This window comes from Aphelocoma coerulescens, chromosome 1 (assembly GCF_041296385.1).
Source record: "Aphelocoma coerulescens isolate FSJ_1873_10779 chromosome 1, UR_Acoe_1.0, whole genome shotgun sequence".
In the NCBI taxonomy this organism is placed as follows: domain Eukaryota; kingdom Metazoa; phylum Chordata; class Aves; order Passeriformes; family Corvidae; genus Aphelocoma; species Aphelocoma coerulescens.
In genome coordinates this window covers 83,186,807-83,473,668 of record NC_091013.1, presented here as the reverse complement: position 1 = coordinate 83,473,668, position 286,862 = coordinate 83,186,807, and the positions used below count along the sequence as shown (strand labels likewise).

Genomic DNA, 286,862 nt, shown 5'->3' with positions numbered 1-286,862 from the left:
TTTGTACACATTAAAAAAAATACAGTTGGTATCCTCTGATTCCCAGCTGCATTAAAAAATGCAAATACTCAATATTGTCAAAATAGTATTTTGCCTGTCAACAGCTTCTGATTTCATTACTGGAATGGTGTAATTCTGTAATTGGGAGTTTGTTGACCATGATGGTGAAGGGGGTGACAAAAGTCACAAAAGATTACATGAATCACACACCAAAAATCAGGGTAAGGTTGCAAAAGAAACATTATGCGATGACTCACTGCTTAACGACTATGTTAATTAAATATTAGTCAGGGCCTGAAGTGTCACATTGAGAGCTCACTTCAACTTGTGCCCCCAGTTACAGCTACAAACAGTTGGAAATGTGCCCAGTGAGACACAAAACACACTGCTGAAGTACTTGGGCACAGCTCTTCAAATTGTGCATGCTACTGCATGAAGGGAGAGAAAATGAGGAAGAAAGATGAGGGTGGAGAAAAAAAGTGGAGCCCTCATCATTTGTGCCACAGAGAGATGCTTCTGTAAGATGAATGGCGAGAGGCAGGTAGGTGTGGAGGAAGAAGAGAGGAGGCCACTGTTAGTAGGGAAGGTGCCAGGGAAGGGGGCAACCAAGAGAAAGGGTGGGCTCAGGATGAAAGAAGCCCACCACTGCCCGGCACTGCAGTAGTCTACCCTTGCTTCTACCCTAGTGCTCCCAATGCAGTGCCAGCCACTTAGCCTGGACATCCCCCAGGGAGGCTGGGATTCTCTTTCAGCCTAAAGAAGAGTTCTAAAGTCAGCTGTTGGAGCTGCAACTGGGAAGCTGATCCTGAGGGTTTTCTCTGGACTGGAGTGTTGTACTGATGCAGCAGTGGCTGCTAGGTGGGTGTTCAGAAAGTCCCACCTGGGTTCCTTATTTCACCCGGGGAAGGTCCCTTGTTTCATTTCTGTTTCTCAATTCTCATTCTGTAAAATGAGATTATCTCCCCTCCACCCTAAAGAATTTTGTAAATACATGCCTGAATATTCTGGTTGTAAAAAACCACATGGAAAGTTGCAAAAGGAAATGAATGTCTTTTTTTTTCAGAGTAGGCTTTAAAGTTTCAAAGTGATAAAGAATAGTGGTCATTCAGTGAATGAGGGAAAAGTTGATCATAAAAGACAGCCTGCAGATAAGGAAAAAGTATTTGATAATGCATGTGATAATTAAAAACCATGTAATAATACAGCTGAACAGGAAGTCTGATGTAGGATTGTGCAGTGTTTCAATTTTTAGTGCTAACCTTGCAATTTTAATAACATTCATTTAATTCTGACTGGGTAGCATACATCAGAGACATCTCAGATCACCAAATGATAGAGCATTCGCTCCTTAATTGATATAAAATGTGCAGTAGGTCTTTGCATGTAAGTTGCTTTTTTGAAAGTATCTTTTTTCTAAGGTGCTATCAAATACTTCAGAGATTAGAATCTCAGAAAGCACATAAGCAACTGAAATTACTAGTTGTTTCATTGTAGCTTTGTGCACCAGGTAGCTCACAAGTACAATGGTAGGGTTGAGGAATCCACATAAACTTTTCTGATATGCAGACATACATATACAAATAGACACACACATGCACACCCCTAACATTCCCTTTGTCTGAATTCCTCTCATTGAGGGTATTTTAGAGCTTCAAAACAGCCTCAGTTATGTTGTTCTGCACTGCATTTTTCTTCAAAAATGTTTTCCAGTCTTTGCCATTTCCTCCTGGTTTGGTGGTCTCTGCAAATCTGACAAGAGGGCACACACTCCCCTTTCCAGACTCTTGGTAAAAATGCTAAACGGGACAGGTCCCAAGACAGACCCGTGCAGTATCCCATGTGTTAACAGCCTCCAAGGTAGAGTGTGACCCATTAAATGTGACCCTTTAAGCCCAATCATGCCACCAGTTTTTCTGATTTTGTTTTACCCCCATGCAGCTCACACTGCCCTAACTTGAATCATACTTGTTTTGTCCATTTTCCTGTCCACATCCTTATGTAACATCAAAACATCAAAAGGCTGGTGGTAACAAAGGTCAACAAGATGTATATAGGAATTTGTGTTCTCCTGGGAGACAAAGGAAGTTGCATCCTAAAAAATGTCCTTACAATAACACTAAGTAGTCTTACTAATGCAATGATTGTGAAAATGCCACAAGACAGAAAAAAATCCAGGTTCACATGGTGCAGGAACACAAGAGGACGACAGTCATTAGTAGAGACATTGAAAGAAAAGAAGATGCCTTAGAAAAAAGATACTGAATGCTGATTCTCTGCTGCTTGTCATTATTTCAGGGAAGCTGGACTCTTTCCAAAGCCAGGCACTTTGTGCATTGCTGTGCAACAATGAAAAAGCCATTTGGGGTCAGCAGTAACTGTAAAATGAATGGACAGCAAAGGAGTGCCTCATTACTCAGCTTGACTGAAGATAGAAGAATATTTGATGATCACTTTTATATTCTGTCTCCGAAGCTGACCACAATTAAGACAAGCCAAAATGTTGATGGCTAACGGGATGCCACTGAGATTCAAATGTTACATAGAATCCCATGGCATGTGAAGTCAGAGCCAGTAACACATTTCTGTGGTCTAATTAAAAACAACTACAGAAATTTAATGAACACTGTGTTAGTGCAAAACATTGTCCTAACAGGAGAGGATGGAACACTTGTGAGAGCTGAAAAAAACCCCAGCTGGCCAAAGGATCAAAAGGTCAAACATATTTCACCATTGTTTTTAGTTTCCTGCAGGAATTATAAACAGAAGGATCTTTAAGAAACTTAAGCAAGAAAAATAGCTACAGCAGCACCTGAAACGATGGTGGGCAAAGGAGTTTCAATGGCATTCATTGTAGCCTGAAAGAAGAAATTGCTCACTTCGCTGGGTGAAATGTATTAACCTCTAACGGGCAGTGAGTCAATAAAAATGATTTAAGAGTTCTTTCTGGCCTGAAATTCCGTGAATCTATGAATACCAGATGACACCCATGCGAAGCCAACTGCTTATCATTCACACCATGATCTGCTTTGTTTCCTCAAGTATTAAAAGGACAATGTTCTTCGTCTCTATCTGCCTACTTGCAGATACAAACTCTTAAGAGTTTGTAATCATATACCAGAGACTCTGCTGCCCTCTGCACGACCTACTTGGAAGCTGTGAACTTGGGATATATGCACAGAATTGCAGCTGTGCTGCTAACAGCACATGATAAAAGTGAGAGTACAACTAGGCCCTGGTTCTTTTCTTTTTACCAAATTCTTCATTCCAAACCATGGATTTCCCATAAATCCCACAGCTCTCACAACACTGTCAGGATGTGTGACTTCATATTTTGAGCCCTGGTTTAGTCCCATCACAAGGCACAGAAGAAGGCAAGGGCATCCTTGAATTCCTTAGCCATAAAGTTTTGAGAAGATCTTCCATGAGCTAGGGAGGAAAATAGAAGTGCCTCTTAGGGACTTAGGGAGACTTAGAGAGAATGAATGGTTTTCCAAAAGTCAAAGGGATGGGAAGGGTGACAGGCAGAGAGAGGGGGTTGTCTGGGAATCCTCTCTCAGTGCTCAAGCTTTGGTGTTATGGAAAGCACTCCATGTCTCTCCCTGACTGCAGCAATCAGCTGCTTCCCTGGAAGATAAGAGGGGTTTTATTGCCCTGTGCCACAGCCCCATCAGAGGAGTCAGTTTACAACTTGTGCAATGCCAAGAGCTTTCCCTCTGCTGCTTTTCCCTCACTTTTCCCACTACAGTCTGACAGTCCCTCCCTGTGCAACTGTGCATCCTCATACCCCAAGGGTGCTGGGGCAGAGTTTTGTAACCCTCTGTCCAACATGCTGTCATCCTGCTAGCTTTGAACTCCAGGTTCTGGACCACAGCCATGGCCATTGCATTGGATTTCTCATGAGAAGCAATTGTTACCACTGTGTGAACCACTCTTTTTGTCTATCTGTTCCTCTTCACCTTTTGTTTTGTGGCTTTTGGTGTATACCATTATGTTAGGGAGCATGAGTTGCCTAGTAGCTGCCAATAGGAGATAGCAGTGACTTAGGTAGCCAACCAGCATTACTCAGTGATACGTTTGCAAAAAGCTGAGGAGAACATTAGCATAGGCAATGTGTGTGTAATCAAACCATGCTCTGAGCAATATGATTAGCACAAGAAATAAGGATGATTAATAAAGAGGTGCATCAGGGTGAAACCATGTATTTACTGTAGAAAGAATATCTGGGAGAGAAAACCAGACAGAGCACTGGAGAGGAAGATTCTCAGGGAATGCCCACCACTACCATCAGTACCAGCACCGCTACTTTATCTCCCAGTTAGCTGCCATGGAAGATTCCCTTTTCTTATTCTCTTTTTTTTCTTTCTCATATTCCATTTCTCCTTTCTCTTTTTCCTTCACCATTTTCTTTTCCCTTTCTTAAATTTGCAGATTTTTTAATCTTTCCTTGAAAATGGCCATTCCCACCGGATCTGATGTCCCTCCGTTTTTTATATCATCAGTCATATCCAGACACACTCTCTGTAAAACATCTATGTGGATGTTGTTGGATGAAACAGCTGGGTAATGAGTCATTTCAGTGATTTATTGCTGCTGCCTAGGGTGCCCAGGGTTTCCACTTTTAAGTCTTGTAACTATTTCCTATGAATTAATACAAATTAATACCTAAAAAGCCTAAAAGATCTTGCTTCTTCTTGTCTGTTCTTTTTGCATATAAAAACTCTTTTTCACAAAATTCTGTATCTTTGTCTCTCAGACAAAGAGAGACATTTTCAAAGAAGTGTCTTCTCTGCCTCTCTCCCTTTCCTCTAACAACATGGAAGAATTCCTGCTGGGTAGTTACTGTCTCAAGAGTGCTACAGGTCATCTCTGCACACTGTTTTGTGACTCATTTGTAGGAAGCAGAAGGCACCAGTGGACAAGACAGTATAATGAGACTCAAGACTGCTGAGGTCTGTTCCTGTGCATGACTCCCTTTTCCATGTTTTTTGGCAAGATATGCCAACTTTGGGCCTTAGTTTCTTTATCTGTGGTAAACAGAGCATTGTTACAAGGTTCTTAGAGTTATCTGCAAAGTACTTTGACTCTAAAGATGAGAAGGGGCTTAAATAAATATGGGTAGTTTTGTTAGATTGAGCTTGTTGGCAATTTAATCTTTATGAACAAATAGTCCTAAAATTAGACTATTGTGAGGTCAGCTTATTTCATTTCACCAAATCTAGGAACTTGGCAACAAAGGAGAAAGGAAGCTCCTGGAAAATGCATGGAGAGGTGCCTGGTCATGTTCTTCTGCTGTTCTTTTATACAGTCTCTGCAAATGAAAAATTCACAGAAGTGTAACTTATTTCACCTGATTTATCCATATACAAAGTAGGAATCTAATTCAGACATCTAATTCTAATTTTCTGCTATAGTTGAGAGGGAGACACTCCTGGATGAGCAGTCCCTCCAGCTGTTAGGAAACTACCCTGTGCAATGGCTTCTTAATCTGGTATTTGTTTTTCTATTAAACCTACTGTAACTGCAATGCTCTGGCGTTATTTGTACAGTTTTGTAGTTGCATTTCTTTGGTTGCGCATAATCTTTTTGTGAAAAAGAAGTCTGCTGAAATCTCCCTTCTCAGTTTTTTTCAAGACATGCCTTTAGTGACTCCAGAAATTCTTTTTACTATTCCTTAAATTCATGATTTGACATTTTTTTCCACATATGTGAATTTTTTTCCTATTTCAAGTACTTTGAACCTGAAGATCATCTATTTATTTCTTGTGTGATAGACTGAACTTCTTCTATATTAATCGTGTCCCATAACACAATGTCATAAGCAAATTTTGTCAGCACATTTTCACATTTAATCCTAAAATAGTGAAAATAGTTAAGACATCATTCACTGGTCTACTCCTTAAGGAACTCCGCTCCTGACTTTCCTCCACATAGTACATTCCCCTTCAAAGGCACCAATCCCTGTCTCTCCTCTATCTAATTCCTATTCACCTGAAATTTCTTCCACTAATTTGCATCTTTTCCAATTTCCCATATGGCTGGTAGGCCAGACAGATGACATCAATGGCATTTCTTTTGTCTAGAAAATAAGTTAGCAAAGAAGGATGTCAGGCTATTCAAATGCGATTCACATTCAGTAAACCCAAGCTGCAATTTATCTCATTCTTCTTTTTTTTCATTGTCTCTGGTTTTTTTTTCCATGAAAATATGTGTCAGGGCCCTGAGGGCACTTATCATCAGAGTGAGCACTGATCAGCTTTGCCTGGGGCTTCCACCCACCCCTGCCAGCTCCTCCAACTGCCAGCCCCGGATGTTCCCTGACAATATTTTCTTAAACTTCTCATACTTTTGAGATCAGAATAATGGGCCTGTAGTTACACAAAGAACCATCCCTAAATAACATCACTGTGTATTTATGCTTTCCCTGACTTGAGGTCTGTGTGGAAGCACTGCTGTTAGAACAATAGCTTTATGTATTCTTAGGTTTCTTTACAGAGGAATCTGTAAAGATGATGCCCTGTCCCTGACCTGAACTCACCAATTTCACTGACGTTTTTGTGTGCCTCAGTCCTAGTAATTTTTACTTCTACATTCTTAATCACAGAGCTATCCTGCCTTTGCCCATATGTTGAGCATGATCATCTTTGCTAACAAGTGAGAAGTACAACAACAATTAATGCTTCATCAGAAAACTTCTTTCTGTAGACCCTCCCTCAGTCAGGTTGTTAGGTACATGCCAAAGTTAGAGGCCATTGAGAAAATCTGCATGTTTAAACACTTCATTCTGCTGGAAACCTGCACCCAGTTGCCAAGCTTGCTGTCGCAAGATTAGTGACATTCTGCACTTCAGCTCACATAATGTAGTCTTCAGGCATCTAAAGAAGCTGACATAGGTGTCAAGAGACACTTTCCAAGGCTAAATATTGGAGTTTGCATTTTAATACAGTACATTATTACCAGCAACTATTCTCATCTAGCAGCCATACACCATATGGTTACCTAAATTCAAGCAGATTGCTAATCCCAGACTGCCTTAATTCAAATAAATCATGGCATTCTCTTAATATATTGGAGACTGCATCTGTTATCCTGCACCTGTCACTACTGCAGCAATAGAATGATTTATGGTTCTCAACTTCAGGGTGTTATGAAGTGGCAGATGGATAGATGTATGTGCCACCATCAGTTTGGGGACAGATGGAAGTGTGGCAGCGTCATAAACTTCAGGCATTTTCCTGATAATATCAAAGCTCTCTTTTCTTTTGGGAAACACACCTAGAGACTGGTTACTTGCCAACATCTCCATGTTTCTTTGATAACTGAAACTGTGGTTAACATCTGCTGGCTTAACTCATCATATATGACATGAGGCTCACTTAAAAAATTTGTCCACGCTGGAGAAATGAAGATCAGTACATAGCTTTGAAGTACGAACAAGAAAAAACCTCTCTAATTATTTGTAGTTTGCAACTCAATTCAAAGGTGATTTTGGTGGAATTGAGTGTATGTGTGTGTGTATGTATGTATGTTCACCTTAGAGAAAACAGACCTCCTACTTATTCAAAAACCAGTAATGAAAAATATTCATAACTTGGCAAATAAAAACAACTGTAATCTTATTTTTAAGTTGCTCTTTCTTAAAGATAGGATTAATTTCACCTGCCCTTAAAAATCTAATAAAAACATGTGTGTCTCTTGTGGCCCTATGGACAATGAAGGGTAATTCCACTCGGGTTAAAAATACATGCCAAAGAGAACTACATTTTAAGTAAATACAGAATACTTTTTTTCATTATATGCCAAAATTTCATCACATAGAAGAGGACCAACCCTAAGACTTTTCTAAACATTAAGGTTAGGAATATATTCAGGTTAGGACATAGTGTGGCTGGCTCACTTTAAATTACTGATTCATCTGTTTACCCTATCTTTTCTTCACAAGGTCCTTGCCCAGGCTTTCATCTACCAGTTGATTGAATAATCATATATTACCAAAAACCTCTTGTTGATGTCTCGTCTTTTCAAGGTATTTAAACATAGCTGTTATATTTTCAATCACAGATTGTTTTAACACCATGAAAATAATTCAAGTAGCTTGAAATATTACCAAACATCTTGAAGACATTTACTTCAAAGAACATGGTTTTCTCCGTTATCACATAAGTATAATATCTTAGACAACAAGATGAGCTGGACCAGAAATGCATTTCTATATAGTCTTTCTTCTCTTTCATGACCAAATTGGAGCAACTGAATTTCCAATGCCATGTAATTTTACATATTAGTACAGGCAGACTATTTTTGATTGTGCTTTTCATTCATACCAAGAATCTGTAAATGATGCCTGAGCTGGTCCAAAATTTTCTGTAACAAATCATTATACTAGAATCTTTCATTCACATTACTTTTTTGATGGTTACTTACCTGGCTCCATGCCAATTTGCTTGCTTTCTCAGCAGCGACCCAAGGGACCAGGAAAAATTTCAGATTCCTCAGCTAAATTCAGTGTTTCTTCAGAAAATTATTGGCTGACTAATTAAAAAGCACTTGATTGGTTACCTCCTCCAACTTCAAAACTCCCAAACTCTAAGGCCACCAAGCAGGATATTCTCAAACAAGAGACCTCTAGATCACTGGAGTATATCTGCAGCTAAATATTAAGGAATTTTGACTCCATTAAAAATTCTGGAGTATTAACTACTCATCCCTGTTCTCAAAACTATTTTTTAAGATGCAGAATATGCTTTTCAAGCAAGTTGTGAATAAGACACCATGCACTAACAGATGTTACTATACATCTCAGTAGGCATCTCATAGCTCACTAGAGTTTTCATATTTGTTTGATGCCATGCTGTAAGATTTTCAGGGTTTTTACATATGCAAATTTGCAGCCAGAGTACTTTAAAGGATTCTCAGAATGGCCGATAGACATCTCATTCCACTGATTTCAAACGTGCTTTTGCATTCTGTGTAATGAAAACAAACATTTCTGAAGTTATCATTATTGCTTCTGTGGCAAATGCTCTGCAACAGGAGACAATGCTCTGTAGAGTAGAAATTTCTCTGTATATTATGAGAATTACTGATGTTCTACAGTTGTGCTTTAGAGCCTAGAAGTTATTCAAAATGCAAAATTATTGTCAAACTGTAAGCAAATTAGCACTGTTTTCTAAAAATTGCATGTATGGATTTCCATTCCTGAATGGAAACTGGTCTTTAATATAACAAAAATAAACTTTAGGATAGTGGGACAAATTCTGCTTTGACAGAAACACAGTAAAATCTCAGTATTTTACTGACAATGAATATATTGTAAATCAAGACAGATTTTCACCAGTACTGAGCAATGGAAAAGTACCAGTCTTGGAGGAGATATAAGTTAATCTTTCTATTAAAATTGAGCTGGCTCAGACAAACCACGATTCTCAGTCAACAGCTTCACCCATATGAGAAACAAAAATACTATGCCAACCTTATGCTTTCATGTGAAAATACATTGTCAATGTTATAAGTTATTTAAGGATGGATCCAAAACCTGTGGAAGTCTGCCATGTATTTTAATAGACTTTGGAAAAAGACTTTCAGAATCATAAACAGATTAATAGCAAATAGAAAATACTACAGAAAGCAATCTCAATGATATTTCATTATTTTAGAACACCTACAATTGAAAAACTACCTATAGAAGTTATAAACATATTTCTGATATATGAAACTACATGTGCAGAAAAACCTGCACACAGAAATGAACATTCTTCATGTTTTATCTTTTGTTTTCTGCATTGTATGCATAGGTTATTTCAACCTGAAACTCAGCAACCTGAAGGAATTGGGAAAGTTGGTAAAAATTCTGAATAAAATAGAAAAGGCAAAGAAATCGTATCTATCTGAAAGTGAGAGAAAGCTTGAGTTAAAAATGTTTCTACAGATTGCTAATAATTATATACAGATGGACTTATTTAAGAAATCAATGGCTGTCAGATTGATATTCTTGAATGAAATTACTAATGTCACCAATTTTCTAAATTTATTAATAATTTTTGTGATATTTAGTGCTTTCCTAATAGTTCTAGATTCTTTGAATACAGTAATAATGTAGTAATTCCAGGCTTCATGAGAAGCTAAATTAAGTTTTTATCAGTAGAGCTAAAGTGAAAGCAGCACGCCAAGGCACACAACCAAATAACTAACAGAAGGATCAATTAAATCTACAGGGGGGTTTTATCCCAAATCATGCTTTTTAGAACTACCAGGATTTAGCAGCTGTTAAAAACTACTGTTAAGAATACAAAAAAAGCTAATCTTGCATGACTTGGGGTCTTATATTCTCATTATATCATTATATGATTATATTCTCATTCAGGCTTTGTTAATCAATGTAATTTGGAGGCTAGAAGTAGGATTTTGTTGGTGAGACAATTTTTCTTATGTTACACGCAGTCCCTTTATGTCCCTTCTGAGATGTATGCTTGTCTCAAAAGAAGACTGGAACCCCAGGCAGTGCCCCCAAAGGAGTCAGTCGAGCAGAGTCAAAGAGAGAGCAGCAGCAAGTGTTAATACTCGGTTCAGAAAATATGACCTGCCAGGGGAAGTTGAAAAAATCAGGATTGTTTAGACTAAATGAAAGAAAAGACACCGTGTTTGTATCCTCTTACATAAAATATTGCCAAAAAGCGGAAAAGGCTAACTCATTCTTTATTCCTGTGATGGGCAGGATGAGAAGTCACAGGATTAAGCTGCAAGAAGGATCATTTACGTTAGATATTAGTAAGTGTAATTTAACATGGTTTCGTAATAGCCCTTTAACCTGTCCCTCACAAACCCTATCACTGAACGTGTGTTAGGGAAAAAGCAGACTTATAGAGAGGATAGTCCTTATATTACTGGTAACAGAAAAAAATACAGCATTCAATTCTAAATATCAGTAACTTCCTAGGTTCTTTAAAATGTGGAAAGCAAAAGACCAAGAAGGCATAAAAGTAGAAATTAAGAGGTGATTTACAGATGCTTTTTCCATACCTGTCAAGTGTACATTTTATCATAATGAATTCATAATTATAATTACAATAATGCAGGATTCACCACGTTAAAATAATTGTCCCATCATTCCCATCCAATTAACAAAAATTAATCAGTCTTTTCTTGAACCACACTAATCCAGTCCCTTTTAAGACATTAAGATCTAACATATACACTCAATCATAAGTTTCATATAACAAGAGCTTGATGTAAAGGGCTCATTATGGCAACCACTGAAATGATAAATAAACTTCTTCCAATTGCAGCTTCTTTTTTTAATCCAGTAGAAAAATTATGTAGTTACATTTATTTACTCTTTTTACCTGGAGATATCAAAATACTTGAGAAATTTTAATTATCCTCATAGCAATCCAACAAGATAGCAAGGTGGTAGTGTGACCTGCTTAAATCATAAGAAAATAGAATGACAAAGTCCCTTTCCTCAGAGCATGCAGAAAATAAGTGGCTATCATTAGAGCAAATTAAATAATACTTCTTTTCTATTTACTAGATGGTGCTTCCTCTCTAACCATGATAATGTCATGCTTGCTTATTTATGGCAGAATTGTGCAGAAGTAATTCCACTACATTGCAATAACTGATGAAAATAAAATGAGAATCTGGTCCATCAAGTGTGGCATTTCTACTTCTGCTGTCATTCGCTCTTTCTCTCAATTTTAACATACAAATTTGGTGTTCCATAATAGCATCTGAACAGATCGAGCTTTCAGAACATCCAATTCACTGAAGCTGAAAGTGGAATACTTCACTAGGGAGAACAGACTCAATGCAAGTGGTTAAAGGTCAGCTGCAAGATATGCTGCTTTCTAAACTGCATGTGGAAATCGTATTAGTTGTGCGGTACCATAATAGAATGGCTGTCTATTAGACAAAAGTAGCAATGCAGAAACCTCATTGAGATAATACCATCTTTCAATAATGTAATTACTTCATTTACATTACAGCTTCATTTAGGCTGGAAAAGATTAAGTCCACCCATTAATGCAACACTGAGTTCACCAGAAAGCCATGTCCCTAAATGCCTCATCTACACATCTTACATACCTCCAGTGATGGCGATTCCACTGCTTCCCTGGGCAGCCCGTTCCAGTGCTTGACAAGCCTTTCAGTGATGACATTTTTCCTAACGTTTAATCTAAAAGTCCTCTATTACGATTTGAGGCCATTTCTTCTCATCCTGTTGTTTTCACCTGGGAGAAGAGACTGACTCCAACCTCTCTACAACCTCCTTTCCGGCAATTGTAGAGAGTGATAAGGTCCCCCCTGAGCCTTCTTTTCTCCAGGTTAAACACTCCCCACTTCTCCTTGGACTTGTTCTCCAGACCCTTCCCCAGCTCCATTGCCCTTCTCTGGACACGCTCCAGCACCTCAATGTCCTTCTTGTAGTGAGGGGCCCAAAACTGGACACAGGATTAGAGGTGCGGCCTCACCAGTGCTGAGTACAGGGGGACAGTCACTGCCCTGGTCCTGCTGACCATGCTGTTGCTGATCCAGGCCAGGATGCCATTGGCCTTCTTGGCCACCTAGACAAGCACTGGCTCATTGTAGTGGTTTGGTTCGAAATATCCATTACTTACTTATTTTTCTTCTGTGAGATAAAAATGTCATGCTAAACCATGACACTCATCTTCAGCCACTGTTGACCAGCATCCCAGGTCCTTTTCCACTGGGCAGTTTTCCAGCCATTCTAACGCAAGCCTGTAGTGCTGCCTTCAGTTGTTGTGACCCAAGTGCAGGACTCAGCACTTGGCCTTGTTGAACCTCATACAGTTGGCTTCAGTTCATCAATCCAGCCTGTCCAGATCCTTTTGCAGGGCCTTCCTGCCCTCCAGCAGATCAACACTGCTGTTGTCTGTGAACTGACTGAGGGTGCACTTGATCAAGATTTCATTTTGGTGAAGCCTGGTGAATCAGTCTTTGCAATCAGGTTTACATTTAGTTGTCTTCAATATACTTTTGTCTCTTGAAGATCTCTAAAACTGTATTAGGTTCCTGAATTACTTTTTCTAGGCTTCATCCATACCTATTACAGCATAGAAATTAAAAAATAATAAATGCCTTACACTTCTATTTGACATTCAATAACTAATTTTTCCTTGTCATTCTGGAGTGCTTCTTAGATGTTTCTGAATGCTTGGAGAACTCCAGTTCCAGATTACCCTAGCAATGAGTGTATACCCACTCTTTGATCAACATTTCACTGTAAGAGAGATCATTGCTAACATTTCTCCTGATTGTTTAAGCTATTTCTTATAAACTATATCTGGGGTTCTTCAGGATCAAGCATGTCCCATCCTCTCTTATCAGAGAATGATTTTGATTGGAAAGGATCTTTAAAGGCCATCTAGTCCAACCACCATACAATGAATGATCACAACATCTTCACCTACACCAGATTTCTGTCCAATCTCACCTTGAATGTTTCCAGGGATGGGGCATCAGCTCCAATCTGGGCAACCTGTTCCAATGTTTCACAGCTCTCATAAAAAATTGCTTTCTTTTACCTACTCTGACCTGACCTCTTAGAGTTTAAAAACATTACCCCTTGTCCTATCACTTGCTACAGGTCCTGTTAAAAAGTCTCCCTCCATCTTTCTTATAGGCCCCTTTTAAGTACTGAAAGGCTTCAATGAGCTCTCCCTGGAGCCTTCTCTTCTCCAGGCTGAATAATCCCAAGCTCTCTCACCCTTCATATGAGAGGTGCTTCACACTCTGGTCATCTTCATGTTCATCATATGCACCTGCCCCAATAGGTCTGTGTCTTTCCCATACTAAGGACTCCAGAGCTGGACACAGCACTGCAGAGCGGAATAGAGGGGCAGAGTCATCTTCCTTGGCCTGCTGGCCACGCTGCTTCTGATGCATCTCAGGATACACTTGGCTTTCTGGGATCCAAGCACACATTGCAAGGTCATGTCCTGCTTTTCATCCACCTGTAGCCTCAAGTCCTTCTCTACAGGTCTGCTCTTGAGGTGGTCATCCCCCAGCCAGTGTTGATACTGGGGCTTGCCCCAAATGAGGTGCAGCACCTTGTACTTGGCCTCTCATGAGATTCCCATGGGCACACTTCTTGAACTTGTCCAGGTCCCTCTGGATGGCATACAGTTTCTCAGATGTGTCAACTGCAACACTCAGCTTGATGTCTGCAAAATTCCCGAGGATGCACTCGATCCCACTCTCTATGTCATCAATGAAGACATTAAATTGCCCTGGTCCCAGCACAGACCCCTGAGGGACACCACTCACCACCAGTCTCCATCCAAACACTGAACCGTTCTCCACTACCCTTATCCCCTGAATAGTTCATGCATCAAATCCATATCTCTCTCATTTTGACAGAAGGTTGTTATGGGGGTCAAAGGCTTAGCAGAAGTCCAGGTAGATTACACCAGTAATCTTCCCTCATCCACTGATACAGTCACTCATTGAAGAAGGCCACTAGTTTACTCAGGCACCTTCCTGTTCTCCATGTGCTCCTATGTGTCTTGCTGACACTTGAACGTTTATGCTTCACTCTGTGTATTAAGCCATTTGGATTACTGCAGATGGAAACAGATCTATGGCAGATGGGAACAGACTCTGGCTCCTCAAATGAATGGGTTTTGTCCACCTAGTAGAATACACACAGTACGTTTTGTTCAGCTCTGCTTTGCTTCTTCTGAATTAATGTACAAAGTAGTTGTATAGAGTTATATTAATAGATCAGTGGCTTTCATTGAGTGCTCACTTGGCCATCTCTGCATTGCTTCGCAGAGGCCCACTCAATATGGTTAAGCAAATAGTTCTCAAATGTCTTAAACTTCCTTCAGTGAAAAGCTTTCAACAGAAAACCATTATTATAAAATTGGATCCATATATTCCTTTGCAAAAAAATATAACAAATCAAATGAGAAGTGAGTTAGTTTTGTCATATTTTTCAAATAAAAGTATATCTTTAAGAACACAAAGGTATTTGTTATTTTATTTCTGAATTCTTCACAATGACTTTTTGATATTGAGGTGCCCATAACAGTTCATTATTGTGACAGCCTCTAATATCTAATAGCCCTTTAACATCTCTGTGCACTCCAGTCTCACATATCTTTTCACAGCAGGATCTATATATTCTCCCTGCCCCAAGGGCACTAACGAGTCTGTACTTCTCTTTTTCTCTTATTTTGCTTACTTTTTCTAGGAAGACAGTATGATTAATATCTCTCTGGAAAATGTCAGGCAGCATTCACTCCACTCTAAGTCAGCCAAACCAGTTCCCTTATAGATTTATTAAACAAACCAGTCCTTCTATTACTACCAGCACTATTATTACTCATTAGTTGTTCTGCAGGAAAACTGCAGCAGCTCAGTTCATCTCAGTAAGGCACTCCAGCAACATATAGAAAATAATTGAACCTGTTCTCATGGACAAAAAAAGGAGAAGCAATGGATATTACTAATAAATGAGAGAAAATGCAAACTAATAATAGGAAACATTTTATGCCAAATTTATTACAGAGGGGAAAAGAGAGACAATGAATGTAATTTTGGTGATGGGTAGGCAAGCTACTCATTATATGGAATTGCAAACAAATGCTCTCTTCACCAAAATACGAAATGCCAGTCTGGAAAAGACAGTGCATCTTGGAGCAAAGGGAGAATGTTAATCCTGTTTCTCTTCTCCAGGCAGGAAGGCTTATAGCAAAGTAGACACAGAACCTGCAACACATTTGTAAATTCCTTCCATCCTATATTGTGATTTTAATTACCAGATATCCATGCTCTCCTATACCCAGCTTGGTATTTGGATACTGTGATCTCCTTAAGGGCATAAACGGACCCTTGAATCCTTAAAAGTCCCTGTTGAAACAGAACTTCACTGACATTACTTCTTTTCAGAGTTCACATTTTTTTCATATCCAATATCATCTGCTCTGTGGTGCATTCACAATTCATCCCTGAACAGTGAGTATGGTCATAGTGTTCGAAGGGCAGTAATATTCTGAAAAATAATATTCTGAAAAGAAACCTGAAATGGCACAGTATGGATGCAGCTTTCATTTTTTCCTTGGTACCTCTAATGCAAGCTGTTTACTTTGGCATATTTGAAAAACCATGCTGTTATTTGTCCTAAAACTTGCAACAGATTGATTTGATAATCACGCCAAGTTCTTTCTGTTTCTTTCTGTCTTCAGTCCTCATAATTCAACTAATTTATCAATGGCAGTGGAGGAATGGAATGCCTCTTGCTGTGCAGCACTTGCAGAAGTACGAGTCAAAGAATTTTATCAATTTACATGTCTAGAAAGTGCTATGAAACACTCAACATGGTTCCTATATGTTGTGTTTCTGAATTCACACAACTGTAACTATTCTATTTTGCCCACTTACTGACTTTCCCTGTATTTTCAGAGCAGTCCTTGACACAGATGCATTCAGCCTGCTGAGGACACAATGCCCTAATATCCACACTGAAAAGCAGATCACCAGAAACAGAAAGGTTAGCTTCAATCCTTTGACAACTGTAAACTTATGTTCTGTTGTTAAGAAATTAAATTTCAGGAACACTCAGAATTGTGTGATCTAGAAATCTACCTGCACCTATTTCCTGCAACATTAACTGAATTTTCAGGTGAAATCATCACAAATGTAAATAAAAAGGATTAGTGTTCATCTGGAAAAACTCTGCTCATGGTTAACATTTGCATCCACTTCCAAACCTCACAGCTCCTTGATGAATTACCCTTTATATTGCATTGGACACAGTCTGAACCAGTGTGACTCATTTGCCTATGCTGGAGATCCTGACATATCACAACACAAGAGCTCCTAATCTCAGGGTCAATATACAGTTAATTTGGAAAAGGAAATCAGCCTGCCATGCAACAAACTTAATAGGAGGTGTGGATAAATTCTGAAGTGTCTGAAAGACCCATAGAAAATAGCACTTGATCAACAAGGGCAGGTGATATGAAAGAAGGTGTGCAAAAATGAGCCACTAACACTGGAGTTTATGTTCATGGAATTCGATGTCACAAGGACATAATTATTTTTTAAGTTAATTGTAACACAAAATAGTTGGCTTAACACATGACAAAATAATGTAGCTAGCAAGGCAGCAAATGCACTTCTATAATTTGGCTACTTTTATATAGATACTGCATCTTACAAACCTTTGTAGCAACACAACTTCTACACTGCAGCTGTGGTAAAATCTACTGCAAATTATTTTTCATTTTCTTTGCAGCTTCAACAAAACTAAAAAACTGAAAGATTGTAAATTATGCATAGGTGTCTTTGTTTTGTATTTCTTGTCTTATAAATACTTTATCTTACTTATCAAATAGGGGTAATGATTTTTTTTTCTATACCCTCTAAGTCTGTATGTTCATAAAATTGGAAACTGGATGCAAGTTTTACAGTACTCTTATTTGTAGAGTGATTAGTATGCATTTCATCATAAGCATTTGTTCATTTTTTCCTTCCAATCCTACTTCAGTGCTGAAGAATCACATGTACTGATAAACTATTTGGTCCACTACAAACCAGTATACAGAGCACTAACATATTTTGATCCTTTTAGTCTCAGTGAAGTGAAAACATAAATGCATACCAAAGTTATGGGCTTGAGTTTACATGTTTCAAAGGGAAGGGAAGAAAAGAGGCACTATCTTAGGCAGCAAGACAGCTGTTGTGTTAAAGTACAATGTTCCATAGGATAAGGATTGCCACAGCCCCTGGGTCCTTTGAGGAAATTCTCTTTACAAGTTCAGACTGTGCTTATTAATGCTACAAATGCCCGGTTTTCATCCTTCCAGTTGCAGTCTGTTCATACTTTCTCCTGCTGCAAATAAAGCATACACTGTAATCTGTTTCTTGAGCAGAAGTAAAAGCAAAATATTCAAGCCCTCTAACATCCTAGTTTCTTTGGTCACAGCTGGGTGGCAATATAGAACTAGAAAGATTAATGACTTGTACTGAACAAATATTCCCCACACATTCAAACACATTTACCTACTGTTTGTACACCTTCCCCAAGTAACATGAAGAAATTCAGACAGTCTTTTTGGATAAATCAGGAGTTAAAACCAGTGGGTACCAGGTAACCATGATACTAATTAGCTGTGATTTTCTTTCAAGCCTTTGCCTGCCTCAACAGATTGCACTACACCATTAGACTGCCTTTTCTTTTTATGGCTATACTTACATTGCAGGCTCCGTAAACCAATTATAACAATGTTTTTGAAAGTCATTTAGTCCTTAAGTCTATGAGGCAATGAAGATCAGGATGCAAGACTTTTTTCCTGTCATCAGAGCATGTCCTCTTCCTACCAGTCTGTAGAATCCATCTCTTTACTTTTTCCCTCTGGTTTTGAATTCTTCTACACAGAGTAGCTTGATCTAGCTCCAATAAAAGTGATAGAAAGTACACCCTAACAGAGACCCTCTAGACTTCGGAGGGGTAAGATCAGTTTACCAAAACTATTTTTTTCTAAAGTTTTCTAACCTCAAGGTTATGATGCAAGAAATATCTCACAGCATTAGTACCAAAGTCCAACATTTGGCCTTCTGATTTTTGAAAGACACAGCAATCAGACATAAAACAGACATACACTCTGGTAAAGCCAGGTTTCTGTTCAAATATAGCTCTGCATGTTGGGTTTCCTATTGCTTTTTCCAGCTGGGCCCTTCAATGTGATATGGAAAATCATAACACAATGTAATGTAAAGGGACAGTGTAAGAGAATTTTCTTGTTAATACTTCTGACAATGGAGACAGGAAAGTAATAGTAACATTATATAAACTGTGATAATTTCTAAATACTTCTAAAATGCTTTAATCATTATAACAGTCTTTTTGTACATAGAATTTGTTCATCACAAATAGGAGACAATAAACTGAATCAAAAGCTCCAAAAATGTACTAAAAATGTGACAGCCATTGAATACAATGTGAGGCAATGGGAGAGGAAGAGTAGTCCAGCAAAGCTGCTTGTTATTCAAGGATCACTCCCTTCAGGCTCAAGAAAGATCCACCCCAACAAGTTAGAAATCAAGCAAAGGTGGCAGGAGGCTGGTACAGGTGAAAAAGGAACTCCTGAGTGAAGTCAGACATAAAAAGAAGTGTACCAGGGGTGGAAGCAGGGACAGGTTAGGAATGCCAAGGCCAACCCAGAGTTGAATCTGGTGAGGGATATGCAGGGCAACAAGAAAGGTTTCTACAAGTACATTAGCAGCACAAGAAAAACTAGGAAAAACATGGTCCCATTGCTGAATGAGGCAGGGGAACTGATGACAAATGGCATGAGAAAGGATGAAGTTCTCCATGCCTCTGCCTCAGTCTTTACTGGTAAGCCTAGTCTTCAGGAATCCCAGGCATCCCAGACCAGATGAAAAGTCTGAGACCCAAGGGAAGACATGCCTTCAGAAGAGGAGGATCAGATGAGAGAGACATTAAACAAATTGGACATACAAAGTCCATGAGGCCTGATGGGCTGCCCCCACAAGTACTGAAGAAACCAGCTGATGTCACTGTCACTCAATTATCTCTGAAAGGTTATGGCAGCTGGAAGAGGTTTCTGAAGACAGTAAGAGAGCAAATGACACTTATCTTCACAAAGAGCACTGAGAAAGATACAGAGAACTACAGACCAGTCAGGTTCACCTCAGTCCCCAATAAGATGATGGAGCAAATAATCCTGGAAAACATTTCCAAACTCACGAAGGACAAGAAAGTGATTGGGACTAGCCAGCATGGATTTACAAAGGGGAAATCATACTTAGCCAACCTGAGAGTCACCTAACTTGATGGATGAGGCAAGAGAAGTGAATGTTGCTTAGCTCAACTTTTATATGGCTGTTGACACTGACTGTCTCCTGTAATATCCTCATCTACAACCTGACAAAGTACAGGTTAGACAAATGGACAGAAAGGTGGATGGAAAACTGGCTGAATAGCCAGGTCCAGAGGGTTGTGCTCAGCTGCGAGAAGTCCAGTTGGAAGAGTCACTAGTGGTGTGCTCTGGAAGTCAATACAGGGGCCTCCATTTCTTTAATGACCTAGGTAGTGGGAGAGAGTGCACCTTCAAAGAGGTCAGAAATAATACAAAACTGGGAGGAGTGGCTGATAATCCAGACTGGTGTGCTGTCAGAACAGATTGGAGACATGGGATGTGAGTAACCTCCTGAAGTTCAAAAGAGGGAAGAGCAAAGCTCTTCCCCTGGGGAGGAATAAGGCGGTGGGCCAGTTCATGCATGGGGCTGACTGACTCACACACAGCTGACAAGGCAGACAAGGACCTGGGGGTCACAGCAGACAACAGTGCTGACCATGAGGCAGGAAATGTGTCGTGGCAAAAAAGCAGCTTCTAGGGCTGTGTTAGGAAAAGTGCTGCCAGCAGGTGGAGGGTCCACCCAGGGCTGGTGAGGCCAGATCTGGAGTACTGAGTCCAGTGCTTCCCAGCACAACACAGATATCAACTTACTGGAGTGAGTCCAGAGCAGGGCCACAAAGTTGATTAAAGGACTGGAACTTGTTTCATAACAGGAGAGGCTGAGAAAGATGGGACTGTTCAATATGGAGAAGAGATGCCTCAGGGAAATCTCATCAAAAAATAAATGTAAATATCTGATGAGAGGGAATGAAGAAGAGGCAGTCAGACTTTTCACACTAGTGCCCACTGAGAAGACAAGAGGCAATGGGCACAAATTAAAAAACATGACATTCCATTTGCTTTTGTGCACTCTGCTTGAACAGTGGGATTGGACTTGATCTAAGGAGATTCTTTCCAAATGAAACAATTCTGTGATTCTGTGACAAAACAGCAATGAAAAATCAACTAATTTATCCAAAAGTGACAGTGTTCATAAATTAAGATGCCGTAAAACACGCTGAATCCCTCATTCTCAGGAAATAAAATAGTAATTTGGTCTTAGAGAAAACCTAGTATTGCAAATGACTGAAAGGAAAGCACAGTGTTTCTACAGAAACACTATGTAGCTCTGGAAACCAAAATCCTCTGTAGAATTATGAGTATCAGTCATTTTGAATTACATTAGAATACATTATTGTGAGGAAAGATAGCAGACTGCTAAATCAAAGGAAATACAAATTCTCCTCTCTTTTTAAAGCCCTGCTTTTCTCATTAAGAAAGCCTTAAGAAAATTTAAAGCTTACAGAATTTACTATTATTGAATCACAAGATATCTAATGGTAACTGCCAAATGAAGATGGTCAGGTTGAACAGTCTGCTAAAAAAGAATACATTTTTAATATATCATACCTCCTATGATGTTTGTCCTATTTAGGCAAAGTGAAAACATTTCTGAATTTTGAACTGGGAATATAGTCCATGCCTTCTGATTCTGTTTTTTCTGTTCCTTGATTTAAATTTTAGAACAGGTATCTCTGTATAATGTCTGATAAATGAGGCTTGAGACCCTGTGTACATTCTTAGGAGTCACTACAATGCAAATAAATAGCATGGAGGGGACAAGGTGAAAAAGAGATAGGAAAAAAAAAAAAGAAATACATTTAAAGCATAATCCCTGTTTCTGGATGGAAAGGAATGGTGCCTGAGCTCCGGGAGAGTCACAGCATGCTAGGAAATCTGACTAAACCATGGATCCGAAGAGCCATGAATCAGAAGACCAAAATGACCTTTTTCTCTCATTTCCAAAAGACAAAAAATCTGTCGGTTCTGTTTGTTGAGGTCAAGCAGAAAAAGGCAAGGTTTGGCTGCCTAAACACTGATGTCTGGTACTATAGTAGACACCATAAGGTAACTAAAATACCTGTAACCATGTATGAAACATAAAGGAAAACATTGAGGGAGCACAGGAACCCATCCAGATGAGAAAGAAATCACTTAGGGGCACATATCATTACATTATTCACAGTTACAGAGATTCAAAAAATAATACAAAGCCCCCCAGATTTCAATATGCAGTCACAGAGAAATAATCATCTGAGAAAGCAGCATACACTCACATTAACTTTGTGCCAGAACTAAAAGCTAATCCATAGTACTGCAAAAGATAATGATTGTTCAAAATGTTAGAGAAATACATGAAAAAACCCTACAGGTTAGGACAGAATTATTTAAGCCACTAATTATTGGTATGACTGCAACCTTGGCAAAAGATCTGCCAATAACAGAACAGAAAAAGACTGAGTTAGTGATCCTACTGGCAGAATTATTGTTGAAAATTCACAAGTTAAGACATACAGATACAATGAACTGTAGAACTCTCAGATGCGTTTGTTTCCATACTTCCTTTCATCCAAAATTATAACATAGGAATAAAACCTTGAGTTTCCAAAACAAAGTATAATGAATAAAAAGCTGAAAGTTATTTTTACTTAAGGAGAAACTATGCCTCTCCCAGTCTGAAATCACTGTTCTCTGAGAATAAATTATATTCTAGAAATGGTGATATCTGAGCATGATCTATACAATCCAAAGCAACCAATACCAAGTTTGCCAAGCACTTCACAGCTAACTAGCAACAATTCCTGAAAGAATCAAAAAGAGAATGAAAATGATAGCATGTAAGGATGTCACCCAACCCTAACTGCAGTACTACCTACTTAATCAGAATTAGTTATGTGTAACTCATCTAAAAAACAAGTAACTTCCAAGGAAGGAAGCCTCTGCATTAACTGCTGTTTAGAAGCGCCCCATTTAGATCTCAAAATAAAATGTGTATAAATACACTGTCAATAATGATTTGGCTTTGGAGTTCTCTGAGATGTTGAAGTCCTCTACAAGTAAACCGAATAAACAACTTGAATAACTACTCTTAGAAAAATGTCACGCTTTTCAAGCAGGTGTTAAGTACATGTCACTTCCTGTTCCACCGCATTCAAAACTGTATTCAAAAAGCAGTCTTTTAAAAAAGAAAACAGCAAGTCAAGGAATCAAAATTCTATTAAATAACATCTTTCTAAGACACTGTTTTGACAAGCTTCTCTCTATCATTTCATTAGCAGCAGCATTTTTAAAGAAAGAAATGTCACATGAAGTAATAGGATTACATATTCAAACTACCTGTGTATTTTCTGCTATTCTAATTTCTCGGGATGGTGAAAAGTATCACATTGATGTGAAAAGTGTTTCCTGAGGTTAAGATTCTGTTCCCTTAGCTTTAGACATATAATATACAGTTTTCTATGTAAACTAGGCATCATAACTTTCCTTTATAGTCACTGGACAGAAATAAGGACTTTGACAACAAGTTTCAACAACCCCATTTTAGTTATATACATAGGAAGAGACGAATTGGGTCTAGAAATTATTATCTCTGCTCACAGATAGAAAGTCAGAAATTTCAGCCGTAGATAACAACTATGTAGATCTTTATAGGTCCTGAGACTTAGTTTAACTTCATTTGGCCTAAAATCATAGAAAAGCAGCATGATTTATAAACAGATTTTGAGGAATTTGTTGCATACCAAGTGACATCTAGATATCTATGTTATTTGTTTGTTTAAAGATATAGGTACCTTAAACACACATATGTACCAAATATGTTTTTATGGAATACATATATTATAAAACTGATATCATGTAAGTGAAAAAGTGGCACACAGTTTGTCTGTATTCTACTTCACTTCCTACGTATCCTTTATTTTGGGTTAAAAAGGCAGTGAAAAAATAATGAAATATACAGCATGCCTTTTATCACTGCAATCTTTTTTTTCTTGTTTGTTCTTCATCTGTATCTTCACCTTTGTCTTGACGCAGTTTAAGATATCCCTGTTCCTTCAGGAAGGAAGATTGGACTTGGTGACCTTCAAAGGTCCCTCCCATCTCAAACTATTCTATGATTCTATGATTCATCCCCTTGTATTATAAACTTTCTATGTGAGGAGTCTCTTACCAGAAGCTTCCTTAATTGAGGGCTGAACCAGCTTCCCATGTGTATTGATGTGGAGATCAGTAACAAACAAATGTGAAATTACTATGGAACTGTTGATATACTATGAGCCAGCTGCTAGACAGTAACTTGTTAAAAACTCTCTAGAACACAACTCAGCACCCAGAACCTACTTCTATAGAAAAGATACTTAAGGAAATAAAAATAATGCAATTGAACTTGACTAAAATAAAGTGTTCACACAACTGGCTCCAAAGAATTATAAAACCTTATTAAAATCTATGCTTGGCCTTGTGTAAACAGCTACAAGGAGTTATTGAGTTACAAAGGATGAGGCCTGGGAAAAATCCTTAACAGCAAAAGGTAAACTAGAAAAAAGAAAATCTTTAGTAGTAACAGGCAGTATGTCTTTACTGAAGCTAATAGTGCAGAAGTTGGCTGTGCAAAATGAAAGATAATAAAAAGGGAATTGTAACAGGAAACTGCTTAATATGGAAATATTCTATTCTCAATTGGCCACTGATTCCTTTAGGCATTTTTCAAATGTAGTTGTGTAAAATCCTCTTCTCAATTCAAAGATTTCATCTTAGGCCACTTCACTCTCTGTTTCACCATTTATGTACTCTATGCCTTCCCAAAACGATGCACATACCAAACATATACCAACAATAACTGGCTTTCCAGACAGTGAGAAGGATGCAGAATTATAAGCCTGAGTGCACACTAAAAATAATAGAAGTTATTTCCAAATTCATCATTTGTGTAACAACATGTCAAGTTTCATAACTAAGAAAAATAACCTACTAGACCCTGAAAAAATACAGGAGGCAGAAGCAGTAACATTCACAGGTTTGGCTCCATGTGGCAGTGACAGATGACTAGCCATGTGGCTTGGAAGTGCTCTCAAAAAAAAAAAAAAAAGAGTAACATTCACTTCCCAAAACTTAAGGAAAGGACAGTGATGTTGTGAATCTGTTTAGACAGCACTCTCTAATGTTGCAAATATGGTTACTCTCTTTGCACTGATAAAGAATTCAGCACCTCAAAAGAACACATGCTTCTTTTTCCCCAAAGGTATGAAAAAATGCAAGAAGAACATAAAAAAAATCTTTATCAGCATGTCATTTGATGCTTTGATCTGTGGAATTCTTTTCAGCTGAAAACTCGGTGGGAAAAATCCTTTAGACTCTATAACAAGAACCATCAAAGCAGCTTAATTTTAAATGGTCAGAACTGGCTACTTTTTAGCACGAAGACACTAAACTGCAACAAAGACATTTACAATGTTTCTACACAAATTAGCTGTTATTTAAATAAATATATTTAAAAGTATATTAAAAACATAATCTTCAGATGTGGTAGTGCTTAAAGGCCATATAAAAATTTCTAATATCCCACTGATTCTGAAAATCTGAATGCAACCCCTCTGACTTCAATGCAACTCTAACAGTCATTTTGTAAAATAATCTATTAAATGTGTTGAACCACACTGGAAAACAGGATGAGAATGCGAAACACCTTTTCATTGCAGCATATTAACAGAAACATTAGTTTGGCTTAGATTTATCTTTCTCTGTCAGGCAAGATGAAATTGCATTAAACTACTTTTAGCTGAAGTGAGTAAGAAGAACAATCTGTGAATGAAGAATGTATATGAATAATTAATGTCATGGCCACTGAGTTATTGAATCCCAGTCAAGAGAATTATTGGATGAAATTACTTGTTAACCAAGCCAAGACTCTTTCCTTCATATTCCATGCACAATAAACAGGAAATGGTCACTGCTGCAACAGCTGAAGATAAAGGATAGATAAACAAATGAGAATATAATTAATATCATATCAATTTTCAATGTCTGGAAATTAATCTAAATAGTTTGCCAAAAAGCATATGAAGCCTATGACAAATTTCAGAGTTGAGCCCAGAACTTGAGTTCAAAGAACCACCCTTCTTCTCTAATTGATAAAAGTTATGTACATAAAGTTGGCCTAGATAGTTTCTTTTTTTTTTTTTCAGTAACCATGTATACGATGGCCTAAAATCCATTGCTCTCAGGGATCCTCAGATACTTCAGGTGATCTGTTATCCTACTGAATAGTAACACTGACATAAGTGCATGGTTTTGGCAGGAAGCAGGTAACATTTCAGAAAAATTGCTACAAGGTAGGTGTTGGTTGCCCTATCTTCCAGGTCTATATACTCTGTAGAAATAAGAATTTTTGGGGTTGGAGAATTGAAGCTAAGATAATCTTGGACAAAGACCCAAAAATCACATCAGTGAGGTCTATCTGCCTGTTGAAGAAAACCTCCTGAAGAGTGACACTGTTTCAGTCAACAGAATCTAGACTGGATATAAAGATCATTTGAATTGGCCTTTAAAGATCATTATGGCTTTGAGAGAAGTAGGTAAAGTAGGAGGTTCTTTATAACACCGTGAATTGAGTGGGGGAAGCTATTTTTAGTCCTCAATTTTATATTTGGGTTTTCAATTTAAACTAGTGGGAATGTGGAGAACTGAAAATATTGCTTTAATATCTCCCCAGCTGTGAACTCTCTCCGATAAGATGGAAAATACTAATATCACCTTATATGTATGCAGCTGCCTTTGTCCCAGAGGATCCTAGGACATCAACAAGCTATTCATAAAGAAAAGTATATTCACTCAATCATAGATTGCAGCAATCAGGTATTAGTCAGGAATACAAAACAAGTTAGAATACGAGACTAAAAAAGGACATTTTGGGCACTAATCTCACACAAATCCCTGTGCTTATAGCTCATGATTAGACAACCCTGTAAGATAATAACTTAATTATTCAACAGTTGAATTTGAAAAGTAAGCAGCATTGGAAAAGGAACAAAAATTGAGCCTTTCCTGAGATGTAGAGAATGCAGAATACAGCATTTTTCTAGTGTAAGGTAATTTTTTATCTCAATGTTGCTAAACAAGGACATGCAAGATAACTGTGGAGGATATGGAAAGATTTAAAGAGATGGAACTGGTATTGTTTTAAGGCAGAGGAAGAGTATTCAAGACTGTGAAAGGATCACTATAGAACAAATCCATGGTGCCTCTAACATTACTAAATAACCATGTTATTTAACAACAAAGTAATAACTATGTTATTTATTCATTGGTAGTAAGTAATTAGTAACGAGTAATAATTTAGTTGTTAGTAATAACCATGTTATTTTATTATTTAGAAAACAATGAAGTTCTTACTGAACCAGATCTTTTCTGCAGACCTTTGTCCACAGTATATCTGGTTTTATGCTACATCATGAGAGTAGCTAACGAAGTTCTGGAAATTCCATTCAAACTTTCTCCTTCATAACTGTTGCAAAGTTTTGAAAGGAGGATTGATTCTCCATTTAGCATTTGTTCAGATCTCTGTCTCAGATCTGTAATCCTTTCCTGCTCTAGTAGCAAGGCAGTGATCAATGAAAGGCAGAGTGCTTATATCCACAATGGACTTGACAATTAAGTAATACATGTGCATCATAAAATTGTTCCAGAAAGCATAAATGTTGTGTAATGGATATGATTTCTCCTTCAAATGCTCCTTTGCCCAGCATCAGTGTATGTACAGCTAGCAACTAGCATCCCAAACAGCTGCAAATACACAAAGGTGATTTGCATCCCTCCTGGCAGAATCTCATTCCTCTTACTTTACAAGCTACCGTTGTCCAGCTCCCTTCCTCACGCTCTCTGTACCTCCCTTGTCTTCTTTCATCTACCTAGTCCTTCCTCAGCCTCTCTCAGCTCTTCCCTTAATCCTGGTGTTTCTCGCACACCACACTGACGTCTGTAAGGACTGCTACAGGACCATCTTCATTCTCAAGTCTTGTGTTTCAGATAGGAGGAAGCAAGCAGAAAATAAATTTCATTGCTGAGAGGCCAGAGACACAAGTAAAACCGGGGCTGATTTCTTTCCTGCTTTCTTGTTTACCACTTTTACAGCAATGGTAGCAGCACACATGCACACACACACACAAAATTCTGATCTAATTGCTGCTTCCTAGAAAGAGCAATGGAAAAGGTAACTTGTCAGAGGTTGAAGTTCATGACATTCCACAGTGATGTTTCCTGTTTCCTTGTTTCTAAAACAGGCTCAAACCATGGCCAGTTATTCATGAGAAAAACATAAAATTTGACAATGTCCAGTAGCCTGAGGAAACCATTCCCTGGATATACACTTAGCTGTTGGTATCTTCACTGCTTTGCTGTAAGACCTGATGGAGGTCAAGCTGAAGCCAGCGAGTAGCAGAAGAAGGCAGGTTTGAATGTACCAGTGAGGAAAAATACAGCCCCAACCCAAGCTGGCTCAGCCTAGTTGGGGCAGGGATGTCAGCAAGAGCAGCTGCTTTGAGGAGAACTCTGCCTTATTATGCCCCAAAAATGTCAATCAGAAATTTGGCCAAGCAACCCTCAAGCCATGAAGGGGCAAAGTCAGCTGTAGCATTTTTCCTGCCACACCTATTGTGTTGGAAGATGGAATACTTGAAGAATACATCTCCAAGAATCTTTTGCTCTAGCCAACACCCAAAACAAGTGTAAGATTCAGACATCTGTGTTTTGCATGTTTGCATATGCAAGTGTCTGTGTCTTTCTCCATGGGTCCTGCACATTTTTCCCCACGAATTTGATTAGCTACCCTAAATAAAAAATAAACTGACCATGGCTTATGTCTGTCTGACCAGTTAACCTTTTGGATAATAGCATAGTGCTTACAATATAATAATTAGTGATGCCTGCAATAAAGTTATTACAGCTGGCTAGGGGTCAGTAGCTCTGACCAAGGAAGAGGTGACCGGTCCGGAGAGATGGTCCCAAAAGAAATCGCCTTCCCGAGGCTTGGTGTCTTCCCTCAGCTGCTGGCTAGGAGGGCCCGTGCAGAAGCTGTCAGCTCTTTAGTGATTATCAGCTCGTGATTCCAGCTCAGCTCTGCAGGGCAGCCTCCAGGCCAGACCAGGGAGAGAGATGAGAGGCCCGTGTAGCTGTTCGGCATGAAGGGAGCTTTACTGGTCCGTACTCCGGCGAAGGGGAGCTAGGGACGAGCTCTCTCTCTGCCCTCGCAGGGGCAGGGGCTGGCTTTATAGGGATACAGGGGGTGGGTGTCAGAGGGTAAAGGCCAATGAGTTACAAAGGATCTGCATAGGGTCTCCCAGAGGATTCTGGGTCTGTCTTTTCTCACCGTAACTGAAAGTTAGCTGCCTTCCCTGCTGGGAGATTGCTCAATCTCCTTATCTCAGCAGATGGCAGTGGCTGGGCATACCCCACTACTCCCCCTTCTGCATTTATTAAAAAGGCATTCCCGGCAGCCTTTCTGCAGCAACGTAGGAGGCATGAGAACATAAGTAACACAGTAATAATTACAATGAATACCCACAAAGCTCCCTTAATCAAAGATGCAATCCATCCCATTATTCCCCATCGTCCGAAAAGGTCATTGACCCAGTCTAGGCTCTTATCTACTTTTAGATCACCGAGGCAGCGGTGAGGATGGCATCAACATAGATAAATTTCATCTTTGGACAGGGATGGGGCTTCTGAGAGGGAATATAAGTGATATTTGTTAGCTTTGTGGTGAGAGGGGAGGTTTTGGGGTTTAAGGAGGTTTGACAAGGGTTGAGGGAAGGGAGTATTTTGGGGTAAAAAGGGGTGGTAACATATAAACTAAGGATCAGATTTTTTAGACTGTGTCTGGCCTACCACTTGACTTTTGCCATAGCTTCTTGTTCAGCTTTCTGTTTCGTCTGCTGCCATGTGGTGGGATGATCTTTTCTCTGGTTGGTGGGCATTCGGCGACGTCTTTGTCTCCATGCAGAGCTGGTCTGGTTTTGGGGAGGTCCTGTATTTGATTCAGGAGAGTTCTTGTTGGTGTTTGTGGTAGCAGTGTTTGTAGGGCCTAGGTATGGTTTTATATTTTTTCCTGGGAACCACTTCAGGCCGGATGGTAGCTGGACACAGGCGTAGCCTCTCCCCCAGGTAATCAATTGGAAAGGCCCAGAGACCTGGTGTGATTCTGGGTCCTTCACCAGCACTGATGGTTTCCTTGTGAGCTTAGCTTGGGTTGAATTTGAGAAGTGGCGGAATACTGGGGGGTCAGGCTCTGATGATGTACCATTTAGGAAGTTAATGACGTAGAGAGCCTTACAGAGTCTTTCAACAGGAGACAGGATTTCTGTTTCTCTCCGTTGCTGATTGAGGACTCTTCTGAGGGTTTGGTGGGTCCTTTCTACGATGGATTGTCCTGTGGGATTGCTAGGTATGCCTGTCTTGTGTTTTATCCCCCATTGGTTGAAGGAATTTTCTAACTTACGGGAGGTGTAGGCAGGCCCATTATCTGTTTTGATTTCTTCAGGGACTCCCAGGGTGGCGAAGGCAAGGAGAAAATGCTTGATGATGTGGACGGCACTTTCCCCTGCATGGGCTGACGCAAACACTGCCCCAGAAAACGTGTCGACTGACACGTGCACGTATTTGGATCTCCCAAAGGATGGGAAGTGGGTTACATCAGTTTGCCACAATTGGCAGCTGTTCAGACAACGGGGTTTGACTCCAGTACCCATAGATGGTATTAGGTAGTTCTGGCAGTTCAGGCACGTTGCAATGATCACTTTTGCTTGATCTTTTGAGAGCCTGAACATTCTGACGAGGGCAGGAATGTTTTGGTGAAAAAATGCATGTGACAACTTTGCCTGGGCAAAGATGTCGGGGACATTTGCAGTCTCTGCTGGCATGGCCAGTGCATCTGCTCTCCTGTTCCCTTCGGCAATGGGACCAGGGAGGTTGGTGTGTGACCTCACATGCATAATGTAGTAAGGCTGTTTTCTGTGGGAGATTAAATGAATTAATGTAGAAACCAATTGGTATCATTTTTGATTGGAGACCTCTTTTAGAAAAGCATGTTCAGCCCTCATAGCTATTCCAGCAAATCTGTGACCAAATTAAAAGGTTCATCTTTAAACTTTTCAAAGGCTCTGACAATGGCTGCTAACTCGGCAATCTGTGGAGATCCCTCTACTATTCGGATATCAGATTCCTATTTTTGAGTATTGGGTTGCCTCCAAATCATGACAGACCGATGGGACGAACCAGACCCACCTGTAAAGATGGTCAGAGCTTTGAAAGGTTTTCTACTTTGGAATAATTTTGGAATCAATTTAAAGGCTGCATCACGGTAGAAAAGTCTATGTTTTGGCATGTGAATGGAAATTTGGCCTGTGTAGCTATCTAGGGCAAGCTGGAGGCTCTCATTGGTCTGGAGCAAATGCTTCAGATCTCCAGTGGTCAAGGGCAAGTGTATACCCTGCAAGAGAGCAGATACGAGTTCTGGCCTTTTTTATTAAATGTGCCATTACTTCTTGGAAGGTGGTTATTGTTTTTGTAGGTTGATTGCTTGTGAAGACCCATTCAAGTATCAGCAAAGGGTCTCTGAGTTGAGGGTCCCATTGGAAGATCAGTCCGTGGAAACAGGGAGCCTTACCCAGAACTGCAAACTGAAGAGGCAGGCTGGGTTCAACGCGATGGGCTTGGTGCGAAGACAGGGCTTCCTGGACTTTGGTGTCCAGATGGTATCTCGGGCTTCAGGCATGAGGGCACGTGGAGAGTCCAAGCCTCTGCTGCCGTGGAGGAGGTTGAAGAGGGGAGTGAGGTTATCTGTTGTGACTCCTAGTAAGGGGCATATCCAATTAATGGATCCGCACAGGCTGTGTAAGTCCCTTAGAGTTTTGGGATCATCTTTGATGGTGAGTTGCTGGGGTACGATAGTTCTCTCACGGATCTGGAGGCCGAGGTAAGTCCATGGGCTGGAGTGCTGCACTTTGTCCTCACGAATCTCGAACCCTGCTTCTTCTATGGCTTCAATTGTCTTTTTAAGAGTTCTGTCCAAGTAAGTTTTTTCTGATGCACAGATTAGGATGTCATCCATGTAGTGGTGGATGATTGCTTCTGGGAACAGGCTCCTGATGGGGGACAGAATGTGGGCGACATACCACTGGCAGATGGTTGGGCTGTTCTTCGTGCCTTGTGGGAGGATGAGCCAATGGTATCTTCTGAGTGGGGCTTGTTCATTAAGAGAGGGGACAGAGAAGGCGAACCATGGTGCATCCTGGGGATGGAGCGGGATGTTAGAGAAACAGTCTCTTATGTCTGTGATGGCAAGCATCCAGTCTCAGGGCAGCATCGATGGCGATGGCAGGCCGGGTTGGAGGGGGGCCGTGTCTTCAATGACCTCATTGATCTTCCATAGGTCATGGAGTAGTCTCCATTTGTCTTTGCCAGGCTTTTTCAGTACAAAGACAGGGGAATTTCAGGGTCTCATGGTCTCAGTGATGTGACCTTTGGCGAGTTGCTCTTCCACCAGGGTTTCCAATGTGCGGAGTATTTCTTCTTCAAGGGGCCACTGCCTTGTCCACTTTGGGTTGTCGGTCTTCCGGGTGAGTGGGGGAGTAGATGGTAGCGTGTGTTTCTCAGTGGCCCCAATCAGAAATCCTGGCTGGGAATGGTGAGGGTGGCACCCCACTGGGATAGAAGGTCTCTGCCCCATAGGGTGATGGGGGCTCTTACCACGAATGGTCGGGTGGTCGTTATCTTGCCCTCAGGTCCTTCAATGATGACATTTCATTTGTTTCTCATGGACACTGCAACTCCACCAATCCCGGAAATCATACCTGCCACTGGCTCCAGTTCCCAATTCCCTGGCCACTCGGAGCGGGCAATGATGGTTATGTCTGCTCTGGTGTCCAGCATCCCTGGGCGGTAGAGCCTCTCTCCTTTACAGAACAAGCTGCACTCGATGGTTGGTTTGTTTGAGCCCACAATCTCTATCCACATTGCTGTAGGATTGAGAGGGAGCTGTTCTGGGCGGCTCTGTGGAAGTAAAAAAGCTTGAGCAATCGGTGTTCCCTGTGGGACTGTCATAGGTTAGCAAGCATAGTCCCAGAAGGGATGTCCTTGCTAAGGGGTGCTTACAGCTTCCTCTGGGACCTGATAGAACCTATCAGTGGCCAGTTTGAATATGGACAATTCTTTAAGCCACTTAAAGTTGTGACCGCCTCTGTGATCCACACTTAAGAATAGACAAACTCCCCCCCAAGCCCTCTCTCGTTTCCGGCGCTAGGACAGGTGGCTGCAGGCCCCGTGCAGGGGCTAGCAGGCCCGGCCAGGCCCTGCTTGGGCCAGGCCGGGCCGGGCCACAGCCAGCCTGGAGCCATGGGCCTGTTCCAGCCATGGAACCCCCCCCACTGCCTTGCCGTGGGCGGCCAGAGAGGCTCGGAACCCCCCCCTCCACTGCGGCCGAGATTCAGCAAAGCGGCACCTCTGTCCGGCAGAGGCCAGGTGACCAACAGCGATAAACCACATTCCAGCTGCAAGGCCGAGGTGAGATTAACCCTTTTATTGCTGTGAAGAGCTGAAAACCTGAGGGAAGAGAGAGAGGAGATGCTTAAAGCTGAAAGTCTGTTGTGAAGCTATGATATATCAGAGTATCCTGTTGTAATTTCATGAAGATATGGGGGGTGGAGTGTTCAACTCGTAAGCAATAGGCAGATGCTGCCGCAGCTGTAATTTCATGAGAAGTTGGATAGAGAGAGATGAACCAGATGAACCAGATGAGGACTTTTGCTCCAAAGAGGAAAGGAGAAAAAACCTCAATTCCTAGAGATGCTCCCAGAGATAGTCTTGAAGATAAGAAAGACCCTTTGCTCCCAGGGAAGGAGAAGGGCCTCTGTTTCTTTGTTTCTGAACAGCTCAACCTTAAAATTGTACCCCAGAAAACTTTCAAGAGTGGACCCTCGAAAGCAGTTGCGGGAAAAGCTGCAAGTCGGGAGAAGGGACTCACATCGCAAGCAGAGAGACTCCTCTTCCTAAATGGACTGAACAATATTTGGAAGTGGGTGGCTGTCTCATTGTGATAATGTTTTCATAGCACGAGCAAGAAGAGACTTCTCTTTCTAAATGGACTGAACAAGGTTATTATGGAAGTGGTAAACAGACTGAACATCTTAAGGGTTGTCTTTACATTGTCAGTGGGAGACGGGAGGAAGGTGGGGGGAGGAGGAGAGTTCTGAAGGTGGTATAATTTTTTTTTTTTTTTTCCTTTTCTTCTTTTAGGTCTGTTAATAAACTTCTTTATATTCATTCAAGTTGGTGCCTGCTTTGCATTTCTCCTAATTCTTATCTCACAGAAGATAAACAGTAATGAGTATTTTAGCCCAAACCACTACAGGGACAAAGAAAGGTGTGTCCGTGCAGCAAAGCTGGACAAGAATCTCTTGTCCAGGGTGCACTGTTTGTATCTTAAAGTTGCAATGTAGTCTTATGAGATGGTGGTGTTCAGGTTGGGAGGGAAAATCAAGGACTAAGGCTCCACCCTTAGAAGTAATTGGGCTACTCTGATGAAGAATCCTCATTTTCAGCTTGTAGAAAATGTAGAGTATTTCTGTTAGTTCAAATTTTCTAGGAAAGCTTTGCTTGCTTTTGCTTTTTTTTACCAGCAAGGGGAAGCAAAGTTTCCACTGCTGCTGGTGGTGGTATATTTGGATGCAGTTGGCCCTGCAAGGAGCACTCACATTAACTCAAGTTTCATCACTGTGAGCTGCCAGCTGTTAAGCAGAAGGGGATGTTCAAGCAGATGAAGTATTTGCTCAGCCCAGACTCAGCCTTGAGCATGTAAAGGCTCAGAGCAAGCATCTGCAGAAGGCAGAGACACCAAGCAGTGTGCTACTGTTATTTGCACTCTAACTAGAATTACAGCTTTCAAGGTCAGAAGGGTGAGTGTAGATGTTAGGTTGATAAAAAGCTCCTTTCTGTTTCTAGAGAAAAGCAAGAGAATGACAAAGCCAGTATCCTACGTGCCTGCCTCTGAGTCCCCAGCCAAATACCTCTTTACAGTCAAGTTAAATGGGGATTTAACTTTTTCCAGGCAAATGAAATAGCTCAGGTCTCATAACGCACTTCTCTAGAAGGCAACGCAGCAATGCTTTTTAATTGCTCTACCACTGTACCCCAATACTAATTCTGAAAATAATGATGTTCAGATAATTAGGAAACTAAACAGTGACTCCAAAGATAAAAGAAATAAAATTAGTTAAGGCAGAGCACCTGATCACCCAAGCATAACCTGAAAATACCATCTTAATATAACCAATATAGTGCTGCATTCTATATGAATACATTCTTATGCAAGTGAACAACGTGAGCTCCCATGACATCTCCTCAATTGCTATCTCTGAAACCCCAACTGACAACTGAAATGTCAGCACTGTTAATTATTTCTGTACAAGTTATTTCAACAGAATATTCACTTAATGTGCTTGAGTCAAAAAAGAAAAACTTAAATCTACAACATTACAAAACTTCCAATTATCTACTCTTCGGTCATTAAATTTAAATATGACCAAAAGCAGCTTGTACAATTGTTAGCACATTTTGTGCCATTGAAAACTAAAATTGTCAAACTATTGTAAAAAAATTTAAATTCAGGATGAACACAAACCAGTTTGTTTCCTGTAATCCCCTCAGACAGTATAGTCAAATTTATGCTTCTAGAGCATTTTTTCCCTATAACTTGCCTATCTTAACCAGAATAATTTTTAATAAATCCTTATGTCAGTGTGGCAACAATACAGCAACTGAGGCAACTGTGGCAGGATATACAGCAACAGATGAAATGCACAGTCTCAAGTTTATCAGTCTTTTTTTCTAATTGCAGAGAAGATATCAGACAACAGACTATTTCATTTGGTAAGTATAAACAAGTTAACCAAGAAGTATTTTTGTCACTAGAGCTAGAAACCATCCACATGCTGTTAAACCACAAAACATGTTTATATTTTTATGCTTCAGTAGGAATAACTACAAAGGAAAGACTATACCATACTAAAAGATGTTGCAGTAATGTTAAACACTATTATGAGTTTCCAGAAAAATATTAGCAGCAAGCTTTAATCAAGTGATTGTTCTTTTGTGCATACAATATCTAGCACTATAGAGATAAGATTCAACAAAGATCTTGGGTCACAACAACCTCATGCAATGTTCTGGGCTTGGGTCAGAATTGCTGGGAAGCTGCCCAGTAGAAAAGGCCCTGGGGGTACTGGTCAATGGGCAGCTGAACCTGATCCAGCGTGTGCCCAGGGGGCCAAGAAGGCCAATGGCATCCTGGCCTGGATCAGCAATAGTGTGGCCAGCAGGACCAGGGCAGTGATTGTCCCCCTGTACTCAGCACTGGTGAGGCCACACCTCGAATCCTGTGTTCAGTTCTGGGCCCCTCACTGCAAGAAAGACATTGAGGGGCTGGAGCGTGTCCAGAGAAGGGCAACGGAGCTGGGGAAGGGTCTGGAGAATAAGTGGGATGAGGAACAGCTGAGGGAACTGAGGGTGTTTAGTCTGGAGAAAATGAGGCTCAGGGGGAACTTTATTGCTCTCTACAGCCACCTGAAAGGAGGCTGTAGCCAGGTAGGGATCAGTCTCTTCACCCAGATAACAAGGGATAGGACAGGAGGAAATGGCCTCAAATTTGTACCAGGTGAGGTTTAGATTCTACATTAGGAAAAATTTCCTCACTGAAAGGCTTGTCAAGCACTAGAACAGGCTGCCCAGGGAAGTGGTGGGGTCACCATCCCTGGAGGTATTTAAGAGATGTGTAGATGGGGTGCTTGGAGTCATGGTGCATTTGGCAGTGCTGGGTTAGAGTTGCACTCCATGATCTTTAAGGGTCTTTTCCAACCTACATGATTCTATCAGTATTTTTTGCCATCCTTAGAGACTGACACAGAGAGACTAATTTGTAAGTGTCACAAAACCAGGCCTAATGGCACCTTTATCTCCTGTCTGCATTCTCCCAGAGCGCTACCCTTAATTTTCAGGTTTCCTCTTATAGGATAGATTCTTACAATTCTTCACTTTTAGACAAGGTTTCAGCCTACAGTATGACATATCAATTGGTTTACCTGGCAAATCCTACTAAATCCAAACTCTTTCTGTTCTTTCCTTCAGTGATTTCATAAGTTGCTTAAGAAAAGAATAGTTTTCAGTTTAAACTAGAAACAAAATATTAGAAACAGTATGCTTCATCTATGCCTGTATTATGTCAGGATTTATCAACTCCTGCCAGTAAATTAGTTAGGCACTTTCAGAATCATCAGGCGCATTTTATGCCTGTCTCATTTTCACAAGCAGAAATCCCTCTTGCAAAGGTTCTTTTTTAAATGTCATTCTTCTGTTATTGCTTACATCTTAAGGATCTTTTTCATAGATTTTTTTGTCTCTCAGTGACTCCTGCATAGTTGTTGATGGATGGCTTATACTCAGCTACTCCTTTTCCTTTCTGTAAATTAAGTTGGTGTGTCCATATGCATTCAAAGTAACATACAGAATGCAATTAATAAACTTTTATGGAGCTGCTATGAATCCATCACACAAATATCACTAAAATCATGTGGTTTCTATCCTAAAGAAATGAGTCTGTTTATTATGAGAACTATACTGAGCTTACTGGAACAAAATGTTCAATCAAATCTGTCATCTGAGATTGCGAAGTAAGTTGTGAATATATCCTGTAAATACAATCTGTATTTAAAGTTAAATACACAAATACACTTAGCTTTCATGTGCTATTATGTATTGCACTACAAACCAACACACCTTGAAGAATTCAAGTGACAAATACCTAGGAATAATATCTAGTACGTATGTCATGGTCAAACCACTACAACATATATAATCATTTATCACTGAAATTATATCTAAATTATACTACTCCTTTAACAGCACCACTTTTATTCTGCTCTGAAAATATCCTATATTGAATTGTGTCTTATTGCTTTAGTATTAGAAACTCTCACCCCCTAGCTACAGAATCCATCAATTTGACTTGTTAAATTTCATCCTCTTAATCATTGCCCAGCGCTCCAATCTGAGATCCCTCTGCAAGGCAGCTTCCTAGCTAATGCCTAGTTCCCCTTGTTTTCATAAACAGATCGGTGTTGTACCTTGTCTTGTTTGACATTTGTTCACACTCCATTGTGTACCTGCCCTTTCTTTTTTCCATGCGGAAATGCGCTTATAGCTTTCCATGAGTTTTAATCTAAAAGCTGATTTGAAATCAGATTTTTTTTCTTTTTTTGTCTGGCTGGCCGACTGTCATAATTTTTAAGGCATGTTCCTTAAAGTCAACAAATAATGGTTTTGAATCTCAAAAGAAAAGCTCTAGTCAAGAGATGATGTGGATGAGCAAAAGCAAATAGAAAAGGTCAGCAATTTGATATTGGATTTTTTTAATATAGTGGGGGAAATATTTGGATATACATCTGAGAGTTAGAAACACAACTCTGGCTAGTGGCAGTGAAATTGTCTTTCTAAAAAGCTTTGAAAATGTAGATAAGCAATTTAAAAATTATTTTTCCATATTTTTTGAAGTTGCCCCCCTCCCAATTCTATTTAGGCATGACAGATGGAAGTTAAATTTCTGAAAAACTGATTACCACTGAGAGAGGGTAAGACAGGAAGGAAATTAAAATATATACACTGGGAATATGGCTGAAAAGTTCACTTCCATTGCAGCAGATGAAAAATGGAAATTTGCTGTCAGTTACATTAGAAATTATTTCTATTATATAATACTTTAAATCATCTTAAAGCTAGGTATTTAAAATAAATAACCTCAAATTTCACTATTGAAAAAAAATCTCAAAACTATTTCAATGATAAGAAATTATATTTGAAACATTAACTCTATCACAGTAAGTAAATAATGAAGAAAAGTGTAATGAAGTATTAAAAGCATAATGAAGAAAACATTTTCAGGGCTCAGAGTGCAGCAACAGGTCCCACAGCTTTCTCCTGTTACCCTGAGGGGCTTGGCTGCCCGTCTTCCAGGCCAGCTCTGATGTGGTGCAGACATAGCTGGGTCAAGGCTGCTATGGAGCCTTGATATGCTGTTTTGGGGGCCTATGGCCTCAGCTCAGGAGCAGCATTTCAGCTCAGGGCCATGTCCCTGGGTCCTGTCTGAGCCCCTGAGTCCTGTTCTCAGCACCGCACCTTGCTGCTCCCAGCTTTCCTGACTTGTCTTCTGGAGTCCCCTCAGATATGCCCATCACCATGGGCTGGGCTGGCCATCCCTTGGCCATGGAGAGCCTCGGTCACCACCCCACTCTGCTCCTCTGGTTGGGCGCTGTGGGACTGGGCTGTGTTGGGGACAGCACTGTCCTTCACCTCAGCACTGCCCGCAGCTCTCCGCTCACCTGCCCTCACCCCGCACTTGCTGCTGCCTAACCAGCTGTGATCTAAATAGTTCCTAGGATACTTATGAAATTAAGTATGGCCATGAGAAAAGTGCAAATCAAAAATAAAATCATTTTTAGTAGCCTTCCTGAAAAGCTACAAGGAAAAACTGTCTGTTATTTTCTAGAATGATTAGGCAAACCTCATCTGGGAGTTCCTGTCACCTGCCCTAGGTGACCCTGCCTTGGCTGGGGAGTTGCACAAGATAATCTCCAGAGGCCCATTCCAGCCCTAATAATTCTGTGATTCTGTAACTTTCTTGAAACTCCACATAAAATTTTATTTTAGTCTCTTATTTTTAAAAAAGTAAAAAAAAAAAAAAAATAAAATCATCTTTCACAGCTTGAAACAGCATTTCTGCTGATGTGAAAACCATCTGCCACAGCACGGTAGGTAGGAACCTAATGAAATAGATTATTCCTTAGAACTGGTACTAAAACTGCTGTTCACTTGGCTAATTTCAGTAAACATATTAAGAAAAACAAAGCCAAAGCTGGACATGTAGCACACAGATAGAGACTAGCAGGTTCTGAAACTGCTCCATGCAATTTCAGGACAATAAATACAAAGTGAATGGTACCATCCTGGTAGAAAAACTCACTGATGTTTGAAGAGATCTAAAAACCCGAAATTATTACTGTAAAGAGTTGAAATAGCTATGATTCCTAAAAGCATTTTGTTGTTGAGTAAGACAGACTGAAGGCCACAAGAATGGAAGGAGAAGTGTCATCAGGCCAAGGTCGTTTGCAAAATAATGTGAAAATCATTTGAAGCCCTTTGACAAAAGCATAGCTAGTCATTCAGGGAGAAAAGGGTAATGTTCAGCCTTTTCATTATCTAGTAATAACAGTGTTTTAACGGGAAGGGCAAAAAAGAAAAAAAAAAAGAATAATAAGAAAAAGCCACCTTGCCTGCTGATTTCTTAAATTATGTTAAAGGAAAAGTACATGTTCTTTACCCCGGGTGAAATTTTCCTGTGGTGAAATCCACTCCAGCTTCCTCAGATCGAACGAGGGACAGCGGGATGCCCTCACCTCTGCCCCTGCCCCCTTCGGGGCCGGGGCCCGTCCCGGCCTGTCCCGCCCCGGCCCGGCGCTGTCCCGGCCGCCTTCCCGCCTCGCCCGCCGCCCTCCGCGTTGCCGGGGCGACGGGCGGGAGCTGTGGCGGGACGGGCGGGAGCTGTGGCGGGACGGGCGCCGGGGTCGGCCGGGCTGCAGGGCTCGTACCGCGGCCACAGCGGCAGGAGCGGAGGGGGGAGCACGGCAGGTAACGGGAGGGGAGGGGGCGGCCGCAGAAGCCCGGGGGGTGCTCTCCGTGCCCCGGTCTCCTCGGGTGTCCGCGGGGTTCCGTCGGTGCCCCGGTCTCCTCAGGTGCCCAGCCAAGGCTGGCCCTGTGCCGGTGTCACCTCAGGTGTCGATCTCCTATGGAGTTAAGTTGCTGGTCCTGTGGCAGCGTCATATCTGGCGCCTGGTCCCAGTTCAGCCAGTGCCCCTCTGGCAGTGTCACCTCAGGTGCGGGGCCCCTGTGAAGCCAAAGCTGCAGTGCCATGTGTCATTGCCCACACGTCTGTGGGTACTGGTACCCGTGCACTTGAGAGCCCCACCACTCTTCTCCACGAGGAATTAGGGCTGTTTCATGCTCCCCCTTCACCCATAATGTTCTTGCATGCAGTCAGGCATGCCCCCGCATCCTTGTGTCCTGCTGGATCCACAGGACTGGATTGGTCCGAGCAATAGCCTTGTTCTGATCTTCCTCTGCCTGCCGAGGTATTTGAGGGCTGCATGTCTAAGACTGCATCTGCCAGGCAAGGAAGTGACTAGTCAATAGGAATCCAAAATTGTGCTTGAGAGCGGCTATAGCCTGGGTGGAGGTTAATCACGGTGTGCGAAGGTACAGATGTTTGATGAATGCAGCCATGGATCTATGGCAAATTTAGATTCACGTGCTTCAGAGTGTCTTTGCAAATCATTGACATCACACAACAGCGAATGATCCAAAACAAACTTACATGTGGAGACGCAGGGCTAGGCTCAAGCTCAGCACCACCTCTGGTATCTCAGTGCTGCAGCAAGTGCAAGAACTGCTGTCCGAGAGCTCACCTTACTCCCGAAGTTTTTGTCACCCATTCCAGCCTGTAATTAGAGCTGCACTCCCCCGTCCTTGTTGTTTGCAATGAGAAAATTACATAATGTGAAAGGAAAGCATAGAACTATCCAGTTTGCACTACTTGGCTAGGTAAATGAATGCATTTAAGAATCTGAATTACTTGATTTTTGGTGTTTTAACAGGTTAAAACGACAATCAGTATCATGGAGGAGGATTTACAAGTGTTCCAGGAACAAGCTGTGACTAAGTACGTAATGACTTACTGTCTTGGGAGTTGCATATATGATGGAATTGAATTATGTAGGTTTATTAAAAATGTGAAACCCAAAATATTAATGATTTTGGAAGCAAACTTGATTCTCTATTTCTTCTGCTTTCCATGCAAACTGGAGAAGTTGCTGATAATTAAGACAACACATCTTACTGCTTTAGCTAGTACTCTACTCACTGTTAGTTATTTAAATTTTTTAAATATTCATACCTGAACAAGGGATGGGGAGGGGAGGGGGAATGAAAGCTATGTGGGGTTTTATTAAGATGTTAAGAAATGCTGTTTCAAACTTTTTTTAAAAAGTACTTGCAGTTGCTAGGCTACAGCAGTATAAACTTACATATCACAGCTCTTGAAACATTAAGAATCTTGAATACAAGGCTATTCATTGCTAAAGCCCTACACTTATTTTGCACAGATAATAACAACAGTTGTACCCAAGTATTAAGTGCACTTATCATAGCAACACATAATCATTTCTTATTTTTACATAATCCAAGTTTAGTTCTTCTAATGTTAATCTAAAAAAATATGCTATTATTTAGTTAATCTAAAAAATATGTTAGCATAAAGTCTTTCTAAAGAAGTGAGAACGTGGGTGAGATTTGATGGAGGACCTCATCCCATCCAGTATCTTCAAGGAACCTACAAATATAAGAAGTACTTCCCCATATGATGACTTAAACAGAATATTTATGCATCATAATTTGTAAGTAAACTTACAAATTGTTTTTCAGATAAACCAGATAAACCAGTTTATTCTGTTATTATTACCAAGAAACAATACAAGGTGATATGATGCACATTAAGCATAAAAGTATTTCTTAAAATAAAAGAAAAATAAAAGAGGCATGATCTATCATACCTTATTCTGGCCCAAGAAAGTTTTCAATGGGATTTAAAAGTGTGCTCTGTTGTACTGAAGAATAATGCATGCAGTTTTCATGACAGATAAAAATTGCTGCAGTAAAAGATTCTGATCAGTGTGGCACTTTTTTTTTTCTTGCTTTGAGGCTATTCTTTTTGTTAGTGATATGATTTTTAAAAGTAGCCATATAAAAGCTTGAATTAGAAAACCCCAAAGATATTGCTGTTCTTTGGCTACAAGTCAGAAGCCTATTTAAAAAATTCAAGATTCTTCCTTGCCTTTACTTTAATAAACATATATGAAATTTCAGGCTATTGCAGATGAATCTAGAGGGAGTTGTCCCATCATAAGCCAGAATTCTTGCTAGTTAGTTATTTCCATCAACTATACAAAGTATTTGGAAGAGTCGTTTAGGATACACAGTCAATGAAAGGAAACTGTTTCAGTCTATGCTGACAGTATTCCAGGGATAATGCAGTGCCTTTAAAATTTGGGAAAATGGCTGAGTAATGATGGATGGAAATCATGACAATTACATTTCAGCTGCAAGGACTCATAAATCACAAATTGTCCATCCACAGATGTGTATGATTCTGTATGGCTGAAAATTATTAATTAATTAGGTGTAGTTCTTAGAATGGAGCTTTGGGGTAGAAGATTCTAATGTACTATTATATCACAACTGGTTTATATACTTCCTATTTTTAGAGCAAGTTTTGCAATAATAAAATGAATATTGACTGTAGAAGCTGGGTTAATTATCAAAACCTAATCAATATACTATGTAAGATGGAAATATATATTAACTGCATAGGTTTTACTTGTGTTTGCATAAATAGGGACATATTTATTTTTCTATTTGTGAGCAAATGTAAATAATAAGGGAAGAAGGTACGAAGTCAAGACAGTATGAACCAAACATTTCTTAAAACATCTGGTTTTAAATAACAACTGTATTCTAGAGTGTATGGACAATAACATTCTTTCTATGTCTGTTAGGAAACAATCAGAAAAATACAGACCTGTGCAGAACTCCAAAGCAGAAGATGGCTAAATAGAGCTAGAAAGGTTTAACTAGTGCAAAAATCGTTTGTGATAAAGGCCTGGAGGTGGTAAAACTTTTTATCTGGATTTTTGTTTGCCTAAATTTGGAAACATTTAGTTTTACATGAAGAAAAATAGTTATTAATGACAGTAGAATATGAATCATCTCTATTTTCGCTTATATGGAGACAGAATAAAAGAAGACTAAGAGCTTGCCTACACCACTTTGAAATGAGATAACTTTAAGTGTTTTGAGCTGTTTCAAAGTAAATTAACAAAAAAAAAAAAAGTAGCTCCCACTTTCTGAAGTACAATTCATTACTTCCCTGTATGATGAATCCATTTGATTTATGCCTTCAGCAAAGTGGGAATGCTGAATCCATATGGGTAAAAAAACCCATGCATACTTCTTTGCTCATGAGAAAATTTGTTCTTTGAGTGTTTGTTTAAATGATGTCTTATTGAACAAAAGAAATCACTGCATTCCACATCCAGTGATCAAAATCAACTCTCATGACTGTGGTGCCATACATTTGGCCATATTTTGAGGGGGCTAATTAGCACTCTTCTCAAAACACTAATGGACTAAAACAACTGTTACTGCAGCAAGTAGCACCTCTCTGCTAGTGGGTGGGGGTGACTGCACATTCTGTGTTCAATACCAGAGCCTTGGTGCAGAGTAGTTTTGGTAGTAGAAGAGCAGCAGCAATCTACAACTTCACATACAGATTTCCTGTTGCAGCTGCAAGTGTGCTTAGAGGATCCAGGTAAGGATTAGAGAAAGTGAAGATAGGCTGAGGAGCTCTTTCAGAATGGATTTTTCTTTCAACAATTCCCTTTTATATAATGATGGCTCTAGGTTCAAGAAGCATGTAAGAACTGTTAAGAGAAAATTTTTTAGCAACAAATGAGAATTTGCTTGGTGTAGGAAGATCTGAAAGAGCCAGATATGGAAATTTAAGAGTGAAACGTGTCAACCATGGTGGATCTGAAAGAGTATTCTGATAATCTAGGCTAGAAGTTGCGTTCTTACTTGCATAACAATGCTTAGATATCCATGTGACACACAATAAAGAAAGTACCTATTTCTGAAGGCTAAGATCACATAGCTGAGTCACTGCTGGTTGTTCACCAAAGTGCTGCCACAATGACATTACATGAGGCTGGAAGTGCACAGGTCCCTACAGCAGTAACAAGGAAAAGGTAGTCCTGATCTGGTATCACTTTATCTTCTGTTTTCAAAATCCCATTTTATATTCTACCTAGAGGGGAGCAAAGTTTGCTCATCATTAATGCTACTTTTGAGATGGGTTCCAGGCACTTGGAGGGGGGTGTTTTTGTTTTGAGAGATGTACATCACTTGCTTGCACTTAGGTTATTGTCATCCTGTGATTCATATTACATTTCAAAACAGCATTGCCAACAGTTTTAACGTTAAAAAGTCATTAAGATTCATGTGTGCATTTAAAAAGCCTTTCCAAGCTTAACATTGATACTGTTACAGTTTCAAGGATTTGTGGATGTAAAAGAAGTTTTGAAGAACTTGATTTAAAAAAATCATGCCGAGTTTTAATAATGATATTACAAATTAACAAATTAGCTTAAATTTCCTGTAATAATTATCAAAACAAGGGATATGCACAATTTAAGCACCAAATAAAAGATTTGTGATAAACCCATATCCACATTAAGGAGCTGTTTTTTCAGTTTAGTTCAGTCAAAAGTTGACCATGGAAGCAAACTCAAGATAGATAAAGTGAGGTTCCACCTACATTTGAAGGCATCATTTAACTTCCCCATTTCTTTCTTTCTGTTGTTTAAAAGTGGTTAGTTCAATCACAATTATAATAGAATTGTAGCAATGTAAATAAAAATTTGTTTTCTCCCTTATTCTTTATTTGAAAAAATAAATCTCTTTATGTTTTTAGAGCTTCTCCATGTGAAGCTGAACTTCAGGAATTAGTGCATCAAATTGACATCATGGTAAACAGAAAGCAAGTAGAATGGGAAAGAAAGATGAGAACTTTGGAAGCAAAGATGGATATCCAGGACCAAGAATTAGCAAGTGCCCAAAGCAAACTGGATCAAAAAGGTCAAGAGGTATTTAAGAATATCACATTCTATAAAGAAAGTATTTATTCTGGTAGTTTCTTATTAGTATGCTTTAAATTCCCTATAAGGAGACTGTTTGTTCTATCATGTAAAAATACCAAACACCCCTTAAAGGTCACTAATTATCCTTAGTGTTTTGTTTTAAAGTGTGCTTCTGTTCTGAGAAGTGATTGTAAAAATGTCATTGAAAATCTCATATTTCTTCTCTTTCCCTAAAGTCTACATCAAATATTCTTGGGTTAGCTGTAAAAAGATAATTTGATGTTTTTTCTAAATGCCAGCACTTCTCATTTCATCAGAAATTTCAAATGGAAGAATGAAGTTCAAAAAGGTTCCCAAAATTATGTCTTTGTTACTCCTGTATATACCTGACTTTTAACATTTTACATGATATACTGTCTTTGTATGATAATTTTATTCGTTGTGAAGATTCAAAATGTATTACTACTTAGACTTTCTTATGAAACTTAAAGCCCCAGTGTACCTGATGTTTTCTGTACTTCACAGTCTTTTTTGCTGAATATTCATTCAGAAGCATCAAGAAATCTTTGCATGGCATTCAGTTCTAGTTCAAGCCGGCTGAATTTAGGTGTTTATATGAGGGCATTGTTGTGTGAGCTAGGTGGCTAAATTGCCAGTGGGAGTTTCGGAAACAGAGTGACTCTCCCTAATGAGCAATTAGGAACTTGCCCTTAGTCTCTGCGGTCAGAGGAACCAAGAGAAGAATTCAGATAGCCCATCCTCAAAGCATCAATTTATTTGCCTGTACAGAGACATTATTTGAAATATTTTAGCATATTCTACCAAGCTTCCAACTGCCCCTCCAGAAAAGCACAGATGCCATGTATGCACTCTGTCATATTTCTCAGGTCTCTGTGAAACTCAATTCATGATATCTCAAATAGCACTTAGGGAGCTGAGATGAGTCTACAGTGTCTTCTGGTAATTTGTCCATAAATAGTGGAAGGTAATTTGTACCTTTTTATAAGCCATTCAAGGAAAATTTTCACAGTGTGGAACAGCATAGTTGGGTTAAAAAGGCTTTCATAAATGGTCTTTCATGACAGACTTGTACAATATTACCATTATCATACCATCAGCATGCAATGTGACTTTTTACTATAAAATCCCTGCTTTGATGTTGACACAGTCTGGGTTTGTGGTATCCAGTTTTATTATCAACTTACTGAATTAATATTTATTTTTAAGATCTCTCCTTAAAGCAGTGGTCTTCTTTCAAAGTTTCAAATTACTTTCCCAAAAATTACGTATTTTGAAACGTCAGAAAATGTACATTTGAATGCTTATTTTAACTGTAGGTGGGACTACTTCAACAAGAATTGGAAAACTTACAGAAAACTAAATATGAAATGGCTCAGAGTTATGAAACTCAGCTTCAAGCACTGAAATCTCAAGTAAGACAATGTCAGTTTCATTATTTTGTGATTGCAGTATAAAAAACTTATACATGCCAAATTGTATAGATATGCCATTATGGATTTGGGAAGGATGAATCGTGTCATACAGATGATGATGACTACAGCTTCCTACCAGGCTTCATTATAATTTATGTACTGTCATGTCCAAACTCTTTGGATGGATTTTGATGTGGATGTGACATCTGTTATGAAGACAGATACCTGATTTCCTAACTTCAGACTTATAAACTAAAGCCTTGGTGAATGAATAAAATAAGTAATTGGATTCATGCTAATGTGACTCTGATGCACTTTAGGAATTTTAAGATTTATACTGTGCTTATCATGTCTTCACTCTGCTTTTTTTTCTGGTTTTAGTTTCTCTGATTTACTTGACTGTTAAAGTGGCCTGATAGCTTTCCAATAAGGTATTGATTTCCATTGTATCAAAACTGGAGTAATCCACAGTAACGATATTGGGAGTTTGTTCTGGCTTTATTTATTTCAGAGTGAGCTTGCAGCCCAGAAAGCCAGTTGTATCCTGGGCTACATATAAAGAAATATGGCCAACAGATTGAGGGAGGTTGTTGTCCCCCTCTCTTCTGCTCTGGTGAGGCCCCGCCTGCAGTGCTGTGTCCAGCTCTGGAGTCCCCAGTACAAGAAAGACTTGGACCTGTTGGAACGAGTCAAGAGGAGGCCACAAAGATCAGAGGGGCTGGATCATCTCTCATGTGGAGACAGGCTGAGAGAAAGGACAAGGGTTTTAAACTGAAAGAGTGCAGATTTAGACTGTATCTGAGGAACAATTTATTATTTTTTTCAGTGAGGGTGGAGAGACATTGGAACAGGTTGCCCAGAGAAGCTGTGGACACCCTATTCCTGGAAGTGTTCAAGGCCAGACTGGATAGGGCTTAGAGCAAGCCAGTCAAATGGAAGGTCTCCCTGTTTATCGCAGGGGAGTTGGACTAGATGATCTTTTAAAGGTCACTTTCAACCCAAACCATTCTATGGTTTTATGATTCAGTTTGGCTGTGTTGGCTCTGCACCTGCGTTTTTGTTTCTTCCGTATTTTCTACTTGAATCACAAATCTAAATTCTTAGGAAACTTGAGTTGATTCTGTTTCTCATATTTTAGCAACTAACAACAGCTAACACAACTCTGCATTGTTTTTCCTGCTACTTTTCTGTTCCCTTCACTGGATTCTCCTACCAGAGACGTAGTGTTATAATTCAGAATTTCCAGTCACCACACTTATTATATGATAATGTTGGATTGCATAAATTGGATATCATTATTTTCATGTAGAAGTGATAGTACCACCTGAGTCCATCAAATGACTAAATGGATTACTTATTTTTAATGTTATGTTGTCTTTAATTTATGTTTTCTTTTACACATGAGAACAGATTTGGAAAACAGTTCTGTAAATAGGCAGTGAATGCTTTGGCTGTTTAATAATTGACACTTTTAATCATTTGGGAAAGTAGCTAGAAATAAAAGCTGGTTTATCATTTACACAAATTACAGAAAAACATAATCTTAGCATGATTATTGAGAAGATAAACATCACACAATGAAAAAGAGTGTGACATTTTATGTATAAGTAGTAAGGTATCTTTAGGAAGGCAGAACTATCCTCAAAAATATAGTAGTTCTCTCTTTTCTTTATAAGATTTGCTGCAATATTTTTCAATTTATTTTTTTTTATCCTATGCTAAAAATGATTTGTTTTATGTTACATGTTGCTAAGATTTTCACTGAAATGGAACCTTCTGAAATTGAAACTCCAGGCCATTTTTCATAAATATTTTTATTTTGGAGTTTTTAATTATCCTACAGATCATTTTCATGGGCAAATGCAACCTGTTTTCTCTTATTTTTTTAAAGAATCTGACATTTTCTAACCTACAAGCTTTTCTCTTTAAACCTGGTTATATTTCTTGCCCAAAGTGTCCTTTGTAGTTACCACTCAGACCACTTAACCTCTCTTTGAGTTTCTTGATTGCTTCTTTTTCTATCTTTATGAAAGAAGTTTGGATTTCTAGTTCTTAAGAATATACATCGTTTTCCCAATCCATGCCTCTAAACATTTTGTTCTCTCTCAGTCATCTTACTTATTTTTCTAAAGGTTCCAGCACTGATGCTGTTTGCATTTTATTTTCCAGTCCCCACTCCTCTCCTTTGACCAAACCATAGTTCTTTGGGAAATATCCACCTAGTTCACCTTGACTGAAAAAGAAAACTGTTAAATGGTTATGTTAAGGGGCCTGCCTTGATTCTCTATGTGATAAACAAAAGTCTGCCTGTCAGAACAATTCCTAGCACCTATGCTAGACAGTAGGCCTGTCCCACTCTGCTCCTCTTTTACCACATTTCCTTATTGAGTTTCTTTTCCTGAACTACCTACAGTGCTGCAATGTCTGCAATGGAATGGCTTTAATCCTCAGATACCCAAATTCATATCTAAAATATAGACCTTCTGTGACAATACTAATCTTTGCCTTATCTCCTTTGATTCCCTTCTTTCAGTTCTTATTCTCACTTGGCAGTTATACCACCTTCTAAACTGTATAATCTTATGAGCTACAATTTCATTTTGCACAAGTTGTGTTACCATTTACCAATAGCGCTGTATCTCTCTCTACAGACGTATTCTTAAAATCCCTCCCAAGATTTGTTCCTTCCTAATCTTGATAGAAATTTTAAGGATCACTTTTTCTAGCAATCAGAATGCTGGGCTATTCAGAACAAATTTCTTTTCTGTGGTCCTGTGTGCTTTTTACCCTTAGTACTGCTGAAACCAGCTGTTTAATGAGCAATATTCCCTCTGAATTGATTGTGTGCCTGTTGAATGCAGGAAAACCTATATTTTTCTTGTATTAGGGAAATAATTCCTGGTATGTAACCTGAAACTCCTGGGCCACACTGTTGCATTCATTCAAATGTGCAGCATTTTGTCATAATTAAATAGCAAAAACTTTGGGGTTCATCTGCATTACTTTGATCCTTCTTTTTTTTTTTTTTTTTTTTTTTTTTTTAATTAATGTCTAGTAGTTATTCTCACTTTGAAAGTGATGGAAATTTCTCAGCAAAAGAACAAGGATCCATGCTTGCTCTAATAGCTTTGCAACTAATTTCCTCATTTAGACATTTAAAAGCTACAGCTGAGCTACCCCAGGCTCCCTTTAGAATCAACAGAAAGAAATGGACACTCCCAGAATACAATTCATGTCAGTGTATGAGAAGAATTTAAGATAGCTGAAATGACTCAGCATTTACAGGCAGATTTTTCTGAAGCAGAGTATCTCAGGTTTGTATGTCTAACTTTCAGAAATCTAAACTTAGCTGGATTCTACCCCAGAACTCACTAAAATACCTCTTTTTTTTCTTTTTTTAACATGTACAACATACAAATAGAACAACTTGGACTTTTTAAAGCAAATATCTGGCATTAAATGGAAGGATTTTTGGCTTTCAGTCTAATTTCCAATCATGATAACATCCAGACTATAATTTTCCTTTAATATCCTACTGTCATTAAATATCTAATTCTCAAACTAAATTTTCTTATTTTGGCCTCTCTGTTCCATTTTAGACTGTTTTACTGAATTGTTGGATCCTGTATTTCCTAGCCTTTTCAGCATAAACATTCTAATATCGGTCTTACCTGAATTTGCTCTTCCCAGGCAGTTCACATATGCCATAATATATTCAAGAGCAAAACTGTTATTTGAGAAAGGATATCTTTCTTCCAAGGTCAGTGAGTTCCATGTTGTTTGAGCCTGGATACTCTGACTTATTTTAAATATTTTGTCTTAACTGCATTCTCTGGCAAAGTCAATTTCAAATATAGGCAGCTTCACTGCAAGACGTTTGATTTGGTTTTGAAGGTGATAACCCAGCTCTGTATGCCCACGTTACAGAATTGCTATTCAGACATTCCAAGTTGCTCAAAATCTATGCCTGGGCCTCTCCATATCAAGAAACTTTCTAGCCCTGGACAATCTGTCTTCTCATCATGTTTTCAATTAGTTTTTGCTGTCCCATATTATGATTCTCAAATTCATCTCAAATGTGTCTAGGACATTTCCAGACGATTTTTAAACTTTTTTTCTGTTCTGTATCTTTTCTGGACTTCTTTGGCCATGTTTGTTATCTGCACAGACCTCAATTGCTCACTCAGTGTTGACTCAGTAGGATTCCATTCCATTCCCAAACAGTAGTTCACTTTGAGCTGTTAACAAAAATATGAGGTTTTATGGATTTTGTTTGGGTGTACAAAGATCTTTATGTGAGAGTCAGATTTTTTTAACATCATATATCCTTAAATTTAAAGGAACTAAACAACAAGAGACATGATCAGTGTTTATAGTTGTAAGCTTCTTTTCTACACAGTATTCTTCCCAAAGTTCTTTCACTCAACCTTCCTCAAGACCATATTTTTAGTGTTTCCTTTGTCAATATCCTTGGGTTTGCATTTTTTTTTTCCAAAACCAAGTGTACATATTCCTACCAAACAGTATCAGTTTCCTGTATCAAATCTGTTAACAGGCACTAGACAGACCCTTTGTTTGTGCAGTGTAGTGAACGTGAAAACTGGCTGCTTTTCTCGAGAGGCTGTCCTTTTCCTGGTACCTTCTCTGCCTCCGACTCCTAAGCCAGACTTTCTTGGTGAGGCCAGTAGGCAGTGTCTGTTGTCTATTTAGTGTCTAATTCTGAGACCCACTCAGTGGTACCAGAAGAGTGCAATCATCACACACATAACATTTCAACAATTTTCATTATAGGAAAGAAACACGCAAGTTTCATGTGCGTTAAAGATTATCTTTCATTCTGACTAGTGAAGCACCCTTTAAAAATGTCAACACAAGATGGCAGTAAACAAGTATAGAACATTCCGTAGGAACATTGTAGAGGAAATGACTCTGTGAGTGACAGTGCCACTGAGACAGAGCTGTAGCAGAATCAAGTAGCTGTCAAATGAAGCCATTTGAACAGTTAGTTAACATTTATGTGAGAGCTTAGTCTTGTTCATCTCAGAAAATGTTATTAATTGATTTTAACTTTATTAATTGATTTTTTGTTACATTGATTAAACATTTAGAATGCTAAAGCTGCAGTTGGTGATACTAGTTTAAAGAAAACTTTGGCCATGTGGTCATCTTTGACAGACTCTGCATGTTGAACTGTATTTTCGTTTTCAGTTCTCAAAGTTGACACATAGTTATGAAAAGCTACAGTCACATCTGTTAAAACAAAAAAAGCTCAAAAGTAGAGAAAAATGTGAGGAAAACCTGGAAACATCATCTGACCCAAGGAATTTATATGTGAAACTGGAGGTAAGAATACTTTGTTGCTATATTTTAATTTTAATATGCCTCTATAACTATTTTTTTATTTAAAATTGTAAGCTTTAGTTTGCTCATAATTCTACAAAAATTATATAATTGTCTTGCTTTGGCAAGAACACTTGTTAGTTTAAATATTAATTAATACCAATTTTTTTTGTAAGTGTAACTATGAATACATTTTACTGTTTTCCTAATGAATAAATGCATACTGGATAACACAATCTCTTGAGGCATGAGAGCTTGTACATATGCAGGATACTGTCACATAACACCTACCATTAATTCAAGTTTTATAGACCTCAGGACAACCTTGACCACATTGGGCTACATAGAAAGAAGGATTTAGGATTGGAAAACTGCTTGTTATACATACCTGTGTGCCTGAGGCAACCCATGACTTTCACCTCAGTGCCTGATTTCCCTCGGCAGTTCATGAGGAAGGATTAGGCACTTAAAAATACATTGTACAGAATCCAGCATACTGACTGGGGGACTAGATAATAGATGCTGAGGACAGGATTCAATCATATTCCTTATCTCTTTGGACACAGGCTGGATTTTAGTGGACTTATTCTTGGATACAAGAAGACACTGATTTTTGTTCATAATTCCCAGCCTTGCCTTCTCAGAGGTTACTTTATGATCTGCAGAATAATCAAATATTTATTGGACCAACAGGAAAGTTAGGCAAGACAGAAAACTGGCATGTAGAGAGTACACCTGCAAGTGGTGTCTTCTTTCCAAATGCTCCTCTGGCTGCATTCACTGGGGCAGAAACTGATATCCAGTATTATTTCTTAGAACTAAGCAATATAATCTCTAGGTATGCTAGTTTTTGCTGATTCTTTTTTACCTGTCCAATAAATTTCCTGATATCCTGAGCTAAGTGAAACAACTTCAAAATGAAGAATTCTGGAGCCTGTTGTAAAATAACATTTGTTGTTAGGTAGAAAACTAACGTGGGAAGGTTATGCTTCAGATTCTGTCTTAAAAGATTTTTACACTGAGTCCTCCACTTAGGGGAAGAACAGTCTAACCAGTAATCTGATTAAGCATAGGAGGATCACAAAATTTGTATTTTGTCTGTCCATCTTTGTGAAGAGCATAATAAAGTAGTGTGTGCTCCAAGTGCTTACTGGACTGGGTGCAAAAGCAAGGAGAGTGGTACCAGTTGATATGGGAGCTGCTTGCCCAGCTGCTAAGCACTGGGAAGACTTACACATTTATCATGTAAATTTATGATGGAGATGATTTGGACTTTGAGAACTTTGCAATCAAGAAATTCAGCTTTAGTAGATTTTAAGTAATTTCCTACTTTAACCCAAATTAAGCAGGGTCTTAGGATCTGTATTTTGGACTTGCTTTTTATGTTATTCTGTAAGATACAGGACTAATTTCTGTGACCTCCAGGTGCCTGTATCTGTGTAGAGATCCTAGACACATCCCAACTGTACACAGTGTTGGCTGTCTCTTCCACATGGAAGTCCTCACCATCAGAAAAGCTACAATGCTTTGGACTGTAGCATAGCTGCCAACATCAGCTACTACAAGAATAATAGATGGGTTGTACATCTATCACTGGCTAAATTTATCATTACTGTCAGCTAATTTGAGAATAACCTCACTCAAGATTAAAATGTGAAAATAATGTAAGACAATGCTATAATTTGATTAATTATGCAGTATGAAAAATAAGTACTTGGAATATATTCAGCAAATTTGAGTATTCAGGAAATAATTACTGTGGTGAAAATCTACTAAGCTCAGCAGTGCTTTAGTAAAGCCTTGAACCTGCAGTCCTCATTAAATAGTCTGAAATTTCATTTGTATCATGTTTTATAAAATAAGAAGGTGTTTATTGTTTTAAATACCAAAGCAGATATTAGGAAAGCTATCAAAAAAGATTTGTATTAATCTATGCTGAGAAATATTCCGTTTTGTTTCAGTAGCAAAAAAACACCTTATTTTTTTAAATTTGGGGAATATGCCAGCTTAGCTTAATTATAAAACATCATCTGTCTTTTTGGAACACCATTTCCATTAGTTTAAAGCACTATACTGTTATTTTGCTGAATTTTCAGACTAAAAGAGCAACAGCTCTCATAATTGAAGTTCTGCTTATTTTGTAGGATATTGCCTTTAAAATGCATTTGTGAACATGTAAGGTCTGGCATGAGTTAAAAGCAAATTCAAATACACTATAAATATGAATGTAAGTGCAAATACAAAAACAGTACTAGATAATTCTAATATAATGAATTTCTTAAGCAGTTTTTTGTTTCAACTAGGTGAACTCAGAACCTGAAGCAGCAATTTTAAAGAGAGCAAGAAGTGAAATTTATTCAATGTAGCTGCTGTCCCATTAAAAAAAAAAAAGGCAAAAAGCGAGGACTTTGTGTCTGAATATTAAGGGTTTGATTCCCTGCTGATAACCCTGCTCAATGCTAATACAACTTTAAAGTCACAGGAACTGCCATCCAATAAAATTTGTGTATTATAGTAATAACTCTAATATCTTATTTTATCGTTTTTATTCAATTATTATGTTTACCACTCATTTTTCTCAGATGAATAGCCCTTAAGACTGGACTTCTTCTGGTGGGGATGACTGGTTTATAGAATTGTTCTTCTTTTTTAACTTTGTTCCAAAATTATGGAAAGGTTATGTATTAATTAAAAAACTAGGTTTTTCTCATAATGACACACGTTATAAAATTCTTTAGATTGAGGAAGACAGATGTTTTCCCTATGCTTACTAGCTTTGTTTTGCTGTCTTTCAGGAATTTAAGGCAAAATCAAGAGAATGGGAGAAGAATGGGACAACCTCTGAAAATAACTCTGTTTATGTAGATGTGCAACCAAAATTATTGCCGGAGAAATGTAATTTATTTCAGGTAAAATTCCTACCTTCCTGCTCTAGGAAGAAAATGAACTCTTAGCTCAGCTAGAGGTTCCTCTAACTTAATTTAAAAAAACTAAGCTCACAGTGAATCTTATAATGCATGTCTATATTGGTAGTGAATATATGGTAATGCAGAACCATACTGGAAGATCTAATGATACATACAGTTATTTTAATTTTTCTCATGAAAATGAGAAAATGAATAAGTATCACAATGAAAATTTTAACATTTCTGTTTAAAAAACCCCAAACAATTACAAAAACCAGTGAATGTTCCTTTTTACTTTTTAAGCATATTATGGAAATACTTTTATCTTCCATGCTATTTACAAATATGAAATTAATTGTGACAAGTTATTAAAAAGTATCTTACCAAGTAAGTAGTGCATGCCATTAAGGTGTTGACTCAAATAAAAAGTTCCTTCAAATCTGATAGCCTTCATTTTTTTAAGATCATAAATATACACTAGTATCATTTATGCAGAAAAATGAATTTTCATATGCTACTCCAGAATCACTGTTGGAGTTGTTTGTTGGATCACTTAGCCCTTTTTTATCATATTTTTCATCTTTCTAGTTACCATGCAGTTCCTAATAATAAAGTTCATATTTTATGATTATTTTTTAATTGCCAATTTGCTTATTGCTGTTTTTATATAGACTATTGATATTGCATATTTTTATTTTATTAATTCCTTCCAATCCAGAAAAAAATTTATTTAATGATGTCTTAATGACCTATCCTTCTCTAAAAATAACCCCCAGAAACTAGCTTACAAATTGACTGGGACACAAGACAGCTTGAAAATTAAGTAAGGGGAAGCCAATTATGTTGCTCACTGGTAATTCCCTTTTCCACTGTTACTAAGCTCATTGGATCTTAATCTAGTGAAACACTTTCTTAACAATTCCTGTGAGACTTTTTACACATATCCAGAGTTCCCAAGGATGACAGTTAAGTTTTGGGTTTAGCTGCTGAGAGGATTATATTCCAGCAGTTGAACTTCCATACAAATGTATTAAGAAAGCAAGTCTTTGGCTAGACAAAACTACTGACTGATGCATGCTGATTGTACAGTTACATAAGTCAAAATAGAATACTCAGGATGATCATTCACATTTCTCTGTTGAAGCTTTCATTGCCATCAGTGAACTTGCTTTGAAGACAATTTCCTTCACAACTGGCAACATAACACCAACTAGTTTTTTTAAATACAAGTCTGATGGACTGTTACCCTTAGCTGTTTCAAAAGCATTAATTGTTCCTGTATCTTTGTCTCAAATTCCTCTTTTGTTAAGTCTTTGATTTCCAGTTGGAGTCTTGCACTGTATTTTTCACACTTTCACACATTGACACTTTGTTATATCAGAGTCCATAACTTGGATGTCAAAGAGACCTTAATTTTTTATCTATAGAAATGAAACTTAACCTGCAAATTTTTTTGGCTTTTTATTTGATATGCAGCCAGTGGTCCATTCTACCTACGTTCTCAGCCAACACAAATTACGGGGACATAGTCAATAACATCAAAAGCTATCTAAAGCAGGACTTTCTGCAGTCCTTGTCAGTGAAATATGGTATTTGTAACCCTATTTATTTTTACTTGATCTCTGCACATGATATATAGTTTCCGGGTCATATTTTGTTGTCATTTTTCAACTAATTCTCAGTCTTCTGAAAGGTTGGTACTGCTTGTTAATCTCCCAGTAGAGGGATTCATGTGGATAGTTTTTTAAACAGCAAAACCAGTTGCCATAGTAATTATGCTTCTTCACAGTGCCTCTGGATTCAGAAACACTGGCAATACCAATTTTCTGAAGTTTTGTTTTTAGGATTTTAATTAGTACGAGAAGCTGCATGGAGTGTAGGACTCTGCCAAATGTACAAATGATTCTTCCCCAAGTTTAAGGATAACGATCTCAAAGAAGTACAGTTCCTGTAGTAACTGAGTTGTTTGTACATGACCTATGTAATGGTAGTCCTCTAGTCAAAGGTTAATATCTATCCTGAGGCACACACACACACAACTCCTACTGAGTTCAATGAATCAAAGAGGAACATTTCTCTCAAATTATTTCTCACAGGTAACTGCTTTGAGTAGGTCATCATAATCACCTTTTTCACATTTGAGGCTCATTAACATTAAGTACTAGGAAAATACACAGCACAGGAGGAAAAAATCCTTGAAAAACTTCTGTGCCCTTGAAGGTTCCTGAAACATTTTTTTTTTTACTGAGGGCAAGTAATTCAAACTGTTTGAATTGTGCCATCTTTTCTAAGCAAATCCAGGTGAAGACAGGAATAGCCTTATGATTTCAGCAGTAATGACTTGGTCCTAGCAATTTACATATAATTATTCAGTTTAATTAAAAATATTTTCTTGTTTTATAGAAGCAGACCCAGAATTATCAATTCCAAATACACAGTAAGAAACAAAACCAAGAAGACCTAATTACCTATGCCCAGCCCAGAAGTGAAAATGATGATTTGATTATTGAAAAGCTAAAGGCAATTGTGAATGAAATAGCAAGAAACAAGAATAAACTGGAAGAGGAAAATATGAAACTCCATGAGGATCTAAAAATGTATCAAAATCAGTGCCAGGTAGTAATAGTTTTTTATGATGACTTTGGAATTAACATTGGAAAATCAAGACGAGATGCCTACATAAATGTATATTAGGTGTATTCTGTACGGGAACACAGAACAATCTGGAAACAGTATAGGGGTTTTTTTTTAGTAAAACAGAAATAAGTTTGATTTGTAGAAGTAAATTTTTCTATTGCCCATGTATCTAGGGTTTTATAACTCTCCTATATCCATAGCATCTACAGGAACTTCCCCTACTTTTGTTCCTTGTATATAAATGACTCCTGTGAAATCTCTTTGTCTGATTTACACTTTGTTGTTCATTGTGCCATATAGCTGGTAAATAAGTATATACAAACATGTATGGTATACTTTGTTCGTTTTGAAAGGAGATTTTGCAGTCAGTTTTTAAGAATTTTTAAGATTCTGGCCATGTAAAGAACCATCAAGTTTTATCTTTTCCCTAGTTCACTGTTTTTTGTCATAGCACTGGTCTATGAAGACAGCCATTTGCTCCTCTTCTTTTGGTCATGATATATGAGTTCTGACAGGACTGAGACAATACAAGATCTTTACAGCCGTTTTTATTAGCTGTTTGAAACATACCAGGAATGAGATTCTCATTGCTGGTTTTTTCTGGTAACATGCACCAGTTATGCTTTTGCTTATTTATTTAAGCACTTCTAGGTTCAGTAGTAATATATTGAATTGCCCATAGTAACTTCAAGTCTTTTTGGAGAAAGATTTGTTTCTGTTTATAGACAGTCTTTCAAAGTGCTAGCAGCATATGCAATATACTTTATAGGAATTAGCGTATGTGTGGCAGAGGTTAATTTCAGATTGTGTTGTCAGGTGTCATCAGAACAGCCAAGTTTATACATGCCATTTTCACATTAGTTCTCTGAGTCTTTTCCCAGTATACAAGTTATCAGTAGGCAAACAAAACCTCTGTTTTGGGGCCTGTTAAAAAGGCTGACATCAAAAGCAGTGGGACTAGAATATGCAGTGGAACAAATCATGGCAGTTGGAGCAAGTGGATAGATGCTGTATGATGGAGAGAGTAGATGTTATTGTGCTGTAGCCTTTAAGAAAATCTTCAAGCAGGAGGAATTTTGGAATCATGTATTCAAGAGAATACAGGAGCTGTAGGAAGCTTGAAGACACTTCAAGTAGAAGTGGAGCTAGATGTACATAACAGTGTCATCTAAAGGGCAGAAAGTTGCAGAGTAACTGTGTTGGTGGTGTGGAATGCTGCTATGTTAGCTAGAAAAGCTGCATTTGGAAATAGCTTCATAAGGGAAACACTGATGTAATGTCAGTGTATGGTTAAAAGGGAAAATATTTTTTTAGGAACGTCTGTATGAGAAAGAAGAAAGTACATGGCCTGTTGTCAGCCAGAAAAAGTAGGCAGGTTTGTGTGAAGGAGAGTTAGGTGGAGGATGGGAATAGTTGGACATGATACGGGTAAAGGAAGAAGGAGTAGATGGGAATCTTGGTGTGGAGAACTCTGATGGCAATGAAATCAAGACTTGTTGTTCTTCATATATTCCTCTATGCCTATGACCATTTCATGTGTGCTTCTAAGTATTTCTGTTATACTATTAACTAGCAAGTAATAAAGTGAAATGTATGGAAGAGCAGTTTGTTGGCTGTACAGAAAACACAAAGTTTAAAAGATCTAAATGGACACTGCAGTCTATTTCTCTACCTTATGAATTATCTGACAAACTTATCTGCAGCCATAACATGAGAGACAACCTGAAAACATCACACAAGGGGCTTGGTTCTTGAAAAGTCAGGATTAGGTCAGCTACTGAACACTAATTTACATAAAAATACACCATGTAATTGTATTTAAAAGGTTGAACGGTGTATTGGGTTTGTATTGGGAAGGTTGTGGTAATGGGGGTACTCCAGGGACAGCTTCTGTGAGAAGCTGCTGGAAGCTTTCCCCATGTCTGATAGAGCCAATGCCAGCCAGTTCCAAGAGGTACCCACTGCTGGGCATGGCTGAGCCCAATAGGAGTGATGGTGGAACCTTAGGGTTAATGTATTTAAGAGGAGGGGGAAAAATACCCCTGTGCACTGGGGAGAGAAGTGTGAGAATATGTGACAGGAACAGCCCTGCAGACCCCAAGGTCAGTGCAGAAGGAGGGGCAGGAGGTGCTCCAGGCACCAGAGCAGAGATTCCCCTGCAGCTCCTGGTGCAGCCCATGGTGAGGCAGCTGTGCCCCTGCAGCCCATGGAGGTGCAGGGTGGAGCAGAGATCCAGCTGCAGCCCATGGAGGGACCCACACCAGAGCAGGGGGATGTCTGAAGGAAGCTGTGGGAAGCCGGTGCTGGAGCAAGCTCATGGCAGGACCCGTGGCCCTGTGGAGAGAGGAGCTCACACTGGAGCAGGACTTGTGACCCCACTGGGGACCCACACTGGAGCAACCTGTTCCTGAAGGACTGCACCCCATGAAGGGACCCACGCTGGAAGAGTTAATGATGAACGTCAGCCTATGGGAAGGACTCAGCATGAGTAAGTTCATGGAGGACCATCTCCCGTGGGAGGGACCCACACTGGAGCTGGGGAAGAGTGTGAGGAGCACCCCCTGAGAAGGAAGGAGCAGCAGAGACAAGGTGTGATGAACTGACCACAGCTGCCATTCCTCATACCCCTGCACCACCGGAGGGGAGGAGGTAGAGAACTTATGAGTGAAGTTGAGCCTGGGAAGAAAGGAGGCATGGGGAGAAGGTGTTCTAAGATTTAGTTTTTTATTTCTCATTATCCTGCTCTGATTTGATTAGCAATAAATTAATTTCTCTGAGTCTGTTCTGCCCTTGGCAATAAATGGTGAGTGATCTCTCCCTGTCCTTATCTCGACCCGAGAGCATTTCTCTTGTTTCTCTGCCTTGTCCAGCTGGGAAGGGCAGTGACAGGGTGGCTGCGGTGGGCACCTGGCATCCAGTCAGGGTCAGCCCACAACAAACAGCTTTGAGTAGAATTAGAACAAGAGCTGATCAGGAAAATATTGGGACTTTCTTTTCATATCAAACATGACAAGCTAGTAGAAAGCAAAACTTTCACAGAAGGAAATAAAAGATTTAATGATTTTTTTTAACTTGAAACAGACTCTTTATATATCTTCTAAACAAATCCTAAAGTTTTCTGCTTCAAAATTAATTTTCATTTTAACCAGATGCAATAGATATTTTCTAAAATAATAAGTGATGCATATCTGATTTGGTTTTTTTTAACTGATATGTGAAACTGTGAAACTCTTGACCTGAAGTTCTGTTTCAATGATTATTGCAGCTGCTGCTGTGGCTGCTGTTGTTCCTGCTACTATTGTAATTCACAAGAAAATACAATTTATGTAAATATGGGTGATGACTGCAGTCTATTGCAGAAAATATGACTTCTGCCACACAATTGTGCAGAATTCATGAAATCAGAGGGGTAACCATCTCCCAAATTCATGTGTTATAAAATAATTGTGGCTATTTCTTGAATGTTGGAGTCATGAAGATAAGAATAAGCAAGTCTTACCAACAACTTCAACAGTTCATTAAGCTTTATTTCACTTGAATATACCCAGAGTTGCATTTTGGTGTTTAAAAAAGCTCTCTTGGCCTCAGTGTAACAAAGGATAAGATGAATGAGTCCATATATGCAGCCCCTAAAAAAAATCCCCAAAAAACACAAAAGCACTTCATATCTGTCTTCAGCAACCCTTTCAGCCAGAGGAAAACCACAGGCTTCTTGGAAGGAAGGTCATTCTCATAGGAGGCTCTTAAGGGAAAGAAACCTTTGTAGTTCTTCCTTGCAGTGTCGTTTCTGGAATCCAGTTCTCTTTTGAAATTTTAAAGGCTTTATTTTTGCTCTTAAAGATGGAAGCTATATTCAAATAAAATGAAGAAATTATGAAAAATGCTAGTGTTTTTAGTGTAATAGTTTTAAAGGTAAAAGATCAATACCCTTGGAAAAATCTTTTTTTTTTAATCTGAAACATGCTTTTGGATCTTAGGTGAGAAGCAATAAATATTCTCTGGATACTACTCTTGCAAGAACTGATTATTATTGTTACTTTTGTTATTTGTGGGTTATACTTCCAATTTCTTATATTTAGTATGTTTTCAGTATATTTTTCATTCAGTGAAATTCTGATTATTTTGGAATTCATGTTTATTCACGCCAAATGTAGTATTTGTCTTCAGGTTGTCTAACACGCTACCAATCAGAAATTAAAGATAAAACAGAAATAAAGTTTGTCAAGCTCTTAAGAAAAATATTTTTTTGATTGTTTGAAAATTTTGTGATGTTAATTTAAATAAGCAATTAACTCCATGCAGATGGAACTAGTTTGAAAGAAGATTTATACAGCCTTGTTGTTACTAAAGTTTATAAATTTGGAAATGCTGTTAGGAAAATAGAAAATGGAAGCCACTTATGGCACCAATTCCAGCATGTGGAACATGTTCCAGGATGCAGAACCTGCTAAAACAAGCAAGCTATATATTTTAGATGCATTTAGTACAATAAAGAACTTCTGAATTATGTTTCCTATGATAATTTAGAGGCAGATGCATTGGAACATTGTAAGGGCTAAAGAATATTCAGAATTTGATTTTTAGATGAGAGGAACTGACATGGAAGCAATATCTTTTTCAGAAATGAAAATCATGTATGTACAGGTATTGAATATGATGTGTTAAAAAACAGCATTTTAGGCTGTCTAATTGCATTTAACTGTTTTTGCATTTGCTTGTTTCTTTAGAACATGGAGGCAGACGTCTCAGAAATGAGAAATGAGCTGCAGTCAAGGGACAGTCTCTGGAGAAGGATACATCTGGAATGCCAACAGTTGCATAAAGAATTATTGAAAATCAAAGAGTATAAAGATATGCAGGAAATTCAAATAAAGTATGTACGGTGAAGACATATTTTAATTAACAAATACTTCTGAGCTAATAACATTTTTCTTACTTTTTTTTTAATTAACTCTCTTTGAAAAGATACTCTGGATTCAAATGTTAGCTTCTAAATTTTGGACTAGATAATTTCATTGAAAACTATATCGGACAATTTCAGGCAATAGATGCAGGCTCTGTTAAAAAGTTTTAATGATGCCTAGATTTTTACAAATGAACGCATTTCAGATATTTCTGCCTATATCTTTATATTTTCTCAGCATTCAAACACTTTGGAAATAATGCAGTCAAGGTTCTCCCTAATCTCCTTTGAATAAAATCGTGATGGTTTTATGGCTTATCTTATCTGCTCTAGCCATTTCAAATTATATGAAATACCAATCTAAGAGCTTTCAGGATTCTTTCTGCACATAGAAAGAATATTGTCCTTAATTTCTAGACATCTCCCAAAATCCAGCCTGGTTTAGGCCAAATGTTAGTTATGTTTGGGGGTATTTTTTCATCAGCAAGCAGGTGTTCTACAATTTTACACCATGGAGAGTATACTGCAAGGTAAAGAGTATTGAATGTTCTGGTTGCTTCATGTTTTGTTTATTTCTTACTTAAAGGCATCAATCATCTTGTGTTCCGCTTACTGAGCAACTAGAAAATAAAAACACTGAGTTATTGCTATTTGCAGAAAGTCAAGAACACCAAGAAGAAGAGCTGGAAAAGGTATTTCATATAATTTCCAGATCTTAACTGCAGTATAGGATTTCTAGGAGAGAGTGCTGACCATGGGTATGTGCATATACAGTAGAGAGCAGGAGGATGCATTGTAGGTTGAGGAGAGCTTGAAGATTTTTTAGATGAAAAGGATTTCGTATATGGTTGCATTTAGTTGTGTAGCTGTAAAATTGACATTCTGATTGTGTGCACTAACTACCTACTTCATTGAAATAATGGAAGAGACCATGCCTACACATTACTGTGATTCAGATAATACCATGCAACCAAGAAAGCCTCTCAAGCTATGAGTAATTAATAGCCTGTTGAGCTAAGTTGTAATTTTGGGTGATCTTAGAGGTAGGCTATGCAAACAGATCAACTGACACAAGTCACTGTGGCAGGTACTCACACAAGGCTAAGCTTAAACAGGTACCTGCTGCACAGTGTAGGGCAGAGCTCTCTCGTCTGAACTACGCATCACATTGCATAGCACATTTCAAAAGTGCTGTGAGCAAGCAGCAGTGGCATGGCACTGTGGAATGGTGAATGGCTTGGCAGGCTGAAATACTCTGGAAGTAGAGGATGCTCAGAACTCCTCTTACAGGCCTGTTGTGGTTTTGCCGAGTACCAATGTAAGCAGAAATCACAGAATTGATAGGGTTGGAAGGTCCAGTCCCCCTGCCAAGGCAGGCTCACCTAGAGCAGGTTACAGAAATGCTTGCAAGTGGGTTTTGAGTGTCTCTATTTGGATGCATCTGGCTTAGGTCCATCAATTTTGGGATGACAGTCATGATCTAGCTCTTAGCTTTTTTGCATCTACATCTATTTTTTTACAATTCTAATATTTCTGTGCTGTTTGAGAAATAAAAATGAAATGCAATCTGTTCCTCACTGTGTATAGTATTGCAAAAAGTTGTTAAAATGGGTTCAAAGGTTGTTATGCTGGTTTTTGTAGTTTTGTTTCTTACACAAAAAAAACCCTGTCAGTACTAAATTGTTGATTATAGTAGAAAGATTATGAAAATAATTTTTAAGTTGATGCTTCAGAGGACTCTGCACAGGAGATATTGAAGAAAGTTTGACCTTAAATTTTACTTGTAGTGGTAGGAAAAATTCTCATAAGATGATTTGCCATATATACCCTTTATTTCTAACATAGTTTCATATTAAAGAGCCTCTAGATTGATTTATTTATATTGCACCTAAGTTAATTTAGGCTTCATCGAACTTATTTTAAATCTAACTTAACTTAGGTACACTATAAATAAATCATACTTAAATTTATTGAAAGGATATTTCCTTGGATATTCTTTACCATAAATTCCAGTTCTATATGATTTTTATGACTTTCTTTTAAAAGGTTAATTGAAGTGCATTGTACTTTGTTCATTTCTAATATTAAATAGGCAAATGAAAGTACAAGAGAAGTGATGAAAAAATATGTAAAAATAAACAAAGCTCTGTGCACTGACTTCCAAAGACATTTTATTTTACAATCTCAGAATCTCTGATTCAGTTAGAAGAGTTGGTGTCTTGGAAGCAACAGCAAAGAAAGAAGCAAGTGATGCAATCATATTTACTGCACAGAATTTTTTCTTTTTGAAATGTATTTGCTACAGATAAGAAATCACGTTTATCGAGAGGAGCAGTCCCATTGCTCTGAGCAGGAAAGAATGAAGACAGAAATCTCTGACCTGACAGAGGAGCTTCATCATAAGGAGATCACTATAGCAACTATCATGGGGAAAGCTAGTCTTCTGGAAAGACAGTTAAAAATGGAGTTAGAGACAAAACACAAATTGTTAACAGAACAACAGGTATGCAAGTAGGCAAAAGCAGCCCACATCATTTTACTCCACACTATTGATAATGACATTCACTATCTGTGGAAAAAAAGACATTCTATTTCTTGCTGTAGTTTTTATCATCAGTGCTGTAATATCTGTGAAGTATTACAAAAGCAGCCAAATTGATACTGGAACAAGAAATCACCAGTAAATGTCAACTGTACATCTAAATTAAAATTCATTCTGACCATCACATCTCGTTACCGTTTACACATGCAAAAGACCTTGAAAACTTCTGGTTTGTGGTTATTATATATGCTTTAAGTTTCTAATTTTTCAGTGTTTTCTGAAGTTTTTTGAAGAATGTTACAAATCTGCGTAGAAAATTCTAGTAATTATATAGCTGGAAACTGTAAGATTCCAGTGAGGATTTTTATGGCAAATTTTTGTTTTAAAAACAAATATATCATCTTTGTTACTTAGTTTGTAAACCAAAAGAACCATTATATTTAGACTTTTCTGGGTAGCTCTGCATTTTCTGAGAGGGTCACTACATGTGGAAAATTGTGATTGAAGTAATACTTTACTTTTGACAATAGTAAAGTTAGTCTTAGGGGAAAATGAGAGATATCTCCTGCTGTGTGGCACTCTTTACCAGATATTTCCATATCACTAAAAGAGTAGATATCATTTCAAAATATCATGAACAAGATTTCATCCAGTTTCAGAGGCCTGTAAAATCTGTCCCTCTTTGTATGTAGCAACTGCATGTGAACTTCCTGTTTTCCTAAGTCATTACTTCTATCAAAAAGATAAATAAATCCAGAGGCTTTGCATTTGTATATCTTTTATAAATGATTTAATGCTTCTTCCTGATTTAGTATTGTTATATTTAAAAATATTATAGTACATTTTGTGATTCTTTACATACATTTTGTAAAATTAAGCTTAAATATATCTATACTCAGTGTTATTCCAGTTAAGAGTAATATTCTTGTATTTAACTAAGAACTTAATCTTTTCCTAGTTGTTGGAATTCCGTTACCAAGTTGTCAAATCTGAAAACACACATCTAAAAGAAATGGTGGAAAACCAGGAGTGTGAAAGTTGCATGGTAATTTTTTTTAATCTGTGACGTATGCAGAATAGTTACTTATATTTATTATAAATGTAGATTAAAATCGTGGCAGATTTAGAGATTTCTGGCTTGCATAAATTAAATAAATAATAATAAGGTGTGCAACATAATCAAAACCAAGTGGTATTCACACACAGCCTGAAGAAGGGTATAGCTAAGAGTAATTTTTACCTTAAGTGTATTAAACTACAAGTAAGCTAAACTTTTCAGTAACTGTCTAGACACTAAACAATTTCTGGGAGCTTATTTTTTTTGTAAGTTATGTCACTTATTTAAGTTTAAACACTCATCATTCTCACAGACAAAAATATGTCCCTTTTTAATATGTTACCCTTTTGTTCACATGGTATTTAAATAGCAGTGTAAAAAACTGACACATTTTGCTCCCACCCAGCTTATTTTCAGAGTTTAATATTTATATCTCCCCAAACAGGGGAGCTTTAAAATTTAATTGATAAAAAGTGTGCCATAAGATTATGTAGAACTGTGGTTTATGAAGATATAATAAATAGTATATATACTGTTTTCCACACAAAGCTTCAAAACATCCCCTGCTTGTAGAACATCTGCAGTTACTGTACCCATCACTAAAAAAACCCCCACTGGAATGTTGTTTGGAAATACTGATGTAAATACATATTGGGGGGATTTGTAGCCTGTTAATTGTCATGAAAGAATGTCACATTTATCCACACCCTTAAAACAGCATAGATGTCCATCAGTGATGTCACACCATCATGGGTATCTATATGTGTATATATGATATATTATTGTGGAAGCATAGATGGATGTGTGTATGCATGTCTAACTCTTCTCTGCAGTGACACTTTTCTTGAAGATTGAGAAGAGCTGTCTGACAAGGGTCCTTGGAGACATCACATTTGTTAAATTTTAACAGTAAAATCCAGTTACTACATATACCAAGGTCAATAGATGTTTCAGTAGATTTGTGGACTTAAAAATTCTTTCCTACTTTACTAATGTACTGTGAGGATCTAAACATTATCAATTGTGATATATTTGATATTAAGATTCCAGGGATTTGAGTGATTTTTATGGATGTGTTTGTGCTGTACAGTGGAGCACTACACACAGACCTCTGAGACCAGTGCCAGCCTAAGTCAAGTATGGTGAAATGCATCATCAGGCAGGCTTATTTTCAGGGTTTAGATGTCAAAAGCAATGTAGCTGGGCCAGCTCAGTTTTGGGGTTCATGCCATTATAACTTTACTGCTGATTCTAGAGCTATTAGTGGTAGGATGACTTAGCGCTCTCCTTCTTCCTCGGTTCTGCCACCGCTCCCACTTGTGAGACGTAGCCAAGCCCCCGCTCCCCCACAGTTGCACAAAACACTACATTTTCTTATACTTGCTGGCATTTCCCTGCCAGCTTGGCTCATAAATTCCCCTTAAAGCTAAGCCAGGCAAGGTTCACAGGAAGAGATGGCATCAAACCAGTGCAAGGAATAGACAAGCTTTCAAATGCAGGAGCACGGTTATGACAGCAGTGTACTAAGAACCGAATCTGTAATACTAATGAGTTGCTGAGTTCCAAAAGAGTAAAGTAAATCTAGGAATATATGAAAGCACAACTGAATGAAATGCAAGGCGTTTTAGTCTTTTGTGTGTAATCCGATTACCTTTGGAGAAGCTCCTGTCGATGACAGTACACTGCTATTGCAGATGTATTACACAACACACAGCAGTACTCTGCAGTGAGGTAGCTCCAAAATAACTGGCTCAGGTGTGCAGCACAGGCTTCATGGATTAGGTGATAGAAGAAAAAAAGAAACAGAGTATCCTGGCTAGACAACTTCCAGAGCTAATCTCCATCTTCCCTTCTTCGTATCCTAGTGGATGGGGCTCTTCAGCCCCTGATCACAGTGCACATGTGGCTTGCACTTTCAGTATTTTGCCTTGCATACCATGTGGGCTAGCCCAGCTGAGAAGCAGGGTTTAGGGACAGGGACAGAGAGCACCATGCTGATGTGGCTTTACTCACTGCTGAAACTGAAGGTGACTGTCTCAACACACATATTAAATTGGGTCTGTACACAAACTCTGTATCTAGTGTAGTAATGAACTACTATAATTTTGCATGTTATTTCTGGAGAAAGTCTTACTGGAGGGAGCAATACAGTCTGCAGCTAGAGCTGTTATGGTTGCTTTTATGTCATCAGTTTTGCAAAGCAAGGGATGAATTTACAACAATAACATTTTGAATGCATGTTTGCTGAGAAATTTTAATTTGTTTTATTGTGTTAGAGAGGCTGTTATCTCTTCTTTTCCATTTATCTACAGTGATTTTCTTTTTCTGGAGGCAATTCTCTTGGTTTGCCCTAAATTTTGTGTGATTATATATGGTAGCTAGGTCTTTTCTTTAGCATAGAACATTGTTTTGTGTTTGCTTGTTAAAAATACACCCATTTACTGTGGAAAAAATAACTACTTAATTATGGTATTATCTCCTTTCACAGAGTATAGATTTATGTAACAAAGAACATGGAAATTTCACAGCTTCTGTTCACAAAATGAAACATGAGAATTTAAGACTACAAAATAGCCTTGTTAAACTACAAAATGACACAGAAGCATCGATACTGGGTTGCATGGATACATATAGGGAAAGAGAGCGCAGCTACCAAATCCATTCAAAGATGCAAGAAAAGGAAGAGAGGTAATATTTAGATTGTACATATTTATGAAACTTCTTGTAAGTGTTTTGGAAGGTCTAACTGGGCCAAACTGTCAATTTTTTTTCTGTTTCTGTTCATTCAGAACTCCCACCAATGTAAATATAAGATCTAGTAAGTATATTTGTAAGGACTTCCTACATTTTTCTGGATGGCTAATGGAAATTGGCAATAAATGAAGTCCCAGAAATGTTTAATATCTATTTTAGTATTTAGCACATGTAACTTTAAAAACTTTTTATATGCTGCTCAAGTTACTCTTAGTTCCAGGTTTTGCAAAATAGAGCAGACTGTATTTTTACTACCAAATAAAAACAAGACAAGGAAAGGAAAGGAAAGAAAAACCAACATGAGAGGTAAACTGCTCAACGGGAGTTTCTCTTAATAAGCAGTTTGAACTATAAGCCCTGCTGAAAAGCTTTGTGTCCTTCAGCTTCATTTGCTGGAAGTTTCATTAAATGTATTTTAATGCCTTTTCTAGTTTTTGGTGTTCTTGGGTGACCTGATTTGAAAAAGAAACAATTTCAGATGCCCTGAGTAAGTCATTACTACAATAAACTCCTTGTTAGGAAAAAATAATGAGGCTTGAGAATATTCAGACTCATAGAAAGAATTGTAGCGATGACTTTCTTCTTATTTCCCTGTATTCAGGGAGACATTGAATTCCCTTCAAACAGCTTATAATCATGGCATTGCAATAAAAAAAAAAGAAAATAAATTCTCTGCTAAACAGTATTTCACAGTACAGGCAAATAAAAATTAATAGGAAGCTAAATATGTTGATTATTTGTAATAAAGAACTTACATGATGGCATTACATGAAACAGTTCTGTGAAGTAAAGTTTAAATAGTTGGAACCAAAACTGTACATGTTAAGATTTCAAACTCATACATTTAGGTTTTGGCAAAATTTAAAATTATTTTCTTTCTGCAAAATAGAGCGGCATCCCAATACATGTAGCCACATTTTTGCCTAAAATTTCTGTTTAAACAATGTTGGTTTGTGTTGGAGAGAGTAGTCATGTGTATATAAAAATTAATAGATATATTATATGTATGTATATATATGCATATACATAATACATGCATATATATCTATATATACATATATATATATACACACACATATCTTTGGAAGTGGCAGGTATGGCTGATTTCCTGGGAAGTTTCAAATTATGTTGAAGATTTTGCTGAAACAAATACTTGCAAACCAAGATAGAGGTTATTCTGCACCAGTAGGTCTCATAACTTCACAAAATTGGTCAGTGCAATTTTTGTGCATGCTTCGACTCCTCTCGAGTGAGAAAAAGTAAGATTTTCCCCATTTTCTCAAGAGTTACACTTGCTGGATATAAGGGACTGTGAAATTTCATTTATGAGAACATAAATATTTGAGACAACAGAACTATGCATGTAATTTGTAGGATTGTGATTTCGTAGCTATTGAAGACCAGTCAAAACTGTGAGAGAGAAACCTGAGAGTTAACTTTTCTCACAACAGAAATCTCAGCCAGACTACTGGACACAATTTAAATTATTATTATTATTATTGTAATTAATATGATGAAACAGATATATTGAGCCTGGATTTCAGGATCTGAATCATGAATTAGAATTCCTAAATGAAAAGCTATTTAGAGAAATAAATACACAGATTTTAAAATGTGCAAATTTGACATGTACTGTGTATGCACATCAGCCAGCCAGTGTTTTTATGATAGGGCCCTCTCTGTACTGTCAGTTCTGTGTTCCCAAGCAGGAAGCTACCTGATTTTTCCAGAAAACTATAATTAAATTTTCAACTGTAAGATGTATGCAGATAAACTAGGAAATCCATGTTGGTTATGTTAAAATCTGGGCTATGTTTATTTTATTGTGAGCATAAACCCTGTTATTTCTGGTTTAATTTGCAGTTCTGTTTCCATGGTAATTATGGCACTGGAGAAAGGGCACAAAAACTTTTTTTACATGGCAAAAAAATTAGAAAACTTGGTGTTTGTGCAAGGGACAGGTGTATATTCTACAATATTTTTCAGTTGTGTCTCTCAATCCATACTGGAATCCTGGGCCCAAGCACCATCATGTCTTAGAGAGGAGACCTCTTGAGAAAACACACGAAATTGCAGGAAGTTACATTGGCAACCCAAAAAGCAGCATGATTTCTTCTTTCTTTCTTTCAGTATACAGTGAATTTCTAAATATTAGAAAGTAAGATATGCAGAAATAGCATCTTTTTGCTAAAAAAGGACTGTGCCCACGTTCTATCTATAACCACCTTAATTAATTGCTGTTTTCTTATATAATTATCTTACTTCTAATTGCCATTTACTAAGTTTTTCCCACCCTCAAGATTTCAATCCTTTAGTTAGACCTCAACCATACACAGTTGATTTGAATTTGGGCAAGAGGAATTTCTCTGATGAAGCTGATATGTTCAGTTTGTTTCTCCTCAAATTAAAACATGCCTGTGGGTTCTGAAATGAAAAGCTATTTATTTACCACAAAAATACGCACAAAATAGGTAACTGATCAAGCCAAAGGGCACCTTCATCATGCAGGAAAAGTGAAGGGTAAATGCTAAGACTGAATGCCTGCTAAGGTATCTGGGGATTGCTTAATGGATGTGTTTGCAGTGAAGTATCTGTGTTAAGGAGGTTTTCACTACTCTTTGGAGGTCATGCAACTCTTGTCACACTCACCACTGTATCAGGTATTGCAACAGATAAAGTGGAAGCAGTGAAAACAATTCTTCAGGGAAAGGCTTTTTACCCATTTTAAAATCAAACTAGGCATTATACTTGCCAGGTAAGAGCAACAGCACAAATTCTTGAAGACATTCTGGTCATTCAAGACCTGTAGTTTTCTTTCTCAAGACTGGATATGTCAACCAACAAAGCTGTGTAAGGAGTTTGGGGTTTTTTTGCATCACTGAAGTCATTGACTGCATAGGGACCTGGCAGGTTTTATGTATGAGTCTGGAAAAATAGATCCTGTCTGTATAAATTCCCTTTGTGAGGACAGTGTTCTTTCACTACTTGTTCCCTATGTCACCATGTCAACAGTGATATTATTTGTGTGAAGTATGTGTGCCTGTTAAATACTCTATGACAGTAATCCTACCAAAAGCTTAAGTTGTTCAGCTGCAGTTATAGTGTATTTGCATTGGTAGTGTTAACAAATGGACAGCTTTTTACAAATTTGCAGACTGTATTTAAAGGAGATCTTGGATATTATTTTGCACATGAACCGGTAGAACTTTAAACCACAACTGTAAAAACCATCCAAAGTAAAGGTCCAGTATCCCTATCAAAGCACCTCTATGTCATTGTCATGTTTTTCCACAATACCAGGCAGCCCCAGCAATCCTGTGGATTACAGTAGGAATGGGAGTTCCTTTTAAAAAAAATCCAAAATTAGTCCTTTTTCTTTCTTTTTTTTTTTTTTTTTCTTTTTGGGAGGGGAGGTGCAGTATCAGTTTTTACTGTCTAAAAGCTACCATAACCTAAGTCAAGTAGACACTCAAGTCTGAAAATTCTGTTCTTAGAGAGGTAACCTATAACATAACAGTAATAATTGTTATTAAATACATAGAGAAGCAGTTCTGGGGGAAAAAAAGAACACAGATCACATAGACTTTACTGTGGGTTTAGAGAGAAAATTACTTCCAAAAAGGTCAGAACACATGATGAAAAAAAAATCTGTGATTTTATTATTCATGCCATTTATCTTCAGTTGTGGCAGGGTTTTTTCACTGTGCCCTTCATCCAAACCATAGATGGAATGAACTTTAAAATAGGGAGGAAAAAAAAAAAAAGAAAAAAGGTATTCTGTGCCCAAAGAGCAGAGTATATTTATGTAAAGAAAAACATGAAAGAAAGGAGAAAACTCTGCCTCCATAAAGGTAAACATTTTAGATGATTTAGAAAACTGGAAGGTTTGGTGAATAATCTCAGAGAGTTTTATGTTAGAATGTATAATAATATTATTATTATAGTAAAAATAAAATAATAATAATAATAATAATAATAATACAGCATCATCCTTATAATTTGCTTTCCCGTAGCATTCAGAGTATCTTAATCACAGCTTCTTTTACAATCAGAGAAAACAATATGTTCTTCACTAGGTCTCTGAGCTGTTCTGCACAGTCCATTTACTGAATACTCGGTTTCATGTTTTGGGGCTGTTGGGCTTTAACCTGGCAGGTAAACAGCACACAGTCACTCACTCACTCCCCCATGCCCAGGGAATGAATTGGGATTTTTTAAAAAGTAAAATTGATGTGTGGAGATACAGTTTAATAGGACAGAAAAGGAAGGTAGTAATAATAATCATAATCATAATCATACTGCTATAATTAGAATATGTGAAACAAGTGATGCCCAGTGATAACAGTGCAATTGCTCACCACCTGTTATGTGATGCCCAGGCAACCTTCCCCCAGAGTTTTATTGCTGAGCATGATGCCATATGGTGTGGAATATCCCTGTGGTCAGCTGGGATCAGCTGTCCCAGATGTGTCCCCTCCCAAGTTTTTGTGTGCCCCCACCCTCCTCACTGGTGGGGTGGGATGAGGAGCAGAAAAGGCCTTGACCCTGTGTAAGTGCTGCTCAGCAGTGACTAAAACAGCCCTGTGTTATCAATGCTGTTTCCAGCACAAATACAAAACACAGCCCTGTACAAATTACTGTGAAGAAAATTAACTCTACCCCTGTAAAAAACAGTAGAAGGGCTTATGTAGAAGCAGGCCCATCAAGGCTGCACAGCCACCCTCTCCCACATCAAATATTTAAATTAAGACTAGAAAATGATGGTGTGATCTTTTCTGCAGAAAACACTGTCTTTTCCCTGCACTTGGCAAGTTCTTCTTTTTATTTAAAAAGAAAAAAAATGTACTGAGTAGCACTGCATACTCCTGAATATTTATAAAATTACATTTTAGTGGCAGAGAACATGCTCTTTAAAAGCTTTTAAGCTGCATTTGAAATTATTAGAGTGTTTTAGGATATTTGCAATGATAGAATCCATTCAAACACCTATCATGTTTTAGTAGTTACCTCCCAAGATTAAAATTTCATCATAAGCACAGACCTCAATACAATGGAAATTTTTATCTCAGATAGAAATACTGTAACAGAAAATTATTAAAATCTGAAATAATTTTTTTACAAGGAAGGATGCAACTGAAAATTAGTGTAATTTTGCAGACATCTGGGCAAGCTAGTCTCAAGATTTTCTGCTTTTATCAATACATTATCAGAATTGTTCAGTTAACTGTCAGGAAAAGAAGATATTTTGAATGGGAAGAAAATGGCTTTCTCTTTTTTCTTTTTTAAGTTACTGTTAACCCTAATAGTTTTTGCTTTATAGAACTACAAATGATTAGAAATATGTACTTGCACATCAGTTCTGATCACTGAGATAGAAGAGTTATGGAACATCATGATAAAACACTTAAAAATTATTTTTTAAGCTTGAAGATTTTGTTCATTTTTACAAAAGCATCTTCTTCTACAATTTTTTAGAAAGTGTATTTTAAAAATTTATTAATTTTTTTATATTAATCTCCAAAGTGCTGTCATTAAATCAGTGGCAAAATTAGCATTGCAGTAAAAATGCAGAATCAAAGATTCCTGTACTATTTTTTGTTTAAGCATTTATTCTAAATTCTGGCCACTTGAACATAGTTGTTTAAGATAATATTAGATCCAACCACTAATAATAGGTTTTTTCTCTCATCTCACACTTTCATATTTCATTTCCTCTACTTGTGTGGCTAAATTCACTCTAGTTCCTATCATTCTGTAAGCCAAGACATGGCTGAAGAGTGCTTGCATAGCTTTATCCACTGGAAAGCCAATAGCAAAGGATAGGCAACAAACACTTAAGGAGTATTGGCATCTTCAATATCTGAAGTGAGTTTGTGTTTTAGCTCATCCTGCCACAGTTACACCAACCAAGGCAAGGTTCCTCAACCTAAGCTCCCCCAAAAGGGTTTAAGTGAGGATGGTTTAATCTATAGCTGAAGCAGACAGAGAAAGCACACTCAGACTTCTACAGTAACTTAGGTGGAAATTGCTAAATTGCTGCAACTTTAATAATAATAATAAGATAATGCTGAATCGTACACCCATAACTTCATGCATGAAGCAGTTTGAACATCTAAGTAATCAAAACTATGTAAACAAATAAAAGAGAAAAACCTTGGCTTTGCTGTGATAGCTTGAAAGTTTTAACTGGCTTTCATACTTTGATTTTTTTTCTTTTAGATCTTTCCAAAATAAATATGCACGGGAAGTGGAATGTCAACAGATTGCTGTGCTCACTGCTGGTGGATACCACAGAAACTGCAGTCCTGCTTTGTATGGCCAAGGCAATACCAGCAATATCACTGGTTCAAAAAGTGATACCACTTTATTTTCTTATCCCCTTCACAGAGGTCATGAAAAGAAAATAGTTTATAAATCTCCATTACCACCAGTGGGGTATCCTGGGCCATTTCCTGAAATGGGCAGAACAGGCAGCTTTCAGAGCCCTGCTTACAATGCAGAAGAAATCAAATTATCCGTAAGTAACTATTTTCCAATAACGCATATATATATTCTCAAAAATCCATCTGTGGACCAAATGCAGCCTTGGAGAAGCCAAAAATTAGATCACTCTTGTTGTCATTGTTATTTGTACAGTGCCAGCCCAGCAAAAATGGAAATACCTTACCCTAACAGAAATGTGTTTTTTCTGGAGATTAAACATCCCCTACTGAGCCATGCCTCTATTCTAATAACAGTGGCGATAATTACCTGCCATTAGGTGACTGTGAGAAATATTTCTACATTTTAGCTTGTTGGCTTCTATATTGGGGCACTTGCTTTGTACTGCCTCTGTAAGAGCAGTCTGCTTCAAGTGTATTTCCATAGTACCTGCAAACTTACTGCCTTAAGTGCTGTTAGACAAATCAAGTTCCTACTTGATCTACATCTCTTTGATTGATGAATGAAATCAGAGAAATCACAGCAACTATTTTCCATATGTTTAGCCATCGTATTTGAAAAGAAACAGAAATTGTAACTGCTGTGAGCCTTACTTTTCTTGAAATGAAAGAGTAATAGGACAGCATTCTTTCTTTTAGTCTTCATAGGCTGGAGACTATCACCCTCCATGACAAGTGGGACAAATCCCACTTTGCCTAGGACAACTTAAGAAAATCTTCCCATAACTACTTGGCTTTAGAGCTCCCTTTAAATTTGAGCTTTATCCTCTTCCTTAGTATCTTTTATTCTTCCTTAGGCCTCCACTACAGTCCACTATTGCTTTGCACTTGAAAATTAACATTTTCCTGACCTCAAACCATGAAACCATACCATCAGTAAGCAGTGGAACTAAGAATGTGAGTAAGGAATGAACAACAGGCATCCCTCTATCCAGCTGTGATACATGGATCTTTGTAACCAGGAGATTCTCAGCTGCAGGGCTTTGGCTGAACCTAGAGAGGGAGAAGAGGGAAGACTTCAGCATTTACTAGGGGGGATTTACAGGCAATTGTACCTGGGGTTGCTGTACCCTGATTCTGCTGTCCACTTCAGAAACAAATGCACATCCTTTCCTATCAGAGACATGGCTGTTGGAGAGCTATGTCCATAGTCCAGAATTCACTGTTGATAGGAAGAACCATAATGATGGCCTGCCTTGGGAAGCAGGATTGCAGTGCAGCCCTTCACTGACTGTGGTCCCATCAGCTGTGTCCTAGCAGCCTGAGAGCAGGGAGAACCATGTAGTCCTGGGTGTTTGACCTCACTTCCATTTTTATATTCTTATCTTTCACAGGAATTTTAAGTAAATGGGTTTTGGGTTTTCACGGCTGAGTTTTCCTCTTTAAACTGCTAATCATGAAAAGAGTTTGTGGACTTTTTCAGATGAGCCTGATAAACACCAATTCTTCTCTCTTCTGTCAGAAGTGTCAGACAGAGACACCAAATCACAAGCTTCTCTTTCCAGACAGCCTAGGAAAAATGTCCATTCTGAGATACTTCTTCAAGCTGCAGAGAAACTATTTCCCAGCTGGCACTCAGGGCAGGGTCAATGCCAAGACTTTCCAGCTGGTGTGTGGGCAAAGTACATAATAAAATGATTAAGTAAGAGATATTTCTCATACAGAGTCTAGGTCCAAATCAGTGGCACTGAGGAAGGTAGAGGTTCAGACCACTGAAATTAAATCGTCACTCAGGCTGACACTGGATTCCACAGCTTTAGTGCAGAAATCATTCAACACTCTGTTACTCCAGAGTTCTGTGTTCAAATGGAAAGCCACTGCATTGAGGAGAAAGAGGGGGGAAAATACACAATATGTTAAACCAGAATTCTTTGGCAGAGTTCTGAGGATATAGAACACAGGGAGAGGACCCACAAGAAATCTCCAATATGTTCAAAACTTCAAAAAATGTTATAAGGCACTAGTTTTCTGAAGAATATTTGTAGCACAAATTGAAAACATCAAATTTCCAGGTGATGTCCTGATACCTACCAAAATTACTCTCTTGGTATTGAAGGGAGGGAGAGAATAGTCTGTAGGGCTTTAGACAGTGATGTCTCTCCTCCTGGTAGAGAATCTTCAGACAAAGATTAGTAAATGTTCCACTGAAACCTCTGCCCTTTCACATTCTTACTTAGATGTTACATATATAGAGAGAGTCATTCTTGCCTTAGAATAAACTAGAAAGCTCAGCTGGGATTCACTGGAAATTCCCATAACCCCAAAAACTTTTGTTTCAAGGGTTTCCAAATATAGGGAAATACTTTTTCTCTGAACAGTACTTCAGGCTGTACTCTCCTTCTGAAATAAGCAACTTCAGAAAATGATTGCCTGATCTTTTAGTCATAAATACTTGCTCACGTTTCTCTTCAGATGATAGACAATTGTTGTTTGTTCTGGCTTTCAAGGCTTGGAAATACAAGAAAGTATTAAGCTGTAATAATGAAAATTTAAATTAGGCATTAGGAAATTTTCTAACATTAGTATGGAAACTTGCTTAATAAATAGATTGCAATGGAAAGTTGTGGAAATTCTACCACTGGACATTATTAGGAATTATTTTGACAGTCTTGATCCTTCCCTGAGGCATGCTATAGTCCATGCCTCTCACTACTAGGTATTACTATTACCTAGCAAGATTACCTAGCTAGATAGGCCCTCTAAAAGTCTTCCTATGACACTCAGCAATTTTCTAGGCATCTCAAAATTAATTTTCACATATGAGCAGAAGCATGTTTAAGACAGGCCTCTGTACCTTGCTGCCTAAGATATATTGCAGTGTAGGGTTAGAGGAAACTACTCCCAAAACATTCCAAATTTAGTCACTAGGAGACTAAAATATGCCGGACCAGTTTCTACTCTTGGTATTACAAAATCTTTCCTGGAAAGCAGAAGCAACTAAACACGAGAAGAGTACAGCTCTGGGGTTTGACCCTTCATGACATGACCACTAAATGTGGAAATATCCCAAGTGTTAATGTTTTCTTGCTGCCCTGCTGAAGGTACATCCAAGAATGCTGGGACAACTCATGGGGCAAGTAAGAGGTTACCTCTAGGCAAATTAATTAGGCAGCTCTGTCTCTCTCTCTCTTTGAGAGACAACAGATCTAGCTTCCTGAAGGGCTCCTCCCCAGCAATCCAGAATTAATTCTCAACCACTTTGGGTAGTTCTTATTTAAGGAGAAGACATACTTAGTACATATTTCATATATAGAAATATGCATCTCTATCAGGTGCACTCCTTAATTTCCAGCAAATGATGAGGCAAAAAGGCGATTCTCATTAGTGGTATACACCAAAGAAATATGAGATCAGCTGGCACTGTAGAAATGAAAAAATAGAGTCTTTGTTGCCTTATTACCCAAACAAGTTAGATGGAAAGCTTACAATGAACCCACACCTATCCAGTTCCATTTACAAAACCAAAAGACATAAAAGCAGTAATATCTGAGAAAAGGAAATTCGAAATCAGGGAGCATGAATCTCATCTGAGACATGGATTAAAGAACTTTCTTTGTTTTTCTTCCTCAGAGGCCAAAAGTAAAGACAATAAAGAACATAATGAAAGAACAGACCAGAGGCTTGGAAAGCAAAGTGCTGCTGACAAGGAATGTTGCCTTTTAGACTTGCTTAGCTAAAACCTTCTCTCAAAGTGCATAAAAACCAATGCATTAGGGACCTATCTAAAATCATAGCCTGTGATGTCTGACCCTCGTGTAAGGAGCTGTGGGGAGCCATGACCTGCTTATTCTAAGTGATAAACATTCTTCTCTCAACTCTGAGGGAATTCAGAAATGTCTCATTTGGAGTTTACAGTGTATTTCAAGAAGAAACACATCAAAGTACCAGTTGAATCGAAGGACATTTAAGAGTTTAGGAAGATAGCTTGATCATGAGGCCAATCTACTTCCAGTGACAAGTCAGTAATTGTAAGCATTGTTATCCTGAATCTTTAAGAACCTCTTACAACTTGATGTAAAGTTTCTGAAGACTGGCACCTGTGAAAATCTGCAGTCCATAAGGAAAACTCTGATGTGACATTCTTCTCTAGGTGATGACACCTATTAAATACATACTTCAGATTTTCCCAGTTTCTCATGCTTCTCATTGCAAGTATTTAATTTGCTCAGTATTGAATCAGTGATTTCATAGCTGGTATTCAGTAAGTGAAACACATGGTGATTCTTTAAGTAAAGCCTGCAAATCCAATGTATTCTTCATAATACAAAAGCCTCCTTCAAATAATTTAAAATATAATTTAAAAGGCAATTCTATCACTGAACCCTGACATCACAAGGAGATGTATTTATGATCTAGCCCATAAAGGAATAAATGTGCATGTAGCCATGGCATTCAGAATGTCAGGAAAAAACTCTTCATATGAGAACAATGATAATTTATGAATGAGAAATCATGCACATGTTTATAAAGAAAATCAGAAGACAGGTGATGTCCTTCCATTTCCTTAAACTTTAGAAGATTTGCATTCTTTCTTATTATTGCTAGTACAAGGATTGAGAGAGGGGTGTTATGGCACAAAGTGATCCAATACCTTTAGGTTTCTTATTCATACATGTCAAATTAAGTCACTTTTTCTTGCCCATCATTTAAAAACACTAATTTGGAGGGATTGAGAAAAGGAATATTCTGCTTTTTCTGTGAATTTCATTTTAGGAGCCCTGTACATCAGGAGGCCTGTCTCACTCAGGAAGGATGGTAAGAAACTCAGAATTTATTTCCAGCTATCACTTACTTGCTGTACTTTGAAAAGAAAAGGGGTTTCCTACAGAAAATATCTAAATTTCATCTCAAGGTCTGCTGCAAAGAGTTTGAGTGGATTGGTGCTTTAGAGCATTTCTCTAATTAGTATCTTTTAGTCCTAAAAGCTGCTAAAGAGCAGTTTTCAATGACCAAATCTGTCTCTAGCCACTGTGGAAAGAGGGATTACCCCATTCTGATACAGTGGAGCCTGGAGTAAAAATTTATGGATGTAATAGAATTGACCTTTTCCACAGACCATCTGAATATTTGAACTCCTGTTTGATGTGCTGACATATAAACTTCTAACATTTTTAACTTCTAGAAAAAAGAAAACCCAAGATTCTAGATTATTAACTTAATCACTAACTAAAACTATTTAAGATACGGTTTAACTAAGATTAAAGATGTCAATCATTTTTCCCAATATATGACAATATAAAGATAGATGATTACCTTTCTTTTAATATTAAAGCTCCTATACTGTTTTTAACTCAGCCAAACCTTAAAAATTCATGTCATAAAATTGCATTTATCTATACAAAAAAACATTGAATGTACTTAAACAAGCATAGTATCTTTAGGTGAAGAAAAATTATTTCATATTTATTTTGATAAAGACATTCCAATGAATGCATCTTAGGTATTATCAAGAAAATTAACAAAAATTGCTGCTTAAAAATTTAGAACTTGTTCCAGCAAAGATTCACACATGTCCTCTGCTATATACAACTCTGCATCCCATGACAACCATCTTAAGTCTGATTTTTGGTATGGTTTGTGTCTGAGTGTACTAAATGCTCATTAAATGGAAAGAAGAATTTTCAATTAATTACTTGCAGTGAACAAAAATCTAGTACATTTTCCAGAATGTCCGGGCTTGGAGTTCAGAGCACTGAAATGAGCACAGGTTTTCTTCCTTTCCTCAGAAAGCATCATAGCATAGAAGCAGAGAACTAAAATTCCAGGAGGCAATCAGCAGTATCCAACACTAATTAAACTCTGTAATTCCAAAAAAGATTATCGTCCTCTGCCCCGGTCTACGTTACACAAATAACTAACATAACCTGTAGTTGCTACAAAGATTTTGGAGGTTCTGCAGCAGCTTAATTCTGTCTAGTGGGATATTTAAATTTTTAATGGCCAATCTACAGCCTAATACTATGAATATCAGAAATAATCAAACATAACGTTCATTTCATGTCATTTAGGCACATGGGTGCCTTAAATATGTATGCCTTTAAAAATGATGCTTTCTGGGAGAGGTGTAAAGCATTATTGTGTTATTAGCTGCTATAGGTCAGGATGTTTTTCACATCTAGAATTTGATACTGCTAATACATTGTAGCACTTGCTGGTTTTTCCTAACCATGATTTTCTATTCATTGCTCAGTCTCCCCCTGAGATGTTTTTCCCTGCAACAACAGAAAAGTTCCTTCAAGAGGAAGAGAAACACGCAAGAGAATTTGAAGAACGTTTAAATTCACACCTTGAAGAGCTGCAAAGATATTCTGAAAATACTCTAAAAAAATATGCCAGGATGCAGCAAAGCAGGCATACATAAGCCAGTCACACAATTAAGAAAAGCAAACCAAGTAATCACCTGTGGGTTTCTTAGAACTAAAATCTGCAACTAGCTGCTTAATGTATTTAGGCACATTGCCAATAGCATGTATTTGTAACACCAAGTTTTCAAGAAAATCATCATTATCCTACAGATTTAAGTATACTGTGATTTGACTATATTACAAAATAAACTCTAAACATATTCTAAAATATACAGGTGGGTTTTGCACAGTGCATCAGAGACCCTGTTGCAGCACTGTAAATTAAGAAAGGTACAATTCTGTAATGTACAGAGGGCTAATAAGTGGAATTACTCCCTTGAAATTAGAATCCACCAAAAGAAGTTCTCTACATTGTACAGAAAAGTAATAAAGGCCTTTAGCCATGTCTCAGCTCCTGGCATAAAAAGCTTATCTATGCTCTGGTGATTCTTGGCTACAGAAATAGCCCCTGGGTCTCTGGAAATGCTGCTCCATGAGAAGAACATGAAAAGACAAAGCACGTTTTGAAGCCACCCACAACTCCCCTTTTACCAGACCTATAGACTTCACCAGGGGCAGACCTTGATCTCAGGTGCTTTACCTTGAGACTTTACAATTTTTAAAACCTGTATTCAAAAGCACTTACTTTGGGTTTAAGTTTTGTTACCATGTTGGCTTGCTGTTTAACTATATTGGAACAGTGAGGAAAAAGTTTAACTTCAGACAACATGCGATCAGTCTTAGGTGAGGGCCTAAATTCTTTACATTTTCCTACATCATAGAAGAACATTATATAACCAAGCAGAGTTAATTCAACTCCATGTGGCAAAAATCTGCATAATACTGAGATTCCTTTTATTTGCAATTCATACTGAATTCTATTGCTGTGCAAGCGAAACAGAAATTACAGACACTGTTGATGAACCACCAATTTCAGTGAATGAGATACTGAAGAACTGCTTTCCAGCATATACTGTTGCCAACTTCCTGGGAAAATCTGGATAAAAATAATACCAGGCTGTCAAACTGCTCCAGTTTGTGAGTAAAAGAAGTCTCATTAATATTCAGGACCATGGCTAAAATGTAAATTGTTTTTCGATGCTATATTTCCACTAAGACAAAATACACTACATCATACTTACACAAAATACCAAGATTTTAAATACCAGTTTGGCTCAGCTTGCAGTAAAATGAGTAACGAAGATGAGGACATCAAAGAACCTTTTACAGGAAAATTCAGGAAAATTACTAGACTCAGCTGGAGGAACAAGGACTGAATAAAAAGATGACGGAAGGACATCTGAACAAACTAAATATATATCCTCAGCTTAGGGGAAGATGCAGTTTTAAAAGAATTGATGAAGAAATTCAGGAACCTCTGAAAACAAAGCTAAATTTTAAGCTGGGAAAGATCTGTAGAAGCAAAAAGACAGCAAAATACTGTCTTTCAGAAGGGCAAAATAAAAAAATTAGCCAGTTAGCCAGTCTTTTGCTACTTTCAGATTCAAACACAAAAGATGATAGTCTGCTCCAGATCTTCAATGAAATGTGTCTGCCTCCAGCTCAGACCTGAGGACACCTCTCAAGGTATAGGTCTGTGAGATGATGCAGAATGAGTGAATGAAATCATCAAAAAATGAGTAAGATTTTTTTTTTCCTAAAGGTTTTTGAAATCTGGGCAAGCTACTAATTTTTGATAATAAAATACCAGTTAGTTTCAGCCTGGCTTTTGTGCAATGCCATATAATAAACTGCCTGTAAGAAGCACTGAAAACTGCAAAGTACCTGTGTCTGGACAGCCTACTTGTTACTCTTATTGCCTGCTCAGAGAGCATTATGCCACAAATGTGCTGAGACACAATGGATCAAGGTGCCATTTTTTTAACACCTACTTACCAGAAAGGTTGTCCTTCTCCTTCTCAGGCAAACAGCAAAAGTTGCTCATCTGACAATCCCCAGTTTAAATGAGCCCATTGCTACCACAGAATAGCTGGAGCCACACCACTGGTTTGAATACTTTAATTGCATTAAAAGCATCAAAAACCTCAGCTGAGGTTTTTGAAGGAAGATACATATTCCTGATATTATGACAAAAAAACTTTTTAAAGAATGATGCAGAGCAGAAAAAATAAAGACTGAGAAATGATGCGTTTATGAACAGGGGTTGAGCATAGATGTATATTGTCAAAAAAGGAATAATCAGAAGGGTCCAAGGCTATAAATGCCTGAAAACACCAATAAAAATGAAAAAAAGAAGTAGTAGTAATCATTAGGCTAATTTGACAGGACAAGGCGCAATCTTTGGGAGCTGCAAACTGCCCAAAAAATACAGAAAATTTCTATTCTACTTTGTGAATAGCAAGGCAATGGAAAATTTTTGTAAGCTGCTGGACTTTGATAATTTTTCAACGCTGTACTGAAAAGCAACTTTTTGGCTCCCAGTTGAAAGACTTGTTTTAAATACAAAGAACAATGGCTCAGGCTGCCACCAGCTTTTTTTTTGACTGAAGGAAAAACAGAGGCCAAATGCACAATGTTGCCAACACGTTTCATCAAGATGTAATTTTGAAATAGTTGGTGGTGTAAGAGCTGCCAGAGCATTGCTGTCCAATTCATCCCCCAAAACTTACTCTGAGGGGGCTGAAACAGCAGTTACTGAATAGAACAATTTAGAAGTGGCTCACATGAAAGTTGGATATTTAGCACATTTTCTTCCATTTCTTCCTCTCTCCTTTTATGTATGGGAAATTTAGGAGTATAAGAATGGAAGAGTGTCAGACAGTGGGTACTCTGAGCCAATGTAGAGAGGAATGCAAACTGCAGCAGCAAAGCAGTGCCAAATGAACACAAAAATGAACAAACAATCACAGGCATGGCTCCCTTGCTTTTCCGATGGGTAGACTTAAACAAAGGCAAATAAATCTCTGCTGTGATCAGAGACAGTACAGAAAGTGCCTTACCCCCCAGTCTCACTGTTCTGGCTTTATTGTAGTGTAACTGGTTCTAATTCCTGGTTTAACAGCAGTACAACAGCACACAGAATCAAGTCCACCAGCACTTAATAATTCAAAGCTCAACTAAACACCACTGGTGGGAATGAGAAAAAAGCCATTAACAGAGACTGCTGAATGCATGAGCCCCAGGTGACTTCACATCTACGATCTGGCCTGCCAGTCATCAAAGCCTGGATTACACAGCCAGCTCAGGTATGTGCTGAACTCCATTCACTCCTGCTGCTCTCTGCTCCTGCATCTCCCACAGACTCAACAGCTGGGAGAGTGCAGAGGGCACTGGGGAGAAGCTCCTTAGCTTGTATCATTCCTCTCTGGCTTTACAACCTACAACAGCCAATTATATCATTCACATCATTTTTTCCCCATTTAATTCCATTTAAAACAGCTATCCATTCGATTTTACACAAACTGACTTTTGCTAGGGAAATTTGGTTTTTTTCTTCTCAGACACAGCAGTCTGCTGAGAAAATGCTAGATTAAGCAGAGTTCATTGGAACTGGCCAAACCAATGTGGGAACTGTGTGTTGTTTTTTCCTCACTGTAGGGATTAGATCTCAAAGTTCACTGTGTTGGAGTTACTATTTAACCACATGGACACCCTCAAATCCACAAATAGGCTGTAATTTAATGTACTGCACCTAAATTTCTGCTCATGGATTGAGCAATGCCCCTAGACTGTGATACGCTGCATTCCTGCATCCCTTCCTAAACCCAACAGACTGATCTGGCTTTTTCACCTCTTCCACAGCTACAGGAGTGTTCAACCTGTACATGAATCATCTGGGCACTGAACATAAACCCTCTGAAAAAAGAACAGTGCATCTTCTCTGATATGTGCATTTCAACTGAACATCAGTGAATAAGTAAATATTTTCTTGTAGATGGATTGAAATGTAAGACCAAGAGCCAAACTCTCTGAGCTCTTAAAACATGTGCAGTTCTTCCTTCAGCCCACAGGCAGTGCCACTGGCTTCTCTCACTTGGCTCTGGGGAGCTGGGGCCATGTGTAACACAGCTGGGCATTTACCCACTGCTAGAATACTTGATGCGATTGCTTTGTTTTCTTAGCACTTCGCAGACATTTATAAAACTCTATTCAAACCTTGATGTTTAAGTATTTGACTCAGATTTGATGTATGCTTTGAAAAATTTGGTTTAAAAAACTGCTTCTATAACTTGATTTTCAGAAGGCAATGGCAGGTTTTTAATGACTTCACCTGATAATGAGCACTCTTGGAAACCATAGGACACTGCAGCATGAGTTTCCTGGTAAAATGCTTCTAATAAATCATTCCATTTTGCCCACAAGCTACTGTATGCTGGGAAAAGGTTTGAAACCCTATTTCTGAAACATTTTTGAAGGCAACTGACAGCTGGAGTAATAAACACAGTTAAAAAACCAGAGGTACAGTTACACCTTTGGCTGAGAAGCTCACACAAGTTGACATTTGGGCAACCGCCATTAATTTACTTCTCCATTATTATTCAGTGATTTTTGACAGTTTCTGTCTGCAGAGGCTTCATACCTTTTTTCCAAATCCACATTCTTATATTCAATACTAGCAAAAGGGGAATTTGGTAGAAAATGTCAGAATCCAACTTCATTGTTTACTAGAGAAAAAAATACTCTTTTTTTTAAAGTGGAACTCTGAAATCCATTCCAGCTTCTGCAAAAGGAAAAATTCAGAAAGTGTAACACTATTTTCCTATCAATTAGCACTCAGTAAAACTGCACATTTCAGAGAATTGAAATACACAATGTCTCTAATTAGCTATAAGTTCATATTAATAGACATTTATCTCTGAAAAGATTATTACTGTGACCTGAAGAATTTACAGATGACAAGAGATAAAGGAAGGGCATAAGAAAAAGCAGCAGAAATGAAACATCTCATTAGAGGAGTAATCATAAATGTTATCTAACCCAAGTGACCTTTGACCTACTTAGTGGTTATCAGCCAGTTCATCAGTTCATTGCTCCTATGTGTCACAGACTCAACTCTTGCAGAAAATGAAGGGCGGGAAAACCACATAAGGACTCTGAACAATTTCAGGGAAGGCTCTCTGAATTATAAAATCATTGCCTGGGCTCATAAAAAAAGCCCTGCAGGTAGAAAGGACTGAAATAAGCTACTACTCAGAGATGGGAAAATCACAGGGACTTCGTTAGAGCCATCACAAAGTATTACAGAACACGTAGGGTCAGAAAAACCTTGGTTAAGAATCTATGAAAGAGGACAATGAGGAGGAACTTGTGCAAGAGGTTATCGGAAACTGCACTTCTATTCTAGATGCCCAAGACACCCAAGTACCCTGCAGGACACACATATTTAAAATGCACACACTTCCTCAGGCACAAATTTTATTCAAGCTGAACACTCAGTTGAAAACGGTGCAAACCACCAGAGCTCCATTGCAGCCATCCCTAACTGAGGATAAAATAAAAATAGGAAAAGGATTTGGTGCCTGGGAGAACAGAAACAGCTGGGAGATGACAGACTAAGCAATTACCTTTACAGATTCATCATTTCAGAGCTCCCCAGTTGAAGAAGTGGTTGTCAGTGCAAAGCACAGATAATTTCAGTGTCAGCACACGGCTCGCTGAGCACAGGGGCTCGCCAGCAGACTTCCTGCTGGTCACTCAGTGGGTAAACGCTCTCGCAGTCAGACCACGCTGGCCATCCTGTCTGTGCAGTTCATTGTGCAGATATCCCGATTATGATGCAAGCTGAGGGGGGGAACAACCTAACAGTTCATCCAAACTCTTCATTTAGGTTTTAGTAAACTTTGTATTTCAAAAACATCTCAGTCTGCAGGGCTCGTTTAATTCTAGACGCTCCCGACAGCAATAGCACCGCGTCAGGAGCCACGGCCATCCTCACACCGTCAGGTAGCTGCATCATTCCCCCCAGAGCTGGTTTATAGCTGGCCATAGGCTCTCCCTGCTCTGGGAACACAGGCCTTAGGGCAAAGTGCACAGCAAGGGCCCGCATTTGCTCACCTAACATGGTTTTCTTTTGTAAAGCAACTCTGGCTGGCAGCAGCACTCTGCAGAGGAGCAGTACATGGGGGTAATGCAGGAAACACAGTCCCCTCTTTCACTGGCACCTCTGTGAAGAGTCCCACTGACTGGGACTATCCTTGTGCCAAAAGACTACATGCGAGGGAAAAACTCAAGGAGTATTTAGTTTTCAGCACAGAAATAGTTCCTGCCATGCTCCAGTGCACTGTAGCATCATGTTCTTCCTTGCTTGGCCTGCATTTAAGGAGCAGCGAAGAAACAGTTTTCAATCTCCTTCCCCAAAATCTTCTGAAGGTTAATGCCTATTGAATGCCTTAAAATATCTGGATGAGAAAGGGTTGTAGTAGAATACAGGGTCATTGAGGCATTTTGATGAGAATTTGTAGCTTGAGTTCCTAGAATTAAACTGCCCAAGCTGTGCTCACAGCTTCCTTCCAATGAGGGGCTGGGGGCATGCCAAAGGACAGCAGTTCACCTCAGCAAACAGATCAGAGACCAAAGTTACTTTTCCTTCCTTAATGAAAGAGATAATCAAGAGCTGTATGCAAAACCACTGATTTTTATTGCCACTTACACAGTTTCAAATATTGAACATTCAGATAAGCAATTATCTGTGTTTATGTAGTTTGTTATTAGTTACTTCACCATAACCTGGCAGAATCTCCCTTTCCAAATTCTGTAAGATTCCCTCCAGCAGATCTTGAAGTACTCACTTTGCATGGTGGCATCTCGCACCAAAAAGGAATTCTTTCTGAGTGAACTATATAGTGGTTGATGAAAAAATTATTATACAATGTAGGCTTTCACAATGTCACTTTTTTTTTCAAAATAATTTGAAGATTCCAGGTAAGACTTCTTTTATTCAAAAAATAAATATATCCTTTCTGAATCAAAGCACTTCATATGACATTAAGTACAAAGAAGAAATGTACTTCTTTGGAAGTTCTGAAATAGACATACAAGAGCTCATGGGAGCAACATTATCCATAACAGTGATAAAAGCTGAAAGCTGATTTTTTACAAATTTCTAGCAGAACACGATTTCCTTTTACAATATAGAGCTTCAAACAGCTTTAAGAAAAACACCATTTTTAAAAGTCTGAAAGGCACATAACTGGACCATAAAACGTACTGGCACATTCACTAATACGTTTTATGTTACATTCCTAAAGAGTATCCACGGGACCCTAACCAAGAGAAAGACTGAAAATACCAGCAAGTTCCTTTGCAAAGTACTAAAAGAGTGGCAGAGAGTTCCTTTTGGCTCTTGGTAAAATTAATATCCCAAAGCTAGAGAGTCTGAAAAGCTGCATCATTCAGTTGTATTTGGCCGAGTAGCTACATAAACAAACACAACAATCAGCAGTACTACGACAGCCAACGTGGGAAGCACCACAGTGGTGATCTGTTGCCGGGCCTCTTGCATTGCCTGTTTTCTCTCCTTTTTATCTTTGGAGGTCTCTTTTTTGGGTTTTCCTCTAAGCTGCCTCATCCTCCTCTTTAGATCTTTTTTTTGCTGAAATGTGGGACCAAAGGGTGTGGAACAGCAGAAAATTGTCCAAGGTCTTTTGAAACAAGAGGCTGAAGAATTCGTTTTCCGTTGAGTGGCTGGCTGTGCAAGAAACTGCAATAGAAAAGAAAACAATTCTTTTGAGCAAGATCTACACACATTCCAGTCATTAAAACCATTTGCAGCTCCACTTGGTAAATCTTTCATCCAATGGACACCAGTGCAGCTTCTTTCAAGGAAACAGAATCATGGCGTTCAGCTCATCCACATAACACTTTCCCCATAAAAACCAGAGCCGTTCATCATGGTGTGTATCAGCCCAAGAACCTGCACTCTGTTAAGCCAGAAACAAAGCCTGGCACCATATATTTTATCCTCCAAGGCAAACAAGGTAACACAGCTAAAAGTTTAATAATATGAATTAGTCTTGCATCAACACAGGGTCCCAGCTGCCCCTCCTTGAAATAGCACCAAGCTCCCTGCTCAGGGGCTATGGCTCCCACAAACCTGCAGAACGAGGAGGGGCAAGCACACACCCTGCCACAAGAGTTTATCATCCACAACAGGTATTTATTGGCACTCCAACAGGAAGAAATGGGGAGAAAGAGCTGCTTAATTTAAAACTTCTGGTTCTGCTGCCATAGAACAAAGTCTAAATCATAACATGACTCAGTGCTGTCCTCTTACTGCAGCTGTCATTGACAAAAGAAAAAAAGCCCAAGCAATAACTAGTCTGCTAACAAATCACTGGTGTAGACAAGCAGTCATCAATAAAGTGGAAGGTAGTTGTTCTAAAGCATCTCCTAGACATTCTTTAAATACAGAAGAATCTATAATGTGAGATTAGCAAAAACACAGCATGGTATGAAAGCCTCTCTGAAAGGACTATTAGCAGGTCCTTAGTATTTCCATACCCAAAGTTGTTTTGCCCTTGAGCTGCCTAGAGCTGTGCAATTCCCTGACTGTGCAGCAAGGGTGGATGCCAGCCATTGCTTGTATTCTTCTCCACCACATCCCCCAGTTCTGCCACGGCACAACAGCTGGACACAGGCCATGTAAGTTGAACTGAAGTAAATTATGAACTCAGGTTTTTCCATCACTCTAATATACTTGGAAGAAAATATATGTAGAAATTAGTGGGTTACTGCATCTTCCTCTTTTCTTTCCCTCTTCTTTATATCAAAATATAAAGATGATTTTGATGTGCTGCTTGCTGTAGGTGAGAAGCATGTGTCAACAAGCACAGCTGCAAAGCTCAGTTCACCCCAGATACAATTTCCTCTTGATATGAAATCTCTGGTCGATGCTGAAAGTTGTCTTATGACTACTTCTTTAAAAAACAAGAAGAGGTTTCACCGAGAGTGGGATGCTTTCTGTTGGTGTTACCACTCAATCTCATTTGTCACCCTGATCACAAAAGCAAAACGGAACTAAGAACACTCATATACAAAACAAGAATCCTCACCTAAAGGTTATGTGCTGCCACAAAGGACTTTTCATCCTTTCTCACAGGTAACAACCTGCCTGCTGTGAATCTCATCCAGGCAATTACTTTGCATCATTTAAGGCACAATGTGGAATAACTCTGCTAAACTTGAACCAATGGAAGTGATCAAACTATCACAGCAACCCTGTGGTACTAGACAACCAGCAACAAGGCAAAGCATCAATACTTGTGGCTTTATATGGTCCATCCTGAATACAATCTAAACAAATAAACAAAACCAAAACAACAATAAAAATTCCCACTCCCAACAGAAAAAAAGGCTCAAGCATGACAAGATCTCAGCGTTCAGCTGGATTCATCAATCCTGCATCCCCTGTACACACATCCTTCAGGAAGTTTTCTGATCATGAACTTCGCAAATTCAGCTTGCACTCTGAAGCAAACCTTCATTTTGGTTTTGATACAGCAGGAAAGGGAAATTTTGGTGCCTGAGATATTTTTCAAAAGAGGAAACAATAAAGTTCAAATCTTAAGAAGAATCAATTCCTTCTGAACATTGTGGCATTAGAATTAAAATATGTAACAGATTTAGAGACCAGAAGTGGTCAATGAACTTCCTGAGGGGGAGGTAAACAGGAACTGGATGGAGCAACCACACAACACCCTGTTCCAATCTTTTAATCCATGGGACTACTTAATTTTTAAACTTTTCTAACTTTCTTCTCAGCAAATCCTCAACTCTCTCCCTGACTCAGGGCAGAGCTTTTGGTATTACACCTTCTGCAAGCCATAGGTTTCTGGTCTGGTGTTGTTTTTTATCACTTCTCTAATTAACTCCTGAATTTCCTCTGGAGCAAAACAAACCTTTTATCCCTTCCATTTCCATTCCCTCTCCTGCTCTGGTCACAAGATTTATTACCAAACTCTAGAAAAACTACTATGCAAAATAAAGTTTTACATTTGTCCTCCAGCATAATTAGCCAACCAGAGCATTTCAGGCTGTATTTTGGTATTATTTTCTGTTTCCACGGTTAATGTACATCTGCGGGTTTTGTATGTGGATTACCCACAAGACCCAAGAAGTGATGGACAGTAAAAGCCTCTGGGAACAAAGAGGAGTTGCCATGAAACCAATCTCTCTAACAATAAATGTATGTCTTGTTCTGTGCAGCATCACTTACTACCCAGACGTTAAAAACATCAGGATAGTTTTTATAAATCTCTTTTGAATGAATATTTCATTCTGAAGCAGAATGATACCAAGTTAATTACATATACTGGCTAACATCTGATGGCTTAGAACAGAAAGCCTTCCTGCAAACGTCAGCACCACTTGAATTGCAAGATGACACTCTCCAGTTTGGGAATCTGGCATCAATCTCCAAATAAGTTTCCAGTAGACTGTGTTACTTGGCTTTGCTACTGGTAGAGATGGACTCACACAGAAACTGGCCCAGAGTTTTCAAAGAAATGAGCCTTAGGGTTCATCTTAACTGAACCATAAAATGGAAGTGGGGAATCTCTGCAAGTTGCTGCCAGGGTCCTGCTGCCACCAGGTGCCCAGCCATGACTGCCAGGATTGGACATTTGCTGGAAGAAACAACACTTCCCCACAGGAAAAGTCCGGGATGTTGTAGATTCTGCTATGTTCATCCTGGAATGAAACAGCCCTGAAAAGCCAGTGCTCAGCTGGATATGAGGAAACTCTACAGCCCATGTTGTACAAGCACATTAAGAGTGCCACAGCTATCCCCTTCCACTGCCAAGCCTCTTACCAGCCCCCGTGGACTCCACTGACTACTGAAAATTATGGGAAGAAAGAAACAGATCCATAAAGCACATCAAGGCACTGACAGGGCCAGGATTACAAAATTAGGGTCTTGTTCCCTGTGGCGTGCACAGTCCATGAGAACAAATGATCTGACATTACTGAGCTACATCCTCCCTCATCCAGCAACCACCCTGCTTGTGCTCAGGGAAGGCTGAATGCCAATGAAGAGAGGAAGGAAGAAATACAGCATTGGGATGGGTGTAATTAACAGTCTCATTAGCACTGCTCATTTAAAACATCTCAGAGCAAGTCACTATCAAAAGGTCAATGAGAAAGTGATGTCCCACAGGTACTTCAGTCTTGTGCAAACTCTTACCTTGGACCAGCTGCAGAAGAACTGGAAGCCCACCTTTCCTCTTCAGACAGAAACTGAGTCTCCTTTTCTTGCCAGTCTCCCCTGAACAGGGCAGGGCTCACTGCCACAGGCTGCACACATCCCACCCTCCTAAGACTGCTTCCCATTGCTATGAACTGCTCCACTGGCCCAAACATCTGCTGAGGGGGGGGAAGTGATCACCAAACTGGTTCAACTACTGCCTTAACTGGAAAGTCAGCAACTCCCTCAACTGGGACACAAGCAGAACAGCAACAGAAGGGAATAACAGACTCTAGAAGAGTCTAAAACCTGTAGTCCACAACACTGTGACAGCAGCCTGGCACTACCCAGACATGGTAACTTCACCTTACTTTTATCAATTTTGAAATTTAAAATTCGATAATAAAATTGCATGGGGTGATGAGGTTATTTTTAAGTTCACTATAGCAAAGTTTCTCCCAAAAGCAGGAACTTGCTGGCTAGAAAGAAACAATCTTGACTGCCAACTCAAGAAAATGAGTGTTGACTTGGTAAAATTATTGGAAAACATCCATCTCACAGAGCCTATTCCAGCTTGAAACTGAAGAGCTAAGGTTTCCAGAAGAAAAAAACATTAAAAATTTTCAGGTTACTGAGGAGAAACCTAAAGACATTGTTCTTCAGTGTAATACAAATTCACAAATTTAGTACTGTGGCTTGCCTACTAGAACAATTACATTCCCCCCTGCCCATCATCCACGTTGCTTCTATATACAAAAGTACTCTTCATTCTGTCTTCTAGGTTAAGTTACTCTGAATTGTTTCTGCAGAGCTAACATCAAAACCTGAAAACATGAATTGGTGGACTGAGCACTGAAGTCACTCATACCACTGCTGAAGTATTTGCCAGCATCTTACAGCAAGTCAATTGCGGCTAAGCAGGGATAGTTTTATACCAGTGGTCTGCAGTGGAACCTGTAGGGACTGGTATCCTTTAAAACATACCAGCAATCTTCCAACCAGATCAATGGCAGTCTGTTGTCTCCTTTTTTTTGGTAAAATTAACCCTGACCCTCAGTGATCTGCAGTTAAAAGCTCCTCACGCCACACATGGCTATTCCTGCTAGGTTGAATGGCAGCCTTGACTCCGGCTATGCCAGTGCTCATGGAGTATTGCAAATTTGCATATCCTTCCACATGCAACACATGCACAAAAGATTTTGTTTATCTGCACTTAGGGTAATTGCATGTCTCGATGTCTGAAGAACTCATTATCACCAACCTTACAGCATGAATGTATTAGCCATGTTAAACTGACTAATTTTTCTCCAAATCCAAAATTACAAGTGTTTGCAAGCCAATTTGGATCAACCTGGCTTCATGATCCTGCTACCAACACTGCAACATTCCTGGAACAGCAAAACAACTTGAAATTCAAACAAACAATCTGACAGGAATTAATTTTTGTAATTTAAATTTTCCCTTAGGGGCATGGATGTTACTGAGACATTAAAAATAAAATCAAACAACAAACCAGCAGACAATCTGGACACAGTATTCAGACTGCCTGCCAGCAGTTGGAAAAAAAGACACAAGACATCTAAGCAGACACTACTCTTCAGATTATTTGAGAATGAAAAAGCCCCCAAACCAGTAGTTCCCAATCACCAAGACATGCCAGCATCAGAGTTGAGAAGACCCCAAACCAATCAAGCTTATCAGCTTGTTATTTCATTTTGCTGCTGGGCTGATTACTTGAGGGTCGTGCAGCCAGAGCTGCTGCATGGAGGCTGGAAAAACCATTGGGCCCAAGAGCTGGAAAGAGGAGGTAGGGACCCAAGGGGCAAAAGGAAGCCTGGTCAGCAGAGAACCACTGCTCAGCACTGTGTGGTCATTAAAACAGGAGCATTCCCCAACCTCTGACAAAGATCATCCTTCCCACCAGTGAAACAGGACTGTTCCTTGAGTGCTGCTGAAGCCCCAGGCCATGGCACAGTGCCCTCTCTGCGCAGTCCCAGCAGAGCGGACACAGGGGCTCTGTGCAGCCACAGCAGCAGTGCAGGGCCTCCTACACACAAGGCTTTAATGCCCCTTACCTCACAGAACTTCAGCTTCCCTGCAGCCGAACCAGTGGCCACTGCAAGGAAATGGCAGCACCTGACAGAGCAGAAGGAACCCTGACACGCTGCCCCAGCCAGCATGGGGAGCCCAGAACCCACAAATCAGCTGAAGTAATATCATTCTTACTTCTATGCTTAATAAAAGTGGGGTCCAAGCAACAGAGATGCATTATTTCCTACCTTTGAAACCCGGCAAATGTTTTGGGTTTTTTTAATGAATGACTGAACTGCATGTAACACTGTAACACAAACCATGGGTATTATTTAATAAAGACCAAGTCTTATTTTAGGCTACCCCACAAAATCACAGTATCAGCTGGATTGGAAAAGGCCTCTGAGATCACTGATTCCAACCTATGACCAGACATCCCCATGTCAAACAGACCATGGCACTAAATGCCATATACAGTCTTTTCTAAAACACCTCCAGTGACTGTGACTCCACCTCCCTGGGCAGCCCATTCTAATATCTAATCACCCTTTCTGAGAAGAAATTCTCCCTACTGAGAGCTTGAACCTCCCCGGTGCAACTTAACACTGTGTCCTCTTGTCCTGTCACTGGTTGTCTGGGAGAAGAGATCAACCCCCACCTGGCTACAACCTCTTCCCTGGTAATTGTAGAGAGTGATAAGATCACCCTTGAGCCTCCTCTTCTCCAGGCTTCTTCTCCATGGAACACAGATTTATTTATCATTACTCTGTAACTGATTTTACCTTGAGGTGACATACCACATTGTGGATGGGGAATTTTCTTTCATGAAACTCTAAGGTCTGTCCCTTGCAGGAATAGCATCAGCAAGGTCACCAATTTCTAAGGTGATTTGGCCAGATTAGACATGCAACTAAATGGGAATTTTGAAAAGTATTTCAGTAGAAGTCTGGAACAGATGTGCAAGCAAGAATACCGGTGCATGGAGCTCTAGATGAGGTCTCCACAGAGTACAGTTCTGCAGCATTTCCATCCACCCAGGGTCAACTCTGTTTACTGTTTTTGTTCTGGCAGATGGGAGAAAATAACAACCCTTACATCGTCTCTGAAGAACATCTTCATCGCTTTGTGTGGCTATTACCCAGGTAGAACTTGCACGTGGACCAGTTTGCATCCATCTCCCATGCAGAGACAGAAGCTAAACTTGCCCCGGTGTTTGTGTCAGACCCATTAGGCACCCAGTGCCTTACAAGCCTGGCTCTATGCAGGAAGCCTTTTGGGAAGAAAAAAAGGCAAAAAAGCTTGACTTTAACAGTTTTTACACAACTGCAATAGTAATTGTCCAGCAGTACTTCCATCGCATTCAAGCACAATTATTATACTTCACTTTTAACACTAAATGAAAAATTACAGTTTAAAAAATCTTCATTATTTGACTGGTTCTATGCAATCACTTGTGTGGGTGACAGAGCAAAGATTTGCCCATTTGACTAAGAGTGCTGAACCCTAAAGATTGGGCCTGCCCAAAGGATTAGCAAAACACTTCAATCCTAGTCACATGCTCCAACCCTCTCCCAAACCTCCCCGACAGCCCACTCTGAGCAACACAAAAGCGGCTCCGTGATGAAGTGAATATTCCAGCTACAGGAGAGTTTCTTATGGTTACTGAAACACAGTTCTGTGCAAGCACTAAAAAGGGGAACTTATTATCAATTGCTTAAAAAAATCCCAATTTTTAATTTGTACAAGCCATCCCCTAACAAAATGATCAATGACTGCAGCAACAGCCAAAAAAAATAACTTTCCTTCTCCATGATCAAAATGCTCTGGGTCACCCACTCCTTTTAAACTGAAGCTGCACAGAACTGATGCATACCTGAAGATAATGCTTGCAATGCTAAATTTGAGCTCTTCTTGTTCAGTGACACTGTCATGATTTCAGACTCTGTTAAAAATGAAGAAAAGCATTAAGAGAAAAATTTTTGCTCTGTGAAAAATGGATTTCCACGTTACAGCATGAGGCCAATTCTTAATATCATAAAAATTTACCTCAGTCTATTTGACTGTAGCAAGGAATTGCAATTAGCAAATCAAAAGAACCCTGTTTTCAAGGGTGAAAGCTTTTAATTATACATGCAGCAATATGGAAATATTAAGATTCCGTTTGAAGTCAGTTTAACATTATTTTTTAGTGAGAGGTGGTGGCTTTTTTTCTAAAGCTGAATTGACCCATCATTACTGCAACATCACATTTACTGTAAATGCAGCTTTGAGAGTCTCCAAACTACTCACAGCATTTGGAAAATGAAAGCCACCACTGAATGCTGCCAGAAAGTCAGAGAGAGCAAAGCTGCCACAGGAGAAAGCTATTTCTATATGATTTTCACAGTTCTAAGGACTTGGGTATAGCGAGCAATCTCCATTAGAAACAAAGAGCCGAGGATCTCAGCATTTGGGGAGGCATTGTCAAACAGAGGCGAGGAGATGTGCAGTACCATCCTATCTGCCCTGAATGCAGCAAAGAAACTTAGCAGAATGCAATTAAAACAAAATAAATAAAAAGGCAACTTCTTTTGCTCCAAGAAGAGGCGGATAAATAACCCATATTTTTCCTGGTAGAGAACCATCACGACAACTTTTCTAACAGGCAGTCCAATGAAGAAATACAACTAATGTTTACTGAAAACACAAGAAAAATAAGCGTGTAATTTCTGCCACTGCATGAATTCAAGTCCTAGGGGAGGCTGTAAAAGAAGAGCTTGCCATTCATATCTTTACAGCTACAGATGATCTTGCACATAAATGCATTAAACCACAATGCCTAGCATATGACTTGGCATTATGTGTTTGCTCAGCTGTTTTCATAAAAGGTAATTTTCTCAGCTGTTCCTGACAAGGCTCCTTTGGATACAAAATATTTATCTTTCCACTGTATTTACAGAAATTCAGTCAGTTTCTAAACAGCTACACTAAATAAATAATTAACTAGTCACTAGTGCCAGAGCTCCTCAAAATTTAAGTGCTGCTTTCCCAGACCAACTCCCAGAGTCTGGCATCTGCCAAAAGGGGCAGCAACAGGAATCTGTTGTGAAAACGATGTTTCTGTTTTCCAGTCCAGCTGCGTCAGCCCACCCAGACCTCGAGTGTCACTGCTCACACCTCAAGATGAACTGTCACCAGAGGGTAGCAGTGCTCATCTTCTGAAATGATGACGACCTACATGGGAAACACACTCTTCCTACATGAGGTCTGGTTGTTGCTTCCCCTGCTCAAACTAAGGGGTTCCCAACACAGTCACTCAGTGAGACAGCATCACTATAAACGCGTTTGAGACAGATCCCCGAGGCATGTGCCAGGCACAATGCCAGCAAGTCCGAAGCCTGATGTTACAGTTTTGTAATGCAAACAGGGAGCTGAGGGACCGTCACTGCTTTTCATTACAATTCTACTGTCTTTAAAACTTCGGCACTGAAAACTCAGTCCAGGCTAAAGATTGGCAGGCATTAAATCCATGCCCAAAGCAAGCAAGGACGGAATTTAAATCTAAAACCACAGAAACCAGAGGTAAGAGCTGAGCCTAGGCGGCAGGGGTGTGTGTGTGTACGTGTGTGCTCTGGAGAGGGGAAGGATGCAGAGTGACTGAGAGAAGAGAAAAACTGGGAGAACAGTCCCAAGATAGCAAAAATCTAGAACATCCAGAAATGTGTACTTCCTGACCACAAGACAATCTGTGTATGTGTCACAGCATGCAGGATCAAAACTATTTGTGAAACAGTTTGTTTCTTCAGAAGGCACAAAGGGAAATCTCGCTCTTCTAGCTCAAATATACAGAACTATCTGGCACAGGAATAAGCAAGATGGGTGCGTACCTGGGTTCCTGAAATTCACCCTGACAGTCCCGCAGGGGAAACTGGACAGCGCTGCACTGGCAACAGCACTTACGATTTTATTCTATACAGTAGCTTAGAGGTATTCACAGATTTAAAGCAAGCCTGATGCAATGCCAGAACACACTGAATGATGGGTTCAGATCTCAAACTCATCCCCTTCGGGGCTTGTCTGAAGTTCTGGTTTTTCAAGCTTTTCTTGGCACAGACAGTTTTCCAGTAGGAGGCTGAGGAAAGACTGCTGGCAACATGCCTGTCTCTCCCTGCTTCTAGATGTGCCAGGGAAGGACTGCATTACACTAGAGAGCAACTAAATCACACAGCAATCAACCCAAATACAACCGATGAAGTGGGTACCTGACTTACTCCCCTCTTGACTTGCTTTCCAAGCTTTATTTTAGAGCTCTTGCAGTGCTGCTATTTGGCAGATTTCACTCCCACCTCTGCTGCCTTCTATACACCCTCATTTGATCTGGATAATCAAGTTATCAGTGAATGAAATAAGAGCTTCCACCTTACACTGGAAGAGCACTACAGGTTTAGGCTAGAGCTCTTCCTCCAGCAGCCAGAAATCTGCATCTTTCCCTGACACTGCTGGAGCTGCCTGAGGCCGCAGAGTGTCCAGCTGCAGACGTCCTTGGTGTCAGCTGCAGCCTGCAGGGAGAGCTGGCTCCTTCGCAAGGGGCGAGCCCCAAACAAAGGTAAAAGCGTCCGCAGAGGCAAAGGATGAGAGAGGAGTCTTTCGTACGAGTTCCAGCTGCCGTATTGCCAGTGGAGGATCCAGGGACAAAGGCAAGGGAGTGAGAGAGAACAGAACATTTTATACGGGGGTGGAACAAAGGGAAACAACCAATGGGGATCGACTGAGGAGGAGGAGATAACAGGGGAATATCCAATAGGGGTAACTTAAGGGAGGGAATTATATGAGTAGGCCAATGGGATGTCAAAGAAGGGAGAACTTTCCAGAACTAATATGTAAGCAACTAAGGAAAATACATAAACATGAACTTATACATAAAACTGGATGGAGAAGTCCTGAACCAATAAACTTAAACACGTACACTAAGAACCACTAGGCACATGGGAGCTTGCTGTAACCACGGGGTGAGGATCAGACCTCTGTGTTCTGGAGGCCTGTCCAGCAGTCCTGTGAATGCTCTGCTGCAGTGGCCACTGCCACATGCACTGCAACATTTCCCAAATTCCTTTCAGTTACACAAAAATTCTCAACATCAGTGTGAAAACAATGCAATCAAGACACCTTTTTTTTGAGGGGGGTGGGGGGAAGGAAGATAAGAACTGAGACTCACAACACAGGATGGGTGGGGAATTTTTTCTTCCTACTACTGATCTCGGTAAAATCTCATTCTGTTTACTCCCCAGCTTAAACCTGAAGTCTTATTACATTTCACTTAACAATCCCACATTATAATAAAGCAAGTCGGCTTTCCTGCCATGATTGACAGACTCTTTACAATTATTTAAGGGGAAGGCACATAATTACATACAGCTGGATTAGGCTGATCAAATCCCTGTTAGTGTCTGTCAATATACACATACTAAGACATTACTGTAAACTAATTTAAATGCAGAAAATTTAATTAAGACTTAATAAAATTACAAACAGAAAGAAGAAGGTTTTGCACAGTTTAACCAAAGGGAGTTTCTCAGCAAAGCCACCCTATAAACACAAACCTGTTTTGCCTCATCAGCTCTGCAACACTGGTTCTTGCACCACATATTTATGTATTCTTATTTACAGTTCTACTGCCAAGACTTTCTCCCAGCTCAAAAACTTAGAGGCAAAAGCAAATGGTGTGAAGCCACGTGTATAACAGAGTCCATTATGAGCAAGCCCAGGTAGTCAGAGGAGGATGTCTCAGAAGTTCCTCTACAACACTCTGTGAACAGCTATTGATCAGTACCACGGTTCAACACAGTACAGTACAAGTGACCTCCTTTTAAAGCACTTACCAAGACCAAAACATCACCTCCCCCAATGCAACACTATTCACATTCACCCCTCTCCTTTGGTCCTGTACAGCCTCCTTTTCCACTCAGCTTGTTTTTAACGCCATCTGCTACATTCACAGTGCTCTCAGAGTCACCAGTGATACACAATACCGCATTAACCCCCCAGTAAGCTTAGTGAAAGGCACCAGCCTCACTCCCTGCTGCATTTTTCCAAGGGTAGTCATGCTTGTGCCCTGCCTTAGCTGTCTTTTTCCTGCAACTCGTAAGGACATGGCTGCAACTGATTTCCTAATGATAGGTGAAATATACTGGCAGTGGCATACCAGCCCCTTTAGCTCGTGTAAGCCCCTGTGTGCAGTGCCAGCCAGGAGTCCAGTTGTCTGCATGCATTCCCTTTCCCCCTTCACTCCATGATAAGGACTTGGCTCACTCTGTATCTGCACATGTTATCACCATTTCCAGCCTAGAAGCCCTTGCTGTTTCTGTGCCAGCATTTTCCAAGACAGTGACCCAACCAGAAGGGTGCAGAAGCCACACTGTGCCACTGCAGACCTCCTCTCCACCATCAAGGACGCCTGTGCTTTGTTACTCAAAAGTAGCATAGCAGATCTTACAAAGGGAAACTTGCTGCTCCCAAACATACTTGTTTTCCCATGCTAAGATTTCCTGATATGCTCCCCGCCAAATTAAATCAATTTGAGTATCTCATTAAAGAAAAAGACATTGCAGATTTTGTTCTATTTTTATTAGTCTGCCAGTTGAGCCTGTTGCTCTGATCTGGTTTACTTGACGATTCCTTAGCTTCTACGGTCAGCCACTTTTCTGTGAAGGCCCTACAGTGTTTCAGGAATATTAGAAAATGCTGAATAAGATACAGGACCCTCACCATGGCCTTATCCAAAAAGGCAGCAAAAATTCTGAACAAGTCCATTTCACAAACATGAACATTTCCTGTAGAATTAGGTCTTGTCAGCTCGGGGAAGAAGAAGATGGAAACAAGGAAAAACTTGAGAAGTATAAGTGCTAGAAAGGATTACAGTGCAATCTTCTGGAAAATATATTAAAACTCAATACCATATTAAAACTGATGAAAAACATTAAGCCCTCCTGTGTTCAATCACATCCTTCCAAAGCTCTTGGCCAACCTCTCCATGCTAGAGACAAATCACTGTTAGACAACCTTTTCTGAACAAGTCTATCACTTATTCTAGTTTATGTTCTGTTTCCTTTGGCAGCAGAGCTATTTAAGTTATCCTTCTAATCCAGAGCCTCTGGTAATTTTTCTTTTCTGTTCTAGGGCAATTCTTCAAAGCATCATAAAGGCAAATTTAATAAGCACCTCAATTTGTATTGCTTTCTATTTATAATACTGCAAGCACCTGCTGCTGCTGAGATCTAAGCACATATCTATCTATCTTACTCTGTATAGACTGATTTGGATTAATCTTAATACTTTCATATTTTAAAGCAATTTCAAGAAACATTGCTTCAAGCTGCTGGGTGGATTGGTTATGGGTTTTCTTCTCTTTGGGGTGTTGCTTTTTTATTAGGTTTGGGTTTTGATTTTTTTTTTCCTTTAGTGTTTTGTTGGGGTTTTTTTGTTCGTATTGTGGTACAGTTAGTTCTCCCTTACCCCCTATTTTTATTAAGATACTGCTGACCAGCTCTTAAAAATACAACTCATTTTGCTTCCTTGTTTAAACCAGCCACATTGTGTATTATTATTTTATATTTTATACATATATATATATAATTTTACTAGAGTATTTAGTAGATCCCTCTTGTCACTTCAACAGCAGGCACTCAACAATCAAACCAAGCTGCTCCTGGAACCCCAACAGTGGAAGTCAAGTCAGCACAGGGGCTCACGGATGGTTTTGGGAGCTGTGCATGTGCAGGGAATGGGTGTTTAAAGGTTCCTGCCATGATCCGGTACACGTAGGGTTTGAATCACGTATTATTTGACCTTCTCTCAAAAGAGGGATATATTAGTTTTTAATCTTATCCAAGTGCTTGCAAACACCAAGTGACAGCTAAGGCTACACAGTACAGAAGTTAAGTCCTACATCTGACCTTTCAGAGGGGCTGAGGAATCATGTCCTTAGGCATCTCTTCAGAGTCTGTCTTCCACAGCTTACAGACAGAATATTAATGGCTGCATCCTGGGCTGGGGACATCCTGGTATCCACAACATCGACACTGGCCACTCTTGCTGTTATTTCATTTGACAAGATGACAGATAGGAAGTTTAATGCAGTGGGGGGAAAGGAAGAAAAATGTTATGATGCAGTGCAAGTAGGTGAGCAAGATAATGAAGCCTAGACAGTGCAGGAGAGCCCCCTTAGTGCACAAGAAAAGAAACAAAATGAAAAGAAAGACAAACCAGCACACAGAAGAAAAGCTGCATGGAAGTAAAATAAAGACTGAAAGAAGTGAATGGAAGAGTCCATCCATCAGAGAAGACAGACATCAATGATGGGTCTCACCTCTGCACTGTGTGTCTTTGCTTTTAGTGGCTGACAGCTGAGGTTTGTATTTCTCATCCATCTCCTGCCTATGTATTTAGGTGTGATGGAGCAGCCTCCTCCACAACCGGTCAGGAGACCTCATGGAAGACTTCACAGGACATTCTGTGGACAATTTAATCTCAAGAGTGACTCTCATTCCCATGAACTCCTACTCCAGAGGGGCTGTGCTATTTGCCTCCCTGCAGTATTTAATACGGGCTTTATAAGGTAGGATTTTAAGTATTCCCATTAAAAACATGTCTCATTCTCAACAAAAGAGTCTCTGGTTGCTGTTTTTATTCACCCCAATCATGGCAAGATTGCTGTTAACTTCATGACAAAAGCATGCTCGTGAATGTGTAAAACAAAGTTTTCAAAACTGTTTTTAACTGCATTTGTTGGAAAATTAAGCAAATGGAAAGGCTCAGAGAGGAAAATATCATTGTAAGATAATCAGTAGTATGCCTTCCTTTTACTTATCAACAACAAAAGCCAATGCAGACATTATCTTGGGAATCCATGGATTTTTAAATTTTCTATTAACATGAGAAGATACAGATTTCCTCAGAATATAAATGAGGCACAGGGAGACCGTGGATGTCATTTATAAAGAGGAGATGCCATGTATCCTTCAGTCTCTGGCTGTGGCTTCCAAATTAGTGTCCCAAAACATCTGTAACCTTCATGTGTTCTCATCTTCTTCCACAATTACTTCTTATCATGTGGGGAGGTCTTGAACTTTTGCAACAGCTATACTGAGTAATCAGCTATAAACAGACATGCTATTGATACTCCAAGCCAACAGCTAATCATGATTTCTAGTCTTTCAAGTGAATAGGACAACTTAAAATGGCAAATATTGCTCTATATACTCATCCATAAATTAGGAGTGACAATAGCAGATTATTACTCATTCACTCAGAGCATTTGTTTGGCCCCGAGAGAACTGGCTTTATTCCAAGAGCTGGCAAACATTGGTTAATATACATGTAAATGTTTTATTTCTCTTGGAGTAGGCAATTTCACAAAATGAAATACCAAATTAAAGATGACCTCAGTTCTTCTGCCGATGTCTGTCTCGGATGCAGTGCTGCTGGAAGCCTTTGCAAGCTTTTTCACACCAAGTCAACAGGGAAAAAGACACCTTTTCTTTTCAAAGTGAGACAATTTCACTGTGGAAACATGAAAGCTTTTATATAAATATTAATCACCACATTTGTCCTGAAGTTAAGTGGATGGAGATTGGCTTACATAAGGTTGCAGTACTGACTTGAAAATAGTAAGTGAGATGTACTGAAATGGTTCTGCAAATACTGCTCCAAACAAGAACTGTGGTGCAAGAAGTAGATTAGCAACCCCAATATTTAATCTGAGAGTACTATAAAACAGCACTTCACTCCTGAGAGTGAAGAAGGGGAATTTTGTCCTTTGAATCTCTGGTTTAAGTGTAAAGAAAAGGAAAATGTTCATTTCCTTCAAAACTGCAACTAATTTGAACTGGGAAGAAAAGAGGAGACTAAGAAAAGGAATGCAGGTTCAACACAGAGGGGGAACTAAACTAAATATCTGAGCAGAAAACCAGGCAGTGGTTTAACAGAGCCTCTTACTAACCAGTCCAAAACCTAAATATTCTAAATAACACCAAGTGTACTGTACCCATACTCCTGAGCATGGGTCTCCAAAACCCAAGAGAATCAACAAGCACATTCTGTGTACTTTGAGGTGAAGACAATATACACCACCTCCAGCAGGACTCCGAGAACCATCTTTTTCCTACAAAGGGCTGGAGGTATCAGATCTGCTTACTTCTCCTGTGATACAGGCCATCAGCCATTGCTTACCCCTCTTTCCCACAGAGAAGTGAGATTTCTTTTCACAAATTAACCAAGACTTGAAACCAGAACTACAAACACAAAGCAGATTTGTGAGAAGGGGAAGAGAGAAGCATCCTCTTATCTACTGTGCTGTACCATATGTATCACCTCACTTTTCTTGAGGACACACTGAAGTTTCAATCAGCTGGGGACGCTAAAAACGGTTCAAGATTGTTCATAAACCTAAACAGAAATTACCCAATATTAATATATTTCACAACAGCAAGTTTAGAATGAAATACAAAATAAGGTACAAAGCTGAGATCACAGTAACTTGATGGAACCCACTTGATGGAAGCAAAGAGCATACAACAATTAAGAAACTCCCAACCATCAAGACAGCTGCAGTCTAAATTCACCTCCTTCGAGTGAAAGGAAAAGATAGAAGATTAACAAACACTGATGGGGAGCAACTACCAACAGATAACAATTTCAAGATTCAGGACTATACTTATGTGGCAAGAGCTGATGGAAAGTTCAGTTCCCATTTGGCAACTCATCTTGATTGCTACTGCGGTGCTCCACAGGTTTCAGCCAGGTCTCTCCATGGACATGAACATCTATGGATAGGGAAGGGACACCAGATCTGTATTTTATAGAGATAAATACATCAAACACTGCTGACATTAGAATTGCACTTCCTCACACTCTGCTTTTTAACAGGAAAACAATTAAGATTTTACAGACTATTACATTAACTAAAGCTACTTTTGAAATATTTTTCATTATTTCTTCCCAAAATGATGTTTCTTTTTCTTTTCACCTGGAGAAAACTACTACTGGAACAAGCACACTAACTAGTACTTGACATTACTTTGCTTTGAAACTTGAACCTAATGCTGCACTTTTCCATGCTGCTTTTACACAAAGCACACTCTCCCCCCTCTTGTTTGCTACCGCTTACATGACACCTGCAGATCTCACAGGGAAACCTGCTGGAACAAAGGGCAGCACAACAGAACACAACAGTGCCAGCTTCAGCTCTGAAGAGGATTTTAAAATTTATTACAGGGTCTCACTTGGCCAGTCGGTGTTCTACGTGGCTGAAATGAATACACAAGTCAGGTGGAACTGCAAGAAAGGCCCCTCTATAAAAGGCGACAGCACTATTACCAGATAAGCCACCAGTTAGACATCACTGATTACCACACTGGACGGAGATTTTAACTCACCTAGAGAGCAGACAGCTAATCGGATTTCTTAATGGGCTTCACTCAGTTTCACTGGGGCTGATGCATGCTGCATACAGGATTTGGAATGAGATTTTCCTTGAATAGCACATACTGCTCTACTACAGCATTCTGTTATCATCTTGGCTTATGCTTATATAAAATACCAGATGGAAGTTACATGAACAGTCATTAAGAGGTTAATCATTAAATTCAGGCTATGCCTGGGCAGCAACAAAGCTGACCTCTTGAATAAATTGAGCTTGGATAAAGGTTACATTGATTTTCCTAAAGAGGTTTCCTTACCTAACTCTAGATTTGTGATTTCTTTTGAGAGTAGGAAGTTAAGAGCTAATCCAAATTTAATATTTATTTTCTACCAAAGAGAAACCAGCCCATTTAAAATGCAGACAATATGATAGATCTCCCTCCCTTTCATTGTTCTCTCAGAGAGAGACTCAACTTCATACAACTTCAAACCTCAGGGAAGAGGGGAGGAGCCCACAAAAAAAAAAAACCAAACAAAAAACCCCAACCTAAAAACCTTTAAAAAAAACCCAGTTCATCTTTATTTTACAAGCTTTTCCTCTAGCACTGAAAATCCAATGTGTATTTTCTCCCAACTACTTTTACCCCTGTATTGTTCTTAACACTTTCCTAGAAAGGATGGATTTTTAGCACCCAAGAGAAAAGCTTTAATTTGATGAAAGGATGGGGGACTGTTTGGAGCCCAGAGTCAGTAAAAAAGGCATGAAGTAAACATTTGGATATGCTACAGGATCCTGAGTCTTTCTGCTATATTTTCTCCTTTCCAACTCTGATCTTCCTGGTTTTGTTTTTGAACAGGTATCAGAATCAACCAGGTGACAAGTTATACCATTAAATTGAAGAGTTTCCTCTTCACCTCCTTGAAGTATGATAAAGATCATCCATAAAAAAAGTGATCTGAGTTCCCCATTTCCCACAAGTATGCTAAAATACATACTCAACCATTGCAGTTATGTCCATGGCAAATGGAGCGTGTTATGGACTTGAGGTTTCCTAACTTTCTGAAATCACTGTTTTGACTTACATCTTTGGGAATGAGAAACTTACTTAAATCTAAGAAAAAGACCTAGGAAAAAGCAAGGAAGAGACAAAGTTATTCAGAAAATAAAAAATACACAATCCCCCCCAAATACACATCTTTTACAAGGGGCAATTTCTTACTCTCCAGTTTTGAGAGCTCTGCCTCTTTCATACTTAGCAAAGGTTTCCCAAAGCAGGCATCACTGATTGCATTCCTTTGGAACTTACGTAAATGACGTTGAAATAAGAAGTGGAAAGCCAAAAAAGGATATTAAATCACGGGATATATACATCCCAGACCCTTGTATGTATCTCTTCCAAGAGAGGAATAACAAGAAAAAAACGGACATGAAAAAGAAGTAACAGTAGACAAGAATGGGGAACATGAAAGGCTTTTTGCTTAAGGCCCCTCATGTCTTAAGAATTTATTAAAAGATGATGTTAGAGCACCTGAATTTCAGCGAATTGCTTCTGAGATGGCTCCTGTTGCCGCAGCTTTTGCTGGAATATTTCACTCTGGCTGTCAGCCAAATCTTTGCTACGCTGATGCCAAATAAACGATACCAATTTCAACGACAGATGCTGTTGTGTTGACACATAATTGATACGTTTATATTCAGGGCTCCCTGGAATTCTGAAGCACTTTATTCACAAGAAATACAACTGACAGCAGAATTCAAAGGGACTTGCACATAGCTGGTGCTACTACACTGCTGGTATTGTGAGACTGGAACGAAGAGATTGCCAACTGTCTGGGGTGATCAGGAACAGTGAAGACCAAAAATTTTCCAGGGCAAAGGAAAATATGGAGAGATATAGCCCAGCAGTAAAAGTCCATTTGCTCAGCCAGAAACCTACATGCCCAGAGAAACAGGAAACCTGTAAGTTTTCAACACAAGTCACATATCCCTTTCCTGCAGAGTTTCTAACTGCATAGGAGATGGAAGTCAGAGAAACAACATAGCATTGAATAACAAATATGTCCATAATCTCCTTTTCTCTTTGACTTCCCTGGTTTCCTAGGCAGGAAACAGATTAGCAACTGTTAAAAATGTATTTACCAAAGGTATGTTCCAAAGAAAACTGATCCTTGCATGTTCACTTTCCTGCAGACAACTTGAAATAAACTTTCATAAATAGCATTTATTTTGGAAGCCACTACATCCCTCCTCAAGCTAAACACACCTTTGCATCCATTGTAAAGGATTAAATGCCGGCAGGAAAAAAATGCTGATGACATTACAATACATGCCTACAACCTGATTTTATTTGGTTTTGGTAACAGAGCATTGTATTATTTTCACACAATGAATAAAAACATGGAGGGAAATATTCAGCAAAAGGTTTGTACCCACTCATTTCACAAGGAAAAAAAAAAAACAACGCAGCAACAAATAAAATTTGGCATAAAGTACAAGAGCAAATAAATGCCATGTGGCAAAGTTTTCAGTCATTTATCCAGATGGTGTATGCTGTTCAGCAAAGATGCAATGTGGTATATTCTGCCATGATGCTTCTTTTTAATTAAAATAAGGTTAAGCTTAAGAATACTTTTGAATTGCACTATATGGGGATTATCAAATACATTTGAAGTTTGCATATGAACAGGTTTCACTAACTGGAAACCCCTAGAAAATGTGTTTTGTTGACTGTTTCGTAAGTTGTATTTTAGAACACTGATCAGAGCCCAGAAAGCTTCTGCAGTGTGAGTTCTGCTGCTTGTGAGGCCTTATCTAGGTCTCAAATATTGTCTGTACTTCTCTACCAGTACCACAGGAAAGACTTTTTCCTCCAGTCAACTCTTTTCTTTCCACTGTATGAAAAAGGGACTGATGTTAATTCTTCAGACTTTGCACACTGCAGCTCTTTCCTTTAATTCTTCCTCTCCTGTGCTTCTAAGGGTTGCTAAGGGCAAAACTGTCACAAGACCTCTCTTCACACTGAATTTCTCCTTCAGGAGTGCCCAGCACAGAGAATACAGATAAAGTTATAGAAGGGAAAAATGCATTTATCATCAAAGCTCCTATCTCTCAACCCCCCAAATTTTCCAGTTAGTTCAGCAACACAGAATATATAAAATATCCATGTTTATATCCTTGCAAAAGCACAAAGTGCTTGAAAAGTTCAAGGAAGTGCATCAAGTAGAAAAGCTTTTAGGGGCCAGGGTTTGGGGTTATTTTAAACTGTTCTGCAAGACATTGGAAAAAATAAAAAACAACCAAGAACAATTTTTGCCAAAACACATCCAGAAGTAAAAAGCTTAGCAGCAACTGCACAGGTACCTTCTTCCAAAATCCCAAAACACCTCAAAACAACCAACTAAAAAAAATTAAACAAAACAAAAACAAAACAAAACAAAAAAAACCACCCCAGAACAAAAAGTTTTAAAAGCCCACCCCAAAGAAATCACATCCCTCCCCAAACCACACAGAAATTTTTGTCAGGCACAAAGGACAGCTGGGACTAACCACCCACTGGCATTTCAGGAACATATAGAGAGAATCATAAAATGGTTTGGGTTGGAAGGGACCTTAAAGATCATCTTTTTCCAAAGAGAACATGAAAAAAACAGCTAAGCCAGTTGTCAGCAGCTTTGATTTACCAGATCCAGTCATGGGGTATGACAGGGTGCTACACCACAAGCAGACCCAATTCTCCTCACTCCTGTTCAGAGGGGATCAGATGCAAAGCAGCTCCAGATGCTGTGCCTAAGCTAAAGAAGGCCAGTCTCTCAGCACTGCATTTTACACTGAGCACAGCACGGAAATAACAAAGCTCAAAGGCTTACACAGAAGATCCTGCTCCTGTCTTATTACTTGGAAGGGTGTGCAGAGAAGTGTAGGTCAGTCTGCAAGGCATTGTGCAGCTACACCCTCTGTGTGTTAGGAGGGGTGTAATCAGTTCAGGAGGAGATCAATGCTAAGATGCACAAACAAAGTCGAATATTTCTACTTGTTACTGCAAATGCTCCAAAATTTATTCCTACAGCTCTTTTGGGGTGTTTGAAAACTCATACTAAAGTCTTAAAAAAAGCCCAAAACATTATATTCAAGAGTAATAACCCATCCTGTAATTAACAAAGGCAAGAGTTTTAAAAGTTAAATGGATTCTCACTCGTACTATTGGCTTCTGCATTTTGTTCTGTTTGGACACAGAACATAAAGGTTTCACTGTCTCCCAACTCAGGAAGGCAGTGCTATAGCTGGAAGACATGGGAAAAAAACAATAAAATGATTGTATACAAATTTTTCTGTTTCTCTTCCTCAATTTATAATGCGATTTAAAAGAAAAGCAAAAGTGTTTTTGATGGAGATTAGTGCACAATGAGTTTAACATGCTAAATAAATTATCAACAGAAAAAACTAAGTCATCCTCAACTTTTAGAAGTGTAAAAGACTTCGCAATAGTTCAGGCAACCAGATTTCAGATCAAATCTTACTTTTACAGACACCATTTCCTGTACTCTGAAGTATTTACCTTACCACTGTGGGAAAGACTTAAACAATTGAGGGAAACTGTTTGCTCTGCAGATTGAAATAATAATTCAGCAGCAAGAACCAACATCAAGACTTTTGAGTAACAGTATCAAATCCTAACATTAAGGCAAAAAAGTTGACATGCAGCCCTTTCCTCTATGCTAAAGTACTTCATCACAAGCAACTCTAAGACTCCAAGCCTTCAAACGTACTTCTCAAGTTATAACAGTATAAATACAAGCCTCTCCTGTAACAATTATGAATTCAGAAAACTTGAGTTTTTCTGATGCTATGCAGCACTAACACCTAAACCTCATGAGCCACTTCAGACACATTTATCCTGCGGTTTTTGTGCTAAACTATGCTAGAGTTTAACTGTGTGTTTTTCCATTCAAAGTAGGCTGTGAAGGTTGAGTTGATGGCAAGACCCAGCACAGTAAGTGAATAGGTCTTTAAGCAGACTTAAATTTGCAAAAACAACCAACCACAGGTGAATTTCCTGAGCCTTTTTGTGGCATGACTGCAGGCTCAGAGTCGTATTTTATACTGGCACCACTAAGTCTAATAAAAGACTCTGGGATCTTGTATCTTCTTTGTATCATGACAGCCACGTATCTGATCTGTGTTTGAGGGTGCACTTTTATAACTAAAAACTCCGACCTGCAGCTTCCTTCTTTTTGTTAACCTTCTAGCTGGGTGTGAAAGTCAAGTAAAAGATCTATCCTGATGCAATGATGCTACTGGCACCTAATTACCAGTAAAGAGCCATGCTAAGAACAAACATTTGAGAGGCAAAGCACTACGCAGAGTTTTAATAACAAATTTATATAACACACCTCCCCTCCAGACCTGAAAATAGGCGCTGTGCCATGGTCAGAGAACTCCTTTCCAAATATACAAGCAAAGCCAAGGTGCCAAACCAAACTGACATTGGGTGAAAAAGCAGTAAGACCAATTTATAAACCAAAAGCAGTGTAAGAAGGAGATGGGAGGAGACACCCTGAGGTCTGGTACATCCAAACCATGATTATCCATACCTCTAGCATGATATAAAGCCCAAAATCAACATGACCTGAACACAACGGTTTTATGGTTAGCAACTAGTAAGGCTTGAGGAGCCTTATTAGAGACCCTTCTCAAAAGAGCCTATTTGAGGGCAGATGGTACTTTGAGTGTTAAAGCCTACCCAGCCACCTCCTCTCATTTAAGTTTTTTTCCCCAAATTTACCATCATGCAACCACAGCTCTTCAACTCTTTAACTGTAGTACATTTTTATTCTTCATAAACTTTTTTAGACTAGTCTATGGAAAAAAAAAAAATCAAAAAATCACAGCAGTACCAGGGCAGAACAGAGTCACAATCAAACTGGATTGGGTTTGTTACTGCCAGAGTCTAAGGGGCACCCACAGAAATAAACACAAGACCACATCATTCTGCACTCCCCCTCACCACACCAGCTTATTTCAGCCTGAAAAAGTCATTTGTGCCTGCAGCAGGGCAGGCCACATTTCTACTCTTCATATGACAAATACACAAACAGTGGTTTAGGCAGAAGCAGCTTTTGCACTGATGCTGCTCTTTATTTTCCACTCTTTTTCTGAAATACAGAGACAATTTCTGAGCAAAGCCTTTCGGGAAAGAGCTTTACTCAAAATCACTAGTCCTCTGTCTAGCACAATAAGAGCAGAAAATGCAAATTAGTTTTAATAAAAGCAGCTGGCAATCAATAAGAAAGAGCTGGTCTCTAAGAGTGAAACTGATTCCTCTAAGGATAAGAGTTAAAAGGAGAAAAATGTAAGGAAATGAATAAAGGAAGAATAAATGTAAACAAGGTGGTACACAGGAGAAAAATCTAACAATACAATTTAAAAAAAAAAATCAGGCAAACTGACAAAGAATAGCTGGGGGTAAATAGGAAAGAAAAATACCAGTGCAAAGAAAAGGATCACAAGAAAAAATCTAATGGAAAACATGTGCAATCCAAACAAGATAAAATAAAAATCATGAAAGGGATCAGGTAAGAGGTTAGCTGGCACTAAGGCTTAGGGCACCAGTCACGAGTTCACATTCTAGCCTGGTTTGCAGGCTTTGGTAAGTCCAATAATGAGTTCTGCTTCCACTGCTTCCACGCATCTGGCCATTTCACAAAACCTTCTAAACCTGTCTCCTCTGACCTTCTGCCATAATACACAAAGTCAATACCCACCTGAGCAGATCAGAACCCACCCACTCTGCATGCAATCAGACTCCTCTGCTACATCCCTTTACCTTCAGGTCCACAAGCACCTGCAGAGGACTGGGAAAAGCCCAGCATTATAGTTACTACCTAATTTAAAAAAAAAAAATTCAAACACTCAAGATTGACACTTTCATATTTGCATAATATTGTGTCTTGTTTTTATAAGTCAATTAGAGAATGCATTATGGTCACAGAAGCAGCTGTTACAGACAGGGGAAAACACAAGTGTGGCACTGTTAGCAACCTCCACTCAAGAGAAACCTAACAATCAAGTGCCTTGCATACTGCAAAAGTCAGTGTAACAAATCACTTATCCTCTATCTTCCACCTACAAATCCAGCTCCAGTTGCTGGTTTTATCAACATCTCCCACCGAACCTTGGCTAAGGTGGAAGTAAGGTCCCTATCTTGCACGTGCCTTTCATACAGTGTATGAGTAAACAAGAAAGCAGGCAGGTACTTTGCAGCTTTTTATTCCTAAAGAATCTCACCACAAAACTACACAATGTAACTCCTCTGGCCCCAAGAATGCAGCCCCCATCAATGAAGTAGCTACTTAAATAGTACACATGAATTTTAAAAAGTGGCGTTCCTTACACTCACCGGAAACTGCAGTGGAAAGATCACTGCACACGATTTTATTTACATTAAGTTTTGACCAGCATACTGATGGACTAGAAAAATAAGCCCTCTGACAAGTCGCTAATATACTTAACATTATGCTTGTACTTTCAGAACCTTAATGCAGAATAATTTGTTTGGGGCATGCTCTACCTTTTGAGAAATTCTACAAGATTTCTAATGACAATGTGGTCAGGAACTTTTAGGTACATAGAAAGCCAAAACCTCACACTTTTAAGAGAGCAGGAATTGACTAACTTCCTTGCACCTAAAGTGGGTATACAATACAACAAACAAAGAAGGATAAAGAAGACCAAAAAACCACCCACCCTGAAACTAAACTAGTGATAGGGCAAAAAACAACAGAGAGAATATTATCACACATTCTCATCCCCTCAAGATATACATGTGCTGAAAGGGCTCACAAATATCTCATCTCTGGTTGCTTCCCCCATGCAATATACAAAGCCTGGTTCCTCTATTACCTACAGAAATTATTTTATGCTTTGTCTTAACAAGTAAAAATATCTCTCAAAAAGCCCAAACAAATAACCAGAAAAAAAAAAGGCTGGGGGAGAAGGTCTGCACTGTTGCAGGATTTTACATCTACAACTACATGGCCTGTAGCTACTGCTAAGACACTTACAGCATTTTAACAGCACATTTCCCTAAGGTAGGTGGCGAGCAGTTAAGACCTTTACATACTGAAAGAGATGCCTTTCCATACTAGCATGGCCTATCAGCCACAAACAGGATTAAGAGCTCAGCAAATCCTCTCACAGGCCACATCTGCAAACATAACTCTTTCCCATAATGAGCAGAAAGGAAGGTAAGTTCTCAGCTTTATGCAACACTTACAGGGAAGCTCTTACTGCTACGATTAAAAAATGAAAAAAAACCCAACAACAAACAAAAACAAACCGAAACAAACCAAAAAAGAAGCAACACAAAACAACATCATTAAGACCTCAGGATCTTTCACCTGTAAAAAACAATCTCACGTGGTTACAGGACTTGTGGTCTTACAGGCCTGCTGTTGCTCTGGTGGTCCTGTACAGCCATCAGTCCTGCGGATCTCCAGAGAAGACAACAGGCAAGATCTCTTTGCAGGACAATTTCTCCAAGCATGACAGCATTTCCATAATGAGTCAAAAACCAGAGAAATCTATATTTACCTGCAACACAAATTGCTACTGCATGTCATGGACATCAGTCCACCCAGAGATGCTTCTTGCAGTGCATGATTAGTATGGAGACAGAGATCATCTTATTCTGAGGCAGCTGGACCTGAATGAGTTGGCAGATCCATTCTCAAAGGGCTCAGATGGCTTTTTGAGCAGCTGGAGCACAGCTGTAGCAGTGAAAGCATAGCCCAGCCCAATTCAGCAGAGAGAATTCATGGTTAGTTCCCTCAAACCCCGATCCCACTGCAAAAGATCAATGTATCTCTCTGAATTCAGTCCCCATGACAGCAGTGCTGCCTGCTGAATCAGGACCCATCTCCTGTGACTTCATGGAGGAGTTCTTTCACCTTTTCACCACTGCTTCTGAGTGGAACACCACCATTGGGACAAGCCTTATTGGTCTTCAAACTAACAGGAAAGGGAGAAAGATAATGGAGAAGGGAAATTTTTGAAAACTAACAAGGAAACTGCTTTACATTACTCATTGCCATCATCAAAGATATCTTCCATCCAGTAAGATAGGTCATATCACCTAATCAGTATGTGTATCTCTTACATATATATATATACACACAAACACTTCCATGTTTATTTAATACATGGAAAAATGTGATTAGACTTTTTAAAAATATTAAAATTGTTCTGCTAGCATACAGATCTAGCAGCGACCAGTGAGCACACAGTCCACTGTCTCAGTGCTACTGCACCCACACCCCCTTCCAAACAAGCAGCAATGAGCCAGTGATCAACTAGGAAGCACGACTGAGGGTTATCACCTCACACAGGCCCATTTCCACCCCACACTCAGGGGTAGGTACAAAGCTCAGACGGTGTTCCACAGGCAAGAGGTGTGGGTGTGCAGTCACTACTGAACATAATGTCTCACACAAGCCAGTCCCATCACTGTGAACACCAATCATATGCCAAAAAGGTGTAATGTGCACTCAGAACTCCCTAGGAGGGCTTTCCAATGTCCACCCTGGCTACATCTGAAGCTGCCCAGCTCTGCAAATTGCTTGTCTTTATCTCTGTAAGTCTGCCAGTGCTGTTCATGCCCTTCTGTGCCACCCTGCATTTGTGGCCAACAGCTCTGCCAAAACCCTCTCGAGGAGCAGAATAGACCTGTGCAAGTCCAGGCTGGAAAATGCAATAAAGAAACAGGTAGTTCCTAGTTCACCCAAAATATTGGGCAGTATTTGATAGCTGCACCTAAAATTCCTGTTGGTAGATGTCCCTTGTATGTTTCCCACAAAGCATGAGGGAAACCAGCAGGTAAAATTGCTGTGCAAGGAACAGTTCATTTATCTGACAAAAATCAGTGAAATCAACATACGTTGAGAACAGTCTAAAATCAGTTTTCTTCTTAGCTTCAGTTTAGGAGGTCTGTATGTTATAAATAGGCCACTAAAAGGCAATTAAGAGAGAGAGGGAGAGCAAAAAGTTATTAAAAATGTACCAATGAGAAACTCATTTCACTTTTTTTCAACAGAGCATCAGGGAATTCCTGTAAGACTTCTAGTTCATTTGAAGGAGGAAATTCTGAACAAAGCTAAAAATAACTGACAATCAAATTTTCAAAATTGAGAGAAACACAGAAAGCCCCAGAGGTTCGACCCAGGGTGGCACCACCCCACAGACCGATAAAAATATCATACAAATTTTAGGCAGGATAAGAACCACAGAATAGAAATCACTCTGACACGGGAACATTTAAAACATTAGACAAAATAAGAGAAAGGTTTGAACTATAACCGGTTTAGAAATACAGCAGAAAATAAATTTTTAAGGCAACCAACAATAAGGAGAACCACAAAACTATGCACCGAACTCATGACAGCTCATCACAGGGACAAAACACGCACAAATAAAGGCACGGTGCTTTAAAAGACAGACGAACCCCATGTTTTTACATTCAGAACAGATCGTTTTCATTCTTTCTTGGGTCACCTTTAATGCTTTCCTGAGATATTTTTTTGTTCCAACAGGCTGCTTAAACATAGGTCTCGGTCGTTTCCCGGCACAACTGTACTCGCGACTGGGAATCAAAACCAAGTAGATAAAAAAAGAAAAAGCAACAACACACAAACCCCGAAAGTCTTCTGTGAGTCTTTGGAGCAGTTACTTTCCTCGCCAGCGTCTCAGCAGAGCTTCCCGGGGGCTGCCACCCAGCCCCGGCAGCGAGGTCCGGCGGCGGCTCCTTCCCGCCCGCCCGCCCGCCGCCGATCCCGGCCGGCTCCCGACTCCCCACCCGCCCTCCGCCTCCCCAAACTTTCCGGGCTTATCCGCGGCGCCCCGGCCGCGGGACGCAGCGCTCGGAGCCCAAGTCCGCAGGAAGTTGTCCCGCCCGGGAGCCGATCCCGCAGCCCTGCGGCTCCCCCGGGACACCGCGGGCTCGCCCCGTGCCCCGTCACAGCGCTCCCCACTGCCCCCTTCCCAGAGCCTCCCGCACCCACCGGCCTCCCCCGGGACAGCGGGCAGGAGCGGGGCCGCCGCGCGCCCTTACTTGGAGTTGCGTTCTCCTGAGGGACGGGAAAGGCCGGGCAGCGGCGGGAGAGGAGCAGGGTCCGCAGCGCCGGCCGCCGGCAACTTCCCCGCTCCGCCGCCACACGTGGGGCTGAGGCGCGAGCCGCACTCCCCGCCCGCCGCTCGCCGCCGAGGACGTGGCAGCTCCGGCCCTCCCTCCGTCCCTCCCCGGCCGCGCCGGAGGCTCCTCCCGGCCCCGCTCTGCGGAACGCGGGGCGCCCTCTGCCGCCCGCCCGGGGACCGCCGGCCCGAGCCGCGCCCGGCCCCGACGCCCCGGGGAGCCCGGCCCCGGCCCCGGCCCCGACCCCGACCCCGCGGGCCGGGGGCTGTGTGCGGCACGCCCGGCCCGCTCAGGTGCCGGCCCCGCGGTCGTGTGGGGCGGGCGCGCAGAACGGGGGAGAGAGGCTGAAAACGAGAACGCCAAAATAGGTGGGATCCGGACAGCAGTTCCTCTTTTTTTTTTTTTTTTTTTTTTTTTTTTTTTTTTTTTTTTTTTTTTTTTTTTTTTTTTTTGCGTACCAGCAGGACGGAAGCGCCTGTTGAGTTGATCAAACTCTGCCATAATGGGCCGAAAATGAAAATGGAGGGCAGGCTCCACGTCCACCGGGAACAGGGGCTGGCTGGGCAGAGCGGGAGGACTGGGTGTGCTGAGGAGCCCTGTCGCACTCAGCCTGAGCTGCTGTTCTCTCTGCATCAGCGACACCTCAAAACACCTGCCGCCGCCTCCCGTGGCTTGGGCTGACTCTGTCACAGAGACACTGCTTTCTTACTGCGGAGCACAGACCTCTCGCCGCGATCCTAAACAGACAGTAGCTGTAAATGGTCGAAAATAGAAGACCTCAGACATCTATTTCTGTTTTCTTCCTGTCGGGATTACACATTTTGAAAATAAAAAACGTTTCTTGGGCTTGCAGTGGTTGCAGTGCACCTGACACACAGCTTTCTGCTGAAAAGGTTGGTTGGGAGGAATCTTGCCCTTCTTCCAGGTTAATAACAACTACAGAACTCTTTCCAAGCTTAGTGGTTTCATCCTTATGCCTTTTCTTAAAGTGTTTCCTGTGAGAGCGTTCATGACAGGCACCTTAGTGTAACCTTAATATACCTTCTAATTGAGTGATCTTAGACTGTCGTGTTGTTACCTCTGTTGCTGTTCTTTCTGCCGAAAACACCCGTTTCTCAGAGTGATGGGCAGAGTTTTAATCTCGAGGTGCACTGCCAATTTGAGGCTAGGATCTGACTTTGAAGTCGTAAAGAAGTGCTGTTGCTGATGCTCGAATAATGCTGAACCGCTTAGGGCTAAAGCAGAGAAGAAATAAAATTGTGTTTTTCTAAAACATCTCTCGCACTGTGGTTATCTCAAAGGGCTTTATTAAGTAATGTCAAGTAAAGGGGCACCTTTAAGCATAGCAGCCACTCTATGCACAAATGTACCTTCGAACACAGAAAATGTTGGCATTAGAGCTATCTACTCATTTAGTAGGGCTATTATGTATGTTTAATGATCACTTGCAGTGCCATGAGAAATGTCCAATAATGGTCGCCGCTTAAAACCATTAAGGAAAGATAAATTATGTGTGTATATTAAATTCCTCCTTGGGCTGACTCTAAGTAAGAAAATGCAGCCAAGTCGATTTAAGGTTAAAGTGAATGTGTGAATCTTTGCTACATATTCCAGGAAAGCTGTTAAACTTACAAAGTACGTAATTTGTTGGTTATTAAGTTATATATGTATGCTAAAGTACTCCAACAACAAGCTCTACCTAAACTTAAGTGTGAGCAGTAGATCTGTCTAATGCTGGCTGGCACACAGTTACTTGCTACTATGATCACTCCAGCTTCAGAGATGCCCAGCAACAGGATGTTGCCATTTAGGAAACATAGATTCCTTTCTAAACTTTAAGCAGAAGACAGTACATGGGCCATATAGGTTTTCCAACCTGCATCTGTCCAGAACAGATATGATTAAGTACATTTTTGTTTAGCTATTGATTTATTCATCTGGCTTCCTCAAATATCGGATATATGTATGTCTTTTGTCCAAGAAAAATAGGGCTGTTCGGAGTATTGATTGCAGCAGTGGAGTCTGCAGTAAAGCTCAGTAAAAGGTTTGGTTCACATTTTAAGACATTGCACTGTTCTTTAATAAACCTATATGTCCTTGGACATAGGTGTAAAAATCTGCTGTCAGGATTATAATCTTTATTATTTATTCTTAAGGTAGGAAAAAAAAAATCTCTTCAGTTTGAGCTATCAGTGTGCAGTAATCTCCCCCTAAACCTGCTCAGAATTTATAGATTTATTTTATGCTGTACTGCAAAAGCATGGGAAGTGCTATTGCCAAATTCAGTATTTTGTCCTTTTGTTGTATCCTACTTCTGTGACAGTAGCAGCTTAGTCTTTTAATAAATACATATGGTTTTACATATGTGCATGTATGGAGAGAACAAGAAAAAAAATCACACATAAAGTGCAACTGAAGTGCAGTAACTGTGGTGTTCCTTACAAATTCAGATACAAGATATAATTGAATGGGTTCATATACCTGTAGATTTACAGGGCCCTTTCGCTTGAATATTATTTCCTTCTGTGAGAACTTACAGTGGAAAAACCTTACAGATTATATCCTTCCCAACTGGCAAAATATGTTGTAACAGTAAGAAACAAACATTGTTTGCCAAGACTCTTTGGATTTGTGATTTTCACAGTCTCTAGCAGTTTTGGACTTTTTCTCCAACGAGTGGCAGAGCCACAGCACAGATACTTTCCACTCCTGTGCCGCTGCACCCCTGGGTTTTGCTGGTGTCTTTGCCTTCCAAGAACTCCTTTGCCTTTCTGACTTCTTTTTGGTTCCACACTTGCTTTAGATATACTCTGCATTCTTGTTTTCTGTATTTTCTGTTCATATCAATCTCCTGTGAGACTTCCCCTAAATGTTATCATCAGAGTCTTCTTTCTCTCATGAGATTCAACACGGAAATATCACAGTTACCTCTAACACTCAGATCTGTCAAGCTTTGTGTGGGACAGAGGTGCCATGAAAGTGCCTATTTATTTTTTTCTGTCTATAAAAAGCACATAAGAAGTAGATCAGATTTAGACATTTAAAGCAGGGTGAGATTAATTCCATTTTACGATACTTCTCTGTTGCCACTGAAGTCAAAGACAAACTGAGTAATCTCAGTACTGAAAGATAAGAAATTTTTATGTCCTGGAAACAGTGGTACCTGAGGTGATGGGTAATGAATGCCTTCTTTTCTAGCTCAGCAGCTGCCTCAGAACACAAGTGACCATTAGTTATTACTAGAAAGTAGTTTGGTAGTCTTGAAAAAATGAGAAATCCACATGGCTTTAGTCTGTGGTTTCAGTGATTGCTTCATGACAGATGTCACTCACTGAACTGTCTCGGAGACTATAATGCTCCCTCTCCTCTGGAGAGGAGATCTTTGGAGCTCAGTCTGTGTTAGAACAAGTATATCAAAGAGGTGCTTTAAGGAGCAGAGCAGCTGTGGACTGGAAGTAACCATGTATGGAACAAGATCCTAGGAATAGACTGTTCAACTAAAGGCAAAGCTCAACATTTTCACACTGAGATTAAAAGCATGAAAGCAAATAAATAGGGAAAGTAATATACATCCTGAAAAATTGTCAGTATTAATAATGTCTAAATTGAGACAGGATGCTTTCCTGATTTGGGCCCAGAAATTATGATGACTTCTATAGATACAGAAAGCCAAAGCAAATGATCAACAGTGCTTTCTTCTGACTTTACAAATGATGGTAAAAGCTCTTCAAACAGACAGCTGGGTCATACTGACAAGGTAGAAGAAGCTGGTTTGCAGTGTCACCATCCTGAAGAACTCCTTTTCTGAAACCTGAATTACACTTTCACAGTCACAACGGTTTGCCCAGCGTAAAGCCTATAATAACCCTTAGGAGCAGATGTGAGTTTTGATAGAAAACAAAAGACTAAATTCATCTGCTGGTGTTAACTTGGCATAGCTCCATTGAATTATATTGATTTACAAAAGGAGAAAATCTGATCTATAAACATTTGAAGCTAAGACTAACACACGCTAAGACACTATCTTTTTCCCTAGTACTCCAGATCACAGCAGAACTCTTGGACTTCAAAATTCCTTTTTAAGCAGAACATGATATGTAACATTCTGAAAGACATTACAGAAATGTGTCATCACCGGAACTTTGGCTGATCTTACCTGAAAACCATAAAAATTTTTCAGAAACTTCTAAGAGATAATTTCTATTTTGTATGTTGGATACACGCCAGTATATTTTGCAGGCTAATTCTGTAGTGCAAGTTTAGTCTTTTTATGTTTCATCCACTGTCACAAGTGATAAAATGACAGATAAAAAATTTACTTGATAATAATTGAGTATGTCATCTGTTTTCAAAGGCTCACAGTTCCAAAACTGGGAAGACTGAACAAGGAGAAATGTATAGTGTCTCATTATACTTTATCTTTCAGGTAGCTAAATATTGTAACTAAAAGTCAGACTAGACAGTTACATCTGTACCATGTTTTACAGAAGTGGAGAGATAAGTCACAGATGGTGACAAGGCTTTCTTCTGTACATTCTATTGAAAAAAATGCTTTAGTTGATCTGCTTATAATTTTTCACGCTGTGTCCTCTTTTGGCACTGAGCTCTATGAAATTTACAAAAGCAACACCTGCAGCTCTCTAAATCACAACCATTTTGAAAGTTGATGTCTACATATAACATTCAATCAACCTAAATGTGTTAACAGCTATGTGACTTACAGTGAATCCCCGAAGACTTACGCTTGAGAAAGGATCTTCTTTGTTTGAAGATGTCTCTCTCTGAAGAACCTGTCGTACCAGCCAGACTCTCAAACTCTGCACTTTAAACACCATGGCGCAGTGCTGAGCAACTTCCTGCAAGTTACTAAATGCTTTCAACTCTTATTGATCTTTTAGGAATCGAAGGAAGTTGACTATTTACAGGAAGAGCTGAGACTTTTAAAGAATGAAGTGCAAACTAATTTTATTAGCTTACATGCTTGTAGTTACTTTTAGGTATAGCTTGACATTTTCTATTTTTTCTTCTTGACATAAAAATATACTTAACTGGCAAAGTCTTGCTGTCACTTCAATTAAGATTCTCACACCAGCCATCAGCTTCTTCTGTTGCTGTTGATGTTAGAGGACAAAATGTTTTGGAGGAACTTCTGTGTAAAAAGCTTTAGTTTTTAAAGTTAATGTGCATCTCCATGAATTCCAGCAGATAATTTACTTCCCTTATGTATATAAATGTACTAATGCTGTGAGCTATTTTGTGTTTTTCCAAAATCATAGCAGACAGATATCCAAATGACCAGTTTGGTTGTGGACTTTTCTCTAAGCAATCAGTGTATTTCCAGACCAGAGCTGTTGACTGCTCAATGATCTGTTGAAAGATTCAGTAGCATTTGGCACACAGATATTGTTTACAGCCTGCCCTTCATTCTCTCTGGCACATAACAGAGCCCTCTGCTTCCTCCTGCTTCCTTGTTGATCACCTTACAGTGACTCTGGAAGTAAAATAATATAATTAAAGGGAGTGTGGGTATCTCCAGATAACATCAGAAAATCACATAGCAGGATTATGCAGCTTTGTGCTTAGCAAGTTTAGTGTAAAGATGGGTTCTGTGCTTTTTTGACATACATGTATGTCACTGTAATTCTTTGTGATGGGCCTTCACATTTGATGACATTGCAAAAGCAGAGTGGGATAGATTCAACCTTGAAATAAAGTCCAATCTGTGGGAATAATTAAACAGTAGGGTGCTTTCACAAGGAAGTGGTGGATCACTGTAACTTTGCTTTTTTCAAAGTAAGAGTTGATATCTTTTTTACAAAATATGCTTAAATCATCTGGAAGAAATTTACAGCCCCTGTACTGAGATTATGGGCTGGAAACGTTGTAGCTCCTTTTGATTTCAGGAACCATGAACCTGTGAAGAGTTTCCTTTCTTTGTGGATCGTGGCATAGTGAGCAGAATTGTGCTCATAGTCCTTACTTTGCTCATAGTACTTATAGTTCTGTATTACACTAATATGTGTAATTAAATTTCATCTCTCAGGACTTCAGATGATTTCATGAAGTGATTAGGAAGTTTTCTCTTCCTCGCCCCCTCACTTGCCTGGGCAAAACTGGCCAGATGTACTTTTATCTATCTTTTCCTCCACCAAACCCATCAAAAGTGAGCTGCTGGATAGCATGGACTGGTGGCTAGAGAGGGTGAAGATTTCACACTGGCTGGCTGGAATGTCTTGTTCAGAACCCTGCTTTGGGCCTAAGGAAGAGAGATCAGTCATAGGTGAATTTATATGTTTCTGTCAGAAAGGAGGGGTTGGGGGTTTATAGTTACACTTGGGTGGAGGAGTGGAATAGATTCTGGCTGCAGATGGGTTCCACTAATATCACTGATGATGTCACTATAAAACATTTTCATACATGATAAAAAGAGAATGTTTGGTTCCTGTTGACCTGCCACTGAAAAGAAGTTTATAACTTGACTATAGAGAGTTTCCCAACTACCACATTTCTTGAAAGCTTGTGCAGAGTCTGAGAGTTATACTGCCATGCAGATTGAACTAGGCAGTAAAGACCTGTTCCTCATAAAACTATGCAGGTTTAATTCCAGCCCCAAACCCCTTTTATTTATTAATATCAGACTTGGGGATTTTAGGAGAAGCATAAGGAACTGTCTTGTATCAGCAGTTCTTTCTGGGCTCAATTCCAAAGTCTTTCTCCACATTGTATCCATGAATATAATATCTAATATTATATCTGTGGACATTCTTAATAATTCAGTTACTTGGATCCCAAAGGCCAAATTCATAACTTTTCTTTTTTGTTGCCCTCAAGGTTCTGTACTTGTAATGCAAAGATATATATTGCACTTCTTTTTTTTTTTTTTTCTTTTTTTTTTCAGTGTTGTGAGAAGTGAAGAGGGGAGATACTCTTATCCCCTTCTTCTTCAGTCTAGTAACTTCCATGAGTAGGTGCTACTCAGCATGAGGGACTACGGGAGCAATCTCACCAAGCTGGGGTGGGCATGAAATTCTATTTTGAAACTGGACCCACACAGAAGCCCACAGTCAGGGGTGGGGGTATTTGAAATAGTTCATTCCTGATGGCTTCAGATTGGGAGTTCTGGTTTTGGATCTTTTCCCAGTGGAGATAAACATGATTATACACCCTAGCAGGTGTTATATAATCTCTAGTCACTTTTGGATTCACTGCTATGTATGTTTGATACTTCCTCTCATACAAAATATTAGAGATTAGTTCTCTTCACCTCCATCTATGTAGCTGGGTTTTTTTCCTATAAAATTCAGTAACAAGAAAAAATCCAATGCATTTATACGCACAGAAAACCAGTCATGCAAAGCATTCATTTATGAAAGAGAGATGGTTACACTGAGTCAATACTAATACAATTACCTACTTGAACAAGCTCAGTTACTCAATACATTACCTAATTATTACCTAATTCTGTCTTTTGAGAGTCTTGCTGGATTGTTTTTTTCAAGGTTCTCTTTCTTTCTGCTTTTATTCTTGTGTTTTCAAGAACCACCAGTAGCTAGAAATGTAGAAGTACACACTGTTGTCATGGAAAACCTGACTTACCTACACAGATTTCTTACCATCACTGTAAACAAAAAACAGATGCAAGATTTGCAAACTGTATTTACAGCTCTGAGACACAGTAGGTTATTTGATAGAGCTAGTAAATATTTTTTTACGCCTGTGAAATAAACTTTTCTTATTCCCAGTGGGACAGAAGTTTTCCTTATTCCAAGTGGGACAAAGGTTTCCAGGGGCAGGGAGGTGAGTGGGATGAAAATTGTCTCTACTAAATTTTTAAATTAAAAAAAATTTCTAGATGACTTCTCATGTTTTACCTTACTCTATTCCAAATGTTTTGTTTTGATTTAATTTTTTTATATGAGTTTCATCACTAAATGGCAAACCATTTTGAGGTTAAACATTTCTAATTTGGAGAATATGGAAAGAGGAAGGTTTTTACTATTTACTAATAGAAATTCTTTTGACATTGATAATTTCACATAACCCCCCCACTTCTATAGAAAGGGTGTTTTCCAAACAATATGTTAAAAAGTGTGAGTAGTCTAGTTTATCAACAATTCTTAAAAATTATGATTGTTGGTTTGGAGTTATATCTGTGACCCTCTGAAATCAATGGGAATCTTCTAGTTTCTGGAGACTGGATTAATTCTTTTTGCTAAGTGTTAAGTGCTAAGCTCACTAAAAAAACACCCCAACAACTTTAAATAGGTTTCACTTCATCTTAGAGACCTACTGAAGTTTAACATACCATGACATTGTTGCCCAGGAACAATGGAACATGCATCCAAGGAGCATGGAGATGTTGGTTCTTCCCCTTTACTTGTAGTTAGAGGAAGTTGTTCCACTGTTTAGGTTGCACTTGATCCTCCAAAATTGTGGATTATCCCAGATTGTCGCACTGATCACAGTTTGAAATCACTTCAAAAGGCACTGGAATCCAATTGTGATCTCCATAGGAGAAGTGAGTGGTAAAGATGCTCCTCTGCCACAGCTGTTCATCTCCACGTAGTGTTATGGGCAAATTTCAGTGTGTGTCATTGTGCATTGTCTGCTTAGCATTCATCCTAAGTTTTCCATAACATAATTAGTAAATTAAAGCTCATATACTCCCTGGAGAACAGACAAGAAACCCTGCTCCCTCTCTAGTCCCCCCCTTAATCACTACGTTACAAGTCATACTCTCTCAGGTCCCTGTGAATATCAATTATTCTACATAGAGGGGAACAGCTTCAGCAGAGAAGGTGGGACAGACATTCAGAGTGCTCTGTAACTTTGACATTATGGTACTTCCATAGGAAAACAAGCTTAAACCTTTAAGACAAGTGAAGAAACTGGGGCACTTCTGTCCTGGGCTGCATTCAAACTCGAATCCTTATCAGTGAGTTGTGAGTAAAAACACTTATCAGGAGCATCCAGCAGACCCAGAAGAGCTCAGCCTTGAACCTAATCCAAAGCAGTTTGGTAGCAGTACACTGGTCACAAGATCATGGCTGGTACTAGTATGCCTTCCTTTGGAGTTAATCATTATTTAGAAATAATGGCTGCAGTGGTTTGGTTTTTGATCAAGCAGAAGGAATGAGGGTAGGGCAGCCCCCACATTTGCTGTGGCACAAAGGGAATGAAGCAGCAGCTCTTTGGGAAAGCTACTGCTGGAAGTCTACATCCGTTCCATCACTCTGCAGCTGACCACTGGGAAAGGGCTGGCTTTGCCAAGCTTGACAGCAATGAGCATCACTCAGCTGACAACTCAGAAAGCTGGGGCTGGCTCATGCACAGCCATTTCCAGATGATAAGTTGGGTCAATTGATACATTCACTTTGGGAGACATCGTAAGAATACTCTCACTTTGAGCTGCACGAGTATCTCCCTCATTGGAAAGAGAGATGAGGCTGCATACAGGACAAGGCATGATTAGCAGGAGGGAAAAGAAAGAGAGGCAGTAGAATAGTTTTTTGGAGAGAATAGTTTCAATCATTTTTCCTTGATCTTCTTGAAGGGTTTTTTTCCCCTTTATTGTCATGTATCCCACTTGAAGCCAATGGGACACTATGCTTCCACCCTTCCACCCTTTCCCCATTTTTCACATACACTGCATAGACTGCACAGCTATGGGTATAATTTAACAGTTCTGCACAGACTGCATTTCTTCTCCAAAGAAGAGGAACCATTATTTGCAAAAGACTCAGGAAATAATGACTCCTTCTGAGAGTAAAAAGTGCAGCTGGATACAGAAGGGGACCAATCCCTATAAGGTTACAGGGTGCTGAGGGCAAAAGAATAGAACTGATGGATCAGATGCCTGGAAGTTTCACTCCATTGCTTGTGTTCTGAGCCATCTGGAGCAGAGCAGGTTGTTTGGTTTGATTTTTTTATCAGGTTGCATGATACACTATAAATAAGAACAAGTCGCGGTTCAGTACTGCTCTTCTAGGCAGCATGTAATCTTTTTTGGTGCAGGGAAACAATGAGCTCTTGGCTTTCTCTTTTAATGTGCCATGCACAGGAGGAATTCCTCATGTTTTATATAGTCAGTTGCTGCTAGATTTTTTCTGCTACTAGCATTCAGTCTTTGTTGTTGCTGCATTTGCCACAGCTCTAAGTGCCTAATAACAATCCAATACATATTAGCAAAAATATAGTGACCTGTCACTATATAACTTGCTGCTATAGCTGCTGTAAGAACAGTTTTCTCTTCCTGTTTCTGCTTGGGGGAGAAATTTTCTTTAAAACCCTTAAATAAATAAAATATTCCCAGTGTGCACCTTTTACTGTCAAACTTTCCTGCTTTTAGGGCAGTGTGCAAGTGTGCAGGGCACTGTTACAGCCTGTGAGTGTGCAGGACACTGTTGTGAAGTTGGGATGTAATGGAGTGGCTGGGCCACTCCTCTATCACAAAGGGCCACACTTGACAAGAGCAGAACAGGCTGGAATCAGCTGGAACTGGCTGGAACTGGCTGGAACCTGCAGCGTGCAACCCCTGTACTTCCAGAATTGTAGCCTCTGGTCTGGACTTCCCTTTGGGACAGCTCTTGGACTCTCACATCTCCCCAGTAGGGCAGCTCTTGGGATCTCTTATCTACACACTGGGACAGCTCTTGCTATCTCTCATCTTCTAATTGGTACATCTCTTCGACTTGCACGTCTTCCCACTGGGACAACTCTTGGACTATCACATCTACTTCATATGGAAATGTGTCACTGGTAGCCTTACAATCCTGCAGTGTTAATCAAACCAAACAGCGGGCTTATTTTGTTTCTAGTACAGATACAGATCCTTAATTACTCCAGGACTGTTTTAACAACCTCAGTATGTTCTTATCTGTTTTACTGTACTTCATTTCGTAATACACATTTCCAGTTGGAGGCTTGACAGGAGGCAGAAGCAATCAAACCATATTGTCTTGCATAACAGTGGGGAAACTGCCATGTCTCTCATGCAAAAGATTAATCATAGACTGTGTGCTGTCTTTGTGAAACAAAAACATGTCTCGCTTAAACAGCTTAAAAGTTACATCCTGTGTGATGCTGTCAGGTGGGGGCCAAAAGTCAGATGTCTAAAGAGTTGAATCTTTGAAGAAGCAGATTTTTTTTTTCCCCTTGTAAATCATACCATAAATTGCTGCAGCTGATCTCAGAGCACGATGCTTACATGAGACTGTTGCTGCAGATACGAAAGGACAAACTGTTGCTGGGCAGATCAGTGGGGGAAGCAGAGTACTTCAGGTGGAGAAGGAATAGCCTGCTCATCCCAGGCGAGGGAGCTGTTTAAGGTGCAAGCTTGAATTTTAGATCCAGGCATCAGCTTTGGAATATAAAGAGCCTAATTGCATTACTGCTGCCCTAAAATACCTGTGAGGGCCAGGCAGTTAATTTCTAGGTTTGACAACAGCTTGGAAAAACCTACATAGGGGCTGTCTCCCTCTTCACTGTGTTTAATCTGAGGAGGTAGGGATATGTCCAGAATTATTAAACAGAAAAAAATAGGAGTAGCAAGACTTGTGAGGAGGTAACAAAAGTTTATTTGGAATTTTTACCCACAGATCTGTTAAGGAATACTTCAGAAATACATGAAATCGCTGTCAGGACTGATTTTCAATCCAGGAGTATGACTCCTTCCTATTGCATTTACTGTGAACCTTCTTGTCCTAAATATCTGAAGTTAATGCAGCACAGAGCACTGGATTCTGTTAATCTCACCAAAGCACAGAGAAATGGTTAAACATAAAAAAATTTGCAGGTGGAGGGGAGGAGGCAAATAGAAAGTCCTGGCACAGGGACTTATCCTATGCTTGCAGGGAATGTATAATCACTAAAAAAATTCAAAGCCTGCTTGGCATGGATCCTAGCTGTGTAGCGGTTTGTTTAGTGATGATGGAAAGCTCAGTCTACATTAATTCCTAATGGTTTATTGCAAAATGTTCTGTAATGATGATGTGCTTGAGCTGTTAATTGATTATGAAATGCCTTGAGATCTTTATGAAAAGCGTAAGATACAACTATTATTGGATCATGCCACTCATTAAAGAAAATAAATGTGCTGTAATTCCAACTGTCCTGTAAATCTCTTTTGTTTGGAAATATAGTCATGTCATCCTTCTTTTCTCTGGTAGTATCAGTATTTGCTGCTTGTTCAAATTCCAGTACATTCAGGGAGATTAAGGGCCTGAACCAATCTGACTGAAGTCAACCTTAATTGTTTCCATTGGCTACAGAAGGAGTTGGAGCAGTCCTTGTTTGCTCTGTCCAAGTCCAAAAAGAAAATCAGTGGAAGAGCATGGCAGCCATGAGACTTTCTGAAGAGAGGGGACATTGATAATTCTTGTTTCTGAACTAGGAGAACCACTTTATTCTGGAGCTGTTTCAAGCTCCCAGCTGTCTTTGTTGTCAACAAAATTCTGCATAAATAGTGAGGTGTAAGAGATTGGGACAATATTTGCTGTGATACTATTTCATCTGGAATACTCAAGATTTAGGTCCAGTAACCTCCTAACCTGGTTTCAAGAGGAGTTTGAATTCTCAGGGTAGCACTGAGATGTGATACAGACACACTGGCCAGTGCATAAGGGCCAATCCAGGACAGAAGATTAATGAGTGGGACTTTAACCTTGTTCTGAATGGGGCTTAGGGAAGAAGCTTGGTAGTGATCCTCTGTGTAAGGCTGAATTTCAGCTCTAATTCCCACACTTGCAGCAAGTCTATTATAAATGAGAGCTAAGTATTTTTATAATTAATACATTAGAACTAATTTAACTGGAGACATGAAAGTTGTATTTCTAAGCGTTTTCAAGTTATACCACCTCAGAAATAATGCTGTTGCCACCAGTTATTTGGGAGTGAACACATGGGTTGCAAAAAAATTTTCTATTTTATCAGAAATAGTGTAGACCCCTAATTTCTGCAGAGCATTCTGTCTAGAGAAGTCAGCAGACTCCCACGTTACTCCAGACCTCAAATGGCACTCTGGAAGTTGAAAGTGAATTCTGGATATTCATAAGTAAATTGAAGTAACTGATGTCCCTTTGTTCTTTTGCTTTCAGTTAAAAATATAAAAAGAGAGCGAGAGAGAGAGAGAATAAGAAATCCCCCAAAATATAATGAAGTATTTGCATAAAAAAGACCTTTAACTTACATTATTTGCTCATTGGCAGTTTTTGGAAGCCCATTATTCTTTTCTGTTGTTAAATTTACTCAGAAAAAACATTCACATTTCTGGGCAAGTAGAAGTTTATAAAAAAAATTATTGTTCATTTCTTTTCATAGGATGCAGGTCTTTCTAGACACAACAATTATTTCTAGACACAAGTAGGAGAAAAATGTAAGATTCAGTGGTGGTGTGTGTTTGGTTTTTTAAATATCCTAGATAAAGGTTTATAGATGCTGTATCAGCAGAAAATCTTATTATAACAGCAAAGGAAACGTGGATGTCTTCAGTTACTCATCCTGAGTGTGCAGCTTTGTGACTAGATAACCATGAACAAATGACTTCTTATATCAAGGACTAAAGTTAGTGTTATTTTTACTGGTGCAAATCTGGAATAACTCCACAGAAGTCAATGGAGTTACAATGCTAATTCAATATTGTTTCCTTATCCGTAAAAGAGGTTAATGACATTATCCTCTCTTGGGAAATATGTCAAGGATATTTAGTTAATGTTGACTCTGTAAAATGCTAATTAATTGTTAGTGCAAAATTTGTACCGTACAGGTGAAAAGAAACAGCACACAAGGTACTCATGCTTAACCCACTCTGCTAAAGAGACGTCCTGATATATTGGCTTTCATTACAACATCTCAACCCCTTTTCCCATTATCTCTTTCATTTGGGAGGGAAGACTGATCCATTCTATTAGGAAAGCAACCAGATGCATGTAAATAAATTAACACCAAAAGACTACCAAGCGTAGCATGTGCATATGTCCTACACTATGCAGATTGCTTGTGTACCAGTTCAGTGCTATAAGCTTAAAATAAGCAGCTTTGATTCTGATAAGTAATTTGTTGTTATATATAGACTGAGAGAGAATAAAATATACACAGACAAAATGGTGGACAGATAAATAATTACTGCCAGAAGTGATCTGCAGCTTTCAGGCAATCCTTTTAGCATTTTTCTGTCTCATTATTTCTGTATATAAATGAGAAGTGTCTTTTTAAGAAGCAGCAATGATACCAGGCATGAAAGCCTTGGTACCTGTCTATCCAATGCAAACAGAAACATGACTGTAATTCCTAGTAACTCAGAATTTAGGAAGCACTCATGGGACACTGTCACAAAGCAAGTAGAAGCATGTAAAACTGCAATAGAAAAATTTCCACTCCTGTTCTGAGGTTCATGCTGGTAATTCTCAATGCATTTTTCAAAAATGGGTGTGTTATTCCCATTTTGCGGATATGGAAAGTGATGGCCGTGGGGCAAGTGCCTTGCCTAACCAGAAGAGCTGATGAAAGAGGTGAAGGAAGCCATGAAGCTGAGTGCAGGGAAGAAAAGGGCAAGAGTGGGGGTCGCATTTCCCGCAGCAGCCATCCCACAGAGCTGCTCCCATAACCAGTTTCTCATATGGAAAGAGAAACCTGGCCTACCAGCTCCCATCATCTATCCACTGACATTAGATTAAAGGTAGAGGACAGAAGGATACCACATAAAATAGCATCAGAGCTCTTCCTTATGAATGACCAACTCAAGTGTTGGGCTCTCCTGGATTTTTTCAGGTGCCACTCTTCTCAACAGGGTGTTAACACTGATGTTTTGCATTGCACCTTCAGCTAGCAACTTGCCAGTCTGCTTTTGTTATTGCCTCTACTAGTGCTGCAATGATGAGGAGGCTGCTTGAACAGCTCTCGTGTTCTAATCTTTCCAGGGGTTCACCTGTGGTCTCTTGAATCAGGTCTGTAGGACACAGCTTTGCAGCATGGACCAGCTCAGGTTTCTGTTCAGTCTGCAAGGACTGGTGAAAACGGACAGTAATGGTTAAAGCTTCCTTGTGTCTTAGCCACATGTCCAGTGAGATAATTTTTCCAGAGAAAAACATGGTTAACCAGTTCTGCATTAACCAAGAATATTTCTACACAGCACTCTTGAGCTGGCAATGTAGTTAGAGTGGCTTGGGCACCAGCTGCCAAGTGTTTACACAGGATTTCAAGGTGGCTTGTTCAATTCATGCTCCCATACCCAATTCATGCTATGAGAGCTACACTGCTCCTGGTTCCTCAGCCATCATGATACACAGCTTGGGTTTATTAATGTGACATAAGAACATGCTAGACTTACCTTTGTTGCTAAAATGTTTGCAAGGAAAAAACAAAAATTCTACAACAATCATTGGAAATCACACACTGAGAAAACATTTTATTTCCAAAATTAAGTTTTTGTATATTCACATGCTAAAAGGAAAAGCAGCAACAATATTTCCTATACAGTTTTAATTTAGAAAAGAAAATAATCAAGTAACTTCTTCTGTAGCCTCTGTAAATTAGCGATAGCACTGGTTTGGCCAACTTGTCCTGAAAATATGCTCATTGAATCTAATTTCACACACTGTATAGCAAAGAATCATATGAAAAAAAATCTCTGAGTTTTATGTCCAATTAGAAGCATACTCAGTGGTGTTCAGCACTGATTCCTGTGGTGGATGTCTGCCAAGATACATTTAACTAAAATTAATACACTTCAAGATAGAATCAGCCCTGACAACAGGGAAGTCATCTATTAGAGGCAATAACTCAAAGATCACAGCAAAATTGCATGTTAAAAGAAATCGTAAACCTGGAAAAATATCGATGTTTATTAAAATTTATTATCTCTGATTTAAACAGATGGCTTAGTAGAAGAGATTAGGTTATTTTTAAGATCTTGTAACTTGACCATAGTGAATCAAAATGAATGAACACATGCCTTGCAAGTAGAAAATAGGACACATATCCTCCCCTACAGTCAAAAGCGAAGGGAAAATGCACAACTAAATAATGTGAGGATGAGATCCAGAGTGCCTATTTATGCATCACAAAGTCTGGGATCAGTAGGGGAACTCAAATAACTAAATTACGCATGCCAGATCCATATTCTCAGAGAAAATAATTAGACACTTTCCAGGATAGCCCAGAATACCACAAGGGCTTAGTGGCTGGCCAGTATGAGATCCTCAGGATAACAGGTGTCTGAGCAGTCCTCTGTTCCTGAACCTTAGAGCTTCTTTCTGCTCAGAACACGCAGAACAGAGCCTTCCCACCACGGCAGTGGCCTAACTGAGCATGGCTCATCCTTTCCAGGTGAATGGAACGGCTGAAGGACAAACCTAACCTGGAGTCTCGACTCATTCATTAGCTTTGAAATTTCATCTTATGGTTGCCTAATGTAAAATGCAATGATCATTCAGAGCACAGCAGAGAATTCAATCTTTGCTTGACTTCCAGGTCCCCTCACCTTTCTCTCTGGCACTGCCCTGTCTGCTTTTTTTCCAGACTCATTCCTGTATGCACAGCAGCCCATTTGGCACAGGATGTGCCCCTAAGAGACTTTTCTAGCCTGAGACAGGGCATTTGCAGGCTGAGGATTAACCCCAAATCTCCACTGCCCTAACTGCTTTGACCAGTAAGCAACAGCACTGAAGAAGCAAAAGCAGCATCACTTCTGTAAAGGGTAACTTGGCTGTCATGCTTTACACTGAATAAAATACAGTCCCCTTATGTGATATATATGTAAGTTTACAGCTCATATAGTCATTTCTGGTTTCATCATGGTGGACTTCTGTTTTCACCAAGCAGGCACCTACTTTCACAGAAAAGAGCAATACACAGAACACTCATTTGAAGCATTGAGAGAGCTTCCAAGTCAAGTAGGGGCGTGCCATTTCCAAGAGTAGTTTTTTTGACGGACATGGGATTTTGAAGATTAATTTCTTGTGTTCTTCCACACTTCTTGTCTTTAGCCACTTAAGGCATGTCCCTAGAATTCCTCGTGGATGCAAGGCATGATACCAGCTATAGGGCAGTTGCAACCAAAGCACAAACTTGTGTTCTATACTTAAAACTTTACCTCCATAACTCTCATCACATTTCATTAACTCAGTACCCAGTCTGTATTGTCTGAAATTGACAGTATGCTTCAATATGCTTGTCAAATGCCTTCCCTCTCTGGATCAGGATTTCTGAGAACAAAACCTCCTATTAAATCTTTAGTAGAGGAACTAAGTATTTTGGAATAGAGATTGAAATACCATATGCATTATGGAAGCTAGCAAGCAAACAAGAAACTTATGTTTTTCAGTAAATCTAGATATTTGTGCATCCCACATCACTACAGTACCTGAAGGATTCATTGCCTTTATATATCACCAGTATTAACCTACTTTTATACTGGTCATGGAAGCTCAGCTTTTTTGTGTCCCAGTCCAGTGTTCTCCAGTAGCTCAGGCATTCTGTTTTCACTTGATTATTGTTTTTTCTACTATTGTTGCTTTTATAGAAATAAAATCAAGAACATAAACATTGTCTAATTCTGTCTCCTTCATTCTTAGACCAGTCTTCATTTCCATGGAATAAAATACAACTTTTGGCAGAGGACTGAGCAGCAGACCTAAGCACATTGACAAGCGTGGATTGGCTTTGTGTGCAAAGAATTCAACCTTGGTCAGTCTTTTTCATCCAGGCAATCTCAGTGTCTTTCACTGATTCGTGCCTGGCTGTTCCCTGCCACCTGCACTGGAATGAGATGCCTGACCAGCCAACCCAGCCTGTTTGAGAGGAAGTTAACAGATAATGTGCAATAGAGCTTTATTGTTTCCCCAGTATGTGTTTACTCTGCATCACAGAGAATCCATTTGTCAAATATTAATTGAATTCTCCAACATTTGGCATATTTGCATAACTATTATGAAAAAGAGCATTATCTCCCTTGGTATTATACCCATTTCCCTTAGATAGTGTCTCTTTGATCCATTAATCATGTTTCCTGTATCCTCCCACAGAAACTTAATTGCTCACATCCTGCAGAACCCACTCACAAAAGAAAGAAATTAGCTCTATGTAAATCTAAGGTTATTACCTTTCCTCTATAAATGTAAAACAATTAAATTATCCTCTAAAAAGGACAGTGATAAAATTCCAGATGAGCACTGAACACCCAAAGAAGCAGATTGAGGCAATTTTATTGGACCAGTGGGAAAAAAGTGGTTTTGCTCTACCAAGGACATTACTGGGGTAAATGATATTGCTGCCTATGTCTGTCTCTGCTACCGCTGCTGTCCCCTTTACTGACTTCAGTATTATTTTAATATCTGAAACAAAGGGTTAGATTCAATAGATGCTTCAAATTTCAGAGCTGATGTAGGCTCATACTTGTGGGTATATCACATGGGCTTTGCTGGAACCTCGAGGTATGATCTAAAGATGTGGGCACACTTTTAGGGAACCAAGTAAAGTCAAAGGTGCATCTGTCCAACTGCCTTATAGGAAATACTGAGAAAAGGAATATATCTTGAATTGCACCTCTCAGATCTGTAGGGTTATGATTTTCAGAAAATAAAACTTCAGTCTCAGACATCTACTAAATATCAGAATCCTCATAAAAAAACCCCTTTGAGTACACTAGATGTTGATGTACATATATCCATATATAAAAAAAGACAATTCCTGAATCTTGTTCAAGTTTAGATTCTGAGCCTTTCAATCCTGTCAGCATCAGAAGAGCTTGAGCATATAAAGATCAGAAAATACAGAAGCTCATGGATCTTTAGGATTAAAAAATATTAACAGCTTCTAGACTTTAGTAGCTTATCAAGGCTTTTCAGAATCAGGATTCTGGGACTTAGTTCCATTTATCCGATCCATCCCAAAACTACTAAGCCAGCATCACAGGCACAAAAATCTCTCATCTTGTAGAAAACACAAGCCAAGACTCCAGTTTACCAAACCACCATCTAAATCACTAATAACTCCCTTACACATTTGTTTTTTGCAGACTTGACTCTAAGTTTACTTCTGCAATCACTAAAGACCATTTGTTCTTTCACCCTGCCTCGGTTTCTATAATATTTAGCAAAATTACGACAGAAAATGTCTCCATGTCTTTAGAGAAATTAGTTTCTGTTGAAAAGAGTAAAATGGGAGCAGTAAGAACCAGTACATCACTACTCCATGTTCACTGCTTTCTTCTGAACTCATTTGTTCACTCTGCAGCTTTTCCAAATTTCTTGTCTTGGTGCAAATTCATTCTCACTTCTTGTAATTTTTTCTTCACCACCCATTCCTTTTGTAAGGTTCTCTTTGAAACATATTTCATCCATAAAGCCTTTTAATGACTTCATCTATATAATCAGTTTCTTTCTACTAAAGAAAACATCAAAGTTAATTTGCAGTAGAAGTGTAATGTGCTGTATCACAAGTCTGTCTGATCATATAGTCTCTTTGATTTACAGCATGAAGGTCTTGATCAAACCAGGATCCACTCTTTTACAGTGTGAACACTTTTGCTGGTATTTCATAAACAATATTAAGATGTTATAACAGATATCCAAGAATAATGACATGTACATTCCCCAGAGGAGACCTGCATCCTGGATGTCACCCACTGTAGAGATAAGTTGTCAGAGAGATAGCAGAAGCCAGCATTAAGGAAAGGGAGTATCCAACACACATTTTTAGTTGCTTTATGTATAATTAACTACTAAGACACCAAAAAGAATTCTGAGATTCTATGCTCAAATTAGTCAATATATTGGCAGGTCCTGACAATTTACTTCTTCATGATTTTATCCAGAACCTTAATTAAACCTCTTCTTTGGAGACTTATAGACTTAAAGCTATTTTTCAGGATAAATTTCAGGATTGCAGTAATTCCTTTGTTTATGGCACAGCATTTGGACGCACATCTGAGAGAAACTGAAGCTTGTGAAAACTCCCATGCCTCTTGTATAAAATGTAATAAATATAAGCCATCAAATGGAGGAGACAAACAATACAAAACAAGTCAAATTAGGGTGGAGAAAAAGTAATCATTTTAAAATTAGATAAAAACCTAGTTTTCTCCTTTCATCTGTACTACATGCTGAAAATACATTGCTTACTACTAACATAGGACTAAACTAAGAAAGCATTTTTCATCACGTAAGGAGGGCTTTTCCTACAAGATAAAATTTTAAGCCATTTAAGAGATCTTGCTGGAGTAGAATCTGTTATTTAAAGAAAATGTGAGAAAATCTAGTTTTCTGCTTGAAACTACCTGCAATAAAGAAAGGAATGTTCAATATAGTTTCTGAAATTGAATAGAAGTAGATATTAGAAGAAGAAACTCGGGAAGGTTAGCCAAACAAGATAAGGCACAGCAGTTGAGAAAAGCTTGAAAAGACCAGCTGTAAACTCACTGGACTGAGCATAATTGGCCTATTAGTGCACATAGTTACTATGCATATTTTAAGAACTGGATAAAATTCTGTGTATGGTTCCCATCTATTTCAGAAGGCTGAATGCAGGTTATGAGAATTTTAGCAAATTAATGTGCACACACCAAGTTTGCATTGTAGAAGTCTACACATGCTGGCATCACTGAGTAATTAGGCAGACTAGTTCTGAGGATATACAACAGGTACACAAGGCTCCTTTTTGTCTGTAAAAACCTGAATCCAGCTCAGTTCTGTTGGCTTCAAGCTTTGGGGGAGTTCATTTGTTTGAGAGCCCATTTTAAAATGACCTTAGGCAGCACCGTGGTTTATGCATGAATAATAAGTTCTTAGTCACTTGTTGCTGCTCTTACCACCCCAAGGCTGGTTGTTTTCCAGAGATCCAAATCATTAAGCTGGGCTAAGGATGCTGGGTGAAATCCCAGGAGCATTTGTGACAGAGAATGAGTTCCCTAATAAGAGCTTCTGGATCGATGTCATAGGACAGCACGCCTTTTTTTTGTCTGTAAGACACCACCATATATGTCTAAAACCACATCTGAATTTACATTTCCTTCCAGAACAATAATTTTAGGATGTACATTGTATTTAATTTAGTTACACATAATTATCCTTTTGCCAGCTACACAGCCTTTGATGCCTCATGTTTCACTTCTTTTTTCTTTTCTTTTTTAAACTGCAGCATCTTTCTTTGGACAGAATCTGCACCTTGAGATTTTATACAGGCACAGCTCTGGATACAGTTGCTTTGGTACTGGAAAGCATGGCTTTGCAGCTTTCTATTACATGACATGGAGTATAATAACAAAAGCTACTCTTACACATCTGTCAAGAAAATTTATCTCCATATCAGTCTCAGGCAGAAACTATTATAGGCTGTGCTTGCACAGGCTGACCATGGTAGATTAGTCAGCCTCAAAAATAAAGATTAGCTCTTCTTCCTTCTTAGGAAACTCCGTGTCTTTGTGCAAAGCTTACACATGAATGTGCTTATTGCAAACTATTTAATAAAAGCACCTTGCAGTTTTGAAAATGTATGAACCGGAGGAATACAAACATTTGTAAAACTACATCCTGCCAGTTCCTGGCGGTCACGGTAATTAGACATCAGGTGCCAGGTGCTAAAAGAGAACTGCATGGGAGAGGTAATCACACATTAAACCAAATGAACAATAGGGGAATGTTTAAGGCTATATGACAGTGTGGTATGTGACATTGAGGAATACTGAATGCACAGAAAGGCCAATTCAGACTGAGATAAATTCTCATTTCATTCTGATACTTCAGTTATCAGCAAGAAGGAGACTACAAGCAGAAAACTGCTGTAGTGTATAATGATGTGTTAGAGGACTCAGGGCAGGGGGATTTAGTGTCTGAATGTGACACTTTTTTAAAAGTTCTTCCTTCAGGGTTTTTCAAGGAGAATACTTAATTCATGCAGGGTGCCAAGTCCTGCACAAGGGTGAGCTGTCAGGTGTTTGTACTGTTCCATTACTAGATCTCAGAAAACCTTTAATACCAGGGCTTCCCTGCTAAAGATGCAGAAAAGCCTGCAAGGTCATCCTCCCTTTGTGCAACTGAGAGACATGAGTGGACTGTGAGGAATTTCTAATGAAGAAAGGAGCAAGTGTTCCTGTGTGGCAGTGAAAGGTATAGGTTGCTTATGCTGGTCTACTCGACCTGCCCAGGAGACAAGGGATATTTTCTCCCAGGCCACACAAAGTCAACTCCAGCCTCATGAAACTCATATTCAGACCAAGCGGCCCCACAGAGCACACTGAGGCAACGTGCCTGTGCCAACATCTCTTGCAATGGTTCATCTGCTGATGGAATAAACATCCTCTGTGATAGGGAAGTACAAACAGTTCGCTCTCAAAAGACATTTTCTGGAACAGCACAAGGCCTGTACTGTGATTTGAGCCCCTTACCATGCACTGCAGGCCAACTCATCAGTAGCCTTCACAGTCATACAACCCTTCTTCAACTTCAAACACATGAAACTAAAATGATTTCTTTCAAATCTGTGTTTTCACGTAGATTCACTCTGAGACATTTTTTATGTATGAAAAGCATTCTGTTCCTGAAAAGAAATTCAGATTTTCCACTGGCTCTCTTGGGACTTTGTACATAACTCCTGCAAGTGTAATTCCTTTTCCCCAGGAGAAATGTGACCAGTAATTGAAGCTCAGGGGAGCCAGTACCTCCAGTTTTATAGATCCCTGACTAAATGGACCAGCACTGCTGCATCACTATTCACCTTTCATAAAAGGAACACCATCTACTTCACAGGGGGAAGGAATTAATGTAGGTCTGTAATACCATAATTCAAATGTGCATAGTAAAAAGTAGAAAACATTACAGTATTAAAAACCCTGGTTTTCAGTATAAGTATGTAAATTAAGCAGTAGCAGAAATAATTCTGCAAGACAATGACAGAAAACACCCTTGAAACAAAATTCTTACCCAGCACATGTAGGTTTCATAATATCCCTTTTATCCACCAGTATAATTGAGGAGCATATACTTGACCTCTTTCACATTTTTTAAGTAGTGGATTCTAAAATCCATAATCTCAATTACTCTCTTAATAGACTGTCTTGATTTTTTTTTTTTTACCTGTTGACCTGCAGGATAAAGCTATTTACAAGTGATGTTATTGAGGAGAGCACTGCCATAATGAAAATGCTGAAGGACAAAAAATCCAATAAGGATACTGGAAAACACATTTGAAAGTGCACTTCTTAAGTCTAATTTATTCAGTATGCATACCGTGAAACAATGGTGTGTCTAACGAACAATCAGGTATTAATTTGGTACCAGCTATTACAGTCAGCAGTTTGCAGTAAGTTGCAGGCCCTTGCCAGAAAGCAAAAGTCTGTGAACAGGAAGGCAGTTTAGCAGTGAAATGCAGAAGGCAGGGAAGAAAGCACATAAAACTGCTGTTACCTTTTCTCCTTATGCTCATATCTTTTCTTTTGCAATTCTATATTTTTTTAGTCTATTTCCTGTGCAGCCATGCATTGACTGGCATGCACCAAACCACTAAGTTCTACCGAGTAATCTCAGCCCTTCTGGTTTCAGTCCTGGAGGGCATAATATGATGGGTTACTATGGCAGTTAGGTTCTACTATAAAATGTTTTTTTCCTTTCTAAGAAACTGCCAATAAAGTAGCTATATATTGCACTCAAGTTTCAGCACAAGACAATTGATTATCTCATTTGTGCCTGGTCTGCTTTAAGTCAGGAACGTTTCTTCCATTTTTGTAGCAGCAGCTCAGACTCCTGGAAACATGTTCCATGCAAAGAAACAGTCTAACTCAGTCTCTCTTGCCTCATCTGTAATTGTGTGTGGCAGAATTGTTTCCCTCAATACCAATAACATTTACATTCCTCATAAATCAAGGATATCTGATGACTCCACTTTCAAATCCCAGCTGCAGCAAATCTTACACATATGATAAATGCTCCCTTTTAGAAAGAGAGGTTAAGTGCGAGGAAGAATCATAGATTCGTAGAATGGTTTGGACTGGATGGGACCTTAAAGATCATCTGGTTCCAACCCCCCTGCAATGGGTGGGGACACCTTCCGCTAGACCAAGTTCCTCAAAACCCCACCCAATCTGGTCTTGGGGGAATCCAACTTCCAGGGGTGGGGCAGCCACAGCTTCTCTGGGTAACGTGTTCCAGTGCCTCACCGCCCTCACAGTAAAGAACTTCCTCCTAATATCTAATCCTAAACTATTCTCTTTTAGTTTAAATCCATCGCCCCTCCCCCTTGTCCTGTCACTGCATGCTACCAGCAAAGCAGCAAGCATTGCATCAGACTTACAAGGAGCAGATGTTAATTAGGTTTATAAAGGAAAGATTTAGCTACAAGGTTGAGGCAGCAACACATATCTGCCCTTTGCAGAAGCCATGTGCAAGCCTAGAAGATAGGCAGAGCAGCACTACAAGTACAGGGGCACTGCCATAGCCTGAATAGGGTTGGAACTAAATGATCTTCGATGTCCCCCTCGAACCCAAACCATTTTATGATTCTATGATACTCCTTCTACTAACACAGCGCAACCAAAGAGAGGGCTGAACAGGGAAACTGCATAGAAGTGAGGCAGAACTAGCAGGATTCCGTTTTATTCCGCTCCCTCAGCACTTCAAGCTTGACCAGTGACCCTCCCACGCGAGCACTTGGAAACTCCGACTGCGAGCTACTGGTGCAGTGCTATGAGGGAGCCGTGGTGACGAACCCCTTCACGTGCCCACTTAGATCGGTCATCGGCAAGGGGTTGAGCGAGCACAGAAAGACAGGGGAGAGCGCCATGGAGCGCAAACACCTTCTTCCCCCACAGCGCCAGTTTTATCTTGGGGGCGCGCGCCCCCGCCGCCGTCCCGAGCCGCCATTGGCCACCGCGGGAAGGGGCGGGGCTCGGGCAGCGGGGGCGGGCGGGGGCGCGCATGCGCCATTGGCGGCTCGTGGTGGGCGCGGGGTCACGTGGCGGGGACGGTGGCGGGGGCCGTTGGCGCCACGGCGACCGGGAGGGCCCAGGCGGCGGTGGAGGGTGCGTGTGGGGCAGCTCTGCTCGCTTCCTCCCTTCCCTTTCCCTTCTTCTTCCCTTATCCCCTTCCCCCGCTGTTTTACTTTCTCTTTCCTCCGCACTGTCACTCCTCAGCTCGGGCGGATCCAGGTGCGGCCCCGGCGGGGGCTCCCGGTGGCGGGCGGGAGCGGCCCGGGCGGACCCGGGGCCCTCGGCGCCTCGCACCACCCGCGTTGTCCTGCGGCTGAGCCTGGGCAAGCGCGGCGTTTGCAATCTCTGCCTCGGCTCTTCTCCTTTAGATCTAGGCTTTGCATTGGTCATCCTCTACGTTTTTCCTCTCTTTAGGAATGTATGTGTGTGAGAGAGAGTAGTAACTTGCTACTTAATTTTGTGCCGTGATAAACTTCTGTACTTCATCGAGTGACTGAGCGAGGGCTGGCAGGAACCAGGATGCTACTGTCCCTCTCAATACTGTAAAGAGCTTGGGATTCATTGCTTTAATAACCCTTTTCCAACACTATCTTATGGATTTTCGGCTTTACACCTCACCTGATTTCTTTATAGTCTTGCTATTTTATCTGTGATACTGTGTCTGTCTCTAAGCATACCAAGATCAGTATATATGATGCTGAAATGTTTCCAGGTGTGTCATGTTGGTTAAATTGTTAGTGCTATATGAATTGCTCACTAGTTTCTTAGAATTAAACAGTGGCTTTTGAAAGTCTTTGCTTGCTTCTTTTGTGTGAATATTTCCAGGGTTATAAATATTTAAAGATCCAGTAAAAATATGGAGGAGAGGGGAATTTTAGACTAGGCTACATATCAGATGGAAGAAGTCTTTTTTTTTTTTTTTTATTTGTGCATATGAAAATCGTAATTAGAAGGAAAATGGGAAGTGGTCTGTAGAACCGGAAGATTCTTGTTCCACAGTAAAATCTTGAGGGAAACATAATTTGAAACTTGTCTTCCTAAGAAAACTTGAATAAAAAATCGTTAGTGAGCAGTTCCAGCTTTCCAGTGAAATGCTTGGTACGCAGGCTGTTGCTAGAGTTTCAGAGCCTGTAAGGAAGAAAACCTTGGAGTGCAGCCAAAAACATTAGCAAATTTGCTGTTGTATCTTACATCTTCTCTACAACAGTTATGAGAGTATTTCAGTAGAAATCACCTGGGTGACCAGTCTGCCTTACTGTGGGGTGTGCTTTTCAGTAGTTTGTAGGTTTGTTTTTAAATCTTCCCAGGGTGGAACGGTGTTCACTCTTCACTTTGCAAATATTCATGTCTGGTCCACAGAGTAGACTGTGAATGTGATACTACTGCAGAGTTTGGTACATAGCTCAAAGTAGTTCAAAAGCTTTTCTGTTTGTGATTGTGACAGAGCCAATGCTGTTGATTACAGTTACAGTTGTTAAGGTTGGAAAAGACTTCTGAGATTATTAAGTCCAGCCTCCAGTTGGGAATGACGTGAACAGTTGTAACTCTCACACGCAGATACCATGATAGATTTGACAACGTTATGGCAGTATCCTGTTTTTATAGCTGTTTTGTCACTGTCATTTATGCAAAATTTCTCTTTTTCTTTGCATTGTTCTCAAAGAAGTTGATTATTCAACGTATCCAAAGATGAAGAGGAAACTTGCAACAGCTGGGAAATTGAGGCTTAGTCCCAATGAAGAAGCCATGTTTCTGAAAGAAGAATACGAACGAAGAAGAAAACTAAGGCTACAACAGGTATGCCTGTATTTTTCCATGTGTTGTATTTCATTTGATGATGTAACAAATAATTGAAGAAAAGTAACTGAAAAGATTATTTCCTGTAAAAACTAAATTTCAAGGTAGTAGTATTGTAGAATGGTGGAATTTTTTTAGGTTGGAAAAGACCCTTGAGATCGTCACATACAGCTATTAATCCAGCACTGCCAAGTCCACCACTAAACCATGTCCCTAAGTGCCACATCTACAGGTCTGTTGAGCTTTTCAAGGGGTGGTGACTCAACCACTTCCCTGGGCAGTTTGTTCCAGTGCTTGACAACCCTCTCTGTGAAAAAAAGTTCCTAAAATACAAAGTGGAAAATAATAAAGTATATTTACTAAGTTTTCAGTATAGTGGTTGATTTTTTTTTAAACCATGTTGAATTGTAATAGGAGTCTTTTGTAAATTATTGTGTTATATTTTTGGAGGGAAGGCTATTCCAAGCAGTTTTTGCAGTTTGTCACTTGTATGTTACTTTTTGGACTTTACCTGAAGCATTTAATTAAGATTAAATTTATTATTTTATATATTAATTTTGGAAAAAGGTAACAGCAACTTGAAAGTATTTTCTGGACAGATTATGAATGGAATAGTAGATGAGATGGAAAGATGGAAGGAGGGTAGACTGTGTTGTGGGAGGTCTTGCTGCAAAAAGTGTTGTGCTTTTCTTGAATTGCTGACAAAACATGAATGCTATTTCTACAGGTTAGAGAGCAGCAGAAGTATATCTCCTTCCAGATAAGGCAGAAGGTAAAGCAGAGGAAAGAAGAGCAATTGCATCTGTTAGAGGAGGCACTGAGAGCTGAATGGCAGAAGGCACAGGATGAGAAGATGAAAGCCCTGGAAGAACTGTATTTATCAAGCTTAAGAGCGATTGGGGAGGGTCACCGACAGGCCAAGGAGAATGTAAGCGAGCTTAATGTTATTGTGTCATGGTTTCACCCCAGCCAGCAGCCAAGCACCAGGCAGCTGCTTGCTCACTCCCTCACCTGTGGGATCAGGGAGAGAATCAGAAGGGTAAAAGCCAGAAAATTCACGGGTTGAGATACAGACAGTTTAATAGGGAAAGCAGAAGGTACACACACAGAGCAAAGCAAAACAAGGAATTAAATCACAGCTTCCCATGAGCAGGCCGGTGTTCAGCCATCTCCAGGAGAGATGTACCCATCATGTGTAATGGTTACTTGGGAAGACAAACACCATCACTCCAAACATCTCCCACTTCCTCCTTCTTTCCCCCACTTTATGTACTGAGCATGATGTCATATGGTCTGGAACATCCCTCTGGGCAGTTGGGGTAGCTTCTCCTGGCTGTGTCTCCTTCCAGCCACCCCCAACATCCTTGCCAGTGTGGCAGCACAAAAAGCAGAAAAGGCCTTGGCTCTGTGTAAGCCCTGCTCAGCAATAACAAAAACATTTCTGTATTATCAACCCTGTGTTCAGCTCACATCCAAAGCACAGCCTCACACCAGCCACTGTGAAGAAAATAAACTCTATCCCAGCCAATACCAGCATATATTGTCAGAGAAATTGTTGATGCTTTAGAAATACCAAAATTGCTGTTTGTTTGGTTTTTCTTTGGACATTCCTGGTTTTCGAGTCCTGATACCTAAATAGACAACTTTTTAAGAATGGAAACTTTTTAGAAGTGGTTATGTACTTTTTTGCAGGTGTCTTCCCACAGGATAGTCTATGGACCTATCTGCTAAAGCTTTTGCTGGGCAGACTTTGAAGTTACTTTCTATTAGCTTGTATACATGTATGATCATGTATGTTTGTACTTGACTAAATTGCACATAGTGACTCATTATCTCAGTTATGCCAGTAATACAGTAATTTTTTCTTTACCATGGATCTTTTCTACAGTTAAGAAAATACACTTAACTTTTTTTTTTTTTCCCTTCAGCCCTCCAGTGACATCAAAAGCCTTGGTAAGGGCTGCAGAGGCCTTTGCATGGATTGCAAATGGGTGTCACTTTTTAATTCTGCACCTATAAACTGGTTTCACTTTCTTTAAAATTCTGTAACTTGTGTAGGCTCTGTTTGAGAGATCACTGAGATTGCTGGGTAGAATTTTTCTATAGGTTTGACTCTGACCCAGGTTTACAGAAATCAGCCAAAGGTGCCATAGATTTCTTACGTGGATTTTGCAGAGTAGCTTGCTTCCTGAATCAGTCAGGATCTTTAAACCCAAGTAAAATAGCATTAATGCTCTTCCATATATCAGTGTCTTTAAATCAACTTCTTTATAAAGTCTGTTCCAATGCTAGGATGGGTGAGTTTGCAGAAAACTGTGGAACCAGTGTTACAGGAACAGAGAACTAATCGTAACTGTTTCTGTTGATACGCGATTGTTGCAGGTAATGACTGAAGGGTAGTGACACACTTCTTCTATGTGGTTGAGGCTGCATTTGCTACAGGGTGTACGTATAACTGTGTTTAAATTATCTTTTTCATCAAACTGATGCAGAGGAAGCTAAGATTTCTCCATCAATGTTTGGTTAAATTGGCTGAGAAATGTGGCAGGTTCGCTGCTGTTGTTGGCAGACAAGACGAAAATAAAGATGGCAGAGAAGGAAAAGTTATTAGAGTATTTTTACCCTAATACAGTAGAAGGTAGCTTTGAGCTTGTGCTTCTTACCAGCAATATGTAATTTGAAATATCATACTGATACTATGAGATGTGAGTAAAATTCTGTATTAAGTGATTACAATATTTTAATGTTAAGGAACCTGACTTAGAAGCTCTGGCAAAGCAAGCAGAGGAAAGGAAACAAAGAGCAGAGACAAGACACAGAAAAGCTCTGATAGAACAGAAGCAGCAAAAAGAAAGATTACTTCGTGAGCAAGCAAGGTATGCAATAGTTATTTAGTTTTATTAAGAATGCATTTTACAGTGTCATAAGGTGAAAGGCAAAAATTTTGATGCTTCTTGCTTGGAGCTTTTTCAGTCTTGAAATTTTATGGGTTAGAGAATTAATGCTCATGGACAAAGCTTGTGGCTTTTGATAAAAACTGTAGCTTTAAAACCAAGACAAAAATGTCAAATATTCAAGCTGGTCTTACAGATTCTCCAGGAGTTCAGTGATATATGAAATGAAGTGTTGTCAGGCCAGTTCCTGATGGAGAGTTACCCACGTGTAAAAAGGACCTAGTGCATTTGTCATGGTCTTCCTTCTTAGTTTTTTTTTTATTAAGTAGATTGGACCAAACTTGAGCTGGCATAAAAAATGGTCTATGTCCTTTTGGGCATAGTTGTGCTTGAGTAGAACTGAGACCTGTTAATTAAATAGTTTAATATGTCTACACTCAAGCAATTAAATTATGTTGAAGTGCATGATGCTTTCTGGAAACTTAAGTCAAAAGCAGAGATTTCACGTTGCTTTTGGAATGCTTGTGTGTATTAACATTTTTGCATCATTTGAAGAAAGTAATTTTTAATACTGCCTTCCAGCCTAAGTTCTGTTGTCTTTTCAATATGCTTCCCCATCCCTATGGCCTGAGCATTCAATGCAGGTACTTAGGAATCTGATTTTAGGTTTACTTTTTATTTTGCACTGTTCTGTCAGTGTTGCTTAAATAATTTTCCTTCTGTCTTCTCTTTTGTGGTTTGTTTTGTTTTTATCCCTCAAGACGAACAGATGCACGTAAACGTGCTCTGGAAGTGGAAAGACAAAGAGCAGCCAAAGTTGCAAGCCTGCCACCTCCTCCACCACGTCCTTTTGAGGTATGTATCCCTGATGCAACAGTGATCACAATTTCAGGGGTAGCACATATATTTATTGGTCTGAGTCCTCACAACAGGACGTACAGAGTTGGTATTTGCATACTATAAGGAGACTGGTTCAGCAAAAACCAGGAGAACAAATTAATTATATATTAGCAGGTTTCTTGCTACTAAGCTTTTGCTACTTTACTGACCTCTTGTTATGTATGAATTTTCATTTCTTGTCATCGGACTCTTATTTTTGTAGTTAATGTGTCATCATATCTCATTTTCATTTAGTAGCCTTAGCGGTATGAAACTTCAAAATTATCTCTCTCAGCATGTACATTACATGCCTCCTCAGCCTTCTGTCATACTGATGCATTTAGTAACATTTTGTTTAGCTCTGTAATAAAGGCAATTCTGTCTTTTTAGCTGCTTTTTTTGTTTTTTTTTTTTTCTCCCTCCAATTTCTTTTTCTTGTAGGGAGTACTGAATAAAGAGTAAGCTCTTTAATTTTGATGGGAAACCATCACCCAAGGCTATTAGGAAGGCTGCAGCCTTCTTAGATGTGGCTTTGTACCCCATTCATTCTGCTTTGATTTCATAGAGCTGGTGCATACGTGTAGAATTTACTGTAGGATTGCAGATCTGAACTGCAGAAAGAGCATTATGTGCATTTTTACTTTGGAGTTAACTAATAGAACTTCATGAATGCAGAGTTTAAGTTGCCTCATGTGGTGTTGTGCCCTTTTAGACCTTTGGGTTCAGGGGTATTCAAACTACTCACAGGAAAATAAAGGATTGGGGTATACTAGCCCCTCTCAGAGCCAGTGAAGCTTTCAAAACTTTTTCCAGCTACATCCCAGCACATTATGTGCAGGTTAGAGTACAGGATGATAGGGGTTTCATGTTGTATCTGGAAATACTGAGTAAGGTTTGACCCTCACAGTTTTAAGAATGATTAGGAGGAGTACCTACGTGCTTCCATTAGTACAAGTTTCTCTCTAGATCTCCTCACTGCAGCCCAAGGGTTTTCATGTTGTGTAAGCTGGGTATGAGTGAAGATTAAAACAAGTGGTGTAAGGGAGTGGTAAAGTTTGGGGTTATTTTTGGTGAAGTATATGCAGTATTGAAATTCAGTACATCTGGAATAAGCTCCTGTCTGGTACTGTTCAGGTGAATTCACACTCCCTTTCATGCTGCTGTTTCCCTCTATGTTGTTCCACATGGTGTGTTCCTGGTGTGTCTGGTGTAGAGCAGGTGAAGTCTGCATCAGTCCAAACTTTGACTCTTTATTTCCTGGTTTTCAGGTGCCTCTGTAGCTCACTTTGGCATTGTTGGAAAAGCATGAGATGCTTGGCTTTGCTTTGTAGTAACTTTTGCAGTTTAGAATGTGTCTTATGTCGCATTTTATTTAACCCCGCCCCATAGAAAATCACTGCAGTTAACCTCCATAACAACTAAAATGACACAGTACTTAATATTTAATACTTTAAATTTAAATACTAGATATACTAAATACTGAAAATTTAAACTTCTATCTAGCAACATCAGTAATGCATCTCCCCTTCCATTTTACAAATGCAGAATTTTCTCCTTGTCCTTTAGTATTTTGTCACCAGGGGAAGCAAGAAGGCTTTGTTTCCAGGTTTCTCCAGGTTCTGGTGAAACCAGAATTGCATATACACTGGGTCAGTACTCTACTTAAGTATTGTTCCTTTCCAAAAATTAATGCATTTGCACCCATTAGCAAATATCCTTTACTCGCCTTTTCAACGAATGTGATTTGTGACTGGTTTTATAGCAGAGTTTGCAAACATCTGGATTTTCTACAGACACTACAGTATGTGAGTTTTGTTTCTATTATGAAGTTCACATTGTGAAAATGGCAAAGTGAATCAGTAATTTTGCAGACATGTTGAGTTTTTGTTGAGGAAAGAGATTGCTCTGTTTCAATATAGCACAGCATGTCAATTTGTTCCATTTAAAGACTAGCTGACTTTAAGCCTTTTTCCTAGTTTTCATATCTGTATAGATTTTAATCCTTTTGTTGTAGACCTATGGCTGGGAGGGCACAGGGTGAAGAATAAAGGTATTTTCTTCAAAGAGTTATTGGGTGCCATGTACCTCATGGGAGAAAATGCTAAGTAATTGAAAGATTGAGAGATTTTATTCCTGTTTCTGCTTCAAGAGAGAGAAAACAAAAGATGTTGACTCGGTTCAGGGGAAGGTAAATCTAGGGCTTTGTCTTGCAAATGTGTTATTCAAAAAGCACTGAATTTAAATTGTTTAACATTATTTGCTGTGAATAACAGCAAATTACAGGGTCATCTGAATAAGTCTGCTTGTTCTTTTGAATCAGTTTGCATAAGGAGCTTATTGAATACAATTATAATCATAATCTGATGCTCTGTTGCAATAACAATTTACTGTAATTCCATAAAAAGGATTTAGGGCACTGTTGTTCATTGCACGATTACTGAGAATATAAGAAACATTCTCTAAAGATACTCCTATTATTGTTACTTTACCCAGTTAGAAAAGAAGTATTTTTAATGAAATAACCCATTTTGGTTCTCAGAAGTATGGATTTTAGGAATTGAGGCCATATTTAATTAGACCAAATGAAAAGTTACTTAACTGAAGTTAAACTCTAAACACCATTTTATTGAAAAGTGTTGCAGAGTTCTTGCAAACTTACTTTTTCTTATATTATCTATTAGATTGGTATGTAATGAAAATAAAACCTAAAAAGTGTCACTATACTCTGCTTGATTATTCATAGCATTTGTAGAGTTGGGGTCATGGGATTTTTGTTGGGTTTTTTGTCCCATTTCATGATACTTTGCTTCTCCAGTTTTGCCAGATTTTAGAATAGAATTATTTGCCTTTTGGAGGGAGGAAAAAAAAAAGGAAGGAGTTACAAAATCATGATGGAAGTATGGTATTTTTTACAGCCTAAATTGCTTTTGACATTAATTGGAAAATTGCAGCCTCCAACATATTTCTCACGTCTTCCCAGCTTTTGAGTAAAATTCTGGAGGTTTGATTGATTACATGTAATTAATAATTATTTGTTATTGGTTTGTTAATTTAAAATTTTTAAAACTAATTCAGAAGAGATGTTTGTTTGTACATTCTGAAAGTAACCCTGTACAGGGTAAGCACTGGTAATCTGGCTAATGAGGTTTCAGCCTGGGACTTGTCTGTTTTCATAGCAGTAATCAGGATCTGCAGGTGTTTTGGTTAATGTCAATCTATTACAGTTAGTATGATTTTTACTGATTAAGAAATTTAGCAGTTTATTTTTTTACCTACTAGAATAATGTGCATTTGTTTAAGTACCATAAAATAAGTTACTGAAGTTCTGTTGGTAAGGCTAAAAATAGTTTTATCGTTTTTGGGCCCCTCACTGCAAGAAAGACATTGAGATGCTGAGCATGTCCAGAGAAGGGCAGCGGAGCTGGGAAAGGGCCTGGAGCACAAAGCTGATGAGGAGTGGCTGAGGGAGCTGGGGGTGTTTATCCTGGAGAAAAGGAGGTTCAGGGGGGACCTTATCACTCGCTACAACTGCCTGAAAGGAGGGTAAAGCCGGGTGGGGGTTGGTCTCCTCACACAGGTAACAGAACAAGAGGAAATAGCCTCAAGTTGCACCAGGGGAGGTTTAGACTGGATATTAGGAAAAATTTCTTCACTGGCCTGTCAGGCACTGGAAACAGGCTGCTTGGGGAAGTAGTGGAGTCACCATTCCTGGAGGTACCTAAAATATGTGAGTTGTGGCACTCAGGAACGTGGGGTGGTGGACTTGGCAGTGCTGAGTTAATGGCTGGATTTGATGAAGGTTTTTTCCAATGATTCGATGATTCTTTGATTTTCATTTAAAGACTTTACTTTCTACAGTCTTCATAAAATAGTGATAGTCAATACTGAAATTTTGTATGCCTCTTCTTATGCAGAGATAAGTTTAAGATACTCCTGAGACTTAATGCTGCTCTTTGTGCATGCGCATTTCTTTAGGGTCGGGTTAGTTTTAGACCACTCAAGCTGTGAATCTTGCTGGTTTAGTTAATGTGGATAAGAATCCCTTTGTAGGACAAAGTAGAGGGAATGGGAAGTTGAGAGAAAATTAATGGAGATGTTAAAGGTAGGTCCTAAAGGATATTGTGTTACCTAACCTGGCTACTTTGTTACTGAGAACATGAGGCTAAGCCAGGGAAGAGGAGGGTCTGATGGCTCATTGCTCAAATTTCCAGAAAAGCATTGAAATGTGTTAGTGTATCCAAAACTTTCTAAAAACCCCAGCAACTTAGCATTCTGTGGATAGACGCTTTTCAGTGAAGTTACAGAAAATGCTCTTTTCTCTGGTCAACTAATAAATTGGACATAATGGCTCTGAGTTTCCTGAAGCAAGTCTGTTCTTGACAAGTGTTGCTTTACTGTTGGGTATAATTGTACTGTAGTCTGTGGTTGCCCTGCTCTGAGGTGAGTGTGACAGCTGTTGTAAGTGGGATTTGTATTAGTACATTAAACTCCAGTGCTTTTAAATTAATTTTGAAACATGACACTGATGAGCATCAATTTCTGTGCAGGGGTTTGCTTAAGACTGTTAGATGCTCTTAGTTATTAAAGTCCTCTAGATCTGCCTTGTGCTGATGTGCTTTATTAATTATTACATGTATATAAGGTTTTAAACAATATTTCCAGGACAAAATTTGGTGGGGTGGATTTCTTTTAATAATAATAATTTAGCTTTACGGATCACTTCTGTTTAGTTGCTTTGCTGGAGATAATATTCTGTGATACAGCTGTAGTTGTACTTTTCTTCCTAGAGTTTTGATGTGAAAAAGATTGTTGCGATGAAGCCCTCTGGTGCTGGCAACTTCTGTGTTACCCGTTACCATATTTCTGAAGCTTTGGTGGACAGAGAAGTGGACGCAGAGCAGGTGATTAGCTCCAAGAGTTTGTGCTACAGGCTTACATATATGTTTCTTTATTGCATACAGTGTCTGGATATCAGCTGTTGGGTTTTCTAGGACCTGTTTAAAGATATGAACTTGTCTAAAGCAGCTTTTACACAGCTTACTAAAGAGAATCCCAGATGGGCAGACTTGTAAAGCCTGTTACGTGCTCAGTCACTTGGGGGATCACACCTGGCACTTTGGGAACAGGCCTTTATAAGAAGGTGGGGTCACAATACTGGAATCATGTTCAAACACCCAAATTGGAAGACTTACGGCTTATGCTGAATTGATAGCTGCAGTTGCCCTGCTTTTCTCTCTTCCCCTCTTTTTAGCAATGTACTCCCAGCCTTGCCTTGTATTTGCCTTGCTTATTTGCAATGAATTTTTTTTTCCCCTAAGTATTTTTTATTTTCACATTAGTAAGATTTTTCTTCTTTGAAAATCGCAGATTGTTTCAGGTTTCCCAAATGAGATTGAAAATATTTCAAGGGTTTTTTTCCCCTTGGTTAAAACAAAACCATGAGGATAGAAGTACTCAATCTGTAATGTTGACCGTATTATTCACTTTACCATACATTGTAGGAGAAATAACCACTCTGCTATAACAAATAAATCATATAAATTATTATCCCTCGTACAGCTTGAAACTGGAAAACTCTGACACCTAAACTTATGAAATATGTAAATACACATTTTTTCCAAAGGTAAAAAAAATGAGCTTGGTCCTGCTTGCAACATAAACATTCAATGATGTTCATATGGCATTGTATGTTGGTTTTGAAGTGCTTTTGCTGCAGAATTATTCATTTATTTGTTGTTACATATTCTTTAAATGATCAAAGAACTTTGTGGACTAAACTGTTGATTGACTGCCAGCCAGATGCTCATTTAGCTGCTGAAGAAGAGGGGAGACGTTTGGAGGAACTACAGAAGGAGGCAGAGAGGGAGAGAAGAAAGCAGCTTGAAAAGGCACATGTTAGAGGAAGTCATGCCTTGAAGAAGATCCAGTTGGCCAAGGTAGGCAAAGTAGTTATGCCTGTTTTTAATGTCAGAACGACCACTGTCAAATAAGTTGTAGGTAGGTGATGAATAAAGGAATTACAGGAGAGAAATTTATGAACTAAATGAAGTTTGCAGAATGTCTTTGAAAAAAAACCAAAAAAGTCAAAATATGTTTACTTATTTTGGCATCTGGGAGAAGTGAAAATGAAAGAATATCCTCTAATTTTTGTTATATGAATGTTTGACCAACTATTAATGAATAGGTAATAGTCAAGCAAAACTTTTCTAATATGTGATGAGTTCTACTTTTCCACATTAGCTTTAGTTGGAGTTGGTTATTCTGTACTTCAGGGGAAAAAATTATTGCTAAGAAGGTAACGGAGCTTTTTATTTTTTGAAAGCTTTTCAAGGTTTTTACTTAAAGACTGACATTCTGTTAGTGTGCAAGTCTGTAAGTGTTGAAATTGTTTCCTTTAAGAAGTAAAAACTGATCTACTGAGAAAAGTCTTTGTACTGACTGCTACACTTGAAAAACTTTTATTGTCTGTTAGCTTCACAAGTATTTTTGGTGGCTAGAAAAAGCAAAAGCTTCCTTTGTATCACCTGAGATATGATTAACCCTGAATGAGTAACCAAACTAAAATGGGGGTTTCTGGAAATATTACTGGTGGTCCTGAAATTAACAGAAAAAAAAACCCCAACAAACTTTTTTTTTTTTTTAATAGTTTTCACGTGTACTCAGTGTGCCAGAGACTATATAGATTACATCTTAAAAAGTAGCAATTGCTGAATTATGTACTAGCAAAAGTCACTTGCCAAAAGAAGTGCTCATTTACCTTATAAAACAGAAGATTTAATTTTCTTCAGGGAAGTTGGCCTACAGGTGTTGAGTCTGATCCTTTATTTAACATCAGATCTTCTAGTTAGTATTGATGACTCCTATGTCTAAAGGTCTGATACAGCCTTCTCCCAAGGAAGTACTTTCTCCCTAGAATAAGATTAACTTTGAACATTAAAAATTAAACAAACATCGTGGTAACCAAATGGAAGCATTTTGTATCAGTCCTGCTGCATGGCTGGCTGAATGTGAGCACTGAAGGTTTATGTTATCCCTTCTTTATACTTGAAGGACAGGAAAAGGCTCCTGGAAGAACTGGAGCAAATGCAAGCTCAGGACCGGATGCGCAGGAGACAGGTTGTCGCACAGATGCCACCTCAGCTTTCAGTGCCACCATACAAACGCATGGAAATAAAAGAAGAAAGGCAGAGAGAACTGGAGTCTGCGTTTGAAGAAATGTACAATGAAGACTGGAGTAAGTTCTTTGTTGGAGGTTGCTGAATCTGGTACCCAGTAGAGGAGAGGCTGCTGCAGCTGCCTCTGCCCAGGTCCAGCCGGTGGCAAGGCTGTGTGTGTATTCACAGTAGGCACACCCCCAAGCAGCCTTCCAGGGCACATAAACACAGGGGGCCATGCAGGCCAACAGGGAAAACACAGCACTCGCATTAAGTACCAACAGCACAAATGGCCTCCTTCTGTTTACTGCTCTGGCTGATCAAGGTGAAGGCCTATTAGTGGGATATATGTCTGTACATATGGTATGGATCCCTCCAGCAGTTGGTCTTAAACACTCAGTCTATCCAGTAGTTGTCCTCTGTATCCCAGGTCTCTATCTGCTATGCTACAGATCCTCCATAGGTCTTAGCCAGTCTACCTAGAGCCATTCATCCTGGAGCCTGGGGCCTTAAGTTACTTCTCATACTTGTGTATGCACTCAGATGCACATGTGCTCAAATGTGTCCTGTGGATCACTTGGTGAATAGCTTTAGACACTCACTCATACCTGGCAGCTGGCCCTTGATCCTTAGTCTTCTAAGGATCAAGAAGACTTGATCTTGAAGTTGCTGACTCCGAGGCATGTGAACCCCCAAGATCTGCTGCTCCACTCCAGTTGTTGCTACACAGATCCAGCTGGGCATGTGAGCATATCCACAGACATGCACAGGCAATGGATTCCTGTGGGAACTGACCTTACATACTCAGTCTGCCCAGTAGCTGATCCTGGATCCTCTTGTAATCTTGGAGATGCACACACATGTGCTGGCAGGTTTCTTAGGATCCCTTCATCTCCGTTGTAGCTGGCTTGAATGCTTGGATCTCCTGATCCCTCCACTAGGCAACTTGTAGATTCCCTGGCCTCTGCAATACCCAGCCCAGTCTTACAGCTGCCTGATGCATAACTCCTGAGCCTCTTACCATTCTTACTGGCTAGTCTGGCTTGTGATTTGCTAGCCATTGCATGCTGATACTCATACTCACCTAAATGCACTCATTATGACCTCTGCAGGTGGTAGTGCTTTAGACACAGGTGCACCTGTGGCTTTTGGTCCCCATTCCAGTTGCTGGCCCTTATATATCTATGCACACACATGCATACAAAATATAGTGTTCCTCACATTGGAAAACAGCTACAAGTGGAATTTAGTGAGAATACAGAACAGACTGTTGGGCACAGTGCATGGCCAGACGAGTGTACTGAGTGTCTCATTTTATCTCACTATTTTTATGTTTTTATCTCATGCTTGTTCTGCCCCTGACTAACTTGATCCTTTCCTTTCCCTGCCTTGGGTTCCTCCCGTAAGTAACAAGTATACAATTCCATCTTCCCCTGTGCCCCACATCCCTTGTAGGCAATAGCCCCCTCAGTCACTAAGGTGAGCATGGGAGAGTTCTTGTTGTGCCATGTTCTGGGATTTCACACCTGGACCATGTGATCACTCTTCTGTGGCAGCCTTGTGAGCAGCCAGGTCAGGGTGTGTCTTTTCCCTGTTGAAGTTACTGGGATCATGTGTAATTTTTCCTGTGAGCTGCTTTTGGTGTAAAGATGAGCCTTTCATCCCATCAACTTTTATTTTGAAAAACATAGCATATTCTAGTGGACACTGCTGTGGAGGTTCTGAATGAATGGATGGCTATTGATCTAAACAGTTTTGAATCTTCTGTTTTGGTGGGAAAAAAAGTTGGATTGAATCTGTTGTGAAATAACCTATTGATATTTGAATTTCCTGGGGATTTGTGTGTGAGTGTAGTCTGGCAATGTTGTTTGCTTTGTATTCCAAATGGTCATTTTATTTTGTTGTGTTCTTTTAATTAGACATGAAAGGAGACCTGATTTTGCGGTTTGAGCCACAACCTTTGCCAGCCCCTTCTAACAGAGCTCAAGATAATGATCTTGATATCTCTTTGGAGCAAGAATCTGCTTGTGACACTCAACCAGAGTTTCCTTGTGATACTCAACAAGAATCAGAACATGTGATAGAAGAGAAGGTCCCTAATGAACCAGAAAGTAAAACTTCTAAACTTCGTATTTAACTTAAATCTTTTCATTTTATATTAGAAAAGATTAGTATATCAAAAATTAATTTGAGTAATAACTGAAATGTTTTAACTAGTAAAACTTCTTAATGTGTGTAAAATATTTCAGTATCGTGTGGTTTATGTTTAGCATAGATGATTATACCCTAATGATTATGAATTTAAAAATGAAAATGTGATGTCTTTTTCTGAATATGCTTCAGTTCATTAGTATACCAAGAATAATTTTCAGTTGTAAGAACTACACTGTTAGTGGCCATAATTATTCCTATATAATTAGTATAAATTATGGACTGATGCTGTTATGTGAACTTAAATATTTTCTGGTTTGAGATATTTCAAAGTTAAAGCTTATAGTCTGCTTATTGTGTGTCCTTTATGTTCAGGTTTGTGATTGAGCTGCTGCATATTGTGAGTAGGCTGGAACGGATGCATGAGTGTGTCCTGTTTGCTTGTGGTGTGTCCAGGGTCATGTGATGTGAGCCAGAAGTGTCTCAGTGACCTTTGCTGCTTGGCCAAACGCCTCTGCATCCCTTGGGTGGCACAGTCTGGTGTTTGGTCTGTGGTGCATTGTGTTGCCAGTGCTGATACAACACAGAGGGCAGGTGTGGGGATAGTACTGCATATTTTTGCTACCGTTTGACTGTAAAACACTGCATCCAGCTTAGCCCTTCTTTTATAGCTTGCAGAGACAAATTACTGCTTTTCTCTTGCAGGTAAGAGAAAATGTTGCTAAGATTTTAAAAATATACCTGAGCTATTTGTCCAACTCTGTAAGCAATAAAAAAAAATAGTTGGGTTTTTTTTTATGATATGAAGCTCATTACCCAAACCTCTTAACAGTGTATATTCTTTATAGAGCATGAAGAAGGAAAATCCTGCCAACCTCGATCAAAACTTGCCTTAAAGAAACTGTTGAACAAGATTAGAAGCCAAAAAGAGGAGTGGACATCAAAAAGTGAGAAAGAGAGTCAAAGTGAATTTGAGACTCTTGAATCAGGCACAATTGCTAGTGAAGAGAGACCATTATATGATTTAGAACTTAACAAGGAGCAGCAGAAAATTACAGTATCTGAAGCCAAAGGTACGTAGTACATACTTGCATCAAAGTTCGTTGTGTAGCAGCAAAAAGACTTGTACAGGGGGACTGTGGCAGAACTGTTTCATGAACTTTCAGTGATAAATGTTTTGTCATGGTGAATGAAAGTATAGTTTCCTATCTGAGCCCACGAGGCATTGTGGATTTGTTGCATCCACAAATAGGAGAGGTTTTTGCTCTTAACTCCAACTTGTCCACTGAGATCTTGAAAAGAACAGATGTCCAGAATACCTTTCTATCCTTCAAATCTCACCCAAATTGTTGTCACTGTTGGTGTTGCCATGCTTTAGTAGGTCTTTGCCTCCAGGGATAGAATTCTCAGTGCAGAAGTTGGCATTGAAGTTCTGTACCTGTTGAACTGGAAAAGCTGCTTTCTTTGAAGATTCACAGCTGTAAATGCCCAAGACAAGCATAAGCTGATTAGTTTTCTCTGCTTTTAGGCACCATTCCAAAAAGCCTTTTGTGTAAAATTGGAATTTATAGCAATTAGACATTGCATTTGTTTGGTAGCCAAATCATCTTGGGGTTACTTCCCATGTCTGTCCTTGGTGCACTTCTGGTTAGGCTAGTGCTGAAGTTGGTGATCGTGTATGCTGAGTGGGATTTCTGAAGTTTTAAAGTCATCAAGTTGTGGCAGGTGTTTTGGTTGTTTGGGTTTTTTTGCTTTGATAGGGTACTTGTTTTTTTAAACAAGATAAAGTGATTTAGTTCAATCATGTACTTGGCTATGCCAACATAATGCCTAGGGATTGGAGAGTGCAGCATGAGTGAAACCATGCCTTGGGGAAAATGTGCTGCTCTTGAAGCTAACAGTACAGGATTGAGGCTTGCTTTTTGTGCAATAGCCAAATGTTACATCATTTGCCCAGTGACTGCCAGTTCTAGACCCTCTTTGTTCCAAGAGGTTAATGTGTGGCTTTTGATTCTTCAGGATGATCTTGCTCTTGGGCTCCCAAGTAATCTGTTAAAAGTAATTTTCGGTCTCATTGAAGCTGGGACATTACTGTGTATTCAAGAAAGACACATAATAAAGGGCCATTAAAGACTTAAATAATATAAAAAACTGATTTTCCAGATTATGGAGACAGGCAGAGTAGTAAAATAAAGATCTTTTCAAGAGCAGCTTATGCCTTTGTTTAGAGATATTGGGAAACTGTATAGCAAGATGTAAAGAAGATCCAAGGCTTGCTCTGACTGCAATTACACCAAATAACATGTATATTTTAGACCCTATGAAAATGTTGGAAAATACAGTTGCAGGTGAAAAGTCAGTTCTAATCCATCCTCAAGAACAAGCAGCTAAAACCAGAATGGAAGAGGCAGCTAAAATTAGAATAGAAGAGGAGAGACAGAAGTGGGTAAGTGTGTTTGTATTTATTCCTATCTCAGTTGTAGTGTAAAAAAAATGATTTACAGAGGACTTTAAAGTGTTTCAGGTTATTCAGCAGCCATAGGTGCTCTTAACATTTAATCTTTTACTGTAACATTTTTTATACTTTTCAAAAACAGCAAAGCTGTAGCTGAAATTTAGAATAGTGGAAACCCCCAGTTCCTTCAAATCTAACAAGTGCTGTAGGCAAGGGATGCAACCATGGTTAAATGAGAATCCCAGCTGTACATGAATACCTTTGTTTTGTGAAGGGAGGATATAGTCAGCAATATACAACTCTGAAAACTTTATTAACCCTGTGGAATAATGTAGGAAAGTCTATGGGATTGTGTTTAGAGTGACAGGAAAAGCATACAAACCTTGAGTAATTTTTATTCTGGTTATCTAGGAAGCAGATGCAGAAAGTTTTTTGTGTCCCTGGGAATGCTATGTCTATTATATTTAACAAGTAGTAACTTTGTGTATTATTCATTATATGTATTGTGTATGTGTTTCATTGTATTTTAATTTTTGTTGTATCCCTAGAGACCTACCAGCTGTTACGTGGTGGTTTACCAGTTAAAAGTTGAAATTTGGGTCTAAGTGCAGCCTTAAATTGTGGAGTTTACATTCAGAAATAAAGGAAACGAAAATTTGACAAAATAGTAATATTTTAGGAAAAAAACCAAGCAACAAATCCTTTATGAAAGTGTGGCTACTTTCTTTTACCTCCATTTCTTCCCACTTTTCAGCTGGCCAGGTGTACAGGTTGCTGTGTCCACATTAACTGTTCTCAGGTCCAGCTTTTTCTCGGATTGCTTTTCCTGACATCCCCATTCAGATTGTCATTAAAGGCTGTTGTCCACTTCATCTTTGCCAATACTTTGAAATTTTTCTTTGCTTCCATTCTAAAAGCACATATGCTAAGTGTGGATCTAAGTGAATTGTAGCTGATAGGTACATGGAAAGAATAAACAGACTACTTCAGAGGTTTATGGACTGCTCTCAAAGTGGTTATACATTAGCTATTTCAGAAGCTTTTGTAAAGCTTGAATGAACGTTTAAATATGTTCAACACTGATGAAAAACTCAGTGAAATGCAAAATAGATTTCTCAAGTAACTCTAAGAAAAGGACTTCTTTTGCAGTCTTTGGAAAGTGATAACATATCTTGAATGGATTCTGATTTTATTTATCTTATTAATTTGAGAACAGGTAATAATGCAATAGTAAATGGATTCAGGGATTGTTAGAGATACTGAGCCAGTAAAACAAAGTTATTCCTGTAAACTTCGGAACTACTTTTAAAGAAAGGCCTGTTGCAATTTGGAAATACCTGTCACAAGCAATAGAATTTCTTCTGTAATTTCAAACAAAGGTTTGTGTGTGGTGGTGGTGTGTGAGCAGTCTGGTTTCTTCGTCATTCAGTTCTAGAGATTCCTCCTCATTTTTCTTTTCGATAGAATGAGGAAATAGAGAAACAGAAACAGGAGCAGCTGACCTTGATTAAAAAAATTGAGGAAGAGAAAGCTCTTTTGGAGGCTGATTATCTGAAGATCCAAATGCAAACCTGTTTGGAGGAGGCTAAGAAAAAAAAAGAAGAGGAAGAGCAAGGTCAGCTGGTGCAAAGCCACAGTCTCCCTTCCACAGATCAGCAGAACCAAACGGAACATGAGGTGAAGAATTATAGAAAATTGTGTGTAGGTTTTTAATTACTATTATAATAAAAATAAAGAACACCATTTACCAATTTTAAACTTTATCAATCAAGACAATTTTTATTTCTTAGGCTGTGAATTTGAAGTTTGTATGTATAAAAGCTTCCTTTTCTAGTGTACAAGCTTTATTTCACATGATATCACTGGACCCGAAGGAGTGGCATGAATCTGTGTCAGGAGAGGTTTAGGTTAGACGCTATGAAAAACGATTTTTAACCAAGAGGGTGGTTGGGCACTGGAACAGCTCCAGAGAAGTGGTCACAGCACCAAGCCTCTGAGTTCAAGAAGTGTTTGGATGGTGCCCTCAGGTATATGCTGTGGCTCTTGGGGATGGTCCTGTGCAAGGCCAGGAACTGGACTTTGATGACCTTGTAGGTCCTGTTCAACTCAGATATTCTGTTATTTTATGATTCTGTGACTTTTGCTATTGTATTGTCTCTCTATAGTCCAAGGGACAGCACGTCTGTTTATAATGCCTGTTAGTAAAATCTGATTAGAGTAACATAATGATGAAGGCATGTAGACATAATGTTTTTCAAGAAGGAAAAAAGAAATCATAGTGGGAAAAAAAACTCGCAAAAATCTGCCTCTGTCTGTCTGTTTAAATCTCAAACAGCTACTTAAAGAAAAGAAATTTATGGAGGATGTTGAAGGAAAGTAATCTTCTTTATATATAAAATCTTGATTCATTTGCACAACCTGCACTCTTTTGAGAGTCTGATTGCCTTGGAAGTGCAGCTGTATTGGCTCATTGCTCCCTGAGTTTGCAGGGTATATTTACCTCTTTAGGCTGAGCTGCTGTAAGCACCATTGGCTTTGATGGTGTGTGCAGAGAGAGACTGTAGCTGTGGGCCATCCATTCTAGAAACTCCTTTAGCTTCGTTGCCTCAGGCTGAAATCTCACAGACTTCAAACATGGTGGTACCCAGTGGCTTCTGTAGACTTAGGAAGAACACACAGCTTACGGTTGTTGCCATAATAGTTTTCTGTGAGTTAGTTGTATATGTGCAATTAAAATTATTTTATTTTGATTAGACTACTGTATCAGAAACCAGGAGTCCAAGAGAAGACAGTCATATACGGATGATCCGTAATTTTCAACAACACCTTCTGCAGCAAAAAAGGTAAGCATCTTTATGGACTGTGAAGTGTCTTTATGGAATGCCTGTTCAAAGTAATTGGAATTGCTTTGGTTATTGAAATTGATGTTTCTTTCTGCACTGCTCTGAAAAGATTCATGTTTTCACTCTGTTCAGGTTGCACAAGCAGACCATTGAAGAAGCTAGAAAGCATCTACAGGAGTATCAGAATACACTGAAGCAAAGGTACTTGTCTACTTCTGCAACACCTCTGATCTCAATGGAAACAAAATCCATTAATTTAGAGCCTGTCTCAGAGCCACTCCTAGAGAGGCAAGGACCACAGCCAACACAATCCCAGGCATTGGAACAAGTCAATGCCCAAGAACATGTGCAGTCATTACCTGCATTTTCAGGAGCATTGCATCTGTTGGAAAAACCATCTTCACAGAAGCAGGAAGAGCAAATGCATAACATTTGTCCTGGAAGATCAGTGCAGTTTTCAGAAGCATCAAAATTGAAGCATGGAGAGTTTAACTTGCCGTGTGACTCTCCTTCACAGGAGCAAGTGGGAATCTTCAAAACTGCCAGTAATCACATCAGAGAACCATCCCAGTCCCAGTTACCATCAGGGTCAGTCAGGAAAGGAGTCACTGCAATAAGAACACAACCAGAAGCACAGCGACAGCATGTTAGATTTGTGTTGCCTGCAGAAAGTTCCTCTGAGTTTTCAGAAACAGTGCACTCTGAAGAGTTAGCTCAGAAGATACCTAACTATCAGAAAGAGACAGAAGTTGGAGAAGAGCATCCATTTAAGACATCCCTCATGCCAGCAACGAAGAGATCAGCCTTGGCTGATCCTTTAGCCTGTCAGCAGGGATCTGTAGAGAGCAGCAGTGGAACAAGCCCTGATCGACTGCTTAGTTCTTCTGAACCCATGATTCTAGCACATGGAGAATCTAAAGCCCAGGGTGTTGAGGAATTCTTGATATCAAAACCAGGAGATGCATCTTTGTTAAATTATTCTGGTATATTGAATTTAAGGGACAGAGTGTTGGCCTCATCAGAAAGCATCCAAGCTCAGCAAAAGTATTTGAAAGAATTGCAAGAGCAGCTAGATGCACAGAGAGAAGCTCTTCTTTCTAAACGGAGAATACAGGAACAACTACTTTTACAGAAGCAAGAGAAATTGAAGGAGCAGATGCAGAGACAGCAAGAGGCTTTGAAAGAATTTCTAAACAAGCAGGTAAGCTTTACAAACACTTTGCATGGGGAATTGTCTAAGAGGTGATCAAACTTGTGAGTCAATGCTACCAGTTAGCAGACTACCCCATGTTGATAGTTTTAGGTGATTTACCATAATGAAAATTTTAATTAGGACTTGTGATTTGTAATCAGTACTTTTCCTCCGTAAGCCCCAACAGTTTTGTTCAGTCTAACAGAAATACTGTGAACGTCCGTGCTTGGTCTCTGAGCATAATGCCCATTGAAATTGTTATGTTGTCTGAAATTCCTGTAGGTAGAGTTGTCTTCTTAACTATAAATGCACCTCTATGTGTAAAACAGCCCTCGTATTAAAAAGACTTAAACAATACCTGAAAGGATATCATAAGCATCTTGAATAGATTATTTTTAAAGCTTGTCTTTTTGTGTGTACTCACTAGGAAATTGGTTTGGCAGCTGCAGTCTTGACTTGTAATTTGCTTGTTTCTCAGTAACAGAAGAAAGATCCAAGTTTATTCTTGAGCTTCTAAAGAGCCTCCTTTTGCCTTCCCTCGTGTTTTTTTTTTCAACTGAAGCCATCTTAGAAGAATAACTGTTCCCTGTAGAGTTCCTGTCTTTTGATTTTTGCAGTCTCCAAACATCTAAAATTCTTGAATTCAGGAGCTGAAAAAGTAAAAGCAGACTTTTCAGAAATTGTTTCTGGTAAAAATGATGAGTACTCTGATCTAATCTCACAAAGGCCTTGAAAATGTAACTAATTGCGTTTTAGCGCATTCGGTTTGTAGAGCTAAGCAAAATTCCTCTATGTCCAAATGTTTTTGTGAGCTAAGCAGATCAGTCCAGTATCCTGCATACTCGAACTGCTTTCTCAACATGCTCAATATTGTCCTATGTGGAATACACACAAGAAAAAATGCTTGTTTGATAAATTAGTATAATCTTACATAAAACTGCTTCCCCCCTTCTCAGGTGAGACGTATGTGCCCAAATGAAGAAGTGACAGAGGCACAAAAGCCTGACTGGATTAATAGAACTGATTTGTTCCAAGTCTCAGAAAACTACCAGCAAGAGAATTGTGGCAGGAGTAAATTTCACAGAAGTGAAATGATTTCTCAGTGCATTGGTCCAGTTGAGCAAACTGGTAAGGCTGTGTGTTATTTTTCATTATAATTTTTACTGGTTTACAGCTGAGATGGAGTTCTCTTCCATCTCTCCAAGTTAATTTGAGATATGTGGGTGTGTGTACACATATTATTGCAACATACTCCACTTTGTTTTACAGACCAATCTGAGAAAGTTCTCTGTAGAGAACAGAAGCGGAGATCTTCCAAACCACCAGTGACAAAAGTCAAGTTAGGGCTTGGTTTGCAACAACATGAACTTAGTGTTATACCAGAGATAGACACACCAAAGAGTTGCAGCCTCTCTTTTGCAGGTAATATATAAAATACATAATAAATGCTGTTATGAGTAGTTTGGAGGAATATAATCTTTGAGATGATTAGGAAATAATAGCTGATATTGTTGCCTTTCTTAAGGTATAACTTATAAACTAGCAAAGTGAGTTGTAGTTCAGAAAAGTTTACCCTGTGAGCGTCTGTCTAGAAAATCATAATTTAAACAAAATTTCACCAGCAGAACAGAATTCATGGTTATTCCATGATGTAAGTTTCTTGTTGATTTTTCTTTTGGGCAGGGTCTGTGTTAGTAGGCAGTTGTACAATAACTCTAAAGAGAAGTTGGTAGATTTTGTTTGAATGTTTACCTTTTGAGCATACTGGGAAAGTGACTGTGAAATCTTTCAAGTAAGATGTTAGTATCAAGCTGCTACAGAAACTTTTAGGCCATCTTTTTATGTTATTTTTTCTAGTTAAAAAACACTTATTGCAAAAAAAGAAAATTGAAGAGCAGTTATAATTTTATAAATATATTTGTTACAGTCTGCAGCCAATGCTTTGCAATTCTCTATAAGGAACATTAATTAACAGGTACAACAAACTCATGTTTTCTAAAGGTAAACATTTAATTTTTTTTTCAAGGTCTCTTCAGATCTAAAATGTAATGCATATTTTACAAAGTTTTTTATGTTGTGTTCTTAAAAGGGCTCAACAGAACAATCTGAGTAATTATAGGCCTGTCAGGCTGGCATTCATTGTGAGCAAAATAATGAAACAACTGATATGGGACATCCTTCAATTAAAGAAAAGTAATTAATGTTAGTCAGCATCAGTTTATACAGAGTAATTCTTGTTTGACCAATTTGGTATCTTGATTAGATAGCAGGTTCTGTTGGGTAAGGTTTTGACTGAAGAATATATTTATGTTCCCAAAAGCACTTGGCTTAGTAACTTACACTTAGCTGTATAATACTGTTATGATCCACACGTGATTTATTCCTATATTATCAAACCATTGGTCATGGTAGGTGGTAAAAACTTGAGATTTTTACTGGGTTGGGTGGCCAAAAAGGGCTGTTTCACAGGCCAGGTTGTAGAGAAAAAAAATCTTTAAACCAGAGCAGAGAAGTTACATTGCCTCTGGATCTGGAGAAGTTACTGAAAGTTTTGTTGGATTTGCTGTGTGGAAAAAATGGTTTGAATTTTTTTTGAAGAAATACTTTGGTGGAGTTAGGAATTAGTTTTTGAGAAGTCTATGATCTGTATAATCTTTCAGCCTGTATAATCCATAGACTGTGATGCAAATGTGTTCACTGATGTGATACAACTAAATTCATTAAAATGGGGACCATGCAAATTCAGCAGGTTATTTCTGTAGAATAGAATGTGCATCTTAATGTTCCTCATGACGTGCAAAGCACTTCTTTTCTATACCTAAACTGATTACAAATGTTTTAAATTCAGATAAAACAGATGCTGGTACTGGAGAAACTTCTCTGATTTCAGCCTCTGGGGAGTTTGCATGTGTGAAACATCACAGTCATGCTCTTCATGAAGGCACCTTTCCTTTGGGCGTAACAAACTATGAAGGAAAAGCCTCCAATGGAAGTCCAAGGCAAACTAATCCATCAGGGAGATTATTGCAAGAATTGCTGATGATGGCTGCTGAAACTTCATATGATTCAGGTGAGGAAATCCTCTTCCTTCAAGGAGTTATGTGAACACCATTCAGCATTGCTATTTTACTGCTGTTTATTTGTAGAATATGACCTGAGTTGTTAAAGAGCATGCAGTGCTATTTAATGCTATTGAATTTTAAGTGTAAAAAAAGGATGTTTCAATAAGCACTTGTCTCAGAATGAATGAGTTTTTATCTTTTGGGTTTTTGTGATCCATTGCCATTCTAGTAACAAGTCCACACTGCACTACACTGCTAGTCAACAGTTTCTTGTCCAAGGCATGTCCTTTTCATCTGTAACTTTTAGAATTGTAAAGGTTTGCAGGTCTTGCAGGTGGGAACCTGTTTTGGGCAGACCAGTGGTGTTCCTGATTCAATACCCAATGATTCTTGTAGTGATACAAAGGAAATCAGTGCTTAAAAAGGCCTCTGGAGAGTGTTAGTGTGTTGATTTAGATATCCTCTGAAAGATCAGTGTATGTAAGAAATTACTTAAAAATATGGTTGAGACAAAAGAATAGAAGGCTAAGGTCATTGTCAGCTCAAAAAAAAGAAAGAAAGAATCATGTCTTAGATGTGATAGACATAAAAATTGAGAAATGTAGAATATATCAAATTGAGAGACCTATAAGGGTCGAGTCCAACTTCCTGATTCTCCCAGGATTACCTAAAACAAAACCATTGACTAAGAGTATTGTCCAGTTGCTCCTTGAGCTCTGATGGGCCTTAATGCTATGATCACTTTCCTGGGGAATGTGTCCCAATGACTGACCACCCTCTCAGTGAGAAACCTTTTCCTAATGTCCAGTCTTGTCCTAATGCAGCTTCATTCCATTTCCTTGTGTCCTGTTGTCTTGTTTAGTTACAGGTAATTATTTTGTATCTGCAATGTCTATTTAATTAGGAAGTTATGACTATCAGCTCACAGTGCATTGGGCTTGACTCTCAGCTTGTGAGACTAACACAGTGCTAGAGTTGAGCCAGACACCAGAATTTTCAAGTAGCTGTGAGGGGGTCTCCTGACTAGGAAAAGTCTGTGCACAGCTAGTATTCAGGACAGGCCCATTCTGCTTTGACCCTTTCTAGTAGCCACCATAGGCTTTTAACACGCTCCACTGAGAATGTCAAAAGGAACAGTGCAGTCTTGTAAGGACTGCTTTAGCTCTGTTCTTGTCTGTCTGTGAAGAGCTTTTATTGAACAAGAACACCTTTGAGGATAGGCCATGTCCATAGGTGGCAGTTATTTGGATTCCATAAAATAAAACAAGTTGTTTTGGTTATCAGCAAAAAGGTTTTTGCTAGAAAGTGGTTTGTGAATGTTCAAAATAATTTTTTTTCAGGGACATTGAAACCTGCTAAACATGTTATGGGTAACTTGGCTGGCTTTATAAAAGGACAAAGCTGACTAGTCTGTAAAACATTCGCTAAAGCAGTTTGAAGCTTTTTACAAGGTGATGGCATTGCATGATCCAGTACAGTTTTCAGTATCCATCTGAAATATTACTGGAGCTGCAGAGGAGTTCCCAGAAGCTAAGTAGCCTTCATATGCTCATTGTTACAGCAATATAACTGTGTAGTACACATCTCCTGGTTTTGCTAGAAATTTCACCACTGGCCCTAAGCTTTAATTTTTCATTTAATTTGCATTGAGACATCATTTCCAATTCAGTCAGATTTACTTGGAATTATTGTTGTTTTGAATAAGTACATATGCACTCATTTTCCTTCAGCAGTTTCTTTATTTCTCAGAATGCCCCTTTTGAAGTATATCTATATTTAAACTTAAATTATCATAAAAACATTTTGCCTTTTAATAGTATTTGAAGAAAAGACTTGTATTTGTCTGGGTAAGTTGTAAAAGCATTGCTAGAGCAGCTGTTACCAAATTAATGTAAAATAACTTCGTGTAGTGTCTTCTTACATTATTGAGTATTGTATATGAACAATGCAATAGTTTATGTAAGAGGATTAGGAAACTTTATGTGAACATCTATATTAAAAGAAAAAACCCAAAGCTTTCTGTGACTATGTGTTTAAGAGGATTGCCCTCTTGAGCAGCTCTGCAGCCAAAGTGCCAGCAATAATCTTGGTAACGTGTAGGCTATGATGCTCTCTCTGGTACTTTCAGTAGCTAGTGTGGTATTTCAGCAAGTAAATCTACAATCCCTTGCACTTTAAATACAAAGTTTCTGGAAGGAAAATTTAAGGTTCATTTTAGGTTGTTGCTTATGATTTTTTATTTCATTTGGTTTTTTATTTTTTTTTGCTACTTGATTCTTACCAGAACATGTTTGCATTTTTGCCATGTTTTCAAGATGTAATTGTATCCCTACAGGTAAGAGCAAATGAGTGCTTTGTGTGATCTTTGACCTTGTTCTTTGAAGTTATTGCTCTTGGTGGTTTCAGCCTTTGACCAAATAATGTAAGTCTTTACAACTTACGAGCTGTACTGCTTTCATGATTTCAGAACCACTAGCTGTGTACAAATCCTTAGTCACTGTTCACATGCTTGTTCAAATCAGACATAAAAGATAAAAAGATAAAGTTGGTAAATCTGCTTTTTACATGCAGATGCTTTATCAACAAAAGTGAGTTTCCTTTGATAGGAGAGCTGCCTTGGGTAACAGGCAGTTTTTAAAAAAAGTCTATAATTAGCTGTATTTCTTTCTTCAGTTATTTCAGGGAGAAAGATGACTTTAACCCTCTCAAATTTAGTGGCAAACATGTCTGAATGTAAAATGGGTCATAAGGACTTCTTGTGGTTAGGGGAGGATGAATCCCTGTTCTCAGTATTGAGTGGTTGCAAGTGCTGCACCAACTGATCAGCTGGTTGCAGCCAGAGGACAGGTAATTTTGCTAAAGTGATGTTGCATTAAGTGAGTCTAAAATCGGAATTGCTCTTTTACATGCCATGGATGCATGATAGAATGAGTTGGGAACTTTGGACACTTGATGTTCTTTCCAATCCTCTTTGGCTAGAACGGGCTAATAGAATTCAAACTGTTAATAGGGATTTGCAGAATAACCCTGCAGATGAGACAAGGCAGTTTGATGGCATAAACCTAATTTCCTTAGGAAGTCAGCCTGGAACTAGTGACTAGGTTTGATACATACACTTCTTCCACCGTTCTCCTTCAGGACATATCAACAGGCTTGTCTCTCTTTATTCATCTGCATTGGTTCCAGAGCAGTGGTCCAGATGTGATTATCTTCATGTGTTGCTACTCTGTACGGGGATGTTATTCCAAGAATATTTCAATTTATTTTTAGTAATCCCAAATATTTATCCATTATTCAGCATTTCAACAGACTGTCTTTTCCATTACCAATTTAGCTGTTGTTGTTGTTTGTCTATATGCCTGGGTTTGGACTAATCCTTGTTTTTACATTGTCTTCACTGAGTGGTTGGGCTTTCAGTCATTTGTCTTTCAAGTTGCACCCTAAAACAATTGCTGCTATTTTACTGCCATTTCTGTTGGGGGGGGGGGGGAAGCAACATTTGGGATATTACAGATTCAGCTTTTAAATATAAATTCTTTGTGACACTCTGGTGGCCAAGAAGTTAAAACATGAAAGTCACATGTCACTGTGAGGCTGCTGTGAGGAACAAGAACCTTGCACTATTATTTTAGAGGAAGGAGAGAAGACAAAAAAACCCTCCTTTATGAATCACCAGATACAGGATTTTTAAGGATATTAATATAATAAAATCATGGGATATGAGCATGTATTTTTAATGAAATAATTTGGTTTGTAGCATGAAATTGATACTGTTCATCCCTGGTATTAATATCACAAGAACAATGCAGGTTATTACAGTACAGTAATGAAACACTTGTAACATAGCTGTCCATAGAATTTATATACAAGAGATTAATATTAAATGCTTGAATCTCATCTCTAATGTATCCTGTACTACTGCCCATCACAGTGATAGTCTATGGAAAATAAAATAACTTCTTTCAGAAAAGTATCTCTAATGTTGATGGAAAGGTATCAGAAAATAAAGAATTATGTGGTAGCTTGTTCCAGCATTTACATTTTATCAAATCTTAAAATAAATAGTCTATTTCTAGTTTCTGAATGTCTTGACAGCCATTTCTAGACACTGCTCCTTGTTATTATTTTAGGTTTAGCAATCTCTTGTACTGTGCACTTTTTCTTCTGTGGAGATATTTAAATAGTAATTGATTAGATGATTGCGGTTTTCATGCTTCTTCAAGGAATTTTCTTGAAGGCCTCGCTCATTTTCAGGATCCTCTGTCTCCTGTATCCTGCTCCAAGGAAGAGGAGCAGCCTTGAGCAGAGTACTTGGTCTCTAAATAAATGCATTTTAGATGTGTTTCCTTTCATGTTTTGTTCTTTCTCCTAGAAGTCTACTGGGTAGTAGTGGCTATAAGAAACCTTGGATTTTTTTTTCCTCTCCCTGAAATGAGTTGCAAAATGTTTCATATTTATTGAGAACACAATCTTTATTATTGTGACATCATATCAATATGTTACTGGTGTTGCTTTACAGAGGAAACATCCCCTATTTTTTTTATAGTATGAAAAATGGAACCACTAAAGTTTGCCATCTGGTAAGAAACTGAGCTTCAGCATATGCAAAGTACAAACTTGTGTTACGATTCACAAAAAGTTAGATCTGCTTAAGTAAAGAGTCTTATGAAAGCTGGAATGAAATATCTGTCACCAGCAGCCTATTTAGAATTGGGAGAAAGCATACCTACTTCACTTGTGTTTCATTTCAGTTTCATACTTAGCACTGCTTTCTTGAAAACTATTACTGGAAATAAGAATATGTATTTATTTGTGACAATTAATTTGCAGTCATAGAATTGTCAAACTTTGAAGGTGCTTATCAGCACTGAATGCAGAAATTGCATTTTCTGGTTGCTGCTGTGGTGGTTTTTTTGGACAGATACTGATCCTACTTATTTTTGTGTGTAAGAGCATTATGGCAAAAGTGACTCAGTTCCACAGTAGTAGTCATTCTGTAGTTAAGCAATTCAGTATTTCTGAGTTCTCTGATTTACTTAGGATGTCTGATTTTCTTTGTAACCACTGTAATGGTAGATTGTAAAAGATGCCCCCCACTCCAGTGAGATGATTGCAGTAACACTGGCAAAGCCATGTTTCATTCTGCAAAGCCAAAGTATGAATTTCGAGCTCTTCCTGCTTGCTCTGTGGAGAGCAGTCAGGGTAGCTAGAAATTTTAGGAAGGCTGGTCAAGGAGAACCACAGGTTGCTGATGAAATTGCTGGTATACTGGAGCAAAAAGTGTTGTGTAGGTGAGAGGAAAGTGGTTAAGGATGGGCAAAATCAGTGCTTGAAGAGTGAGGCTGGCAGCAGTGGAGTGTTACTTCCCTCTGCTGTGCATTGCTCACTATGAACTCGAAAATTGCTTTTTTCCTTATCGCTTCTCTTACTTTTGTGTTCAGGCCAGTCCCAGGATTCTCAAGTGTCTCAAGATTCATCAGTTCTTGCTGCTGAAGGTGGAGAGAGACTTAGTACATGTTCTGGACCATCATTCAGGCTTGAGAATATGGTTGGTTACATCAAAATAATCCTATAACTCACTCTTTATTTTGTGATGTAATCGTTCTCATATTGGGTGGCTAAGAGTGGGTGCACTGTTCTAGGTGCAGCAGTAAAACAAGCACCAAGTGAAGAGATAACCACTGTGATGGATCTGCTCTGTTCCTGTTCATACAGCATGGGATGCTGTTGCTCTGTCAGGGCACACCACGGGCTTACACTCAGCTTGCTGAGACTCCTTTTTCACAGTGCTTCTCCCCAGGCAGGCCTCGGCTGGGACTGGTGCTCTGGCTCCTTCCTTCCCAGGTGCTGGACTTTGCATTTGCCCTTGCTGAGTTTCATACCATTCCTGTAGAGGCAGCCTCAAAGGTCCCTCTGGATACCAGCCCTGCTTTTCAGTGCATGGGATGCTCCTCCTGCCTTAACGTATCTGCAAATTTGATAAAAAAGCGTGGTGTCACCTCCTCTGGGTCATTCATTGCCAAGGACAGAACCCTGTGTACTTGTTCCCCAGCTCCACAGAGTGTGTAACCCAGCAATCACTGACCTCTGAGCCTGATTATCCAGCCAGGTTTTTAAAGCCAGGTTTTTTTACCCTTACTGTCCATCCGTCCAGGTTGCAACATCCAAACTAGGATCATAGAATATTGTGAGACTGTTAAAAATCTTGACAAAATCAGCACCAATCTCCCTCTTTTCTCTCACCCAAAGATTCCATCATTTTTTTAGGAGATAACAGTATTTAAAACATGCATGTATTACATGTATATTTAAAAGTGTCTGAGGATGTAAATATTTTGTATGAGTATGTTCAATATATTTGTATAAATTAGTACATAATGAAAAATGTAGCAGAAGGGTTTCCTAGATTTTTTATTTTCTTAGGGCACATTTTAAGTCAGAGTTTGAAAAGAATTGTTCATATCTAATTGTTCAAAATTTTGAAGCACAGGAACCCTCATTGTCTGCTTCACGACTTTGTAGAGCTTACCTTAAAATTAAGGAAGATAATTCTTTAGAGGATTTTGTGTATTTTAATTTCACAGAATTAGATTTTAAGTCTCCTGTACGCAAATACCTCAATATTGCAAGTACTTGTAAAGTTCATGACTTTTTAATGTTTTGCATGTATGTCCCTCTGAGATCCACAATTCTACTGAAGTGGGTCTGTGATGAGAAATAGCCAAATCTGACCACCAGAAGATAAAACAATCTTCCAGGTGTCATGATTTGTATGCAGTTCTGAGAGGCTTTATAACTCTGTGTGTGTGTGTGTGAGTGAGTGGGAGGGGAGGGGGCTGTTGGGGAGTGAAGTGCCTGGGACGTGGGGTGTGAATGTTTTGTACTGAGCAAGGATGAATCTGTATTTGCCTGACTGCAAAACATGAAGGCTCCTACACTTGACCTGAGCTCAGAATGAAATGTGTGTGTTTAAAGCTTTACTTCTGAACATGTGAATACACTGTAATAGGTGTGTTGCTTTATCCTAGAAAGTACCAGGTTCAGAGGCTTTCATGCAACGAATACCCTGTGACGTAACTTCAACAATTTCCACTGGCACTTTTTCAGCCAGTGAAACATTGAATGCAAGCCCTGTTGACACTGGTGAGTGTTCAGGTTTTTTCTTCTTGTAAAAGGAAAATTGTGGTTTAATTTTATGGCAGAGGGAGTCCAACTCACTGAAAGTAAGTTCTTCTGAAATAAACTTACGTCAAACTTCACTGAAGGTTGATTAAGACATCTTACAGAGTTGAGTACAACCAGAATGTTTTCTTAGGTGCTCATGATTTCTTACTTTTATAATCATTTAACATTATAATACATCTGCTTTGGCAAAGGATACTTTGAGTTTTATTAGGCAACTGTAACACTAGCAGCTTTCAAGAGGCAGTTTTTAAAATTGTCTTCAAATGATACACTGATAAAAGTTTCCTAATCAATATATATCATGGGTTGTTGCAGAGCTATGATTTTCTTGCTCTTAAGAGAATTGTTCCAGTATCTGCTTGTCACCACAATAATTCTTAATGACTTATTTGTTAAAATGTCACTTGAATGCCATATTAACTTTTAATAGTTTTCTGGGAAATACATGTTCTTAGTATTTTTTGTTTGTAGTCTGCCTCTTGATGTTGTTATTTTTCATAAAATCAAAACCAGTTCCTTTATAATAAATACATAAGTGCTCCTAACATTATTACTTGTGAACATGGAAGTGAGTTTGAAATTGATTAAATAGTGACCCTTGGATTTACTTACTTTGAGGTTTAGTATTGTGTTACTCTGACACACATCTGATTTCTTAAGCAACATCTGTGTATGAGTTGTTCCATGTTTATAAATCAATTTTTGAAGATTACAGTCTTTACAGCCTGAGATTTCAGTGGCTCATTTTAACCCTAATGTTTCAAACTAATGTTATTTTGAGTAGTAAACTTCATAACTCGTGTGACAAATCTGTGTTTTATTGATTTAAGAAGGCTAAAGCCATTTCTAAGATCATTTGCTTGTAGTTTTTCTTCTCTATTCTTTTTTAGTTGTGAAAGAAAAATACCAGAAGTTTTGTTATTTGACTAAATAAATTTTTCAAGTCTAGCTGGGTCTTCACCATACACTCAATGCTTAGTAATGACCTTTTCTGGTAGCTTTCTGCAATTCTTCTGTAAGCTTATAGATAAGAAGGGTTGGTATCCTGTCTAGGAACATGATTTTGGTTGTCTTGATCTCTCAAATTTCTAGTGTTGGTATTAAGCAATTTCTGCTTAAGCATGAATAAAACCACTGTGCAGTGTCATGAAGATATTCAAGATCACATGAAAAGATTGACACGTGTATATACAGTAGGAGGTAAAGATGTGCTAGCTAGCATAAAATAGCAGTATTAATTCTTTTCTGAGCTTGTAATTTCAGTATTTCCTAAGTCTACATTCTGTAAAAGTGCTAAGTACTGACTGCTCCCTAATTAGATATTAGCAACTTGCATTTGTGAAAATGTGTGGTAAGGTTTGTAGGAGCGTTGACAGGAGACAATTAAAGAAACAAAACCCCAGAACTCTTTATGAATATTTCAGGATATTAAGCACTGTCTTCTCAAATGATGTAATGTATGTGATGTGTATGCAAAACTCTGAACATCTAACTTACTATTTCAGGATTATCTTCTGACAGTAGAGAAGATGGAATTCTGAGAGAAACAGCAAACCACCCTTGGAACTCCTCGCTTCCTTTTACCTTGCAGCAGAGGCAAGAGAATTTGTCTGGAGCATCTGAAAGTCAGCTCTCTGAAGGAGAGATGTACTTTTATAAGGAAAACCAGAAAGAGCAGATCCTGGGGAGACCTACTGGGAACTTGAGCTTGAACTCAGAGGACAATACACGTGTCCAAGGTATTCATTATTTTATAGCACTTTGGTGCTACTCTCTGATCATGCAGAATGAGGAGCTTGCTCAGTGTTAGGCATTGGTCTGTATTATTTATATTCAGCTTACATTTTGAAGTCAATAAGGATTCTACATGCAAGAATTCAGTACTTTGATGTTCTCGATGCTTTGTGTTAGGTACATGTTCACAAAGCATTATCTAGTGCAGAAAAAAAAGATATGACTGACCACATTTCTATCAGTTCTGTGCAGCTTCCTGCCACTGTGGCTGGGGCTGTTTGCTACCTGTGCCAGTTTTGTCACTTGTTTATGCACAGCTTTCACTTCAGGAAGGTAGAGAAATACTATATAATACTTTATTGTTCACAGGGGATCACATAGTTGGTGAAACTCTGACTGGTTGGTGGGAGTTTTATGGTCTCTAGAAAAATGTAGCAATTAATGAAAATTAAGAACATCATTATTAGCTATCATGAAGATGATGCTAGTGTTTTAATTCAAATCACTTCCTCCTGGAATGTTTGAAAACCTCAAATTATATAATTGCAGCATAATCTAGACCAGGAAGGATTTCTGGTTATGTGGCCCAAATTCTCCTTCCTGCTCACAGCAGAGCAAACTTAGACTGGGTTGCTTAAGACCTTGTCCAGGCTAGTTCTGAGTATCTCCAAGGACAAAGATTCTACACACCCAAGCAACATTTTAATAACTTTCTTATTTTCTTTTTTCTTTTCTTGCATGTTCCAGGAGACTGCATTTTCTTTAAACTGACAGAGGATACATTTAGATTAAATACTAGGCAGAAATTAATCATAGTGAGGGTGTTGAGGCACTGGCACAGGTTGTCCAGAGAAGCTGTGGATGCCCCATCCCTGGAAGTGTTCAAGGCCAGGTTGGATGGGGCTTTGAGTAATGGTCAAGTGGAAGGTGTCCCATTGCAAGGGGCTTGGAACCAGATGAACTTTAAGGTCCCTTCCAACCCAGACCATTCTAGGATTCTCTATAATGTCTCTTAGGAGGTAGTAGACAACAGACATTTCTTGTACCACTTCCCTCACACCCCCAGTTCTTCTTTTAAGATCGAACAAACTCATTTAGCTTCTCTTTGGACATCGTGTGCTACATTCATCCTCTAATCATCCATGTGGTTCTTCATTGGTCTTGTTCTGCTGTGAGTTTTGTACTAAGAAGCCCACACTATTTCTGAGGCAGTCTTACAAGAGCTGAACAGAGAACTTACAGACTTCACCTTTTCATTTAAAGAATAATAAAATTGAATCAGTGTAGCACTTTCTTACTGCTTTTTATACCTGCATTGTGTCAAAGAATTGGATGCTGTAAAGATTTCGTTTTTATGAGCTGGTATTTGTATACCTGCAGAATTCTGTAGGCTTTATTTACTGTTTATAGAAACAACTTATGATATGTCCATTGTTTGGGGGGAGAGAGGGGGGTTGTTCTTACGGGGAGTTGGTTTTTGGGATGTGGGTGATGTTTGTTTGTTGTTAAAATAACCTCTTTTCTTACAGCTCCATCAACTGAACGCCGTTTTCCTGAAATGGAGAGACCTTTTCCAAACTTTCATCACCAGCTTTTTCAGCCCCTGGAACCAAGTGTTGACATTGATGCATCATCATCATCATCTTCATCATCCTGTTCTCAATACAGAATTTCACAGCACAGAGAATTTAGCAAGGTACTGCAGAAAAAACTCTGGTAGAAGAAATACTTTGGCTTAAGATCTTTAAATGGATAATCCCTGTACTGTGTTCTATTTAGAAGAAACACAACAGTATATGTTATATACATGGATTGCTGATTGTAGCAGAATTGTGACCCAAAAATCAGATACTACCTTTATCTTTTTTCCTCCATACTTCTGATAAAATTAATCTTAAATCAAAATTATTTTTTTATGCCACCAGACTTCAGAATTTTCGACAGAAGGTCCAGACGTGTCTACATTTCTAGAAGTGGAAAACTCCAGTCTGAACAGACAAAGAAGCAGTCTACCTCCTAGTCTTGAAACAAATGGGCAAAACAATACTGCATCAGAAGAACAGTCTGCTAGAGAAAATGTCACTCCAGGTATGGACAGTGTAGTCAGATCAGTGCTTTCAAAATCAGCTTTGTGCCAGTGTATAAACATGAGCCCTTAGTGTGGGTTTGCAGTGTTGAAATGGGGACAGATCTTGCTTCTCTCAGCCCTGCTTTGAAATGTCTTAACTGCTGCACTCTCACACACTATCTCCCTCGACCCCCTTTAATGGTAGAACTCCTAAATTTTTAAAGTTCCTTTCTTGAGCAGTTATGACTGTGGTATAAAAGCAGACTGGCTTATTTAAGTCACTGTAATGGATATTCTGTTATTTATTCCTTCTGTGGTGATTTGTTAGCGAAGAAATGTCACCTCTGGCTGAAACTGTCCTTTTTCAAATATTTGTTCATGTATATCTATTACTTTGTAAGTTTGAGTAAGCTAAGGAGGTTCCAAAAATCGGTTAAAATTTTGTTCATGTGTTAGAGTCCCTCTGAACTGACTCATTTGTCTTTTACATAGTGTTCTTCAAGAAACAATTCAATTTTCCTTCGCCACTGTTATGTCACAGCAATATATTGCACACTGCAATACTTGGTCTGATTATAGAACTCCCTTATCTCTCTACAAAATAAAGTGGAGGACAAGACAGCAACTATTGAGCTACAGTGTTGTAATTAATTTAGTGGATTAGGAGTTTATGATTAAGTTAACTGCATCTTATAGCAGGAAAAATATTTTTTAATGTTTTGCAGTTAAATTTAAATTAACTTGATATTTCATGTAATTCTAAGTTCCAAAAATTCCAAATGCAGCTAGTAGCAATCTAAACATTTCTGGAGCAAGAATCAAGTGTTTCCATGTTTCAAGATGCTCCAACAAAAAGCTGAACAGGAACTGGAAATGTGGCACAATAACTTTAGTAATAGATGTAGTTATAATGTAAATGTTACTGGTCAGTTACATTTCTGACTTGCAAAGTAATAGAAAAAGGTAGAAGAGATTGACACTTCAAGACCTCGTGACTGTGGTCACAGCAAATAGGATTTGGGAAACTCCATTCTAAGGTCAAACCATTCTGTTTCTAAATTGCTTGTAGAAACAATCTTTGTGGTTTAACTGCAGTATCTTCCCATCTCTTAAGTGTTTTTATAATCCTAAACCAATTATTTAAAAGGAGGGGGGAAATAACATAAGCAACAGGCTGAGCAAGTGAAAACTATTATGGGTTGTCAGTTCAAAGAAGGCTGATATGCAAGTGCATCATCTGGAGAATTTTCTGTTGATGGCTGATGTTGCAGTGTAATTCTTCCCTCCCCACTAACAGCTATTTATCAGCAGACAATATTCTTTATACATGTAAAACAAGATATTTTCTGTGTATCAAAGAATGCAAAAAAAAGTCTAAGGGAAACCACTGAAGGTTTCTGTGGTACACTCTGGTGGGTATAAAAGCCTGGTGATAGCACAATGCTGGAGTCAAACTTAGGACAAAACCAAAGTAATTTAAACAACACTGTTGTTTGGCAGATGCTGTCCTGCTGAAATGCCTCCCCAGTAATTAATGTTGATACCAAATCTTTCTCTTTGCCCAGCCTCTTCTGGGGAAAAATGGTATCTTGACTTGTATGCTCAGATGAAGAAAGGTAATTTAGGGTGCAATACGGTATCTTGGAGGAACAGTAGTCTTTGTTCCAATTTGAATGTTGCTTTCTACTTTGAGCATCTTCTGCCCAAGGAATGGTGTTTTGGATCATTTTCTTTCTGGTTTGGAGATTTTGTTGCAGGCCCAAAAGAGACTCAAAGGACTTCCATTTACAGAGTTTAAGTTGTAAAATATATTGACTTGCAGTGTAGTTATGTCAGCACCATCACAAAGTCCATTCCTAAACATATTCTAAGAAGCAGCAAAAAGTGTTGTTTCTTGAAGTTTTGTGTACAGTGATGGAATAATGTTCCGTAATGTTAACGGTATTATGTTTGAGGAAGCTTAAGCAGTTTTTTAAACAGAATGTTCCTTCCTATTTACTGGACTTCTTGTTGTACATTACTGAAAAGTCTTACTATGGAGAGACTTAAAGTGGAAATTCTGTTTTGTTAGCAAGAAGTTTGACTTCTGACAATTTCTGAAACAGGATCTGAAGAATCTTTTCACCCACTGCAATTAGAATATACTCTGAGTGATGACTGTCAGAATGCTGATCAGCCAGGGGATCTTGACACTGTGTCACAGAGATCTTTTGAACAAACCTGTGGAATTAAAAACAGAGGCAATGAGAACTGTATTTCACCTGCAAGTGAATATGAAGAGCTGTCAAGAAGTGTGGGATGTATTAACCTCCAGAGTTCAGTGGAAGATCTGCGGAATGAAAGTCTGATTCAACTGGAAGAGCAAAAATCGTTTTATCAACTAGATACCACACCAGTTACAATGGATGAAACTTTCCCTCAACAGTTATTAAAAGAGACTCTGTCTTCTGAAAAGTTACCTTTGGAGGCATTTGATAAGAAGAAACACGTGAAGCTTCCTGAAAAATCAGTTCATGTAGATGAAGTAAATAAAGCTGTGGAGCTGCATTCTCAGTGCAGTATGAATATAAAGGAGCCAGATCAAAGCTCTCCAGAAGGACAAGAATCTGTGAGGGTTCTCAGAGAAACCAACTTGGAAGACTCAGATGTCCACTTGCACACTGTTGTACAACAGAATAGTTCTTTACTGCAAAGACATGAAAAATATTCTCATCATGTGCCCAGAAGCTCATGTCATATTCCAGTCTGGGTGAGTAGAACAGATTTCCACAACCAGGGGTTTTGTTGTTGCATGAAGTTTTTTTTAGACCTTTGATTTCTGAAAGCTTGACAAATGTTGATTTTACAATTCTAGTTCCCGTTTCCTGGAGTTTTGCCCTACTCCTTCCTTCAGATCATAGCACTGAGATAATGAGCAGCAGTTTAAATGAGCTAAGTTCCCACAGTGGTTGGAGGAGCTGTAGCATCTCTACTGCATCTCCTTCTCTTAGCACCAAGGGATAGAGCTCATGCAGCTGGGTTCCATGGCATGGGTATCTCACTGGCCCCATTTAGAAGCCTGAAGGATGTAAATAAATTAACCAAAGCATAGGCAAACTTAAAGAAGTAGCACTGATGTAGCTTTAAAAAAAAGTTTGCCCTAGAACTAAGTAATTTAAACTTGAGGAGGGGGGGTGGTTTGTGGTTGTTTGATTGCTTTGGGTTGTTTGTTTAAGTTTTTTGAATTCTAATGTACAGGTGCTCTTCCTGTATTTCATTTACTGCTTGGGGCAGGTGTTCTTTCTTCTATATGTTAAATGACCCTCCTTTTTCTGACAACAGTTGTTGCTATTGCTGAAAATACTGGGGTTTTACTTTTTTTCCTTACTGGCGTCTTGATTAATTTATTTTGTAGGAGACTGAGTCAGGGTGTGGTATTATGGAAGAACCTGAGCTCACTCTAATAAGCTCCAATGACATCAGTATTGTAGAATCAGACACTGAACATCCTAACCAAGAGAAAATTAAGGATGCAATGGATAACCCAGCAGGTGTGGATCAGTCTGAATGTAATGTTTTTACTGAGGTGAGCATTATCTAATGTGATTCTGTTTTGAACTTAATATTAATCACAATAAGGAGAGGCCCTACTGTAGCAGTTAACCCACTGTTGCAAAACAAGAGATTGTTGGGTTCTCCAAGCTTTGTAATTGCTTTGGATCATCTTGGTTTGATCTTGTGTTTTCCAGACAGATGGAATAGGTCTTAAATTTGGGCTATTCCTTGGAATCACTACCTTGTCATATTGATGTAGATAGAGTTTGGGAAGACCTGCTACAAAAACCAAAACCATCTTGCTGGTGGTTTGCAAGACTGAATTGTGTCTTAATAGTTGGAAACTTGAATGAGAGAGAGGGTTAAAATGCAAACTACAAACTAAACAGGAAAAAAAGCAAAAACCCCTCACCTTGTGAGGATAGAGCCATACCATGCTGACAGAGCAGTTTGAGGTTTATGGGGAAGATGAATCAGCTCTTCATAACTGCCTTGCTCAATTAGCTTGTGGTGTTCTTTTTGCTGCTTGCTTAAATATAAAGCAAAGGCTGTAGATTGCAGAGGGGCTGGGCTGTAATGAGACAATAGTTTGGGTGCTGAAGCAGTGATGTAGAACCAAGTAATCTGAGTCTGTTAGATGAACAGATTAGATTAAATCATGCACTAATTGCAAGAGGCATCTAGACAATTCCTAAAAGTGTGTCTAAGGATGGGTCTTTATCAAGTAGCTGATACGTGGGTGAGGTGGAGGTTGGCAGCTGAAGGCTGTACTGCTGCAGTGGGTGTCACCTGCCTCTGGGAAAAGGGGGAAAAGACAGAGCAGGAAGAGAGTGATGGGAAGAACTGGAGAGAGCAGGAGGAAAGGAAAAGAAATTAGATTTGCAGACCTGTATTAAGAACAAGCAATTGAAATCTGGTGGGCAAAAAGTCTTTAATGTAGGTATTTTTATTTTTCTTTCTGGTTTTAAAATGTTTTTAGAAAACAGCTTTTTCATACTTACTACCAAAGTTCATTTCTGATTTTTCTTTGCATCAGGCGTAAAGGCAAAATAATGTCTTATATTTGCACTGGGTCTCTGCTAGTGGTACAGTAGTATACTGCTTCACTCAAATCTTTGGTATATTTTAAGCCTTTCCAATCACTGATCGTTTTGAAACAGGAGAGAGAATTTTTACCACTAGCTCCAGATGCAGATTATTCAGCATTCATAAGGCCTGTCAGTTCTCCCAAAGCCCAGAGTCCCAACGAGAGTGGCTGTCCATCACAGCAGACTGCAGGTAATTATGTGGTACTTCAAGATACTGAAGTTCAAAGTATTTTTTTTAGTATTAAAACCATCAATAAAATACACCTCTCATTTGGAAAACAGAGGTGCTTTTACTTAGGCAGGTGCATCCTCAGGCTTGGTCTGTAGTACCTTTGACGCAGGTTTAGTGTGTGCCATGTTGTCTCTTCCTGTGCCAGGTTCTGTCTCATGAAACTTCAGAATCTCTACATTACACTTGTTTTGTGTTGTAATTATTCAGTTTGAAAAATTCTGTGTTGTTTTCTGATTTGCTGTCATAGTTTATGCACCTTCACTTATTTCTCATTTCCTGTTAGTCTCCCAAGTCCTGTAGCCAAAGAATTACCCTTTTTTTTTTTTCCTATTCTGATGATAGTGTGGAACAGTAGTAAAATACTGACTTTTTTTTTTGTCCAAGATGAACTACAGTAACATGAAAGACAGGAATTCACAGAACTTAACTGTGTTAGGGACTTATCAGGTCTTCAGTATGTTTTGGGGCATCAAGATGCTTTTGATACAGTATCGGTCACAGCATTTGTCTGGGCAGACCTGCTGCCCATTAAATAGGTCTGAACTGCTGCCTGTTCTGCAGGATGCCTCATCATTCAATGCCATTCTCCTCATGCCATCTACAAAAGTGTTCAACTCAGCATTTTAGCAGTACCTTGAAATGCATGACTTATTGCTTGTTGTTAACAGTGAGAAATGTGGAGATTTTTCCTTTTCTTTCACAGTGATGCTTCTGGAATTTGCAGCTACCCCCGGAAGTTTACAAAAATCTTTTTTAAAAAGAAAGCAGGATTTCATCCAGGAATCTCTGAAAAGAGTAGAAGCAATAAAAAATAAGGAGAGAGAAAATGAAAAGCTGGAAGCAAGAAAGCTTCAAAGAGGAAAGTCTGAGAAGCTGAGAAGCAGACAGGAGTCTCCAGACTCTGGTAGGTTTATCTGGGGACAAGACACAGCATTAGGTATCCCTTCAATTGCTGTTTTATACTAAAGAATAGATTTAGTATTGGCTACATGTTTGCTATTTCAGACTGGGATATTCTTTGTTTCTTCAGGGAATCAGGGAGCTTTGTTTTCCCCCACTGTGTGGCTGCCTCTTCAGTGTAGTAAAGGCCCGTATGGGGGCTCCTCATAGTTCACCATCAGCCCACCTTTATCATCATAAAGTGCCTCTGCTTGTCACAGAACAGCCACGTTAAACAAACTGGTGCATCTCTAGTGCCTGGTACTGGGGACTTGGAGGTTGGCTGTGGAGAGCCAGGGATGGCCTAAAGCACAGGCAGCAGCCTCCTGAGAGAGACTGGGAGGATTTATTTTAACTCAGGATGCCATCTCCATTGTGTCCATTCTGCTAGCTTGGTTTGGTGTTTGTCATGTCATTTAAAAATCTCTGAAATCTCTCATGCTTTTGAGTTAGCTGAACTAAAGATTTAAACTTAAGGCATGTTTGGCTTCTTTTTTTTCCCTAGGAAAAAATGGTGCACTTGCCAATCAGTTGAAAAAAGTAGGAGAAGTGAAAGTATCTTCTCCAGAGGACAGGAAGGCTGCAGAGATTGAAATGCACCAGCGTACGGTCAGGTATTGCATGAACACAAGGGGGAGAAGTTTAATTAAACCCCAACAGAAGTAGTTAATCTGTGTCTTTACAAAGCTGCTGTCCATCTGTGCTCTTCCACCTGGAGATAGTGCAGCTTAACACTGAGCAGGTGGGAGAGGAGCCAGGTGTGTTTGATGCAGGCACCTGCTGGGAAATGCCCTTGCAGAGGTGGCACTGAGGAAGGTCACCCTGCTGGTGACACCCTGCTGGAGCAGCTGTGCCACTTAATCATTGACATGGGCTGAAATTTGCTGCCAAGTTCACATGTGCACTTGGGCACTTAGGAGCAGCAACATGCAGCAAGTGTGGCTCTCAGTGGGGATGGGGTTTGTTTGTTGCATCTGAAAAAGAATTTGAAGTGATTCTGGATTACTGGAGAGTGGAGTAATATTTTCCCAAGTGCTAGCAACTGAGCCAAGGCACAAGCTTGTTAACTTACTCCAATTTTGCTACTTCCTTCCTGCCCAGACACAGTGTTTTTTTTGTTTCCACAGACTTTATAATCAACTTGCAGAAGTAAAAATCAGAAATGAAGAAAAAACAAGGCAGGAAACTTATGCTAGAAACAGAGAAAAAGCTAAAGAGTTTCAAAAGGTAATAGTTTGCTACAGTGTTCTGTTGCCCCTTGGTCACATGATTTCAGAGTTTCCAGTTAGTCCTTGAGATGTAGTGGGAATGGAGCTCAAACGGAGACCCTCAAACCAGTCTCGTTGTTAAGCAATGCCATTGGTACATCCCATGTAAGAATTTCCTAATTTCTGTGTCAACACAACTGAGCTGAAGTTTTCTCTAAAAAGCCTCAAGCTAAATTTTTCCATCTGCCAGAAAGTCCAAGTGGCAATAGAACGTAAGCTCTTTATTACTCCAGACTTGACCAAATTTCTATTGTAAGGCAACATTTTGGGTAGTGTTTTTCAGGCTGCTTTGGCTACTCCAGGTATGGTGAGATTCTAGGTGTGCCCAAACTTAAAAGGTGCAAGAATCTTGTCTGGGTTTTGATGGCAGTTGCTGTGGAACAGGGTTGAACAAGAGGCCTGGACTTGTCAATTTGCCTATTCTCCTGCTGAGCCTCAGACAACTGAAAGGAAGGAAATGACTCCTGCGGGGGGGGGTCCAGGTTCAGTTCCTGCCTTTAGCCCTGACCACCTCACCTGCTTTGTGGTGGCATGAATTGCTGCTTGTTGCATTGCTTTACAGATCCCATAATTAACAGAAGAGAAAGAAGCACACCTTCCCCCCTGCCCTGTAATCCATGGCCTCTTTAAAGCAGGGGCAGGCACTGCCCTCACTGCTGTCCAGACCAGCACTGTCCACTCCTGAGGTCCAGCTTCCAGTACCACAGCTGTGGCCCCCAGCCCTGCTGCCTTTAGGGCAGTCACTTCAGCACTGTAGTCTCATGGTTTGTTTATTTGCAGAAAATGCTGGAAAAACTGCGAGCCAAGAAGACTTGGAAAGCACTATGACAGGCAAAGACTTGGGCAACAAGGACACAGTGGTATTGGTAAAATCCAGGCCACTGAATGATGCAGACTGAGTGGTGAATTGTGAAGCCACTTGGGAATCCTCAGCTTTAAGCTGCAGGAGAACAGTGAGTACCCCAAACCCCTGTAGTCCCCCGTTCACAGAGCTCACTATAGCAGCAGAGGGACTGTGCTGCTTTCAATGTTGTCTCAGACTGAGTTACTCGCCTGAAAGGCCTCTTATATGTTAATATTTTAAAGAGATACTAAGTTTTGTAATATACATGTATAAAACATTTTCAAATAAAGTTTTAAGATTATTTGAATCCTTGGGTAACAGAACATTTCTTTTGTAAAGCTGCAGTTTTTACCAGTTCTCTGCACTACATGATTTAAGGTAAGTGTGGGTTCCTGCCATCACAAGGTACATATAAAAGCACTTGCATGGAAGAAGAGAATAAAAATCTTACAGTTACTTCTTCCAAAGAGAGATTTTCTATCCATGTTTCCTGAGCTAATTACATACATCATCAGGACACTCAAAGCTCAACTTATGCTGTAAACTTAAGTTATTAACAGGTGCAGTACCAGGGGCATTTCATTAACACTTATCCTGGTTAAAATGCACCAACAAATCATGGAATAGTTGGGGTTGGAAGAGACCCTTAAAGGTCCCCTGGTCCAACCCCCCTGTGATGCTTCAGGCTCTGTAAACATCTCCCTAGAGCCTTCTCTGCTCCAGACTGAACCCCAACTGAGCCTCTTTTCACAGGAGATGCTCCAGGCCTGTGATCATTTTTGCAGCCTCCTCTAAATCTGCTCCAAGGGAGGTCTTAGAAAGCTGACTTTTGATTAATTAACTGTACTTTGCACTTGTGTTTTAAATTATTTCTTTCAGTCTGGTGCAGTTGCACATACTGCAGCAGCAAACTTGTTCCTCTCTCAGAATACCAAGGGGAAGAGAAAGGTTGCATTCTGCTACCAGCAAGTCACAGGTGATTGATCAGCTGCCATAATTTTCTCAACCCTCCTTGTTGGCTTCCCAGTGCAGCAACAGGAAATAGCCTTAGGCTGCAGCCCAGAGCCCCAAGTTTGATTTAAATGCTGTGACTTTCTGTACAGAAATAAATACCTGTCTGGGGCTTTGGTACAGCCAAGTTCAGTGACAGGGAAGTGAGGGAAAAGACCTGATAAAGCCACTTCCAGGCACTTCTATACACTCAGCTTAGCTGGGTCTTCTCTAACAGGCACCTACACCACAGCTGCCAGGAGGGCAAGAGGCAAGTAACACCATGCACTACTGCACTGTGCACAGCAGTAACAAGTTAAAATGAATGTTTAATTCTAAAAAAACGCAGTAATAAACACTTTAGAGAAGATTCTTTCTTCATTTGCAACAGCTGTGCAGTTCTTTGCAGCAGGCTTGCAGCAACATCACCAGGATCTGAAAGAGGAAAAACATCAGCACTTTTAAGCCAAAAAAAAAAAAAAAAGCCATTTTCCTAATATCCAGTCTAAACCTCCCTTGGCACAACTTCAGGTCATCTCCTCTCATCCTACTGCTTGTTACTTGGCAAACCAACCCCCACCTCACTGCAAGCTCCTTTCAGGTGGTTGTACAAAGCAAGAAAGTGCCCTGAGCCTTCTTTTCTCCAGGCTAAACACCCCCAGCTCCCTCAGCTGCTCCTCATCAGAGCTCCAGACCCTTCCCTGGACACAAAAGTAGCAACTGGGCTGCAAGACTGCTCAAACCACAACTGTAGCAACCCTGTTCTCCCATGTCCCATGCTGCAAATTCTCACTTCAGAATGGAACTGAGTAGCCTCTCCTCTACATCAGCATCACAAAACCCCAAAGGCAGCAGAATAAGGCCCTTTTTCAGCCCAGGAGGCCAAACTACACGAGGTGTTTATCTCCTCACAAATAGACCATAGCACACATGGAGTGTCCACGGCATCCTGCAGAGGATTTCTATATGTGGTCACCGCGTTAAGAGCTGCTGGTTTTTCGGCCATGCAAACCCTCTTTGAAGTGACCTTAAATTTCCTTACAGTACCAGCCTTTTTGTAAGTGCCCTTACCATCACAGTCACTGGTAGCTCCCACGTGGTGTTTCTCTGACACACAGCAAATTTGGTAGCAGACTCTAGGAGTTAAAGAGTCAGGTTTGGTTAGTACAGGGCAAAAGTCAACACTGGGTGGTAAATGCATGGAGCAGCCTGTCTCCCTTTTTTGCTTCTGTTCCAAAGAACCACCCTCTCAGCAGGAGCCCTGGAATCCAATCTACAAATATTCCAACTGGAACTTTTACTCCTCTGTAGCTTAAGGGCCCAAGGATACAGCCACATCCCTACACCTCAGCAGGAACTTGCTCTTAACAGCAGAAGGGAATATTGTGTCCTTGGCCTGTGTTAAAGCTTTATTCCCAGCAGACTTGGTGCCACATCATGTGGCAACACAGGAGTCTGGTGGATTTGCTTTATGGTCATGTCCACAGCTCACCAGAAACAGGAACATCCCAGCAGCCTTGGTAATGACCAGACAGTCCTCTCACTGCTCATATGGGACTTCACTCAATGAGCCAGCTCCCATCCTTTCCACTGAAGGACCAATCAATCCTGCCAATATGAAAGCCAAGTTGTGAGCAAGCCTAAAATATGGCACAAGCTCCAAGCACTGAGGAATTCCTCACAACCAACAGCAGTCTCATTAAGACACCAGTACTACAAATGGCTGCACAACTGTGACAGCTGTTTAAAGTATGTATGCACACACAAGAATGACGCACAGATGAGTAATCTGCTAAGATACTGCCAAGATCTGCAGTGATCACTACCCAGTCATCTCTGCTACTACATAACCATTTCTGCACTTTATTATACAACAGTTTAGGGAAGTTTTGATGATTAGAGTGATACAAAGGTAATACATAAACTGTGAAGTAGTATTTAACTAGTAACTCAATACTTACCTGTCAAAGAGGTTGCTCCCATGTTTTAACTCAGGGCAGTTCACTTCGTCCTGTTAGAAAGAAGAAATTGAATGCACTTGCTGAGTTCCAGAGGCCAGTATCCAGTTTTCACATGGATAATTAAAATGAAGACAAATGAAAACATCTATTTTCATTTTTTTACATGAAAACAGAAAGCAAGTACACTTAAATCCCTGAAGAGGTTAAAGACTGTTTCAGCGAAAATACCAGGTTTAACAGACACAGCTGGAGGAAAACCAAGGATGCCAAATGCTGCACTGCAGTAGCACTGCTTTTTGAACATCCCACCGGGAGAAGGCTGCTGGGTACAGGTACTGTAACACTGCAACAGCTACAGACCTTCAAAACCACAACAGCTCATTTTACACTCAAGCTTCTTGCATGCACCAGGGAGTGTCAGGGAGTAAGAGGTAATCTCCACTCCACAAAACTGCCATGCAGCTGAGAGAGAGAAGGAAATAAAATCTTTAACAGCAGCTTCAGAATTCTCCTATGTGAAGATTTATACTTCTACAGTATTTTGCTTGTTTTTACTTTAAACTCTTCATTCTACAGAAAAGAATCCAGGAATTTCAACAGTATAGAAGTAAACTGGCTGAGCTGCTCAGAAATTAAATCCCATATTTGAAGATATAACCCAAATATTGCTGCTCAGTATGAAACTGTGGAGCATCTCTCAATACAAAATTACAGCAAGTTTATGAAGTTACTTCAAGACAGACATCACAGTGTGGTCTGTTCTTACTTACAGCCACTGAAACAAGAAATAATAATCACTCCATTATTAAAAGGAGAATAGACCATTTCAAGCCGTCCAGAAAACAAGAAGCAAAAGAACAGTGTTACAAGTAAGGTACCTACACAAAAACCTGGGCAAAAGACTAAGTTGAGCCCATGTAATTCAGAATGTCAGTTGCACCTGAAGTCCCAGAACACACTGACTTTTGACTCTTACCAAGCTCTTCCACTTGAATCACTTTTTTGTTTTGTACCCAAGCACATTACACCTAAAGGAGTACACCTAAAGGAGAATACTGGGCATCACTGCAGTTCGTGGGACCCTACACTAAATTTGTCTTGCAGTTTTATCCCACAGAGCTAACAGGTAGTTCAGTGGGTAAAGCCAAACCACAAGTTTATTCTGTGAGGCGTTTCCAACGACACGAACCTACAGAAAAGATCCTATCGGGATAGACCTCAACAATTCTGGTACTATAACACAAGAGATGAATAAAAATCAAGCGGACTGGAAAGGTATCTGGTACATATCTCACTAAGTGTCATTTTGCATTGTTTCAAGACATTTTGGGGAAGAAGGAAGGTAAATGATACACTACGCACCTCCTTCGTACTAGCAAGTTTTTAATTACAAGTTACCCGATCAGCAAACATCAAAGAGAATTAACTACAAAACTGTGCAGAATCCTCCCTATAAAATTCCAACCAAGTGTAACTGACTGGTCAAAGCAAAACTATCAGTTTAAGCAGTTAACCTGTTCACCTTGGTTTTGACTGAGGGATTTATATGAACATTCTGTGGGCAAATTGAAGTCACAATAAATTTTTCCCATAACAGAATGAATGATACTTTAAGATATAGTAGTGTAATGTTGAAAACAGTCCCTGAAACCTTCACAAATTAGTAAGCTTGTTCTGAGAGACTTCTGGCCACTGAAAACCAGAGCCCCTTAGTCATTAAGGTATAGGTAGAACTTCAGATGTCACACTAACCCTCGAAGAGGCTTCAGGCTTCTGTGAAATGGCATCCTGCATTTCTTCCTTCGCCTTCTTCTACGTACCCGCCACTTGAAAAAAACAAGTAGTGTTACAAACCAGCATGTATGTGCACACAAATCAGCAGAACCTACAACAGTACTGAGTAGATTTGTTCAGAAAGGCTCTTCTCACTCACTCTCTTCAGAGCAGTTGAACATTTTGCCAATCATCACAACAATTTTCTCACAGCATTCTCAAGTTTGGAGAAGAAGAGCTCTCATGTTTTCCAAACCAACACTGCATTTTCTCAGTAAGAAATGAGCAGCAGAAATGAGCTCATCAAGTTAAAGACAGGCAACAGCCAAGGGTAAAAAAAAAACAGTGACACAAACTTACCAAGATGTTAGTTCAGACTGGACTTCAGGTACACTTCCTAAAATAAAGTAAATTGTTGCATCTAAGTAATACTTTCAAGTTTCCTCAGTATTTTAGCAGTCCATCAAGACTTGGGAGCTTTTATCTCAGTATGAAGCCAGAGAGACAGTAGTCCAGTTACACCGGCTGAATGCTGATGACACAACAAAGCATTTCATTTGCAATTCAACCACAGCCCAATTTATCACACAATTACCAACAAGGTTTATCTGTAATTTAAGAAATCAGAGCACTATGGCACAGAAAGTACAAGGGGTTACCTCACAAAGAAAACATGGAGGACACCATCTTAAGACAGCTTGAAATTATGCTCTTGATAAACCATCTACAAGAATTCAGCACTGCAAGTATTTTTCCTCTACCTGCTAATTCTACTTCTTTTAGTACACAGGATGCAGAATTGCAGCACATCAACTCAAGCTTATCCTTAGATTTCATAGTAGCTGCATTTTTAAGTATGTTTGCAGAATTGTCCCACTAAGTGAACTTGTTACAGGTCTCATTGTCACCACTGCAATTAACTTTACAGCGAGGAAAGCAGAACCTGTTACTCTTCTAGCCACGTTTTCCAATTCAGACACACAGCAGGTTGTGTCTACTTGCTGAACAACGAGGCATGAAAACTCCACAGCGTCTGTAGAATAGCTTGGTTTTTTTATCCTAGCCAGGTAACTGTGGATTTGTGTTTCAAAATAGAATACTTTTTCTTTTTTTGTCAAAAGGCAACCAAAAAGTTAAGACTTGGGCTTTTGTCTTCATACAACAACCTCCACCTAGGAAAAACCCCAACTGTTTCTTTAATACTTACACTTAAGTAGGCTTTTCAATCTGTTCCACACATCACAGGAATGCCCCTTTAAGAAAAAACCATTTTGGAACAATGTCACAAATTTAACTATACTTTTATCCCATAACAGTTGAACAGTTTTTTTATGTTATATTTGTTAAGTTTTGCACTAAGAAACACTAAGTCTACTTGTTTCAACAGAAATACCAAGTTTAACCAGCACATCTGCATGAAAACCAACGATGCCAGCTGTTGAAATACTGTAGCACTGCTTTTTGAACACCCCATCAGAAAGACACTGCTGGGTGCAGATACCATCCAGTGCACAAATTAGCCTGATTGCTTGCTGTGGGAATAGCACTAGACTGAAGAAATCCAGTAGTCTTATGCCAAAGTCAGAAGAAACACAAAGCTTACCTCTTTTGCTACCATGTTGCCCAGAAGTCCACTGAAGTAAGGGATCTGTGAATCAGGACAGCCAACAGCCCTAAGAATTCAAGAGATTCCTCAACAAGTTACAACTGCTGCTGCTGCAGTGCGAGTGTGCTCATCTGCAAAGAAAGATACAACCAAACTACACTTCTGAAAATGTGGAACACCAAACTCTAGATTGATCAGTATTTGAATCAATTAATGAATGCTGTTTGAGGCCATGCAAATATTGTCCCTTCATACAAGTAACACAACTAATACATTCATCAGCTGTGGGTTGCAAAAGAAGGGTTTTTTTCTAAGCACTAGGTTCCAGGTTTTTTGTCTACAGCAAAAGACAAAACCTGATCAAGTGCTGGAACAAACTGAACACATTCATTTTTTTACTATTTTTGAACCAGCATTTGAAGCCACTTAACAATTGACTGTATACTTACTGTTAGTAGTAATGGAAGCTGACAGTTTCCATGCTTTCCAATTTTAGGGACAGGTAGCTTGAACCAAGGTAAGTGTGTGAGGAGCTCAGAATCACACACACTCTCCTCAGAACAACTTAACACTGTGTTGACCTGACGTGCTTCCTAGTGCAGTTCTCCACCCAGAGCAATGGCCAAGTAAGACATCTGTCCCTATCCTGCTACTCAAGAATGCTTTTGTGAAGTTTCACTACTTGCCCACCCTCAGCTCAGTGTTTCCCATGTTAAAGGGGTTTTCTTACACTGTATCCTTACAAGGTGCTTTTTTCCATGCTATTTCCTACACTGTCTTAGGCCATGCAAACTTGGTAACATCCTACAGTAAGAAGCTTTCCCAGCCACGTACGTCCAAGACTACCAGCTGCTCTCGGCTGTCCCTCTTGTTCTTGCAGGGAATATGAATTAAGATGGAATTTTACCCCAGGGAAACTACCAGAAGCAGAAGCTGTATGATACACCCTGGTACAGAAAGTATGGGAAGCACCACCCAGAGACTAAGGGGACAGTAGTACCTCAACATCTTCAGCAGAGAAAATTCCAGGCAGTGTTGTCCAAACCAAATCAGATCAAGCTGCCCTGCAGTATTCACCATCAGGTAAAACCAATGTATTTCTATGAATAACTTCAACAAAAACTGCACTTAAGAGATATTCAAGAAAAAGTTTTTGGTTTTGTTCAAAGAGTGGCTACAGGTTCTGATTTTGGTCAAACTGATGAAACGTATGTGGCACTGAACTCAGTACCTTGGAAGCTTCACACACACAAACTCCTGAGCTGTGGAGCACTGTAATGTATTCATTTAAACTATGAAGCACTGGTTTTTTCAAAACCTTTTGTGAATCAATGCAGAAAAAGCTACCTGAAAGAAACAAAACTGAAACCCAAGAAAACAGCTTACCTTGTGCAACAAGAAAACCAAGAGGTATTTCATCTTCCAAAAGCAACAAACTAGAAGGGGAAGAAAGGCAAAGGGATAAGAAATGTCATATATGGTCAAACAACTGAAGATTCCCGAAATCAAAGCTAGATTTTAACAATCAATATAACAGCTGTAATAAGCCTGATTTCCTGTGTATTTATTCAGTTCTAATCAGAATTGAAATTTAGTTCATTTCTGAGTCACTCAGCAGTTGAACAGCAAAATTCATCACATGAAACTGCAGAAATGAGCAGGATTCCACACACCCCTCACTATGCCCTACCAAGCAAGAACGCCACTCCTAGATCCAGGATGAGTCTTTCAAGCCATTGACTATTTCTCAGGTAGATGCCTAAAAGAGTTACATGTAGCCATTAATTCTGGACCAATTCTAGTTGTGATCTTTAAATACTGAAGAGTAGTTTTTGCAGTTCTAGAGCCTTTAAGTTGCATTTGGGAAACTTCTTTTACAAAGGTTTGGGACCTTAATTCAAGCATGTAAATTACACAGCTTGACTTGCTCTCAATACCAAGCACCTACTGCAAATCTCCTCAGACTGTCACCTGCATTTGAAGGAAAATAAACCAGCAGATAAATCATTTTTCTTACAAGGTGCTTGTTCAGCAGAGATTGCTTTTACCTGCTGAGCAGCTGTCAGTTAGCTGCTGACAGCAATTTGGTTAAGAGTATCGGAGTGAGGCTGTGAGGTTTAAAATCTTTGTTTTTAAATCTTGCTGATTCGCAAGTGAACTTTTTAAACATTTATTTTCTCAGCTACAACAGCTGCAGTAGGACTTGGTGGTATCCAGACCACTTCTAAACACTAGCCATGTTTCCTACTGACTAAAACACCTTTGAGAAAGGTGTTTGCAGTTGGGGCAATGCCTGGTAAGTACTGTTAATAAAAGGCTTTTGTCTTCTGCTAAGCCATGTTCACATCAGAACCCATTATGGACAGAAGAGGACAAGAGAGAAAAAAGAATTTTCAACCCAAGAGTCACTATGCTGCTACAATTATTTTTAAAATACCTTACAACTTCAGATTATTGTATTAGATTCAGGAGCAGAGAATTAATTTTCTGAGAAGTTATTCCATGTGGAATAGACAACCTCAATCATACAAAACTGATTTTATCATTCAAATGCATTAAACCACATTTTGCAATAGACTTTTGTCAAAGTTGACCAACCACTTTTGCACTTTCTTGTTGGCACTTGACTTGCATTAAGCTTCAATTTTATCTTCAACCCTTTAACTTTTGAAGTACTTCAAACCTGCACCTCTAAGACAGAAAAACAATCTCTCAAGGACCACCCCCAAAGAAGTCAGCTATGAAAGAAAGGCATCTGAACTGCCTTTTTAACTTGAGCATACAGATGTATGCATGCCAACACCTACTTTTCTATACTGTGCTCCTGTTCTGTTACAATTTTTGGAACTTGTTTTTCTATTTTTAATTATGTAAACTCTATGATCCACTGCTAAAGAGAAGTCAAGTTGCAGGTGCCAGAATTTCACAAAGATCATCAGCCACTGAGCCAGGGATATTCTACTCTTGATAGAGAATAGCACAGAAGACATTTAAGAGCTTAGCAAGAGGACAGGTTATACTTTTTGTAACTGTCTTGGGCACGAGCCCAATACACTCACAGTAAGCCAAATGTGTCTAGGCAGCTTGGTGGAGAGCTCAACACTGACTGCAGACCAATGTTTCAAGCCAAGTAGGCCCATGAAAGAGGTTTCTGAAGAACAACCACTGCCACCTCATTTGTCCATCTGTGGTTCACCGAGGTGAGCCTTGCAGAGGCACCGACTTCTCCCCAGCACAGTCTTCTTCATCCACTATTTCAATCACTTCAGTTGGTTTTGCACATTTTCTTCCTGGCTTTGATTTTTTCTTACTGGGAATTGTGCTGCTTAGAATAAAAGAGCTGTTCTCCTAAGAAAAGGGAAGACAGGAATAGTCACATGTCTAGTTTTGAGATACTTAACATGTAAGATTTCAGTAGTAAATTTGCAGAGTTTAAGAACTCTACAGAGAACTGCAGAATTTCTGTACATTTCAGCATTATATCAAAGAGAAGAGTGTGGACTATCAACCTCTTCTCCTGCATTAAGAGATTAAAATTCACAGGGATCACAGAGTTAAGTCTGGATCTAAGCTCAAGAGCTAAATACTGAAAACATTATCTACTAATTATCTACTACTTCTTTGACTTCAGAAAAGAAAGGCTGAAGTGTTTCAGAAGTTAAGGAGTGTTTACTTACCACTACTCTGGCATCAAGTTGCTCCTGAGTATCAGAATTCAAGCTGTCCTCATCATCACTAAAATAAAAAACCAAATCAAGCTGTATACTTTTACAGTATCTTAAAATGTGTAAACTACAAGCCATTAACTGAACAGTAGCTGAAAGACAGCACTGTACCTTTACACAGTCTGTCAGGCTTTCTAGTTTTAAGGTTATGACTATATTTACAACAGCAAGTATTCTTGCTGATTTACTGGTCTTTTTATTGCACTAAGCTAATTGCTTGACCCTAAAGACCAAAGATGACACTTTGGTTTTTAATAATGTAAAAAGGAATTAAAAACTATCCTTTAGTCTTTGTTATAGAACACTGTACTTCATTTGGGATAACTACAGAGGAGTGAATTTCAGGAAATACCTTATTTAAATTTCTACCACATAATTTTAATCAGACAGTACAAATCACAAGAACAATTACTAGTCTTCAGATTAAAAATACCTCCTTCTGTGAGAACTTTCAAGTCAAGCATTTACAAACACAGCATCCCAAATGGCAGAGTGCTTTGTTCCCAAAATAAACAATGCTTTCATAGGTTAAAAGGACAGGAGAACAACTGAATTTGATACACACACATTTAAGTTAGTTAAGAACAAAAGAGCAAGTAAAGATGAACTTACTCTGTCTCCTGAATAGGGGAAATGGGGCCTTCATCATCTAAATATTTGTGTTTCCGTAACACCATGCACTCTTTTTCTAAGTCTTCACTGGCCTGAAGAGCTTTTAAAGCTTTTTTAAGATGATCTTCATATTTAAGCACTTCAATATACTTGAAATATCCCTTTGCAGCTGCTTGCTGTAGAAAAAAATACTCAGGTAAGATCTTTAAAGGTACCACTATAAATCATTTATATTATGAACTGAATTGTAATATCATATCAACTCCCATATATATATTCCTGCTGTGTCTGTCTTAAAATGTATTAAACACACAACATCAAGTGTCCCGTTTAGCAGAAGTAAAACCTCTTTTGTTATTTCATTCTAGCACATCAGGTAGAACCACAACATATCCCATTTCAATTCACAATTTTTAGACTAAGAAAAATAATATATTTATCCCACAGAACGGAGGACTTACCTCATAGCCAAGAACCATCTTTAAGGGAATATGTTTCTCCCCATAATGTTTTTCGACAAAAGGGAATTGAAAACCTCTGTCTAGAAGCCTCCTCTTCTGCTCCTGAGGCGAGGCCGTCAGTGGGGGCCTCCCTGTGGGCATCTGTGTGCTCTCATACTTTTTCTTTTTCTTGCTCTTCCCTGCATGAACTTTGTATTTTCGGTGTGCAGCTGCTTTGAACTTCCTTCCCCTGAAGTGATAGGCAAAAATGGCCTTCAAATTGAGCTTTGACTTCTGCTGCTTGGAAACGTCCAATGATTTTCCTGGGCTTTGGAGAGACAGAGAAGAATCTGAGGAGCTTTCATTGTCAGATACTCCTGTAACAGATTCAGCTTGTTTCCTCGAAGATTGAGATCTCCTTTTTTGCTCTGAAGGTGCAATGGAGCACTCAGGATGAGCAGCAGGGACATCACTGAAGAAGAAAAAAAGTATTTACTTTCAAAAGAAGGTACATTTCTATGATACATGACACAGGTTCTCCACAGGAAAAATTCTAAGCTAGAGATAAAAACTCACATTTCTGAATCACTACTAATCAGTAAAACCTCAGCTGAAGCTGCTGCTGATTTACATGTGCTGTTAAGACGATCTGAAGACTCCCCAGAAGCAGCCCTCTTCTGCCTTGACCGCGAATGCTCTGTTCCTGCATTCATTTGCCATGAATACACCTCAGATGGCTCCTTCTGCTGATGGCTGATCAGCTCTTGGGCATCAGGGTAATCAGAGCCAGAAGCCTGGGATTCTTCTGTATCAGCCATGTTTCAGTTTGCCCTAAAAAGCAATGAAAATTCAAGCAGCTTAGAAAGATTTTTACATTAATCAGGTAACAAACTTTCCTCTACTCCAATCCTAATTGCAGGGTAAACTTACAGGAACAATCTTGAGCAAACCTGAGCAGAGATTTTCCTATGAACCATGCATGACCAGTTACATTCTTCACACTAACAATTAAGTTACAGCCACTTATTTAAAGATATTCACAGCATAACTGAGGTCAGAAAATGTTTTTTTAGAGCTCTTTTTGTTCAACGCCTGCCCAAAGGAAGGCAAACATCAGTGGTGCAACAGAGACTTGTTCAGAGATGAATTCTGGACATTTTAACCCTCTCCCTACTAGGGGTAAGTTTTGCTCCAAATGAGCACACATACAAGTAGTCAATGGCTTCTTACACTTGTAAAGATACTACAGTTTTAAGTCATACATAAATACGCATTTCACTGTGGTTTAAAGCCTTGAAATTAATCCAAGGCAGTGTCTTCATGAGAAGCAATGCCATCTTTCCTCTGTTCTTTTGTGAGCTGTTAAGATACCTAAAATCTCCTATTTTTAACAATCCATCACCCATTTGTTCACTGGTTATCAATCATCAGAGAGCAGCCCCAAAACTAAAATGTTAATTTTCATTTGAATCTGCAACACAACACAGTCCAGCCCTACAGTGGCCCAAGTCTATACTGGAACATACAGCCAAGGAACCTGGTTTTCCTCTGTAATAGCCTAAAGTTATTTTACCTTGTCAATTTGTTTACTAGCCCTGTATATCTGCATCTTTCTAATTTTACTGTGCTTTTTAGAGTTTTACAAACTCATCATCATACCTATTCATATTTCAAACGTAATTACACACAGTTCAGCATCTGAAGACTCTATAGCAGATCTAATGTCCTCACATAACCTGCAGCAGATCATCCTGAGGGCACGTGCATGTCAACCAAAGAATCAGGCCCAGCCAGCATGAATTGAGGAAAGGCAGGTCCCAACCAACACACCTGATCTCCTTCCATGACCAGGTCTCCCACTTAGTGGATGAGGCAAAGGCCGTGGATGTTGTCTGCCTGGACTTTAGTAAAGCTTTGGACACCATTTCTCACAGCCTTCTCCTGGAGAAACTGGCTGCTCATGGCTTGGATGGGTGCACTGCTCATTGCCTGAAAAACTGGATGGATGGCTGGGCCCTGAGAGCAGTGCTGAATGAAGTTACATCCAACTGGCCTTAAGTGATGTTCCCCAGGGACCAGTGCTGGGGCCAGTCCTGTTGAGGGTCTTCACTGACAACCTAAATGAGGGGATTAAGTGCACCCTCCCTCAGTTTGCCGTTGCAGGGAAGTGCTGATCTAATGGAAGGCAGGAAGGCCCTGCAGAGGGATCTGGACAGGCTGGATTGATGGACTGAAGCCAGCTGTCTGAGGTTCAACAAGGCCAAGTGCTGGGTCCTGTCCTTGGGTCACAACAACCCCAGGCAGTGCTACGGGCTGGGGCAGGGGCTGGGAAGCTGATGGAAAAGGCCCTGGGGGTGCTGGTGACAGCAGCTGAACACGATCCAGCGTGTGCCCAGGTGGCCAAGAAGGCCAATGGCATCCTGGCCTGTGTCAGCAATAGTGTGGCCAGCAGGACCAGGGCAGTGATTGTCCCCCTGTACTGGGCAACAACTGGGCAACTGATGAGGCAACACCTCGCATCCTGTGTTTAGTACTGGGCCCCCCACGACAAGAAAGACACTTATGTGCCAGTTACGCTATGCCTTATGTGGGCGCACTGCTAACACTGGTTCACCCGCGGCCTGACAAACATAAAGCCCAGAAACAAAACAGTGGAACGCCTGAGTAAGGACGGAGGCAGCAATACCACTCTGACCACACAGACCCTGACTGGTACTCACAGTTCACAGCTCAGCATCCTTCGCGGCCTCTAGCCCAGCTCCGTCCTGGAGCGCTGGCACAGCACGGAGATCCCTTAGGAAAGAAAAACAATCATCTAAACTTGCTGAAGAACCTGACCAAAAGGCGCCGGGCACACCGCTCGCCCCCTCGCCAAGCTCGGCTGCCAGCAGCACGCTGCGGCTGCCGACACGGGAAGGCCTTTCGAACGCGGGTACCCACCGAGTCACCACGGGCCGGGGACAGCCCGCTGGCACCGCTCCCGCGGAGCCCCTCACCGACAGCCGCCACACGCCCCGGTCCTCAGGGCAGGACTCAACACCGCCAGGAGTGTCCCCCCACACGCGAGTCCCTCGGTCCCAGCTCCCGGCAGCGCGGATGGCGGCGGATCCGCCCGTCCTGACCGACCTGCGCGCCCCTCCCGCCGCCCCGCCGCAAAGGGCGCGTAATGGCGGCCCCGCGGCTTAAATAGCGCCGGGCGCTCGCGAGAGGCGCGCGGGCCGACGGGAAGGAGGGGAAGGGGAGGAAGGGGGATGGCGCCATGCTGGGAGTGGCGGCGGGGCGGCCGCGCCCGGGGGCGGGCAGATGCCGAGCGGAGCCGAGCGGAGCCGAGCCGAGCCGAGCGGAGCCGAGCGGAGCCGAGCCGAGCGGAGCCGAGCCGAGCCGCGCCGCGCCGCGCCGCGCCGCGTCTTGCCTTGCTGTGCCGGTCCCGGACGGCGGGGCAGGTACGTGCGGTCGGGCGATAGTGGTGGTCGGTGCGGGGCAGGGATCACGCAGGTCCCGGCTTCCCTCCCGGTGAGAGCCTCCAGTCACTGCTGTCCTGCTTCTCTTTCCCCGCGCTGCCCAGGCTTCTCCGAGCTGGCTGCTCCAGCCTGAACAGCCCCTTCCTTCCTCTCGCAGCCATGCCAAGCGTGCTGCCGGCTTTAGCGCTCCCTCGCTCCAGTACTCTCCGCTGCCTTTGCCTGCCGGGATGCTCTCTGTCCCCACGGACCTCAGCCTCGCCTAGCACGTCTGTTTGTACCCTGCCGTGACCCGTCTCTTCCCCAAATCCCAGCCGCTCAAGCAGTTTCCTGTGCTGCCCCGCAGCCTTCCTCTGCCCCGTATGGGATCTCCTCGCTCCACGCCAGGCGAGGAATACGGTCTCTGCATCTGTGGATGTCTCGCTCTTCTCGGTGTCATCGCTAAATTTCTCTCTCACAACTGCCATCTCCAGTTTTTTCCACTGATATTTCTTCCCCCACCACCCCTGTCCTCGACCCATGTCCGGCCTGCCTATAACCTCTCCTTTTTGGCTTTAACCCCCCAAGCTTGTTTCAAATCAGGTTTTGGTAACAGACACCCCACACACATAATTAATCTAATGGTTCACATTTCATCTGCATTCTCCTGGCACCTGGCTAATCTCTCTGATGTTTTCTTCCCACTTCAAAGGTAGACTTTAAGTCTTTACATACTTGTTGCCTCCATTCTTGTTGCACCATTCCACATCTAATAATCTTATCATCCCTTTAGAATTTGTGTTCTTTCTTTGAAAGTCTTCTGTAGCAATTCAGTGTCACTGCACGCCTCCGTGATGGACCTTAATTGTGTGCTGTTGTCTCCTTTCAGGTTCTCTCTGTCCCACACCACACAATTCACTCCCCTGTGAATATCTGCAGTGGTGGGCCGCAGATCTACTCGTTGGTGCCACACCTGGTAAGCCCTACTGTCTAGCAATCAGATGAGGTTTATTATGTTGCATCAAATTTTTTCTGCAGTCGTTCCCTCCTTTCTTGATTGTGGGGAGCTAACTACTGTCCATTACACAGCAGGCGATTGTCCAGGTGTCATACCTGAGCCTATTTATTTGAATAGTGTCCAAGTCTTGCCTCTGCCATTTGCACAACAGCAGTTCTAGCTTGTCTTCTTAGACTGTTTCAGGACAACCAATGTGTTGAATGCTGGCACAGCCTCGTTCTGCATGTGGCAAAAGGTTCTTGAGGGGATGAGGATCATCTAAAACAATGCTGCCAAAGCCATGTTCTCACTTTCTGTCTGTGGCTAATTACTCCCTTTCTTGGTGCACACTAAAAGGCTTGGGGTATGATCCACTCCACCTGACATTAGGCTTCTACCAGAGGCACCAAATCCAGCCTGTTACTTTCTCCTCCAGAGCCAGAGGAGGGACAAAGTCAACTGTGGAGATAGACCACAGTTCTCAGATAAGACCAGCTAAGATGAGAATTACTATACACAGCTTGCAGCCTTTCTTCCTTTCTCTACTGCTTACTACAGCAGTAGTTTGGGGTGGCTGAGCATTGAGCTCAAAGACTTCAGTTAGGTAACTGCTATGATCTCCCTACTCTTTTTATTTCTTCCCCCCCCCGTTTGTTTGTTTTTTTTTCCTTTTTGCAGACTTAAGAGGCTGATGTTATAAGGACAGTTACAAGTTTTGACAGTCATAACAGTTAGGATTTTTTTAAAAATAGAAGCTAGAACTATACCTACGCCGCTGTCTCACACTGTAGTCCTTCCTAACAAAGACTCAGTCAGGTCTGGGAATGTAGTTATGATTTTGGCTTTTTCCTTCAACATCTGAGATCTGGATAAGTGGGACCCATTTTATTTTTTATTGCTGTGTGCAACAAGTATGGGGCTAAGGAGTTAATGATTGCTGTAGCTGATTTTTATTTCTGCCCTGAGCTAGTGGCTTGCCCTTCTTACTGACTTTGCTGTTGCAAGGCTGACTGAAGCACAGTTCATTTGTGAAGGGGCTCTTAAACTTATGTTCAATACTTTTGTTACAGGCTCTGTACCCAGAGTCTGATACTGCAGAACTTGCTGCTATTGATTTCTGTTTTGCTGCTAGCCTGTTCCTCTCTGGAAGGGGAAACACATGCCCAGAATCAATTGGAGACCATGTCACAGCTGGGGTTGAAAGTCCACCATAGCCAGTGCTGGAAAAGTAAACATTAAGGTTGGTAAGACCTTAGGAGGCAGTTGATGTGCTCAGAAAAGCCCAGTTTTCTTTCAAAACTTTCTTGTGATTCCAGGCTTACAAATGACACACAAATCTCCTGATCTCTTGAACTGCATTCAGCGTAGGATGTGTTTTTCCTACACCCAGTTGTAAGCTTGAGGACTAATATGTGTAGTGCTCTGAGCCAGCTATAGGGCTGACAGACACATCCCCTTCCAAAGTGTGTAAGAAATTTAACGTTATTATTGAAGCCGTCAGTCTCTCCTGTGATGGCAAAACTACAGTTCTATTGTTGTCTACGTACTCGAGTGAAATTGAAAAATAATTAACATATTGAAAGGAGCATGTTTAAATTGTTAAACTATTATCTTTGTTGGCAGACCAGTCACTCCACAGCGTGCTGTACTGTAACTTCTTACCTGAAGAAATCAGCACCGATTAGGAAATGGCCAAAGTCGAAAGGTTTGCTTTTCATGTCCCAAGTCTGGAGGAGCTTGCTGGGGGTAAGTCATGCAGCATGTACTTTATACAAACTTGTAATGGACTCTTCAAACTTATCTTAAAGCTCATACCAAAGTATTTCTACAGCTAGTTCATGCAGAATTACTGCTCTTAGCACGCTGAGAGGTGAAGAACAGCACTATTTCTCTATATGTGATGATTTCTCAGAGCACACAATGACTTCTCCCCCAAGCCCCCACGATATTTAATCACACAGAGAGGCTCTCAATCCCTTTAAAACTGCTGTATTTGCTGGTTCTTGTGCAGGTTGTGAAAGTTTGTCAACTACACATCAAACTTCTTTACACATACAGAATCATCTGTCCTCCTCTACCCTCTAGTATTTCTTTTTCAGGACTGCTCAAAACACAGCTGACAAGATGCAGTGTAGCATGGCAGATCCTGTTGCTTGAACCTAGTTGGCTCCTCCTTTGGTGATTGCCTTAGAACAGGACTGCAGGAAACATTTCTTTAGTTTACTTCTTTCTAAAGCCTTCACAAGATGTGCTCAGAATAACAGAATGGTTGAAGTTGGAAGGGATTTCTAGGTTCAGCCCAGTTGCTCATGAGCTTCTTTTCTTGCCCTAGTAGGAAGACATTATTCCTTCTGGCAGTCTCTCCCCTTCAGCAAATATACTAAAGGTTTTTTGTCTTTTGGATTGATCCCCAAGTTCAGTTTGCCAGTTTCCCGAATCTGTGTCAGTTTGACATTTCCATGTATTGAGAACATGTGGTCCCAGCAGTCCCCTGGGAGGGTCCTAGTGCTTTTCTCACCCAGTCAGACTGGGGCAGTAGGCCAGGGCTGCTGTAAACCTGTGAGCTCTGCAGAGAACACCACATACTTGCAGTAGAATAGCTTGAAAGAGTATCAGAAAAATTTCATCACAAAGCAGAATTTTCCTTTTTTTCCCCATCTGTCCTGAGGATCTCATGTGAGCTGTGCATTGTGTTGCTGTTCAGATTTTGGGTATAATTTGAGGAGTGCCCTTTTACTGTCCTTGTCCACTTACCAGAAGGTACTGAGATGTATTTAGAAATGTGCTAAGTACCATCTACTGACCCTTTTGGTCAACAGCTTGGTAAATCTGATCTCAAGAAGTAAGGTATGGCTGAAACCCTAACTGGTAGAAATAAAGGCACAGGAAAGTCTTCTGTGTAAATAAGGAACCACCTGATTTGAGATCACAGACTGCATGTTCTTTCTTTAGTTTGAGACATCTGTCTAAGCAGACCACCAGGCATGAAAGAACCTGGACCTTTCAACATAGTATTTGAAGCAGTGTATTGTGAAGACAATCCCACACTCAAGGTTTGGAAGTTGTTTCCAAACAATGTACTCACCTAATTGTCACTGTTGTTTGAGTGACTTTGCAAGTTCTGAGCCTAAAAGACATTGATATGAAGCAAACCAAAAATTTTAGATTTGGTTCATTATCACCAACACCATTCATGATATGTCTTGCTCTGACAGTGGCACTTGCCAGAAAATCTCCACAAGAGCATAAACATGATAGGCAGTATCCCATGGCAGTAGAAATTTCCAGACAGCAGAAACGGTTTGAGATTATAATCAAGGTATTGCAAACTGTCTGGTTAATGTATTTAAAGAACTGATTGTTGCTTCAGGTAAATCTTGCTTCCTTCTTTGCTCTTGCATCATATTTGACTGTGATTGTAATTGTCTGCTATTTGAAGCAAACCCGCTGCTGAATGTGGTTGAAGTTTACCCATGTTACTTCACACTGTGCTGCTCTGAGTGCTACTAGGAGCACTCAGTTAATGTATTTCAATGAAAATGGGTCTTAAATTCTTAAAATTAATTAGTGGGGCAGCCAACAATTATCTGAACAAACTTTTGCTCCTCTCTGAAGTTCTGAGTCATGAAACAAGTGCCTTCAGACATTTAAATTAATGGAGTTACTTAGGGTGAGTATAAGTAATGTATCTTGCTGAAAAAAAGCCCAAACAGATATATTTATTGTTGTTAGAAACTTGTCAAACTCTTGGTAATTTTTCATTGTCAATAATTTTGCCATTATTCTCTATTACAGTTTTGCAGAAAGGGCTTAAAGAGAACTTTGCTGATGCTCAAGTCTCTGTTGTAGACTGTCCTGATCTGACTCAGGAACCCTTCAACTTTCCTGCTAAAGGTAACCTAGCATTCCTGTCTTCCACTAAGACTTCTCCAGTTCTTTCTGCACAATCCTGCTTAGTTTTGATCCTCTAAAGGTGTTGAGAGAGCTTAAATTGTTTTTCAGGTAAAGAATATACATGAGAGGAGAACTACACTTTCTTTCTGGATTGCTTCCTACTTGATGTATGAAAAAGGACAAGTCATTACTAAGTACTTGTCATAATTTTTTTTCCTAACCTATCATTGCACACCCACTTACTTCATAAGCTTTATTTAGTGTACTGAAAAGGTTTTGAAATTAAGTTGTTTTCTTTCAGATGGGGAAATTTTTTTGAACCATGCCAATCACTATCTGAACCTAAGGAGTTGTGCTTCCATTAATTTTTAAATTCCTGACATTCATGTATGTCAGTGAAGTGAAACTGTCACTAGCTGTCTGGAAGACAGACAGACATGTCATCTGTGCTACTCATCTGAGTTCCCTCTGGCATCAATGTGAAGGAAACACCTCCAGAGGATTATTCATCCCTTCTTAAAATACATATCCAAATAAGTGGGATGAATTGTCCTGGGACAGCCTTCAGCTTTGCTAAGTTTGCAAGTGGAGTCCCAGCAGAGGTCTCCACTGTGTGGTGAGGACGTTACTGGAGAACAGGCAAATGGAAGGTGTTGTCCACTCTGCCAATTTTTTTTTTGTTGTTCTTAGAGAATGTTATTTTACAACAGGTTGTGTAGCATTAAATCCTACTATGAACCATTTTAAGGCTTGGACTTCTTAATAGTGCAACACTTTATCTAAGCACGCCAGGGAAATAGTGTTCTCAAGGGTTTGAGAAGTTTGAGGAACCAGTTCCTTGGTGGGTTAGACTGCATGATTATAAAAGATTATTGGGAAAAAATATTTTACCAAGCTAACTGGGTGTATTTTTCCAGGAATCTGCGGAAAGCCTAGGATAGCAGATGTGGGAGGTGTTCCTTACCTCATACCTCTTGTACAGAAAGAAAAAGTGAGTTTTTTCCTGTAGCTGTGGGATTTAATATATTTCTCAAAAGAAAAGCAATAAACAAAACTAAGGACTAAGAGATACTATAGGATTCTACTTGTGAAAGATACTTTTCGGTGTTTAATGAGACTGATTCTGATGTGTGTTGTATGTCACAAAATCTAATAAGTACAATAATTCAGTCTTTGAGTAAAATGAGCAGGGGAACATACAGGTAAAACCTACCTTTTAGAAAACAAATAGATATCTACCAAATTTGTTATAACTAAATGTTATGTTGTGTTCAGAAGCTGTGTTCAACCTAATTATCAAAAATATTAATGCAGGTGGGTGTTGTGAATTAAATGCCTCCAGGACTACAGTGAACAGAATGACAATTGCAGATCAGAGGACACCAGAATCATAGAATGGTTTGGGTTGGAAGAGACCTTAGAGATTATCTAGTTTCAACCCCTCCTTCAGCAAGCAGGGATGCCACTAGCTCAGGTTGCACAGGGCCCCATCCAGCCTGGCCTTGGAAGTTCCCAGGGATGGAAGGATTGCTTTTGTTTTGCAGGTTTATGATCTAAATACAGTTGCAAAGGACCTAGAGCTGCCTGGAGCTTTCATTCTTGGAGCTGGAGCTGTTTCATCCAAGGTTCTTGGAATAAATGCTGAGGTCAGTATATAAGTGTGATGGTTCTCAATGAATTCATGGAAGTATCATGACAGTAGAGCAGTATCATGCTGGGTATGTCCCATTTACAACAATGTACTTAATAAACACTTTCACACCACAAACACATAAAACACATTAGGAGGAATTGAGATGAGTGGCATCCACTGAGGTGCATACTCCTGAGATAATAAAGATTAATTTTTAACTTGTAATTCTTCAGGAAGCATGTGATTACCTTGAAGCATGCCAGAAACATGTTTTTTTGAAACTGATGGACAAAGACCTGACCAGAGGTTTTAATTCCAAGATTTAGAAATGCTTGTCAAACTTACTGGTAAATGCCTTTTAAATGCTCCTTGTCTTTTACCCTTTTGGATTACTTTGTTTCACCATTGTGAATTTTAAAGATACCACACACACAATGATAAACTTCAGGAGGGATAGGAGACAAAAACTACTACCTATGGAGACTTTGGTTAATCACAGTTTTTTCAGGCATAAACCTTAAGTCTTGCTGTCTCCTTTTGATGGATTTATTGGCAGATGAGATAGTCCACATCAGCATTAAGTTTGGGCCACTATAACAGTGGTTGTTACTGTATGTTGAGAAAGTATTACATAGAATTACAATACTGGCATGCAGATTATAGATTTTTTCTTCTTCTTTCTTTTTTTTTTTTTTTTTTTTAGCACTGGCATTCATCTTTATAAAACATTAAGTTTAATTGTCCAAATAAAGTAAACCTGTTTTCTCGACCTTTCAATTACATTACAATATTAGTCCATTTTTCTTACCAGTACAGACCTCATCCTGAGAGACAGAGCTGTGTGATGTAGTGGATTTTTTTCTTGGGATCATGGCCCAAAGCTTAAATCACATTTATTTGACTTCAGTTCTTTGGGCTTATTCTTGCATGTTCTTATTGACTTACTCTTACATGTTCTTTTTCCCAGCTTATCCCCATTGTTCAAGCAAAGAGTGAAAAAAAGCCTGCTGTAAATGGGAGCTATTTTGCTCAGATAAATCCTGCAGATAAAGGGTGCCTGCTTGAGAAGTACAGCAGTAAATACACTGACTGTGAGTTTGGACTGTTGGCCAACCTTTATGCCAGTGAGGGCCAACCTGGTAAGGTACGTACTTGGATCAAAGGTGACTTTGCAGAGCTTTGTGACTGAAGGGAAACTCATGGTTCTCCTATCAGTTTTCTGTGATAATAGTCAAATAGTAATTCCACAAGAGAAACATGCAAAAATAAGGAGCTGATGTCAGTGATCAAGAGGAAGAATTATTGGAGACAGAGGCACTTGAATTTTTGAGGGATAAGTATGAGCTTACTAAAGCTTTTCCACCAAAAATCATTTGTCCAAATCCAGTCCAAACTAGCAGTGATTAAAGCTAACAGTTCAATGTACTTGTGTAAATGAGATGTGGGCACTTAAGTAGCTTTTTGCAGAAGTGCTTTTCCTGACACAGCCAGCACAAAAAGGTGCTGACAGAACAGTTGAAAACCTGACTGCTGCATGGAAACTGAACAGCCTTCTCTGTTACCCAGTGTTTCTTTCTGACAAAGTGGAAGCCAGCTTGACAGCAACCCCAGAAGGGGGTTGCTCATGTCACTGTCTCATGCATGGGGAAATCTCTTGCTGCCCAGCTCCCTTTACAGGCAAAGCTAGCATTGAACAGAACTAAGGAAAAGAGAGTTGGTCATATACTGGAAAGATGCAAGTGCAGCAGCACTTGCATGGAACCTTATCTTTTCAAAAAGTGATCTTGGGTTATCAGCTTGGGAGAATTTCAGAACACTTTTCACAGACCTTTTCAGACTATTGCAACAGGAGATAGCAGTGACCAACTGACTTTATCTTCCAGGTCATTGAAGTGAAAGCCAATGGAAGAACTGGGGAGCTTAACTTTGTGTCCTGTCTGAGACAAACTTTAGAGAAACACTATGGAGAAAAGCCAGTTGGGATGGGTGGTACGTTCATCATTCAGAAGGGGAAAGCAAAGATTCACATTATGGTACGTTGTTCTCAATTCATGTAACTTTCTTTGTCCTCATGAAAACAGAGGTATAAATCAGGGTGTAACATCTTAGTTCATTAACTTTGTTTTGTACTTTTAAATGTATGCATAAACTAATAGGATGAGCACTGTGTTAAAGTAAGGAGTTGACATTACAAAATCAGTGTTACAAAACTAGTAATGCTATTTTACTTGGCATTGATACCATCATCTTTTGAAATCTGTGTGCAGCTAAAGAACTGGAGAACTATTGTAAAACGAATTGAAATGAAATACATTAACTCAGATGATACTTATAAGAAGCATTAAACTTTTTAAAAAATAACTGAGTTTCTAAAATGTACCAGGAGGAGGAGCATCCTCACTTCAGCAGTTCTCCTATTACCTGGGCAATGAAAGATGCAATATTCTGGTCACTTCTGCCTGGCAGAAACAGAGTGATGGGCTGGGCTGTGGTGAGCTTCTTTCAGTCAAGAAGGAAAATGAACAGAATAGTGGGGAGGGGAAAAACAAAGTTGCTAGAGAAAAAGTATCCTGATGCAAGTGTCTTACTTAAAAAGCTTTTATTTTCGCTGTAGCCTCCAGAATTTTCTTCCTGTCCGCTGAATACTGATGAGGATGTGAATAACTGGCTCAAATTCTTTGAAATGAAGGCTCCACTGATTTGTCAGCCAGTAATAGTTTCCAGAGATCCAGTGAGTCTCTTTTACTCATTTCTAAGTATAGAGTGAGACCTGTAATGAATTTTGGATGTGATTTTCCTTTTAAGAATGGGAGTGTGTATGTATTGTGTTACTCTTCCAGAGCTGGTGCCATGATTTAGAAGCTTCTCATTTCTGTGAATTGTTTGAATTGAGGGCAGGTCAATCTGTTCTGAAACCTAGTGGTCGTTCATAGTGGATTAATTTAATGGTTCCAGTTGCAAGTGTGCAAAAGTGCAAGTGTTTGCATCCCACACTCAACAGCACAGTTTACATTCTCTGCTGGCCACACTGGGAGAAATGTCAAGAGCATGGAAGCTGGTTAAGCCACGTCTTTATGTAGTTCACTTTCATAAGAACTCCCTCTCCTAATGCTGTGTCAAAAGACATGAAGCATGTGTCTCATTGCTGATGTAAATTGAAATCTCTGCAAAGCCTTGTGCTGGAAACTTATCTAGCATCTTTCACAAGCACCAAATTCAACAGCAAATCATTCAGGATAAAAACCAATCTGGTTTCAGAAACCATTAAGGTGTTCATAATAAGGAAAACCATTTGTTTAAAAGTAACCAGAAAACCATAGATGAAAATGACTATTTTATAGGTAACAATGCAGTCACAGGTAATATAAAAACGTTTTTTTCCAGAGTTAAGTGGGACATACTGTAGGCTTAGATGTGTTGAAGGATGTGATTTGATTGCGTCACTATGTGGCAGCCTTTGGCCTAAGGCTAAATTGTCTGCATCTTGCCATAATCAACTGATGCATACTGTGAAAGCAGCCATCAACAGCTGCTCTGTTCAGAACCAATGCAACTTGTGTGGTGGATGCTGCTGAGTTTCTCCTGTTTGCATCCACTGCAAGCTCAACAGCACTTGGTTTTGGAAATGTTTGAGCATCACCACAAAGAGAGCAGTAGACAATGGCATTCCAGTGCCATAGCACTATTCACCAGTATCCCGTTGCAGCCCAGAAAACTAATCCTATCCTGGGCTATGTCAAACTAGCTGTGACCAGGTCAAGCAGGGTGATTCTTTCCCTCGTGAGACCCCACCTGGAATGCTGCATGTAGCTTTGGGGTCCCAAGAAAGATGTGGAGCTGTTAGAGCAGGACCCAAGGAGTGCCATGAAAATGAGCAGAGGGCTGGGGTGCCTCTTCCTTTGAAGACAGACTGGGAACTGAGATTGTTCAGCCTGGAGAAGAAAGGGCTCCAGGAACACCTTATTGCAGCCTTCCAGTACTTCAAGGAGGCTTTTAGGAAAGATGGAGAGAAACTTTTTACCAGGACACGTAGTGACAAAAGAAGAAGCAAGAATTTTAAATTGAAAGAGAACAGATTTAGCTTGGACATAAGGAAAATATTTTTTAAGCTGAGTGTGGAGAGGCAGTGGAACAGGTTGCCCAGAGAAGATGTGGATGCCCCATCCCTGGAAGTGCTCAAAGCCAGGTTAGATGGGGCTTTGAGCAAGCTGGTTGAATGGAAGATGTCCCTGCCCATGACAGGCTGGTTAGAATAGGTGATCTGTGAAGGTCCTTTTGAACCCAACCCATTCTATGATACATAAAACTAGTGGTGTTGATCTCATGGTTTAGTATGTTAGTTGCTATTTTATTCTCCATTCTTCCCATATTCATCTAACCTGGCTCTCAGAATTGGAGTAGAGACAGTCCCTTCATCACATGGGCCTGTGGCAATTCAATGCAAAGGGGTTTGATTTCCAATAGGGGTTCCTTGGTGTGACTGCATTATTTAATCCCAATGGAAAGAAAGGTGGGGGGAAAAAAAAGATTAGAAAGGAGATCTCAGTAAGCTTAACACCAAAAGTTGGGGGCTGTCAGGACTTCTAAATTCTTTTGTCTTACTGGTTTCACAAGTGTCTTGCAAGTTTTCACTGCTTAGCGTTTGGAGATATGTGGAAATACGCATCTAGGCTAGACTACCCGTGACTTTTAAACGCTGTTCCCATGAACGCGTTGTTGACGGGCCCTCTGTGTGATGCCAGGGCTTCGATCTGCGTCTGGAGCACACGCACTGCTTCAGCCACCACGGGGAAGGAGGCCACTACCACCAGGACACCAGCCCGGACAGCGTGCAGTACCTGGGCTACTTCCAGCCCGCCGAGCTGCTCTTCCGCATCGACAGGCCCCAGGAGACGCACCTCGTCGGGAGAGACTGAGCCCCGCAGGCCGATTTCATCTTCCTCAAGTACAAATGCTGATTTTTTAATGCTTTTAATTATGCACACTTACGAGATTTAAGAATAAATATGAGAACAGCAAGCTGCCGCCTTCTTAATTGTGTCAAAGGGAAGAACTCGGAGCATACGTGTCATTGGAGTTATGACCGAATTCAAACGGTAATTAAATTGCAGTGTTATTGTATGTTTTCCTGTTGTTTGGTTGAGCTTCCTGCGTGGCTGCAGCTGACGATGGGAAAAACCAGAGGTGAAATTATGTTTAGAACGGGACATGAAACCAACTTCTGGTCAAAGATAACGCTGTAGAAGAAGAACACGGCAGGAGCTGCTGGGCTCGGCACGGTCCCTTCACTGCCCTAGCCCCGCCCCCTCACGAGCGCCTCCGGAGGCAGCCGAGCCTACTCGGCGCAGGCCCCGCCCCCTCACGAGCGCCGCCGGAAACGGCCGAGCCCGCCCGGTGCTGGCTCCGCCCCCTCCCGGGCCCGCCGGCGCTGCCCCGCCCTCTGCGGAGCGCGGGCGGGGGTCGCTCCAAGATGGCGGGCGTGCCGGCCGTGCGCATCAGCATCGAGTCGGCGTGCGAGAAGCAGGTGCAGGAGGTGGGGCTGGATGGCAGCGAGACCTACCTCCAGCCGCTCTCCATGTCCCAGAACCTGGCGCGCCTGGCGCAGCGCATCGACTTCAGCCAGGGCTCCGGCTCCGAGGAGGACGAGCCGGGCTCGGCGGGCCGCGCCTGGGCCGAGCCGGGCGAGACGGAGGATGAGGAAGGTGAGAAGGGCCCCCAGCCCGAGCTCTCCCGCCGGGATGCAGCTGGTGGAGGCCCTCGGAGCTGTGGCGGTGCCGGCCTGCAGCTCCGCGGGTGGTTGGGCCGGGCCTGCTTTCCCCCAGGGGTTCCCGTGGTTGGCAGGTCAGAATATTCGTGATCGGGTCCCAGTAAATTGCAGTGGAAAAGGCAGCTGCTGATATGATATCCTTTTGTATTTCGTGCAGTTATGATGTGTCTGAGGTTTAAAAATGAGCCTTACACCGTACCTTTTTAAAGTCCTTTGTTTTCCCTTCCTTTGTTTTATTTTTAGGGTTGGTAAAGTTTCAGCCGTCCCTCTGGCCTTGGGATTCAGTGAGGAACAACTTAAGAAGTGCCTTGACTGAGATGTGTGTGTTGTATGACGTTCTTAGCATTGTGAAGGATAAAAAGTTCATGACTCTAGATCCAGTCGGGCAGGATCCCCTTCCTCCAAAACAAGTATGTTGTACCTGTTTGCATGCTTTGTGTGGCTTGATGCTAAAGATTTTATTGCAGGGTTTTTTTTTTACCACCTGTGGTAAGCATAAGATTTATCAAAATGTTCCTTTTTATGTGCTAGTGCAATGCTTTGAGGGTCAGACTAAGGTTGGGAATTGGAATTGAGGCCTATTTCAGAAGCCTCTTTGCTGAAGCTCTAAGTCAAAATGCTACTTCCAGCTGTATAATGCTGGTATGAAAATAATTCTGAGTAAGTTACTGGACATCCAGCAAAACCAACTTATCAATCACTGTCAGTTAGTTTCCACTAATAATAATAAATAATAATCTTTTGTGAATGAAGGTGCAAGTATCTCTTTATTTTCTTTTATTTTGTTGTTGTTGGTACTAGAATCCTCAGTTTCTACAGCTGATTTCAAAAAAGAAGTCATTAGCTGGAGCAGCTCAGATTCTGTTGAAAGGTGCAGAAAGATTATCCAAATCGGTTGCTGAAAACCAGGAAAATAAGCGACAAAGAGACTTCAACTCTGAACTGCTGAGACTGAGACAACACTGGAAGCTGAGAAAAGTGGGAGATAAAATTCTTGGTGATCTGAGCTACAGAAGTGCAGGTAAACAGTAGGGTCTTTTTCAGAAGGATGGGTATTTTCTGAAATTTTCTTTTTGTAACTGGAAAAAGAGATGGACTATCTCATAATAATTTCATTGTGAAATTACTGTATTTATGAGACAGGTTTATAAAGGGAGAACTCATATCTTGCCATCCGCAATCCAGAAAGTGATTTTAAAGGCTAACTCTAGTATTTTACTAAGAATTTGTTCACAGAAACAGTTCTGCATTTGCAGTGTAGTTGATCACTTGACAGGCAGACTTTGTGAATCCTTGGCTTTTATCTATGTTTGGTACATAAAGCATTTAAAAAAAAAGTGAAGAGTAGGTTATATTTTTTTTTTAATCAAAGATCAGAAAATCATAGAATATCTCGAGTTAGAAGGGACCCAAAAGGATTATGATGTCTAACTCCTGGCTCCCCAGAATTCAGACCAGGTAAAACTAAACCATGTGACTAAAGAGTGACCTTGAAGATAGACTATTATACCTCTATTATTCCTACAGTTGAGAAATGATGCTGAGAATATGCCTTATTTCATGGATTACAGTAAAAGGGGGTGACCAGCTCAGGGTTCTAGAGGCCATTATGCAGTGACAAAGTGAATGCAGAATCCTGCAGAACTTCGGATGTAGGTACAAAGCAGGCATCAGAACTGGATGTGTTGAGTTCCTGTTGTCATCAGTGAGGGAGGGGAAAGACAAATTTGGAGTTGTTAATGAAAAAGCTGTAGCTGTACCTCAGGCTATGTGTCTTTTTTTAGTTGATTTACCCTGAACTAGGTGAACCGTGCCCTGGATTTAAAAAGTATGCAGCTAGGACATACAGATGTGGGTATCTGCTTTTATCAGTTCCTGAATGACTGGCTATAGAGTTATCTTTTACAGTCAGAACATGGTCGTAGTTTTAAGACTTCTAGCCAAACATCATCAGAATTCCTTTAAATGAATAAGGGTGTTGTACCTTTAACTACCTGCTTGCAAAACTTCACACATTTACTTTTTGTGTTTTTTTAACCAAACATCTTTTTTTTTCTCCTTCCTTGCACCTATTGACTCAATTTTGAAAAACTCTTGGTTTTCCCCCATAATTATTAAATACTCAGTGTTAACTTAGTGTAAAATATTACACACTGCACTGTGGAGGACTGAGATGCTGATGCAGTGACATGAGCTTTCTAATTTGCCTGGGTTTTTTTAAGAAGTCATTAAGAAATTTGTCAAGTCAAGTGCAACTCTGAAGATTTGGAGACTTGGAAATACATATTCTTCCAAAACAGAGATATGAGCTTTTTCATTTGCAGAAGGTGCTTTATATTTAATGTGTATGTCTTTATCCTTCTTTACTCAGGCTCCCTTTTTCTTCATCATGGCACATTTGAGGTGATAAAGAACACTGACATTGACCTGGATAAAAAGATACCTGAAGATTACTGTCCTTTGGATGTTCAAATTCCAAGTGATTTAGAGGGATCAGCATATATCAAGGTTTGTCAGAGAAACCTTAATGACCTAGTGGAGTTTTGTTTCAGTATTTGTATGCTTGCTACAGAGAACAAACATTAAATAATGTTTGCTCTTGCCTAGGTTTCTATTCAGAAACAAGCTCCAGATATTGGTGACCTTGGGACAGTCAATCTCTTTAAAAGACCCTTGCCAAAATCAAAACCAGGTATGGCTTATATGTTGTTTGATGAATATGTTCTCAATGATGAATGAGTTTGCATATGATGCTTGTTTGAAAATTTCAGCATACAGCTGGGAGGAAGACTGAACAAGACTTACCTTATTTAAACTGAAATTTTCTGTTTGGGTGCTGGTTGGGCTTTGGAAATGATGCTTTCAGAGCATGCCTCTTCAGTTTTTCATATGTGTTTATTCAGTTCTGAAACAAAATTATTAGGGTTGTATTTTGAGTGTTCTGAAACCCCTTTTGTTAGACATTAAAAGTTTGAGCCCATAATTGAAATCAAACCAAGGTGTTGTGTTTCAATCAGTTACATCCCATTAATTCAGCTGAACTCATGACTGTTCACTCTTAACTCTGCTCAGAATGCATCATTTGTGTCTGTTGCTCACATGTTTTATCTGGGCCTGAAACTCTGCTGGTGGTGGTCTGTGTGTTAATTACCAACAGCTCACCTGGCAGATAGTACATTGATAACATGTCCCAGTATGTGAAGTTGTACACTTTTGATTTCAAAATCCATCCTTTACTCTTTAGAGTTAGAAATAAACTGGCAGGATTTTATTTCACAGTTGTCTGTGATGTGGATGCTGGTGCTGTCCTGAACATAGACAGAGCTGTTCTATGGGGTGTTTCATATGGTATTGAGGGTACATTATACAGCTTGTGTGCTTACTCACCCCAGAATCTCCCAAGAATTTTGGGCCTATAAACCCTGTGAAAGCACATACATACACTGAACACTATTGGGTAGTTCATCATAGAGTGAGTTTAATAAAGCCAGAAGTATCATGGAAAGTAAATTACAACTTAAGGAGCAGAGGTTTATAAGGAGAGTTCATAAAAGGCCTGGGAGTGTAGTACACTGTTCCATAAAGGCCTTGCACTTCACAATATACATATGTGTAAAATTGAATCAAAGTTAGTTTTAGTTTTACCTTAAAGTGCTTGCTTAACTGAGATAAAATTCTGATAATACTCAGTTTGGGTAAAATGTACTGACTGCTTTATTAACGATCGTGCCTAGCTACTGCATAGTATCTGCTCTCTGAACAAAAAGGTGGCTTCTCTTTGCTCTTCCCTTCTGGACACATTGATTTATACTTTTCAGGTTCTCCACACTGGCAGACAAAATTGGAGACTGCACAGAATGTTCTTTTATGTAAAGAAATTTTTGCCCAGCTGTCACGGGAAGCTGTTCAAATTAAATCACCGATTCCTCACATTGTAGTGAAAAATCAGATAATCTCCCAGCCTTTTCCAGGTACGAAGCTTTTTAAGACTCTTAACCTACAATTATTTGCTTAAATACGAACTGAAATTACTGATTGATGTCACCCTTTTTAATGCTCTGTCCTTACAAAAGAAAAAACAAACTCCTTGATTTTCAAAGGTTTTGAAAAACAGAATTTCAGCTAGTGCACAGTAGTTTCTAATTTACTCTGTTTTCCTTTGTGGTTATGTTTTTTGTCAGCAGCACTTAAAATTGTCAGCTGTAATGTCATGTGCATGTGTGGCAGTTTGGAGCTGTGCATAAGTCATGGCTCCTGGATTGCATGCAAAAGAAATTTAAGACTTGAGTTAATGGGTCTTCAGAAGAACAAAAGCAAATGCTCTTCAGTGAGGATAATTAAACAGCATAAAGGTGGCTCAGTCAGTGGTGAATCCTCTGTTTTTACAAGGGGTACACAGGTGATTGTATCATGCAGAGAATATATTTCTGGATTGCTTAAAATGTGAAAGATGGTTAATCATTCCTTCTTTGAGAAAGGAATGGGGTCCTGGGGATTTTCCTTTTTGTATGGGATTGAGTAATAGAAATTGATGTGAAATGCACCTGGTAAGTTCACAGTTGGCCTGCCAACACTTCAGTGAATAGCAAGTCTTACTTGCCTTTGGTTCTGTGCTCTCCACCATCATTCTTTGATTTTTCTCTGATACAGTGAATACCTGTTGTTAAAGTACTGAGTGTAAGACATGAAGAAAAGCAGTTCTCAGTAGCAACCTTGAAAATTGCCAGTGCTCACTTTCTAAAATCTTTTTTTCCACCTTTGTACAGGTTTGCAGTTGTCTATTTCTCTGTGTCACTCTTCCAATGACAAAAAGTCACAAAAGGCTGCTTCTGAAAAACAGAATCCAGAGGATCATCTGTATGTTCTCGAACATAATTTGCATCAGCTTATCAGAGAGGTAATGCATCTATGGCCAAATTCTGAAGAGTTTTTGGGCTTTTGTTCAGCCTTCTGCCTAGTGTGTGGCACTGGTGTAACAGCCGAGTGCCACTAGAGGCCAGTCCTTTCCCATCCATTTGTGGAAGGCAGCATGCTGCTTGGTTTCCATGGGTGTGGGTGGTTTGGGAGTTCCAGTTAATGCTTTCATGGAATGCTAGTTCTTTTCTTAACCTCAGACCTGGCTGCTCACTTCAGAAAATCCATGCAAAGCTTTTCCAGTAGAGTTCATCAGTTCTGCTTTTTTTTTTGCTGTGTCTAATAGTGCTCACCAAGCAGCGTCAGTGAGCATCTGGTCAGGCTGTACCCTCATGAAGGAAGAACAATCAATTGCCATAATAGCTTTGTTTCTTTTAAGCTCCACTTCCCTGCTTCAGTGTTTTAGGTTCTTGTATAATCTGGCAGAATAACCTGGGGTACAAGGTTGAGGTTGTGTCTCTTCAGGAAAGAAGCACAATTTTGCATCTCTACGTAGAGTTGAAACTATTTACCAGAGAGCATTCATTTCCTTAGAGCATGGCTCTGCAAGTCATGCAGTCATGTGGAACAATCCAGTATTTTGATCATTGATTTAGGGTTCATGAAGTTTTGGCTCAGCGCCCACCTCTCCTGTGAATTTCCTTTCTTTACTTTGGACAGCTTGCTAAAACTTCTTGTACTTCATTTTTTTTCATCTAAAATGCTTCCTTTCTTTTAAAGTGACTATTCTTTCTGTCTCCATAAATGTATATAAAGAAGACTTATTAGTAGGAGCTACTACCATGCTACCAAATTTTTGTTAGCTAGCACTTTTTTTTTTTTTAATCACTTTCTATAAGGTTTGAATGACCCATACAAATGGGGGGAAGCAAAGTATGAAAAACTGTCTTTAAAGTGCTGTCAAGTTGATGAAGTTAAAAAGTTGCACTTTTTGAAAGTATGTACACTCAAAAAACCTGATGTGAAGCAACATACAGTAGCATACATAGTGTTTCTTGCAGATACATTATTTGGTCACTTCCTTTTATAACATCTGTTGGTTGTTGCAGTGTCACAAGCAAACCCTGAGCTCGACAGTGATGCCACATCCAGCTAGTGCACCTTTTGGCCACAAGAGAATGAGACTTGCAGGACCCCAGGCTTTTGATAAAAATGAAATCAGTTCTTTACAGTCAAATGAAGGACTTCTGGAAAAGATCATAAAACAGGCAAAACATATCTTTTTGAGACGAAGGTGGGTCACAAGATACTCTTGTTACAGTACCATTATGTAGAATATAATTGATCTTTTTAAAGTGTTCTTAAAACTAGCTGATGCTTCCTTCACGGTTAATGCAGTCTTTATTTGTTAGTACTAAGAACCAAAAATTATGAAAAAATATGACCAAACAACGTTCAGCTAGTAAAAAGGAAAAAAAAAAAGAAATAATACAGGATTTCTTTGGGATCTCTGTGACAGTTACAACACAAGCTGCTGGTAATTGTCCCTACTTACCTTAACCTGCATAAATCCTTTTTTAGTGCTCTTTGCAGTGCAGTAGCTGATACTGAGTAATACTACTTTAATACTGCTGCAGAATGTATGAGAAATGTACAGAATAAACAAGTGTACTTCATTAGCACCAGAACAGTGCTGAAATAGAATTTTGATCCACATGCTTCTGTTAAATCTAATAACCTCCTTGCTTCCTGTAAGCTAGATAACAGCACAAACTGTCTGGATTATTGTGTGTGGGATATGGCTTTATCTTCTAGAACTGCTCGAACCATTGACAGTCTGGCGAGTCGTATTGAGGATCCTCAGATTCAGGCTCACTGGTCCAATATAAATGATGTTTATGAATCCAGCGTTAAAGTTCTAATAACTTCTCAAGGATATGAGCAGATATGCAAGTAAGTATGAGAATGCCTGTCCTTTTAGTTGTGGAAGCATGCAGCAAAGGCAACTTGTATTCATGTTGTGCTTTAAAGGTTTAGATTCGCTTCAGACAGACAAGTAGGAGTCCATTTTGTGTGTGTTTGTTTTTCTGACTTGTGGGGTGAACAGTCATCTTAAGAAAACTTCACCCACTTTACCCTTTAATGAGGATATTTGGTACATCTTTAATTAGCACTGTTTCCTTTCAAAGAAAAAATGGAGGATAAGAGTGGACCTTTAAGGGGGGGGATTTACTTTGGGTAGAGATGACTGAATGCAAAGTATCATTTGATGTGCTGGATTCTAAACTTCAGTCTGGTCATGGAAAGCTAATCAGTGCTCAGTCCTGGCTTGGTTGCATAGTTACTGAAATGTGGAACTCAGGTAATTCAGGCAATAATTTTGCACATTGTTATTGAAATACAAGATTTCATGTTCCAGAAATAAATGCCTGCAGACTGACTAGCAGTGAATTCACTAATGCATCAACAGTGGTTTTTTTTCCATTTGGAGCAGTGCTCTCTGGCTGTGACCACAGTGTGGAGCAACCTACAGTCATTGGTGTGTTTCCAGTCTTGGCTCCAGAGTACATAAGCTGCCTGATAAGCTGGCTGTGGCATAGAACACACCATTTTCCCCTGCACATCTGCAAGGAAACTTGGGCACTGGGGTAGGCAGGGAGCTGTGAGGCTTCCTTGATCTGAACAAGTGGAAGGCCAGGTCTGGGAACATGCTACAGAGTATGTCACCTGCCATGTAGAGGGAGCTGTTGTGGTGACTGATGAAACTGGAATGTTTGCAGTTGCTGTCACATTGCATAGGCCTTGCACCATCTGTCTTAGGAATTCTTGTCAATGACTGAGTGGGATTCTGTGTTCTTAGTTTCGTGTTTTCTTAAGTGTTTTAATGCTTTTTGGATAAATATGGATCTTTGTTGAGCTTTTGATGGGATACCCTTCCTTCTTGGACCAGGGTAGAAGAGCAGAGGAGGCTGCTGTTCTGCTGTTTTTTATTTCATCATCTCATAGCTTTCTTGAAGGCAGAGTTCAAGGGGGTTAAATGATAAAGCCAAGCAGCAACAGCAAACAGCAGGCAGAAAATGGCTTCTTCTTCTAATTCTAGTTTCTTCTATATGTTTTTCTTACAGAAGCATGGATTATATTTGTTAACTGACCAATAAGATTAACACACGATTCTAGTTTTCCTTTGCTTAACCTATCGTGGTCTAATTCTAACAGTCGTAAATCTCACACAAGTGCTACATAGGTATTTATCTGTACATAGCTACAGATTTGTGTATACAGTTTCTATCAGCTCTTGGTTGTTTATGTGAACACTCTATCTAAAAAATGTGAGCAGTATAGTTTTAGCTATATTTTGTCTAAAGTAAAAGAATTCTGTGAAAGGGCAACACTGCTGCAGTAAGAACTGTGTTTTAAGGTCTCTGCTGCAGCTTTTTAATGTTTAAGGCACTTAGCACATATTTCTACTAAAAGTTAAAAATCTGTATTTCTATTTCACTTTGGTGTGATTTCATGTATCTCAGCTTATCCAAAGATTTTAATTCAATCTCTGTGCTTTGGCTTTCCTCTGGGCCTGAGTCCAGAGAAGCTCTCACTCCAACATATCTTGTCTTCAAAGATCCATTCAACTACAGCTGAACATTGGAGTTGAACAAATCAGAGTTGTGCATAGAGATGGAAGAGTTATTACATTGTCCCATCAAGAGCAAGAACTGCAGGATTTTCTTTTATCTCAGGTAGACTCATATATGTTATTCTTCCCTTTTCATAGTGTTTGGGAAACAGAAAAACTTAGAATCTCACCTTTATCTATGTAGAAAATATTTTAAAACTTCAAATTAAGATATTGAAGATGGGAAGGTGGATGACTGAATTTAAACAATGTTTGTATAGAGTCTTTAGCAACTGTTACTAAAATATATTGTCTGTTTTCACTAGGGTCAGTAGTAGTAATAATTTTTCCCTCCTATTTAAAATGCATTTCTTCATACTGCTCATTATGGGAGAAACAAGTCAGTGGTAATCACAGCAGACAATAAAGTATTCTATATATGAAATTTACTGTAGCCAAGTTCTTAACCCACAATTACTGTCATTTCAGCATTGTCTGTTAATGCTCACTTTGCATCTGTCATTACTAAATCAGCTGATACTTGAATGAGCACTGTTTCCTTAATTGCTTATGACAAGCTGCTGGTTTTATTCAGAAGTGACAATCTCCCCAGTATGCATTATAAATAGTCAAAATACAGGTCTTTAATAACAGTGGTTGGCCTGTTGCAGTTATATAAAACTCCACGACACAGAAAACAAGTTGAAACAGATTCTGCTGAGGTCATGTCTTTTTGGTCAAGTGTTGTCAGACTTGTTCACAGAGAACTGTTGAACAGTGCTGGATACTTCCTTGTTACAAGGGTTAAGTCATGATACAGGAAAACAGTAGCATTTAAACTCCTAAGCTGTTAAAGCTCAGTGGTTACACTTGAGCATTAATGGAGGTAATCATGCACATGAGAACCTCACCTTTATTTTTCTGAATTTTCTCTGTTAATACTTTCTCTGATTTTTATATATTTTACGGCAGAAGTATTGTTTCTGTTGAAGGACAGGATTGTTTAAAAATTAATTTTTGAGACCTAAATAAAGGTATTTGTAAATCGAAAACAATACTTTAATAAAATGCATAAGCCCATATACCTATGAAAAATTCATTTAGCTGCATAATACAGTGGTCTTCTCTGTCTGCAGAGGAACTAGTCTAAATTCAAATAACACAAAGCTCTACCATCATATAAAAAAAGAGTTCATCTGAAAGTAGAGAATTGAAAGACAAAGTCACTTTTATAAATAACTCTTGGACAGCAGAAGAAAGCAGGCTTGCTAAACCCCATAAGCAATTCTTTCTGTGGTCTGCAAATACTGAACAGAAAACAAACCTCTTGTTATGTTTCAGATGTCACAGCACCAAGTACATGCAGTTCAGCAGCTTGCAAAAGTTATGGGATGGCATGTGCTGAGTTTCAGTAATCACGTTGGTCTGGGGCCAGTGGAGAGCATTGGCAATGCATCAGCAATAACTGTAGCATCACCAAATGGAGACTATGCCATTTCAGGTAGTGTTTCCTCTTGCAGATAGAAGTCAAACCTTTCTGAGATTCTTTGTAGAATATTTTGCTGTAAATTGATATTATGCTCTAAAAGTTGAGAGACTGTCTCTTTTGTATATGAAATTGACATCTAAATAGAATCATCATCTTGCTCAGGAAGCCACTTAATACATACCTGATTTAATTTACATAGGCTTCAAAATATTACTTACAATTAGCATGGAAAATTTTATATATATATTTATTCTATGATATGCATTATATAAGTACATTATTTAAATCTATTGTTTTGATAAATGTTATATAAATATTGGTTTATATAATATACAAATACATATATTTAATGATATGTATTATTATTTGCATAGAAAAAAGAGATTACAGAAACCATCAGAATCCTGAGAGAAGGGAACAAGATAAACAATAGGATCACAACACCGAACTTAAGGAGAACAGAGTTTGGTCTGTTTAGGGATCTTTTTGAAAGAATGCTATGGGATATGATCCTATGGGATGGAAAGAAGAGGGGTCTGGGAGTGCTGTGTGATTATTTTTTTCAAGGGTCACCTCTTTCAAGCTCAAGAATAGTCATTGCTATGTTCAGGAAGTTGTGTAAAGGTGACAGAAGATCTGTTTGTACGAACAGGGAGCTCATGACTGAACTCATGACATAGGAAGGAAGCTCCAAGAGATTATAAGCAGTTGACCTGGGAGGGAGATAGAGAGACTGTCCAAGCATGCATTGGTAAGGATAGGAAAGCTAAGCTCCTGAATCTGGTGAGGGATGTACAGGGTAGCAAGAAGAGCTTCAACAGATATGTCAGCAGCAAAGGAGAGATTAGGGAAAATGTGGGACTGCTGTTAAACAGAGATGACCTGATGGCACAGGACGTGGAGGAGGCCGAGGTACTCAGTACCTACTTTATTTTGGCCTTAAGACTGGCCTTCAGGAATAGGTCTGTGAGACCCATGGGAAATTCTGGAGCAAAGATTCAGCCTCAGTAGTGGAGGACCAGGTTAGAGAACCTTTGAATAGACTTAGGCATACCCAAGTTCATGGGACCAGATGGGATATATCCGTGACTGCTGAGGGAGCTGATGGATGTCCCTGCAAGGGCACTCTTGATCGTCTTTAAAAGACCAGGTTCAGGAGGGGCTCCTGAGGACTTGAAGAAGGCAAATGTCACATCCTATATTCAGGAAGGAAAATGTGGGGAACTACAGTCTGATCCGCCTCATTGCAATTACTGGGAAGATGAGGGGAAAAAAAATAGTCTTAGAAGAAGTTTCCAAACATACTGTGAAGAAGATGATAATGGGGAATAGTTGGCACCAATATATGAAGGCAAAATTATGTTCAATCAGCCTAATATCATCTCTTCGTAGAAGGCTGGCGTGGTAGATGAGGGGAAAGCTAGGTGGTACCTCCCTAACTGCTTATTTAAAAAGCCAACACATACCACTCCCTGACCTGAAAACACATGAAAACCCATCCAAGCCAACAAAGCACCACCACCCCTCCACCAGTCTTGCAGAATTTTGTGATTAAAAGTAACAACTCTACTTAGTGATTTAGATCCTGTCTATTTGAGATAAATCCACTAGAAACAATACATATTTCAACAGCATAGTGGGGAATACATCCAAGGAAAGAATGAGCAATAAAGCCTTTGCCCTTCCTGGCATCATTGGGGGAAAAGAAATGCATTTGTAAGGTGTACATTTTGGGGTTTATTAAAAGTTTCTCTGTCTTGATCTAACCAAGAACATGCAGTGCTAAAGCAACAAAATCATAGAGAAGTGGGAGACGAGAGAAAATCCGAAGAAAAAGCTTCCAAAAAAGAAAGGAAGAGAATTTCCCTTGTTTGCTTTCAGCATGTTTGGAATTGAGTAGGGGTGAAGTATTGCATACACAAGGAAGAATATTTAGTATGAGGAATTAGTACATGGAATGTACTAATGAGGAATTAGTAAAAATGCTCATTCAAATCTCCTTTCGCCACAGTACGCAACGGTCCGGAAAGCGGCAGCAAAGTCATGGTGCAGTTTCCACGGAGTCAGTGCAAGGATCTCCCCAAAGGTGATGTCCTGCAGGACAGCAAGTGGAATCACCTCCGGGGGCCCTTCAAGGAAGTGCAGTGGAATAAAATGGAAGGGCGTAACTTTGTGTATAAAATGGAACTCCTCATGGCTGCCCTAACTCCTTGCTAGTGAAGTGTCAGCCTCTCTATGGGGGCTTTGAACTGCCCGTGCAGCAAAGGGAAATGGGAGCTATGGGCCGATACAAGAAAGCAAAATCAGATTTATTTCCTGTACAGAAATATCCATTTTGCTATTTGTAATAAAACCTTTTTCAGTGGCATATAAAATACATACAATTTTTTGTAAAAGTTCCTTTCAGCTGTATCTTTGAAAATTGCTCTGTCTAGAGTGACGTAGATGAATAACTAATGTATTTTTTGTTTATAAAATTAGATTTGATAGTCTTTGAGTTGGAGCATTCTTGAGTTGGAATTTGTTTGTACATTGATGGGGATTCTGGGTGACCCCTTTATTTTTGAGAAATATGTTTACTTGGTAGTTTAACTTGAGAGTGTTACAAAGTCACCGCCTGTGGCAAAACTCACTCCTCTCTGAGGGCCTGTGTGATGTTGGCTACTTTGTTTGTGTTTTCCTTGTGTGGAAAGGGCCTTACTTGGCTTGTAAAGTTCTGACAATTTGAGTTTGTGGGTGACTTGTGACTTAGTGACTGGATAGAAAAAGGTAACTCTCATGCAGTAAACCTCCACACTTGTGGAAAAAAAGGGTCTTTCTCCTGCACTCTCCATGGTTATCATCCAGGGAAATAATAATATCCTCCTGAATATCAGCTCTTTTGAGTTCTTTCAAAATAAAAAAGTCATGTTTTTTATAGTTTTGGTTGTCACTGTAGGCTTCTTGAAACTTTGTTTAACAAGGCTTTTATTTTGTTTGGTACTTAAATACTAAGGATCTTTTGGCAACCTGTCTGTATGAACTGGTTCAGATTCATGTCCATATTGTCTTATGAGGTGTCTGTATATATGTATGTGTATATATATGAACTTCTTGCACATAAACATGTTTGAATTGAACATCACACTTGCATGGTGACAGTTGTTATTTTGTTGTATTCTCAAGTATAAAGAATAACTGTAGGGAAATCAGCAACAAGCTGCTGCTAAGTGTGTCTGAAGCAGGTCTTATATTTACACTGGTGTTTGTCAGCATGGAGCATCTTATTTCAGTTCCTGGATGTACTTGCTTTTGTGTAACTGAGCTATGAGAGGGAAAGGGTTTTCCTTTCAGGTGCTCATGTGTTACCCAAGAAGACTGATGAAAATTAAAAGCCCAAGTTGAAAATAGTCTACTGATCTTGAAAAAGGGGTGAGCCTAATGTAATCCCTGTAATGCCAGGTCCTGTATTGCTCTGCCAGCAGACACTGTATGATTATAGGCAGAGGGGGGTTTGTTTCTTGGTGAACAGTTCAGCCAACAGCCTGATGCATCTGTTCATGCATCTGACTAGATGAGGCTGTTTGCAGTCCTGCCAACACAACAGATCTCTTCATAATTAGAAGATGAGTCTGTGAAACTTGAACATGTCTTTATACTTCAGTGTTCTTAACCTAAATTGACAGATCTGCACGTAGCAATAGGCTTTTCATCAAATAAGTTCTTCTTTACCAAGTAATCAGATCACTGTGGATCTGTTACAATCTCATGGTTGCAGGACTTCTCTCCTGAAAAGGACACCTCCTGTGTTGCAGAAGGGCAAGCACTGCATGTTAGCATGAAAACACTTGTCAAGACTTCTAGGTCTAGCTGAAAAAAGAATAATAATAACAACAAAAAAAAGGTAATTATTAGAGACCTGGAGTGTGTGTTTTAGTGTTGAATACATAGGGATTCCTAATTTTAATGGAAAACAGACTGATTAGACTTCTAACAGTCTTGAAACTTGGTAGTGCATCTTTGAATGTGAAATGACAGTGAATGATTAAGACCTTAGCCATTGATTGCCAAAGCAATGTGGTGAACTTGGACATCTCTTTAATTAAAGTAAAATGCCTCAATCCCTTTGATCATGTAGAATGCTCTAAATACTAAATTTGCTGCTGTTCTGCAGGGAGTTTACAAGTATAGTAAGAACAGCTATTAGTTAGTTTCTGAATTCCTACTGTAACAACCTGTAAGACTTTAGATGCCCCAGGGTAGCAAGAAACTGGTACAGACAGTTTAGCCTCACATTCCGTACCTCAAATATTGACATTAATAATGGATATCGACAAACATAATTTTCAGGAAAACATGAGTATTTTTTAAGTAACATTACCTGTGTAGAGTAAGCATGTTAAATTGTGGGTAAAATTTTTGGGTGAGGAATTGTCTATAAGGAAAGCTATGTACAGGCTAACTGTACTGGATGTTCTCGCTGAGCACTGCTCGAGTTGCTATTGTTCATATGGGATATTGCTGCCTAAAAGCAAGGTTGGCACCAGGTTCAATAGCCAAGGATGGGTGCCTGAAGTTGCAGTGACTTCAGCCAAGCTGAAAGAGGTAGAACAGCTGTGCTGGTTGTAAACTTCTTTTGTTGTAGTACATTTTAAACTGAAGAATTTTAAGTGTTCATTTCCTGCTTTTGTCCCAGCTTTCAAATATTGTAGTTTAAATGTGTGTGTGACCTCTGCAATCACAGCAATGCAGTGGAATGGTCATTCATGTCTGGATACGTTTCCTGACTTCCTCTGACAATTGCAGTGTTCAGGTCAGTGTTAGCAGATAATAGTGGTTTTATGTGTAAGCTGCACTTTTATACTTTCTAAGTAAGTCTGGCAGAGCACCTGCTATATATTCAGCTCAGCCTAACACCTAGCTTCACATTCGAAGTCTAAGATTTAGGGCTCAAAAAAAAACCCCAACAGTATTTCCATATGCTGTAAGCGTACTTTACCAAGTTATTCAAGCTTGGTGATTGAAATAAATGCACTTACAGTTTCCCTGTTGTCAAAGCTTAGTTCACTCAAAGACACAAAAGATGGGTAATATATGTTTAAAGCAGAGAATTGGAACAAACTGTCACTTGTCTGTGCTGTATCTGAGACTTACTTAATTTCTCACCTTTTTTGACCTGTTCTAGATACAGGAAGGAGCAAACAGCTGAATCTGGTACCTCAATTTATGAGTGGGAGAGAGGCCCTTTGAACTACAAATGGCCAGCTCAGTATGGGATGGCTTAAAGGTATTGTGCACAGGGTACTTTGGAAAAAAGCTTGTTTGGCACCTGCCTGCATCGTTACGCACTTGGTGGGAAATTCTCTCTGAACGGTTTTCCAAATGGAGCCCATAGTACCTGTGCCCCTGAACATCCCAGTCCCTGACCAGAGGGAAAACTGTCAGCCTGTCCTGTAAAAGGTTTTTGCAAACAAGTGAGATGAAGTGTGAGAAAGGTAGTAGCAGCAGTTTGACTCTAACAGCCACGTGGCAATCTACAGGCGCAGACTAGACCATGGTGTCTTCCAGGTTCAAAGTTTATTTCACACTGCAAAATTCTCATTACAAAAGCAAAACAATAATTTGGAACGCAGCCAGTTTACTGCTTTTTCACTGACAAACACAAATGTTACTCCACCCAACAGATCTGCAGGTGAAGAATTGCAATACATGCAATACACAGATTCAAGAAAACATTAGTTGGATCACTTCAAGTTTTCTTACAACAGAGGGAAGCAAAGGTGGCTTCTCAACAGAGCAATTTTAGAACTGTATTTGTAAATACTGTATTTCAAAGTAATGCTGTTTTAACTTTTCTTCTCAGTTCATCACTGGGCTAAGTTTGTAAAGGACTTGACATCTTTCACAAGAAAACTGTTTAGTACTTTGCCACCCCACTGGTGTTGTGTCCCCGTGTTTTATCTGACCCCTCTAACCTTTATAGACAGCGTTCTCTTTAGTGCCTCCACTGTTCCTTGTATAACCACCTGCTCTAGTAATGTCATAAAATGTGTGTTAACATCCATCCCCGGGCAGTGTAAACAATTGGAAACACAAGTGGGAGAACTTTGACCAGCTCAGCGTTCTTTCAAAGTCAGTTTTGCCTCATGAAAAATTGCAGTTTGTCTTCAGAGCTTCAGGAAGTTCCTTACACCCAAAAGTAGCAGCACAGGTGCAATAAACACAATTCAATGCTTGCAATTAATTTTTTAATGTAATACTGTAATTAGATATTTAATTTATTATGTTGATGGATGCTAATGACCACTCTGTAATAGGAGACTTGCTGTATCCAAAATACAGGTGTCCTTCAAGACCATGATAATTTCCTTTATGGGTTGATCTTAGGGGCTTGGTTGGTTGGTTGTTTTTAAGAGTAGTAAGAGGCTGTAGATTTTATTAGCTAGCCACAAAAATGTGTTCATGCTCAGCATGAAAGCATATGCTTTTTTACTCTGACCTTGTCTAGCAGAACCAAAAACTTAACAGGTCAAAACAGCTCCATCAGACACTGCTGTTTTAATTACTTTGCAAGTCAGGATGTTTCTGCAGTAGTCACAAAATTTTACCTTCTATGTTTGTTCTTGCTTTCTTGGCCAATACTTTCTCCTGAGGTAGAATTGTTATTTTTGTTATGATACAGTCCTTGGCTAGCACTCAATGGTTTCCAGTTCAATCTCTTCCGTTGTACTCGCTGTAAATAAAAGGATATTGTTATTGATTGGCAAATGGATTGGAAGGCCAACATTCCAAAATTAACTGTGATGTGTTAATAGCCGAGACATTTTTAACTTTTTAATATTAGCTCAAGCTTGCTCATCTAAAATTAGGTTTTAAATACATATTTTCAAAATATTTAACTATACAATCTTTGAAGTGACAACAGTTTCTTGCAGAACAAGGCAAAGGCACTACAAAAACTAAGTCCATAGGGCAAAATTAGGTCTCTGATCTGGACCATTTCCTGGGAGATCACACAGCAAGTTTCTAGAACTGTGGTTTTCCTGACCTCTGCCATATATGTGTATGTATATTCAATTCAGCTCTGTGGGAAGATTGGCTTCAACTGGAGGAAGAGGCTTTATCTAAACAAAATCTTGTGTATTCCAGCGTGACAGGAAAGTTTTCAGTATCTACTAAAGCTTGTGAGTGGTGTATGCACCATGAAAACAGCATCAGCCCTTAAGAGCTGTAGGTGAGCGACAGAAAGGAAGAGGCACCTCAAGCCAGGTTAATTTCTTCTTCTATCAGGTTTTGCAGAGCTGACATGAAGTCTGGGCCATGAATCTTAGGATACTTGAGTATCTGTGTTGGTCTAGTAAAATACTGATAGCTAGACTGCTTGTTGTAATGTAACACTTACTATAGAAGAAATACAGACCTTTTATCTAGAGGGCAAGAAACCATGAGTGGATCTGCACTTACAAAGACGGGAGGTAAACACCTGAAATATTTTGAAGCGGTGAAGGAAATCTTCCATTTCAAAGCTTGATCCCAGGCCTGTAGCATGCACCTTGTCTTTCTAGGCCAAATGTCCCTGGTTGTGGCTTGGAAATTTCTTTTCTAATATGTCCCTTCAGTGTAGCCCTTGTGTTCCCTTGACCTGCTTTTCGTCACTGTTGTCTTTGGTATCAGGTTTTGATGTTACTCAGTGTTTGCTGGAGTCTACAACTGGATCAAAAGTGAGGACAGATGAAGAGGTGATTTGAGAGGAGAAGGAGATGCAATCCTCCATGAATTGAGGTGGGGCCACTCCCAAGGGTTATTTGGGTATTTTCCACTAGGATACACCCTGCTGATGTGAACTCTGAAAAGTTGCTAATGCTCTTGACTTTATCTCCTGCCCTCTGATCGGGGGTTATAGCAGGTCTGGCCTTTTGTCCCCAAGTTTTGCAATCAGTAATGTTGGGAAGTGTTTTATTATTTCTAATGTAAAACATATAAGGTAGATGTCCTGTGGATCATTCTGAGTTAAACACCTGCTATTCAGTTGCCTCAGCTAGTAAGGAGTTAGAACAGGATAACTGATCTGAGCCCTTCGGTCTTGTTTCTTAATGGCCCTGTTTAGTACCTTTATGGTACAAATTTTAGGCTCAAATTTGGGGCTTGAAAACCCTATACCCTGACTACATTTTTAGAGAAATACCTGTTAGTTTGTGTGTTGTCTTCTTCTGAAATAGATGCAGAGATTTATTACACAGCCACATGAAGCAGATTAGAATGGCAGATACTGCAGCGAGAAATGCAAAGAGAACTGCTACAAAATGCAAATCTTCATAGATAATCTCTGTAGGAAACGTGGAAAAAAATGAATATTATAAAATTGATTACAAGAAGATTGATGCTTAAACACAGGGTAAAGCCACAAAGTCCCAACTCGTTTGTACCGTAAACATTGACGATGATGGTGCCGTAGGCGTTGGTTCCATGCTCCTCTGTTACAGTGACAAAATAGTAGCCAGCATCTCTCATGCCCACATTCCGAAGCTGTATAGAGCCATTTTCAAAAGTAGTCACTCTGTCCTTGTAGACCGTGGATATGTTGACATGATTCCCACTTCTCCACTCAACAATGCTGGTGGTGCCCCAGCTTGACACATGCTTCCACTCAATGGTGGCCACGCCTCGGCAAGAGTATTCAACTGAGAGGAGGATGTTTTGTGCCACTGTAGCATTGATGTTGGGTTGTGGGACAAGTAAGGATACTCCTCCAGGAGCTGAAAGACAAAGGAGGGTGATGAGTCTGGAGGTGATGCTGCACCAACTATCCAGGGCAGGTTGGAACCTCTGGGTCCTGGTGATTCATCCTACCTATCTCAGTGGTCTGTTTTAAGAGAGGATAAACTATGCTTTACAATACCTTTTTCTTTCTGCTTTCCATAAAAGTAACATACATACTTGAAGACTAAATACACATTTTTAGTTGGTGATAGCAAAAGTGCTTCCACCATAGAGGATGCATACTTGCATGTGTTTCAGTGTTTTAATGCCCAAACAGAAAGGGACTTCGGAAAGGTCTTTTTGGGTAAGCATAATTTTCTGAAAACTGAGGAATGTTCTTGTGTTCATCAGTAACTGGCTTTCTTTAAAAATTCTGCATTTAAATGGAAAGTTTAGTCACCATGTCCAAGGTAACCTGTCATATTCATCAACTACCATCCCCCAGAAGCAAGAACTGTAGTAGGCACAAGTATGTGAAGTCTTGGCAAGGACTTTTTCGTGTTTTCAGGATGCATAATCAACATTAGGGACATCAGCTTCTTAAAGGCGGCCGGTTATAAGCCAGCACAGATAAATCACGTTAGCAAAGGTATGCAGTTTCATGAGAAGCCAGGGACTTCATGTTCCTGATGATATCTGGGCAAAAATGCATATAAAAGAATATTTAATTCTCACCTACTTCCTCCTGATGTGATTACGGAGCTGTTCACAACACTGCGAAACTGAACCGACGGCTCAGTTTAATGTGTAACTGCAGTAATTTCTGCTTGCATGTGGGTGTTTCTGCACGAAGATTTGGATGAACACCAACACTGGAGTTTTAACTAGCATACATTTTTCCTTTTTATTAGTGGCTTGTTTGAGACCCTTGGCTAAAGACTGAAATCCTGTTATCTACCCACAAAAATCAAAGCAGACTAAAGGCAGATAAAGCACAGAGTAAGGCTGAATGCCTTTTCCTGGTTTGGCTTGCAGCAGCTCACCTGCTCTACTCCTTTACTGTGGCAACAGCCTGACAGCAAGAGCAAAACAAAAAAGTAATGCTGACCTGCAAATGTCTGTAACCCAGTGGGGGAGTGAGAACGAGACCCTCAGCTACACTGCACGAGTGCAAAACAGGACACCTGGGGATGATCCTGGAGGTTCTGCAGAGCCTTCAGGGATAAGAATGATTAAGAAAGGCAAAGAAAAAAATCACTAAGGGAAATAAATTATTTTTTTAAAATCTTAAAATAAGAACCCTCCATAGCCAAAACCCACAAACACCAAAAATGGAAGAGATGGGTGAATTACAACCTGACTTCACTGTATTTGAGATCTGTAGCAGAATTCACTAACTCTGTTGGTCAGGGTAAGGGAGGAGATCTCAAGAAGCCACTTGAATTCCCAGGCCCTCATCAATGGGACAAAATAGGATTTACGCTTTTTTTCAAGATAACATTCTTGGGCTTCCCCCTTCATAAGCATTGTCATACTCATGCTGCCCAGTCCCCCTGCAGGAACATCAGGCTTTCCAGGCAGCTCAGTGCATCCTCAGCTGAGCTGTGGTCCGCTGTTCAGCCTGTGTGCAGGAGAGACTAACCAGAGCTGTGAAAACGAGGTTGTGCCAGCTACAGAAACAGAACAGCCGGGAACCTCTGGTAATCGCTGCAAATTGTTCCAATTGTTTTCTGCTCCATGTGTTTATTTAAAGGCCTTTCCCACTGTTTCTGACCAGACAGGAGCTGAGTGTCTCCCCTCAGTGACCCTTTCATGTTTTTATAGAGGCTTTGTTTTGAATACGTGATTGCAAGGTAAATGTAACAAAAAGAGAATTTAAATCTTTCCATTAAATGATTTGCAAACACATTCTGTCCTTATCGGCATGCAACGCTAAAAAAGGCAGTGCAGTATCTAACCATTCAAAAATATTTTTAGTAGGCAGTGTGCCTAGATCACCTGAAATGGTCTAATCCAACAGAGCTGCACCAGGCTGGAGAGCAAATATCACACCCACTGGCAGTGCCCTACGCAAGGCCACTACGCTCTGCTGCTTGCAAAACCAGCCCCTTCACACCCAGCCGAACACCCACCCAGGAGAAGAGGGTACCGGGGCTGCTCAGAGCACACTGAGTTTGCTGTCCTGGCATGCTGCTCTACTCCAAAGTGTTTGCCTGGCCAAGAGTCAAAGTGGGAAGTGCGGCTCTGTGTACCAGACCTGGCCGTGGCAACGCAGCTGGGCCTGCAGTGTGCTGGGCAGTGAGCTGGAAAAAAAAAGGCTGGCAGTGAGGCGCCTCCACACAGGAGCTCTAGGGGGACAGCTCTAAGATGGGCCTCTGAAACCCTGGGGACTGTTTCTCCACCCTTTGGTGTCCTGCTTGTGCGTCGCTTTTGTTGGTGGAGTGGTGTGACCAAACCAAACTCACTGGTGGCACTGCCACCTCAGGCCCCAGGCGAGGGTAGGTTTGACAGAATCCTCCTTCAGCCCACTCAGGGAGAGGACCGGACTGCCCTGCGCGTGCTACCGTGCACCCCACGTGGGGTGCTGGGTTGGAACGCACCTTCCCTCTTCACCGCCGCGTTTCCCAGCGTGCGCCCAGCATTCCCCGACGCCCCTCGGGCTGATTAACCGGGGTCATTTTCCCCTCCACGCCTTGTCCCCTCGGTCGCTGGAAAAGCAGCGGGGGAACGGCGGCTGCTGGGGCCGCCCCCGCCGGGAGCGGGCGTGCGGCCGGGGCGTGGGGCCCTCCCCCCTCGGCCGCGCGGGTCCCGCTCGGCTCCCCCGCTCCCTCCGAGCAGCAGGAGCGGGGACGAACCTCCCCAGACCATGTGCAGCCCTAGAGGACAGCGATCCCTGCCTGAGTCTCGGTATGTCCCATTCCCATCCCCTCCCCAGCAGCTCCCGGGCGTCCCGGTTGCGGACGGGCTGGGCAGAGCTCTGGCCGCGGGCGGGGGTCGGCGGGCGCTCCGCACCGCCCCGCAGATGCCGGGCGCTGGGGCTGAGCTGGGGCATCTCGGCGAGCAGCAGGAGGAAAGGGCCGGGAGAGGGAGCGGGGGAGACAGGGACGGAGTCGGACACTTACTCTGCAGAGCCCACCCGGCGGCCAGGCAGAGGGTGACGGTCCCCACGACGACGCCCCGGCCTCGACAGCCCTGCAGCGGTCTCATCAGCGGGAAGCCGATGCCCCAGGGGTTGCATTTAAGTGGCTGGGCCGGCCGGCGCGGCCCGACCCCGGGGGCTGCCTGCCCCAGGCCTCTCCCTCGCTTCTCTCCCTCCTCCTCCCGCTCCCGCTCCCGCCGCGGCGCCGGGGCTGCTCCCAGCTTCCCCCCGCAGCGGCCCCCGGGCGCTCCCCCGCCTCACACCCCGCGATCCTCCGATCCGCGCTGGAGATGCAATTGGCTGAGGAAGGCAAGGCGCTGCCCGGCCGCCGGCCATCGCCCAGCCGGGAAATGAGCGCGATGGGCGGCCGCGGAGCCGCGCAGCCCTGCCCGGCCCTGCCGATGCCCGGCCGGAGCCTGGAGCCGGGAGCCGAGCCCGGGATCGGGACATCTGGCCGAGGAAGCTGGTTTTAATTGTGATTTGGCAAGGGAAATTTCACTTCGGGGTGTTAAAACTGACTTCTTTGCTCCAAGAAGTCTGGTGATGCTGCAGGTGAGAAGGGGGATGGGGAGGAGGGTTGGACAGCAGCATCTCTGTATCCCCAGAGATCATCTCAGATGACCACGCTGGAAAATGAACCCGGTTCCCATCCCACTGTACCCAACACATGCACTAGGTGCTCCTCTCTCCCTTCTATTGTCGTCCAGAGGAGGTCCCCAGCAATGCTTGTACTTCTTTCAGAAAGCCCCGGACAGTATCAGATAGTGGGAAAGATGATTAGAAAACGTGAGTGTCCCAATCCTGAAAATTCATCCTTGCACAGAGGCATCCTTGTGTATGGCTACCAGAAGCCATACACACCCCTAGGAGAGCTGCCCCTCTGACCAGGGAAAGAGCTACACACCAGATGAGCCCTTTTGCAGATTTTCCATTCTCTTTCTTGTGTTTCTCTCTCCTCAAGTTTTCTTTAGCAGAGTGCGGATTAAAGAGAGGCGTTCCAGCGTTCTGGTCAGCACAGGCTTCTCAGGGTGAGTGGGAGGAAAGGGCAACCACCCAGGCGACGAGGGACAGCTGGGATCTGCCAGAGCCACCTGCGCTGAGCAGCCACTCTCCCACTGCACTGTATGGAATAATGCAGGTTTCCTTACATACTGGCTGGCTGTGAGGAGAACAGGGGGGTTCCACGGGGTCTGGATGGCTGAAGCACAGATCTGGGCAGGGGGGCTGAGCAGGAGTGAGGCTTGTGCAGGGTGAGCTGCAGGGGATCCGCTCTTGCTGGGGTTTTCCAACCAAGGGTGATGCTCTCATGTGGTGCCATGCTCTATATGGCATTATAGCTTCTTTCATGCACATCTCAGAGGGAACTTCTAGGACTTAAGACAGGCGTTGACAAGAGGCAGTGCAATCTGCATGGGCTCCAGGGCCCAGATTTTGTTCAAGTGAAAAAAAATCTCCAGCTTCCCCAACCTCTGGTGCATCTTTTGAAGCTTCAGTGATGATACTCAGATGAAGGGGCAGGGGAAGAGAGGTCAGTGAGGACATACTGCCCAAATGTTTGATCCCACATAGGTTTTGTCGCCTGCCATGGCTCTGGGGTTGTCTGAAAGTGTGTTTGTACTCGATCTGCAGAGGCAGGCCATGAAGTGCTTCCCTTCCACCTCATCCATCTAAGCTGCTCCTGTGCTTTGCCAAATCCCCTCTGCTGCATCAGGCCAACATTGTGCCTGGGTGTCCCTGCTGAAAATGTAATTGCATGAAAAAGTGTGTAGCGCTTCCCCTGGGAGAGATTCTGTCAGACAAAGTTTCTTCCTGATCCCATCACTTTATGGCAGTTTTATTCCTCAAAGCATTAAAGAAGGTCTCATGGTGAAGTGGCTTTTATGTAATTTTCCTTTTTATTTCTTTCAGCCTTTACTTAAATTATCTTTGAGCTTCTTGCCCAGTGACCTATTCTGGCAGCCCAACATATGAGCTATATTCTCATATAAAATTAATTAAACCTTTCGTATTTTAAATGTGTCATACTGGTTGCATTGAGTAAATGCACTCTATTGGAAAGAGAGATGTTAGTAATGAAACTGAAATCCAGTCTTGGAGCTCCTCTCAAATTTCAGCAGTTTTGATCCAATAGGTCAAACATTCAGTCCTGTGACAAAAAGAAGTCCTGTGTTTGTGTTCAGCACCAAAAATCAACAGCAAAGAACTTTTGAATTCCTTCTTTTTAAAGGGAAAATTATAAAATTTCTAGAGATTGGGGTTTTTTCAATATAAACTGCACCTCAAGAAGTACATATCACAAAGTGCTCAGCATTAAGAAAGCATTTAATTGAGCTATTATAAACCATATTTATTTGAAAGCTGGCTGGTTGCTCTCTCCCTAAAAGCCCCTTGGAAGCAATGCTTCCTCCTTCTATGCTGCAAACACCCCCTGTGGAAGGGAGGATGTTTCTCTTAAGCAGAAATGCATCAGGGTGTTTAATGGCAGTGCTGGGTGAGCGCTGGGCAGGGTGGGGGCTCTTGGCAAGGCAGAGGAGCAGCAGAGGGCAGGGGCAATTTTCAGGGCAAGCTTCTTGCCTGAAGTTTGTGGAGGAGTGTGGCTGTAGTGAGCTGCACCATGGGGGCTGGTGCTGGGGGCCGTGGGGTACAGCCCCATCAACAAGTGACTACGGAGAGAAGCACTTGGCTTCAAGGAATCATGGAATCATTTCAGCTGGAAGAGATCATCAAGCCAACCATGAATCCAGCACTGCCAAGTCCACCACTAAACCATGTCCATAAGCACCATATCTACATGTGTTTTAAATACCTCTGGAAGGTGACTCCACCATTTCCCTGGGCAGCCTGTTCCAGTGTTTGACAGCCCTCAGAGAACCAATTTTTAGTAATATCCTCTCATAACCTGAGGTCATTTCCTCTGGTACTGATGATGGCTGGATTATTGATTAGCAGCCAATCTAATTGAATTTAACCTTGATGCTTGACCCCTCTGAGTCCCCCCAGTACCTTCCTGCCTCCCAGCACCCCAAAGGCAAGGGGGGATGAGCTTCAGCAGATATCTCCTGCTGTTAGGCTGGAGTTTGAAGAGGATGCTGTGGACAAGCTGGTGGATCCTGGGCTTTGGTGCTTGGGCATCAGTGCAAGGCTTCAGCAGGGGAACTGTTTCTGCCAGGTAAGTGAAGGGATGCACCCTGCCTGGGTCTTCTGCAGGATTTGGTAGCTAACTCAGGGTAACTTTACAGAAAAGCCAGGTTGGAGTGTTACTCCTAATTTTGCTTACCCTGGCATATTCATGATGTATTTTCCTAAGAAAGTTTCTGATTAAAATCCCGTCCAACCGCATTCAGATGAGGCTAATGATATGCCACTCCAGGTTGTAGATTTTTCATCCATTAATGCTGCTCTTCTGGTTTTATTTTTCTCTGCTTGTCAAGCAGCAATTTTAGGAAACATCAATGTATCAAGCAATATAACACACCCTGTAAAAAATTAGGTTGTCTTTGTTTAATTACAAAGTGGCCTTAAACTACCAGACTCTGGGAATGACTTACAAGGTCTGTAAAAGATTTAGCTTGCCATTCCTACTCTGCTGTAGGCACCTGCAGATTTTATTGCTATATGCTCAGTATTTTTAGTATTCCTTATCCTCCCCTTTGTTTATTTCCATTATTTTAAATGTTTTTTCCTTTCTTCTCCTTGCCAGATGTGAGACGACAGTCTCTCAAGTTTGTCTGGAGGGCCTGATTTCTCTTTCTGGTGCCATTAATAATGGAACAAAACCACATTAACGATTGCAACAACAGCCAGATAGGAGCCAGAAAGCTCCTTTTGCTCTCTAATGTACTGCAGGATTACATGGAAGTGCTTTATACAGAGGGTTTGCCTTTTTTTTTTCCCCTCACCCTTTTGTGTTGATGTCTTTTTTGGACTTGATAAAGTGCTTGACCTTGTCTTTTGCTGAAGAAAAGAAAAAACCACCAGAGTTAAATATTCAAAGAGATTACAGACCTCAGATAGCCCTTTAGAGGTAATTTTATCCTGCAATAACCCATAGGAGAAAACTCAGCAAAGAAATGTTAACAGTGAATGCAGGTCATTGCATCCGCCTGGTCAGACAGGCTGCAAAGGCTGCTCATCATTGCCTTGAGATGCTTTTGGTTGATGATGCAGTGAGTTGGGAAACAGCTGACAGAGAGCAGGAGAGAGCTGCAGGCTTCCAAAGCAGCAAAGAAATGTGCACCTGGCACAGGAGTAGTTGAAAAATAGGTAATATCCTGCTGGCCCCTCCTCTTTCACATGAGGTTAGTCGTGTGAAAGAGGCTTAGCTTATTCTGGTCTTCTGGAAGTGAGAAGAACATTTGTTGTGAGGTCTTGCTGTGTAAAAACATTCCTTCCATTTGTATGAGATGAACAAGGATTTTTCAGCATCTGAAGTAGAACCTGGTCAAATCTGCCCTTTGCATGTCAATGGTTTCTTTTTGCCTTTCATTTTTTCAGCAGAGGCACAATATAAAAAGCCCCTTTCTTACCTCAAATCAATCAATAGCTGTAAGAGGAATGACAATGGGCAGTTTTGGTCTGTCAGCATTCCTCCACTTTTCAAGCTATCTAGACTGCCTGAGTCTCCTTGTGGGTTTGGTCTGTGGGTTTGCAGGTTAGGGAAACAGGGGAAAAAATCAAATGATGATGCAGAAATATTTATCCGAGAACACACAGATGCTTAGTAGAAGGGAGATATTTGGCAACAGCTTTTATCAAATAGGAGGTGCTCAAAGCACACCTTTGACTGGGGATGGCTGACATTCTCCCGTTGGGGTGCTGTTGTGGCAGTAAATATCTTCTAAGACAATACACCCTCCTTCTGTATTCACAGAGAGTGGAATATCCTCATGTTCTTTCAATGGGAAACCAAAGCACAAAGTTGCTTTTTTTCGAGGAAGTTTATGTCAAAACAGAGAAAAGAATTCCTCACTTTCTTGAGTCTCTGAGGTGTTCTTTATCCTGCCTCTCTGAGAAGCCTGTTCCAGTATTTCACCACCCTCACTGTAAAAATTTTCTTCCTTATATCTAATCCAAATCAACCTTCCAGTTTAAAACCATTACCCCTTTTCCTTTCACTACAGTTCCAACTGCTCCTTGGCATTCATCACCCAATCTTTACCCTATCTCCCTGTACTCTTCCCAGGATACCTGTTCCTGCTCCACTGCCTGTGCATTTCCTTCTTGCCCTTTAGCTTCTCTAGCAGGCCTCGACTCAACCATGCTGGCTTCTTGCCATCCTTTCCTGTTTTCTTATACCTGGGGATTGAGAGCTCTTATGCTCTATGAAAAATGTCCTTTAAGATCTCCCAGCTCTCTTCTGCTCCCTTGCCCCTGCGGGCAGTTTTCCATGGGGGTCCTATTGACTAACTCTTTGAAGGATTGGAAGTTTTTTTCCTAAAATTTTTCCTAAAATTCAGGGTCCTGATGTTATTCTTCACCTGACCTTTATCCCTCAGTATGTGAACTCCACTAGTGCATTATCACTGCAGCCCAGGCTGCCTCCAATCTTGATTAACTCAACTTGTGTTGTAGTGGTAAAAATAAAGTCAAATAATAATGCAATTCCAATTAAGTAAAAAGAATTATGTTCCACTTTGGACACCAGAAGGTCAGTCATTCATACAACCCTTCACCTCACATCAATGTCCCAAGTTATTGTCTATTGGTTAGTGTTATACCATACAAAGAATATATGAGAGGAGCCTTCATCACACGGAAGATTCATCTGACCATTTTCCAAGTTTCTAGTTCAACTTTGCCGACCCATGGTATTTTTCACAGTTGTTCATTAGCAGTATAAATATTTTCAATTTCAGAATTCAGCAAAGTGAATGGCATGTCTATCCACTCTGTGCAGAATGAAAACAATATCAAAATGGGGCAAGTGCAAAAGGGTCTCTTGTGTCTTCCATTTTTTCCCTTTTTCCCCCCTTTTTTCCCCCCTTTTTTCTCCACTTTACTCTCCATTACCAGAATAGCATATGCTTTTTTCATCTCAAATCTTGGGATGTCCCAGGTGCTCAAGCCTGTCTCTCATCTCTGGTTTGATCACTGTCCTAAAATGCAGGAGTATTGATATGTACAGACTGGGCGACAAATAAAATTAAACATGAGCAATAATTGAGAAAAGCAATAATTAAGCATGATTAAATTGGTCTAGATGAAATGCATCATTTAAATATTCACACTTTAGTCTCAACCCCACTTTTTATGTGGATCACCTGAACAGCTCTCCAATTCATTTGGCCTAAATTTGGTGCAAAGTATTTACTTTGACCTGCCCTGTCAACACAACTGAGTCCTCATGGGGTCTGAGCTGCCAAAACCAGAACTCTTTTTTCTACCACTTATTAGGCTCACTCTGGGTTTGCTGAAGCACTGAGCAGGGGTTGCCACAGGGTCTCATTAGAGAGCCAGGCTTGATGATCCTCACTGCTGGCAACCTCCTTGTCTGTACTGGTTCCCGTGTCTGGACACAGCACCTGCAAGGCGGCTGAGAATACAGAGCACTGAAGTGAATAGAACCAATCCCATCTGGCCCTGCAGAACAGCTGCTGAAGCATGTCAGGCATGTGGCCCTTCAAATAATGGCTGTGATTGAGCAATGGTGGTGTAATTATGGTGTCTCCCATGGAAACAAGTGAGGGTAACTCAGGGCAGTCACAGCTCAGACCCTTGCACAGGCACAGTGGGTGGTTTCCCCCCTGGAGCACCACACACAGACGTCACAACACCAATTACAGCTTTGGCCTTACACCCCACCTCAGTCTATGTGTGTGGAGAACTTAGGAGCTGCTCCCAACACACCAGAGATGGGAACTTGATTTCTCAGGTGGGTGGCTGTTGGAGGAGGTTATGCAGCACCATCAGCGAGAGGAGACCTTCTTCCCTCATCTGTGAACAGACAGCTCGGTGTCCATTATACAGAGAATCTGCTGATGGAGGAGCCAGTTTAGATTTAGAAATCCAAATCACACTGTGGTCTTGACTTCTCATTGTTGGAGTCCAAGGGTGGCAAGCAGGGCTTTGAGCAATGTCAGCATTAAGACAGGAGTGGCAGTGGTTACCTCAGTGGTACATGATTGCTCATTTCCAGCAGGGCTAGGAGAAGTAAGGAACAAATAACATCACTGGGATTTGTCAGTCTGAGCTCTGGGCTGGACATCAGATATCCTGGGGCTATACTGAATGGATTCCTCTTAAAACAGAGGGATAACTTTCAGAAAAGCTTTCACTTTCACTGTAGCATTTTTCAGTGATGATAAATCCGCCTCAGTCCTTGCCAACTTGCTCTATTTAATGGACTTTACATGTAAAATGATGACCCTCATTTGTAATCTTAATTTGTCTAGTTTTTACTTCCAGGCACTGGATGTTGTCATAAACCCTGCCTGTGAGGAAAAAAGAAGAGACAAAGTAGCAGGAGCATGCTATGGGTAAGGTTGGTCTCATCTAAATCTCGACATTGCAGTGCATAGCCTCATACCTTCCCTGAGGACAACACAGCCAACAGCTGGTTTTAGGCTGTGATACACTTGATCTGTCTGTAGACACCTGCATTAGATTGTCCATGAGCCCACACTGACCTGCAGCTGGTTTGGCCAGCTGAGCACGGTGTGGACTGCTCCTCATTGCCCGCCCAGTCACTGGTGAGTGCAGTTCCGTAGCACAATGCCAAGAATCAACCTCCCTAAAGGTTCTGATACTGGATGATAATTTCCTACTTGTAATTACATTTCCAACCTGTCAGTTAGCCAGTTGTTAATCTACCTAATGTACATGGCATTGATTTCTCATTGTTCTTTTTAAATCAAATTTCACTCTGATACCATCTCAGATGCTCTGCAGATGAACTATAAAAATGTCAAAGAAAAGCAAGACAATGGAAGCCTCAGGGCATCTCAGTGGATCCTGCCAGCCCAGGCAACAAAAGAGTACTCCCCAGATGCTGGTGTTTTCTGCTTTATGTAGCAGCTGTCTAGGCTGAGAAAAGTTAATGTAAACTGAAACTGTATAGAGTCATTGGCATGGATACTTCTAAGGGTCAAAGGAGGTAAATCCACATGTGGAGAGATAAACTGGGGTCCTCCAGTGCCCAAGTGAATTTTTTATATAGGGGGGAAAGAAAAATAAAGGAATACTGAACAGGAGGCTGTAACCCATGAACAGAATGGCTTCATGGGAGCTCGGTCATTATCCCCCATGCTAGCAACACCTCAAGGACCTTGGGTCTGCTGGACTGGAACAACTAGACATTTGGGCATTAAGTAGAGGACATAATTACTTTTATATTTATTTTACTTGCAGCTAATTGCTTCCAAAACTTTGTCCGACCTTGATGAATGTTTTCTTTCTAAGTTTGCTGGGGGATGTTCTGAGGAGAGAGTCATATAAGGATGGAAAATGGTAAACATTCATGAGAGTTACAGTAATTGTGTCTTTGCCATTTTCCTCTCTTCACACAAAGCGGAGTGCTTTTAGTGGTATGAAATTTAGGGAAGCTTTGCAAGGGCCAAGTAAGGCTGAGTATGCCAGGTACCCCTGACAGCAGTAAGACTCTCATGTTTGAAGTTGTGAGTTTCTGTGGTGACACTGGGTGGTAACACGGTGGTGGTGGTGACACTCTTCAGCAATGTCCTTTGCTGCTCTCTCAGGAAGCTGTGGATCTATTGCCAGCCATGCCAAGCCTGTTAGCACGGAAAGGCTTTAATGTCAAACTTTGGGTCTCTGCAGGGTAAAAGCAGGAGAAGTTGAGCACAACAGTGGAGTGAAAAGGTATCTCCGGATGTAGGCATTTGCCTGTCAGAGCTGCTGTGTGGGATGGATCGTGGGCTGCATCAAAAGCGGCGTGGCCAGCAGGGTGAAGGAGGGGATTCTGCCCCTCTGCTCTGCTCTGCTCTGGTGAGACCCCCCCACAGTGCTGCATCCAGCTCTGGGGTCCCCAGCATAAGAAAGATTCACTGAGTGGGTTCAGAGGAGGCCACAAAGATGATCAGAAGGATGGAGCACCTCTCCTATGGAGACAATTGGAGAGATTTGGGGTTGTTCAGCCTGGAGAAGAGAAAGCTCCAGGGAGACCTCATTGTGGCCTCCCAGTACCTTAAGGGGGCTTATAAAAAGGAGGAAAGGGGACTTTTTATATGAGCAGATAATGACAGGACAAGGGGCAATGGTTTTAAAATGAAAGAGGGTATTTATAGATTAGATAATAAATTCTTTACTTAAAGTTTGGTGAGGCACAGGAGCAAGTTGCCTGGAGATGCTGTGGATGCTCAACCCCGGAAAGTGTTCAAAGCCAGGCTGGATGGGGCCCTGAGCAACCTCACATAGCAAGTGGCATCCCTGCCCATGGCAGGGGGCTTGGAACTAGATGATCTTTAAGGTCCCTTCCAAGCCCTTTACATTCTATGATTCTGTGGTCAGGAAGCAGGGCGATGACCTTGGCATGAGGACATTGGGGTTTCACTCTTATCTGGGTCGTGCAGCAGGTCTGTGCCCTGGATCAAGTGAAGCATGTCAGCTTGGTCTGCTCCTGCTCCACATAGTGGGATGGACAGGTCCCCAAACTAGGTCACCCCTAAATCTCTCAGGGGAGTATGCTTGAGTAAGCATACAGCAGCTGTGATTTAACGAGAGCCCTGTTCTCCTGGCGCTGAGGTAATGATAGCTTTGGTGTCTCCCTTGGCTAAGCACGACCTCACATGCTCCCACTCAATCACTTCTGTGTGAAAGACTGCAGTGGGTGACTGCCTGGGACCATAGTCAATGGCAATGCTTTTGATTTTTAAACCAGTTTCTTTCCCATTTCTTGACACATTATAATTGATATTTCATGGCAATCTCTAGAGACATGGGAGGGAATTTCCAGTCTTGGTTTAACAAAGTATATCAACAGGACTGCTGTGTATAGGAAGGTTATTGTGCCCAGGTGTTCACTAACACTAGCACAAAACATAAGGTTATGAGCTATTTTTCTGATAAGGAGCAGAATCTCCACCTTGCTGAGGATGGATGTTGTAAAAGAGATGAATGATCCCCACAGGGAGCAGAGTCATCAAAGCCATATCTAGAGTGCAGGGCCGACAGTCCTCCTCCTGAGCCACGGCAGGTGCCTTGGTGCAATTCAGAGTCTTGTGGCTCCTTGCTCAGCTTGCTGCAGCAATGCATGGTGGCACCAGCAGAGCTTCTCACCTTGTGCATGCACATGCTGGAAGTAAATCATAGAGCAGCACCTTGTTTCCACCTCAGCAGCTCTCTTGGCTGTGAGAGTTGCTCTGCTGCAGGGTATTTTGGTTATGCCAGTAAATATCATCCTTTCAACAGTGCCAGGTGTTTCCACTCACAGCAGCTCCCACAATAACTTTGGAAAGGTACTGTGAGTGTGGTTCCTGATGGCTGTTGTGGGTGGATTGCAACTGACCCCTGGTAAGATGCCGCACAGCTACTGAAGGAATGACAGCCATCTGTGAGCCATTACTACAGAGTCCTCCTGAATCTTTAATTCAGCTCACATCTGAATGATCCATCTCACTGGGGGATGTTCTCAGTCCATCAGACTTCAGGCTAGAGGCCAAAATCACTATTTAGCTGGGTTTCTTGTCTTCCAAGCCATTAAGAATTTATGCAAACAAGGTATTGGGGGCTCTTCTGTACTCATCTGTAACTTGAATCTTTTGGGATCTTGCCTTCAGGATTTTAGGATTTTGTGTCCCTGCAGGAAAGTTTAGGATCAGTTTCCAGCACCCTTCTGTCATCACAGTCCTCTGAGTTCTCACACACCAGTTTGTGTATGTCACACAGCATCCTGTTGCTGTGCTAGGGTAAAATTTTGACACAAATGATTTACCAGGTTTTAGACAAAATTCACCCTAAAGTCTCTCTGGCACCTCTGTTCTTCTATCTGGTTAAGTTTTTGTAAATGGTGGCTATGTAAATCTTTCTTATTGAATAGTTAAGGGCTGTTGCTTTATCTTGCTTACCTGCTGCTGCCCTACCAGATCGTATAGAGGGGATGTCTCACACATTCCCAGGCTGAGGGATCCACTGGCAGATACTGCAGTGGGGAGAGACACGTGGAAAAAATTCTGTAGTATGAAGGAGAGCTTTGTAAAGTATACAAGGAATGTTGCAGAACTGATATTACTTCTGGACTGCTGTGGCAGTTGCACTTTTTTCAGTAATTGTGTTTTTAGAGGTGTGACGTGCTCCCCAGGGATGATTATGCTAAACCCCTTGCTGTGTAATGGAAACACATCTGCTCACCAGTTTGTTTTTTGTTTTTTTTTAATCAAGAATACCCAATCTATCAGACATTAAGTTGTCTCCTTTGTGGTGAGAAAAGTATGTAACTTGGGAACACCCTAAGTGTTGGAGCAGAACTATAGCTTTGCTTTCTGGTGGAACACCAGGGGCACCTTGAAGCAACCACTGCTGGGGCCCAAGGTGTCCCGTGGTCCTCACCACAAGATTGTACTCCACCACTATGTGACTTTAATCACTGCTGAATTCAAACTCACATATTCTCCTTGGATGAAGAGAACGCCTCTTTATTTCTCGGTGAGGACTTTAAATAAATCATTAGTGGAGAAAGCAAAGGGGAGAATGATGTTGTCTGTTCCATACTCTAACTGCTGAATGCATCACGGCCTTTCAAATGAAGCCCCACATTTAACTGTGTTTCTCTTCTAGTGCAGTGGTTGGCAAACGCTCCTGTTTCTCCACCTGCTGCAAGGGGATGAGGATGCTCGTTCCCCCCATGATATTGCAAACATCCCAGCTGCGAGGGAGGAGGTTTCTCTGAAACAAAGCCTTGGCCAGGTATGAAACAGCAAGGATGGTGCCCAAGGTGAGAAGCACGGTGAATGTTTTAAAGGGGAAGAGCTGGCTGTAGGTCCCGTTCACCAGGGAGCAGGCTGGGTAGCGGATGACGGGGGGGATGCTCAGGGCAGGCTCCCCTGCCAGTAGCCGCAGCAGGAGCCCAACCAAGAAGCCAGCAGCTGATCCATAGGTGTTGGTGCTGGGAGCAAAGAGGGCACAGCAGAGCTGGGGGAAGAGGAGGGCGTACACCAGCTCCCCGCTGAGGAACCAGAGGTCGTACACAGAGCTGGAGTAAAAAGCCAGACCAGCAGCCCCAGCCCCAAACACCAACATGGAGGTCCTCATGGCCCACAACACCTCCGTCTCTGAAGCCTGTAAAGGAGAGATTGCAGCATTAGAGACACAATGTTTTCTGGCAGGATGGCCAGCATTGCCCTGGCCTGGGCTGGTTCTTGCCAAGCCCTTGATGCTTTCAGGCACTACTTGCCACCAGCAGCCAGGCAAGGCAGGGTCCTCTGGAGGTGCCCTCTGAATTTAAGGGTCATGGTTTTATGCTGTTTCCATGAATACCTTAGCCCAAATTTTATACTAGTCATGTTAGAATGAGCAAAGCTCACCAGTATGGGGTATTGGTACCCCTACCAAGGATATGAACGCCCCTGGATTATGTTTGGAGCTCTATCTCCAGAAATCTCTTCAGCAGCTGAAGGACACACACCTTCAGCTACAGACTGGTTTAGAAATAGCCTTGAAACAAGACTGTCTTTCCTGACACCAAAACTGCTGAATGCTGCAACCAGGTACCTTTTTCCTCAGGATTTTCCTGTAGATATTGTGAGCAAACATGGAGCCAGTGGAGAGAAGAGCTGAATCTGCAGAAGACATCGCAGCAGCAGCAATGGCCCCCAAACCAGTAATGGAGATATACGCTGGGCAGAGATGTTGCAAAACAAGTGGTAGTATCATTGCTGACTCCCCTCTCGCGAATGGACTGGGAAGACCGTAGCTTGTCTGATTCCAGTCTTTAAAACAAGGCAAGGAAAAGTCACAACAAATCCTTTGTGGACATTTCTGCTGTCTTTGAAGTTGCCTTTTCACAGGGGCCAGTCACAGAAGGGCTAAGAACTGAGATCCACTCAGTATTTTAGGACTTAGATTAATTTTTGTGTTCTTTTGTGAACTTGGGGGATTCCCCTTAGCATGCTGCAGCTCCCACTAGATCAAAGATTTCCCTTTTCCTCAGCAGCATCTATAGAATTAGGCATGCTTTGTGTGATTCCAGAATTGGCTCAGTTTAAGGTCAACCTCTAGACACCGCTCATGAGGATAAGGGAATTAGATGAACTCGTGACTTCAGCTGATTTCCTTAAATGTTCAGTGATCTGGCTGCTCTTTTACCCTTGCTCTCAGCCAACACAGGACTGATCCCCTGCATGAAGGCTGTGAGCTTACAGGATTGAACTTCTTGATTCCTTCAAGCAAGAACCTTATTAACAATCTGTAGTAATATTCCTGGGTCTTACATGTCTAAGGCATTAACAGAAGGAAGCATAAAATTTCTTCTAAAATACAGAGTTTTAGAGAGTCTGCCTTCATCTTTCCTCAGTGTAAGGTCTGTGAAAAGTCATTTCATCATAAGGAAATAGCTTTAAACAAATCTTGGGGCTGTTTAAATGTCTTTAAATAGTTGTGCACTGTACCTCAGAAGGCTCTGCATCTCTGGTACAGATCACCTATCTTGGTGTCAAGGGCCACAGGCCTGGGTAATTTGAAGTCTCTATTGGGACTTCTTTTAATCACCTTTGCCAAAACCATGTTGATTACTCAGAGACAAATGATTCATTTTACCTGTTGATGCTGCAACTGCCCCAATGAGCACCGAGGGGATGGCCATTGCAAAGCACCCGAGTCCAGAGAGGTAGGAGATGAGCCTTGCCTGTCCTGTTGAGGCAGCGGAGAGCACCCTTTGGAAGTAAGTCTGCCATGGGATGCTCCCAAGCACCTGAAACATTCATAGGTTACCAGTGGTACCCACCAGGCTGCTGGCTGCTGTACGGCATCATCCACAATAATCTCTAGTGTTATCAAATTCTCATTTCAAATGTGTAAATGTTGCCCAGCTCTAACTCTTGAGGATGATATTTCTGATAGTTGAGAATTCCCTTTTCCTTTGGTTTCATTGCCAAGGTTGTGAAATTTAAATGAAAGCAGGTAAATGGTTTGGCAGACTGAGGAAGCTGAAAAATGGTTGCTTGGAATGGTGAGTGAGGCACAGAGAAAGTGAAAGGAAAGTTTTTCAGGAATGCAACTTTTGTAAATAAATCTACCCAAACTTAGATGTTTTGCATTTAAAATGAAAAATAAAACCACAGTTTTCACTTTCTTAGTGCACAAAATTAATCAGATAAAATCTGAAGATTCTGTCCTCACCAAACAAGCTTCTGTGTGTCACTATTATCAGTTCAGTAAGAGCAGAAAAACCTCCTGTAGTCTTGGCTATATTGGTAACTCAAAAGTTGTGTCGTGCAGTGGAGCCAATGGCACTGTGCTTGCTGATGACCTGCAGTCATGTCATTTTAATTTATTTTTTTTTCAAATAGGGGGAACTTTACATACTTATGTTAAAAGCACACTATTGAGGCTGCAAGACAAGCATCTCAAAAGGTAGGAAATTACTCATTATGGTGCCAGGAGAGAAACTGACTCTCTGGATGGTCTTACTCAAGAGGTATTTTCCTCCATGTGGGTTAGGGATGGAGTGTCCTTACTGCTTCTTTTCATCCCACAGCTGAGCCCTGGGTCTCCCCAGTCCATTTAGGTTGCTGCAGGGGGTGCTGAGGAACGGTTTTACACATCCAGCCCCTGTCAACTGGCCTTGCAATATAGGGCTCCTGGCTGGAAGAACCCACACGCTTTCCAGACAGAAAGTCCCCAACCACTTGTCCAAGAAATACTCCGTACCAAGTAGAAGAAGTCATCCAGCCACCTTCCAAGATAGTGTTTTTCTATCTTCCCAATCCAAGGGTCTTGGTAAGATTGATGGGTTGCAGTGTAATAAATACTTTCCGTTGCAGAATTCACCAGGGCAAAGGGGATACAGATCCACTAGGATAGAAATGGAAATTGTTAACCATTTTCCCAGTGTCCTTGTTCTTGGAGAACAGATATTTAAATTAAGGTAGATGTAGAACGTAGAGTTACATAAGATTAAACCTAGACTTAGAGCGTTCCTTTCTCCCCCTTCCTTGCTCTAAATCTACATGTTTGTGTTTCATGGCATCATCAAGAACATGTCTGTAATTCAGGTTAATTGGTACTTTCTGTAGACAGATCTCTCTCCATTTAAGATGGTTCCTCCATTCAAGATGATTCTGGACAGGTTCTGCAAACTTCACTTTTGTGCAGACCTTTCTGTGTTCACCCAGCAAGGCCAATGGCTTGTGTGAGCACAGTCTGAAATGCATAAGGTACAAAGACTTATAAAGACTGTAACATTTTTTCAGGAAACCTGTTCTCCTAAAGAGGACCTGTAGGTCAAGGAAGTTGGTTTTGGTCTGAGACATGCCAGAAATAAGAGCAGGATTTTTCCCTTTAGTTAGAAAACTGGTAACAAAGAAATGCACAGGACTTGCCAGGCTGAGGGTAATGAAAACCATCTGGATGACATCAGTGTAGGCAACGGAGTAGAGGCCTCCCTGTAGAGTGTAAAGTATGACAGTGCATGCCGAGATGGTGATAGCCAAAGAGCCTCCAATATCCAAGATGACCCTCATTGTTGCTCCTGCAGACAAGGACAGCAGTCAAGTATTTTAGGACAGATTTTGTACATGCAGAACACAGAATAAATAAGGATATGTTACTCCTGTGGTGCCAGTACAACGCAGCGTATGAAAAATGCAGTCTACAGAGAGTGTGCAGAGTGGGAACTGGAGAAAACACATTTCCTTCCTGCTTTTACTGCCTCACCGTGCTGCATTGCCATTGCCAAGGCATTTTGCCTTCTTACATCTGCTCTCCTACAGGCAAGAGGAAGTTGCAAACTCACACTGGCAGATTTCTCTATTATAATATAATGAATATATAGCCCTATTTGTTTAAAGCCTGAAAACATGTTTTCCAGAAATGAGAAATGCTTGTTCCCCTCATAAAAGGAGACAGGAAGCACAGCTTTCCACAGTTCCCAGATGTATATTACACTCTGACAAGTCCACATGACCTTTAATAAATATAACAGGAAAACAAGTATTTACCCAGGGATGCCAGGATAGCTGCAAACCAGAACACCTCTCCTAGCAGTGGTGGAATGAAGAGTAAGGTTCCCATCATGTTCCCATAAGTTTCTTGAAGGGGGTCCATCACTGTCATGTAATTCTTGGATCTCATTGGATTTACAAAGAAGAAACCACCTATCAGAAATTAATGACATTTTGGTAGAATTTTGCATGTTTTATATTCCAGGAAAAAAAGAGGTAAGAATAGTATGGTATTTGAGTCTCAGACCCACCTAGTGAGCATGGAATTCATACATAATAGATCTTAGAGAATGATGCAGCCAACCAGACACCAGGGCTTAAATTCACCTGCTAAAAGTGGGGTTTCATCCATTCAAGAGGTCCCAGTTTATAAAGGGTATCTGCTTCCAGCTGACATATATGACCATGCACTTTTGGCACTCCTACATCTTTCTGGAGTGGCTACTGGAGGCCAAGGAAGACCTCTATGTCACCCCAAACATCATAAAATACCTGTGTGACTGTAACACGAATTTAGCTCAGTGGACACCCATATATAATCTCCTCTCCATCCCCAATGACCTACTAATCTGAGACATAAAGTTTTCTGAAATGCATCCTGTGGAAGATGTCAGTAGACAGAGTGAGGCATTGAAGACTCATATTTGGCTAAAAAGGAGGCAAAGCTTGTCCTTGGTCATGTGATGCAACCTGTGGATACATGGTCCTTTTCTGATTACATTTTTCATTTTGGTTGCTTCATTGTCTCTTCCCAGAACTATATTGTTTTAATCTGCACATTGAGCTGAGTCCCACCCACCTTCATCTAAATATTATACTTCATAAATATTAGACTTCAGATGTGCAGCCATCTCATTAAAACCAAAGAATATGTATTGTGTCTAACCCTGAAGCCAACAGGACTGCTTGTCTGGGCACCACTGACCCTGAGCAAAGATTGCAGGATCAGACCTGCAATCCTCAGTTTCATTAGTAAGAATTACTCACATAAGCAATGCTGGCAATATATGTCCAAGCCTGATTCATATTCACGTCAGTTGGACTCTTTTCTTTGACTTGAGAATAAAGGTTATTGTTCTTTTAGAAATTCCTGTGTAAGGTCTGCACAGGTCTCCTTGCTTTCATCATCCTGTGTCCCTAGAGAGTTACAGTATGACACAGTGTGGCCTGGAAGCAACTTTGGTCTTAGCAAGAGAGCTGAACCTCAGCACGAGTCCAGTAATTCTCTGAGTTAGAAATGGCAACTCAGGTACAGAACACTGCACACTTAGCTTAGTTTCAACTAAAAAAAGAGCAGCTATAAAGTGGGATAAGCTGGATGCATGACCCATTCATCCTGAGACAAGACTATTCAGAAGAATGCATCTTAGTGGAAAAATCAAGGTCCTATTATTTCATCACACAGAAATTCCAAGGAAAAAATTAGATACCAATACTCTCAATTGTCTGTGGATTAGAGACCATGTGAAAAAAGCAATATGCACATAGACACACTCTTCTAAATTCTCAGATAAGATTTTTGTCCTATCAATTGCTACAAGCAGGCAAAACTCTACACTAGCTCCAAGCTACCCTGACTTGTTATGTTTCAGTTCAGAGGTTAGCATTAGAAATTCTTGTTCTCAATATACGGGAGACTGAAAAAACAAAATCACATTTAAAATGTACCCTATATTCTGTTACATGTGTTAATATACTCCTATGATATAGTTTTAAAGCTTATGTGTCCTAATTACATGAATTATTTACCAATAGCAAGGGACAAGGCAAATCCCAGAGGTGCCTGGACCCACAATAATCCTTTTGAAGGCAGGTAGACGATTTCAGCTGTGCTCTCGATATATGCTCCTCCAACCCAGGTGGCTGTAAACATGGAAGATAAAGAGGTCAGAATTGAGAGACATATTCTCAACTAGCCTTGTTGAACACTGAGAGCTTGTAAACATTTTTCTCATACACCTACTTAATCACACCTCTATTTTCTTTGCAAAGTTTTCTCCCATACAGAGATGTGCTGCTGACTACAGATAATAGTATTAGAATCTCACTCTAAATAGTTTTCCAGCTTCAAGAATTCATATCTGTGTGTGCATGGAAAAGCTCAATGTTTAAACATTTAGAGGCAATTTGAATATAGTCATTTTTAATTACTTTTTTTTCTCAGAGGAAGACTTTTGCTAGAGGAAATACAATTGCCTTTGAGAATTGCCCTCCTTGAAGAGCATTGCTTACAGGGTCTAAGAAAGTAGACATTAGGGAAAACAAATGCAAGCAGACATTGCAGTCAGATAACAAACTTACAACAATGTCTTAGCCAGGCAAATGCCACTGGGGGATGCCTTTACAGAAAAGAGGTCAGGGAAGCAAATTTCAGATTATGCCAGGCAGCAAGGAGAGAAAAGGGAAGCTGAGAGAAACTCTGTTTAAGAGAGAGACCAATGCTCACCATGAGTGAGAGTTTATTCCACACAGAACTGGACTTTTCCATGAGTAAAATTCTTCTGTTATGTTGGATAACAGAAACTGGTTCACAATTAAGACCACAGTCCTCCTTAATAAAAAGTGTTGTATTCTTTTGTCACTCTTAAATTAAACTCTTAACTCTTAACTAAACTCTTAAATGAATCTCTTTAATTTAAAAGAATCTACATAAACATTAGGTTCTGCTCAGTGAGGAGAGGTTTGTAAGAATCCATCCCAAAATGATTCATGAAACCATACTCCTTTAAAGTCACACTTAGGCAAAATCTACCCTGACATTAAAGGAGTTCACTTCCTTTGAAAGAAAAGTCACCCAGATCTATGCAATACATGTGCTTTAAGAAGAATTTTTAAAAGTCTTAAGAAAACTTACCTGTTGCAGTAAACAATCCAAGGAAAACATTTATATTCCTGCCTCCAACCATGGCCATCTCTGTTGGGTTCCTGTTCTGCTGATCCTTTCTGCTTTTCCAAGAAGCCCAAATTCCAGCAGCTAAAGTTAACGTAAAAAATATGCTCACAGATACTAAGCCTGGTATATTTAGAGCCATTTTCTGTTGTTGAATTTAGTTTATAGAGAGGAATAATGGCGTGATGATAATGTTCCTTGAGCAAGTAAAGGAACATTAAAGGAAAAAATCAGTAAAAATAGTGTAATTCTTGTAAAGAAACTGCTGAGTATTTGCTGGACTTTGCTACAAAAGAAGCAGTATGAAACAGAGCAATAAACCCAAAAGTCTGGAGAACTGGATGCAGAGTCTCAGTCTTTGGAAAAACACTGGCAGTTCTGCAGCCTTCCCCCTTCTCCAGTAGATATCCAATCTTATTTTTGTGAGGAGCAGAGATTAAGAGCATAGGAGTTCTTGTTGATATGCGTAATGGAACACTGATGTGAGGGGTAATACCAGATTGGTTTAAAGTAGGAGAAATGTTATCTTTTGTCTGATATGAAATGGCATGAAGATAATCCGTATTTCTCTGGGTTCTAGGCACAAGGCTAAAGCAGAAGATAGGGCTACGAACTTGTCTGTTTAAAGCTGAGTGAACTGAACTCTCAGTAATGATCACAATAAACCTAGGAAACAATAAAAGAAGATTTACCATTGACCAATGAAAGGACCTACATGATGATACTCAAAGCAAGCATTGGAAACTGGTAGGAAAGTGAGCTGGTGGTGGACTCTTCAATTAAACTATAGGAATGATACAGACTTTTTGAAACTTCTTCGTGAAACTCCCTGTAAACAGAAATAATTGTGGGAAAAAACCTCATATATGCAATACAGAATTAAGCTGGTTACATTTATTGTAGAGTTGCCACACCGATATCTTTTTAGTTCGCTGTCAGTCTTTACCATCTGTCCACGTACGGCTCTTTATAACCAATTCTATGTAAAATCTGCCCCTTTTAGGGTACATGTATGGCTTTCCTGGATACCCTTGTTCATCAGTGGAGTGGGCAGCTCCTTTCCATGGGGAAATCTCAGATGTCTTCTTCTCAGATGCACTCTGAGTGAAAGACTAAATCTTTAGGAAGGTTTTCTGCAGTGTGCCAGCTCCTGCAGACAGACAGGGGTAGCTGTCCATGGAAAGGACAGTGGCACAGGCTAAGCATATCCCATTGGCAGGATGTGGTAGGAACACACAGGCACATAGGTGATGGCAGTGGAAAGAAAGGGGGAGAAGTGCAGGAACTCCGTGTTTTCTGTGACACCTCTCTGTACAAGGGGAAATAAAGGTTTTGGTAAGATATGCAGAGATCTGGTGGGAAGACTCTATAATTAGTGCTTAAAAAGAAGTGAAAATTAAAAGGGATGAAAAAGCCTGACAACCATATGATTACTTAACCTACCTTAGGAGAAATATTCCTTTATATTTATAACCAAATGCTATTTTAACTGAGTAATTCCTTTTAAAATTGACCCAATGATTTAAGTATGAAAAGGGACACTGTGCATTTAAAAGGCACATTTTTTGGACGATAATTAGAAACACTCCTTTCCAGCTTAAATGAACCTGCTACAAGGTCCTAGAAACTGCAGCTCCATTGTGGGTGTCAGTGGAGCCATTGGTGTCTCTGGTTTGCCTTCCTTGCTCAAAATGGGAGTTTCAAAATCTTTTAAAACACTGTACACATACTAAGTTTTTTTCTATGAACAAATGTTTCACAGCATATTTTGTAGACAGGAACAGGAAAAGGTTGAAGGTGCATGTGGCTGAGGGTGAGTGCCCGCTCTGCAGTCAGACACTCCTGAGAGGACATGGACATACCTGACCTTGCACCCTTCATGGGAGGGTCAACTAAATTCAACGAGCCCAAAGCAAGATTTGAATTTGTTCTTTGACATCTGCAGAGAATGTCTGGACTGTCCCTGCTTTTCTTCATCTCTTGGCAAAAATGCCAAAAAACTGACAGGCATAAAATTCTCCAGGGAAACTTCATTTAAAGACCCAGAGGGGTGGAGGGCAGATGTGGTAGGACACAACAAAAGTGAAAATATTACATGATGGGATGAAAGAGACTTAGAGAAAGAGGATGTGTAAGATAGTTCATCTGAATCGGAGTGGTTTTGCTGATACACAGTGCAAGGAAGAAGGATTGTATGAAAACAAGCTTATACCAAGAAGACCAGTTCCTCACTGAATCTGTTGTTGTACTGTCTTGCCATTAAATCACTCTCACCTAATGCATCTATTTTAAGGAAAAAAATAAAGAAATCTTACCAATGAAGAGATTTTAGAGGTGGGCTTCACTCCCTGCTCATAATGAGGGGCTGCAGCTTCAGGTGCCAGCTGCTGGGCTGCTATTTCAAGCTCCCTGAGTAACCCATGGGGAGAAGTACACAATTTTAGGGGTGATTGACTCGCCTGTTTTAGCTCTGATGAGGCAGGACAGGGTCAGACTGATGAACTCAGGGTTGCTTCTAAGAGCAGTGTCACTGTACCCAGTAGATGTTTCAGAACTTGATTTGGATGCTCACATAGAGATGTCTGGTGTCACCTGAGATGCTATAAAACCTCTGAGATGTCCACTTGGGCAAGCCGAGGTTACAGTCCCTGTTGGAAATACCATGCCCTCCTGGAATAGCAGTCAGGATATTCTGGTGTATCTCCAATGATTCTGACCTTAGGGGATACAAGTTCCTTCCAGTACCTGATGGGGCTACAAGAAAGCTGAGGAGGGACTTTTTACAAGGGCATGTATTGACAGGACAATGAATAATGTCTTTAAAATGAAAAAAGTTAGGTTTAGATTAGATATTACAGAGAAATTCTGTACTGTGAGGGTGGTGAGGCACTGGCACAGGTTGGCCAGAGAAGTTGTGGATGCCCCATCCCTGGAATTGCTTGAGGCTGTTTTGGATGGGGGCTCTGAGCAACCTGATCTAGTGGAAGGTGTCCCTGCCCATGCCAGGGGGTTGGAACGAGATGATTTTAAGGTCCTTTCTAACTCAAACCATTCTGTGACTCTGCAATACTCTGCTGAGCTCTTAACTCTTACACCTTATTAGTTGGCCTTGATGGAACAGACTCTGACATGGGTTGTAGATAAGAACAGAGGAAAGCCTGAAAGAAAGTGAGGAGTGCTGTGTACCAGTGAAGTTTTCTATCTATTTGTAGAAATGATCTGCACTGTAGTGAGCTCTTACAGCTACTCAGCTTTGAAGCTGACTGACAGGAAGAAATAAGGATGGACAAAGCAGTGGCCTCTGTGCCTAAGACCACACCTTTGCTCTGCCTTTCTGGGATAAATACGTTACATTACTGCTGATGGGCTTTGGATGGTTCTCTGTGGCCCGTGGGATCAGGACAAAAGGGGTGCTGCCGGGTGACAGAGGTACTACAGGGAAGGGCATATCTGAAGGGTGGCTGTCCTCATCACTCCTCTGGAAAGGGACAGCCCAAAGAGCTGGTGCTCTGTGGGAGATGAAATAAAGTACTCTGAGAGTCTGGAGAGGTTTGGGGTTTTTTTAAATTCCCTTTGGGAATTTTTAGGTTTGTTTGCACAGAAGGGTTCACCTGGGATGAGAGGCACAGGACTGGGACTGGGACAGTAGAGCAGAGACCGTGGCACTCTGAGGTCTGCAAGGATCAACCTCTCATTGCTTTGCTCTGCAAGCCAAAAAAGTCCAGAACATCGAGTACCAGCGCCTGAGGCATCTGAGCCATTTGCATCAAAACGAACTGACAGTTCCTCTTGAAATGAGAGGGTATGAACTAGTCTGTGGTGTCCAACCCAGGTATTTGGATTGTGTCCTTGATCCTGACAGCTGAAACTCTGGGCTGTTGGTCTCCAAACATTTACATTTTTCAGGTGATGTCCTTGGTCTAAAGTTTTATTCCTATCAAAATTCCTATCCCTATCAGTCCTAATTGCAAGTGATCCCCTGCGTGAGTTTCAAATGCAGAACAGCGAGGGATAATTTGATGCAAGCCCAACATATTTAAGTCCTTCTATCAGAGTCTGTGTAGTGAGATTGTACCATGAATTAATATCAAAATGAGACAAATATTTTTGTCTTTATGTCTGGGTAGTTTTTGGCTAAGTTGATAGATACAGAAAAGACAGACAGACAGACAAGACAGAAGATGAATATAGAGAAAAGACAGATATAGAAGACTATTGTAAGTTCCTTAGTTTTACTAAATTCTTCATGTATACAATACAAAAAACATTTCAAGGGCAAAATTGCTCTTTTCCTTTGCTAGGAGATTTCCCTGAAAGAATTCTTTCCATTTTGGAAAAAACACCAAACCAATAACTTAAAATCTGTAGTAATCCTAATTCTGAAGCATGATATCTTATCTTCAGTCAAGCCAACTCTCTGTTGAAATCAAAGTTTTTATTGTATTTAGTATTATGTAGACATTTTCCTTTGAAGCCTTGCCCACCAGAAGAGCTTGGGTCTGCAGGTCTCCCTGCAGTGGAGCTGCCCCTGTTACAATGTGCTGGCCAGCTCCTGGAGAAGGCTCTGATGACACTTCTGAGAGGACAGGCTTTAAATCATGTCAAATGTGATTTGGGGGATCCAAAAAAGCATGAGCTGAAATAATTTCATCTAATTTTAGTCATCTTTATGTATTTTCACTAATAAATTTTTAGCAGCCTTGTGTTTGCGAGAGACAGGTGTTTGCTTTGGTCATCCACAGCTTTGTGTTGTTAGGTCCAGATGAGACTCTTGGATCTCTGGACATCTGTGAGTGGGTTCTTTGCTGCATTTCAAATGGCTCCTGTCCATGGTGGACAACTGAACCTTGCCCAGGAAGGCAATGCCTCCCACTTGCCTTAGGCATCTCTTTCAGTGCGGCCTGGGGGAACGTTCCCTCTCTCCAAGGACTACATATCTTGATGCTTACCCTAGAAGAGGCTTCATCATGGTGGTTCAAGTTCGACAATTTAACTCCACTTTCTCTGTTATTCCATTTACCTTCCTATTGGAGGTAGTTTGAACTCACAAGTCCTTCAGATCACACAAATCAAGCCAGAAAATAAGTTCAGAAGAGCAATATTTAATATTTACATATATCAGTGATGCCAGTGGTCAAACAGGTGGAAGAACAGAGGGTGTTCCCAGGAGCACAGAAACATGACACTAAACATTACCAGGGAAGGACAGCCTGGAACAAGCAGGTGGCAGCAGCACAGTGAACTTATTTTTCTGTGCTGGAGGTGTGTCCATGGGCATCTCTTCCCCTCCTGGTGCTAGCACAGCCAAAGTTGGCTTTATCCCAGAGGTGAGAGTCAGGGAGTCAAAACTAAGGGATGAGGGAGGGTGAGTATTTATGGACTGTGAAGAGTTCATAGAACCCCCGTGCTGATGAAGGAGTCTCTCTCCACCTGACTACATGTGAATATCCTTATTTCTCGCTTCCTCTTTAACTCTTTTCCTGGTTTGTTGTCTGCTGTATGTGGTAGCACTGTCCAGGCTTCACTGCTGGCAACAAACACAAGCTTTTTAAGCCACCTGGCAGGTTTGGATGCACCTAGTGATGATTGCAAACTTCAACAAGTCTTAATGCTTTCTTCTTTACAGAAGGTGCTTTTATGGGTTAAATTTCCTGCTTCTAGGGGTGAAACTATACTCCAAGGTGCATGTGCTTCTCATCTAGGCAACTGGCATTTTTTCCCCATTTTATATAAAGGAGAATGTGAAGCATTTTGCAAGCTGCATTAGAGGACAGCACAAGCAGCTACATATGTCTGCAATAAGTGTGTTTAAAGAGCTTGCTCCCATGCTATAGTGCAGAAATATGAACAACTTTGAGAAAACATAAATGTCTCTCTGAAAAGTAGGCTCCAAGTGCTTTAAATATATTCAGATTTTCATAGCTGCATACACACATTCAGGATGGGTGAAGATTATTTCCCGGTTTGGCTGACAGAAGAAAGACAGTTCATGTCCAAGAATTCACTTTTGAAGAAGTCACTAAAATGATGAGTTTTCTGAAATTTCCCAGTCATGGACACTAGCTCAAGATCAAGATCTTGCTCTTTAGTAATGACGAGGAATTATGCAGTTCCTGGTTGGTATTACTGTTGCAAAAACACTAAAATTGATGCAGTTTGTTGCCTTCAGATTATATCTTCTATTTGTTACTAAGCTGCATATAATTACTATCTATATCTTTGTTCATCTTTAGCTAGTTAATTCCTTGGTCCGTGTGCTCTGTTCTAGAACAGCCCTATGGACATGTGTGGAAGTTAGTGAAATTCTTAGGCAGTTTCATCAAGGCAAAATTGGCGGTGAGGTTCTTCACCCTTTTGTTAAACCAGATATTTCTAAACTCATGTTTTACCCTTGCAAACCCTACTGTCTGTGTTGACCCAAATGCTCCTCTAAGGCTGCCACAACTCTCATGCTCCTGAAGAACTGATTTAGAAGTGCACTGGGCTCTGACAAACAAACTACCTAATGGTGCAAGGGGATCTGGCTCCAGGGTGACAGAAGGAGGCTGAAAACCGTGTTCTTCAGTTGTCCCTGCAGTGTCTCAAAGACTGCTCAATATATTCTCTGCTCATCCTCTTTCAAATCTGTGAGTGCCCCATTCTAAAATTAATAGGAACAGACAGGTGAGCTCACGGTGGGATTTGGGGGGGATGGGAGGTTATTTACATCAGCCAGAGAGCACCTGCTTCATGCAGCTGATAAATACACACATTAACAGCAGTTCCATTTCCCACAAAACATGAGAGGGCAAGTCATGATCTTTTATCTGAGGACTGTTGTGCTTTGTACAGAAGTACAGCAGTAAGGACCAGATAGATTAATGTTTTTGCCAGTACCTGAGGTTTAGCAGTATGTTTAGAGAGATGAAAATGTGGAGTCTCAGACTGAAATGATCTAGCCCTTTTCCACCCTGACTTCTTTATAAAAAAATCATTTTGCCCCATGAAACATCCGAACATTTTGGATTTTCTTTGTTGTCCCCCCATAAATACAGTACAGTGCACTATCCTTATTGCATGTGAATCGTCAGCTCGGGGCTTGTCTTGGCATTCCTTGTAGGTCATTCACATTCCAGAAATATTTGTCTGAAAGGCAATGAATGAAAGATGTTTAGTTAATATTCCAGGGGATATCTGATGCTGCAAATATCTTGTGCAATGAAAGTAAACAAGGAAAAGGAAGCAAGTGATGAATGAAACTTGGAAGATGTTTTCTTCCATTCTGCAAAATAATAATTTTACTACTCTTGATCAGTTAAAAACATCTCTATTTTTTGTCTCTCACTTACATATGCTGGGGAGGGTCATTAAACTTTATCCAAAAGGCTTCTTAAATAGGAACACAACCATGCAAGTGAGTATGTCAATATGTTGTACTGGTCTGCTGTTTAGGAAAATATGAGGACCAGGTTATCCCTGACTATAATGTGACAGAGAGAAAGAGAGTGTGCAAATGCTTCCGTACTGCCTCAGCTCCCCAGAGGAGCTCGTCCAGGGCATGTGCAGATCTCTCAGCTCATGTACCACTACCAGAGCCTGAAAAATAAAACTGGAAAGAATGTAAAGCACACTTTCACTGTGTACCAACCTTTCTTCTCCTCATACATGTGCCACATATGAAGCCAGTGAGTCCATTGATGACTTGAATAAAACAAAGAATAGCTTCAATCACACCAATGGCCAGGAGAATAGAGAAAAGGACAATATTCCAAAGGATGATGTTTTCAGGTTGTTTGCAAATACTCCATGTTGTCTGGTTAAACAAATAATTGTCTCTGTGATAGAGGAAAATAATTGGCAAGATATTAGCAAGTAAAAACTTGAGAATGCTTTCTGTGTTTTCTGGCATTTTATCTTCTGAACTTGATTGCACAAAGTGAGTCCCAGATGGTTCTATAATTGTTAAAAGCTGGTGATTCTCCCCAGAATTCCCTTTACAAAGATGCAATTGATAACTAGGGAAGAGAGCCACATCTGTAATTTGTTGCATGCATAAGAATCTCTTCTTTGTTGTATGGCAAAATTATGTTAAATTTTAAAGAGATAAATAAATAATTTAAAAAATAATTTTAAAGAGAAAGGTCTGTAATGGTTTTAAAATGTGTCTCAATATTCTCTATTCCTGCTGTGGTATCTCAGCCCAGTCCATTCATTATCTCTAGCACTGGCTTGAAGAGCATGGTTGTCAAGGTTGACTTTAAAGATTCTGAGAAGATTTTTGCTTTGCTTTTCAGTAGAAGTAGGGAGAGCTGAATTCTTGATAATTTAACAGATTAATGTGGCACAGTGAGCAAACATCTCTTTTTGACTCCAGTGGGAGTCAGCTCACCAGCCTTTTGAAAGCATGGTGCAAATTGCACGAGGGGCTTGTGACAAGCACAGCAGACAAAACTCAGGCAATTTGCCCAAGGATGGTCAAACAGATGACCAGCTGGAACATGCTACTCAGAGAAGTGTGAGTTTAGGTGTACACAGGGTGAACCACCAGTTCATTTTGGAAAAATCCAAGTTTACTTTAAAAAGATATGGGACGGATCAGGGAACATAAAATTGGAGGAGCCTGTAAGCCATACTCACTCCAGAGTGTCATTCCTGAAAGGGTAGAGGTATTCTCCATCACCTGTGTCACACAGAGGACCCCCAATCAGCCCCAGTGAGGAGATGACCACACAATATGCTCCTCCTGCGAATCCCAGCACAGACAGGATCACTGACAGCAGCATCTGAAAAGGAAAAGACCTTCAACATTGTGTGCACAGAGGTTTGAGTAGCATGGAGAACTCACAATGAATGGGAAAGAATTCTCTTCACTTCTCTTACTTTGTGCTGAAACTACTACTGCTACTAAATTTGTGGAAATATAAAACAGTTGACTTTTTCTGACTGTTTTTCTGGCTGTTCTGGATGTTCAAGAACTTATTCAGAATTTTATACTTAAGCTATCAATTATGAAAAATCTGGTGAGTTTTCTTTCAAAAACCAGTACGAGGCCAGTCCTGGATTGATCTGTTCCATATATTGTGCCTTGGCATTCCCAACTCTTCAGCTTTCTTGGCCCCTGCACCAACAGAAACAAGCAAGCAACTACTGAAACAGGTGTGAAAGCAACAGAGGATACATTAATTGGTTTTGCTAATTGATGGAACGCAAAAAAAGCCTTTCTTATTGCTGCTTTCCTTCATTTTGCAACAGCATGACAAGTGATTACCACTGCTCATGTTGAGAAATCTAATTGTGCTGCATGTGGCAACAAACCAGCAGTGGCTTCATATTGTATGTAAAGCACTCATGTTTTACATCAGCTGCTCCCACAGAAATGTTACCTTTACTCCATTTGGGGGGAGCTTTCTAGTAATGAATGGGACGTACCTGGTTGCTGTTTGTATATAGAAACAAAAATCCCAGGAGGGTGCTACTGGTGGGACAGGCTTCCCTATAGTCTTGTTAAGAATCACTGTTTGTGGTTGTTCACAACTCTGCCAAGTGGGGGAAGAAACTCTAGACCAGACTGATAGAGCCAGAGGAAGACCTGGAGCAGGGACAAGGCAGCAGGCCTGCCTTAAAGTCAGGGCAGTGGCATGACCAAGGAAGCACATACGAAACACTCTCATCCATGACTCAGGTTTGAAGCCAAATATCTCAAGTCGCATAATTCCCTGCTGACAGCAAATACCAGGTGAAATCCAACAGCCCACAAGGCAGGTAGAAACCTTCTCCTAGTCCCACTTGTTCTACTTCACTACAGAGTCAAATGGAAATATCCACCATCCATGTTGGGGTTTTGTGACAAAGCCTTGAAAAGCTATTCTCTGTCTGAACATGTTCAAGCTGGTGAATGCAGTTACCAACTTGACAGCCAACTGCTTTCTGTAGAACCTTCCACGATGCCAGTGTGTGAATTGACTAATTTTGTGTGTTGCTTTGCCTCTAAAGCAATCCTTGAGTTAGAAGTTGCTGGGATTTCTCATGGGATTTATTTAATTATAACTGATTAACAACTCAGTCTTTTCTTGCAAAGCTGGATACTCTTTTTTAAGTCTTTATCTGCATGTTGGCTGAGTTGCCTCTTAACAGAGCTCCATTGTCAGCAAAATGTAGGTAATTTACTCTATTGTCCCAGACCAAAACAGTGTCTGGGTTGTAGCTGATGCACTGTCTCTCACAATAAGGGCACCAACCATGCCTTGTGGTGAAGGTGAGTGACCGATACTCTCTTTGAAACTCCTACCTATGCTGAATGACTTTTCCCCACTTGTTTTCTCATTTACTTCAACTGTGCATTCTGCTTCTTAGCTGAAGTATCCTAATTATGTTAACAATCATTTTAGCACAGCAGAGCAGTACAGGGCATCCCAAACACAATTGCGAAGAAAAAAATCAAACGGTCCTTTGCTATTACTATGTTTTATGATGGCAGCTAGTACTAGTAGTCCTTGCCAGTGCTCTCTGGGATGACTATTCTCTGTCACATGATTGTCTCATTTGAAATCTGTTGACTGTGTGACTAGCCCCATCCCAACTATTTCCCTTACTGTGTACAAGATCATCTAGGCAAAAACTTGTCACCAAAAGAGTCTGAGGTTGCTGCAGCTGTTAAGATAGGCTCTCCTCAGCATTTTCTAGACATGCAGGGGCATTTCTCCATTTTATCTACTGATCTGGAGACTTTTCTGGAGGCTTGCCTCATAATCTGTGGAAATCCAAGAATTTTATTATGCATTTCATCATCTCAACCTTTCAGCATTTCCCCTAGTTGTACTTCTCATTGAAATATTTTATTTCCTCATTTGTGTCCCTAGTTGCAACAGGAGGCCTAAACCAGGATGCTTGAGTTTGTTAAAATTAGTTTCCCATGATGTTGACCTGTTCTGCACTCCTGAAAAGGTTTTGCTGATCATTTTTGCTGATTTTCTTTTAATGTTTTCCTGGCTTTATCCTTCACACAATTGAATTGTCCCTGGTGAACTGATGAGGACTCTCAGAATTCATTCTTTGAATGTTTGCAGCAGCTGCTTTGGTGAAGTTACCAAGTTCCTCCTGCCCCAGCCTGTGCTGCTCTTTATTGCCCTGGTTCCTGTTCCATACACATCTCTTTCTTCTCTGTTTCTTTGTCTGGAGGTGAGTTTATTTGTTTTTGTTTTTTTTTGATGGAATTGTTATTCTGCCTAATTATCTTGATATCTTTGATGATCTAGGTTTGTTTGTCTGGAAAGCTGCTATGGCTATTCCTGTTCTACTAGTAAATCTTAAGGAAGACTTAGAAATACTTGAGTATGTTTGCTGATGTAATGAGAGAAGCTGTACTTTGGGTGGGCCTTTTTCCTCATGACGTCAGTGCAGTGGATGATTTCAGATGTGTACGTGCTGAGCTGCAAGACACTGAAGCTTTCTAAATCTATTACTTTCCAAATTCATTACTCCACAGTGCAGGGACAAGAAGCCATCTATGTATATTTGTAAATAATAATTTAAAGTTGATTAATGAAAAAACTTAATGCAGCATGTAAGCACTGTGAACTGGAAAACTCACTAAAGTGAATAAAAAGTATGGGAAACATAGTAATTATTATTACTGTTGAAGTAACTTTGGCAGCATGTAAAGGCTTTGATGAAGTCTGAAATTATTAAACCAGGAATTGCGCAAAATAAAATAGAACAGAGTCCCTGCCCTGAGGAAAATGTTATGTTTTGATTGAACAATAATTCTGATCAATAATAACGCTTTAACCTTTTTTTTCTTTTTACTATGACCAGCAATTCTGAGTATTCAGTGTAAATTATCATTTTATACCTAAGATCTCCAAAGCAGAAAGGTACCCAAACTGCCTTTGGATTGCAGAGGATCCTGAGTAGTTCCAGTGAGGGCTGTTTCTCTACCAGCAGGTGGAAGTAACTGGGGACCCCTTACCAGGTCCATCCAGACCTACCTCACAAGGAGCTGTGGCACTTTGGGAGATTGCTGCCATTGTGCATGTTTGAACCAATCCCAGGAGTTCTCTGCTCTCCAGGGCCTCACACCATACCCTGCCTTGCATATACAGCTCATATAATCAGGGCATCTGAACAACCCTGCTGTGGATGTCTGTACATTTTCTCCCACTCTCCCCAAGGCAAATTTTGCCTGAGGTTTCTTCCCTTGAAGAAGTACACCATCAGCCTTCAGATCTCCCTGCAACACTCACCTCTTTTTGAATGCTTGGAAATCACTCTTCCCCAGGAGCTGTGCAGGGTAAACTTGTTTTTAGTGCCATTCACAGCCACTCACTCTTTGCTCATGTCCCCATTTCATCCCTACTTTGAGCCACAGTCTGTTTAAAACATAAGGTGTAGAGCTTCACTCTTTCCACCTCACAGAGGTGTGTGACTCTAGAGAGGTGTGTGTGTCCAAGAAGACAGCATTTTCATAGATAGACTGTCCTCACTGAGCCTATTTTCCAGTTAGCTTTGGGTAGCTCCATCACTTGGCCATCAGCCACTTTGGGATATGGTTTGGTGGGCATGGTGGTATTTGTTTGAAGGTTGGACTTGACGAACTTGGAGTTTTTTTCCAACCTTAATGATTACGTGATTCCCCTGATTCTATGAAATATCACAGTGCATAATCAAATTACTTTCTTAACCTCTATTTTATTCCTCCATAACAGCAAATAAAGAAGAGGAGGAACAGCTTGTAGGTAGCCAATCTGTGACGGGAAGGTGCAGACAGGGTATCTGGCACTGATGTACTGCTGCTAGGAATGGCTCAGACAGAGAAAGAGGAGGGGGAGAACGGAGGATGGTGGTGGGCTGGTGGATGACACTGAGCTACCACCTATGTTGTTGGGCTGGAGAGTGAACCTATCCAGCCTGGGGAAGTTTGACTCTTGGCTCTAATATTTAGGGTTGGGATGAAGGATGGAAAAGAGACACCTGAGATGTTGTATGAACTCAGCCCAGTTCAGCTGGATGTCCCCTCGTGACTTACCACATTCAGTGAGTGTAGGAACCACTACAGTGGCTATTTTTCACCACTGCTTTCTACATCACTCAAAACCAAGCAAAACAGCTGGCTCAGGCACTGTTTGCAGGGTGCCTAGGATCTCACCCCAGGTCTGCAAGTGGCCTGCTTGGCCATTGTTAGCATCCTGTCTGTGCATGTGACCTTTGGTAAAATCAATATAATGGCATGTCCCTTGGGATGTGCTTGCTGACATCCTAATAAAGAATGCTATTTTGGTATATGGATAATGAATTAATTGAAGTAAAATGTTTTGAAGAGGCAAAGGTCTTCTCATGGATCAAGCTAAATATTAATTGAAGAGTACAGAAGAGACGTGCTTTATTGCATGGAATCTCTCATTCCAGTCTGGTCCTGGGAAGGATGCAGACTCAAAAAAATTTCTAAGTCAGTCTATTCTTGCCAATAATGATAGCCACACAGAAGTCTGTGCCCGGGGCTTGAGGATGAATGGAGATGCCTGTATAACATGTTGCTTTATAATATTCTTAATTATCAAAGAAAAAAGTCTCTCTGGCCTTTCTTTAGATGTCAGAGAGCCTAAATTGCATTTTCACATTTCATGTACATAATGTTTGGGCAAATGTGAGCTACGGTCAGAGCTGCAGGAAGCAGTGCTGGCTCTTCAGTGCCAGATGCAGCAGCTCAGGCTTTTGGCATGGACCTGCAAATAGGAGACCTTTGTATCCCTACAGCAAAAAGCAGGGTGAACCTGTGGAAAAGCAGATTGTCATGGAAGAGTATAGAGGAAACCAGATTCTGTGGAAGCAGGATGAACAGGCAGCATTTGAGTCTTTAGGATTGCCTTGAGCAGGGGAACCTGGAGCCACTTTATGTGATGAAGTCCTACTTTGCCCTCAACATTGTGCCTAAGGGCTCCAGCAGTGTCCCTGGCTGATTTCCCTCACATCAGCAGCTGCAATATCATAACGTTCTTGTTGGCTACGGAGTTCTCAGCCTCAGCCCAGGGACGCTGTAGATCAAGCTCCTCTTCTAGGTTTCCCTGATATGGCTGCTGATGGTGGTGTGATGGTTTGTCACTGCACATTTCCACCTGCTGAGCAGCCATTTAAAGAGCTATTGCACAAACTGTAGTGCCATTTCAACACATAAATATCCACTTACCCCACATCTGTTAGCGCAACATCCTGCTCCACCTGCTCCCAGCATCATGAATGCCGGCAAAATAACCTGTAAGAAAAGCACAGGCTGAATTGGTGTGCAGCACTGCTGCTGGGTGGTTTTTAAATTCTAGGAGCTTGGGCATCATGTTCCTCAACTGTAAGTCACCTTCTGACTCTTCTCTGGGAGTCACACCTGCTTGGATGTTGGTGCTGCTGAAGAGTTACTCAGAAATAAGTGTGGGATTACAGCTAAAGCTGTCTGGCAAGTTGCTGGTGCATTAATTCTGATTGCTGAAGCTATACTGCTTTTTTCAGCAGGACATTGTTGGGTTTTCTGTTTTTCTTTTTTTTAAATGTGTCCGTTTTGAGAAAATTGAATTTCTGCCCAGAAAATATACATAGCTGGACTAAAAATTATGTCAGTTTAAACCTCCTGAGTATTCTGCTTTGGATTATAATTGGGAAATCAGCCTTGAGCTTCCTGAAACAGATCTGACCTTGGTTTGGGAGTTTTTCTTGTGCTAAACTTCTGGAAAACCTACGAGATGGACTTCAGTCAATGGGAAACTCCCAGTACACATCAGCACCAATTCTCCATGGTAATTATCAGGTGGAGTTGGACCAGTACAATGCAGTCAGTAACCATCTATGACTCGGGATATACTGCTGCCTTACAGAGACACTCTGGAGTTAGGAAAAGTTGCCTCTAGTTTGGTAGCCTGAGGGCAAGAAAGCTTTAGTGGGTCTGGCTGTGCAGCCAGCACACTCCCACTGCCTTGTCTCTACACACCAATGCTGGTTAAAGCATCTCAAAGAGCAGCACAAGTAAAGGAGTATTGGAGAAAGTAGGAAATGGTTACCATAAAGTTAATGAAAGAAGGAGAACCCAAACAAATAAATCAGTCAATCAAACAAACAAACATAAAAGGTAAAAACTGTAAAAATTGGCCTGACTGGCAAGATTTTTTCTCATGTAGGGCAGGAAGAGCAGAATGTCCATGATGAATGAAGCCCATGGAATTTATGTGTGTAGTGTGAATATCTCTGTTGAACAGTGTAGGACAGTGTTATGAAACTTGCTTAGATTTGCAGGCTCCTGAATATTTTTCAAAGGATTTATTCTCTGTTGCCTCTTATGCACATGCCAGGGGCAACCTACAGCACCTACAGTGATGGCTGGACCACATCTGGAAACCTGCAGAAGTAGAGCATTGAGGTTAAGAAGGTGCTCCTCTTCCTGCAAAGAAGTCAGCTCTTAAATAATCACAAATGGTCCTAAGGCAGCCTCAGCCCCAGTGTGCTGCTGTCTGGCACTCAGAAGAAGAGTTAATACCTCTGCCCATCAAACCAACACTCTTTTTCCTTCAGGGCTGTAATTTTTCTTTCGAGGTTTCCCCTCTAAGCTGCAAACACTTTTGTGTCATCTATTAGCCTGGCTCAGGATGAAGGGTTTGCTTGGCAGCTTTCTTTTTATGCAATGCCTGATTATAAACACCTGCCTTTTGACATGGGAATGAGAATTTGCTGGATTTGGCCACTGTCAGTAAACAAGAGCTGTGTGTGAGCCATGGCTCAGTCAAGGCATTTCTTTGTGTTGTACACAGGCTTTCCATGAGGAAAGACATTGCTATGACACATAGAGCCAGTCTTACTCTCTTTACATTCTAAATATTTGAAATAAGGAAATTGAGAGGTTTTCATGTCATATAATTTCCATTAGAGATTCAGCAGAGGAGGAGGAAAGGGTGGAGCTGGCTACTCAGCCAAAGAGTGCACTGATGATCTATGTATCAGTCTACAGATGAAGTTCCCAGGAAGAGGGAGGTTTACTGGCTCACAGAGCTAAGCCAGGCTGTTCTGAAGTTTCTCCCACAGTCTTGACTCTGAAGGCTGTGTCCTAGTTGTGGGGAGATTCTCCAAGGTCAGGCAACCTGTTGGCATGACTTGCCTCAGTTTCCTTTGGGAGGAAGCCATGTGCATGGGGGGAACATATTGCAGCTCCATCTTTCCTCACTGTAGTGTCAGGATACGGACCAGACTCCAGTCGTGGGATGTCCTGTCCCTTGTTTTAATTCCTTAGGACACTGAGAAGCCAATCTTCATTTTCCCATGCTTCCAGCACCTGGAAGATGGAGCTGATGATAATACTCTCTTTCCCCTTACCTGTGGGCATTTCTCATGCTGTTTTCTGGAAAACATATACACTCAACAGCATTGTTTGTGGATCAATAATTACTCCTAATGCCATGTTTTGAAGGTCAATGCAAATTTTTCCTCTCCTCTGACTAGCTGTCCTCATTTTTGATGTATGTGGTGCTGGCCACAGGCAAGTATGCGTGGAAGCCTCAAAAGAAGGCGCATTTTCAATGAGCCAATGACGCTCTCACATCTAACATCAGCCTTTCCTTTCATTGAACGCCAGTGACTCCTGGGCTTGCAGTGATACGAATTTTCCACAAAGTCTCTCATGTAATTCCACTTCTCCCTTCTACAAACTCATGCTTATGTTCAGGCTCAGCATGAGTAATAGGCCCAAGTGGTAGCTGCAAGAAGAAGCAGACGAGCCGCTGGTGGAGAACAGTTTATTGAATGATCTTATACCATATTTCTGCTTTGGGAAATACGAGTATGAACCACATCCACTGCAGGCTTTCTGTAGACTTAAGCAGCAGCTGCATCATAGTGTGACTGTGAATGAGATTTACTTTTTTCTAAGTTAATTATTCCTAAGAATTCTGCTTTTTTTTGCTCAGCTCTGTGCCAGTTTGCCATCTGCCCCGTACTGGTCATACGCATGTTACTCACTTAGCTTTTTAACTGCACTTGGGTAGATAAATTGGAAGACCAAAAAGGGAACAGGCTTTCTGATGGACTGGAAAGATAAGTGTTCCCCAACATGTTCCCTTCTAGCCATGGAGATTCACATAAAAGTGATCTTTCCTGAGACCTGGAATGGAGAACTAGTTATAGAAGAGCACATTCAAACCAGATCAAACCTGAAAGAAGGTAAGTGGGAGTGTGGGAACATGAGGCATTCTGCTTACTAAGCCATTTGCAGCTCCACATTTGTAAAGTGTTAGCTGGGTCTCAAACTAACACCTGCTGAAACATGTTTCAGTTTTTCCCTTAATGTTTTTGTGAATTGTGTGTACATAAAATCAGTTGGAGAAGTAATGAGGGGGTGCAGACAAATAGTGAAAACTCACCACCTCCAGCTGAGCTTAGGACCTCAGCTTTGCTTTCACTCTTGGAGGATGAACACTCATGTAACTCTTCTCCACAGTAAGCAGTCAGTCCTAGTGCTTCTTCCTAACTTGGAGTCCTGGTATTAATTTCAGGAATGTTTTGTATTTCTTTGACTAGGCACTTTTTTGCCTTAAATGCATTTTTTCGGTTACATACCCAACTTCACATTTAAGCTGTTCACATGTTTATGCAAAACGCTTTTTTATGACCTGGTTTTTAATGGAGATTTTCTTGGCCCCAAACTTAAAACAAAACTCACAAGAAACATTCATCTCTTACCAGTATGCCAGCTCCCAGAATGCCATGGAAAAACCAGACCATATCAGTTATCTCGCTGAGCTGCAGTACTTGTCCATTGGGGAAGTACAGGAGAATGTTGGAGACAATGGCACATACTGCCAGTGGGAAGAGGGTGATCCCAATGCACTTTGAACACTTCCCTGTGCACATGGCAGCTCTCTGCTCAGGAAAGAAACAGGGAGGATTGGATTACTGCAGTGCAGGGAGCACAGGATTTCAGCAGTTTTATTCTTTAATGAAAGAAGAGTCAATTTTGAATAAAGAAATGTTCCAGGTAAGACTTAGACAGATAATCCTGTTCTACAGAACCCGTTCCCTTAAGAGAATTTATTTAAAATTGAATTAGTCAAAGCTGGGATGTTTAACTGAATTTATTTAAAATTGTAGGACCACACCTGTGTTGGTGTGAAATTACCAGAGAGTTTCATTTTATTTTTTCATGGACAATTGTCTGTCCATTGGGAATATCAGTAACAAAACCATGACCCCACAAACAGATACCCTGGCTGGTAGTCTCCATGGTAGGGCAAAGGCCTTGAGTGGAAGTGGAGGTGGATGCCCTGGGTTTTCTGGGACCACTGTCTTGGGAAGCTGATTTAGAATCTCTTGCCCTGAAGGTCTAGAAGAGCAGGAAATGGCTAGCAAGAGTGCCATATGAATGTTCAATCCTGCCTTGGCACTGTGGCAAGGGGGGAAGCCTCCCCAGGGTGCCTACCAACTGTATTTCCTCTATTTCAGTCAAAAATACACTCTCAGCAAGAATTGGAGAAATATTTATTACTGTTTACTGTGATGTTCTTATTCTGCACATAAGGGTAGGTAGGAGTGTGGATTATGGGCCTGTTCGGCACCCACCCTAAAATATCTGAAAAGCTGTAATCTTGTCTAATTCTGTGTCTACTTGCTAAGGGCAGGTCAAAAAGCCATCCCATCTCATTTTCAGAGATCTGTCGTAACATACACTAGCTGAGTAGTTCATAGCATCCAGATTCTTTTTTAAAATCAAAGAATCAACATAAATGAAGCACTGGTTTAGAGAGATCTCTGCGGGTATCCAGTCCGACCTCCTGCTGAAAGCAGGACTACCACCAACACTAGGTCACTGTGTCAGCCAAGGCTTTGTGTAGCTGAGTTTTCAAAAGGCCCAAGGTTGGAGCCACCACCACCTCTCTGGGTGGCCTGTTGCAGGGGTGACCCAATCTCTTGATGAAAAAGTCTTTTCTCATGTCCAATCTGAATCTCCCAGGCTGTACACAGGGCTGTTGCTCCTCATTATATCCTCTCACACCACTCCATCACCTCTGTTACCCTCCCAGTTTTTTGTAGGCTGCTATTAGACCCCTCTTCACCAAAGTCTACAACCTCAGCTCACACTGCACCCACGCTGTGATCTACAGCCAGAGAGAAAGGGCTGATCAGTACAAAAGTGCATCCACAGATATTTCTCCATGTCAGTTTGGAAATTTCAGACTACTGGGTTAGAGATTATTGAACTTGCATACTACCTTCCACTTTATGGCACAAACTGATCACAACTTCTTCATGATGTTGTATCATAGCTTCATTCCAGCTCAAGGCTTTCAAATGCATAAAAATATAAAATATGCATGAAAATACAAAACACCAATCTGTGGATTTCTATCCTCAGAGAGAACTGTCAGTTTATGGCACAAAGGGTTTTGCTCTCCTGTGAGTAACTTACCAAATGCAAGAGAGGAAAAGGATGTGGACACACACCATTTCAGGACACACACCCGTAGCCATGCACACACAGGTGCCTTTGCCTGTTACGTGCAAATAGTTTTTGCAATAACCGAGGCAGTCAGCAGTGAAATGTCCCTCAATTTACTCATGCACGTTGGCTAATCCTGAAAGTTTTATGACAAAGGTTGGTGTGGAGAAGGTATTAAGCAGGCTGGGAACACAGAAATCAATCAAGGCTGGGTTCCCAAGCAAGAAAAAGGCCCGGGTGAAAGGTAGCTTGAAGCCATTTGAGAAAGCCAAGGACAAGCTAAAACAGACTTTGGTGACAGAACGAGGACAGTGAAGAGGTAAGGTAAGACATCGGGTGAGATGTCCTCAGAGCTCTGTAACTGAGAGGGAAACCAGAAAGTCTTAATGGGCTGCCATATACTGCTGTGAAGCAGCTGTGACTGCCAGAGATTTCTTCTGAGTTTGCATTTCTATAGCAAAAATTTGCATTGTTCTCTGCTGATATGAGTTCAAGAAGACCACTGTGCTTATATGCCTTTTCTTCTGAGCACTTCGCAGTCATGTTTTGCTTTATAATCCATCTTTAAAATAAGTTAACTGTCATTAAACTATTCCAGATGGGATCATTTTTAACAGAGATACTTCTGTGTTTATGGTCACTACCTGTTGTTTATAAAGTGCTCAAAATTTGGCAAAGTATTTTGAAAGCCTCTGGAAAAAGCCCAAAGAGATAAAGCCCAAAGCTCAAAGAGATAAAAGTCTAAACAGACCAACAACATGCAAGTGAAGGACGAAGTGGGGAATGGGAATGGAGGAAAATGGAAAGAGTATTGGATTATTTCACCTACTTTTTAAATAACCAATGTCTAGGTTATTTTTTTTACACTGACTCTTGCTTGCCTGCTTTCCCATCTCATTCCAGCTTTAACTTTTCCATTTATTTGCCCAGGCTCACCTAGTTCCCCTCCCCAGAGAGAAGCAAACAAGCACAGGCACAGCCTGGCCTCCTCCTACAAAAGCTAAGCCTTATAGTTGAGTTATAAATTCTCTTCTGCATCTTCGGTACATCGCCGGAGGGCCCAATTCTTGTACGGCACAAAGCAACATGACGCTGCTTTGGCTGGAAGAACTGGGGGTTCCAGCCCATTCCCTCTGACCTATCTCAATACCACTTCAAACTGCAGGGAGAACTTACCTAAACAACAATCACCAGACCTAGCGAGAGCCTCTACCACCAAAATCAATGCTGCTTTGCCACCTGTGCACATCAGAGGATCTGGATGTGTTATTACAGCTTAGGAAAACACTCTGGTTTGCCAGAAGCACTTAAAACATTTTATTAATTCACCAAACAAAAGCACATTCTACAGCTTCATTAAGCAAAGTGGCTAGAGAAAGCTTCTAATTTTTAGCAAGGTTTTTAGAAATTTTTGCTTTTTAATGCTACAGGAAGCGTGTAAATACTTCTGCTTACCTTCTAAACAGGGTTAAGATGGCCTCCAGGCTCCAGAGTTCCCCACAGCCGGCTTCAGGCTTTCCAGCTCCTCTCTCCTGGAGCGTGGCTGGCTGAGCGAGGCACAGCAATGTTTTTGGGTGACAGACTCTATTAAACAAATAGCTGTTTCCCTCTGGAGAATGAGGAAATACCCCAAGTTATCCCTGGTTGGCCAACGCAAGGTTGGCGTGTCACCCGCGGTTATTGATTATTTTAAGGCAGTGTTCCAATGGTCAATGCCCCAGCCCCCGGGACACGTGGATCAGAGCAACAGAGAGGTTTTTACAGCTGCAGCTGCTTCAACTGTGTGGAGTTTGGCAGAAGAGGAAAGGCAGGAGATGGCAGAGGAACAGTGAGTACATGGCAGAGAATGTGGCTGGAGCATGAGGTGGTGGCACAGCAAAGTCTGGCCATTGGTGTGGCGTCCTCTTCTGCACACCAGCCTGTGGCTGTTAAAACTCCATAGTGGCTGTGCTCCAAAGGGTGGTCCTGGGAGAGCTAGGTGAGGGGAGTGGGGATGGGAAGGGAAGAAGACTCAAAGTAAGACAGGAGAAAATGGAGAAAGAAGGACAGACAGGCTGGGGAGAAGGGAGAGATGTGACCAAGGGAGGGAGCAAGGAAACCAAAACCCACACTATTCCAAGGAGGAGAGAATGGGAATATAGAAGGGAAACTGAAAATTTACTTTGGCAGTGGAGAACATAAAGGTAGAAGAGACACTAGGGATGGGCCAAGAAATGTAAAACACAATGAAGGGTATTAAGACATTAAAATTAAACTGGGAGAAGACTCATACTGAGGAGAAATGGAGTTTCTTTTGAAGAAAATGTGATGATAATAATAACTGTTAAAATATGTCCAAACATTATAACATATAAATATGTATGTTACTTTAGGTAACATACATAGGTCAGATTTGGCCCCAGTTTTGCTGGGAATAAGCTCAGATCCCTCCCTTCAACTGAAAACATGCCCTCTCTGACAGGCATCTGCATCCTCATCTCTCACCTTCACCCTCTAAAGTGGATAGTAGATAGAAGATTTCTAACTATGAAAGATCGGTTGTGAAGGGTGGAATTCATCTCATGTGACTTTGGGCATAGATGTCAAGCTAGGCTGTGTTTATTTCTAGTGAGAGAAACAGACACTTCTAAGGAAAAGAATCACAAGATCTATTTTAGGAGTTACTCTAGGGTTACAGTAAATCATTAATGGCAAAAGAATCTCACAGCTTGTTCAGATCTAGATGTCTGAATCTGTGGTCAGAGAAATCATATCCATGAGGACTACCAGCACGGCAGAGTGACTGCAAAAGCACCGAGAATTCAGTCCCTGGTTGCGTATTTAATATAAATAATAATATAAGATAATATAAAATAAGGCTCTCTTCATCACTGACTCACAGCCAGTGAAAATTTTTAGTGATCTCGGACCAATCTCAGGCAAAGAACCTTCATGATAATACAGATGGCAACAAGGAGGAAAACTGAACTAACTCACTGAATCCAATGCCCCAAACTTCAACTGATATCAGCAGCTACAGCCTTTCACCATGTCTTTTGTGGTGTTCCTTCAACCCCAAGGGAAAGGAACAAAGTAAGTGCCATAAAATCTTCAGACAAGACAAAGGGATCAGGCCTAGTGTGATTTAAAGCAGTTAATGAATTAACTTTAGAACAACTTGAAGACCATCAGCAATTTACACTGCAGCTGGAACAACTGGAGGGACCTGCAAGCATATGTAGAGAGTTAAGAAGGAAATAAGTGAATTTCATAATGATACTTAAGATGAACCCTGCCCCTAAATCTCATATCCTGGTTGCTTGGACTTTTTATAGGCTCTAACCCCATAATATCTCTAAGGCACCACCTTTCCCATCTTCCCATACCTAACACCCTAAGGTGGGCTCAGCTTCATTTTGATTCTGCTTTTCTCTAATTTTGCCTGGGTCATACTCCTCCAGGATGATGTGCAAAACTCACCTCTGTAGTTTCTCACCTATGCTGTGCCCCCAGCATTACACATTCTTTTACTGACCTTTTTCATTTTCTTCTCTGCACTTTCCAAAGTCTGTCTATCTACTGTGTAGATTTTAAACTGTTTGGGGCAAGTTCATTGATTTCATCTACATTTATACAACGCTTACGTGCTCAGGGGCTTAACCAAAGACTAGTGCTTCTAGCCACTACAGAAAAAATAAAATACTAGTAATCTATATTAAACTTTGTTCTCTTACTGGTTCAAGAATATCTTTAGTTGTGCTCATTATTGAGTAGGATCTACATTCAGTCTTTGATGAGTTCTGTACTAAGGAGTGAAGAGTAAGTTCTGTACTTCATTGTGAGGCACAGGAAGAATGCCAAAAAGAAGAACATAATAAAAATCTGTATTAACACCAGGCATCCTGACTCCTACCTGTTTTTCTGAAGTGACAGACTCACCCAAGAGAAATGAAAGCAAGCAAGCTCTAAAACACTTAGAAACACTGAGCTTTGTCTGTGAAGTGTTTAGTGGCTAAGCTGAGTGTATATGATTGTGTACATCTATTTTTCCCCCTACAATATTGACTTTTAAGGCAATGAAAACATTTTGTGTTCCACTGATCAATGCCTCCTGATTATATTGGCTTACTGTACACCAGCTCTGATCCTCCTTTTATTTCTACCCTCTTAGCCATAACCTCTTTTTAATTTTCCAGTTGCATGTAGTAGCATGGGAACTGAGAGAGGAACTGTAAATATGTGAAAAATCCTGTTCATTGTGATAGGAATGAAAACAGTTCCAGCCCCACAATTTCCCTGAGCAGTGCAATGTGAGAAACTGAAGAATTACAGCCCTGTGCAGGTTTTTGAAGGGCATATCTGACTGCCCACTTACTCTATTAATAGATCTGGCCCATTTGGAGCGCGGCTGCTGCGCACTAAGGAAAACTGCCCTTTTTGCTGTTGATATGATGTGGAAAAAGGAGCAAGACAGCTCTCTTCTCATCTATTCTAGTACAAAAGAGGCTTCTCTGAAGTCAAAGCTTTATTCTGAGTACACAGTGACACTCCAGTCAATTTAATTTATTCAATTTTGACACAAATTATTTCTTGCTGCTGTTTCCTATGACACTTTGCTGTTAATATTCCCTTCAACTGAGGGAAAGGGAGGTTGATTTTCCTGAGATCAGACTGCTGTTAGGAAATTTAACTGCTGTTAAGAAGCTTTTTCCGAGATGAGCTGGCTCTGAGGAGGTTCATGTGCTTGGGCATTGCAGGTAACCTGGCCTGGAGTGCCAGCTGCTTCTGCTTCTCCTGCAGCAGGTGCCCAGGCTATCCTGCCTGCCTGTATCCAGGAGCATGCAGATGCTCTATTAAGGTAGAAACAGCAAGATAGAAATGGCACTACCAGCATTATTCAGGTTTTCCTTTATCTGGAGTATCCAAGACCTGCATGACCCAGGCCACAAAGAGCTGATTGCATGGCAAGGGTATTGAGGAAGCTGAGAAGTGGCTCAGTGCAAAAAGGCTCATGACTTGAATCAGATCAGAGATAGCCAGAAAACAATTACTTTTTATGATTGAGTGGTGCAAGTTAAGGTGCTTATATTAAGGATCCCTATGAGTCTGAAGAGGTGGAATGGAAGTTATTCTGGAAAAATTTTGAAATAGGCTCTCTGCACTCTTTGGGAGTGTACTCACTGCATTGCACCATCATGCACTGGTGGTCCTAGGACAGCATATACAGGATGTGCACTTTACAGCAACAACAGTCACATGGATGGATCTTTCCTTCTCTTCTGTTTTACCTATTTCCTGTTCCCCCCCTACTTTCTGTTCTCTTGTCTCTCCTTTTATGCATAATCCCCTTTCCTACATACTTAGACTCTCTCTGATCCCTGAGGTGACATCCTGCTAAGCACAGTTTTCCCCCTGCAATGACAGCACACACATCATTGCCACTGGGGACACGAGCACCACTACTAAGAGACCGTGTTTTGAGAATAAACCCCGTCATTATCAGTTACTCTGTGACCCCAGGGCACCCCAAGGTGGCACAGCTTCTGCTCTGCAGAAGCACCTTCTGGGGTGAGGGAGAATGGTCCTGAGACAACACCCCGAGAGCTCTGCCCATCCGACAAAGCATTATCCATCGCTTGCTTGTGTGTATGTATGTTCATCTGATTTATCACAGAGCTTGTTTTATTTAATTACCTGAGTGGTTTGCCCAGGGACAGCACTGTACCAACCCCAGTGTTTTCTAAAATAGCAATGAACTGTGACCCATGGCCAAGGGTTGTTTGTACTCCCAACACAGAACAACACTGTCACTATCCAATATTAAAATAATTAGAGGTTTGTGCTTTCATTTTGCTGGTTTCATGCAACACTTCTTTCTGGTTTTGGCTGAAAGGCATTTCTCATCCATATGTTTTGACACTGGGGTTTGCCCAAGTATGTGCTTAGGGAGAGGGCAAATTAGGAGCTAAAATAGTACTGACTGGAAAATGCCCCTATTTACCTCAACAAACAGGAGAAATGTTCCTGGTGATCCTTCTCCTCCCTTCCTCTCTTGCCCTGAACTGGCCCGGGTTTCTCAGGAAGTCTTCAGTAATGAAGAACAAATATTGGGAATATGCTGAAGAAATAAGTGGTTTGTCAAAAAAGCTCGTTGTATTTTTTACAGGTGTTTGACACTGTCAGGAGGGAAGGTTTCTGTAATCCAGAGTGGTGGTTTTGGTCAGACTGAGAGTTGTAGCTTGTCCAGGTAACTTGAAAGAGATTAAAAATTTCTGTGCAAGGCTGAGGCATCAGGGGCAGTGAATCCCACCAGAATGAAAGAGGAGGGCAACACCCACCAGGTCAGAAGTGACCGTTAAGTGTTTTGTTATTGCAAGGGGCATTGTCCTCTCGTTCACCATCTCCATCTAGTTTTGTGCCAAAAGGAAAATCAATACTAGCTCTGTGTGCGTAACTGTGATGTTTTAAACATGCACATGAGGCCAGGCTTGTAGCCAGAATTACTGCTTGCTAGTAGAAATACTTACTACTTACTTTGCCTGTTTCAGAGAAATGGGTATATGTGGAAAAACTGGATAAGGCTTTGGAAATACAGCTGGTTTTCAGATCCTGAGATTTGTCTGGTTTTTTTCCAGCCGGTGCTGGCTGATTGATGAAAGGACAATCCATCCCCTTGTAGACTCCAAAGTTATTAGTTTGGGTCCATTGTAGGACAGGATAGTACTTAAAATCTCCACACGCATAGAAGAAGGGCCTGAGGCAATTAAGTCAATATTTCCCAAAGTGGGAAGTGCTTTCAGGCATTTCTTAGCACTGCATGAGTTTCTGAAAGGGATTCTTTGCTTTGCTTGACAAAAACATCCCAGATTATCCCAGAAATTAAGCAATTTTAATCTTCAAATTATTTATTCTTTACTGTTGCTACTTCCACTGGAAGGCAGATTCAAGGCTTTTTTGAGAGTGAGGGGATGTTGAGGAAAGTGAGCTGCAGGCAGTTTTTTTATGTCTAAAATTAGGCAGACATAATTAAAGGTCCTTTCTGAAAAGGGTTGAACTGTCTCACTCCATCCTTAGAGATATATCATCTCCAGTCTTGGAAATATTCAAAAGCTGTCTGGGCATGGTCTGGGGTAGCCAGCTCCAGGTAGCCCTGCCTGAAGCAGCATGAGGAAGACATCTGAAAGCTAGACCTAAAAAAATGAACAAACCATCTGGCATATGCTCCTGTCATTCCTCAGTGGTGTAATCCATTTTTTATATTAGGTGTGGGCCTGAACTGAGCTAAGGGCAAGACCTGCATTAACTCTGCAACAATGGCACGTCTCCAGAGGCTGGGAGAAAGGCAAGAACACGGGGAAGTGTTAAGAGGGAAGATACTGGGTGGAGACAGGATCATAAAAGAGCTAGGTGAGAGATGAACCCACACACATTACCAAAATAAAAGCCTGGAGGGCCTCCTCCAGGAGGCACATCTCGCCCTGTGCAATGCCAGGGCTTTGTGCCTGTGTGGTTCCCTTGCAATGGCACAGAGGGGCAATGAACCACGATGTCGATGGCCATTAGAGGGAGCGTGGAGGAGCCCAGGGATGAAATGCAGCCTTGGAAAGCAGAAGCAGTGTATGGGAGACAGATGGTTCAGCATTTTAAACATATTTTAAATATCCTTGAGATGCTTAATGAGATAAGGAGGCATTTCCCTATGATCTCCAAGAAACACAGCTGCCTCTTCCTTGGAAGATTTGCTTTTTGAAAGAGGCTGGGATTGTTTTAAGAATAATTCAATAGTTTAATTAAAGCATGTGTCTGGTGGTGTCTTCCATCGGGCATCCCATGATAAATTCAACGAAAAAATGCAGCTGATGTTGTCCTAAGCATGTTCACCAGCTGTTGTTAAACGAACTGGATGCTTTTACTTGGGAAAAAGCAAACAAGAAAACCATTTGGATTCATACAGTAGTCAGAGCAAGCTTCAGCAATTGCTGGATTCACCTAGGACGTTTCAGGTCCAGCTACAACCTCATTCCACTGATGGGCTGAAACAGACCCTGAAGGAAGTGAGGGATGCAGATACCTGACCCCTGGGCTAGCCTGGTACTCCCTGACCCAGGATCTACCTCTGCAACTCTTCACACTCTGAAGGAAAGGTGTGATGGCCCAGATTGGCACATCTCATCCCAGAGCATCCCAGTCCGGCTACTGGCCTTGGTCATGTTTCCCCCTCCCTCTACTGAGCCAGCACCAGCCCTTTCACAGTCACGTGTGAGAGTTATCAGCGTCTGTCTGGGACCTGCTTGGTTTTTTTTACTTCTGTATCTGTCTGCCTGTCCAGTCAGGTATTAGATAAAGGAGCCAATTACTGTGGAGCATCTCATCACTGCATGTAAACTCCTCTGTGACATACACCCTGGCACTCTGGGGAGAATGAAAACTAATTGTGAGAGATTCACTGGTACATGGGAGGGAAGAGGGATGAGCTGCCACCAAGCCCATGCTCACTTCCTTCCTGCTGAGCAGTTGATTGACAGCAACCTGTTACCACCAGGAATTTGTTCTACATATCCAAATACTTCAAATTGTTCGTGGATAATTTTAACTTCTTCTTAATTAATGAAATATTTTCAGTACTCATGGCTGCAAAGAAAAACTTCAAAGCATGATCTGCTCAAAATTAGAGAGCAAATAAGTAGAGTTAGCATTTACTACCTTATGCAAAAAATTTTCCCTTTGTGAGAGCCTGACTCGAGATTTTTAAATACCTTAGAACAGTAATATTGTGCTTTTTTTTGGCTAACAGGACACTTGTAAAAAGCAGCTGTTGCAAAACCCAACCCGTGTGTGCTAAGTTGCTACATGCATTGCGTTTGTCTGGGTTTGTGCTCCTTTCCCCGCTCTTTGTCTGGTTGATCTGGCTGGTAAGATTAGGAGCACTGCAGGGCAGGGAGGATCCCCGTCTGTGGATTTGCACTGTGTCTTGACACTTGTAAAGGAAGCGAGTAATCATCACTCTTGCTGCTTTCATGTCTCCTTGCACAATAGAAATAATTAATAGTAATAGCAGTGCTTTGCCTATCTGTGGCCCCTTTCATCTGAAGACCTGAAAGTGCTTGACAAGCATTAACTAAATTAGCTTCCAAATACCTGCAGAGGGAGTCAGATATAATCATCCCCACTTTTAGATGAGCACACAAGAGGAGAAGCTAAGCTAACTGAGTGCTTACAGTTAGTCAGCTGAAACCATATTTCCTCCATTGAGGGAGCTTGCTCAGCACTTAGGAGGCTCAGGCTGCTTTTTGAGGTGTCCAAAGGTGGGGTTTGATGTCCACTTTTTACTTCCAAAACATACAGACTGTGGACCTGTGTGATCTGCCGCGCAGGAGCTGAAGGAAGCACATCTGACACTGTAATTCATGAAGTTTACCATTTGAACTACTAACCTGGCCTGGGAAAGAAGGAAGTTCTGCTGACACCATGTTGGCAAAGCCAGAGTGACTCTGTCTGAGTTAGTCCTGATTTCAGAAATATAAGTGGCCCCCGGCACAGAAACCCTCCAGCTTGGACCCAGAGGTGGTTCAGACAGATTTGCATCGTGCTGCTTTTCACTTCATAACCCTTTTGGAGAGGAATCTGTACCAGAATTGGCAAATTTGATCAGCCTTATGTACATAGCGTGGGCTGACCAGGCCCTGCCATGGTGTTCACAAGCCCTTTCCTGCTTGAGAAGAAAAAGAAAAGAAAGATGCTGAGAGTCCTGACCCAAATCTGGAGACTTAAATAAATCCCTTTTGAAACAAGTGATGCCTTAGGTTTTAACTTTCATATTTTTCAAATCCTGTACTGCCTAGTGTGTAACTCTGAAGTTTCTTGTAGCCTGTTAACTACTGTTCTCTCATGCTAGGTAGACATAACAAAGCCCCTCCAAGCTTGCTCTCCAAGGACACCCAGATTGTCCTAGGCCCAAAATGTGTAAACTAACATCTTAAGAAGGGGGGTAAATTTGGGGAAATTACATCATTAACTGAAGTTTTAATTGGAGAATTAACCCTGATATGCAAATGAAACAAACTTGTGAAAGTGTGAAGAACTCATGACTTGGGGTCCATCTTGGGTGTAGCCTTTTAGCTGCCCTGGTGTACCTTGAAGGCCCTTCAAATAAATACCTACCTTTATTCCCTTATTCTTGTCTAGTCTCTGTTTTTAGGTGGCCACTCCAGGGATCACAAGGGTGCTCTGCAACTCCCAGGACTGCACTCAGCAGGGGAAAGGAGAGACAAGGCAAGAGCCGAGCAGAGGAGAGAAGAAATTCTCAGTAACAACTATGTAAGATCTGGTACTAACATGCAATTATAAAACAAAGGCAGATGATGTTTTGAAAGACCACAACAAGCTCTTCGAAGTGGTAACTGGGCTGGTAGACTAGAGAGGTTTTTTCCACAGTCGATGGAATTTCTAATGCTGCAGAGATTATTTTCCTTTTTAATATCAGACCTGAAAGGCTTCCATTCCAGGAATGATGCTCTGGCTGTAACATAGGCTTCTTCAAATAGGAAGTGCCAGAGTCACTGAAGAGCAGTAGGGCTGCTCCTTATTGCAAAACTTCATAGACGCAGATGAAAAACACTAATAATGTTGGCAGCATATCCCATAAATCACATAATTTCATTGTGGGCAATCATCCAGGTTTCCACAAGGTTGTGACATTTTCCACATTTTCTCCTTTCCAGCAGAGAAACTGGCCAGAAGAAGTTGTCTGGACATCAGGTAATTCCTGTCAGCTCCTCCATTTCACACAGCCCCCTCCCATTTAATCAACAGCCTAAGCAAAGTGTCACAATCCTGCTGGGAATATGCAGCTTAATATCACTCTTGGGGACGGCTTGCCTGCCAGAATTGAGTTTGCAACAGTTTGGAAGCCACTTGTGCAGATGCAATCTCATCAATTCTTTCTTCTCTGCTCACAGTGCTTGATACCTTCCTTTCTGCTACCTGCTTTAAATAGTCCTGGTTAGGTTTTTTCCAGTGCCAGGATTTATTACCACAACTCCCCTGTTTACCCAGAGAGAAAATGAGGCAGTGATCTCATAGGAGGAAAACAAAAGGGTCATATTTCCACTAGAGTAAGTAAGTAGGTCAGTGCCATGAGGCATGATGGAAGAGGATTTCATGATGCCCACTGGGTGACTAGAGGAGGCTGGACAGGAAGCAGAGCTGCCTGGAGGAGAGCTCAGGTGGACGTCGGCACTGGCCCTCCTGCTGGCAGGCATCAGAGGTGTGTTTGAAAGGGTTTCACCATGCAGCTGATCACAGCATCACTTCCACAGACTCTGGAAGTCCAACAAGTCCCTGATCTCCACCAGCCTTGTGGTCAGGGGGAAGCCTGTGGGACAGGAGGGCTGTTGCCTTTTTCCCAGCTCTGGACAGAGAGGCAAGAGACCAGGCTGCCTTGCTTCATGAGCGTCTGGACATTGTGTACCCTTCCTCCTTCCTCATTTGTATAATAGGGTTAATAAACACGTTCTGTCCTACAGTGCTGACGTAATGTTAAGCTCTTTCATGTTTGTTAAGTGCTACAATAGGCAGCACCATAGAAACTCATAAATAATGTACCTTGAAGTTCTGTCGAGGTATTAACCTTGTTTTAACAGTGCAGATTTACATGAGTTGCCACACACAAGAAGCTTCTCTTAATTAGGATCAAAACTTACTTTTTTTAGCTTCGTTTTAATGGCTTTTAAGGATGAACAATTTTTACTTGCCCAGCCTATTTGGCAATTTATTGTAATCTTTTCAAGCTTGCAGTTCCTTTCAGTACACGGTTAAATGCTTTTCTTCTCATCATTGCATTCCTTTACATTCTTCAAATTAAAATATGAAATATTTTAGGGTGTTCTTACAAATGTATAATTGATTTCTCTGAAATCTAAATTAATCTTGTTATCATACTTTGTTGGTAGTGTGAGAGATACTGGGTTTGGCTCAAAACTTTGATGGAAAAGAAAGGATCTGTGTGCTGCTTCTGATACAACAGAGGCCCTTTTCTCCATTTCACACCTTACCTCAAGATTTGGCCACAACTGGTAATGTACCAAAGTAGCTGTTCTGCACAGAGAGTGTCTGCACAGAGATGTACAGAGAAAATTATTCTGTGCTAAAGATCTCCAGACAACCACTGCGGTAAATGCCCAATTGTGACCCTGAGCTGGGTGCATGGAGTGAGCCCAAATGGCTGGAAGGCAACACCGGGGAGCCATGCAGGCTCTGGCATGGGAATCTGGAGGGATGGGTTCAGTTTCCATCCTGCCACAAAGACTTCTGGGCAGATGTGAGTCAGGTTCACTGTGTCACATGTAATATGGGATACAGTTGCCCTTCTAATATCCTCACTGACTGTAGATCTTTGTTATTCTTCGAGTTCCAGCAGCTTTTTTCGTCTCTCTGTCTCTAACAGTTTCAGTGCTCAGACTTTGAATGCTCCAGGGAAATGCTGTATATGCCAAGGAAGCCTTTCTCACCAAAGTCCTATCCAGAGCTGCAAATAGAAATTGTGAATGCCTTTTGAGATTTTCGACCTACCAGTGTGAACTCAAAAGATTCAAGTAACTTACATGCACCTTGTGTGACTACCCAAGATAACATGAGGTTTATATTCTGTTCACTACTGCTGCAACTCAGAAAATTATTAGAAAGTGCAATAGAAACTGTTGATGTACAAAGAGACTTTTATATTTAATGTGTGTTTGTGTCTGGAGAGTTGGGACAACTGATGAAAAGAGAGAACATCTTGGTTGAAAGGCTGATGTGAAACTTAGGAGGGCTCAGTTCCCAGATGTATCACAGACACTCTTTGTCACCTTGGGATGGTCACTACAGGCACAGCTCCAGGGCTGGTGGCAATACTAGCTGAGGGTAATCTTATGCTGGAAACAGAGAGACTAAGTCCCCAACCTGGACTGCAATGGAGATGCAAACCAACACAGCAGAGGGACCAGGAAGGATCAGCTACTGCTATCAAGAAGAAGCAGAGAAAATGGAATAAACAATCACAGAGCAGACAATCTGCATGAACATCAGCTCATCATCTTCCCAATGGAGAATGAAAGCTGGGCTTCAGTCATAGGCAGTCTGAATAAAGTGCTCGTCTATGATCTAATTTCAAGGAATTGACAAAGGTCAGCACATCCATCATCTCCCTTTGTTGATCTTACAGCCATCACAACTTAAGTATTGTAGTTTAATCACTAACATTAGCTGGCACAAGTCTGGGCTTTAGCGTACTAACTTAAGGTAATTAATTCCTCCAATAATTCCTGATTTGATTGAAAAGAAAGCTCTATTGGTGATGTTTCAGGGCTTATCCACAAACTGGTATTCAAGATGTTCACCCTTCAGTCCTATGAACATTCCTTCTCATTGCAAAACTTTGAAACCCAGCCATGTTCTAATTTTAGCCTTCAGAGGGACAGAAAGTCTCAGAGTACCCAACATCCAACTCCTTTGCTGAAAGGATCCTGGACAAAGTGACAAATTTAATCCCATGACTTCACTGCTGGAAGGGAACTTCCCAGAAATTTTCCTGATGCAAGGGCAAAACAGCTGTTCTTTCATCTTTTTCTGAGTCACGCCCACAGCACCTCTTCGGAATGCAAATGTGCCTGGGTTTAATGATGTGACAAGGTAATTAAGTGCTAATGTGTGGATGCAAAGGGTATACAAGTTGCCAGATCTACTAAGTGCTGAAGCCAAGCTAAGGCGTTTACCAAACTTACAACACATTGCTGATATAGAGTGCTAATGTCTACACATTATTCCTGTTACACAAATAAATTTTACAGTAATAGACAAATAAATTAACTTAATATTTGAATTTTAAAGAGTTATTCTAACAAGAAAGCAACCAGGACCCAATCCTAGGTGCATGAGAAGCAATAGAAAAACTAGG

The 286,862-nt window shown here is 40.4% G+C and overlaps 8 protein-coding genes, 5 long non-coding RNA genes and 9 other non-coding genes across 34 annotated transcripts; 9 read left to right on the top strand and 13 right to left on the bottom strand.

Annotated features, from left to right (window-relative positions):
• The first annotated feature begins 41,470 nt into the window (after positions 1–41,470).
• DEUP1 (deuterosome assembly protein 1) lies at positions 41,471–82,677 on the top strand. Its single transcript, XM_069015476.1, has 14 exons — positions 41,471–41,532; positions 45,397–45,568; positions 46,900–46,995; positions 52,204–52,338; positions 55,131–55,244; positions 57,645–57,857; positions 62,606–62,751; positions 63,368–63,473; positions 65,087–65,284; positions 66,282–66,368; positions 68,869–69,068; positions 75,522–75,651; positions 80,288–80,329; positions 81,765–82,677. Exons 1-14 carry the CDS (start codon positions 41,489–41,491, stop codon positions 81,933–81,935), a joined length of 1,854 nt encoding a protein of 617 aa, XP_068871577.1. The 5' UTR covers positions 41,471–41,488; the 3' UTR covers positions 81,936–82,677.
• A 5,818-nt stretch (positions 82,678–88,495) lies between these two features.
• On the bottom strand, positions 88,496–117,753 carry LOC138110500 (uncharacterized). Its single transcript, XR_011150965.1, has 2 exons — positions 117,589–117,753; positions 88,496–89,578 (listed from the first exon to the last, which is right to left on the bottom strand). It is a non-coding gene; the product is annotated as an uncharacterized lncRNA (long non-coding RNA).
• Positions 117,754–142,605: 24,852 nt separating this feature from the next.
• CEP295 (centrosomal protein 295) lies at positions 142,606–186,208 on the top strand. 7 transcript variants are annotated; one of them, XM_069015428.1, is made up of 30 exons: positions 143,034–143,294; positions 144,249–144,379; positions 145,107–145,307; positions 147,131–147,255; positions 148,035–148,128; positions 152,940–153,053; positions 153,948–154,088; positions 155,203–155,386; positions 157,226–157,417; positions 158,306–158,530; positions 159,773–159,903; positions 161,377–161,589; positions 162,667–162,755; positions 162,888–162,956; positions 163,755–163,956; positions 164,904–165,075; positions 165,217–165,369; positions 166,796–167,017; positions 172,451–172,557; positions 174,038–174,152; positions 175,700–175,933; positions 177,458–177,624; positions 177,854–178,016; positions 180,102–180,745; positions 181,391–181,561; positions 182,691–182,808; positions 183,554–183,754; positions 184,295–184,403; positions 184,917–185,016; positions 185,838–186,208. In XM_069015428.1, the coding sequence occupies exons 1-30, from the start codon at positions 143,285–143,287 to the stop codon at positions 185,883–185,885; spliced, it is 4,845 nt and encodes a 1,614-aa protein (XP_068871529.1). In that variant the 5' UTR covers positions 143,034–143,284; the 3' UTR covers positions 185,886–186,208. The 7 variants fall into 7 exon arrangements, with proteins under 7 accessions (XP_068871494.1, XP_068871503.1, XP_068871522.1 ...); XM_069015393.1 differs by lacking the exon at positions 143,034–143,294 and adding an exon at positions 142,606–142,675 and having other exon boundaries at positions 144,246–144,379; positions 162,888–163,956; XM_069015402.1 differs by lacking the exon at positions 143,034–143,294 and adding an exon at positions 142,619–142,675 and having other exon boundaries at positions 162,888–163,956.
• Positions 173,712–173,795, top strand: LOC138120260 (small nucleolar RNA U2-19). Its single transcript, XR_011155796.1, has one exon. It is a non-coding gene; the product is annotated as a small nucleolar RNA U2-19 (small nucleolar RNA).
• Positions 186,209–187,200: 992 nt separating the features above from the next.
• On the bottom strand, positions 187,201–200,150 carry TAF1D (TATA-box binding protein associated factor, RNA polymerase I subunit D). Of its 4 annotated transcripts, XM_069015441.1 has the most exons (16): positions 199,949–200,150; positions 199,729–199,801; positions 197,585–197,839; positions 197,030–197,480; positions 196,569–196,744; positions 195,909–195,966; positions 195,291–195,579; positions 193,618–193,667; positions 192,229–192,362; positions 191,833–191,878; positions 190,986–191,022; positions 190,605–190,678; positions 188,853–188,902; positions 188,384–188,499; positions 187,963–188,027; positions 187,201–187,326 (listed from the first exon to the last, which is right to left on the bottom strand). In XM_069015441.1, exons 3-7 carry the CDS (start codon positions 197,824–197,826, stop codon positions 195,424–195,426), a joined length of 1,083 nt encoding a protein of 360 aa, XP_068871542.1. In that variant the 5' UTR covers positions 197,827–197,839; positions 199,729–199,801; positions 199,949–200,150; the 3' UTR covers positions 187,201–187,326; positions 187,963–188,027; positions 188,384–188,499; positions 188,853–188,902; positions 190,605–190,678; positions 190,986–191,022; positions 191,833–191,878; positions 192,229–192,362; positions 193,618–193,667; positions 195,291–195,423. The 4 variants fall into 4 exon arrangements, with proteins under 4 accessions (XP_068871542.1, XP_068871562.1, XP_068871552.1 ...); XM_069015461.1 differs by lacking the exon at positions 187,963–188,027; XM_069015451.1 differs by lacking the exon at positions 188,384–188,499.
• Positions 187,791–187,920, bottom strand: LOC138120228 (small nucleolar RNA SNORA25). The gene has a single exon (XR_011155788.1). It is a non-coding gene; the product is annotated as a small nucleolar RNA SNORA25 (small nucleolar RNA).
• Positions 189,061–189,200, bottom strand: LOC138120223 (small nucleolar RNA SNORA8). The gene has a single exon (XR_011155787.1). It is a non-coding gene; the product is annotated as a small nucleolar RNA SNORA8 (small nucleolar RNA).
• On the bottom strand, positions 189,944–190,075 carry LOC138120247 (small nucleolar RNA SNORA18). Its single transcript, XR_011155792.1, has one exon. It is a non-coding gene; the product is annotated as a small nucleolar RNA SNORA18 (small nucleolar RNA).
• On the bottom strand, positions 190,757–190,829 carry LOC138120216 (small nucleolar RNA Z40). The gene has a single exon (XR_011155784.1). It is a non-coding gene; the product is annotated as a small nucleolar RNA Z40 (small nucleolar RNA).
• Positions 191,510–191,641, bottom strand: LOC138120232 (small nucleolar RNA SNORA1). Its single transcript, XR_011155789.1, has one exon. It is a non-coding gene; the product is annotated as a small nucleolar RNA SNORA1 (small nucleolar RNA).
• Positions 191,999–192,137, bottom strand: LOC138120220 (small nucleolar RNA SNORA8). Its single transcript, XR_011155786.1, has one exon. It is a non-coding gene; the product is annotated as a small nucleolar RNA SNORA8 (small nucleolar RNA).
• Positions 192,472–192,600, bottom strand: LOC138120265 (small nucleolar RNA SNORA40). Its single transcript, XR_011155798.1, has one exon. It is a non-coding gene; the product is annotated as a small nucleolar RNA SNORA40 (small nucleolar RNA).
• Positions 193,805–193,876, bottom strand: LOC138120276 (small nucleolar RNA SNORD5). Its single transcript, XR_011155801.1, has one exon. It is a non-coding gene; the product is annotated as a small nucleolar RNA SNORD5 (small nucleolar RNA).
• A 191-nt stretch (positions 200,151–200,341) lies between the features above and the next one.
• On the top strand, positions 200,342–211,988 carry C1H11orf54 (chromosome 1 C11orf54 homolog). 2 transcript variants are annotated; one of them, XM_069015356.1, is made up of 10 exons: positions 200,342–200,451; positions 201,335–201,421; positions 203,066–203,188; positions 205,238–205,336; positions 206,254–206,327; positions 206,881–206,982; positions 207,937–208,113; positions 208,853–209,002; positions 209,584–209,700; positions 211,712–211,988. In XM_069015356.1, exons 3-10 carry the CDS (start codon positions 203,131–203,133, stop codon positions 211,883–211,885), a joined length of 951 nt encoding a protein of 316 aa, XP_068871457.1. In that variant the 5' UTR covers positions 200,342–200,451; positions 201,335–201,421; positions 203,066–203,130; the 3' UTR covers positions 211,886–211,988. The 2 variants fall into 2 exon arrangements, with proteins under 2 accessions (XP_068871457.1, XP_068871467.1); XM_069015366.1 differs by having other exon boundaries at positions 200,435–200,521.
• Positions 211,989–212,384: 396 nt separating this feature from the next.
• On the top strand, positions 212,385–225,816 carry MED17 (mediator complex subunit 17). Its single transcript, XM_069015348.1, has 12 exons — positions 212,385–212,671; positions 212,980–213,146; positions 213,538–213,757; positions 215,108–215,244; positions 215,344–215,428; positions 216,555–216,707; positions 217,503–217,633; positions 218,700–218,884; positions 219,406–219,543; positions 221,210–221,327; positions 222,545–222,704; positions 224,704–225,816. Exons 1-12 carry the CDS (start codon positions 212,440–212,442, stop codon positions 224,907–224,909), a joined length of 1,932 nt encoding a protein of 643 aa, XP_068871449.1. The 5' UTR covers positions 212,385–212,439; the 3' UTR covers positions 224,910–225,816.
• A 2,413-nt stretch (positions 225,817–228,229) lies between these two features.
• Positions 228,230–234,850, bottom strand: VSTM5 (V-set and transmembrane domain containing 5). Of its 3 annotated transcripts, none has more exons than XR_011150919.1 (5): positions 234,494–234,850; positions 231,098–231,427; positions 230,857–230,997; positions 230,155–230,381; positions 229,339–229,404 (listed from the first exon to the last, which is right to left on the bottom strand). XR_011150919.1 is itself a non-coding variant. In XM_069015275.1 (4 exons), the coding sequence occupies exons 1-4, from the start codon at positions 234,576–234,578 to the stop codon at positions 229,361–229,363; spliced, it is 600 nt and encodes a 199-aa protein (XP_068871376.1). In that variant the 5' UTR covers positions 234,579–234,825; the 3' UTR covers positions 228,230–229,360. The 3 variants fall into 3 exon arrangements, 1 of the variants encoding a protein (XP_068871376.1); XR_011150917.1 differs by having other exon boundaries at positions 229,353–229,404; positions 230,136–230,381; XM_069015275.1 differs by lacking the exon at positions 230,155–230,381 and having other exon boundaries at positions 228,230–229,404; positions 234,494–234,825.
• Positions 234,851–236,444: 1,594 nt separating this feature from the next.
• On the top strand, positions 236,445–247,269 carry LOC138110434 (uncharacterized). The gene is made up of 4 exons (XR_011150920.1): positions 236,445–237,679; positions 238,211–241,985; positions 246,238–246,366; positions 247,183–247,269. It is a non-coding gene; the product is annotated as an uncharacterized lncRNA (long non-coding RNA).
• LOC138110426 (high affinity choline transporter 1-like) lies at positions 245,890–254,096 on the bottom strand. Its single transcript, XM_069015308.1, has 8 exons — positions 253,474–254,096; positions 252,369–252,482; positions 250,617–250,772; positions 249,999–250,147; positions 249,328–249,471; positions 248,215–248,368; positions 247,171–247,388; positions 245,890–246,738 (listed from the first exon to the last, which is right to left on the bottom strand). Exons 1-8 carry the CDS (start codon positions 253,649–253,651, stop codon positions 246,217–246,219), a joined length of 1,635 nt encoding a protein of 544 aa, XP_068871409.1. The 5' UTR covers positions 253,652–254,096; the 3' UTR covers positions 245,890–246,216.
• LOC138110438 (uncharacterized) lies at positions 247,313–249,241 on the top strand. The gene is made up of 3 exons (XR_011150923.1): positions 247,313–247,400; positions 248,967–249,030; positions 249,155–249,241. It is a non-coding gene; the product is annotated as an uncharacterized lncRNA (long non-coding RNA).
• Positions 249,315–254,309, top strand: LOC138110441 (uncharacterized). Its single transcript, XR_011150924.1, has 2 exons — positions 249,315–249,396; positions 254,090–254,309. It is a non-coding gene; the product is annotated as an uncharacterized lncRNA (long non-coding RNA).
• Positions 254,310–258,591: 4,282 nt separating this feature from the next.
• On the bottom strand, positions 258,592–274,550 carry LOC138110418 (transmembrane 4 L6 family member 1-like). Its single transcript, XM_069015296.1, has 6 exons — positions 274,403–274,550; positions 271,195–271,374; positions 267,671–267,736; positions 262,126–262,271; positions 261,137–261,323; positions 258,592–260,634 (listed from the first exon to the last, which is right to left on the bottom strand). The coding sequence occupies exons 2-6, from the start codon at positions 271,363–271,365 to the stop codon at positions 260,614–260,616; spliced, it is 591 nt and encodes a 196-aa protein (XP_068871397.1). The 5' UTR covers positions 271,366–271,374; positions 274,403–274,550; the 3' UTR covers positions 258,592–260,613.
• A 169-nt stretch (positions 274,551–274,719) lies between these two features.
• LOC138119248 (uncharacterized) lies at positions 274,720–284,385 on the top strand. The gene is made up of 4 exons (XR_011155447.1): positions 274,720–274,775; positions 283,112–283,243; positions 283,648–283,684; positions 284,245–284,385. It is a non-coding gene; the product is annotated as an uncharacterized lncRNA (long non-coding RNA).
• The last annotated feature ends 2,477 nt before the right edge of the window (positions 284,386–286,862 follow it).

Coding starts and splice junctions, on each gene's coding strand:
- VSTM5 (XM_069015275.1), bottom strand. CDS start 234,578: ATGAGACCGCTGCAGGGCTGTCGAGGCCGGGGCGTCGTCGTGGGGACC. Junction 231,428..234,493: donor CGCCGGGTGGGCTCTGCAGA/GTAAGTGTCCGA, acceptor TTTGTCTTTCAG/CTCCTGGAGGAGTATCCTTA. Junction 230,998..231,097: donor CATCATCGTCAATGTTTACG/GTACAAACGAGT, acceptor CGTTTCCTACAG/AGATTATCTATGAAGATTTG.
- CEP295 (XM_069015377.1), top strand. Junction 165,076..165,216: donor TGGTCCAGTTGAGCAAACTG/GTAAGGCTGTGT, acceptor TTTGTTTTACAG/ACCAATCTGAGAAAGTTCTC. Junction 165,370..166,795: donor TTGCAGCCTCTCTTTTGCAG/GTAATATATAAA, acceptor TTTTAAATTCAG/ATAAAACAGATGCTGGTACT.
- C1H11orf54 (XM_069015356.1), top strand. CDS start 203,131: ATGGCCAAAGTCGAAAGGTTTGCTTTTCATGTCCCAAGTCTGGAGGAG. Junction 203,189..205,237: donor TCTGGAGGAGCTTGCTGGGG/GTAAGTCATGCA, acceptor TCTCTATTACAG/TTTTGCAGAAAGGGCTTAAA. Junction 209,003..209,583: donor AAGCAAAGATTCACATTATG/GTACGTTGTTCT, acceptor TTTTCGCTGTAG/CCTCCAGAATTTTCTTCCTG.
- MED17 (XM_069015348.1), top strand. CDS start 212,440: ATGGCGGGCGTGCCGGCCGTGCGCATCAGCATCGAGTCGGCGTGCGAG. Junction 213,758..215,107: donor TCTGAGCTACAGAAGTGCAG/GTAAACAGTAGG, acceptor TTCTTTACTCAG/GCTCCCTTTTTCTTCATCAT. Junction 222,705..224,703: donor TGGAGACTATGCCATTTCAG/GTAGTGTTTCCT, acceptor CTTTCGCCACAG/TACGCAACGGTCCGGAAAGC.
- LOC138110426 (XM_069015308.1), bottom strand. CDS start 253,651: ATGGCTCTAAATATACCAGGCTTAGTATCTGTGAGCATATTTTTTACG. Junction 250,148..250,616: donor AGCTATCCTGGCATCCCTGG/GTAAATACTTGT, acceptor CCTTGTCTGCAG/GAGCAACAATGAGGGTCATC. Junction 249,472..249,998: donor TTTTCATTACCCTCAGCCTG/GCAAGTCCTGTG, acceptor TTTCTATCCTAG/TGGATCTGTATCCCCTTTGC.
- TAF1D (XM_069015441.1), bottom strand. CDS start 197,826: ATGGCTGATACAGAAGAATCCCAGGCTTCTGGCTCTGATTACCCTGAT. Junction 196,745..197,029: donor AGATGGTTCTTGGCTATGAG/GTAAGTCCTCCG, acceptor TTTTTTCTACAG/CAAGCAGCTGCAAAGGGATA. Junction 195,580..195,908: donor AACTTGATGCCAGAGTAGTG/GTAAGTAAACAC, acceptor CCCTTTTCTTAG/GAGAACAGCTCTTTTATTCT.
- DEUP1 (XM_069015476.1), top strand. CDS start 41,489: ATGGAGGAGGATTTACAAGTGTTCCAGGAACAAGCTGTGACTAA. Junction 45,569..46,899: donor TGGATCAAAAAGGTCAAGAG/GTATTTAAGAAT, acceptor TTTTAACTGTAG/GTGGGACTACTTCAACAAGA. Junction 55,245..57,644: donor AGAAATGTAATTTATTTCAG/GTAAAATTCCTA, acceptor CTTGTTTTATAG/AAGCAGACCCAGAATTATCA.
- LOC138110418 (XM_069015296.1), bottom strand. CDS start 271,365: ATGTGCACAGGGAAGTGTTCAAAGTGCATTGGGATCACCCTCTTCCCA. Junction 261,324..262,125: donor TTCAGGAATGACACTCTGGA/GTGAGTATGGCT, acceptor CCTCTATCACAG/AGACAATTATTTGTTTAACC. Junction 260,635..261,136: donor CATGTATGAGGAGAAGAAAG/GTTGGTACACAG, acceptor ATTGCCTTTCAG/ACAAATATTTCTGGAATGTG.